This window comes from Sciurus carolinensis, chromosome 1, assembly GCF_902686445.1.
Source record: "Sciurus carolinensis chromosome 1, mSciCar1.2, whole genome shotgun sequence".
NCBI lineage: Eukaryota > Metazoa > Chordata > Mammalia > Rodentia > Sciuridae > Sciurus > Sciurus carolinensis.
The window spans coordinates 190,527,344-190,766,637 of NC_062213.1; the positions used below are offsets into that span (position 1 = coordinate 190,527,344).

At 48.4% G+C, this 239,294-nt stretch overlaps 11 protein-coding genes, 2 long non-coding RNA genes and 1 other non-coding gene across 29 annotated transcripts; 5 read left to right on the forward strand and 9 right to left on the reverse strand.

Moving 5' to 3' along the window:
- Positions 1-26,112: 26,112 nt before the first annotated feature.
- On the forward strand, positions 26,113-62,271 carry Crybg2 (crystallin beta-gamma domain containing 2). The gene is given in 27 exon segments (XM_047558951.1): positions 26,113-26,226; positions 27,057-27,181; positions 27,780-27,797; positions 27,799-27,985; positions 29,636-30,333; positions 31,390-31,511; positions 36,618-36,687; positions 38,325-39,040; positions 43,810-46,312; positions 46,704-46,751; positions 46,828-46,937; positions 47,071-47,200; positions 49,192-49,331; positions 50,476-50,602; positions 50,892-50,927; positions 51,122-51,258; positions 51,392-51,518; positions 51,778-51,917; positions 52,006-52,132; positions 52,330-52,362; positions 52,503-52,615; positions 57,206-57,335; positions 58,259-58,398; positions 58,710-58,833; positions 60,360-60,518; positions 61,828-61,987; positions 62,078-62,271. Coding segments are annotated over 26 exon segments (6,498 nt in total). The 5' UTR covers positions 26,113-26,226; positions 27,057-27,067; the 3' UTR covers positions 62,167-62,271.
- LOC124989042 (uncharacterized) lies at positions 41,730-52,148 on the reverse strand. Of its 4 annotated transcripts, XR_007109548.1 has the most exons (6): positions 51,741-52,148; positions 51,337-51,437; positions 45,021-46,974; positions 43,764-44,171; positions 43,078-43,301; positions 41,730-42,000 (listed from the first exon to the last, which is right to left on the reverse strand). It is a non-coding gene; the product is annotated as an uncharacterized LOC124989042 (long non-coding RNA). The 4 variants fall into 4 exon arrangements; XR_007109547.1 differs by lacking the exon at positions 41,730-42,000 and having other exon boundaries at positions 42,489-43,301; positions 43,764-43,877; XR_007109545.1 differs by lacking the exon at positions 41,730-42,000 and having other exon boundaries at positions 42,489-43,301.
- Positions 62,272-63,735: 1,464 nt separating the features above from the next.
- Positions 63,736-65,840, reverse strand: LOC124964147 (glycine-rich protein 5-like). Its single transcript, XM_047524026.1, has 2 exons — positions 65,638-65,840; positions 63,736-64,342 (listed from the first exon to the last, which is right to left on the reverse strand). Exons 1-2 carry the CDS (start codon positions 65,689-65,691, stop codon positions 63,929-63,931), a joined length of 468 nt encoding a protein of 155 aa, XP_047379982.1. The 5' UTR covers positions 65,692-65,840; the 3' UTR covers positions 63,736-63,928.
- Positions 65,841-78,916: 13,076 nt separating this feature from the next.
- Ubxn11 (UBX domain protein 11) lies at positions 78,917-101,352 on the forward strand. 5 transcript variants are annotated; one of them, XM_047526229.1, is made up of 15 exons: positions 78,917-79,044; positions 82,538-82,642; positions 83,362-83,390; positions 83,991-84,089; positions 86,696-86,796; positions 87,203-87,257; positions 87,608-87,684; positions 89,565-89,682; positions 97,750-97,964; positions 98,176-98,253; positions 99,275-99,395; positions 99,519-99,622; positions 100,797-100,870; positions 100,946-101,086; positions 101,167-101,352. In XM_047526229.1, the coding sequence occupies exons 2-15, from the start codon at positions 82,572-82,574 to the stop codon at positions 101,339-101,341; spliced, it is 1,458 nt and encodes a 485-aa protein (XP_047382185.1). In that variant the 5' UTR covers positions 78,917-79,044; positions 82,538-82,571; the 3' UTR covers positions 101,342-101,352. The 5 variants fall into 5 exon arrangements, with proteins under 5 accessions (XP_047382185.1, XP_047382193.1, XP_047382189.1 ...); XM_047526237.1 differs by having other exon boundaries at positions 83,365-83,390; XM_047526233.1 differs by lacking the exon at positions 78,917-79,044 and adding an exon at positions 81,991-82,117.
- A 668-nt stretch (positions 101,353-102,020) lies between these two features.
- On the reverse strand, positions 102,021-103,479 carry Sh3bgrl3 (SH3 domain binding glutamate rich protein like 3). Its single transcript, XM_047563106.1, has 3 exons — positions 103,316-103,479; positions 102,574-102,741; positions 102,021-102,447 (listed from the first exon to the last, which is right to left on the reverse strand). Exons 1-3 carry the CDS (start codon positions 103,361-103,363, stop codon positions 102,382-102,384), a joined length of 282 nt encoding a protein of 93 aa, XP_047419062.1. The 5' UTR covers positions 103,364-103,479; the 3' UTR covers positions 102,021-102,381.
- A 1,122-nt stretch (positions 103,480-104,601) lies between these two features.
- Positions 104,602-146,030, reverse strand: Cep85 (centrosomal protein 85). 2 transcript variants are annotated; one of them, XM_047563092.1, is made up of 14 exons: positions 145,908-146,030; positions 134,575-134,647; positions 132,013-132,165; positions 121,767-122,461; positions 120,751-120,884; positions 120,117-120,234; positions 118,713-118,898; positions 114,996-115,148; positions 114,661-114,812; positions 113,154-113,247; positions 112,209-112,259; positions 108,002-108,109; positions 106,746-106,971; positions 104,602-106,286 (listed from the first exon to the last, which is right to left on the reverse strand). In XM_047563092.1, the coding sequence occupies exons 2-14, from the start codon at positions 134,627-134,629 to the stop codon at positions 106,126-106,128; spliced, it is 2,286 nt and encodes a 761-aa protein (XP_047419048.1). In that variant the 5' UTR covers positions 134,630-134,647; positions 145,908-146,030; the 3' UTR covers positions 104,602-106,125. The 2 variants fall into 2 exon arrangements, with proteins under 2 accessions (XP_047419048.1, XP_047419055.1); XM_047563099.1 differs by lacking the exons at positions 132,013-132,165; positions 134,575-134,647; positions 145,908-146,030 and adding an exon at positions 122,745-122,925.
- A 1,749-nt stretch (positions 146,031-147,779) lies between these two features.
- On the reverse strand, positions 147,780-162,429 carry LOC124975282 (uromodulin-like). The gene is made up of 8 exons (XM_047538072.1): positions 161,415-162,429; positions 155,059-155,264; positions 152,325-152,482; positions 151,668-151,907; positions 150,346-150,508; positions 149,936-150,047; positions 149,305-149,337; positions 147,780-148,820 (listed from the first exon to the last, which is right to left on the reverse strand). The coding sequence occupies exons 1-8, from the start codon at positions 162,304-162,306 to the stop codon at positions 148,768-148,770; spliced, it is 1,857 nt and encodes a 618-aa protein (XP_047394028.1). The 5' UTR covers positions 162,307-162,429; the 3' UTR covers positions 147,780-148,767.
- LOC124975477 (uncharacterized) lies at positions 150,301-156,912 on the forward strand. The gene is made up of 4 exons (XR_007106900.1): positions 150,301-150,677; positions 151,549-151,635; positions 155,413-155,566; positions 156,575-156,912. It is a non-coding gene; the product is annotated as an uncharacterized LOC124975477 (long non-coding RNA).
- Positions 162,430-165,674: 3,245 nt separating the features above from the next.
- On the reverse strand, positions 165,675-177,862 carry Catsper4 (cation channel sperm associated 4). The gene is made up of 12 exons (XM_047538152.1): positions 177,791-177,862; positions 177,622-177,696; positions 177,197-177,340; positions 174,432-174,533; positions 171,267-171,364; positions 170,973-171,093; positions 170,636-170,769; positions 169,212-169,386; positions 168,394-168,608; positions 167,900-168,062; positions 166,299-167,240; positions 165,675-165,761 (listed from the first exon to the last, which is right to left on the reverse strand). The coding sequence occupies exons 1-11, from the start codon at positions 177,860-177,862 to the stop codon at positions 167,187-167,189; spliced, it is 1,353 nt and encodes a 450-aa protein (XP_047394108.1). The 3' UTR covers positions 165,675-165,761; positions 166,299-167,186.
- Positions 177,863-178,540: 678 nt separating this feature from the next.
- On the reverse strand, positions 178,541-188,764 carry Cnksr1 (connector enhancer of kinase suppressor of Ras 1). 8 transcript variants are annotated; one of them, XM_047523838.1, is made up of 21 exons: positions 188,230-188,749; positions 185,598-185,755; positions 185,324-185,505; positions 184,668-184,752; positions 184,205-184,246; positions 184,023-184,127; positions 183,426-183,485; positions 183,252-183,320; positions 182,807-182,908; positions 182,680-182,726; positions 182,533-182,606; positions 182,337-182,377; positions 182,228-182,258; positions 181,667-181,839; positions 180,917-180,990; positions 180,687-180,758; positions 180,350-180,423; positions 180,140-180,201; positions 179,939-180,038; positions 179,674-179,855; positions 178,541-179,180 (listed from the first exon to the last, which is right to left on the reverse strand). In XM_047523838.1, exons 1-21 carry the CDS (start codon positions 188,435-188,437, stop codon positions 178,926-178,928), a joined length of 2,196 nt encoding a protein of 731 aa, XP_047379794.1. In that variant the 5' UTR covers positions 188,438-188,749; the 3' UTR covers positions 178,541-178,925. The 8 variants fall into 8 exon arrangements, with proteins under 8 accessions (XP_047379794.1, XP_047379786.1, XP_047379778.1 ...); XM_047523830.1 differs by having other exon boundaries at positions 182,337-182,431; positions 183,252-183,296; positions 188,230-188,746; XM_047523822.1 differs by having other exon boundaries at positions 182,337-182,431; positions 188,230-188,738.
- A 2,873-nt stretch (positions 188,765-191,637) lies between these two features.
- On the reverse strand, positions 191,638-194,113 carry Znf593 (zinc finger protein 593). The gene is made up of 3 exons (XM_047560066.1): positions 193,821-194,113; positions 193,530-193,592; positions 191,638-193,443 (listed from the first exon to the last, which is right to left on the reverse strand). Exons 1-3 carry the CDS (start codon positions 194,018-194,020, stop codon positions 193,302-193,304), a joined length of 405 nt encoding a protein of 134 aa, XP_047416022.1. The 5' UTR covers positions 194,021-194,113; the 3' UTR covers positions 191,638-193,301.
- Positions 194,114-195,170: 1,057 nt separating this feature from the next.
- C1H1orf232 (chromosome 1 C1orf232 homolog) lies at positions 195,171-198,809 on the forward strand. Its single transcript, XM_047538455.1, has 5 exons — positions 195,171-195,287; positions 195,424-195,509; positions 196,973-197,056; positions 197,169-197,266; positions 198,515-198,809. Exons 2-5 carry the CDS (start codon positions 195,426-195,428, stop codon positions 198,807-198,809), a joined length of 561 nt encoding a protein of 186 aa, XP_047394411.1. The 5' UTR covers positions 195,171-195,287; positions 195,424-195,425.
- A 659-nt stretch (positions 198,810-199,468) lies between these two features.
- Fam110d (family with sequence similarity 110 member D) lies at positions 199,469-203,497 on the reverse strand. Its single transcript, XM_047559233.1, has 2 exons — positions 203,110-203,497; positions 199,469-201,430 (listed from the first exon to the last, which is right to left on the reverse strand). The coding sequence occupies exon 2, from the start codon at positions 201,348-201,350 to the stop codon at positions 200,532-200,534; it is 819 nt and encodes a 272-aa protein (XP_047415189.1). The 5' UTR covers positions 201,351-201,430; positions 203,110-203,497; the 3' UTR covers positions 199,469-200,531.
- Positions 203,498-209,134: 5,637 nt separating this feature from the next.
- Positions 209,135-209,208, forward strand: Trnae-cuc (transfer RNA glutamic acid (anticodon CUC)). Its single transcript has one exon. It is a non-coding gene; the product is annotated as a tRNA-Glu (tRNA).
- Positions 209,209-239,294: the final 30,086 nt, after the last annotated feature.

Genomic DNA, 239,294 nt, shown 5'->3' on the forward strand with positions numbered 1-239,294 from the left:
GAGCTGCTTCTCACTGCTTTTCTGGAGTACCTGGTTTCTGGGTTCACAGATAAGGAGCACATTCTCAAGTACTGCTCAAGAGAGGATGTGTGGCCTGGGTGCAGTACTCAAGCCTGTTATCCCAGCGACTCGGGAGGCTGAGGCAGGAGGATCACAAGTTCAAAGTCAACCTCAGCAAAAGCAAGGCGCTAAGCAACTCAGTGAGACCCTGTCTCTAAATAAAATACAAAATAGGGCTGGGGATGTGGCTCAGTGGTCAAGTGCCCCTGGATTCAATCCCTGGTACACCAGTCACCCCTGCCCCCTACGCCAAAAAAAAAAAAAAAAAAAAAAGGGAAGGTGTGTGGGAGTGAAGGTCCTGAACCTCACACATCTGAACTTGTTATTTGACCCTTACTTTTTGATGGTTCCAAAGTTATGCTCTTAATCATTCTGCTTTGCAGACCTTAGTGAAATAAAGAAAGATACTCTACTTGCTTAGAAGAAATTGATATTAGAGGTGTTTTTTCTAGATTTTGAAATCATACACCCAGAGTTGCTATCAAATGATGATACCTAGCTGGGCATAGTGGCATATGACAGTAATCCCCACTACTAGGGAGACTGAAGCAGGAAGATCACAAGTTCAAGGCCAGCATGGGCAATTTATGAGACCCTGTTTCAAAATTAAAAAAAAAAAAAAAAGGCTAGGTATATAATTTAGTGCCCTTAGGTTCAATTCCCAGTATCAATAAATCAATCCATCCATAAAATCCTCACATCAAATTTATAAGCTAGCCATGGTTATATTCTCATTTTACAGATGAAAGTGAGACAAAAAAGGCTAAGTAGCTTACTCAAATTCACAGAGTGATAGGTTTCAAGCCCTGATACATTGACTTTGGGATCAGTATTTGGAGTCAACACTCAATACTTTTATCAGTAGAAGCTCAGGCATTGGTATTTCAGGCCTTTTCTTCTATCCACCCCATTTTGTAAATGTGAAAACATGACCTTGCTCAGGTTTTCATAACTATTAAATAACAATTAGAAATTCAAAAATTCAAAACTAAGTTTCTGGCTTCCAGGTGTATGTCTATGTGTGTGTGTGTGTGTGTGTGTGTGTGTGTGTGTGTGTGTGTGTTTGCTTGTGGTACTGAGGATTGAACCCACAGCTTTGCACACACCTGACTAGCACTCAACCACTAAGCCACATCCCAGCCCTTTTTATTTTTTATTTTGAGACAGGTCTCTCTTAGTTGCTTAGGGCCTCACTAAGTTTCTGAGGTTGACTTTGAACTTGTGATCTTCCTGCCTCAGCCTCCTGAGCTGCTGGGAGTACAGGCCTGCACCACTGTGCCCCACACCTTTCTTTCGTTTCCTTTCCTTTTGTCTTTCTCTCTTTTTCTTTCTTCTCTTTTCTTTTTGTGGTGCTGGGGATGGAATCCAGGGCTTGGCACAAGCTAGGCAAGTGCTCTACTATTGAACTACATCCCCTGCCCGCTGCCCCCTGCCCCCAGCCCCCAGCATGTTCCTTTCAGTTAGGAAATTCCCTTTCAATCAGGGAATATGGTTTCAAGTTCATATCTCTCCCCTCCATGTTAGATATGGGAGAAAACTAGTCCAGAAGACAGGCATATAACAGGACAAAAGCAGCAAACTGTGACTGGAACAAGTATTAGAGGCGTTTGTGTAATGTACTTTAGAAACATTGAAAGCTCACACATGCCATAAGTTATGAAGAATTTCACAGACCCACTGGGCATGGCAGTGCACACCTGTAATCCCAGCTACTTCAGGGGCTGAGGAAGGTGCATCACAAGTTCAAGGCCAGCCTGGGCAACTCAGAGAGACTGTCTCAGGATAAAGAATAAGTGCTGGGGATGTATTTCAGTGGTAGAGTTGCCTAGCATGAACAAGGTCCTAAATTCAATTGCTAGGACACACACACACACACACACACACACACACACACACAAGCTCTACAGAGGAGGTGGCATTGAATCAGACCTGTATAGAGTTTTTTTTTTTTTTTTTTTTTCTTTTTTAATGGTCTTTATTAGATTTTGAAAGCTAGGGAGGGCAGGGTGTCCTAGAAGAAAGGAACAGCAGAAATGAAAGCAAAGAAGCTTAAAAGGCTACAGCTTGTTTGAGGAACAACCTCAAAGTTTGGTCCCACATGGGAAGTCCTCCATGTCCCTGGGAAGACATATAGAGACCTGTATTCATTCATTCGGTCTTCAATGACACATTCAGTGTCAGTAATAGTGATAGAATGGTTTGGTGAGAACATTCTGGGATTTTGTTTTTGTTTTTATATTGGGAATCAAACCTAGGGGTATTTGACCACTGAGTCACATCCCCAGCCTTTTTTCCTTTTTTCTTTTTAAATTTTGAGACAAGGCCTCACTAAGTTGCTGAGGCTGGCTTTGAACTCATGATCCTCTTGTCTCAGCCTCCTGAGTCACTGGGATTACAGGTATGCACCACTATGCCTAGCAAGTTTTGGGTTCTGATCTCTAACTCCCCATGTGACCTTGAACAAATCCCTCCTCTGGACCTCAATTTTCCCTCTATCAAATGGAGGGATGGATTTCTGATCAGTTCCTCTGTGATGTTTACAGATTAAGACCATGACTTATATCAAAGTACCCCAATTCCTTTCCTTTAGACTAAGTAGGAAAACTAGCATCTGTTAACTTCCATGCGCTGGACATAGCCCCCTCCAATCACCCAATGATGAAGGTATTATGCTCCACACTTAACAGAAGAGAAAAAGGAACTTCAGAGCGTTGGAGTATCTTCCTCAAATTCCCCCATCAAGTCATAATGTGCACGTGCACACACGCACACACACACACACAATAACAAGGGCTGACCTGTATGCTTACTATTAGGGTCATATAATCCCCCAACAATTTCCTACTGTGGAAATTGTTGTCTTCATCTTCAAAATGAGGACAGAGGCTCAGAGATTAAACAACTTTCCAGGGTAATACTGACAAGCAATCCACCCAGGTCCACCCAATGGTGCAACTTTTTCTCCTAACCACTAGGCTTCACTACATTTTTGTGATAACAAGGGAGAACACCAAAACCCACATAAGTCCTCCTGGAGTCAAGGTCTCCAAATGGCAGGGGACTGACCCTTCCTTCCCTTTTCTTATCACTGGGCCTCTCTGGTTTGGCCATGGTGGAGGAAGAATAACAAAGAGGCATGAGGCTGTCCATTCTCCTCTCCGGTCTGAGTTCTGAGCACCCTGAGGTTCTAAAGAGATGCCCCATTCCTGTTCTATTAAGGCAGGGGGTATGGAGTGACGAAAGTAGACACACAAGATCCTGGGTTCAAAGGCTCTCTGAGTCAAAAGGAGTCTTGTAGACCAGTTGACCCCTCTCATACCCCAAGCTTGACATCTACTATTTTCTAGATCAGTTTGCAAACTTTTAGCAGCAGGGAGCTAGCTTCCTGCTTCTGGATTCCCTGCCCGTCCAGCCGTCCAGCCGTAGTGGGATTATTAGAAAGTTCTTTCATTGAACCGAATCTGATCTCTGCAGACTCTTCCCACTGTGGTTCTTAATACAAGTACCCTCCCTCTTCTGCAAAGACTCTGAGGTCATGCTTTCTGTTTGAACCTAAGTCTCACCCTTCTCCAGTTGTGTGATCTCAGACGATTTTCTAAAAGGCTTGATGCCTCGGTTTTGATGAATTTTCCACTGATCTGGAAGTTAGCCCAAAGCCACACTGACCCTAACCCCGCCCCCAGTGATCCACAGCCCCTTTTTGTTGTGTGTGCTGCTCTTTGCGGGCTTTCTCAAAAGTGAAGCATTTTCGCTGTTCTTTATCTCACTAGACCTAGAAAACAGGGCTGTTGGAAAAGGAGGAAGGCAAGGTGGTCCTGCCCCCAATACCAGCCTTACTTCCTGCCTTATACTCCTCGATCTCCCTGTTAACTCTGTTACAAGTAACGTTCCCTGACCTTGGGTACAGTTGGTTCTTCCTGGTGTTTTCCCATCATTACCCTTCTGCCTGACCCTGGGCATTGAACTCAGGAGTGCTTTACCACTGAACCACATCCCCAGCCCTTTTTATTTTTTATTTTGAGGCAGGCTGCCACTTAGTTGCTGAGGCTGGCCTTAAACCTGTGATCCTCCTGTCTCAGCTTTCTGAGTCACTGGGGTTACAGGTGAGACCCCTCCCCTCAGGGGGTTATTTCCCTTACTTTCAATTTGCTGATCACTATTTATTCTTTAGAGTTCAATGAAGATGTTGCTTTGTCCTTTCTGGGGATCAGTCTGGGCCCTCTACACTGACTTACCTATCCAACACCTCTTCCTGGGTTCCAGTAGCCTACACTTCATGACAGAGCACTTACCCCACTCTGTTTTATATGCTTATTTGTTTTTCTTTCTCACTGGTTACTAGGATGTCAACTCCATAAGCCAGGGTCTATGTCTGTCTTGTTCATCGTGTCCAGCACACAGCACAAAGCTTGGCATAGCATAATTCCTTATTAAATGTTTGTTGAATGAATAAATAAATATATGACTTTCCTGAGATTCCACAGTTAATAATGTCTCAGATGAGAATTTAGTTTTTGTTTCCAAGTCCAAGAATTCTTTTTTCTAATTTTAATAATGTATTTTATGTATCACAATATATCCCACATATTGTTTCAACATGTATTCAACATAAAGATACTAATAAAATCTTTTACATTCTTTGTAATACAAAATTATTTTTATAGCCTTTATTGGTGCATTATAATTATAAATACAAGTGGAATTCGTTGTGACATTTGCACATGCACATAACAATTTGATCAATCTCATTCCCCCGTACCTCCTGCTCTTTCCCTCCCCTCCTCCCTCCCCCTGACCCCTTTCCACTACTCTATTGGTCTTTCCTATTATTATTTTTAAATTTTAGTGCATTATAATTATATATAAAAGTGGGATTCATTTATGTATATTTGAACATGGACATAGCATAATTTGCTCAATTTTGTTCCCATCCAAGAATTCTTTTAAAAACAAAAAATGAAAAACAGAGTCTCCCTAATTTACCCAGACTGGCTCAAACTTGCAATTCTCCTGCCTCAGCCTCTCAAATGGCTAGGATTATGTGCATGTGCCACAATGTCCAGTCCCAAGAATTTTTTTGTTTTTACATCTTCTGAACTTAACCTAATTCGTGCCCTGAACCTCTACTGTCAGCCCTATCCTCACTCAATTCCTTAGAATCTTAGATTTGTTAGCTGCAAGGGACCTTAGAGCTTGTCTGATTCACTCGCTTCATTTTATAGACAAGAAAACTCAGGATGATCGGGTTAAGCGTTTTGCCCAAGACCACACGGAAACAGAGCCATCCTTTCTGATTACTCTGCTGGTGCTTTTTCTATGGGTTCCCCACTGAGTTCGTGGATTCCCAGGGCTTTGCCTTGTGAGTGGGGGCAGTAGCAAATAGTCCCAGGTCCCACCTTCTATGTTCCCTAGCTACCCAGACACCCAAAGGTCTATTCTGGAGAAGGGCTGGGGGTGTGTGCCTGCGTGTGCAGGATCACGGGGAGCCAATGATACGGACATGAAAACCAGGCTGCGGCACATCCCCACCCTTGTGGGGTCCCTAGAGGCTCCCATGGTGGCAACGCCACTTCTTCTGTCCCTGAAGCTGACCTCTGGGGCCAGAGATCAATAACCTGGACTTTGGCTTTAGTCCCCTTTTGCCCCCCAGTGACCACAGGCTGCTCAGAAGAGCTAGCAGGACTCAGGGTCATTAAGTAACTGTCACTCTTCCTCAGCTCCACTTGGGGGCATGGCTGGGGGAGGGGCCAGGGATGGGAACCAGATGGAGAGACACAGGTGTGGTCTGTTCTCTAGTTCTCATGCAGGAGGAGCGACCTCCATCTCCCCTTGACCCCTCCCCCGCCCACTTCTCCTTTTGACACTGGCTGAGAAGATTTCTTCCTGTCCTCTCCACCCTCCTAAGGCTGAGGCCTGACTCCCCACACTGGCCTCCTCACCACCCCACAGTTGGCCCAACCTTCTTTTATAAGCCCCTCCCCTTCCACTGTGCTCCTGCTGCATAAACTGGAGGTATTTTACTCCTTTTCAGCCTAGGCGATGGCTGGGAAATTCCTCATTCATCTTTTCTAAATATTTCATCCCAGGAGCCTTCTTTTCAATTACGCCCCCAACCCTGCTTGGATCTGTTGAGCCATGGTTCCTGTTCTGCCTTTTTTTTTTTTTTTTTTTTTTTTCAGTACTAGGGATTGAACCCAGAGCTGCTTTACCACTGAGCTACATCGCCAGCCCTTTTTATTTTATTTTGAAACAGGTTCTCAACAAGTTGCGGAGGCTGACCTTGAATTTGCAATCTTTCTGCCTCAGCCTTCCCAGTTGCTGGGATTACAGGTGTGAGCCATTGCAACTGGCTTCTGCTGTACTTTTAGCAGGTCCCTGTTTCGGAAGCACAATCCCCTGTCTCCCTCCCCAAGCAACTTCCCATATCCCTGCCCACCATTCCTTATTCACATCCACACCAATGCCCTAACCAATCACTTCTGATTGATTGATTAGGGAGGAGGGGAAATGAGGATCGATGCAGGAATCTGGTCCCATTCTTATTCAAAGTTAAAGGTCCGGGAGGGAGGAGTATTAATTGTGGAAAGGAGAGGGCAGTGGTCACTATGCTTGGGTTGAGGTGGTCTGCAGCTTGAGGAAGTTGGATATAGAAGACCCTTGGTAGTAGGGACGGGTACCCTGAAGTTTGTGAGTTGAAAGAGGTAAGAAGGCATAAGTCAGCGATCTGCACATGAGGTTGGGGGTTCCCAAGACTGCCCCGAATATAGAAAATTTACCACCCCATCCATCATTCTCCCCAGCTCAGAGAGGATGTCCTGGGCCCCTGATACTCTCAGTGTTCAGCAGGGGGCGCTCATTCCCCACATGAATCCTTTCCTCTCCCACCATAACCAAGTTCCTTTGTTCATTCATTCATTTGAAAATATTGTTTGGGTGCCTCTGTGTGCCAGGCACTGTGCACCTCATACTATGCCTTGCAATGGAAAAATACAAGCATGAAAAAGAGACCAAGTTCAGACCTCGTGTTGCTGGCAGGGTAGGATGACAGTGAATGAATAATTGTAGTCATTTAATTTAAGGGACAGACAAAGCCTTCCTGAGAAATGGACTTTTCAACTAAGACTTGCCAATTGCCTAACGCTTAGCCAGGTGAAAAGGTAGAAAAGAGGCGGCGACAGGCTGTGTGTGGAACGGGTGGGAGCTCAGACAGAGGGAGCAGTTTTCAAAGACCCCGAGGCAGGAAAGATCAGGGCCCCTTTAGAGGGAGGGAAAGAAGCCTGGTAGGGCTGGATTCAGCTTTGGTCAGAAGTTTAACCCTTTCTGCTGCAGAACTCTCGCATATGGGGCTTGCATAGCCACAGTTGGGGCCTTCGACTTTCTAAGGCTCAATTTTCTTGACAAGTGCTATTATTTACTTACTAACTTACTTATTTTATCGGAGAAGGGAAAGAGAGAAAGAGAGCAGATCTCTGGGGACTTTCCAGAATAATTGAGTTCAAAACTTTTCTTCCAGAAGTGAGTGGGGTCAAAGGTAGATTTGGTTTAAACTTCAGGTCACCTCCCTGGGAGGAGTGAAGTACTGTGCACAAATGAGAAATTTTGATCACAGCTGGACATTTCAAATGCAATATAACCAGTAGTTAATCTGTTAAGAAGTAGGAGAGAGGAGTGTCAGGCAATTAATTAATATTTAATATTTGTGGCATTTTCCATCATTTATTTATTTTTGAGCTTTTAATATTTATTATTTATCATGACTTCTTTTCTCCTTCTAAATAAACATCCACGTGGGGTACATATTTTTTATTAAAATATTTTATATTTTATTTATTTATTTTAAATATTGTGGATTTTTATGCCTTTATTTTATTTACTTATTATTATGTGGTGCTGAGAATCGAACCCAGTGCCTCACGTGTGCTAGGCAAGCGCTCGACCACTGAGCTAGAACCCAGCCCCCATATTTTATATTTATGATCTTGCATTGTTTTTCTTTCTTTCTTTCTTTCTTTCTTCTTTTTTTTTTTTTTTTGTGTGGTGCTAGGGATTGAACCCAGGGCCTTATGCATGTGAGGCAAGCACTCTAACATATGAGCTATATCCCCAGCCCTGCATTCTGTTTCTTAACGAGGGTTCGCAAATTGTAAAAGCTCTCAGTCCAATAAAACCCAGATTTTCTGAGTGTCATTGTCCTGTCCATCCATGCAAACCTTAGCTGGCCTCTGGACATCATTCTCCCAATGATTAATACCCCCGAGTCCTGTGGTCCACACCCATTGGATGAGTGTGGCCCATGGGTAATGGGGATGCGGAGGGGCCCTTTGGTTTTCAAGGAGAAGCATTTTGAGGGGTCCAGATAATTAGAGCTGTGTCTCCCTACCTTATCTCAAGCTGGGCCCCTAGAAGAGAAGTCATCTCAAAGTATCCAAGTTTGCGTGTGTGTGTGTGTGTGTGTGTGTGTGTGTATGTGTGCATTGCTAGGGATGAACCTAAGGCCTCATGCATGTTAAGTACACATCCTACCACTGGGCTATCACCAAGCTCTAAACTTTTAATCTTGAAATAATTTCAACTTATAGAAAAGTTACAGGAATAGCAAAAGAATTCCTTTATACCCTTCTTCCAAATTGTCCAAATATGACACACTTGCTTCATTTGTTTTTTTCTTTTTCTGAGGAAATAAACATACTTCCTCAACTATTTCATCCTAAGTTGCAGACATGATACCTCTTTACCCCTAAATACTTCAGAATGTGCCTCCTTAAAAAAGAAGCCCACGCTTGGCTGAGCACGGTGGCTTGCCCCTACAGTTTCACTTACTCAGGATGGTGAGTAGGGAGGATCCTTGAGGCCAGAAAAGGAAAAAAAGGACATTCTCAAACATAATCACACACAAATGTCAAAATCAGGATAATATAATACAATCTACAGGTCTTCCTCAGATTTTCCCAATTGTCCTTCTCAGGTTCTAGCAATATCCTTTGTTGTCCAAAATCAATTTAGGATTTCTCATTCCATTACAACTTCATATTTCCATCTCCTTAATCTGGAACAGTTTCCTTGTTTTTGTCTTTTATGACTTTGATTAAAAAAAAATAACAGTTATTTTGTAAAATGTCCTTCAGTTTGGATTTATTTAATGTTTCCTCATAATTAGATTCAAATGATGCGTTTTTGGCAGGAATACCACAGAAATGATGTATCTTCTCAGGACATCATTTCAGGAAGTGCATGATGTCAATTTATTCCATTATAGATGATACTGAGCTTGAGTCACTTGATTGAGGTGGTGTCTGTCAGCTTTCTACAATGTAAAATTACAGTTTTCCCTTTGTAATTAAAAAGAATCTTATAGGGACATTTACTGAGATTATGTAAATACCTTGTTTCTTACCAAATTTTCAACAAGTAGTTTTAATGTCCACGATTTAATCCTTGCATGAATCTATTATAGTTATTATTGGTGCTGGAGATTGAACCCAGGGCCTACCGCATGCTTAGCACATGCTCTCTCACTGAGCTACACCCCCAGTTCCTCAATTACTATTTTGAGGCTTGACAAATGGAGATTTCGTGTGTGCACGTTACTGGAAACTGAACCCAGGGTGCTCTACCACCGAGCTGCATCCCCAGCCCTTTTCATTTTTGACACAGGATCTCCTTAAGTTGCTGTGGTCATTCTTGAACTTGTAATGCTCCTGCCTTAGTTTCCTGAGTTTACAGGCGTATGCCATCATGCCCCACCCAATGAAGATTTTCTTTTCTTTTTTCTTTTTTTCTGAGATGGAGTCTTGCTCTGTTGCCCAGGCTGGCCTTGAACTCCTGGGCCCAAGTGGTCCTTCTGCCTCCGCCTCCCCAGTAGTTAGTACTTACAGGTCCAAGCAGGCACCAGATGGGTGATTTCTAATTATATCATCCCTCTACATTTAGTAGAGGTAGAGTTCTCCCATCCCCCCCATTTATTATTTGAGAATGGTTTCATGGATTCCTCTTTTTCCAGTGGACTATCATCTATAGCTATCATTATTTATTTTGATCCTTAAATTCTCCCAGATCTGGTCAGTAGGAACGCTTCAAACTGGTTCCTGGGTCCTTGTGACATAGCCTCATCTTTCTTTGAACACTTTCTGGCTTTCTGGCACATCAAGCTGTTACAGGCTTACCTGTACTCCCCTAGCTCAGACTGAGATCAGACATCTCTTTTAGAAGCCAAGTGTTTTATAAACTGAAAGCAATATACAGGAGCCATGTTCCTATTAGCCTAGTACTTTAAGTTTGTAGGATCCACTCATATTCCTTTAAAAGCCTTTGGAGTGAGAAAGAGTTGAACTTGAACTTCAAGTCTGCTTCCTGGCTTGTAACCTCTGGTAATATAAAATGGAAGTAATAATACCTACGTCCTGGTGTTGCACACAGTAGGAGGGCATGGATCTTTGCTTTTGGCTTCTTTATCACCAGCATCTAGCACAGGGCCTGGTGAGCAGTAGGGACTCCACAGCACTTGCTAAAGGAAAGACTGACATGAGATGACAGTTGTAAGGCACTAGCATGGTGTCTGGTCCACAGTCAGCCTGTAGGCAGGGATGGATACAGTTATCATCTACTGGACATCCATGAGCTGTTATTACCTATGGTCAGAGTCAATTTTTTAAAAATTTATTTTATTTTTAGTTGTAGATGGACACAGAACTTTTATTTTATTGATTTATTTTTATGTGGTGCTGAGGATTGAACCCAGTGCCTCATGTGTCCTAGGCAAGTGCTCCACCACTGAGCCACAACCTCAGCTCCAGAGTCACTGTTGATGCCTTTGCTAGAAGCCTCTGCCCCTTAGGAGATGGAAACAAAGAGGTGACCTGGACTAGGCGTGCTGGGAGAGAGGCAGAAGGAAAATCGAGAAAGAGAGAGAGCAGAGACCCTGGAAGGAGAGGGGAGGCTGACTTCTGGATGGAGGACTTGGGGGAGCTTAAGAGGCAGGAGTGGAAGCCGACTCCAGCGGGTGGGGGTAGAAGGTCTGTGTAGACTCAGAGAGACAGTGGAGGCCCTGTCTGCAATTTGAAAGCCCACGTGAAACTCCCACTCTAATAAGAGACAAAGAGTCCACCCTGTGGGGACTCATCTCAAGGGGGGACTGCGGCTCAGCCATCAGGGAACCCCTGGTCAGATGGTGGAGACATACTGCTTGCTTTTCGAGAATCTGATCCTCTGCCTTCTCAACACTAGCCCTGCCCCCTGCTCCTTCTTCTGCTCCAAACCCGGTGGCCCCCATCTGTGGAGGAGACCTTACAACTCTGAACCACGCTATGTTTGTTAGAAACGTCTGGGTATTTCCTGGAAACAGTGGGGTGGCGAGAGTCTGCTTCAAAGTGGCCACCAGTCTCTCCTCAGAGGTTATTTTGGAAGGTGACACCTTCCCCTTGCCCACCACAGCTCCTCTCAAAGCTCCCCCATCTCACTAGCACCCACAGCTGCTATGACAGCTAACCCGAGGGAAACCACAGGACTAGCAGTGAGGTGGTCTGCTCAGGAGGAGCTGGGGGTAGGTTGGGGTACGGAACGAGTCCCTGCTTGGCAAGCCCAAGTGGGCACAGAGTAAGGGTACAGGTCCAAAAGCAGACACACTGCCCCAGAATCCTCTGCTGGTCTCTCTCTAAGGAGACACTGAACACTGTTTCCCTCTTCCTTGCACCCATTTTAAGATCTGGAAACTAAGAAATTTAATTACAGACTCCTAGAGCACATTGGTCACAACAAGACTAAAATCCAGATCTCCCTGCTCTGTTGTCCTCCTGTGTCCTCCTTCCACAATTCCAGTTATCCATAGAATCCAGAATTTTCCAAGATGTTTCTAGAGACTTCAAGAATTGTCCTTGAGAACACAATCAACACTGCTATTTTTTTCTTTTAAAATTTTTGGAAAATTATATGCATCTATAGTTGGTCTTACAATTCCATAATTAGTGCCTTTAGTAAATGGTGTGACATACCTGAGTATATATGCATGCCCCAAGTGGAATGGCTGAAATCCATCACCATATTCTCCACCAGGTTATACTTCCCACTGGCTGCCCTCAGGCAGGGATACAAACAAAGGTAATTTTGGATTGAGGACTCCATTGGTTTTGCTGAAACATTGTTTTTTCTACCCCCAGTACCTGGGATTGAACCCAGGGGCACTTAACCACTGGGCCACATTCCCAGTCCTTTATATTTTTTGCTTTGAGATAGGATCTTGCTAGGTTGCTTAGGGCCTTGTTTAGTTGTGAGGCTGGTTTTAAACTTGCAATTCTCCTGCCTCAGCCTCCCTAGGGACTGGGATTACAGGCATGAGAGTTGCATCAGGTCAGGTTGGGCAAGGTGTCACATGCCTATAATCTCAGAGACCTAGGAGGCAAGTTCAAGGCTAGCTGGGCAATTTATCAAGACCCTGTCTCAGAATAAAAAAATAAAAAGGCCTGGGCATGTAACTCAGTGGTAAAGTACCCTGTGTTCAATCCCTAGTAAAAATAAAAAAAGATTTGCACCAGGTCTAAGACTTCTCCGACCCAAACTTCAAGCTCCCCACTTTGCCCTGGCTGTCTTCCGAGGGGATGTCCAGTGCACCACAGCTGACCAACAGCTCCTTCCAGCTTCTGGTTATTTTCCCTCAGGGTATTTCTCCTAATATGCCTCTCCTGCACCTACCCTCTCTGGGCATTTGCTTCTTGAAGGACCGGGCCTATCACATCAAGAAATGCTACAGGGTAGCCAGGTACACTTGTCATCTCGGCAACTCAGAAGCTGAGGCAGGAGGATGGTAAATTCACAGCTGGCCTCAGCAATGTATAGAGGTCATAAGCAGCTTCGTGAGATCCTACTCAAAATAAAAAAATAAAATGTGGCTGAGTTGTAAAGTGCCTCTGGGTTCAATCTCTAGGACACCCCCCCCCTTTAAAAAGCCACAAAGTATATGAACAGTTCCCTGATGCCTAAATGCATTGTTTCATTTCAATACATATTTCTCCATTTTATATTCTTGCATTCATCAACCACATATTGAGTCACATTTCAGATATTTGATAACTTTTCTATGTCTTGCCAGTTCTCTTATAATTTCAGCATGTGACTGTGAAACTCCATGCTTGTTTTTAAATCATCTCTTGTAGTGGTTAACTAGTGAAATAACCTCTGTCATTTTATGAAAGTCTGGGCTCTCTTCTTTAATCTGAAAGTCATGACCTCAAGGTATGTTCTGCTAATATGTTCTCACAGCTGGTTTGAATTCATTTCCAACTTTTATATCTTCTTAGCTCTTGACACTGCTCAGGGTAAAAGGCTTAAGAGAACTCCTGCCAGCTAGGCACAGAGCAGAGTCTGGAATTGCTGTAATTCATAGAAACAAGTCTTCCGGAATCCATACCTGCCCAGATGGGCAAACCCTGATTTTTGTAAGCCAACTCGCACTGATTTCTTTGGTCTTCTTTCAATAAGAGTGGCCAAATCTACAGGCGAAAATAGTGTTGAATACCCTGAGGGTTTTAATCAAGGAGAGAAGAGTACATTCAAGTTAATTCAAAGATTTTTTTGCTACGATGGAACTAGGGTTGTAGCTCAGTGGTAGAGCATACATGAGGTCCTGGGTTCAATCCCCAGCATCAAAAAAAAAAAAAAAAAAAAAAAAAAAAAGAAGAAGAAGAAAAAGAAAGAAGAAAAGTTTTTATTATGAATGGTGCCCCTAATTTATTTATTTCTTCCTTCCTCTTTTATTTATTCATTTTTTTTTTTCGTACTGGGGATTGAACCCAGGGTTGCTTTACACTGAACTACATCCCCAGTCCTGTTTTAATTTTTTATTTTGAGATAGGGTCTCACTAAGTTGCTGAGACTGGCCTCAAACTTGTGATTCTCCTGCTTCAGCCTCCAGAGTCACTGGGATTATAGATGTTGCACCACCACATCCAGACATTTTTGGTTTTTTTTAAGGGATGCTGTCTCATCGTGTTGCCCAGGTTGACCTTCAACTCCAGGGCCCCAGTGATCCTCCAGCCTGAATTTTGGCACCCGGCTTTCCAATGTCTCTCTTACACTTTCCTATGTGTTTTCACAAGTGCCCATTTAGTTCTTAAAATGACGGTGAGACTTAAAGACTCTAGAGTTAGGCTTGGACTCAAATTCTGGCTAATCATTTAAAATCTCCTAGGTTTATTTCCTTTTTTGGAAAATAGAGATGTTACCTTCTCTGGCAGGATGAAGTAAGATTATGCACAAACTGACTTTCTTACCCACATTTTAGAAGTGGGTGGGGGCAGGGGCCGGATCGACTGTGGCCTCATAGGCTAAACCTGGGGGTTCCGAAAGCCACGAAGCGTTTCAAGCCCTCGAGTGTGATGGTGAAGGTGCCTTCCCTGTGGCAGAGGCAATCCTTGTTTTGCCTTTCCCTCAACACTGTCTCTTTGTCTCCTAACGCTCTGACCACTCTCCCCTAGAGTCTTTTCTAGCTCGGCTGGAAGACTTGGGGCAACCAGGACCAGGTGTGGAGTCTAACGAGCTTCAGACACTGGTTGGTGTGGGTCCTGGAGCCCGTGTGGGGGGTTCAGCAACCGGAGTGCTGAACAGGAGCCCAGGGGCTGGCTGGTCAGCGGACAGATGGAGCTGCTTCCTCTAGGGGCTCTGACCCCTGGAGAGTAAGAGGCACCATGTCAGCCCCTCCTGTCCTCTGTGAACACAGTGAAGCGCAGGTCCGAGAGCAGAGAGAACTTGGCTTTGCTGAGGCGGGCACGGATGCTGGCACAGTGCTGGGGTTGGGCAGGACACAGCGTCTTTGACTCTACAAGGAGGAAGCTGGTGGCCTCCCTCAGGTGGCACATCTGAGGGAGAAGATGTGGAGCCACGCTGTCATCCCAGAACGTCCACTGAACAGCTCCCACTTGACCAACCCACACTCCGAACAGCCTCTGGGGCAACCGCAAGACTCCTACTTTCTCTTCTGTGGTACCAGATATTGAACCCAGGGCACTCTACCACCAAGCTATATCTCCAGAGCTTTTTATTTTTTTAAATTTTGAGACAGGGTCTCATGAAGTTGCCTAGGCTGGCCTTGAACTTGTGATCCTCTCGTGCAGGTTCCCAAGTCACTGGCATTACATGTGTGTGCCAGCAAGCCTGGCTATTATTTCTATTTCATGGACATGGAAACTGAAGTCCAGTATGGGATATAACTTGCTTGTGGTGCAAGCTAGGGTGACATGGATGGGATTCAAACCCAGTCTGACTAACTTGGGGCTTTTAGCTATTAACCAAATCGCTTGACTGCTACAGGAGAAATAATTGAGGTAGGTTTTAAGGGTGACCCCCAGTGAAATTTAAGCTCTTCTTCCTTTCTTCCTTCCTTTCTTTTTACAGTGCTGGGGTTCAAACCCAGGGCCTCTTTCATGATAGGCAAGTGCTCTACCACTGAGCGACATCACCACACCCTTTAACAAATTTTTATTTTGGGACAGAATATCTGAGTCACCCAGGCTGGCTTCAAACTTGTGATCCTTCTGCCTCAGCCCCTCAAGTAGCTGGGAATACAGGCATGCGCCATCCCACCCTGCTTGTTTCCATTAACACGTCCTTGTTTATTCCCAGGCCTGGTGAAGCCCGAGTCTAAGTGTTTGGGGTCATTCGCATCCTGCCTGTGCTAGACACCTGCTGGGCCTGGACATGTAGGTTGTGTGACAGAGTCATGGCAGCAGAAACTGTTGGAAACTTGGACCTTCCTAGCACCTATGACCCTGGACTCTGGTGCTAGCAGGAAGCAGTCTGGCCTTGGTAGTGCCTCCTGGTCAGGAAGGACTCAGGTCCTCCTGGCCCCCTGCATGAGCGCAGCATCTCAGTGTTACACCTGTGACCTTGGGTCTTTCCAGGCAGTAAACAAGCTTGGTCTAAAATTCAGCTTTGCTGGAGTTGACATTCCACTTGGATTTGGGGGTGACAGGTTTTCCATCCTAGAACCGCGGCCCAACTTGTCTGTAATCGCTCCAAGAAGGCCCAAGAGCCGTGACTTACTTGAGGCCAGAGCTGGCTATATTTTGGCACTATACCAAAGTTGAGCTGGTTCCTCCAACCCCTACTGACATCCCTATAGCTATTAGGAGTCTGAAAAAAAGGAGTCCCAGTGCTTTAACCCACTTATAGCAAGGAAGCTGCGCTATAGGGTTTGGTGACCACCGAGGCGCGGATGTGGTTTCATATCTGAGAGATCATAGGCAAACGTGGCATCACTGGCTACAAGGTTTGTTAACATCTGATCATATTAATTTATTAAGTGAGTCTTCTTGGACCCTGTGTGATCATACAGCTATCTGGATAAATTAAGATTTATGAAAAAACATCCAGCTCTACCTCTTACTGCCTGTGTAATTTCAGAGAAGTTAATTTGCTTCTCTGAGCTCAGTTCCTTATCTGTAAAATGCGAGGAAGAACATCCACCCCATTGGGCTGTGATTAGGGATACAGGAGGGAATGGATGTCTAGCACAGAACTGTCTAAAAGAAATCTATCAAAGTAAAAGATTCTGTCAGGTGTGGTGGTGCACACCTGGAGTTTATTTGAAAGGCTGAGGCAGGAGGATTGCAAGTTCAAGTCCAGTCTGGGCAATTAAGCAAGACCCTGTTTCAAAACAAAAAATAAAATAATCTGGGGTATAGCTCAGTGGTAGAGCATCCCTGAATTCAATCCCCTGTGCTGCAAAAATAAAAATTTAAAAAAAGGAAAGTTCTAATTTTCCTCCTCCTTCTCCTCATTGTTATTATTATTATTATTATTTTATTAATGCCTTCTCAATCTCTTGGCTTCCACAGCCTTGTGGGGAAGATTCTGGGTCCCTGATGGTCAGGACACCTGGATGGCTGGGCCCCCCACTTGCGCAGCATATTCAGAAGTGACTGACCCAGCCTTTGAACTTCACCTTCTAAATTTCACCCAAATGGATCTAGATTACTTGCTGAAAGGTCAAGGAGGCGACTCGAGATGGGCCTCCCAGCTGGGAGTCCTGAGCTGTCCTCTCAGCAAGGCCACCAATAGCCATGGGATCGCAGGCAGGTCTCTTTCCCCCTCTAAGATGAGTTTCCTCACTGATGAGCAGGGACAGTTGTGTCTGAGCTGCTGTCCTCACTGGGCCATGGTGAGATGAGAAGATCAAAGAGGCATAAGGACCTTTGCCAAGGGTCAGGGCATGTCAGGGGTTACTGCCCTCCGAGAAGAGCAAAGGGTGTCGCGGCCTGGAGGGGCACAGCTCTGCCTGGCCTCCGTGCCTGTTTTCAACTCTTCCATTTCTTTACCTGTTCTGTTCATCTGTCCAATATGCATGGATTGAGCACCAGCTATGTGCAGGTAGTCTTTGAGATGCTGGGTACAGCAGAGAACAAAAAAGACAAAATCTCTGCCCTCGTGGAACTTCCATTCTAATGGAGGGAGAGCTATCCATGGCTGGGAATCAGTCTGAGCACCGTCTCCTCCTTCTCCATTCGACACCTCTCCTCCGGGCTCCCATGGCTGGTAGGGAACACTGGACTCGAATTCCTGACTGACTTGACAGAATCATCACAGTTTCTGGCCTCAGGCGCAGGGACTTCCCCTCCTTCTCTACATCCTTGGCACCCAGTACTGGGCCTGCCACCTGACTGACACTCAACATGCAAGGAGTGACAGGAGTGAATGATTTAGGCCCTGGGCCTCCAGCTGTGGACTTGTTCATTGAACCTGTCACATTGGTGGCATCCCTGTATGTGAGACTGCGGGTGGGTGTGGGTGTGGGTAGAGAAGTAATAGTATCTTCTCTGCCCTGAAGGATACTATATGCTAAATGAAAACGGAAGACGGAGGGGACAGGAAGTGGAAATGAGCATCTACTGAAAGGTAGTCAGGCCCTCTGTTATGTGAGTTACCTCTGTTTACCTTCCCAGCAAGGTAGGTATTAGTAAGCTTGATTTACAGATGAGAAAGGAGGCTCAGAGAGGCTCAGTAACTCGTTCAAGGTCACACAAGTAGGGTGGAGGTTAGAGATCATCCAGACCTCCTTCTTCCCACTATTCAGGACATGAGGCAGGAGATATACATCTGTATATATCAGAGGTGGGAGAGATAGCTGAATTAGGGTCTTAGAGGCTTCTAGGAGGAGAAAGTTGGTGAGATCATTGGTAGGGTGGGGGTTGGGGAACTCTCTGAGGGTGTGAAACCCTTGGGGCCCTGGGAGGGCATCCTTGTGAGCTGTGAGGCTGGAGGCCAAAAGGGAATAGATTAGCCCTCCCTGCCTGGGTCCCTGTTGGACCAAGTGCTCCTTCCAGAAGGCTCTGGGCCCAGATCCCTGCTGCAGGCACCAAGGCACTAAGCACACCACTTGTTCCTAATCATTGTCAAATGCATGGACAGATCTTTCCTGACTCCTTGGGCGAGCAATCAGGTTTGGCAGAGTATCTCCAAACCCTCCTTGTGGTACTCAAATTGTCCCAGCTTTCTGGAGTAGTGCCCAGGCTCACAGAGCAATTCAGGGGGTTATAGATGCTCCAAACTTGACCCTAGAGTTCTCTGCTGACACTGCTGCAGAAGTGGCTCTGACCCAGCGTCTTGCACTTCACCTAAATCTCACCAAATGAATCTAGATTGCCAGAACCACATTCACATCCTGAACCTGAGTTGCAAAGAAGTCTGGGAAACAGTTTTTCACTTTCCACCTGTGCAGGCCAGGGGGCCATGCTAGGAGGGAGGAAGGGATGCCCAGAGACAAGTCACCATTTCCTCCACGGTTTCTGACACTGCAGAGCTATGCTCACCCACCTGCCACTCTGCCCAGGGCCTGCACTTGCTTACAACCCTGAGGTTGGAGGTTTCACCTGAATCCCCATTTCTTGGAGCTCCCATTCCAGCAGGAGGTATTTATGTGAAACCCCAGGAAGGCAATCCTGGGTTAGAGGAGCAGGAATATCTTCTCTCTCACACACGACTTTTTAAAGGCATAATACACATATCATACAATCCATCCACTTAAAGTGTGCAATTGGGGAGCCAGGCGCGGTGGCTCACACCTGTAATCCAAGCAGCTAGCTGGGCTAAGTCAGGAGGATTGCAAGTTTGAGACCAGTCTTTCAACCCTGTGTCAAAACAAAATAGAAAAAAAGGGGAATCTGGAGGGTGTAGCTTAAAGTGCCTGTGAGTTCAATCCCCAAAACTGCAAAAATATTAAAAAAAAATAAAATGGTGTACAATTCAATCATTTCTAGTAAATTTGCAATGTTGTACAATCCTCACCACAGCTATGTGCTAAAGCACACTCTGCATTCCCCCCACCGACCCCCTAGATTGTTATGACCATCCATATTTCTATTTCTCTGGATTTGCCTGTTCTGGACACTTCATGTAAATGGATCACATGCTGTGTTGTACTTGGGTCTAACTTCTTACACTTACACAGTGTTCTCAATGTTTACCCCTGTTGTAGCGTGTGTCGGTACTTCCTGACCTTCAGTGCATGGAGAAAGCCTGTGGCCTGAGAACACTACATTTTGTTCAATCACCAGTCGGTGGATGTTTGGGGTGTTCCCACTAAGGTTCCTCATGGATATTCGTGTGCTTGTTTTTGAATGAACAGATGTTTTCAACGCTCTTGATATACATACCTCAGAGTAGAATTGCTGGGTCACATGGAAACTCTCTGCTTAACTTTTTGAAGAACTGCTGGTCTGATTTCCACAGTGACTGCACCATTTTGCATTCCCATCAGCAACCTACAAAAGTTTCAAATTCCCCAAATTCTCACCAACACTTTTTTTCCTCTTTTTTTTTTTTTTTTTCTTTTTTGGTGTTTATTCATTGGTTTAACTGTAGCCATTGTAGTGGTATGAAACAGTATTGCATTGTGTTTTTTGTTTCGTTTCATTTTGGTACTGAGGGTGCTGTGCTCCTGAGCTATATCCCAGCCCTTTCATTTCTTATTTTGAGACAGGGTCTTGCTAAGTTGCTGAGGCTGGCCTTGAACTTGTGATCCTGCTGCCTCAGCCTCCCAAATAGCTGGGATTATAGGTGTGCACCACCTTAGAAGATATTAACATTAAATGAGATGACCGTAAAGAAGTTTGGCAAATAGGAAACAACGAATAAAATTGTCTCCTGCTTTTTCCTGGCTGCAGATTATTCTGAATGTGGTTGTACATAATAGGTAGCATTCCTCTAATGGTGGGTACATAGGTAGATCACTTTTTCCTGTTTCATGCCAGACTGGAAAGGACATCCCAGTACATGGAAGGCAGTGAAGCCTACAGGTTGTGTATATTAGCTGTACTGGATTGGAGTCCCCATTGTGTGACCTCTTCTTGTCTTCTATCTTCTTGGAATGGTTGAGTTAAGAGATTGGGTGAAGTGATCTCAGATGTCACTTGAAGTCATATCTGCAATTTTGGCCACAGAAGGACTGGAAGGTCACAGTGGTACAGTGAGAGCTGGCACACCCTATCTCAAGATCTCCTCCGCACCCCGGGGTGTGAAGCCAGGGCTTACTGGGTGGGAGATAAGTAAGAGGGTGTCAGGCAGAGGGAGGGAGGTGTCAGCCACAGAGCAGAGGAGTGGAGAGCACCTCAGCCCAACCTCCGCCCTGTCCTCAGAGTCCCATCCCACTTCTCCGAGCCAGCCATGGCCCCAGACCCTCTTCCAACCTAGAGTTTTTACCTGGTGCCCATCAAAAATACCGTGTGGCAAAGTTCTGGGGACCCTGTGCAGACTGATCTGGAACGTAGCTGATTGGCCTCAGGGCTGGAGGCAGCTGTGGTTGTGAGGTTTTGAGGTTTTCGGGGAGGAAGTGGGCTTCGGCCGTGGTTCCATTGCCCTCCCTCTCTTAGCACGCCTCCACCTGCTCTGCTCCCCAGACCCTTCCCCGATCGCAAGAGGCTTGTTTGCACCTCTTTCTATTTCAGCGACATCCAGCAAGATGTCTTCTTCTTCTCCTTCTTTCTGGTACTGGGAATTGAAGCCAGGGGCTGAACGGCTGAGTTCCATAGCCAGCCATTCTTATTTTTTTTATTTTGAGACAGGGTCTCACTAAGTTGCTGAGGCTGGCTTTGTGATCCTGCTGCCTCTTCTTCCTAAATCACTGAGACTATAGGCTGTGCCACCATGAATATGTATATATATAGTGAAATGATTACTGTAGTGGAACAATTAACATACCCACCATCTCGCATCGTTACCTTCCAGATGTGGATGGTGAATGTACCTAAACTCTACTGTCATAGCAAATTTACAGTATACACTCAATACTCTTAACAATAGTCCTCATCATGTCCATTAATCTCTAGAATTATCATCCTACCTAACTGCAACTTCATGTCCTTTGACCTCCATCGCCCCAACTTCCTTTCACCCCCGTCCTTTGTATTCTGTGTTTCTGTGTATTCTAGTTTTGGGTCCTATGATCTTGAGCAAGTAACTCTTCTTCTCTGAGAATCAGCTTTCTTTCTTCCTTCCTTCCTCCCTCCCTCCCTCCCTCCCTCTTTCTTTTTTTCTTTCTCTTTCTTTTTTCTTTCTTTCTTTCTTTCTTTCTTTCTTTCTTTCTTTCTTTCTTTCTTTCTCTTTTTTTATTCCCTCCTTCCTTTCTTTCTCTTTCCTTCCTTCCTTCCTTCCTTCCTTCCTTCCTTCCTTCCTTCCTTCCTTCCTTCCTTCTTTCCTTCTTTTTATTTGGTACTGAGGATTGAATCCAGGGGTGCTTAATTACTGAGCAACATTCCTAGCCCTTTTTATATTTTTGAGACAAGGTCTTGCTAAGTTGTTTAGGATCTTGATAAGTTGATGAGGCTGGCCTCAGATTTGCAATCCTCCTGCTTCAGCCTCCCAGATCAGTGGGGTTAGAGGCTGAGCCACCGTGCCCAACTTGAGAATCAGTTTTCTAACCTGTAAAATGGAAATAATGGCATCTGTCTTGCAGGGTCAGTGTGCTGATGGAACAAAGAAAAGCAGATCAGAGTTCTTTGCCTGATTGCTGGCACGTGGATCTAAGGCTGCGAGCAGACATTGACTGGGGTTGGGGGGGGGCTGGCATTGCCTGGGGGCAATGGCCCCTGCTGAGGAGGGTTAATGAATAAAGCCATAAAACAGGATGTGGTCAGTCTCTCAAGTGCTGCCCACATTCTGATCTTTCAAAGTGGGCCAGGAATGCCCAACCCCATGTTAAAACTTTCAGGAGGATGTCTTGCAGATATTTGCCTCATTGGGCAAAGGGTGTTGTGAAATACTAAGCGACCCTCTCTTTTTTTTGGTGCTGGGGAACGAACCCAGGACCTTGTGATCGCAAAGCAAGCACTTTACCAACTGAGCTATCTCCCCAGCCCTAAGCTACCCTCTTGTATCAAGTACTTGCTTTGAGCCAGACAATATCCTAAGAGATTTTCATTAATGATCTTGAGGAATCCTGTAAAGACTCTGTGAGGCAGATATTGACAAATGAGGAAGAGAGACAGAGAGGTTAAGTGACTTGCTGAGGCCACCCAGCTGGGACTAAATCTAGCAGAGCTAATATTCTTAACCACTCTGCATATTGACTCTGTAGTGATGTCCAGGCTTGTGTGGAAAACAGAAAAATGGGAGTCCATCTCTCTGACCACAGTGGGATTGTCACATAGCATGTATGTCCTTGCAGTGGAATACCGCACAGTCAGGAAAAAGCAGGCGGTAGATATGTGTGTGCCCAGAATGAATGGTGGCCACACACATTGTTGGATAGAAAAGGCAGCACTTTTCTATCCAACATATATGGTATAACCCCATGTTTGTATAAAGAGAATACTTAAAAAAATCCATCTACCTGTAGGGTATGGTGGTGCACACCTTTAATCCCAGCTACTTGGGAGACTGAGGCAGAAGGATCATAAGTTTGAGGTCAGCCTGGGCATTTTAGTGAGACCCTGTCTCAAAATAAAAATAAAAGGGAACTGAAAGTGTAGCTCAGTGGAACACTTGCCTAGCTTGTGTGAGGCTCTGGATTTGATCACAGTACTGTGTGTGTGTGCGTGTATATACACACACAAATCCATTTATCTGGTTGTTGATTCACAGAAGAAATGTCTGGAAGGATAAACTGGAACAGCTCACACTGACCACTGGAAAGTGTGCAACAGGGAGAGCTTCCATTTTTTACTTTCATATTCTTTGTTGTGAAAAATTTACTGCTGGTGTGTATCATTTTATAACAAACAGAGGAAAGAAATAAGGAACTGTGAAGTGAGACCAGGAACCCAAGGCCCCCGGCACATCCAGCCCTAGTTCACCCTCCTGCCCTCCCACGAGCAGTCTCCAATCCCCCTTGGGTCACTGAGGTCATTCCAGGCCTGGATCTTTCATCTGGCCCGAGGCATCTGGTCAGGCTCCCGAGTTAGAGGGTCACAGTCCTACCCCTGTGCTTCTTCCTGGACGAGGGGACATCGCAGTTAGATCCGTGACTTCACAGGACCTGGAGACCCAAGAGATGGAGGATCTGGCAGAGACCTGGAGATGGTCTCCAGGTCTCCATCTTGGAGATGGCAGTTGGATGGAGTTGGCAGGTAAGAGACTCGTCTTGAGCGGGAACCTCGGAGACTGTCCTCGGTCCCCTCCAGGACGTTTTCTAGCCAAGCCAGGAGACTCAGGATTGGAGACCAAGAGGTCACACCGACTTTGGTGAGTTGGGGGCAGAGGGTGATGCCAGGAGCAGGTGGAACTGGAGATGGAAACCAAACGTGTGTCTAGTTCTTCTCGTCGGTGTGGGTGGAGTCTTCTTCAGTGCCAGTGGCCCTCACTCCCCTGTGGCTCCAGCAAGGCTGTAGTGGAGGCTGGCTGGAGGCCTGGGAGTCTGGGGGGGCTCTAGCTTTGGGGGATAGAGTTTTGGTGAACCCAGACTGCAGGGCAGATTGTCAGACTAGTAATCGGAAGGTTACTGAGAGGGTTGAAGCACTGGGGTGGGAAAGGCCAGAGGGGGCTGCCTAGGCACTGGGCACCGCAAGTCAGAAGAGAGAGTGTGAGGCTCAGAAGGACGGGTGGGTGTGGGAGTGAGGGGGCTGGCGTTGCCAAGAGGTAGAGTCTGAGGTTTGGCACTCGAGTGTTCTTGGCTACTTGCTGTGTGACTCCGGGTGAGTTCCTTACTCTCTCTGAGATTCTGTTGATCATGGGATTAATAAAACCAACCACACAGGCTTATCTTGAAGATTAAATCAGATAAAGCTTCCGAGGCCCCTAGCACAGTGCCAGGCACGTGGTAAGTAAACTGCTCATGAAGGGAGCTCTTTACTCTCATCCTTGGGATAGCCTAGGCTCACCCTGCTTTTATCCTCTATTCTAGGATGTGGGGTTCTTGGCTGTAAGTTTATGGAAGCCATTTCAGGAGAATTTAGCAGAAAAGGAATTTATTTACAAGATTCTAGAGAAGTTTACAGAAATTCTGGGAATACAGGAGAGCCTGGTTTTTGGAGTTGGATGAATCAAGGGAGGCTGGGAGCAGCTAGGACCACTGCCCAGGACCAGCCCTTCAGGGGCTTGGCAGGCTCCTCTGAACCCCTTTCCTCCTCACCCTGCAAGTCAGATGTTCCCTGGAAGCCTGGAAGTGGAGTCTCCCCTCACCTGGCACCTAAGGGCCAGTGGCTTCTGATCCACAATATGCGCGGGGCATCTGGCAGGCCTGGTCCCTGGGCCGGCACTGTGTGCTGGGGGAGAGGGTTGGAATGAGGCTCCTGGCCATTCTGGCTTTTAGAGCGGGAGGTTCCTTCTGTCTCCCGAAGACTCCTGTTGCAGGGAAGGTCCAGGTGCTGTTTATCCAAAACATCCTGACACAAGTCTGCAAGGGAAACAAAAATGAGTAGGTAGTGGTCCCTGTCCTTGAGATGCTCACGGACACACAGGGGTCAGTTTTCGGGCAATTGACCATGACAGTGATAGAGGCCATGGTGGAGGTGTGTAGAAGCCCTAGGGCTGAACCGGCAGAGAAGCACCACCATGTGCCCCTTGACCCTGACAGCGAGTCTGAGCTATCCCTGGCTGTTCCAGGCCACCTGTGTGGCACAGCTGAGGTGCGGGTTTGATGGACTTGTTGGGACTGTGTCACTTTGGACCAGATTTGAACCTTGGGTGATGCCCCAGGGGTGACATGCCTTCTCATACTCATAGAGTTAATGAAACGAATGGGCCTTTAAAGCTACTTCCTGGCCTGGTTCATACTTTTTGTTGTTGTTGTGGCACCACAGGGGTGCTCTTGCCACTGAGCCACATCCCCAGCCCTTTTCATCTCTTATTTTGAGACGGGATCTTGCCAAGTCGCTGAGGCTGGCCTTGAATTTATGAGCCTCCTGCCTCAGCCTCCTGAGTTGCTGGGATTTCAGGCGTGCATCCTCAAACCTGGCATGCCTCATACCCATTGTGCTGTGTCCTTGAATTATCTCATGCCCTCTTGGGGCCTCAGCTTTCTATCTGGATTTGAGATAGAATTTCCCAGAGGATCAGGAGACTTAAGAAAGGACAATTTTTTGGGGGGGGGCAGACCATGTGCCTGAGATGGGAAGATGTGGTTGTCCCATCCTGGGTCTCTCCTGTGAGATCAGCGGCCTGCCTCCCCATCTCAGCGCAAACCCTTCTATGTTGCCTACTCTTGTCTCTGCTGGTTCCTGTCCCTGCCTACAACCATCTCTCCTTCTTTTGCCACCATTCTGCCTGTTCCTGACCCTACCTGTCACCATCACTATCTTCTCTGTCATCATCACTGCCTGCTTCTGTCTCAGCTTGGCCCTCATCTCCAGAAGGACCCCAACTCCTGCCTTTGAGCCCTGGTCTGTCCTTCTGGGCCATCCGGGTTCTCTGAGAACAGAGCTAGCACCGTGATCACCCCACTACACACTCGCACTGAAATGCCAGTAGCTCAGTAAGTACATTGTAGCCCAGACCCCACCAAGTCGTCCTGTAGAGTCACCACAGGGAAGCAAAGCCTGGGGAGGGCTCCCCTGTCAGTCTCAGGCCCCCAGGCCTGCCTACCCCCCTCTTTTATTTGAGGTAACTTCAAATGCAGCATCTTCCTGTCATCTCTCACACCCACTGGGGCCTCAGCCACAGGCAGCTTGCCTGCCTGCCCACCCTCCTTCCTCCCCAACCGGAGAGGATGGCTGCAGGGCCAGGCGGAAGAGCCACACAGGCTGCCTTCAGGTCGTGGTATTTGCTTGTATTTGTTTTGAAACCTGAGGCAGGGGTGGGGAGGAGTGGGGAGGAAAGAGGGTAAAGAAAAGGGGTTTTGGAGGGCTGAGACAATGGAGGGATGGTTTCAGGGTCTGAGGGGTGTTTGGGCTTGAAGGGCAGGGTAGTCACTGAGAGGCAGGAGTCTTGGGGCCTTTGCTGAACTGAGGGGATTCCTGGCCTGCAATGAAAAATGGCAGAGAACAAGGTGCTGACTGAGCAGAGGCTGTGCACTGGGGCATCTTCCTGTCTGGCTGGCCAGGGCTTCCTGAGGACCCCGGACTTCATCCCTCAGGCTTCCTCTCTGCTGAGGGATCTGCCTGCTGCAGTCTGAGTGACAGGACCCTGAGGTTTTCTCAGCTGTCCAGGAAAGCCATCTGGGTGAACTCAGACGGAGGGGAACCCTTGCCTGGTAGAGATGTGGACTCCTCTCTCCACGGAAAGAGGTGGCTCCTCCATTCTCTGTGGCCCTGAGCAATCCCAAATGTTCCCTTGGAACCTCCATGAGAATCTTCCGCTCTGTTCTCAGGCCACCTCTGCTTCTCACTTCTGATTGGTTAGTCTGCCCTTAATGCCACTTCCTCACCCACCAGGAGAGCATCGCTGGCTTCTAAATGTTAGCACCAGTTTTTACACATCGACCAGGCCAACACTCCATTTTAAAGATAGGGAAACTGAGACCAGGAGGGAAAGTGACCTGCTCATGGTCACAGGGCGTGTTGTTGGGATAGTCAGTCCTAAAACCCAGGCACCTTCCTGGAGCACCGTCCTGGATCACCTTGACTCAACTATCTTCCCAGCAGGTAGTGGGGGCATGAAGGGAAAATCAGCTGCACAACTGGGTTGTTGCCGCAAGACCAGGACCCTGGGGGGAAAAGGGGGTTCCCTGTCTCTGGGCGCAGACTTTCAGCTCTGCCAAGATGACCAGGTAGGGCGGGGTCCCAGCCTTCTCTTTGAGGGCAGTCTGCTGCCAACAGGAGGTGGTGTTAGGAAGCAGAGGGGGCTTTCTGAATGGGCTGCATCCTTGCCTCCCTGGTCCTGATTGTCCCCTACTCTGAAGTTCCAAAGACCCTGTCCCCATGCCCTAGGGACCCAGACTCTCTTGTGGGAAATGAAAAGGAGAAAGATTTTGTAGAAGGCTTGACTGGTGTGACCGTGGCCTTGAGATTTAGAGGGAGGAGGCTCAGGGCCATACTGTGGGGTTTAGTCTTCCATGAGGATTTTCCCCAAGTTCACCTTGGTTCCATTCAAAACAAAGAGTAGATGATTTGAAATACACCAGGGACTAGGGTGGTCAGGAGTGGGGGGTGGGGAGGGAGAACGGGCTGGGGAGGGGGAGGGGAGGGCGGTCTGGCAGTGGGTGAGAAAGTGCTTTGGATGAGAGAAGGGGGACCATTTGAATGACAGATATGGGGGTGGCAGTGTCTTAGCTTCTTCTCTTCAGAAACCAAACAGGAGGTGGGACCACCCAAGGGACCCACAAGTCCCAGCCTCCAACCTCGAGCCCCTTGCCCTCTGTCCTCCAGGTCTTCTCTGACTGCAGGCCCACTTCCAGGCACAGTGGATGCTCATGGCCTGTCCTCTGCCAGTTGGTGGTGTCCCTTGCCATTGGTACCAGCTGGGTCTGCCCTGTTGGCCTGCCCCCAGGGCCTGGACCTATATCTGTGTGACCTGCAGCCAGCATCCTTGGGCGCGGCCCCCCGGGGTCTCGGAGAGGACTCCTGGAGCATGAGTGAGCCGGGCAGGGGCTGAGCTGCACCTTGGGGGAGGGTTGGGTGCGCAACCTTAGCTTTGGGGATGAGGGGAGGGGACTCGGTGAGGACAGAGCCTCAGGCACTGTCCTCCAGGTTTTGGCCTAGCGGTCTGACTGCAGCTGCAGGGACTTTCCAGGTGGGGATACCTGAGCCACAGGAGTGTTCAGTGGCTTTCTCGGACATGAGCGAGGAGCTGGTGTCCTTGAAGTCATGGGGAAAGGGCTTCCTCTGCCGGGAGAGTTTGGACTAGAGGAGTCTATTGCGAGATAAGAGTCCTGGGCTGGGGGTCACGTTTCTGCCCTTTCTAGTTCCGTGACTTTGGGCACACCCCCAGGGTCTGTTTCTTCATCCATAAAAGCAGGTCTCATTTTTACCTGTGACTGAGACCTTTGGGAGGGCAGGGACTCTCCTCCTGTGCCCTTTATTTCTGGGACAGAGCACAGAGTGATTCAGCACAGTAAAATTGACTGTGTGAACAAACAAGGATCCAAGCAGATATCTACTTTTAAATATTCTTTTCTTTTTTGTGTGTGTCTTTCTTTCTTTTCCTTACTGGGGAAATCCAGGGCCTCAGCAAGTGCTCTACCACTGAGCTGCACCCCAGCCCTAGCATGTCACTCTTTATCACTCTGGCCTTCTCCCTAGCCTGTGGTATCTCGGTCTCCCTTGCGAGCTGTTCTACTTACCTCCTAAATATCTTCATGTTTAGAGCCCTCCCCTCCTCTCCTCTCCTCTTCCTTCTCATCTTCTCCTCCCTTCTCTTCTCTTGTCTTTCCTTTCCTCGCCTCCCATCTTCTTTCACCCCATTATCTCCTTTCTCTCTTCCCCTCTCCTGTTCTCATCTAGAGTAACACTGATAGGATTCCTCACAACTGTGGGCCTAGTCTATTTCTAGGTCACTCAATACTATAACCCATTGTGCACTTTAAATGTGACTAGTGCAGCCTGGCACAGTGGCAATGTCTATAATCCCAGTGACTCAGGAGGCTGAGGCAGGAGGATTGCAAGATCGAGGCCAGCCTCAGCAAATTAGCAGGGCTCTAAGCAACTTAAGGAGACCCTGTTTAAAAAAAAAAAAAAAATAGGACTGGGGATGTGGCTCGATGGCAAAGCGCCCCTGGGTTCAATTTCCAGTAACAAAATTAATTAACTAATAAAATAAAAAATAAATGTGACCAATGCAAATGAAGAGCTATTTTATTGAACTCATTTTAATGTCAGTTTAGTCCCATGTGTCCAGGAGCTGCCACTGTGGACACAGATCTGGCATCACCCTATGTGATCTCATCTGGGCCTGTGGCATCCAAATTTCTGTGTCCAGCTAGGCCCCCTCCTTTGAACTACAAACCAGCTTATCCGACTGTCCACTTGACTTCTCACCCTACATATCTGTTAGGCTGCTTGAACTGTTTTCTCTCCCTGAAACTGTCACGCAGGAATGCTAGCAGCTTCGGTTGGCAGGTGCAGTCGTGGAAAAGGGAAGCTGGGAGAGGGAGGGGCCTTCCCAGGTGGCTCCGCCCAGCTTGCAGCCTGGGGTTCCTGTCCAGCCCTGAGTGGGGCAGGTCTGATGTGGGACAGACCTTTATCCCAGGCTGTGGGGGCTTGACAGTCTTCTCTTTTCTGCTCAGACCACCAGCCACCAGGGCTGCAAGCCAGTTCCACTGATGACGAGAAACTTGCCACCAAGTACTACCTGAGCAGGAATGAGATGGGCAGCCAGCCAGAAGGGACTGGCCCGGGGGTCCCCTGCCCATCCTTCCCCCCTCACAACAGCTCCTCCCCAGCCCTCTGGCTGAATGGAAAGAGTCCTAGACCTTCGGTGTTCTGCCCCTGCCCGCCTCCCGCCCCCATCTCCAAGGAGCTCCTACTCAGCCTCCACCCCTTCTATCCTGGGTACCCACTTCTCCTGCCTCCACCTTACCTGTTCACCTGTGGGGCCCCACCTTCTGTCCAATGTCCCTACCTCTTCATGTTGCCCCAAGACAACTCCCATCCCACCATGGCTGCACCCAGCTTGCTGAGGTCAGCCAATGATTCTGGGCACCACAGTCCCCAGGGGGACACCCTATTTCTCTACCCTGGGACCTTCCAAGCCTCTGGCCAAACCATGCCCTCCCAGGCTAAGGATCCAGACCCAGCAGCTGCCCCCGCCTCCTCCTCCTCGGGGAAGAGGCGTGCAGGTGTGGTAGCTCCAGTGAAGCGGGCCCCTCTGGGCTCCCGGGCAGGCACAGCCACACTGCCCTATCCGCTGAAGAAAGAGAACGGCAAGATCCTGTATGAGTGCAACGTGTGTGGCAAGAGCTTCGGGCAGCTCTCCAACCTCAAGGTATCTGCTCCCGGGCTCTGCTGTCCCCCTCAACCCTTCAGTCCCCGCTGACCTCCCCTCCCAGTTCTAGAATCAAGGACCTGAAAGTTGGAAGTCATGGTGGGCAGCCTCTAGGGCCATGTGACCTTGGAACTGTTGATCTATCCGGGTGGAGAAACAGGATAAAATGGTCGACCCCGTCCTGTTCGCTCTAGAAGCCTGCCTATGAGATCTACGTTAACCAGGGGAAAATGAGGCTGCGTGGGCAGAATTTTCCAAAGGTTACAGTAATGCAATGGTGGGGTTAGCTTTGATATCTGTCTCTCAACGTCTAGTGCAAAGCCCTTTCCTGCACATCCATTCTTTCTGGATTTCCAGTTAAGCCTATTTATTTATTGAAGGTCAGATGAGGGATGGCTAGATTTGGGGGAGTACACCACAGGCCTGACAGCCAACAATCTTCAAGGGGATCCCATAAATCAGTTCTGGCGCTGTTGGCCTTAACTACATCTTCCAGCAGGGGGCGCACCTGGCCTTATCTCTGTTAAAAAGATGGGAAGCTATGCCCAAATTGGCATCCGCTGAAGTTGAGAAAAGTTATGGTTATTGGGGAACAGCCCTGCTGGATCCTCTAGGGCAGTTTTTAAACTTTATCGAGTCTCAAGTCACCTGGAGAGCTCGTAAGCCTGTGGATTCCCAGGCCCTCAGATTTTGAGATTTGGACTCAGCACAGCTGCGGGGGTGGGGCTGGGGGGCTGAGAACCTGCATTTTCACGTGCTCCCAAAGTGATACTGATGCTGCCAGTCTGTGGATCATATCTGAGCAGCAGCGCTCCAAGATACCCCTGGGCTACTCTTTACCTGGCCTCCTTTCCTCTGCCATGTCCCCTGCAGGGCAGTAGGAGTGTCTGGGAGTGACTGCCAGCCTCTGCGGGAGGTGATGGAGAGGCGAGGGGATTGAGAGACCCGGGTACCAACAAGGGGTCCTGTGGGGATGTGGGAAGAGATGTGGAGAAGACCCCAGGTAGCGCTGGGGGCTCTGGGCAGTTGACAGCATTTATCCCGCACCTGGTTCAGGTCCACCTGCGTGTGCACAGTGGGGAACGTCCATTCCAGTGTGTCCTGTGCCAGAAGAGCTTCACTCAGCTCGCCCACCTGCAGAAGCACCACCTGGTGCACACTGGAGAGCGACCCCACCAGTGCGTGGTGAGACCCTCTTCCCCTAGTCCCTGGAGGGATGGCACCTGAGCAAAAAGAGACAAGAAAGGAAGTGTGTGGGGGGTTGGCACTAGGGGAGCTGCAGGTGGGATGAGACAGCCCTGTCATCTTGGCAGGAGTGATGTCAGAGGAGGGAGTTGAGATGTACGTTTGTGGAAGAAGAAGAGTAAAGTTAGGGTCCTGGAGAATGCATACCCATTCCCTACCTCCTGGGGTTGCTGATCAATGTAGGTCCCTCCTTCAAGTGTGACCCCATCCCTTGGGAGGTCAGAGGGCAGGAATTCTCTCCTTTTTTTAAAAATATTTTTTCAGATGTTGATAGACCTTTATCTTACTCATTTATTTATATGTGGTGCTGAGAGTCAAATCCAGGGCCTCACACATGCTAGGCAAGTGTTTTCCCATTGAGTCACAACCCCAGTTCCTCCTCTCCTCCTTTTACAGGGGCAGAAATGAGTGTGGTGGCTATGAGTCTAGGCTACAAAGTCAGATTACTTGTGTTCAAATCCTAGCTCCTCCGATTTGCTGTGTGACTTTTGACTAGTAGCTTCACTCCTCTGAGCCTTTGCTTTCTCAGTAGTTTTGTATTAGTACCTAGTTATGCTTCCCTAGGACCTCCTGGGGAAGACTATGTGAGATCAACTTCTGCCATGTTTAGCCCCCAGTAAATGTTAATTACATCCACTGTAATTAACTGCAGCCTCACATACAGGATTCTATATGATCAACTCATTCAAGCTGCCCTAACTATGAGGTTAGGAATTAATAGTCATATGTTACCAATAACCAGAGGAAGGCTCAGAGAGAAGTCACTTATGCAAGGTCACACCAGAAGTAAAGGACACTAATCCCCATCTGCCTGGCTCTAGTGAGTCAGTGGATTCCAGGGAGAAATCACTAGCGAAGGCTTCCGGGCCCACACTGACAGGGAGGTGGGTAGAGGGATGTTTTCAAGATGGGGAGGGGGAGAGACCTGAGCCAGCCTGAGGGCAGAGCTGATGCCCAGTGCCCATTCCCGCCAGATGTGCCACAAGCGCTTCAGCAGCTCCAGCAACCTCAAGACCCACCTGCGCTTGCACTCGGGAGCCAGGCCCTTCCAGTGCAGCGTCTGCCCAAGTCGCTTCGCCCAGCACATTCAGCTGAAGCTGCACCACCGGCTGCACATACCCCGGCCCTGTGGCCTCACTCACACCCACCTACCCCTGGTCTCCCTCTCCTCCTGCCTTGCCCATTGGCACCAGGGGGCACTAGATCTTGTAGTGGCATCATCAGAGAAGCAGATGGTCTGGGACATGGACAAGGTCAAGGTGTCCTCAGCATCCCAGGGAAAGTAAGGGTAGCCAGCCTGAGTGGTGGCACCAGAATGGCCCTGGGAAATGAGCAGGGGCAAAGCAATTAAAGAATTTTCTCAGTGATGAGTTGGGGCCTCCTGAGTTTCTCCAGTGAAGGGGGAAGTCGCCATGCATTTGCCAGATCTTACATCTCATCTGGGAGTTGGCCAGGGGACACAGCCATAAAAAGCCTATGCATGGGTGGGTTCCTGAAGTCATCTACCTAAGACTAGGTTTGGGTCTATTCCCAGTCTATGTCCTATGTGGAACCAAGCCCTCCATCTCAACTGTCCAGGCTTCAGGACTCTGCCAGGTACAGAGCACGCTGCCCAGCAAGAGGCACTTTGCCATCCGTTTTGAACAGCTTTTCCAACACCTGTCCAGATGTTCCTTTGCTGCTTCCAACCACCTTCCAATCTCACAGTTCCTATTCTGCCATGATGCCCTCTCAATTGGCATTCCCTGCTCCTCCAAGATATCTCTGTCCACTCCCCCGCCCCACCCTGTACTGGGGATTGAACCCAGGGGTACTTAACCACTGAGCCACATCCCCAGCCCTTTTTTGTATTTCATTAGAGATAGGATCTCGCTAAGTTGCTTAGGGCCTCACTAAGTTGCTGAGGCTGGCTTTCAACTCACGATCCTCCTGTCTCAGCCTCCTGAGCTGCTGGGATTACAGGCGTGTACCACCCCGTCCAGCATCACTGTCCACTTATGACCCAAAGCTTGATGCCCCCTGTGTACCAGGACCAGTTACCACAGAGGTCAAAGGCAAAGGGAGAGGCGAGTTCAAGGAAAGTGTGGAGGCGGAATAAGAGCTACAGACCAGAAGAACTAGCGAAGAGAGCCTGGGGAACTGGGGCCCTCTTGATAGCCTTTCTTCCTGCGGTCCCCGGAGAGTCTGTCAAATGTGCAAGGTGTTTCTCATCTTGTGAGTCAGAGAGGCAGCGTCAGGTGGGGAAGGGCACAGGCTAGGAGGCAGGAGGCCCAGTTTATAACCACCATAAACTAAGGTTGTTATTAAAGACAGATTTTCACAGAGGGATTCTCTGGTCCACTTCCGGCAGAGGGCGCCCGTCGCGGCCCGGTGGGTTTCGGTGTGGCTTTCCCGCCGCAGTGCGGAGTGAGGTCGCAGGCAGCTCCGGGACCCAGAGAGCGCGCTCTCGCAGGTACCCACCACGGCGGGGCCGTGGCAGGGTGGGCTTCGGCGCCGCCAGGAGAGTGGGTCCGGGCTCCAAGCCCACCTCCTCACACTTTGGCCCTGAGCGGGCCCGCCAGTCTCGGACCAGGCCCCGCCCCTCGTCCAGACCCCGCCCCCTCGGTCAGGCCCCGCCCTTTGCCGGCCCCGCACCTCTCTGCACCCCTCCCTCCGGGGCGCCCCTTGCTCGGCCGCGCCTCGGGGTCCGGGTCCAGCGCAGGCCCCTCTTCCTTGCCCCACCTCGTGCAGGTCCAGCTCCCCGAGGGCGCGCACCGCATCTGCCCCTGGCGCCTCCGGAGGCCTGAAGATACAGGGCAGATCGGCAGAGAGCAGGGGTCCGGGTCGGGTGGAGCACGGGCGGCGTCCCGGGACTGGGCAAAGCTGTCCCCCTGTCCCAGGGCACGGACGACACCTCGGTCGGGTCCCCGCCCGCTGGGCCGGCGGGCGGGGCTGCTGTTTGCTGAGGGGGGCGGGCCGGAGGAGGCGTTTCTCCGCCAGGGCAGCGGATCCGGGTGCCCGGCGGTCAAGTGCCCCGACGGCCCAAGCCCCGGGCCTTGGCCTCGCCATGACCGAGCGGCGCGGGTTCCTGGGAGCCCGCCTGGCCCGCCTGCTGTCTGGACTTGGGGTCCGGAGGGAGCGCAGGGGGAAGGAAACCTCAGAGGAGGCCCGATCCCGGGATAGGTGAGGGAAGGAGAAAGACCTGCCGGGCACTCCGGGCTTAGTGCGAGTGTGTGTGTGTGTTAGTGTAATGAGTGTTCAAGTAAGCGTGTATGAGCGTCTCAGAGCATGCGAACATAGGTGTGGATGTGCCAGTGTCGGATCTGTGAATGTGGAACATCCTTGTGCTCTTTTAAAACCTTAAAACAACTTGACAATTCCCTAAGCCAGGCAGACGCCTGCACACCATTTCCTCCCCAGAGACAGTTTAAAGGCAAATGTTGTAGTTCCTCCTACGCTGTGGACTTTGATTCTCACATCACCTGCCAATGTTCCTGTTCTTCGTGTCTCTATCATGAGTTTTGACAAGTTTGTGGCATTTGCCCTAAGATGCCACAACTGGTTTTCCCCTGTCATTTCTGCACCTGGAGATAGCTTTAGATTCTAGTAACAATAAACCTTTATGCACCACTTGCTTCACGATTTACCTGCATTGTTTAGTGTAACCCTCATGGCAGCCCTATAAATCAGGTATTCCCTGTGATTCAGATCTGGAAATGGAGGTTCAGAGAGGTGAAGTCACTTGCCTAAAGTCACACAAGCAGCCAGACTCTAGAGCTCACGCCTGTCCTGAAGCTCTATTGCTGCAGACACTGCCAGATTGCACACCAGGGACCCAGGCTCCAAACTCAGTGTCACTGGTCAGATGACTTTGAGCGAGTTAATTCATCTCTCTGAGCCCATTCGTGGTAGCTGAGGTCTGAGCGGAGGTCTCCACATGGCTGAGTGCCATGGCTGGGAGGAAACTGGGAATCCAAGAAAGCCCCAGCAGCTTGCAGGTCTTACATCCGCCAAGAGCTTAGGGTGTGCTGTCAGGCACCGGGTGTTTGTGTGTCTATGCAGTTACCGGGCAATTTGTTCTGATCTTATCATGACACAGCTGTCTCTGGCCTGCCCCAGGACGGGTGAGGGCGTGGTGGGGGCAGAATGAAGGGAGGGGTTTGTACTGCTCCCTCACCCTAGAGAGGAGAGGTGGGCCCAGTCACCCTATGCCTGGGAGCCTGAGTGCCTGGGGGTGCCCACACCTGGCTAGTGTCCTGCCCACCTGGAAGACACACCCTCTCCCTTTACTCTGTCTGGCAGAAACCTGCCCTATAGTCTTTGGCAGCCCTTCCCCTCCTTCTCCCCACTTGGAGCGGAGGCTGGCTCGGGGATGCAGGTGAGTCAGGAGTGAGCAGGGCGGGGAGGGGCCACAGGGCCAGTGTGATGACACATGCCATGTGTGCACTTTTGCTCCGTTCTCAGCCCAGAGAATGGGCCCCTGAACTGAGGTGCAAGCTCTGATCCTGTGGATTACCCAGGGTGGGGGTCTGGAGGGACCAAAGCCCTCCCCTATTTGTCCCCATTAGTGTGGTAACGTCCAGCCAACACTTGGAGTGGGATAATCCTGGTGGCCTAACACCAAGTCAGACTAGCTGTGTGGCTCCAAGCAAGTCACTTTGCCTTTCTGAGCTCGTTTCCTTATCTGAAAAATGAGGGCACTACCATCCACCTGCTAGGATTCTTGTGAGGCCAAAAGGTGATGATACAGGCACAAAACCTAAAGCCAAGCCCAGCACACAAGGGCCTCGGCAAAGGTGGAGCTTTGGGGTCATCTGGGCCTTGACCTCTCTCTTCATCTTGGCCCTGACACAGGCCCAGGCCCCATTTGATCCCAGTCTACACCTATCCCTGCCCCTGGGGGAGGGAGCTGAGGAGGCTGCCATGAGGCGGTTTGGGGGCTCATCTAGCAGGCTGTGGGCTCTGGGAGAAGGTGGGGGAGAGGGCTGGGCCCGGCCAGGGGCGAAGGCGTTGGGATGGGAGAGTCTGTTCCATTCCTTTCACCTGTGCTTCCTTCCCAGGCCCTGGGGTGGCCAGAGCTGTCCTGACCTGGCCCAGAGCCAGGGCAGCACCAGCGATGTCAGCTTCAAGGTAGGGCAGGACCCACGGGGAGGGAGGAAGGGGACAGAAGCTTGGGGAGGGCTGGGCAGGCCCTGAGAACCCTGATTTACAAGTCAGACAGCTGGAGTTCCAGTACTTCCTCTGCCACTGATTCACTGTGACCTGGGGCAGATCCCTTCCCTCCTCTCTCTAAACCTCTATGTCCCTATCAGCAAAATGGGTACAATAATGCCTGCCTCAGGACTTTGGGCAGAAATGATGTGAGCATCCTGACCAGGGCCTGGATGCTCAGGACACATGTGCTTCCTTGGGAGAGGCATGGAGGGACAGAGCCTGTTTCCAGGACCCCCTTCTCCCGGCCCCTAGACTTCTGCCCCTCTTTAACTCCTCTTTTTCCTCACTTCCTGGCATAGCCACCCAGAAGTGACATGGGGCCTGTAACTTAACCTTCTGACCAGAGTCCCCTCTGCAGTGGGGACACAAATCATGAATTGGACATGACCAGTGTTCTCCCCTTGGAGAAGCAGAGGCAGCCTCCTCTGGAGGTGGCTGAAGCAGCCACAGGGCTCTCTTTGGTCCTGAGCACCATGAGTAATTACCAGTGTTTAACTGAGCACTCACTATGTGCAGGCGCCCGGCGTGGATCATCTCACACCGGCTGCACAGCACTCCCAGGAGGCAGGTGCTGTTGGCATCACACCCATTCTACACTCGGGGAAACTGAGAGGCAGGTGGCATTACAGCTGGCGAGTAGCAGAGCTGGGCTTCAGGCTCAGGATGCTTCCATCCAGGTGGTCACACCCTTCTACTCTCCGGTCTCCTGAGGGTCCAGTCCCTGGGGCCTGATGGCTGCATCTATTTCACAGATGAGTAAATTAAAGCAATTGAGATCAAGGGCCCTGCTAGGAGGAATTTTGACCCCAGATTTGGTTCCTTTGTTGCCAAGGACACAAGCCCATCCCTGAAAACTGGTAATTTGGGGACCAGTGTCCCTAGGGTCTGGACTCCGAGCTCTCTCCCCTCATTCCCACATCAAGGCAGGAGCCCAGGGGAGAGCAGACAGAGGTCAGGTGATCGTCCGATTCTGAGGAACCCTCTTCCTTTGCCCACTCACGTCCTGGGTTTATCTCTATGCCCAGGAACCTCTTCCCAGGTGTGCTGTGGGAATTTTAGGCTGGGAGGGCAAAAGGGAGGTGGCTCTGACCTGCTGGTAGCCTAGAGCAGGCAGAGGCCATGGGCATTGAGGCAGGCATGCCCACGCAACCCCTACTCCCGAGGTCAGCACGTGCCAAAGGACCTGAGGCCTGAGGCCGCTGGGAAGGCAGCAGCAGGCCAGCACCCAGGCTGAATCACCAGACTTTAGAAGGCAGGACGAGACCTGGTGGCCGGCTCCTGGGAGGCAGTGGGGTGCCTGAGATTTCTTTGCTGTGTGACCCTAGTCATGTCCTCTCTGGGTGTCACTTTCCTCCCTTTGGGAGGGGACATGTTAAATGCTTAAGGGCCTCTCCAGAGTCCTGGCCCTTTGTTCAGCTCTGGTGACCTGACAGCTTGGTGTCAGAGCCCTGCTTGGTTCTCTTGTGCCAGTGACAACAGGCAGGGGACCCAGGGATACCTGGAGGGTGGTGGGGAGAAGCCGTCACGATGTCTCTGCCTCTGCTCTCTGCCAGGTCCCAGCTCAGAGCCATTCAGAATGGGACCTTCGGACCGGGAGCCATGGTGGTTTCTGGATTCGGAAGCAAGGACGCATCTTCGGGAGACCCACTCAGCACCTGGGGCGCTTACAGAGGCCAGCTGTGGGCAGTGCCTCTGACCTGGCCAGCTGTACCGCCATCAGGTCTGAGAGCCTGGCACTGGCCACGGCCTCAGCGGGGTCCACCGCGGCCAGGCCTCCCTCATGCCCAGGGCCTGCTCCTCGACATCCGGGACAGCTACCCCCTTGCACACCCTCAGAGGTCCCGCTGGGACTTGAGCTGCCCGGCAACCTGGAGGACACGCCCCCGCTGCCCCGCCCAGCATCCCTCCCCACCGCAGAGGGGGCAAAGGGCGAGCCCGACACCCCAAGGCCAGCCCAGACAGAGCCAGCCCAGACCCTGCACCCGCATCCCTCTGCCAGGAGGACCCGCTACCACATCACTGTCACCCTGCAGGGGTGCAGGCAGGCACCTAGGGAGGAGGGTGAGGAACCGGCCCAACCAGCTCCCCGCCCCTGCGTCCCTGAGGAATCCAGGGGCTGGAAGGAGCCTCCCCAGGGGCTCCGCCCCATCACGGGGTGCCGGGCTGACCCGCCCCAGGAGCCCCGGCTGAGAGCCCCGCCGCTTCAGGGGAGCACGGTTCAGCGGCAGGAGCGCCAGGCTGGCCAAAATCCTGGGTCCCCACACAGGCGGTGAGTAGAGCCTGCTTCCTCCGGGCACGGTAGTAGGGGGAGCCGGGCGGCTGCCTCCTCTCCCGTCTCTCAGGCTTGTCCTTGGGCTTCTCCAGTTGGAGGCCCATTCATTTGGTACCCTGAGTGTGAGCTGCCTCTGCCACCGGCTCCCCATTCCATTTCTGCCTTCCTCTCCTCCCCTTCTCCCACAGGTTACCTCTGGGACCCCACTGTTGGCCTCTTCCGCTGTCCACCTGGGGAGGGGACATCATGGAGAGGATGGGCACGTTAGGGGGTCACCTTCTCAGCAACACCCACCACCCTCCAGTTCTGTTCAGGAAGCCGCAGACCCAGCCTAAAAACAGGCAGCCAACGTGCTGGGAGACCTGGGGCAAGCTGCTTAACCTCTCTGGGCCTTGAATCGTTAAAAGGATTTGGTAGCAGAGATGAGGAAGAAGGAGGGTGATTACAGGCACATGCTTTGAACTCCAGAGTGCTGGGCTGCCAAACAGCAGGGATGCTTATTAATTACCCCTCGGTAGCAGCAGTAATTACCCCACCTGGTTGTGTACTGGTGGTCACAGGAGCAGGCATGGAGGTTCCCATGCCTTAGTTTTTATTTGTTAAAATGACTCTTCTCAGTTTGCCTGGTGAGTTCAGAGAGGGGATAGTGAATCCCTCAAAACTCAAGAGAGATGAGTTTGGGGCCTCCCTGGGCACTCCGGGAAGGGACCCTGACCTCAGACAGGGCTCCAAGGAGCTCCTATGAAAGATGTCGTGGCTGCCATTTACAGTGTGTTTTCTAAGCATAACTTTATTTAATCTTTACAACAGTCCCGTGAGGTGGGATAATCCCACCACCCCTAATTTGGTGGGTACCAAGGCTCAGCAAGGCTGAGACACTTGCCCAGGGCCTGCTGAACAGGAAAGGAGCCAGAACGAGTGGGGTTTCTGCAGCCTGGGCTCTGTGCTCCCCTGCTCCCACCTTGTCTGGCTTCCTGAGCAGGCAGCGGATTGAGCACAGTTGCTGTTGGAACCTGGGGTTTTCAGCCATCCTCTGGCAGTGATGTCCTGCAGAGGCCGAGCCAGGGATGCCCAGGTCCTCTGGGCAGGAGTCAGTGCACCTGGTCCTAAGCTAAGAAGGAGACGGGGCGGGGGGCCCAGACTGATTTGGGGAACTGCCTGAGTGCCCTGCGCAGGGAGGTGGCTGCAGACAGGGAAGGAAAGAGGCAGGGGCTGGCCTTGGGGAAGGGAGGGAAAGAGCCATGGGTGACGGGATGCCAGACTCTCTCTGCCACTCCCCAGTTATTTGGAACTCAGGCCCATGTGGGAGGCTAGGACCCACTTCGGGAGGTGGCCTCCAGGGACTTCGTCCTTCTAAGTCTACTTTCTGGGGAGGGTTCTCTAGGCCAGGATTGGCAAATGTGGGGGTGTAGCCAGGATGCGGGGGAACACGCCAGGCATGTCTGCGTGCGTGTGTGCCCATGTTTCGGTGTGGGTGAACTGCAAGGGCGGAGGGCGGGAGGCGGTGAGCTGGCCGTGTGTGCACTGGCGATGTGTGCACACGTGGGCACCGTCTGGTGCATCCATGTGACTTGGGCATCTGTCGGGTGTTTCTCGGCGAGTGGCTGTGCATGTGGTTGCGGGTGCCTGGCTGTGTTTGTCTCAGTAGGTGTCTGTGTGTATTTTTGTGCCGAGTGACTCCGTGGGTCTGTGTGACTCTGTGACGCAGCATGTGTTTGCAAGCATGTGGGCCCATGGACTGGTTTGGCCTAGTTTGGGGGTGACTCACAGGTAAGCGGGGAGAATCCAGGACTTGTTGGGTTAGATGAGGCTTTTCCCACACTCCCCCCACCCCCCTTGGCCTCTCCCTTCCCAACCCCGCAGCCTTATTTGGAGGTTACAGGTCACCTTGCCAACAAATCCACTTCTGGTCTGGGGCCCTGGAGAAGAGAAGGCTCTGGAAATGGGTACTTGTGCTTGCCCAGGAGAGGCAGCTGGGTTTGGGGGGTGTGTCTCCAGAGCAAGAACACAAACTGGGAACTATAGGTAGGCAGATTCCAGAAGAGTGTGCAAAACATTCCCATAGTCATGACGTCCAGGGAGAGGGCAGGTGAACTGTCAAGTGGTGACCTCTGTCCCTTAGAAGTATGCAGGGAGAAGCCAGTGAACACACGCTTGTGGAATGAGTGACCGTCAGGGGTGTTGGCCAGGGTTGGGCCGGGCTGTGGAGGGCATGGAATTCTGATTGCCAGGAGGTCACGGACAGTGTCTGAGCTGATCACCAGCGGCTTCATTTGAGGCTGACTTCCTGTGGCTTCGCTGAAGTCTGCGGGGCCTTCTGCACGTCTGATTCTCTGGACTCCTGGGTACCACGTTCATGAGAAAGCTGGCTTTGGGTCTAGCTCACCACCAGACACCATCATTACCGAGAGAATGATGAACAAGGGAAAGGGGGTCAGCACCGGCACGGGGCTTACTGTTGGCCCCATCAGGGACAAGGAGTCTCAGTGAGTGGCAGGTGGAGAGGGGACCCGGTGAGGAGTGAGGAGGATGGGGACAGTGAGGGGGGAACTCCATGTCGGGAGTCCAGGAGGAGAAAGGCACTCCTTAATGAGGATAGGGAGGGGTCGGGCCCAGTGAAGGGCTGAGACCCAGGACCTCGGGTGTCTGGGCATGTCCCATTCTCAGGGAGCCCTGGCCTGGGGAAAGGATTGGGAATGCATCTAAGCTTCCCCCTTCCCCACCGTGAAGCTGCCCAGGGCCCCCAGGGCCCTGCCCCAGATGCAAAGCCACCAGTGGTCCTGAGTCAAGTCAGGCTTCCCTGGGCCTCAGCCCCTTTCATCTCTGCCCCTAATAAAACCTGAGTCACTGCTGGGGCCACAGGGCAGGGTCAAAGTTCTGGGTTCCAGGAGCCGGGGTTGTCACTCTGGCAGAGTGCTTGGCTAGCACATGTGAGGCACTGGGTTCCATCCTCAGCACTGCATAGAAAGAAATAAGTCAAATAAGGGTGTCCACCAGCTCCTCAGGAGGAAGGAGGATGAGATGGAGGGGGAATTGGGGCAGTGGGTCCATTCCTGGCCCAGCGTGGGGCCTCTGGAAGGAAGGAAGGAAGGAAGGAAGGAAGGAAGGAAGGAAGGAAGGGGCACAGATCTGAAGACAGGCGAACAGGCCACCTTCTCTAGGGTCCCCGGGGTCCAGGAATAGGATTTCTGTGGTCAGGGCAGCCTAGAGATCAGCAGGTGGAAGTGGATGGCCCTCCAGGACTGAGGTGGCTTCCTTTAGAAAGTGTACCCTCAAAGTAGAGACTGAGTTTACCAGACAAATCAGGGAGTTCGGAACGGTGGTTATGAACGTAGAGATAGGGTTTATGTCTTTTTTAAAAAAAAATTTAGTTGTAAGTGGACACAATACCTTTATTTTATTTATTTTTATGCTGTGCTGAGGATGGAGCCCAGTGCCTCACACATGCTAGGCAAGTGCTCAGTCACTGAGCTACAACCCCAGCCCAGGGTCTGAGTCTTGACTCTGCTATTGTGTGACTCTAGACAAGTTCCTTAACCTCTCTGAGCCTTTTACCATCTCATCTGCAAAATGGGAATGTTTGCTTATAATTTAGCAACAACGTATTCATTATGGGGTCTCAGATTCATGGGATTCTTCTGAGGGTTCAATAGGACAACTAATGAAAACAGAAAGGAAGCCCTTAACAGGAGGCTGCTGCTGTTACTGTTAAAGCAGAGAAATTCATCAGAGTTCTCTGGGAGGTTATGGAGACCCACAGAGATCAGGGTCATAAAAAAAGTAAGGCCCAGGTCCATCCCTTCAGGAAGAGGCTCTTGGGAGTAATGGGCCTAGAACGTGGAAGAGGGTTGCGGGGCTTGGAGTCTGAAGATGCGACTCAGACCCAAGCCTGGCGACTTCCTGCTGCACCCCTGGACCAGTCCTCCTCTTCTCTGACCCCGGGGGGATTAACTTCACAGGAGAGAGCTGAGGGGGAAGTACTTCATAAAGCGCAGTGTCCCAGGGGGCCATCAGGACCCAAGACGCACACAAACCTGCCCCCAGGTCTGACCACGGTCGTGCGTGCTCCTGCTGGCGCACTCATGTATTGCACCCCCGCTAAGGTCTGGTCACAAATCTCCAAAGTGACGCCGGGAAGTTCACGAGTCAAGCTTTAGTTTACAAGGCACGTCTTCATCTCTCTCTCCTGCTCATATCCTGACAAGGCCCTGAAGCACACAGTCTTCGAACTCTTGTTCTGTGTTGGGGACCGTGATGCCTGAAAGGGAGAACAGGCCGGCACCAGGGCATCAGCAGGAAGCAGCCTGGCTGGGGGGCGGCTCTGCTCCAGCTCAGAGCCCACTTTTCCTTAACTTCCCTTGTAAGGAGCCTGGCAGGAACAGGGTCAGAGCAGCGCTTGCCTAGTCCTGGCTTTCTGGTTTCTTTGTGGCTGCTGTCGGTCCAGACCCAGGGCTCCCTGGGCAGAGACCCAGCCCCGCCCTAGGCTCTCCCTCTCCCCTTCCAGGTCAGGCCTCAGCTTTGCCCCTTGAAGGACCTTGACAGAATCACTTTTAAGTGGCACGGGGAGTGGGTAAGGGGCTCTGATGAGGCAAGTCAGAGATGGGAATATCTTTCCCACTTTACAGATGCAGAAACAAAGACCAAAAGGTCCAGGGACTCTCCTGAGGGCGCCCAGCCTACCATGCAGGGTGGCTATTCTGTACTTCGAGAGCCACCTTACCCTCTCTGACGCTCATCTCTCTTCTTCTTCCTGGCACCATCTGCAGGGAGCTGGACCACAGTGACACAAGGACACCTCTGGACAGGTTGCTGGGGCCCAACATGGAGGAGGCAGCTGGGCCCCCAGCCCGGGCGGAGGCCCGAGTCGTAAGTGCCACACTGACATGGCGGCAGCGGCCTCCCGCCCAGGAAGAGACCAGACACCGTTTTCACAAGGTGTCGCTGGTGTCAGGGCCCCGGATGGAAGCCCCCCAGGAGAGGTTCGAGCACAATCACTACAGAGGGGACCTCAACGGCTTTGCTACACGGGAAGAAGAGACTGTGAACTCCCAGGGCCCTCGGGGTGAGGCTGGCTCCGGGAACTTCCAGAGCCATGGGCCCGTCTTTTCCAGGAAGTACACACCACCCCCTAAGGAGAAAAGGCCAGCCGGGAAGCCGAAGGAAGCCGTGGACCAGGGCGATGGTGGTGCCCAGGCTCCCAGGACTGAGCCCACAGGCATGGGAGCCCCGGCCAGGACTGAGCTCCTGGTGCCCTTGCCGGGGCCCCGAGAGCCGAGCCCCCACCCGGGCACGGGTTTCAGCAGCAGGAACTCCAGGCACCATGAGGAATGGCGAGTCACCCGCACTGTGCGCACCACCACCGTAGTGGGGGGGCACGTGGACCGTCGGGTGAGCAGCTCTGTGACAGTGGGGCCCACGCCATCAGGCGAGGTCCCTCCCAGGGGCCGCAACGTGGCCCGCGTCCAGGCGGTGGTGGTGAGCCCCAGGGCCGAGGCCTCGCCCAGCCACGGCCAGGCCCTGGAGCTGCTGAGCAGCCTGGTGCCTGCTGAGCACAGTCCACCCACCAGCCACCTCCCCCGGCCCACGGGTCCCATGCCAAGGAGCCCAGGCCTGGGTGGCACAGAGGGGACAGTTCTGGGGCAAATGCCTAAGACTGGAACAGCTGAGCTAAAGGACAGCTCAGCCCCTGAAGTCATTCCAGAGGGTGCCCACCTGCCTCAGAACCGGCATGTGCCTGAAGCCTGCGCAGACCAAGACCAGGGCAGAGCCCGGGGCACCAGGGCCTGTGAGCCCCTGCGGGGCCAGGGAGCCCCCACACCCCACACTCCACACCCTCTCCTCACTTCTCAGAGCCAAGTGGCCGTGCCCTCCTCTCCCAGACTCCAGAGACGCTTCCCGTCCTCGGGGCTGGCCCACCCCCCAGAGCAGCCTGCGGGGCCCACTATCCCTGGGGCCCAGCCTGCTCCCCATGTCCTACCTGCTGTTAAGAGGGAAGGGCTTGCTGAGTGCCCTGCTGCCCCCGTCCTGCTGGAACAACCTCTGGCTCCGTCCTCTGAAAGCAGGAAGGCTGTCCCCAGCCCGGAAGGTCCTTCTGCTCCATCGTCGCCAAGGAATAAGTTTGCTCAGGACTCTGAAAATGTGCCCGTCTCCCTTCCCCCAAAAGAGGCAGTTCAGGGCCCAGGTGTTCCTGCTGCCCCATCCCCAACCCAGAAAGAGGCAGTTGGGGGCCCTGGTGCTCCTTCCTCCTCCCCCAAGCCAACCAAAGTTGTCCAGGGCCCAGAAGGAGCCTCGAGCACCCACGAGGGAGTTGTTCAGAGTGCTGAAGGCAGCCCTTCCCCTTCCCTCACCCGAGACAAGGCCATTCAGGGCCCAACTGTTCCTGCTGCCCTGCTCCCCGAACAGGGTAAGGCTGTCCAGGGTTCCAAGAGGAGCCCCACCTCATCTCCCACCCAAAGAGAGGCCATCCAGAGCCCTGCTGTCCCCCTTGCCCCATCCTCCCCAATGGACAAGGTGCCCCCCAGCTCAGAAGGCACTCCTGTCCCAGTAGCAAAGGAAACAGAGGCCAGCATGGAGTCCCAGCTTGTCCCTGACTCCGCCAAAGGCAAAACACCCCCAGAACCACTGAGAGAGGAGGATGAGGTGGCCCTGGCTGCTGACCTGGAGATTTTCCTGGATACGCTACGGAGCATGGAGCCCCCCGAGATCCTCCGCACTCACCGGCTGCCCCGAGCCCCCCGCTCCTCCTACCTGGCCATGTATGCCACGCTACCTGCCATCGAGGAGGACCAGCCGGGGCCATGTGTACTGGGGCCCAGCCCCCAGGAGGTGCCTCCCCTGGAAGAGGAGGAGGAAGAAGAACCAGAGAACCCCTACCTGAGCGACGACGAGAAGCTCCAGCGCAGACAGGAAAAGGTGGGGCCCAGCCCCTCCTGGGACCCGCCCCCTGCCAGGCCCACCCCGGCCTCTTGCTCTCCTCTGGAGATGTTGAAGAAGCATGTAACAGGTGCCAAGAGCCCCCACCTGCAGCCAGGGGCGGAAATGCTGGCCAGCAACCGGCCCACCTCCCGACTTGGAGGCAGCCTTCTCTTTGGCAGTCTGGTGCCTGCCACCAAGGAGGCCCCCGCTCTGGAACCCCTGGGCAAAAAACTATCAGCTCTGCCACCCCATGGGGCACCGGGGCTCAGGAAGGTGCCAGGACAGTTGCCCCTGCTCTGTAGCAGAAGGCCACCGCCAGAGAAGCCTGCATGTGCCCAGCCCCCGGAGGGGTGGGTGAGTGAAGTCTTGGGAGGGTGAGGGAGGTGCCTGGCCTCTTTTGGGTCAAAGTTTGGGAGGAGAGGTGGTTCAGGGGGTCAGAGTCCCTGGAGGCGGGAGGCTTGGTCTAAGGTGGAGACTAAGCTGGACCTTAGTCTCCTATCTGTACAGCAGGTTTGTACTACGGATTCCCAAGGGCTTGGTGGCTTTCATATCCTGTAAGCCTGGGGAGGGGAGTGACGGGCAGGGAGATGAAGCCCTGGTGTTGGAAACAAGGGTGGCATCCTCATCCTCTGTGGGCCATTTCCTTGAGGGTAGAGGACAATAGGGAGGACATGGGACCCTTGGAATGGCGAGCTGCGGGGAGACAGGTGACCCGTAAGACTTCTCACTGCTCACTCTGTTCCAGAGCCCAGCGCTGAAGACCCAGGGCAAGCTGAACACCAGACCTGGGAAGGTAGGATGTGAGGCAAGTGGGTGGGGTGGTGGAGACCAGGCCGGGCACAGGGCCTGACTTCTGCTGTCCTTCTCAGGTGATCGTCTTCTCAGAGCCTGGCTGCCAGGGCAGCCGCAGGGAGGTCTGGGAAGACGCTGCTGATGCCTCAGGCTGGGCCGCTGCCTCCATCAGGGTGGTGCGAGGCTGGTGAGTGGGCAGCGCCCAGCGGGGGCTGGCTGTGCACCTGGGGGTGCAGAGGGCCGTGAGTCTGGTGGAAACCCCGTCAGCTGTGGGTACAGCCCCCTCCCCACCTGTGACCCTGGGGTCTTTGTGCCCACAGCTGGGTGCTGTATGAACAGCCAGAGTTTCAGGGCCGGAAGCTGCTCCTGCCCGAAGGAGACATGGAACTCGGAGTCCTGGGACCAGCGTGGAGTACCCAAGGCATCGGCTCCCTAAGGAGGGCTGTCTGCGTAAGTGGGCTGGGATTGGGGACAGATGTTGCCCCATCTTCCCTGGATCCTGTGGAGGGGGACAGCATCACGTGCCTAGCGTAGGAGAGATCATATGGGGCAGGGGCAGAAGTGGACTTAATATGGACTGACCTGTAGGTTCCTGACCTTGGAGGCCCTGGGGAAGGAACGGACCCTGGGACTATGCAGTGTGGTGGGGAGGCAGGGCCAGGCAGAGGACAGCCCTAACCTGGAGAGCAGCTCGGGGAAGTTTGCCAGAGCAGGAGGAGATGGGCCGGGATTGCCCACCACTCAGAGCAGGGTGCCATAGATATCTGCTGTTCACAGATGCTCACTAATGTCTGCTGTGTGCCTGGCACTGTGCCAGGTGATGGGCAGGTGGGGGAGGCCTGCCCTCTGCCCTGTAGGATGGACAGCCAACTAGACCGTGAGGGCTGGTTTGAAGCAGGAAAACCGTATAACCAGGGAACAGCTCCTGACTGCCAGGAGAACGGTGGAAACCAGGAAGGGCTGGGATTTCCAGCCCAGGGACACCTCTAATTTTTGAATGAGGGATGTGTGGTTTGAAAAGTCAACCTTATAATATCACATTTGTAAAGTGCAAAACAAGCTGGGCACAGTGGCATTCACCTATAATCCCAGCAGCTTGGGAGGCTGAGGCAGGAGGACTGCAAGTTCAAAGCCAGCCTCAGCAACTTAGTGAGGCCCTAAGGAACTTAGCGAGACCTGGTCTCAAAATAAAAAATAAAAAGGTTTGGGGATGTGGCTCAGTGGTTTAGCACCCCTGGGTTCAATTCCTGGCACACACACACACAAACTAAAAACAAACAAACAAACAAATAAATAAATGCCATGTAGGGAGACGCAGAAGAAAGAGCAGTGACTCAGCAGGGCCCATCCCACTATCAGACTTGGGGCTTTGCTCGTTGTTATTTCGGAAAGGAGAAACTGGGTCCGGAGCTGGTGTACTCTTCCTGGCAGAGATGGCAGCACCAGCTGAGCCTTAACCAGGGCAGTGGCCTGGGAGGAGCGTTGGTGGTTTTCAAAACCTCTCCAGAAACGCACAAATGTTTATGGACAATTTATTGCGAGTTCCTCACAATAAATTCATTTTCATGTGGGAGGTAATGAAGCAGGAGAGGAAGAACAAGGGTTTTGAAGTTAGCAGGTCTTAGAATCGTTTGATTCACTCAGCACTGAGTGGGCACCTACTGTGTGCCAGGCATGTGGGAGGTGCTGGGTTGCAACACTGAACCATCCTGCTGTGCTCTTGGCTTTGCTCCTCACAAGCCACGTGACCATGAGCAGCTTGCTCAATTCCGCCACGCCTCACTTTCCTCCTCTGGGAATGAACTAATAACGCCCATTGGGGGGCTAAATGGAACGAAGTAGGATGTGACCTTTGCCAGTACTGTACCCTCGGGAGATGATACATTGCCATGTGATGGAGGAGTGAGTGGGTGAGAAGAAACATTCAGAATACACCAGAACACAGACCTGCTGCTGCCAGGGATAAGGTGGAGATAACCATCAAAGCCAGTCTGTGGGCTGAGGCTGCAGCTCAGTGGTGGGCATGTGCCTAGCATGCATGTGGCCCTGGGGTTGATCCTCAGCAACTCCCCCTGCAAAAACAGCCAGTCTGGACAGTGGCTGGAATTGTATGTAAGGCTGGACCCCAGGAAGTGGCTGTCTTGCCCATCCCTCTACCAGCAGGCCACCCAGAGGCAAGGAAGGGCATGAGGCTTTGCAGGTTCTCCTGGAAACTTCCGTCTCAGCTCAGAAAGTTCCGATAAAGATTTTGGCCTTAGGCTTGGCTGGCTGAACTTGAAGAGGACACCCCAGTCATCCCCTGGTTTCTGAAGAGACAGCCAGAAAGGTCTTCCTGGAAGCCCCCTGGAGCCCTGGCTGGACGAGCTGGAGGAAGCAGAGGGTGGGCAGGCAGTCTCCAAGGACGACTGGTGTGTCTTTCATTGTGCTCACTTCCTCTGCAGGACTACTGCATCCCCGAGATCAGCCTGTTCTCTGAGGAGGGCCTGAAGGGAGAGCAAGTGAAGCTAACAGAGGCCTTGAAGGACCTCCAGGGCCTGGAGAGGCCCCTGCAGGTGGCATCTGCTACTGTTTCTGCAGGACTGTGAGTCTAGGCTGTTCTCGAATCTTTCATTTAACAATCACCATACTGGGTGATGGGGACACAGGATGATGGGACACAGTTCCTGCCCTCAAAAGTGCTTAGTGTGCTGGTGGCAACAGGCAAGTAAACAGACAATAGCAGTCCAGGATTCTGGGATGCAGGGTGGATACAGTGCTGCAGGAACCCAGAAAGCACAGCTCACACCTGGGGAGGTCAAGGAAGGGAAGTTCAAGGCCGGTCTGGGCAACTCCGCCAGACCCTGTCCAAAAGAAAAAATTAAAAAAAAAAAAAAGGACTGTGATGTAGCTCAGTGATAGAGTGCCCCTGTATTCAGTTCAGTCCCCTGAATCACAAAAAAAAAAAAAAAAAAAAAAGAAAGAAAAGAAAGAAAGAAAGAAAGAAAAAACAAAAAGCACAATCCAGTTGAAGGTGGGGGTGGGACGGAGAAGGAGGGCAGCCAAAGAAGCCTTCCTGAAGGAGGAGACACCTCAGCCGGGACGAGTTGGTCAAAAATCTAATCTCCGTTAGGACAGGAATTTGTGTTTTATTCCATTCTGAATCCCTGGTGCTCAAAGCAGGGTCTGGTCCACAGGAGATGTCCCTAAATATATTTTAATTGAATGACTGGGGAAAAGATTATATCTGGCAGGGGGAATAGCACACAAAGACCCAGTGGTAAGAAATATAAGGTTCAAAAGTTCAGTCTGGGGGCTGGGTGGGTAGCTCGATGTAGAGGGCATGCTTAGCATGAGGCCCTGGGTTCCAACCTCAGCACCAAAAACCAAAAAGTTCAGTCTGAATAGTGTGAACAGCAAGTGGGAAGCCATGGGCCAGGAGGAAGGAGGGGCAGATCATGGACCTCTGTGTAGCTGGGCTTAATTGTGAGACTAATAAGAACTACTGGGGGTTTTAAAGCAGGAATGTGTGCTAGAAAGAACTCTCCAGTTGCTGTGTGAAATTTAAGACAGTAAGGCCAGAGGGAGGGAGACCAATGGAGGGGCCACTGCAAGAGAGGACAGAGGGCTAGAGTGTCCTCCTGAGGAAGCCTCTCCCCCAAACTTCCTCCTTCCCCCTAAACCTCCCTTCCCATTCACTCATCTGTGTCCCTAGGGGTCTGGGGTAAAGTGGCTCTGTCTTCTACCAGGTGGCTGCTGTATCCCAAACCCTTCTTTGAAGACACCCCCTACATCCTGGAGCCTGGAGAGTACCCTACCTCGGAGGCCTGGGGTACATCAGACCCCAGTGTGGGCTCCCTGAAGCCCGTAAGATTGGTAAGGAGCAGGGAACACCATGGGCCACTCTGCTCCTGGTCCCAGGTAGCATGGTCCTGCATCTGTGAGCAGGAGAGGGGGAAACAAATGTGCAACAGCACTCCTTGGTGGATTCCCAGGAGTTCCTACTGGGAGTGGGACTGGAAGAGAAAGAGGAAGAGCCCAAGGGGTAGGGAGAGGGAGGACATGGGTTGGCCATTTTTAGGGGTCTCAAGAATATCCTAGGTTGCCTTCCCCATCTGTCTTCTCCTGCCTGCGGGCTGGAGACTCAGTAGTGTCTCTTCTGCAGGGCTGCCCAAGTGTGGAGAAGCCAGGAGAGCCCAAGGTAAGGGTCTGGGCTTCAGGATCAAAGAGGATCTTTGGTGGGTGGGGATAGTTGTTATCATGGTTTGGACTGGAAAACAAGAAAGAAGAGCCTGGGAGAGGTTAGCACCACTGGTGCATAGCAGAGCAGTTCCTGGGCTGGCTGGGTGTCTTTGGGTCCAGATGACACCTATCATCTGCCATTCTTTCCCCCAGGCTGTGGTGTATGAAGCCCCAGGTTTTCAGGGAAAGAGCTGGGAAGTGAGCAGAGACATCTACAACCTGCAGCAGCCAGAGGACAGCCAGAGTCCACACCTGGCCTCTGTGGGGTCCCTGCGAATTCTCGGAGGCTGGTGAGGACTAAGGATGCCTCCTTCTACCTCATCACCCTACTTTGCCACCTGGGCTACCTAGGACCGGGGAGCTCTTACCATCCACTGGCTTCCTGCCACTGAGTCTGTCTATCCATCCTCCCCCTGCTTCCAGCTGGGTGGGCTATGAGAAGGAGGGCTTCCGGGGCCACCAGTACCTGCTGGAAGAGGGCGCATATGCAGACTGGACGCACTGGGGAGGTTTTGACGAGTGGCTGACCTCCCTCCGGGTCATCCGGACGGTAAGCAACTGGACTAACCCTCTGACTCTGGCCACAGCCAGACTTCCCCCGGGACAATCTGAGAGAAGAATTTGTACCCACTCTCCCTGTTCTCCCCGGAAGTGTTCCCTGGGGGCTTGTCTCCCTTTTGCGGCTCTTCCCCAGGCCACACGGCCGTCTAACCCCTAATTCTCCGTGTGAGTTGCGTCCCTGGGTTCCGGACACTCCCAGGGGGTTTCTTACCCTGGGCAGGAGCGACCTGACTGTCCCTGGGGCCTAGGACTTCGGGGACCCGGCCGTGGTGCTGTTTGAGGCCATGGACTTCGAGGGGCCTGGCGTGGAGGTGAGCGCGGCATTGCCAGATGTGGAGCTAGTGCGACACGGTCCGCGCACCCAGGCCATCCACGTGCTCAGCGGCGTGTGAGTGCTCCTGGTTCTGGAGCCGGGCGGCGGTTCCGGGAAAGGTAGCGGCTCCTCCTCTGCTGACCCGGCCCCGTCTTTCCTGCAGGTGGGTGGCCTATGAGCAGGTGGGCTTCTCCGGGGAGCAGTACGTCCTGGAGAAGGGCGTGTACCGCAACTGCGACGACTGGGGCGCGGGCAACAGCGCCCTCGCCTCGCTGCAGCCGGTCCTGCAGGTGCGTGCTGGGAGCCCGCGTGGCGCGGGGCAGAGAGAGCGTGGCTGAAGGGCCGGCCTCCTGGGGGCGGGGCATCCGGGAAGGGGCGGGGCCGGCGGCCGCCTGAGGAGGGGTGTGGAAACCTAGGGGAGCTGAGGCTGCATTGAGGCTGCATGCTGAGAGCCCTCCTGAGCCTCGACTCTGGTTCCTCCCTTCAGGTCGGGGAGCACGATCTGCACTTTGTCTCAAAGGTAAGAAACTGGCACCGCAGGGACCGGCGGGGCGCCCGTCACCTCTTCCCTCATTTCGGAGCTCTCCCGGTCTTCGCCATTCCTTCTGTCCTGCTCGGTCGCCCTCCTTTACTTTCATTTCCACCCCTCTTTGCCTCCAGATTCAGCTTTTCTCCGGCCCCGACTTCCTGGGCGACCACATCTCCTTCGAAGATGACCAGGCCTCTCTGCCCGCCTCCTTCCAGCCTCAGTCCTGCAGAGTCCACGGCGGCAGGTGCGCACTAGGGGAGGGGGGCGTGGCAGCGTGTGCTTAGAGCACGACAGGGTCTCTTCTTCCAGCCCATTTCCTTCCTTCTCCCAGCTTCCTTGAGGTACGCTGTTCTGTCCCGAGTCATTCAATTTTAAAACAAAATAAAGTTTGAATGGAAAACTGTAGATAGTATAGTGTAAAGAACCCCGATCTTTTTTTTTTTTTTTTTGAGATGGAATCTCGGTGTGTTGCCCAGGCTTGTCTTGAACTTCTCGGCTCAAGTGATCCTTGATCCTTGTGCCTCAGCCTTCCAAATAGCTGGAACTTCAAGGCCTGCCACAGAACCAGCCACTTTTTGGGGGCGGGGTGCGAGCTGTATTTTAAATCCCTGACCCAACATAAAATTTCATAGATGAACACGTCATTCAATACGTGTCTCAAATAAGGGTTTCCCCCCGCTACATAGCTACAGGTCATTATCATATCTAATAATATTAACCACAATTTGTTAATACTATCTAATACCCTGTCCATGTTCAAATTTTTCCAGTTGTCTTAAAAATGCCCTGTGAAATTAGCTTCTTCTTCTTCTTCTTGTTTTCAGGATACAAATAAGGTATAAACACTGCATTTGACTGATTTGGCTTCAAATCTATCAGTCTTCCCCTTTTTGTTCCATACCATTTATTTGTTTGAAGAAACCCAGTAATTTAGCCCTGCATTTTAGCACATGCCTGTAATCCTAGCAGCTTGGGAGACCAAGACAGGAGGATCACAAGTTCAAGGCCAGCCTCAGCAACTTAGCCAGGCCTTAAGAAACTTACTGAAACCCCGTATCAAAAAAAAAAAAAAAAAAAAAAAAAAAAAAAAAAAAAAAAAAGAAGAAGAAGAAGAAAGAAAGAAAAGAAAAGAAATCCAATAATTGGCTTTGGTAATACAGTTGCCTGTATATCTGTATATCAAATATCTTCTATATTTGGCTAATTGCTTCCTGATGGTGTCTTGTAACTTGTTACTTTGTCTCCCAAATGTCTTGATTAGATTCAGGGCTTTTTGTTTTGGCAAGAAGTCTGACATATACTACCTGTTCCATAACAGGGGAAGGTACATAATGTCTAGGTGTCTCTTTTTAATGATATTAAAATCTCTACATTATAAAAGTCCTGATGCTTTTTTTCCCGCAGTACTGGGAGTTGAACCCAGTAGTGCTCTATCACTGAGCTACATCCCCAGCCCTATTCATTTTATTTTGAGACAGGGTCTCACAAGTTTGCTGAGGCACCTTGAACTTGGGATCCTTCTGTTTCAGCCTGAGTATCAGGGGTAACAGGTATGCACCACTGCACCCAGTTATCTCATACTTTATTATCTTTCACCTTGTGATTCTACCATCCATCGATAATTGCCTAAACCCATTATTTCTCTGGAAGCTATAGCATTATTTGCAAGTTGTTGTCATTCCTTCTACATATATTAGTTAGAATATTTCTATAAAGAAGAATTCCTGCTGTACATAGTGGTGCATGCCCATATCCAAGTGACTGGGGAGGTTGAGACAGGAGGATCACGAGTTTGAAGTTTGAGGCCAGACTTAGCAAGTTAGTGAGACCCTGTCTCAAAAGGAAAACTCAAAAGGATTGGGAATGTAACTCAGTGGTAAAGCAGCCCCATCCTGAGTTCAATCCATACTACTGAAAAACAAAAACAAAAAACCTTTCCCTTTCAACTATTTGACTACCTGAAATAATTTATATAGACAGTGCCATTTGATCCTTTTCCAAGGATCAATGTTTGACCCTTTCTCTTTATCAATTGTCAGAATAATTTCTAAATTGGTATCCTAGCAACAACCTCCAAAGCTGACCAGAGAAGTTTTTTTTTTAAAGTATCATAACAAACTCATGGATTTTTATGTATCTGATATGCTTTAGTCCTTTGCAGTAAGTATTCCCTTTTATGCTCAGATTATTCCATATTTTTTCTTTTAATTTATTTTTATTGTAAACAAATGGGATGCATGTTGTTTCTGTTTGTACATGGAGTAACAGCATACCATTAGCATAATCATACATTTACATAGGGTAATGGTGTTTGATTCATTCTGTTATTGTTTCCTTCCCCCCCATCCCTCCCACACCTCTTTTCCCTCTATACAGTCCCTTCTTCCTCCATTCTTGTCCCCCTCCCACCCCCCATTATGTGTCATCATCCACTTATCAGCGAGATCATTCTTCCTTTGGTTTTGTGAGATTGGCTTATCTCACTTAGCATGATATTCTCCAGTTTCATCCATTTGCCTGCAAATGCCATAATTTTATTATTCTTTATAGCTGAGTAATATTCCATTATATATATATACCACAGATTCTTTATCCATTCATCAATTGAAGGACATCTAGGTTGGTTCCACAGTCTCGCTATTGTGAATTGAGCAGCTATGAACATTGATGTGGCTGTATCTCTGTAGTATGCTGATTTTAAGTCCTTTGGGTATAGGCTGAGGAGTGGGATAGTGGGTCAAATGGTTGGTCCATTCCAAGTTTTCTAAGGAGTCTCCAAACTGCTTTCCAGAGTGGCTGCACTAATTTGCATCCCCATCAGCAATGTATGAGTGTACCTTTTCCCCCACATCCTCTCCAACACCTATTGTTGCTTGTATTCTTGATAATTGTCATTCTAATTGGGGTGAGATGGAATCTTAGTGTAGTTTTGATTTGCATTTCTCTTATTACTAAAGATGGTGAAGATTGTTCCATCTTTGTCTAATGAGAGTCCCTTCAAATTGCCTCTGGGTCCTTTTGATATGATCCTCATAGTTTTGAGAACTTCCTTGTTTTTCGGATACCACACAATGCCCCAGGATCATTTTGTACATTTCTTGCTCCAAACCTGGTATCATCCATTTCCCAAGGAACTCCTGGTTCCTTGTCATGAGAAATGGTATTTAGAGATCAAAATTCACTGTTAAGTGTTTCAAAACTATAATACCAAGATTGCTACTCACAGTAAGAATCACTGAAAGCTGCTCAAGACTTTGCAGTTCTTTTGTCCTCAGAACATCACATACCCTTTGATATATATATATATATATATATATATATATATATATTCAAAATGCTCTGTTTTAAAGATGTTTAAATTTAAAATAATCTTTATTTTATGTGCTTATGTCACCAATCTGATATATTTTAGGTTCATTAATTTATTTTCAATTTTTAGGACTACTCTTCATTTTTACTTAATTCTTTTTTTTTTTTTTTTTTCCTTCCTGTGCTGGGGATTGATCCCAGGACTTCACCATGCTAGGCAAGTACTCTACCACTGAGCTATACCCCCAGTACTAATTTTGTTTTTTAATTTCATAAAATACTTGCATGGTGTCTGTCTTAGCTCAGGGCTGCCATAACAAAATGCCATAGACTCTATGGCTTAAACAACAGAAATTTAGCTGGGTACAGTGGCCCATGCCCATAATCCCAGCAACTCAGGGGGCTGGGGGTGGAGGATCACAAGTTCAAGGCCAGCCTGGGCAACTGAGACCCTGTTTCAAAATAAAAAAATAAAAAAGGCTGAGAATATAGTTCAGTGGTAGAGTACCTCTGGGTTCAATTCCCAGTTCAATTACCACCACCCCTGAAAAAAAAAAAAGAAAGAAAGAAAAAAGAAAGTTTATTTTCTCATAGTTCTAGAGGCAAGTCCAAGATCCAAGGTGCTGGCTAATTCAGTCTCCCAGCGAGGTCTTTCCTCACGGTTTGCAGGAAGACACATTCCTGCTGTGTCCTCATATTGCAGAGAGAGAGCACAGAACTCCTGACTCTTTCTCTTCTTATAAGGATGCCCACCCCATTGTGGGGTCCCACCCTCTTGACTTCATCTGAACCTAATTACCTCCCAAAGTCCCCATCTCTAAATACATGGAGTCGGGTGTCCACATGTGATTCTGGGGAGACACAATATTCAGTCTCTAACAGTCCCAAAGCTTCCACCTCTGTCCCTCCCACCTTTCCCCTCCCTCCCCGGTACAGAATCTCTTTTAGTGTTTACTTTGCTCATCTATTGTTTGTTTTTGAAGGTATATGCAAATATACAGTCATTTGTCAATTTGTATATAAATATAGAAAGCAAATATGTTTTGTTTTCTTCTTTCCTCATTTTCTTACACAAAAGGGAGCATAGTACAATCTGGTGAATCTACCAAAAACTACTGAACTGTACAGGTGACTCAACCAGTCTCCTATCGATGGACATTTGGATGGCTTCCACTCTCTGCTATTGCAAACAGTGCTATAATGAATAGTGTCATGCGATTGTTATTTCATGTTTTTGAAGGGTGTCCTTGGGATAGATTTCTAGATATGGAATTACTGGGTAAATTGCTCATGGAATATTGCTTGATATTACCAAATTCTCTTCCAAAGGGGCAGTATGATTTCATCCAGTCCTTTGTTAAGTCTGACCCCAGTCCCTGCTGCTGTGGTGCCTGTCCATCTTAGACCTCCCCTGGGCTGGGGGAATACCATCAAGTCTGCAGCCACTCTTAGACCTCAGGTTGTCTGGCAGACCTGGGACAGGGTAGGCTTGTAACCCTCTTCTACTGCTCTTCCCTTTCCCCAGCTGGATCCTGTTCGATGACAAGAACTTCCAGGGAGACCAGCACATTCTGTCAGAGGGCGAGTTCCCCACTCTCACGGCCATGGGCTGCCTGTCCTCCACCGTCGTGGGCTCTCTCCGGAAGGTGCCCCTGGTGAGTGCCTCTGTGACCTAAAGCTCACAGTGCAGAGTGACAGAGTGGTGCATCCGGATGTAGAAGTAGGGCTGGGGAGGGGTCCGGCGCTGCCCCGGTGATGCTCCACTGCAGGAAGCCTGTGGGGGACACTAGGAAGATGGCTCTGCAGCCATCTGCAGGATGACAAGAAAGGTAAGGCAGCCCGGTGGCTACTTTGGTGTCCAGAGTGAGTGGAGGTGTCCTGCACTAGCCAAGAGATGGACATAAGTGCCGCTGGCCTCATTAGGGCACTTAGGACCCTAGGACTGGCTATCAGAACAGCTGAGCGCACTTAAGACCTTTAACCTTCTCTGTAACCCGTGAGTTGTGGAAACTGAGGCTGGGAGCAGCCAACTTGCTCAGCAGGCCACAGGCTCAGCTGGTTCCCCCAGGCAGTCTGGCTCTGCAGCCCAAGTCCCTCACAAGGCGCACAGACGGGGTTCTGAAGTTCAGCCTTAGGGCCTCCAGCAAGGGGTCTCACCTTCTCCTACCCGTTTCCTCTTTGTTAAATGGGGATCACAACAGCACCTACCTCATGGGGTTGTTGGAGCAGCACAGTGAGATCGGAGGAGATGCTCCCGGGATCTGGCGAGCAGAGAGCAAGGCCATTGTCGCCAGTGTGGGTATTGCAGCTGTTCCTATTTCGAAGATGGAAAGGGGGCTGTATGATGAGCCCCGGGTTTCTGGCCTGGCCATTAGGTCTTGAAGTGCCGTTTACTAGACAGCGTGTCTGAGAGGCAAGCTGGGGCGGATCTGGTGCGTGCTGCCTCCGGGAATCCGCGGACACGCTCCCGGCCGCGCCCTGATGCCACTGAAGGAGCTCGGGAGGGATGAGAGCCCGCGGTGCGGTGGTGCGGGCAGCCTGGGGCTCTGTGGCCTCACCCCTCCTCCCCTGGCCCCAGCACTTTGCAGAGCCTGCCATCTTCCTGTACGGCCGGGAGTGCTTCGAGGGGAAGGAGATCGAGCTGGACCGAGAGGTGCGCAGCCTGCAGGCGGAGGGCTTCAACAACCACGTGCTGTCCGTGCGCATCGAGGGGGGCGTGTGAGTGTCACGGGTGGCACAGGGGATGTGGGGGCTGGTAGCGGGGGCCAAGCTGGGCAGGAGGGAGAAGCGCAGACTCGGAAGGGTCACCGGTTCTCAGGACTTGGACCCCCAGCCCCGGGGCTTCCGGGGACCCTACGGTGGCTCTGAGAAACCCAGATCTACTTCCCAGTCTTCTCCCCGTCGAGGACCCTGCCCCCCCAAAAGGAGTTCCCACATGAGAGAAGAGGAGGGGGACATCGCCCTGACGTCCTGCCTTCTCCCCGCCTGTCTCTCTCTCTATGTTCCTGCCTGGCACCTGCTGGGCCCAGCTGGGTGCTGTGTGAGCACAGTGACTTCAGGGGCCGCCAGTGGCTGGTGAGCAGCTGTGAGATCACCAACTGGCTGACCTACAGCGGCACCCAGAGGGTGGGTTCTCTCTACCCCATCAAACAGGTGGGTAGCACATCAGGGAGTGTCCAGGGCCTGTCCCGGGTCTGCCTCTGCAGGGGTGCGTCTGCGTGTTTCCCAAGCTCAGCACTGACGGACTTTTATCACAATTTCTGCCCCTCTTCCCACTTCTTGCACCATTATCTACCTAAGAGTTTTCTCTAAATTTATTTTACTGTATCCTTGTCCTAAGGAATACTATCGATAAAATCATATATGATTTTTTTCTTAATAGACAGAATAAGTACATTATCACTGAATTTTCAAAAATAAGTTTCTCCAAGCCAGGCATGGGGGTGTGTGCCTGTCATTCAGGCTGCTTGAGAGGCTGGGGCAGGAGGATTGCAAGTTGGAGGCCAGCCTGGGCCACTTAGCAAGAGCCTGTCTCAAAATAAAAATTTTAAAAATGGGCTGGAGGTGGAGCTCAGTGGTCCCTGGGTTCAATCCCCCAAATGTGTTATTCCACACAGGACTGAGAAGCATCTCCTGTACCACCTCCAGCAGTAAGCCCCTCACTTTGGGAACCAGGTGTCTGCACCTGGGTGTCTGTGCCCGCTTATCCAGGCATGGGTCTCATCTTGGCATAATTGATTTCCGCAGCAGCACCGCCCTGAGCTCTGTGTGTGTCTGTTTCTGGGCCTGTGACATCACTCGTGGTCATGGATCTGTGTGCTCTGGAGGTAACCTCTCCATGTGCACACCTGGTTGTGCCCACTGAGTGTGTGTGTGTGTGTATGAGGGTGCCGGTGTCGTCCTCATGTCCACGGACTCTAATGCCATCGTTGCTGGAAGAAATCCTGGAGATTATCTCCAACCCTGACATTTTTGCGGATGGGGAAATAAGGTCCCAGAGAAGTGGACAAGGATTTGCTCTGCAATCTTGGGCACGCACTGCCCCTCTGTGGACTCCATTTCTTCATCTTTAAAATGGGGACAGCATGTGGTACCATGGGTGTGTTTGAGGACTGAGGATCTAAAATGGACGTGGACCCCTTGGAATGGTGCTGGAATAGGAAGCACTTGACTTTGGTTGTGGTCACTCTTATTGCTACTGTTACTGTCACCACCCTCGAGACCCCCTGCTGACTTGTGGACAGTCTGGTGTCCCCCTGTCACCACCCCCTTAGCATGTGTGTGTGCCCATGTGTGTGCACGGCTGTCTGCAGGCACATCTGTCCTGTAGCAAGCATACGCTCCAGGCGTGGAGGGGCCCTGTTGGGTGGGGTGCGTGAATCTGCCTGTTTGTGTCTTCTGTGAGCTTCCGTGCCACCTCACACATCGTGGGTGTATCTGTCAGAGTGTCCCTCTGCACACGTCCATGGATGTCTGTGGACAGAGTAGTAGGTGAGTGAGTGTGAATTACCCATGTGCCCTTAGTGAGTGTGTGTGCAAAGAAGGGCGAGGTCGCAGCAGGGTCAGGGGAAGTTGGGTACAAAGGAGGGATTGGGAGCTTGATCCTAGAAGGTCCGAGCGGAGGGTGGTGGGCACCCCTGCCTGGGGACTCCTGACCCTCGACCTCTCCCTGCCACCAGCGCCGAGCTTATTTCCGCCTCTGGAATGCAGCCCTGGGGGGATTCCTGGCAGTGCCCGACCACGTGGAGGACATGAAGGCGGGTCGTGTGGTGGTCTCTGAGCCCCGGGCTGGCGGCAGCTTCGTCTGGTACTATGAGGATGGGCTGCTGAAGAACCAGGTACTGGTTTGGGGCTGGGAAGGGACTCCCTGGGCCCAGGCATTTGCAAGCTACCTTGGGGAACCCCAGCCCAGTCAGGAACAGGACCCGTGGGACCCTGTGGAGGTGGAGGGTGCAGGCGTGGAACCCTCCAGTTCATGCTTTCCCTGGGGCCTCAGTGTCCAAACAGTTGACCCAGATACCTCTAAGGAACCCCCCAGCTCTGATATCCTGTGCCAGAACTTGAGTCCTGCTGGTGATGATAGACTCACTCCTGTTTCCTGGGCACCTACTCTGTTCTAGGGGCTGGGACTATAGCAGTAGGAAGACAGAAAGACTTATGCCCTCCTGAAGTTTACATGCCCCTGAGGAGAGGCAGAAACATCTTCAATGAGCAAAATATCTTATTATTTTAGATGACAAAAAGTGCAATAGAGGAAAGGTAGATCAAGGAAGGATAGGGAGTTTCAAGTAACTCTTCCTGAGAAGGTGACATTTGAAGGGGGCAGCTATGCAGATGTTTAAGGGAAAAGTATTCCAGGCAGAGAGATCAGCAAGTGCAAGATGTGAACAGGCCTGGCATTTTTTTTTTTTTTTTTTTTTTTTTTGCGGTACTGGGGATCGAACCCAGGGCCTTGCACTTGCAAGGCAAGCACTCTACCGACTGAGCTATCTCCCCAGCCCCAGGCCTGGAATTTTTAGGATGGGCAAGGCTGCCTGAGTGGTTGGAATGAAGTGAGTGAGGGAGGAAGCAAGAGATGAGGTGAGAAGGGTTGGGGGGAGTGTAGGTGTTTGTAGGCCATTGTGAGTTTTTTGCTTTTTGTTTTGTTTTAGTTTTTGTTTTGTTTTCTTGCCTTTTACTTGGAATGAGAGGGAATACTGACTATGTGTCAGGTACCATATTAAACCCTTTGCATGAATGCTTCCTGTATCCTCAGAGAATGCTATGGGCAGATTCTATTGTACTCTGCTTTTTATAGGTGAGGGTATCAGAGCACAGAGAGATTAAGTAATTTGCTGAAAGTCACACAGCCAGTAAATGTATGGATGTTTGTCTGATGCTAAAACCTATGTCCTAGTGGGGCTAATATTTTCCCAGCTCTTTTATGGTTTCTCATGTTAAACCCTCAAAACCAAACAAACAACAACCCAAAACCAAAAAACTAGTATTCAGGATTCTTATAAGAAAGCAGAAACTCAGAAGGATTAAGAGACTTGCTTAGGGCCACAGTTCACCAGAACCAGAATTCAAACCCAATGTCTTGAGGGTGTCTTGGGTATGGTAGAATCCCTATGGGAAAACAGTGCCTAATGATCTCCTGGGCCTCAGGTGGCCCCCACCATGAGTCTGCAGGTAATTGGACCTCCCAGTCTAGGCTCCAAGGTGGTGCTCTGGGCTGAGAGCCGCCTGCCACGACAGACTTGGAGCATCAATGATTTGGGCCACATCTGCAGCCAGATGTTTGAAGGCCGGATCCTGGATGTGAAAGGTAACATGGGTTGCATGTATGGAAGGGAGCCGAGGGCAGCATGGTCCCCAGCTTTCTCTGACCACCTCTGATTCTCCCATCCTCTCCTAGGTGGCCGAGGCTATGACCGGGACCATGTGGTGCTGTGGGAACTGGCCAAGGACAGGGCATCCCAGATCTGGACCGTCCATGTGCTCTGAACCTCCTTTCCCCCCCAGCCCCAGAGCTTTGCTGGGACAGAATGTTTTTATAGGTGTTTTTTGTTGTAACATAAGCTATTTTCTAATAAGCTGCCAGGTATCTTTGTCTTTGTGTACCTTGGTATTGGGGTCAGGGATCGGGTTGAGGATTGACCACTGACCTTTTCCCCCTATATTCAGGCTGGCTTCTTTCCACCCTGCTGGGTTTTTTGTTTTGGGGGGTTTTTGTTTTGGTGGGTGTGGGGGTCGGGGGTGGTAGGGCTAGGGTGTAAGGCCTCCCTCTGCCACGAGAGGGAGCCTGGGACTGAAGTAATTGGGTCGTGTGGCCCTTCATGCAGTCTCACCCAAATGGTGTGTACTGAGCCTGCCCATGAGTGGGAGTGACAGTTAAAGAGATTCCACCCCACCCCCCAGATGGTCCCATATTCAGAGGACCACCACTTCGGTACCTGGGTGTTCTCAGAACGACAGATTCAGGTCTGGTACTGGGCGTGGGGATACAGACATGAAACAAACCTTGAGGTCCCCATCCTCAGGAAACATGGTCCGGTGGAAATCACCGACACATAAGGTGACACAGTCAAAAAGGAGGAGGACACAGTGGAGGGTGCCCAGAGCAGGACCCTCCTGCCTGGGGGTGCTCCTGCTGGCGTGCACAAGATGTGGGGGGAGTTGACCAGCCGAGATGGTGGCAGAGGAACCTGTTTCAGAGGTGCACACAAGTCCAGGGCTGAAAACCTTGAGGTTCAGCATGTGGGGCACATTGGGGGGGGCAGGAGAGTTGAGGGGGCCCCCTCTCCTTTCCTCTGGCTTCCCCCAGTCTGGAGGTTTGGTCTCAGTCAAAGAAGACAGGACAGGACTGGGGACCCTATCCCAGCTGAGAGGACAGGACACAGGAGGGAGCAGCGTCCTCTGCCCTTAGATCTGGGGCCACTCTTGAGGCCTCTGGCAGAAGTCCTCAGGAAAAAGAGGGACAGGAGGGGCTGCACTGGGGCTCCCTTCCCTCTCTACAGCTCCAAACAGTGACACCCCAAACCCTGAAGGGAGTGGGTAGAGCAGTTGCTTATTCTTCCTGCCCCAGGTGACCGGGAAAGTAGACAGCCATCTCCTAACCCCCCTCCAGCCCCAGTGGCCAGAGATGTAAGGATGGGTGGCTCGTGAGCTTGCTTTCTGGGGATGCCAAAATAGGGGTGGGGAGAGCTCCTGGACCTGGGGGTTGCCCCAAATCCTTCATTCTGAGGATACCCAGGTCCTGGGGTGGGAGTCCTCTTGTGTCTGGGGTTATCCAGGGTCTGGGGAGTGGGGTGGTGGAATCTCTGGGAAAGTCATTATCAAACACTCAGGGACAGGGGAAGTAAATTCCACTAAAGGGGACAGTGAGGGTGGAGGTTCCTGAGTCTTATCACTGCGGAGTGATTCTAAGGAGAGGGTCCTCTGCAGTGGACTCTGGGTAGGCCACTTCCAGCCCCACTTGCTCCGTTGACAAGGGCGTGGGAAGCTCCTGGGTGTGTGCGCACAGCGCTGGGGCCTGGTGATGTCCAGTGACCACACGCAGGGCCCCTCCACAGACAAGGAGAACTTTATTGAGCCCCAGCTTGCCCCTTCACATCAGTACCTCTGTGTGGCCACTGCCTGTGTGGCACTGCCTGTCAACTTCTACCACTTGGGATCATCCTGAGGGTTGGCGGAGGGCAGGTGTTCTCTGGCTAGTGATGGTGGCGGCTATTTCAGGGGGCATAGAGCTAGAGGTGACACTGTCACCTCAGCTGAGGTAGAAAAGGTGGATGAGGGTGTTGGTCAAGAAGAAAAGGACACTGCCACCATCCATGTTGCTGAGAGCTGGGGCCCCACCTTTGGTAGGTCTCAACGTTGTGGAACCTTTGACCGTGGTGGCCCCACCACCGCCAGCCCCACCGCCGGCACCACCGCCGCCGGCACCACCGCCGGCACCACCACCGCCGGCACCACCGCCGGCACCGCCCCCGGCACCACCGCCGGCACCACCGCCGGCACCGCCCCCGGCACCACCGCCGGCACCACTGCTGCCTTCCCCGCTGCCGCCGCCCCCGCCGCCGCCGCTGCCGCCGCCGCCGCCGCCGCCCGCAGTGTTCGTGTTGCCCGCGGCCGCGGCAGTAGTCCCAGCAGCAGTCGTCTGTCCCAAGACTCCAGTTTGTATCTGCAAGAAGAGAAGTGGGGGCTGCTCAGGGTCCTCAGCCTTTCGTCTTGTTTGTTTTCGTTTCTGTACTGGGGACAACCCTGGGCGCCCTGCCACGGGCTGCACCCCGGTCCCTTCTATTTCTGTTCTAGAAAGGGTCTTGCTAAATTGCTGAGGGTCTCATTAAGTTGCTGAGGTTTGAAATTTTGGTCCTCCGCCTCAGCTTCTGAAGTCGAGACTTCTCCACCACGCCAGGCTCAGGGGGCTTTTGAATGTCACTTTATTAAGGATGCATCCTCCCTTGTCCCTCTACCATAGGCCCTGTCGCGATGTTTGGCTGTTTCCTGCCTTGACAGGAGGCGCTTATGCCCCCACCCCCAAGCTTCTTTTCACCTCTCCCAGACCACCAGCGCCTCCATCACAGAGGGACACAGAGGAGCCCCAGCCCTTGATTCCACACCTGCAAGAGGCTTAGCATCCCTGAGCCTGTTTCCTTTTCTCCCGAATGGGGAGAAGAGTCCCTCGTGGAGGGAAGGGTGACCTGCGACAGGGCCAAGTGAGAAACCCCTTGGCAAAGTATGGGTGGGTGGGTGGGTGGAGCAGTGGAAACAGCCAGTTGGTGACAAGCTGTCCTTGATGGTTGATAAAACTGCAACTGAAGCTGCTCTTAATGGAAATTAAGCTGTTTTTGATGGCGATCAAGCTGTCCTTGATGGTTGATGAAGCTGTTCTTGATCGAGAACTTGATGGCTCTTGTCTCCCATATTGACTGGGCCCCTCTGGGCACGTGGGATGCCACCAAAGCTGCCTCCTGAAATGGCAGCTGATTTGAGACTGAGTGGTAGGCTGCATTCCTCACCCCCAGGTCTCTCTCCTGCTGGGACAGGGCCCCCCTGACGGCAGAAGCAGAGCAGGCTCTGCTTGGACATTTCCTGGCCCCCTCCCACCAGGACCAGATCCATAGGCCCCCTGGGGGACACTGTTCCTCACTCAGGGGCTGTCTTTCTACACCTCTTAATTCCCTAGCATTACACAGCACCTCTGGGTGTCTCTGTGCCTGGCACCCTGTGAGGCTCCCAAGATGAGAACTCAGATTTCAACGCAGAGGCGGCCCTCAAGCAATCTGACCCTGGGCAGAAGGGTCAGAAGCTTGGGTGGGCAAACTCCCCTGGTCCGGGGTTCCTGTTGGAGCCTGTCTGCCTTTGCCTCCACGGGAGAAGGCTGGGCCGCCAGAAGCCCAAATTCCCTACCTCTCATGGCAGGCAGGTCAGGGAATCCTGAGGGTGGCACTGGGGGCTTTGGGGGACTTTTCCTACCTGAGTCAGAGCCAGGAAGCTGAAGGTGAGTAGAAGGAAGAGGAAGCCGTTCATCCTGGGAGGCTCTTGCTGGGTGCTCTTGGTAGCAGCTCTAGATAAGCTCAGAGCTTTTCCGCAGGCCTTTTTAGGCTTGGCTGCTTTTGAATCCCGAGGCAGGAGGTGTGGAGGGGTAAGGAGAGGAAGGAGGGCCTATGGGGCAGGCAGGGAGGGGCTGGGAGCTGCTTCCTTCCTATGGGTGCGGGGATCCAGGGCCCTGCAGGTGGTGAGTTATAGATAGGTGTGAGCCACATCCCAAGGGACCAGTGGTAGGCAGAGCGAGGGGGCAGTGGACAGGGCTACCGTCCTGGGCATCACATCTTGATTTAATTGCATGCCCACTCGGAGACCCAGGCCTGTAACAAAAGAGCTGCAGAAGGGTTAAATGCAGTAATAACCCATTTTAAAAAGGCAAAAACATGAATAAATATTATATAGATGGTTTGTGGGTTTTTTAAAAGACAATTAGGGCAAGAGACAGGAACTGAAGGAGAGACTGGGGTAGATTCGGGTTTTGAGATGAGGTGGCGGATGGCCTGCAGGTTCTGAACCGAGGCTTGGGGAGCTGAGGCTTAGGAAGGGGTGGGAGGACCTTGGGAACATGGTAAAGCACTGGCTCAGCTCTGAGTGGGACTCGTTCCCTCCAGGGTTTAGGGTCCTCATTTCAAGTGGAAGACAAAATGGATTATTTCTGAAGTTTCTTCAGACCTAGTGTTTGGTGATTTGGATAAAGAAACTAGTAGATGAGGGGCTTTTGTTTGTTTGTTTGTTTGTTTTCTTCTTTTTCTACCTGGGATTGAATCTAGGGGCGCTTAACCATCAAGCCACGTCCCCAGCCCTTTTTATATTTTATTTAGAGACAGGGTCTCGCTGAGTTGCAATCCTCCTGCCTCAGCCTCCTGAGCTGCTGACATTACAGGCATGCACCACCGCACCTGGCAAGGTGAGTTGTTAGTGTCAGTCTGGGGTGGCTGGGAAGGGAACTAGTAGAGGGACTAGCAGTTGGCCAAAATGCAGTGGACAGGATTTGGGTGGGGGACCATGAAGTCCCAGCTATGGTTCCGGCGATGGGATTGTCCGCCACAGAAGGTCTGAGGACTTACTGGAGTGAAGGGGGAACCTGACTCAGGACCAGTGGGGCTCTTGACTTATGTGATGGGAAAGAATTTCAGCTTGTACCAAAGGCGTGGGAAAGCAGAGACATGGTCAAGGGAGAATGAGGGCAATCTCAAGGAGACATCCTTGGGCTGAAGGAAGGAATACATATTCTGGCTGTCTCCAGAGGGAGGGACAGGAGTCTGTTGGCATGGAGTGGTAATATTTATAGAGGGGTGGTTGGTAGGGGCTGGACTAGAGGTGGAGCCAGGGTGGAGCTACAGAATTTCAACCAGTTTCCACTGGGCTTGTGCACTGTCCTCTTGTTAGCCTAGGGTATGGGTCAAGGGCGGGTTGCTCTGGAGTCACAACTATTCGTGGTACTTTTTTGTATTTCAGTAGTTTATGGGTGTTTTCTTTGAGACTCAGTATCTCCCTTTATTCCCAAATTCCTATCTCAGGATGAATCCTGGAGCTCTTTGGTGCTCTGTGGTATCCATTCTCTCACTTTGTTCTCAGTGATGCAGAGCAGTAGCTTTTATAATTATACCCACTTGACTGACGAAGAAACTGAGGCTTAGATATTAAGTGACTTGCCCAAGGTTGTAAAGGGTGGAGCCATCTCATTTGAACTTCACTTCAGTTCTGTCTGAAGCCATAGCTACCACTGAGCTATATCCTCAGCCCTTTTTATTTTAAATTTTGAGACAAGTCTTCCTAATTTCCTGGGGCTGAACTTGAACTTGTGATCCTTCTGCCTCAGCCTCCCAAGTTGCTGGGAGTACAGACGTGAGTCACTGCACCAGGCACCAAGTAAGTCTTGATTTCCTGACCTCCTGCTCCCCGGAACCCAGGCATTATCTCTGAAGCCCAGCTCCTGCCTCCTCCACCTCCCTGGCTTAGTTGGGGTCTTATTTACTAGTAGGCCAGATGGTGAAGGGGACTCCCTGACACTTCCCTTCTAAGATCAAGGCCTTGTGTCAAAAGCCTAGATAAAACCTGAGTGGGCCATCAAGGGCCTCCAGCTTAGAAGAGAAAAGAAGTGAGAGTCAAGACTGGGAAGAGAAAGGCAGGAAGTGGAGAAGGTGTGGGAGGGAGGTGAGAGGAACCCCCAGTCACCTATCACCCCCACCCCTATCAGCTCCTACACACACACACACACACACACACACACACACACACACACACCCCATGTCTGAGTTATCAGCTGCCTGGGGTAGGAGTAAGGGTGGTGATTCTGGGGGCTACTGAGAGCCAGAGAAGCGACAGGTGAAGCAAGGCGCTGACTCAGGAGACAGAAGGTCCAAAGTTGCTCTGCTGAAAATGGGTCCTGTTACTCTGGTCAATCTTTTCCTTGTTTTTTGTTTGTTTGTTTGTTTGTTTGGTACCTGGGATTGAACACAGAGGTTTCACACCTTTGCCTCTTCTGCCCTCTGAGCAACTGTCTGGACAACATCTGCAGTAGACTGAACCCTAGTCACCAAATTAGAGAACTCTAAGAAATCATTTTGCAGATGGTAAAACTGAGGGCAAGTTCTCGGCAGAGTTGGGGCGGAGCCTAGATCGCCCAGTGCCTGCTCTCCACTGCGCAGCTTCTCCAGACCAGACTTCCCAATCTTTAGAGAAAAGGGAAATCCCAGTCCACAGCCCTAGACTCTCCTTTGTGATCAAGACCAAATTCCTCCGCATTGACACTCAAGACCCCGCCTTCCCCCGGCCAAAACCTGGTTCCCTAACATCCTCTCCACCCAGCACACGCCCATCCTAGCCAGCCGCACCCGCCCTGCGGGCCCCGGCTGCCCCTGCGCTCTTACATCGTGTATTTCCTCTGCACGGAGAGCCCTCCCGTGCACCTAGGGTACCTGTGGACGCTCCTGTTTCTCGTCAAGATTTGCCTCAGAAGTCCCTGCCGCAACTCCCTCGTGAATGGAGAGTTGTTCCTCCACGTTCCAAGCCTTTTGCACTGCGTTCATTTGATGGTTATCAGGAGGCAGCAACAGGCTCCAAACAGCGAAGTTACCAATGCAGGAAAGAATCCAGGGCTTGAGAGAGGTGAGCCTTTCATTTGGACTGCTTTTCCTTTGAAGGTATTTGTCACTTCAAGAAGAGACGGCTAAGAAACTGAGCAGAGGTTTTTATAAATTTATGGGGTAAAAGGGAGAAAATCTGTCGTTCAGGACCCTTTGAGAAAGTAGTCCCAGACAGTTGCCCCCACTAGGCTTTGGGTTGGGACCAGGAAGGGTCCCACTTACAGTGAACAGGAAACCACAGCCCAGACCACACAGAAATCCAAGACAACCCAACAAAACAAACAAAGCAAGAAAGCAACAAATAATGGAGTTTCACAGCAGATGAAGATAAGCAAATTGTCAATGAAACTTTCGAATAACTATGTGCTTAATCCAAGAATTGGAATTTTTTTTTTTTTTTTTTTTTGGTACTAGGGATTTAACCCAGGGACACCAAACACTGAGCCACATCCCCAGCCCTTTTTATTTTTATTTTGAGATAGATCCTCACTACTTGCTTAGGGCCTCTCTAAGTTGATGAGGCTCGCCTTGAACTTGTAGTCCTCCTGCTTCAGTCTGTCAAGTTGTGGGGATTACAGGTATGTGTCACTAGGCCCCATGAGAACTGGAAATTATAGAAAAGAACCAAATGGAAATTCTTGAACTGAGAAATGTAACAATAGAAATGAAGTATTCACGGGGTGTGGTGAACTTAGGAAACTGAGACAGGAGGATTGCACGTTTGAAGCCAGCCTCAGCAACTTAGCCGTGGGCAACCTAGTGAAACCCTGTCTCAAAATAAAAATTAAAAGGGCTGGGGATGTGGCTCAGTGGTAAAGCCCCCCTGAGTTCAATCCCTAGTACCAAAATAAAGAAATTAATTAATTAATTAATAATAAATAGGAGAGAAAGAAAAGAACTCAGTGGATAGGTTTAATCTTAGATTGGGTACAACTGAAGAACAAATTAGTGAAGGAAAAGTTAGATTATAAGAAAGTATGTATTATGGAATAATACATTTATTAAGTGTCTGCTGTGTGCCAGGTCCTGGTTTTGGCGTAGGCTCTGGGGACAGAGCACTGAACAAAAGGAGCTGCATTCAAAGGGGGAAAGACCAAAAACAATGGTAACTTCAGGTTTCACCAAATGCTACACTGCAGTCAGGAGGGGAATATGAGAAGCCAACATTCTGGGTCAGGACAGGCCACTGGGAGAAAGAATTTGCATAGAGACCTGCAGAACAAGAGGGGTCTAACAGGCAGAGCTACTCCTTCCAGTGTCACGGTCTTCCCTGACGCCTGTCCCAGGGTCTAGCACAGTTCCTCATGGGGTAGGTACTCAGTGTGTATTTGTTCAATGACAGAATGGAATATAGCAGGACTAGAGAGAGGAGGGTATTGCAGCACGTTACCGTGTGACCTGCTCTGAATTTTCATCCTTGATGAGAGAGGGCTGTGACCCAATAGCACCATAGAGCATTCAAGGTAAATCTTCATCTGTACAGTCACTAACAGATTCATTCTTGTGCTCATCCACTTTTTTTTTTTTTTTTTTGGTACTGGGGATTGAACCCAGAAGTTCTTTACCACTGAGCCACATCCCCAGCCCTTTTTAATTTTTTATTTTGACACAGGGTCTCACTGAGTTGCTTAGGGTCTTGCTCATTCACTCTTTCCATTAATTTATGATGCTAGCTTTTTGTTGCTGTGACCAAAATACCTGAAAAGAACAACTTAGAGGAGGAAAAGTTTATTTTAGCTCACAGTTTTAGAGGTTCAGTCCATGGTGGGCTGACTCCATTGCTCTGAGCTCTACATGAGGCAGAACATCATGGCAGAAGGGCATGGCAGAGGAACGTTGCTCAACTTATGGTAGCCAGGTAGTAGAGAAAGAGAGAGACAGAGAGCAAGAGAAGCCAGGTACAAAATATAATCCCCAAGGGCATGATCTACTTCCTCCAACCAAGCTCCAGCTGCCTCCAGTTATTACCCAGTAATTCATTCAAATTAATAATCCATCAAATGGATTAGTCCACGGAGTAGGTAACAGCTCTCGCAATCTAATCATTTCACTTTTGAACATTCCCTGCATTGCCACATGCATGAACTTTTGGGGGGATACCTCATATTGAAATCATAACATTTATTGACACCTACTGTGTGGCATACAAGATGAACGAGTAAAGGTCCCTTCCATTGAAGAGTTCGTTGTCCAAGAGGGGGCCCCTGGCTGTAATCATCACAAGACTGAATGAGAAATGCTATTATGACTGTAGAACTATAGAGTGGAGAGTGTGGTTCTGCTTGGGAGAAGAGGGGGGTGAATCAGAGATGGCTTCTTGGGAGGGGATGTTTGAGTTGGTTCTTGAATAAGGGGACTTTTTCCCCATAGAGAAGGCAAGGGAGAATGTTCCCATTGGAAGGAGAGGCTGAAACTTGGGAAAGCATGAAATTTATGGAACACGGAAGGCAGGTGGAGGGCAGGACTCAGATCCATCTCTTCTTATTATTTACTTTTCCCTCCTGAGCAACTAGGACCAAGTAAACTCTTTAACCCCAGAGTGGTCAAAACTGATAAGGGTGTTTCAGGAAATTACCTAAAAGCAAAGCAGACTCCCTCCACTCTCAAGAATAGAAACTTCCAGAGTCATCTAACCCATGTGGGAAACAGGTCCAGACCTCCCTCCTCCCAGGCCAGAGCTCTCAATCTGACAATGGAAATGGGATAAAGACAAACAGTGAGTAGGATAAAGACGAAGTCAGTTGACTCCAGAAGTCCAGAGGGAATCCTGGGTGAGAGTGGAAGGTGGACAGCTGGCCTCCAAGATCCTCCCGACACTCAAGTTTTATCTGAGCCTGGAGACCTCAGAGAGCTTTCTGGAGCTGCTAAGCTGAGAGATAGAGAAATACAGGTTGGAAAAATAACCGTAAGGTGATCTTAGACTCTGGTTCTCATAATTTTGTTTTGGGGAAACACTTTTTTTTATTGTATGGTACTAGAGATTAATAAACCCAGGAGTGCTTTACCACTGAGCTACAGCCCCAGCCCAGCCCTGTCCTAAAATTTTAAAGGTGTCAGGGTGGGCCTCCAGTTGCAGATATCTTGCCTTAGTCTCTGGAGCTACCGGAATTACAGGCATGTGCCACTGTGCCCAGCTTTAGAAACACCTTGCTATAAAAATAATAATGTGATAATGTAAGGGGACAGGGAGGTGAGGATGGTGGAAACACAAGGTTAAGAGAATAATTCTATTAAATGAGCCCAATGTGCTGACCCCCCATGTTTTCTTTGCCACAAAGCAATCTGCCTGGAGCCCCCCTTGGCTTGGGCAGGGATGAAGGCCAGGCAGTCAGTGTAGGTAATGAATGATGGGGGTTGAGAGGACGAGGATTGATCATCAGGGGACAGAGGGTGGTTAACCTCTGCGATTGTGCGTCCGGGCACTCTGGGCTGCTAACATTCACCCCCATGTCCGTGCTGGGAAGAAAGAAAAGACCATCATTAAAAGGGGAGTTCTGGGGTCAATAAAAGAGCAAGACACCTCCTCCAATGGGCTCCCAGCTCTCGGGCCCCTTCTTTTTGGAGAAGTCTGTCTTTGTTGTTTTCTTAAATAAAACGTGCTTTCTACACCTGCCTTGGAATTTCTTGGGTGTTTATTCTTCAACAAGACCGGTTCCGACCTCTGAGACCTGTATCAGCTGGGGCCTTGCCTGGGATCGTCACCAAGGTAAGCTCCTCCGCACCTTACATCTTTCTGAGGTTCATCTTCTGTTCTTCTCTTTCCTTCTGGAGGACAATTTTGGGCACCCGTCAACCATTTAACTGCTATCAGTGCAGGCTGCCAATCTTAAAACTCAGGTGGAAGGTTTCACGACTTTTTGTGGCTCCTAGTCACCTGGCCTGAGGGTCGAGCACACTGGACTCTGCATAGGCCATTTCCTACTCTCCGACCCTGGCTCAGAGCCTGTCTGGCCCTAGGAGACAGTGGTCTCTGGTCCTGATCTGCCTTTGGATGTGAGGAGTTGAGCAAAGGAGAGAAGCAACTTTGAGATTCTGGCTGAGGCCACTTCATGGTGAATCTCAAAGGCTTCTCCCCTGACCTCCTCTCCCAACACCCCTCTGGGAATCCTGTGGTGACCAGTCAATTAGGTGGTGCTGAGTGAACACCCCAGTAACACATGCAGCTCCACATGGGCCCACCACACTTTCCTGTGCTCACACCTCCAAGCGTCACCCCCTTCCCTCACCCCCTTCCCTCACCAGACTCTGGCTGTTGAGAGAGGGACATTTTACATGGCACAGTTTCTAAGAAACTATTAGATGAGAACTTCAAGTTCAAGGTCTGAGTCTTTCAACTGACCTTTCCTTAGATTCCTCCAGGAAAAGGGCATAAAGCATTCAACAACCATGAGATGTTCTCCTCACCCTCTAGAGATCCCTTTGGTACACAGCAAGCATAAGCTCTTTATTCCAGCCTTTATCCCTAATGACTCTGGCCTTTTACAGAGTTCTTTTTTAAAAAGATCTTTTTTAGTTGTGATGGGCCTTTATTTCTTTATATGTGGTGCTGAGACTCGAACCCAGTGCCTCACACATGCAAGGCAAGTGCTCTACCACTGAGCTACAACCTCAGCCCCTGCACAGTGTTCTCAGACTTTGCTTAATAGAAGGAGATTTGGGGCATCACATTTGGAAGTTTCATAGTGGCAGGGGAAACGTCACCTGATTTCTCCAGGTCTTTGGCATGTGGCAAACAATGACCCTCATACCCTCAGCAGTGATGCAGTAAAAATCTGGCAGGACATGGGGAATGAGAGACGGGTTTGCTGACCAGTAGAAGTTCCTTAGGGAGATGTCCCTAGCAAAGTGGGCAGTTTCTCTGGCGCAGGTGTTGGCTTCGTTTTCTCATATTCAGATGGGAGCTTCGATCTCAACAGCTGTGCAGAGTTCACCACTGGCCTGCATACTGAAAAACAGGGGCAAGGCTGACCCACAGATGAAGAAAAAGTGCCTCATTTTCTTCTGCTGCCAACAGTACAAACCCTCCAATGCAGAATCATGGTGATCGGAGGGAAGTATAAACTTTAATACCATTCTGCAGCTTAACCTGTAAAAAGGAAGGAAAATAGTTCAAGTTTCCCTATCTATGTGCAAGGGGAAAACCCAAATTGTGCCAAAAATGTAAGTTAGATTCAGCTATGATCCTCCATTCTGAGTGAGGCCTCATCCCCACACCCCCCCCAAAGTGTATTACCTAATAGTAGGTTCAGCACAGACAGACCAGGGTTTATCACAAGAGAGGTGTCTAAGGGTTGCAAGGTCTCCCAGGTGACAAGTCACACGGCAAGAGTGGACAATCTGGAGGCTTGCACCTTTTTCACGGCCACCCATGAAGGAGGAGAGGAATTGGGGCCACTCTGGTGAGACAGCAGTCAAGGTTACGGAAGGAGGGGTGGGAACTGCGGACTGCGAAATGCTCCAAGTTTTGTTCAGAGGGGAACCTCATCCTCAGCAGTAATAATGGAGGATGGCCTCATCGCAGTTGAGGAAAAGGAGATGCCTTATAATTTTCTACACCCAAAGCTGGCTTGATTACCAACTGGGGGAATGGGAAATGGTCTCCAGAGAAAATGTAAACTGTGACACCACAACTTAAGAGACTAGTTTTACAAAAGGGGGAAGAAAAAATGGTCAGAGGTGCCCTCTGTGTGATGATGTTTTGCCTCTTAAGCTCAAGACGGTAGCTTTCCTTACTTCTTAGCTTTTTGCCAGATCTCTATCCGTCCAAGACTTGCATCCGGGATGTAAGCTACAGAGGCAATTGTCCAAAGCCAGCATGGGACCAAAGCAAAAATAAGGGTCATTTTTAAATTTAGGCTGCGGCAGGACCTAAATGGCTCTTGCAGTCCGTGACTTTGCTTTCTCAACCAGTTCCTCCCTAAACGCTAGAGCACAGGTAGGGAGGACGGAATGATCTCATGCGTACAAGTCTTCTGAACCTTGAGAACCCTTACCTGAGGGGTTCAGGGCTCCCCCAGCCTTTAAACACCTGTGCTGACTCTCTCTGTCCCCCACGTACACTCTGGTCTGTTGAAGTGCTCTTTTACTAGAGTAATTACGACCGTGCAATTTTTCTTCTTTTTTTTTTTTTTTTAGAACTCCGGTATTTTAAAACATTTCTGTATTTTTTGAGTTCATGGTTTTGTGGTGAATTCATGTTTGAATCCTGTGCACCTAGATTAATATATTTTGTTCTTATCAGTCTTGTTTTAGTTGAGGTTTTTTCCTCACTGTTTTTCCTGCTGTCATTTTCAGGGGTCAAGTACTCAAGGTCAAGCTCAAAAATCCTTGTTTCCTGTTGGTTTTTATGTACAAGTGCACCTGTGTATTGCATGTATGTCTATATGTGTCTCTATCTACAAATCATTTACCTGGTATCAAAGTTGACATATAGCATTCATAAATTAAAATTTAAGAAAAAGAAAGGAATCCCAATGTCTTTTAGTTCACATGACTTAAACCTCTAAGAAAAAGTTTAATTTAAATTGGGTAAATAGATGAGAGTAAAGATGTCTTTAAAATTACTAACCCACAAGTTTTTCTAGGTAGTCAGGCAATTAATAGAGTGTTGGTTTCCACAGAATGTCTAGAGAGTAATAGTCATTGCTGCGAGGATTTTTCTTCAACAGGGAAAAGATGTCCTGGTATCTTGTCTGATATCTTGGTTGTCACAGTTAAAAATGGATACATTAGGCTGGGCATGGTGGCCCACGCCTGTAATCCTAGTGGTTTAGGAGGCTGAGGTAAGAGGATTGCAAGTTCAAAGCCAGCCTCAGCAATTTAGCAAGCCCCTAAGTAACTCAGCGAGACCCTGTTTCTAAATAAAATATAAAAAGGGCTGGGGATGTGGCTCCATGGTTAAGTACTCCTGGGTTCAATCTCCAGTACAAAAGAAAAAAAAATGAGTATATTAGATTTAACATAAATGCAATTAATCTTCATAAATGTGTTTGTTAGAGGAGAAATTTGATTAATTTATGGAGTTAAAGTGCTAAAACATCAAGATGCACCCTCTCCTGTGGACTCCCAGATGTGGGGCCCCTACTATTGAGAGAAGTCTCTGTCCTTTGCTTAAATAAAACTTGCTTTCTACACTTGCCTCAGTGTTTCTCGGGTGTTTAATCTTCAACGCTGGGGAACAAGGACCCATTCCTGATCTCCAAGACGGGCATCAACAATATGAGGAATTTAATTTGCACAATAATCCTACGAGGTAGGTCCTACTCACATCCCTGTTTTACAGATATGGAGAGTGAAGTCGTTGAGCAGGAACAGACAGCAGGTAGGTGACAGAATCCAGTCTCATAGAATTGTTAAATTATGCCAGTCCATACAATAATACATCCTCGATTAATGATGGCAATTATTATTTTCCAAGTTTTTCTGGTAAGGATATATGCTTTTATAATAAGGCTCTGACTTCCCCTAACAATTTTTGTTTTAAACCAAACTGAGCTGCAAGTTGGAGGGCTCCAGCCTCCCGCCCAGGAACTAGGTGCTCACTGAGGCCTGACAGCTGCAGGCCCTGGGGAGGAGGGGAGAATCCTGATGCCTGGTAAATCCACTCCTGGTCTTGCTGAGGCGCTTGCCTCCCACACTGGTGGTCCTTGCTTATATTTATGAGCCAGGTGACAGTATGAGGTTGCTATTCTCCCTGACCAAGATTCCCCCACAGCCCTCCAAAAAGCACTTGGCCCCAGCATGACCTCTGCCACAGGGACCTCATGCTTCGGAAGTTTTCTGGAAGCAGCTCCATAATAATTCTCCTGCCTTCAACCTCCAGTCACTTTACCGCCCAAGCCCTCACCTGGCAGTGGGCCTGGATCGCAAGCCCGGCTTATCTTTACCTGACTGTTTTATTAGAGTGGGACTTTCTGGAAAGAGCAGACAGTGCTGGGTTTGAATCCAGTTCTGCTTCCTACCTGTATGGTCTTCCCTTTTTCGAACTTCTATTTTCTCATCAGTAATGTTGGCATCTGGTTCTTGGAAGGGGCTCCGTAACTGGCAGCTCTCTTCATCTTCTACTTGTTGTGCAGAGAATGAGGAGCTCGAGTTCAAAGTCAGACTAAGCAAAGGGGAGTCTCTCTCCCACCCAAGGTCATAGGTTAGAAAGTCAAATGGAGGATGGTGGCCAGGAGTGTGGCTCAGTGGTGGAGCGCCTGTCTAGCTTGCTTGAAGTCCTGGGTTTGAGCCCCAGCACTGGGCCAGGGTTGGGAGTGGGGGAGTCAAACAGAAAATAAATTGTAAAAGTGCAATCTGAGTCGTGCTGAGAAAGGTTTTGGTGGCTGAACCTGGACATAAATTCAGTGGGTCTGAGATTAGAAACCAAACCATCACAGCTGGAAGTCTTCAGAGATAATGAAGAGCAGGAAATGCTTTTGAAAATGTAGTCTGTACAGGTGTTTTGATAGTACTTTGCATTATCTCATTTGATCCAGCAACCTTGGGGGGTAGGTAGTATCCCCATTTTACAGATGAAGAAACTAATGTGTCCAAGGCCATAGTGAGGAGTCCTGATGTCAAAGCTCATGCCTTTAGTTGCTTTGGTGACTTGAGGCTAATCTAATACCTTAGTTTTATATGAGGTTCAGGGAGGGGAAACTACCAAAAGGGATGTACTTAGCCAATTCTTCCACAAAGAAAAAGAAACTAGGTTTTTGTTTTGTTTTCTTATGGTACTAGGGGTTGAATCAAGGCCCTTATACATTCTAGGCAAGCATTCTATCATTAAAGTTCATCCCCAACCCTTTCTATTTTATTTTTGAGACAGAATCTCATTAATTTACCCAGGCTGACCTCAAACTGGTGATCCTCCTGCCTCAACCTCTGCAGGAACTGGGATTACAGCTGTGTCAGCCACACTGGGTTAGGAACTAGAGTTTGGGCGCCTCAACCGGTCAAGAAGTTAGCAGAGTGGGGAACGTCTGTAAGACTGAAGCAGGAGAAGCAAGCTGTCAGCCTGGGCAACTTGGTGAGATCCTGTCTCAAAATAAAAACAAAAGGATGGGGAATGTGGTACAGTGGTACAATGCCCCAGGGTTCAATCCCAGTACGGGGGGCGAGGGGAATAAATAATTCACACATAAAACATCCATTAACTACCTGCATTATTTCAATTCTGTCAAAACTGTCCCAAGTACTGAACTGATCAGATGGGGAAACAGATGCTCAGGGATAAGTAATTCCCCAAGATCAATTTAGCGCCTGGTGAGGCGGTGCATGCCTGGAATCCTAGCAAATCAGGAGACTGAGGCAGGAGGATGGCAAGTTCAAGGCTAGCCTCAACAACTTGGCGAGGTCTCAAGCAATTTAGTGCTGCCCTGTCTCAAAATAAAAAAAGGGCTGGGGCCGGAGGCGCGAGCCTGTAATCCAGCGGCTCGGAAGCTTGAGGAAGGAGTTCAAAGCTCGAGTTCAAAGTCAGACTAAGCAAAAGCGAGGCGCTAAGCAATTCAGTGAGACTCTGTCTCTAAATAAAATACAAAACAGGGCTGGGGATGTGGCTCAGTGGCTGAGTGTCCCTGAGTTCAATCCCTGGTACCCCACCTCACTACCCGCCCCCCCCAAAAAAAAAAGGCAGATTGGGGATGTAGGTCAGTAGTAAGTGCCCCTGGGATCAATCCGCAATACAAAAAAGAAACAGAAAAACCAGTTTGGCACAGTAGTAGCACCGCCAGGCCACACACTAAGGTCTAGAGGCTTCCAGCAGTTTCACGAACCTAACTCCAGAATCTCGCCTTCGCGCTTCTTTCGGGAATGGTGTAACCAGCCCTCTTTCCCCCCGGGATTCTGGGATTGGCGGTGTCCGCGGAATCTGGACGCCCAGGGCCAACAGCTCTGGAGCACACTCGGCCACACTCGGCCGCACCCGCTCCGCTGTGCGCGGGTCGTTCAGGGACCCTTCTTTCTCTTTTGGGGGTTGGCGGGTACAGGAGGTTGAACCCAGGGGCGCCTTACCAATGAGCCACATCTCCAGCCCTTTTAATGTTTTATTTTGAGACAGGGGCCTCGTTAAATTGCGGAGGCTGGCCTCGAACTTGCGATCCTCCTCCGCCAGCCTCCAGAATCGCGGGCCTTGCGGGCGAGCGCCAGCGCGCCGCGCTCAGGGAGCCTCTCGACTTAGCCAATGAGAAGCGCACCGACCCCGGTCGCCTGGGAAACCGCGTGACAACAAGATGGCGGTGCCGGGACTTCTCGCCGGCCCTGCTTGGTGAGTCCCGGCCCAGGGCCTTTCTGCGCCCGCAATTCCCCAGCGGGCTGCGGCCCGAGCCCCAAGAGCCCCGAGGGCCCGCGACCTTCCCCCGGCGGGTGCCCCGAGCCCCGGGAGCCGGCTCGGCGTCCCGCCCTCCGCGGCCGTGCGTGGGGGCGGCGGCGGCGAGGCGGCTCCCGGGGCGGGGCTGGCGGTGGTGGACGTGGCGCCGCGAGCGCGTCCAGCTGGGATTTGGGGGAGAAGCGTGCGCCGCCCAGCCGGGTCCGCGCTGCAGCGCTGGCGGGGGTGAGGAACAGGCCCGGGAGGTGTGGCGAGGGAGGCCCCGCCCCAGAGACGTGGACGCAGGGACACCAGCGCCAGTCCCAGACCAAGACCGCCCCCAGCCTTAGGCGCCCTGGGCTGCCCTGGAGCCCCCATAATGAAGCGGGGAGGCAGGACTTTGTCCTCAGGTCCCCCACTCCGAAGTCGAAGGAGACGGCTGTGTGCTCAGGAGTCCCCAGACTGATGGGGAGACGTAGTCCCTGTCCCCGGAGGTCTCCCGTAATCCATGGGAAGATAAATCTGGACATAGTATGTCGAATTGGACCCGAGTGAGACTGGAAGCTGGGCAGTCACTGTGACAGCCCTTTGTGCAGCAAGCATCCCACTAGGCTGGACAACAGTGGGCTTGGAAAGGAGGGACTGTGCCTTAGAGACATTGCAGTTTACCCCGCAGGGTTTGGTAACTGATGGGAACAAGAGGGAAGGAAGAAGAATTTTGTGGTTGGACGATGGAGTCTCCTTAAAAAAGGGGAAGATGGAGGAGTTGCTTTTGTCGGGAAATGTTGCATTGGTTAGGGGACCATTTTTTTTTTCTCTGTGGCAGCTTTATTGATATATAACATATATTATACACTTAACCTCTTTAAAGTATAAATTTCAATCATTTTATAGTATGTTCTAAATGTCCATAATTGGTCAAATCTATAGCGACAGAAGTAGATTAGTGGCTGTCCTAGAGCTGACTGGGGAAAGGGAGGGAGGACCGTCGGAGGCTAAATTGGGGATGACTGCTAAAAGGTACAGAGTTTTTTGTTTGTTTGTTTGTTTGGGTAGTAGGGATTGAAGACAGGGAAGCTTCACCACTGAACTACACCCCTAGTCCTTTTTGTTTCATATTTTGAGACAGTATTTCGCTAAGTTGCTGAGTCTGTCTTCCAACTTGTGATTCTCCTCAACCTCCCAAGTTCCTGGGATTACAGGTGTGTACCACCACACCTGGCTACGGGGTCTTTTTGTGCTGACGAAAATGTTCTAAATTTGTGGTGATATTCACCCTGTGAATATATCAGAAACTTAACTTTAGGGCTAGGGTTGTAGCTCAGGGGTAGAGCACTTGCCTAGCATGTGTGAAGCTTGGAATTCAGTCCTCATATAAGTATGTAAAATAAAGGTCCATTGACAACTAAAAAATACTAAAGAACTTAACTTTACACTTTAGAAGGGTGAGGTATGTGTAATTTTTAAAAAAGGCTCTATACCGTATGGTTCTAGTCATGTAACTTTCTTGAAGAAGTGGAAAAGAGCAGTGGTCACTAGGGGTTAGGGCTGGGAAGGGCAAGGGGTGGTTGTGACCGTCAAGAGGCGACTGGAAGAAGACCCTTGTGGAGAAGGATGAGGCCACATCCCGTAACCTTCATCTCCCCATGTGGTTAGAGGGCACACACCTGCCAGCACAAGCTGTACAAAGTGGCCTGATCGTGAACTTGATTATATAAATGTAACTACTGAAGGAGATGGAGTGACAAATACGTGGGATCTCTCTGTACTAGTTCCCTAATTTCCTGTGACTCTATAATAATTTCCAAATAAAAAGCTAAATTATGACTGAAAGACAAACTGAAGGACAAGAAAACAACAGAGGTGTCAGCCTGGTCAAGGGAAAAGTGTGGGTCAGAAGGGGACTTCCAGGCAGGGGGAGCCACATGTGCACTTGAGGCACCACCAGCAGCGCAGCTGGCAGAGTGCAGGGGCGGTCAGGTGGAGGATGACCTGGTCAGGTCAGGAGACAGGGATGGGCACCAGATCACCCTTATTAAGGAAGGGCAAGGACGGGGCAGGGTGGGGAGGCTCGAGGGTGGGGTGAGGACCCTGGGCCTGGGGCCTGGGGGAGGACTTCTCCTGAAGGGACAGGGCATGAGCACTACCCTGTAGAACAAAGGTTGCCTTGGATGGCTGCCTTGAGCCACCTGGGTCCCTGCTCTGGGTAGCTTCAGGGCAGAGGACAGTGCCACACGTTTCCCGAGAGGAACCTCCTCAAAACACTTAGTTCAGACTCTCCCTAATGGAGGTCCTTCCTTTGACTCTAAGATTTCTAAGCACTAGACTTGTTTTGTGTGTGTGGTACTAGGGATGGAACCCAGGGGCACTCTACCACTGAGCTATGTCCCCAGCCCTTTTTATTTTGAGACAGGGTCTCGCTAAGTTGCTGAAGCTGGCCCTGAATTTGTGCTCTCTTGCCTCAGCCTCTTGAGCGGCTGGGATTGCAGGTGTGCACCACCACACCTGGAAGTATTAGCCACTTAACGTACCGAATAGAGTAGTGGCCCCTACTCTGCATCCTGATATGCCTAACTCTTTCTGGAAGGAAAAGAAAAGGAAGGACTGGGGTTGTGGCTCAGAGGTAGAGCACTTGCCTAGCATGTGAGAGGCACTGGGTTCGATCCTCAGCATTGCATAAAAATAAATAAAATAAAGGTCCATTGACGACTAAAAGGAAGGAAAAGAAGGCAAACGGGCCGTTATAAATGCCTAGTTCTAGGTGCCAATAACAACAAAACCCACAAGAGCCACACTCAGTTTTCAAGTACTTCCCTTGAGCTTGGCATTGGCTAGGTGCTTTGTTACCTCTGAATCCCTTAGTAACCCACCTGGGTGGTACTGTTACTGTCTGTATTTTGCACCAGAGGAACCACGGTGCCAGTTACATATTGGGTGGCAGAATCTGCAGAGTCTGGGTTCTTGACCTCTGTATCACATAGGCAGGGACCTGGCTGAATCTTGCCCCTGGGTCGCCCTCTCTGCCTCTGAGATGGTATGTGTGTGGGCGTGTGTGTATGTGTGCGCATGTGTGCCCCTGGCTTCTAATAGGAGAGGAGGACATGCCTGGGCTTTGTATCAGCCAGTTTGCTGATGGATAGACAGAAGCTCCAGGCCTCCTGCCTAGTCTTGCACCCTGGCTCTGAGTTTGGAAAGCCCCCAACAAAGGGGCTTCCCACCTCACTTCCAGGCAAAGGTCTCCATGTTCAGAGCAGAGAGCTGGATACCCAGAGGAACAGGCAATATCAGAAGGCTCCAGAAACCTCTGCAAGGCATTGGAGGAGTGAGGGCCCCTGCTCCTGGACAGTGCTCCCTTGTGGGAAGAGTAGACAGGGAAGAGAAGCTTCAGGCCACCTGGGCCTGAAACCCTAGGTCCCCGCTGTCCCCAAGGGCTCACTTCCTCCTTTCCTCTCAGGGAGTTCCCGACAGCTAAACTCTAGACTAGAACTATGAGCTCACCTCTGGCCTCCCTTAGCAAGACCCGGAAAGTGCCCCTGCAGTCGGAACCTGTGAATCCTGGGTAAGGAGCCAACCTCACAGAGTCTTTGTGTCCCTGCCCCTGTCTCCACCTGGGCCCTCCCTGGCCCTCTTACTGTCTTGGGGAATACAACGACGAGGTAAACACTTTTTCCTGACACCTTCTTTTTCTTTAGACCTTCTGGGGAGCTCTCCTTTGTGAGAGCCGCAAATTGGATGGTACCTTTCTGTAAGGGACAGGCCCTGTAGGAGCGGCTCAGTACCTGCCATTTCATGTTCATTTTCTACTAATTCTGCAAACTCTGATGGTCTTCCCACCCTGGACCAGGCCTGTGTTGGGCTCTTGCAAAAAGGGAATCTCTTCCACCTTTTATCACTTTCACGTTGCTCCTTTGGACACTACTTACAGTCATTATGGGCCAAGGTGATCCGGAGGTTGAGTGACAGATCTGGGGACCTGCAGCCACTTCAGAGCAGAGCTGGGGCTGGGCTCATGGAATTTGGAACTCTTAGTCTTCCCCCCTTGGACCTGCAGTTGTTTCCTGTCCTCCTCATTGGGAGGAGTCACACATTCTGAAGCATGTCCCTTGGCTCACCCTGGCTAGGGATGGCTTTTAGGGGCCAAAGTCCTCAGGAGGCAGAGGCCCCGTTTCTTTCTCTTTTGGCTTTGTCTGGGACTTGGGGCCTGGAGCCTTTTCCCTGGTGGCATTCCCTGGGTCTTAATTTGTGTTTCTTCCTTCTCCTTCCTGCTGGGTTTCCCAGAAGGCGAGGGATAAGAATATACGGAGACGGTAAGTGTGGGCTCTGTCCTCTTGTCCCCTTCACTGCCTCCCTGCCTGGATGGGTGGGGAAAGAGTCTGCTGAAGGCCCCTGGGCCTGAGCAGCTGACCTGCCTCAGTGTGCTGTGGCTCCTCACCCTCTCCCTGAGGCCTGGGCTTCCCTCCTGGCAGATGAGGAGGCCTTGCCCCTCATCGGAGATGTCCTCACTCACTTTTGAACCCCTCAGTCCACTGTAGGTCTGGCTGTGGCTGCTAGAAACTATGCAGGGGCTGAGAGGGGTGGCCTCAGCCTCCTGCCCACAGCCTCCACAGCCCTTTACAGCCGCTTCTCCCTGGAGTTTGACCTCACATCTTTGCCCTGGCTCCGCGTGACTCCTGTGGGATCCCAACCCCATTTAGGCCCCTCCATGCATTGTTGGCCACTCAGGCCCGCTCCTGGGAGAACTGCTAGGAGAGGACCATTTTAACTGGACCTTTGCCCAAACCCCCAAGTTACCTGCCTTCGTACTCTTGGGGGCAGCGTGAAGGCTGCTCACCTCAACTGGGGCCTCCGGTCTGAGCTCCCTCTCAGGCTCAGCTCCAGAGCAGTGACCTGGGCATCCATGTCTGCAGAAGATGAGGTGGATATGCTGAACGATGGATCTGGCTCTGAAGAACGGATCTCTGCTCCTTCCTGCTATGGCAGCGTAGGCGCTTCTGTGAGTAGGCAAGGTGAGACCAGAGGCCTGAAGGGATTGAGTCCTTGCAGCAGGAGGGAGCCCCAGAGAAGGGCGAGGCCCCACAAGTCATGGCTCCTACACTTGTCTGCTGAGTCTGAGGTGGCGGCCCCTGGCTGACCATGGCCATGTGCCTGTACCTCCACACCTGGCTAGACCTAGTTTGTCATAAAGCACACAACCCCCCGGCTTAGCCCAGGAGGTCTGGCCAAGCCCCAGGCCAGGCTGTGACTGGAGCCTCTGGAGTCCCCATCAGGCACGAGGACAGTGGGTCCAGGGTTCAGGGTGAGAGAGGGTAAGGGGGCTAAGGGGAGAGCCCCTGGGTGTAGTCCCCAGCACATGAAATAAATACATAAAGAGCCTGGTGATTCTTGAGCAAACTCCCCTCCATTTGACAGTTGGGAGGATTGAGGTGGAAGAGCCTGGATCCAGTCCTACAGCCATTTGATCACAAAGCAGGATCTCCTGCACCCAGCTGGGAGGCAGGTTATTGGTAACCACAGCAACAGCCCCTCCCCTTAAAGGAGCCCTCTGCCTCCACTCTCTCCTCCTCCCCTGTCATGTACTTCTCACTCGTCCCCTGCCAGTGTCTGTCCCCACCAACATCTTAAATAGCAGCTGCCTGTGCTGTGCTCTGCTGAGCAACCTCCGATCTGTCCCCTGTCCTCAGAACACCCTCCTCTCATGGACGCCACGTCACTGCCCCTCAGTCGCCTTCCTCCCAGGCTCTTTCCCCAGCTCTCTTTGCCAGCACCTTCTTTACCTCCCAGCCTTCCAGTGCGGGTGCCCACCTACCTGGACTCTCGTCCCTCTCTGTACCCTCTCTGTGAGTTACCCACACTGCATGTGCTGGCAGCTCCTGAAAGCTGACAGGTCACTTCAGGTGCTTTTGACTGCAAGTCAGAGAGAACCCTCAGTCAACCCGCATAAGCAATGGGAAGATTTGTTATCCCATGTGCCAAGAACTCCTGAGGAGGCAGCTCCAGGGCTGCTAATTCAGTGACTCAAAGACATCATCAAGAGTTCTGGTGTCAGCCAGGTGCAGTGACACATGCCTGTAATCCCAGCAGCTCAGGAGGTTGAGGCAGGAGGATTGCATGTTTGAGACCAGCCTTAGCAAGTTAGCGAGGCCCTCTTTTAACATAAAAATTAAAAAGGGCTAGCCGTGGCTCAGAGGTAAAGCGCCCTGGGTTCCATCCTCAGTACTGTAAGGAAAAAAAAAAAAAAAAAGTTCAGGTTTCTTCCTCCTCACCCCTTGCCCAGCCTGCCTGGGCATCCTGCTTGGTTGCCCAATGGCTATAGTGCCTGCTCACAGTAGGAAGGTGTCCAGGGGATGAAGGAGGCCTGTTTCTTCCCATCTCTCTTTTTCCTCTTCTCAAACTTTTTATTTGAAAAATTTTCCAGTGTACAGAAAAGCTGAGATGATAGTGCAATTAACACCCGTGTGTCTCCCTCGGCAGCTGCGGGTGGTTGGCCGCGTCTGCCTTTTCTCATTCCGTCTACTCACACATGGATGCAAATGTATTTTTAAAATATTTTTTAATTGTCAATGGACATTTATTTATTCATTCATTTATATACAGTGCTGAGAATCGGACCCAGTGCCTCATGCATGCGAGGAAGTGCTCTGCCCCTGAGCCCCAGCCCCAGCCCTGCACATGTATTTCTAAGATTCAGAATTTGGAAAGAAACTGCAGAGATCATGACATTTCATCTTTAACCACTTCAACAGGCATCTCTTAAGGATAAGGAAGTACTTAATCCCAATATTATCATCACACCTAAGCACATGGATTATTTAATAACATCTACCATCTATCTCTTCGACATTCAGATCTCCCCAGTGTTCCAAAGTACCTCTCAGAGTGATTTTCCCCTCAGTCTAGGACTGACCTGAGAGTCATGCGCTTTGCCTAGACGCTATACTTCTCTACAATAGTCTCCCTCCCTTTTAAAACATTGACTTTTTGAGGAGTTCCAGACCTTTGTCTTTCAGAACGCCCCTAACTCTGGATCTGTCTGGCAGTGCTCCTGCTGTGGCCTCCTCCCTTATCCTCTGCATTGCCTGCAATCTGGAGGTTTGATTTTGAGTCTTGATTAGATAGAGGCTGACCTTTTTCGGGGGGAAGGGTAGATTCTGGAGATTTAACCCAGAGTTGCTTTACTGCTGAGCTACATCCCTCGCCCTTTTTTTTTTGAGAGGTTTTTATTTTTATTTTAAGTTGCTTAGTGAGACCTTGTTAAGTTGCTGCGGCTGGTCTTGAACTTGCAATCCTCCTGTCTCAGCCTCTGGAGCTGCTGGGATCATAGGTGGGTGCCACCAGGCCTGGCAAGACTTCTAGGTGGTGCCGCTCAGGTGCTCCACCACATACTCATACACTTCGGACAGGTTAACACACCTCAGTTTCCTAAAACAGCTCGTTGACCTCCTGGGCACATTGCCAGAGTTACATGAACTGATCTGCATAGAGTTTTGAGCAGTCCCTTTCGTGTGTTAGCTGCTAGTAGTATTTTTATTTCTGCTCCGGACCCTTTCCCTGGACCTCCATGCCTCAGCCTCACCTCCAGGCCTGGGCTCTAGGGACTCTGTCCCCTTGGCAGGCTCTATGTACCATGACTCAGATCTGATGGCCTTCATGGCAAGGAAGATGCGAGAACTGGAGCAGCAGGTGAAAGCGCAGACCGACGAGATGATGTCCAAGGTAGGCCTCCAGCGGGGAGGTTCCAGGTGGACCGCAGTCTGGCCAGGGTGGGTGGGTTCTAGGTCCATCTGCCCCACTGAACGGCCTGGTCTGATGGCTAGGTATGGCCTATGACCTTAGCGGAGAGGCTGGGTCTCCTCCACAGCTGGGCCTGATCGACCTTGAGCTGGGTAGAGCAGCAAGCATCATGGGCTGCGCCCTTCCTCACCTCCGTGGGACCACGGTTATCTGAGGCACAGGAACAGTGGCGGTGCCAAAACTCGTCAGGGGCATGGTCTTTGTGCTTCCCAGTGCCCCCCAAATTCCCGATCTTCCTGTTTGGAAGGGCTTAACGTTACCCCGTTTGCACCCCCTGTGGCTCTGGGACCCGCCAGGCCTGGCCTCACCCTCTGCCTTGCTTCTGCAGGATCAGAAGATCCTGGCGCTGGAGGACTTGGTGCAGAACCTGCAGCAGAACCAGAGTGAGAGGCCCTTGTGGAGGGCTGACCCGTGACTCCTGGGAGCGTGGGTGGTGGCTTCTGGGCATCAGGGCTCCAGGACCGTCAAGTGGACCCCTTGGTGGGGTTTGGACAGCCGGGCCCAGAGAGGGCAATGACACCTCCAGGACAGTACTGGAGTCACCCAGTACCTGCTCCAGGGGACTGAGTCCCCTGAGGTGTACCATCCAAAGCACGGAGAACACCTCCAAGGGGATTGGTGGCTCCTTGAGAGTCAGCCAGGGTGACCCACAGGGTTAGGGGAGAAACCAGAGGGATGGGCCCGGAGGCAGTTCTCAGAGGCCACTGAGCCTCACCCTGGCTTCCCTCTGAAGGCATGGTGACCGGGCAGCAGCAGGAGGAGCTGCAGACCATGTGCTCGCAGCTGCAGCGGCAGGTGGGGGAGATGGAGGTGAGCGGCAGAGCTGGGGGAGGGGCAGCCAGCCAGCTGTGACTGGCCCTGGGCAGGTCACCCCTCAGCAACCTGGCCAGAGCCTCCCTCCCTGGGCCCTTCCTCACCAAGCATCCCAACCAGGGGCCCTGCCTGTCTCCCTGCCCAGGACTGACCTGGAGTTAAAGAGCCAGGAAGGTGTCCAGAGCCAGGGTATGTCCCTCCTGAACTGCATCCAGCTCTTAATGGGCCCCTCCCCTGCCTGATAGGCCTCATGGCTTCTCGTGGGGCTCCATTTCTAAGGCTCACCCTGCCCACCTCAGCCACCGGGCCCTTCTCCGGTTCTTTGACCACGTGGAGCTCTTCCTACACCAGGACGGTCGCCCACAGTCTCTTCCTGCTTGTCCTGGCGAGCTTCCCCATCCTCAGCTGTTGGCCCTGCAGCCCTCCCAGCCTCTGACTAGGCTGGATCCTCTGTCCCTGTCCTTCGTCTTCTTAGCCCCTCATCTCTCTTCCCCTGTGGGACTGTGAACTCCATGAGACAGGGATCGTCCCGGACCTGGCGCTGGGCCATCCCCTGCCTTAGTGACTTCTCACTTACCCAGTGACCTTGTCACCTCAGTCACCTTTCTTCCATTCAGCACCCAATCCAGAAACAGGGCTGGAACTGGGGGCCCCAGGTGCAAAAAGGGTGCAGCACGAATGTCTCTCAGTGCCCACCCTGCCTCTGGGCCTACACAGGGGTCTTTGGGGCCAGAAGCAAACCCACTCCTCAGTCACAGTGGAGAGCCGTCCACTCCTGGCCTGCTCAAGCCTGGGGCTGTGGAACACACCTGTCCCGCTGGGGGCGTGGCAGCTTGTGGGCCTCTGAGCAGCTGCCACCAGGGTTGAGGGCCATCCCAGAACCTCGGTGGGGGCAGCACTGGCTCGCACACGCATCCCCCACACATTTACACTTCCTGAACTTCGCAGACTCAAAGTGTCCACAGTGTAGGACACGCTTCCAGGCACTGGATAAGTACTGTCTTCACAAGACAGATATGGTCCCCAGACCCTAGGGGTGGGACCCCCTGAGCCAGGAGCCAGGAGGGGTCCAGGAGGTAGGGGCAGGGAGCTGGGACTGGTGGGACAAGTGAATTTTGAGATGCTCCCTGGTCTTCAACATCCAGGTGGTCTACACTGGCATGACCACGGAGACGTGGGAGTGCACAAGAACCAGGAAGGACAGGGCAGTGGGGCAGGGACCTCAGGTGGACGAGGCCTGGAGTGGGGAACCAGCAAAGGAAATGGCAAAGAACAACCCATGAGTAGGAGGAAAGCCAGCAACTGAGGAAAGAGGACACAAGTGTGGCCACCGGCTTCGGCCGCCGGCAGACAGCTCGGGGCGTGTGGAACTGGAGTGGGTGGGGAAGGGGGACGCTGGAGTCAGCCACGGGATGTGGAGGCAAGCTGGAAGTTTTCCTGTGTCAGAGCCGAGATGAGGCCCAAGGGCAGGCCCATGGGTGGCTTCATGGCCTCTCAGTTCTGCAGAGTGGGGTGTCCCTGCCTCCTGCTGGAGCCAGACCCACACGGTTCCCCACAGCTGCAGTGGCCAACGTCAGTGAGTCCTTCGTTGTGCCAGGCTCTGTACTAAGCTCTTGGCATGAGCTGTCTCACCGAGTCTCCCCACAAGCTCATGTGGCAGGTTCTGCCATCGCCATTATACAGAGGAGGAGCTGAGGCTTAGGAGGTAGAAGGCTTTCAAGGTCACAGCCAGGAAGAGGCCAGGGTCCCCTGCCCATCTGCTTTGTCCAGTCAGCTCTGGGGCCAAGGATGGAGCCTGGGGCTTGGGCCGGTGCTGCCTTTTCGTGGGAAGGGGCTGAGCTGGTGGTGCCCCCACACCTCCCCCTTCCTCCCCACAGCGGTTCCTCAATGACTATGGCCTGCAGTGGGTCGGGGAGCCTATGGACCAGGAGAACTCGGTCCTCTCAGAGTACGAAGACACGGACTGGATGACAGCCAAGAAGTTCTGGAAGCCAGGTACGGAAGAGGGCCTGCCCTGCCCCTTTCAAGGGAACTCTCCAGTGGGTTCCTGTTGGCCTGAAGCTCTCCGGATCCCCTCATTTATGCCTGGCCACTCAGCATGATGGGCCTCCAAGGGAACCCACACCTTGCTCTGACCCAGGGAGGGAAGGCCAAGGCCCCAGTCACTGACCACCTAGCCTGCCCTAATGTCACCTTAGTCTGCTTGCTTATCTGTCAGAGGCTCCAGGGACCCAGAGTTACAAGGGGCAGCAAGACCCCTTTGCCACGGGTTCCGTAGATAACAGAATACCGCCCTTCCAAAGCTGCTGCCTTCAAGGAGCAGTCCCTCCTCAATTCCAAGGCTTGGTCCCCTCCATGGATCCCTTTGCAGGCTCATCTATGAGCCAGACCATTGAAATCATCTGCTTCCACAGAACTCCCTGCTTCTCATATTTAACTCAGTGGGTACCTCTGCCCCTCCTTCCCTAGATTTGGGTCCATAGCACTGGCCATTTCTGAAACAGGGAGAAGATACTTCTCCAGCCTTCGGAGTCAAACTCAGATCCTCCTCTCAGCCCACCACCTACTACAAGTGTGGCTTGGGCAAACGACTTCCCTTCTCTGAGCCTCAAGTCCTTCATCAACAAAATGGGGATACACTCGTGCCCTCGGGGTTGCACGGAGTGAGTGAGCTAAGCACAGAGCGCCTCGCACTGGCCTTGCACGCGGTGGGCCTCACATGTAGGAGCTCTTGTTCTCCAAGGTCTTGTGAAAGCACTGGAGCCTTGTGGAACAAGGAGGACCTGGAAGATGACAGCACTCTTTAGGTTCCAGAAGTTTCCTTCTGGGTAAAAACCCAGACTCCTGATATGAGCCCTACCTCCTTTTTAATCCTGATCTTTGACCCGATCCCACTAAGTCTCAGGACAGCCCCCTCACCGGTCGTTCTAAAATCATTACTTCCCGTTGGTGCGACATCGACAGCGTTCAGAGCATTTTTGTAAGCTGCCTTGGCACGAAACAAAGGTCATTCCATTTTACAGATGGGCAAACTGAGGCACTTAGGGAATCTGTTGAGCGGAGGGGCAAGGCTTAAGGCTGAGAGCCCTTTGGGAAGGCAGCCACAATCATCCGGGCAGGAGATGAGGGGATGCCCAGTGTAAGGGATGCTTGTGGTGTGGGCGAGCAGCAGCAGATTTGGGAGGTAGGATCCACAGCCTTGGTGCTTGTGCATGACGGAAGGGACAGGAGGAGTCAGGGATGGCCCAGGGGGTATGACTGGGGAAGATGCTGCATCCACGGGCACACAGCAAGCTGGTGAGCCGGGCAGCCCGGGGCAGGCCGGGTGGTGGGGCTGGCCCTGCTGCCCAGGGGGGTGGGCCTGGCATGCAGCAGCTGTGTGAACTCAGTGTAGGTGCCGTGGCCGAGTTCTCTGGGGCCCCGGGGCCTGGTTGAGAGGCGAGGCCTTGATAGCTGGCGGCAGGTGCTGTAGGAATGGCTGTCCGGGGTGGAGGGCTGGCCTTGCAGTGCCGCCCCAGACCCCTGCTGCACAGGCCGGGCTCTGGCTTCGCGTGGTCCTCCCATCTTCCGAGAGCAACCTTCCTCCTGGCTGGTGGGACCTCCCTGCTCCTTTTAGGAAGGGGTTAGACCGGACGGCTGCTTTCTGGATGTTGCACTGTGGATTCCTCCCCTGCCCTTCACCGGCTCTGCTTTGTTGGTGAGCTAAGCGAGGGGCGCTGAAGCCAGTTTCCCCGCTAAAGCCACCGCTGGGAAACACCTCCCTCCCTGGCTGCCCAGCCCTTGGCCCTCTGTGGTCTCTGCCCTTCTTGGGCCTTTTCTTTCTCCCAGTTCTGGGGCTCCAACCCAGGGCCGCGGTAACCCTGAGCTACACCCCCCGCCTGCCCTCTGCTGCTTTTTTATTTTCAGTGAGGGAGGGGCCGAACTCGTCTCCTCCAGATGAAGACATTTTCCGTTTCCGGCAGCCTTTCCTCCTGGGAGCTCCCTCAACCCGCGAGCCAGCCTGCTCCTGCCCCAGGGACCCCGCTTCCCACCCCTGGCCTCTGGCTGGCCTGATGCCCCTGCTGCCAACCCCCACCCCTGGTTCTGTGCTCGTCTCAGGAACAAGGGACTTTATTCTTAGGCTCGAACACCAGGGTGGCAGCGTGTGGGAACCCGGCCGACGTAACAAGGGGTACTTTCACAGCAGCTGTGGGCTAGGCTGGGACCCGACCCGCTCGGTGTCACCACGGGCCGAGGTGGAGTTCCAGCCGTGCCTGTGTTCCCCCTCGCCATGATTCTTCCTGTGACACTTACCTTGCTATCCTGCTAGGTCTCCACCCGCCGTGTGATTTTGACCATGTTCATAAGACCAAGGTGACTGTAGGGTGCTGTGACCATTCTATACACGTGCTTGCCCCAACACCTGGAATTGCTCCTTCTCACCTGGGAAAGTTCCTGATTTGGTTTTGGAGGAAACCAAAAAACCATTGTCTTGCTTTAGTGGGTTTTATCTTTAGTTTTTCGGTTCTAGGGATTGACCCCAGGGTTGCTTTACCCGTGAGCGACATCCCCAGCCCTTTTTATTTTTATTTATTTATTTATTTGTTTATTTTGGAACCAAGGATTGAACCCAGGGACACTTGACCACTGAGCCACATCCCCAGCCCTTTAAAAAATTTTTTTTGAGACAGGGTCTCACTAAGTGGCATAGGACCTCACTGAGTTGCTGAGGCCGGCTGGGACTTGTGATCCAGCCTGCCACAGGTGTGCTGTGGGTTTGATCTCAGTGATCTTGTTCTTGGCTCTGGCGTCCTGTTTCTCCACTGACCACACCACCTCTGAGGGCAGCTCTGACTTCTTGTCCTCCCACCTCCTGGTGCAGCATCCTAACTGTGCAGCCCTGGTCTGCTTTTTAAATTCCCAGCATCGTGGTGTGATTGGCTACCCCGCAGTACAGGACTGGCGGAGGTTATCGCTTTGTCTAACTTCCTGACCCCCCTCTGTTAGACCCCCTCCCCATGGGCTTTGGAGCAGAGGCCGTGGACTGGTGAACCAGAGCATCTGTATTAGGCCAACTGGAGATAATTAGAATGTTCTAGAGACTGGAACTCTTGCCTTAGAAGGAGAGTCAGTTGTGCCCATGAAGGGGGCTCAGTAGGGGCAAAGCCTGGCAAGAGGCTGACCGCAGCTTGGACCAGTCATCCCTCCGCGCCCTCTCACCAGGATTTGGAGTGTAGTCAGGATGCAGTGCAGGTGCTCCAGGGCATGTGGAGACATGAAAGGGACAGTCCTACTCTGGTCACAGCACCCCGGGCCGGGTGCGGGCCTCAGGGCTGTGAGCCGACCCCTACACCCGCTCTTCTCCTTGGGTTCCTGCTCCTGCACTTCTCCCACCTCTCCTGCCAGCCCGCCCCTCCACCCCCGCCTCCTCCCAAGTCCCAAGACCCTGAGCCTCCGTCGATATGTCAGTGCTTCTTCCAAACCCCCGGCTTAGGAAGCCACACTCAGCCTGGGTGGCAGCCAGCTTGACTTGTCCCTGGACACTCCCCCTGCCCTGCAGCAGGCAGGCCTGACTGCTCCCCACCCTCTCGCCACCTCCAGGCAGAGGTGTTTTGCCTTCTTTTCCATCCTTTCAAGTTCAGCTCGACCACCAGTGAGTCCACCGATGGCCGGGCCAGGCTGCGGCTGGGCAGCTCCGGGGGAGCGGGCCCTGCTCTGGTGCGGATGGGCTCCAGGCTTAGGCTGGTGGGGCGGGCCCAGGCAGCAGCTGCCACACCTCTCTGAGGCCATCCTGAGACCCTTCCCTCTTAGGAGGAGGATAAATAGTTCCGAGGGGCTCTGAGGGCTGCTGCACGCATTGAGTGAGCATGTGGTGCTTCTCCTGGCGGTGACCTTGACCGCCAGCCCGTGTTCTTAGCCGCTCTTATGCCCCAGAGCACCAAGCGTGGTGCTCGGCATGTGCACCTGCAGGAGCGGGGCTGAGGTGGCCACTGTGCCCAGGACTGGGCCATCAGAGCATGTTGGGACAGTCCACAGGACGAGGTGGGGACTGGGTGGCACTGTACTCAGTGGGCAGGGACACAGACTCCCACAGGCCCGAGGTCACTCCCTGCCTTGGTCACAGGCTGGCTTTGTGTTATGGCAGCGATCAGATTCGGAGCCTCTTCTCTCCGCCCTGGCTCCTCTGAGGCGCACAGGACGTGTGTGAAGTCCGCAGAGCGGGCCTGACCTGCAGAGAGGTGGTAACAGGCTCCTTTTCCTGTCGCATGAGCACGTGGGCAGTGCGCCTGAGAGGGGGGCCACCTGTGCACCTGAGATCCTGCCAGAGCCACCACTCACCCTGACAGCGGCCGAGTCTGACCCTCCTCTGGCGCTGCAGCCCCTGTAGTGGCACTTAGCCACATGCCATTGTCACTGCTTGTCACCTTGTCTCCTTCAGTTGGGTACAAACCTGAGGAAGGTACGACTCTGGGCATGGGTGGGCATTGCCACCATTCACAGGGCCTAGCGTCCAGACCTGAGGACGGGTGGGCAGGTCAGCACGTGCTTCTGGAGCACCCACTTGGGGCCAGGCCAGGGCCCAGCACTCCAGCCTGGGTTACAGGTGCACCCAGTGTGGTCGAAAGGCAACCAAGCTCGCATGAAATGACAACAGCCTGTGACAGAGCCAAGGGAGTGGGCCCAGGGGCTCCAGGAACCTACCCATGGTGGGGAAGCCCCTGGGCAAGCCTTCTCAGAGGAAGTGGTGGCGAGTGGGGCCCGAGCCGAGTGAGTAAGAGGTGCCAGCAGCAGCCACCCCCTGCCAGGCACCTCCTCAGAGATCAGCAGGGCTGCCGTCCTCATTCTACAAAAGAGGAAGCTGAGGCTCAGGGAAGCCCACTTGCCCAGTGTCATAGAGCTTAGCAGCACAATGGTGGCTGTGTGGCTCCGGGCGTGAGGGAGAAGCCGCGGAAGGGAAGCCAGGCGGGGGCTCAGGAATTGGGCTAGGGAGCCTGGCTCGACCCCGAGCCTCGGCCCTGCTTTTTAATATAGGCATAGCTCTCAAAGTTGGGTGATCTCCCAGCACTGCAGCCCTCGCTCGAAAGGGACCCCAGAGAGAGAGGGCCAGAGCCAACGCTGTGCAGCAGCCTGCATGGTCACTGAGAGCTGACTTAGCGGGCTCTGCAGGCTGCATGACCCTGGGCACGACATCACACAAGGCCCACTTTCCTCGTCTGGAAGGTGGGATGGTCATATGGGCTCTCGGTGCTTGACAGGAAATCATCACTTACAGAGAGGCTCGGAAGCCTGGCCCGTGAGCAGGCAGGGTTCTTTTACTTATTGATTGAATTTTTAATGGTCCTGGGGATTGAATCTGGGTATTTCACCACTGAGCTACGTCCATAGCCCTTTCTATTTTTTATTTTGAGATAGGGTCTTGCTAGGTTGCCCAGGCTGGCCTCAAACTTGTGATCCTCAAGGCTCAGCCTCTTGAGTAGCAATGATTACAGGTGTGTACCACCTAGCCTGGCCAGGGTTCCTGTGTACCTGTTCCACAGAAAGGAGTCTTGTGGTTCAGAGGAAATGCCTCCTCAACCCAGTCCTGTTCCCATTCAGAACAGAGCTGGACTTGTCCCCTGGCCTTCTTCGCCTGTGTGGGCCTTCGCTGCACCTCTGTCCTGACGTGGGAGTCAGGCCTTTGTAGAACACTCGTGGGCCTGGGGCTTACTGGTTTTCCAGCTCTGTGGTGTGGTCTTCTTCCCTCAGCCTTGGATTATCCAGAGCTGTGAGACCTCCTTCTTGGGCCCCTTGTCCCCTCTCCTGTCCATTGTACCTAATACCTGCCCTGTTCACCCCGCTGGAGTTCATTTTTCCAAGCATTGGTCCAGCTGATTGACAGCAGAGCCAGGTTTCTTTTCTTTTGCTAGGTCCCAAGTTAAACCCCCAACCCCTGGGGCAGTTTTGTGGGTTTTTTCCTTTTTTTCTTCCTTCATTTCTCTCTTTTCTTTCAGGACTAGGGATTGAGCCCAGGGTGCTGTACCATTGAGCTACCTCCCCAGCCCTTTTGATTTTTTTGAGTCGGGGTCTCCCTTAGTTGCCCAGACTGACCTGAACTTGAGATCTTCTTGCCTCAGTCTCCCAGGTTCCTGGGATCATAGGTGTGCATGCCTGGTTTGGGGACAGTTATTTGATAAACTTCTTTCCCCTTTCACTGTTTCTTGGCATCCTCCCTTGGGCTTCCAGGGGCAAGCCTGTCCTCTTCCCCTGCCAACTACCCCATGTCTGTCAGCTCCTCTTGAAGCCCTGGACTCAGGCGGCAGCTTGGCTTAGGAGTGAAGTGCCGGTGCTCTTCGGCTCCACTCTGTGGGGTCTGACCGGCCAAGCCAGCCAGCAGCCTCTCCAGGCCTCGCTCTCCCGGGTAGGAGCATGGTGGGCTGGCCTTGTGTGAGACGGTCTTCCCTGCTCTGATTTTGGGGCTCACCAATATTCATTCTCTCTCTCCCCTCCCCCTTTCCCCTCTCTCCTCTCTCCCACTTTCTCCAGTACTAGGGATTGAATCCAGGGGTGTTCTACCCTTGAATTACTGATCCTCGCCTCCCCACCCCTTTTTTTTGAGATAGATTGCCAAAGTTGGCCTTGAACTTGCAATGCTCCTGCCTCGGTCCCCTGAGTAGCCGGGATTATAGACATGTGCCACTGCACTTGGCTACAAATATGCTCTTAAAGTAGTCAGTTGTTAAAGGAAAATAATGTTTTAATGTCATTCTGAATCATACTAGGGATGCCTAGGACATTCTGTTTTTTCTGGCAGGGACTCTGTGGTACTCCAAGGGGGTGTGGGGGGGCAGGTGTAGTGCCTCAGGCGGTAGCAAATGTCAGGGAGTGGGCAGGGCTGGCCAGGGGCGACCATTTCGACAATAGCAAAGGCAACAGGAAACATGGCCACCGTATCTGCTACAACCGCTGCACCACTGTGGGGAAAAGAATTGGGTCCCCAGAGCCCTGACCCACATCCTGCCACAGTCTGGCTGTCCTGGTGAAAAACAGCTTCCAAGAAGGGCCACAGTTACTCGAGTGTTGGAGGGTTGCACCCTAGGGCGACTTCAGAACAGGCTCTGGCCTGTCCCCAGCCAGCATCTCCCCTCTACCTTTCTGCTCCAGCACATTGTGGCTGTCGCATAGCTACAAGTGCGGTGCAGTTTTCAGAAGAGATCAAAGCTTGGCCACTGCTCCAAAGGGTCTGTTGCACAAAAATAGTTGTCCCAGGGCCTGTCCCACATCTGTCCAGCGCTGTCCCAACACCCTTCCTAGCAACCATCTGTCCTCCCTCTTCTGATGGTGCAGGGGTGGGAAACAGACTCTAGAGTGGGCTGGCTCAAGTCCCAAGCCCTCCTCTAACTCCCCAAGTGGCCGGGTGAGTCATTTTTCATGTCTCTGGGCCTCTTTCCTCCTGCATAAAATGGAGATCGCTAGCCCCTGCCTCAGAGCCTCAAGGCTGGCCCAAGCACGAATTGTGCAAGGTAGAGCTGGTAACAACCTAATGGGGACAGAGTGGCCCTCCCGCGGTCATCTCCTTGGCGCTTTCCAGCTGCCCTGGAGGCAGACACTTGCCACCCCATTCTGGAAGGGAATGCTGCATCACGTGATTTGTCTGAGGTCACACAGGTGAAAGTGCAGGAGCTGGGACCCGAGCCCAGGAAGCCTGGTTCCAGGGGCGGGAGCGCTGCCTGTGCGTTTTAGCTGCCGACTCAGTGCTTGGCTTTCCTGAGGGCAAACCGTGCTTCTGCCACTACAGTTCATTGCTAGGCAAGTCACTCAACTCTCTTTAACCCTCAGTTTCCTCATCTAAGAAATGGGGATGAGTAAAGCCCTAGCATAGTGTCGGGAAGAGGAGGGGACATGACGATGGCTACCAAACCCCTGGCACAAGTAAGCGCTCAGTGAGACAGTATGATCTAGTATTAGTCTTCCTTCCTTTTCCTCAGGTGGTCATTTAAGGAGACTCTGAGGCTATGGCCCAGTTTGGGAGAGGGCCACAGAAACCAGGGCTGCTAGGGCACACAGCAGCCACGGTGAGACTCATAGGTCTATCCTCTTTGCCAGGGGATTCACTAGTGCCCCCTGAGGTGGACTTTGATAGGCTGCTGGCCAGCCTGCAGGATCTCAGTGAGCTGGTGGTAGAAGGTGAAAGCCAGGTGACACCAGTGCCCAGTGGGGCACGGCTCCACGTCCTTGAGCCCATCCCGCTGAAGCTCTACAGGAATGGCATCATGATGTTTGATGGGCCCTTCCGGCCCTTCTACGATCCTTCCACACAGGTAGGAGCTGGGGGTGGGACCCACCTGCCCACTGGTGGTACATGGAGATGGTGGAACCAGCTCACCCCAGGCCCAGCCTGCCCCACGGATGCCCCCACCCAAGTCCTAAGGCTGCAAATGGTTCTAGAGCCTGAGGCACTGGGTAAGCCCAGGGCCCAGGGCCCCGCATCCAGGCAGGCAGCTGGCCTCACCTTTCTTCTCCCCGCTACAGCGCTGTCTCCGGGACATACTGGATGGCTTCTTCCCTTCAGAGCTGCAGCGACTCTACCCTGATGGGGTTCCCTTTAAGGTGCTGGGCTGCTCCTCAACTCACCCTTCCCTATGTGGGGGATTTTGGAGAGAAGGGATAAACAGCTTCTGCAGCATCAGCCTCTCTGAAGGGGGAGCCGCCGCCCCAGCTCAGGGGAACGGGTCTCATTAACTCCAGGGGAAGGGTGATCCTGAAACGCCAGGGAGGGAGGGATGGGGCTGCCCTGGTCAGTGGCCACTGGGCAAGGAGGTCCTGAGACTGTACAGCAGACAGCGCCCTCTCGTGGCACCCTGAAGCCTCAGCCTTGGCCAGACCACTGCTCTTCCCTTCCTCCCCAGCATTCAGGACCCCTTGACAGCCTGAGGTCCCTATGCACAAGTGGCCAGGCTTCCCCCAGAGGCTCCTGAAGCATCCGGTTGAGGTGGAAGGCAGTGCTGTGAACCACAAATGCTAAGCAGAGGGCAGGTGCTGGGCCTCAAGGACATGACATGAGCTTGTCTGTGGCCAGGAAAGTGTGAGACGAAGGCCACCACAGGCCCATGAGGCCCAGTGAGTGGCAGGTTATTTCCAGTGGGCGTGTAAGGGAGTGTGCAACTCCCTAGCTCAGAAAACAATGTGAATCACAACTGGGGGTGTTCGAGGTGTCCATGTCAAGATAAGGCCTCAGAGCTGTGCCTTGATGAAGCACATGAGGTGACATGCGGCAATGGGGGTCTGTATTGCAGACTAGGCATCAGCAAGGACTTTGCCCTCTCTGGACACTCACACCCTCCCCCTCACAGTTGGCTCCTGAGAGGGGATCTCTGAGGAGGGTGTCAGAACCGTGGCTCTGGCAGGCATGAGTGTGGGGTATTGGCAGGAGCAGGGCCCAAGCAGGTGACAGCAGCATGAAGCGTGGCTCTCCTGCTGTCTCCCAGGGCCGCAGCCTCCGTATCTGTAAAGTGGGGACTGCATTAGACCATCCCTTGGGCCTGCTCTTGGGGCCTCTGGGCAAGCAGGGTTGGGGTGGGGCCAGGGCTGAGGAGCTGGGCTGGCTGCTATCACCCCTCCTTCCTGCCAGGTAAGTGACCTGCGCAATCAGGTGTACCCTGAGGATGGGCTGGGCCCATTCCCAGGTGAGGGCCGTGTGGTGGGCCGACCAAAGGTGCGCAAGGCTTCAGACCGAGTGGAAGAGCACCCAGGTAAGCTGGGCCCCGAGGCTGAGCCAGATGGCTGGGGGGCTGTGTGGGACAAGCTCCAGGTGGAGTCTTCCATCATTAGTCACAGTCCCTCCCGGGGCCAAGTTTCCCAATGCCCTCCCTCAGGCTCCAGGATGACTGCTGAGAAATTTCTGAACAGGCTTCCCAAGGTTGTGATCCGACAAGGCGAGGTGATTGACATCCGGGGCCCCATCAGGGACACCTTGCAGGTGAGGCCAGCCCTAATTCCCCAGCCCTCTACCACTAACCCTGGCCCAGCTTGCCAGAGCAGCATCTTGCCTAGTGGCTCAGGCTTGTGGGCCCCGGGTGACGGCCAGGATGGTGGGTCCCTCAGAGCTGTGCAGTGGTCTTCTGGAAACTGCAGAGCTGCTGGAGGCTCTGCACTGGGTCCCAGAGAGCAGCCAGACTGGCTAAAGTCAGAGTCCGGGCTGGGGGTGAGCCAAGAGATAGGCGGTACCCTCAAGGTGCAGTCCTGGCGCTCCTTCCTGGTTGTCCTGTGGGCCCTTCAATCTCTCCCTGTCCCTCAAAGAACTGGTTATCTTTTCTCTTCATCCCATCCTGCTGCTTTCTCAGGTTTCCATCTGAGAAAAGTGCAAAAATCTCAGTTTCTCAGACTGCTGTGCCTCCATCCCGCGTCACTAAGTCCTGTCCAGTCTGACCACCCCCGACACTTTTCTCCATCCCCATTGCCACCCCTAGTCTAGGCTCTGGTGTGTGTCCCACACAACACGCCCTCCTCTGGCCAGTCTCCTGCCTCCATTCCTGCCCCTGCCAGCCATCCTCCCCCACAGCGCTCCCTACTGAAATCTTCCAAGGATCCTTAGATAAAGCCAAGTTCCTTATCCTGGCACTCAAGGGCTGTCCTGCACCACTGGGCCCCTCCCCTCTGCTCTCACCTTCTCTTTCTTCCAGTCCAACCTGATTCCCAGCTTTAGCTGTGAACTGATGGCAGTGTCCCAAATGTATCACCTCTTCTAGGAGGCTTTCCCGGATCTCAGGATCTGTGTCCCTGCTGTTGGGAACATCCCTGCCCCCATTCCATTTCTAAGGACTCCTACCCATCCTGCAGTCTCAGCTCAGGTGTCATTTCCCCTGGGAAGCCTTCCCTGACCCCAGGGTGGGTTAGAAATCTAGCCTGGTCATGGACTCTGTGGGCTTTTGCCTTTCCCGTTAGACTGACGGGAGGCTTCTCGAGGGGACTGATGGAGCCTCCTTTCCTTTCCATTTCCTCTCTTGGGCCTCAGTTTACACAGAACACCTCCACCCCTTTGGCTCATTGGTCTCATCAACCCTGTTCAAGGATGAGTCAGTCCCTTCCAAGGGTTGGGGAGATGACTCAGGCAGGGCCTAGGGCTCTGTCCCCTCTCGATTCATGTCTTCCAGAACTGCTGCCCACTGCCTGCCCGGATCCAGGAGACCACAGTGGAGACGCCTGCTTTGGTGGCGGAGCGGGAAAGGTGAGGGAAGGGTGGGAAGGTGAGGGTCTGGTGAGGTCTGGCCACCAGGAACACTGAAGGCCCCTGGGCCTGCAGGAGTCAGAAGTCACCCAACACGCCAGCACCCCCACTCTCCATGCTGCGCATCAAGTCTGAGAATGGGGAGCAGGCCTTCCTACTGATGATGTGGCCCAGGGACACTATTGGCGACGTGCGTGCCCTGCTAGCACAGGCCAGGTGGGCACAGGGCAGGGTTAGGGGCTGCACGGAGGCTCCACCCCTATGGCTTGGCCTGATCTGCATCCCTGGGCCCCCAGGGCCATGGATGCAGCCACCTTTGAGATCTTCAGTACCTTCCCACCCACGGTCTACCAGGATGACACACTCACGCTGCAGGCTGCAGGCCTGGTGCCCAACGCGACGCTGCTACTGCGGGCACGCAGGGCCCCAGTGTCTGACCCTGGCCCCAACTCCAGCTCCAGCCCTGAATAAAGTGCCTGCCCCTGACACCATTGGTTCCACAGGACTCTTGGCAGGGCAGTCTGGAGGGGAAGGCTGAGGCCAAGGAGGGGTGGTGCTGACCCTCCACTCGGTAACTTGAGCCTCAGCTGGCAGGCCTGGCTGCTGGGTCTTTGTCCTCTAGATTCTTCTTTCTCCCAAGAAGGGCTAAGCAGATCCTGTGAAGGGAAGGATCCTGAGGAGGGAGTTGCCAGCCCCAGCTGGGTTTCCATTCTCAGCCTCAGCGGGGGCAGCAGAGCCTCACTGCACAAGTGATTGGTCAGCAGACACCTGTACACAGACATGCACAGACCCATAAGCTCATGGGGACACTTCCTCAGTACTATGCACAAAGTCACTGCCAAACTATGCTCATGCCCGCCAAATGACAGAACTGTGGCTGTCTACCCACTCCCACGACACCCACACTAGCCAATCTGATCCAATGGAGGGCAGGCATGCAAATGGATACCAGCACACACTTGTAAACTGGAGAGTGGCTTGCCCACTGTCTCCAGAAACCACTGGTCCATATAGGCACGTGTGTGCCAGACATGCACTTACACACATGCAGAAGTGCCACACATGAGCACAGATTTAGCACAATTACAACTACTAGCCTAACCCCGCATGAGAACCTGGGGTACCCAGTAAGGTCACAACCAGACAGTGCCAGAGGAATGGGTATTTAATTGTCTCTAAGGTACTCCCAGGAGAGGGAATGCGGGGCCTTTGGCAGAGCTCTGACTGATGGAACCAAAAGAAATATCCATCAGCCAGTGCCAGGCAGGGTGGCAGCCTCAAGGCTTGGCTGGGAACTGCCAGCCTTTGGGCTGTTGCTTAAGACAATTTCTGAGACCAGTGGGTAAGGAATGTTGCCTTTGAATGGAGGAGAGGGGGCTACGTTGGGGGGGAAAGGACTTCAAGATCAGGTCAGGAAGGACAGGAGTTGGTTACAGGGTCCTTCAAGGCTGGGTGAGGTCTGTAGGGAGAATGTGGTGCTGAGTCCAGCGGAGACTGGGGACTGGCTCAGTTCAGACCAGCTTCAGGAACTCCTGTAGCGTGTTCTGCTCCACAGCCTCCACGAAGAGCTCATAGTCCTGGGGAGAAGGGGCGGGGTGGTCACCTTGGTGCAGGTGCAGGAGGCACAGTACTTCTTTGCAGGTCAGACCCTGGCTGGAGTCCTCCAACAACACTCCCCTCACCCCCAAGCCCAAGGCCCATACCCCGCAGTACTGGTCTCCGTTGACAATCTGGGGTGGGGTGGCCTTGGGGTTGCCTGCCAAGGCACGCATCTCATCCCGCAGGGCGTTGTCCTGGGAAATGTCCACTAGCTGGTATTGGATGCGCTTCCCATCCAGGATGCGGGTCACCTCACTCTGCTGGGATTTGATCTGGGGGTAAAGAGTGGGCAGGGTTAGTGGGAAGGTTGGAAGGCTTATGGGGAGTGCTTCAGGCGGGTGTGACCAGGAGCTTTTGTCTCCCTGTCCTCTGCCCACTCTAGGGTAGTGTTCTGGCCACTAGGAGTTAGGAAGGTAAGTCAGGCTTGAGGTGGCAGGGGATCAGAAAGGGACCACCACCATGGGAAGGGGGTCTGAAAAAAGGTAAGTGGGATTAAGTTCAGGCCGGGGAGGGTCAGGAGCTCAGCCAGGGGAATGCACAGATGTGGCTGGGGGCACAGGGCCCTACTCCACGCGCACAGCAAGGAGAGGGAGGGCGGGATAAGGATGCGGTCGGGGGTGCAGAGAATGTTTGTCCCAGTGGTGGGGGATGGGCGCAGGTAGTTCATGCTAGGGCTACTGAGGACCCAGGACGCCCAATGAAGGGGCACAGGATGGGGCCGCGGACCTTAGGTCCAGGAAGCCCCGCCCTGTCCCCCGTCGTGGGGGCGGGTCCCAGGCGTCAGGGTCCACAGCACCGGGAAGCGGTCGGTGCTCTTCCCCAGCACCGGCCCGGTAGTGCACTTACTTCGCGGGAGCCGGTGACCGACGTGCTGTAGACGCGCAGGCCGCTCATGCTGCAGGCAGACGGATATGCAGACGGACGGAGAGCGGGCGGCAGCAGAAGCTGCACGGTCAGGAGACTACGCCGCCGCTTTCGGGAGCGGTTTCCTTCCTGCTCCGCCCGCGAGTCACTGCTCTCGCGACCAATGGGTGGCGCAGGCGGGTGGGGCGGGGCCTGTGCGACACCGCCCTTCGCGCTGGAGGGCCCCTCCCTTCTCCGGCTGACTAGGCGCGCGCAGAGAACCCCAGTCCTCTGCCGCTGCGCCACCCGCCCCCTCAGCGGTTGCTTGATCTGAGGCTCAGTGTGAGGTCGGGGAGGGACCAGATGGCAGTGAAGGCCTGGGAGGGTGGGGCGAGGGTTTAGCAAAAGCCTCCCCAGCTTGCCCTGGTTGTGGTACATCCACCTACCCACCGGTGCCACCCTTGGTCTCCAGGAGGAACCATGACAGTATAGCTCAGCTTGAGACTTTGGAGGGCTTGGGCAGTCTGGGTAGGAGGCACACCACAGCAGGGGCAGCCCCTGCCCGGGCTTTCCCCTGCAGCTCCTCTCCACTCACGCAGGCCTAGACAAGAAAGGGTGGCGGCAGGAAGCAAGGCCCACACCCTCCAGGAGCCAGACTGACCGAAGATACTGCTGATAGCCTGGGAAGGTACACCAAGGTTGGTGCCAGGACTCCAGTTTGGGCTCAAGACAGCCCTTGTTAAAGAGCCACAGCTAGTCTTGAGGTGGCCTCAGCTTAACCCCAACTCCACACTGCAGATGGCACCCCACAACTGCTGCTACTCAGCAAGAATCCAGGGAGTTCAGGGGGAGCAGACTCCAGCAATAGCCCAACTTTGAAGACTTAGTTACGGGTCAGGTTGGACATAATGCCCCTCAGGTCCAAGGATCAGGCAGTTAATTGCCCAGGAAGGCAACCCTGGCTCTCTGAGGCAACCCACTTCCTCACAGAAACCCAGAGGCCAGACTTCCCCTCTCAGAGTCTTGCTGAAACTTTCTAAAGGCAACTTACTCTATGACTCAGGGTCGCTTTGCCAACAAAGTGGTGTAGGAAGAGATGCTATTTGTCCCCACAGAAAAGGGAAGAAGCAGAAGTGGTTGAGATACGGACATGAAAGGTGCCTGACAAAAGTCCCTCTTTGCTACTGCCTCGGGAACTTGGCTAAGTAACCCTGTCTTTGGCTCCAACAAGCCAAAATGAGGGGTGTGGCAGAGGAACAGTAATGATGGAAAGCTATGAAAGGCGGATGTGTCTGTTAAATATTTTATTTTGTAATCAAAATAGGCAATACAAACCAGTTGACATAACAAAGATTCATATAAATAACTGTTTATAAACTTTATGAGGAAAAATACCCGTGAGCATGGTGGCTGGGCTCCCAACACAGGGTGGAGACCAACCAGGCAGCTCTGCTTAAGGAGGCAGGAGCCCAGAGGCTTAGGGGACAGCCAGCTGGGTGGGGCTGCTCTGAATGGAAGGGATAAGTCACTCCATAAATAAAACACAAACTTGTAAAAACACTTAAGGAGGCTCATTCAGGCCCAAGTGAGGTTCAGGATGCTGCCGAGAGCCCAAGGCTCCCTAAGAGTCTGTTGTGGCTGCCTCTTCACTACTGCACTGCCTTGCTCCCTGCACCACACATGGCCCCTGCTTGGCCTGGCTCCAGATCTAGGAGATCTGGGCTGACCCAACAACCAGACACTAACAACTGTGAGATGCTCCCTGAACCAGGAGGCAAGAAAAACCCGAAAGCAGAGGGTCCTAAGGCCCCACAGAAACAAAAACAAACCCAGGAAACACGGAAAGTCACACCTTAAAGCTGACCCATACCGGACACCCTGAACTCCTCAAGGAAGCCAGAGCAGGAAAGGGAAAAGACCCCCTCCACACATCCCGAGAAGAGAGGCGCAAATCAGATCAGCCCTGGGGGAAGCAGCTTGAAAGCTGCCCTGTGGTCTGGGTTTTGGGGGAAGAGGGAATTCAGCCTGATCCCAGAACCACAGAGAAGAATGTACTCAAAGTCCAAGAAAGGCGATAGCTGGGAGGCCTGAGAACACTGGAGGAAGCTATGCTGACCCCAGGGACACAGGGCAGCTGTGGAGTAAAGTCTCCTTAAAGATGGCATAGCAGGTAGATTAAGGGACCCTGGCTGTCATCCCTAGAGTCCCGGTCCTAGTGGGAACTCTGCTAATGAACAGATCACCCTGAGGTTCTGTGAGAATAAGAGCCCTGAGGAAGAAGCACTGGGACTGGGTCTGAGAAAGCTCAGGAAGCCAGCTCAGTTCCCAGGGAGGGGAACACGGGCCTGAGAATCCTCAAAATGGTCACTGTTGTGCTCGGCCTTTTCAGATTCCTCTAAAGAGTTCTGGGCACCAGCAGGACCAAAGTATGGAGTGGGAATGAATGTGAATTCATCCCAGAGGATGGGAAAGGAGGGGAGCTGTTTATTTGCCTTTGATGTTAGCCTAGGGCTGGGAACGATTTGTGAGGACTTATCAGTAGAACCTGGGAGAAAGTTAATTAGTAACTCACTCTCAAAAGGGTGAATTAGAACAATAGGACAAATGCAATTCAACAAGGCAAAGCCAGTGTGGGGAAAGGCAGGAATACTTCCCTCACTAGCTTCTGGGCCCCAGATGCAGGCTCTCTTCTCCTCCCTTCTGCCTTTTCTCTGAGAGCAGCAGCAACAGATGGGGTTGTCAGGGCAGGGGGCCTCCTGGCCAGGCTCTCAACAGTTCAGGATTCCCCCACCCTCCAGGGAATATAGCCTATCTCACTGTGTGGCACAGTTTTCTCCCATATCCTGGGCATATCTGTCTGACATGGTGGTCCTTAAGTCCTCGATGTCATGGCGTAGTTGCTGAACCTCTTCTAGTTTCCTCCTGATCACATCTGGCTTCTGCAAATCTAGCTGAGTTCCTGGGTGCTGTGTGGCTGAGGAGAAGAGCATTTCAAAAGTGTTAATAAGTCAGATGGGAGGCACTTTCATGTGGAAGGGGCAGTATTGATAGGCAGTATCTGAGGCCCATGATCTTATGACAGCATTTTATCCCCCAGTACTAAGGACTGAACCTTGGGCTTCATACATGCTAGGCAAGTATAGTCTACCACTGACTTATACCCCCAGCCTTCAGATATGGCACTTCTAAAAAAGCAGTTAGGGACAGTGGGCTGATGACTTGCTGTCTAAGGCCCACTTTATCCTGCCTGCAAAGCACCCCATAAGGAGCCTGTTCATAAAAGAAACTTAGTGAACACTTAAAATCTCCTAGAGATCAATAACTAGGCCTATGCACCCTGTTTGCATATTACCGTAAGGATAGGAAAGTTGGATGGGGATGAAAGAATGAAGACCCCTCTTCTCATGGGTCCCAGACTGGCCTGAGAACTCACAGTGAATGCCCAGGAGCAGGGAGAGATTGGGATCGTGGCCTTGGGCCCTTTGGGTCACAATGCTGCAGACGGCCTGCAAATCTTGAAGGCAACTGGCCAACTCCTGGTACAGCTCAAATGCTAGCTGGGTTGTGTCTGGTGAAGATGGGGACCCTGGCTGGGCCTGGCGCAGGTGTTCCTGTAGCGTCAGATTCTTCTCAATCAGGTCCTGGTTTTGCACTGAGAGCTGAGCAGACAGACAATAAGCATATTAACCGAGGCTCAGGAAAAGGCAGAGTGTCTGTGCATTTCTGTGTAGGTATGGATGTAGGTATGTGACAGTAAGGGTATGAGTCATAGGTGATGCCCCACCTCCCCCTACTAAAGGGCTTAGTATCCCTGCCCCCACCTCTAATACCAGGCCTGCTTCCTCCTATGGGTAGGTTGGGCCCACAGGCATCCAGCATTGGAGAGGAAGCTGTTCCTCAGCAGCCTCTGAGTCATCAGCCTCCAGGTTTCTGTCCAGGAACCAGAGAAGAAGATCCTGCCCTAGGAACTCTATCTGAAGCCAGTCCCTCAGCCAACTCTGTTAGCCAGGCTATTAGAGATGGCCTAACGTGAACAGTGAAATCTGAGGAGACACTGGTTTCAATCTCTTCCTGTCACCCTGACAAAAGTGGCCACCAGCCAGCCTGATCACAGGCTGTCAGAGGAATAAAGGGGGCAAGTAAGACAACATGACAGTTAGTGACCACTGGCTGTGCAGCTGGACAAGGCAGAGACTGAGGATGGAGAACTGAAGGTGTCCTGCCTTTTCAAACCCTTAGCTCAGTGGAAATAAGCTGCACTACATAGACCAGCTCTTCATGTATACCCATGTCTCTTTCTCTCCCTCTTTCTGGGAGCCTGATCCTTTCTCCTCTCTTCCTACCTTTATTCTGTTTTAAAGGTTCTGAAGTTCAGCCCCTCCCCTACACCCCCACCAGGTCGTGTGACAATCCTAGCTCTGGTAAACTCCTTTCTAGGCACTTGGCACTTGGTGGCCCTCTACTGACAGCTTTGTTTACTGCATGAGGACTACCAAGCCAAAGGCACTCTTGGTTAATATGGCCAGGAATAATAATAAAGGTTTAGTTAGGGTCTTTAACATAAAGAATGAAGCAATGTATCTTCCCAGTCCTCTGCTCAAAAAGCTCAGTAGGCACCTCTCCCAACTGGGGTTCTTATAAGGGCACACAGAGAAGTATGTACCGAGGGGCCTAGTCAATGCTGCTCACCTCTTTCACAGCTGTGCGCAGTTGCTGCAGGGCTGTCTCCCTCCGCTGGGCCTCTTCTCTCAGGGCCTGGCTTGTTCCATCTTCTTGAGCTAGTTCTTGCTCTAGGCTCTGAATCCCACAGCAAGGTGAAAACACCAAGGAATAACAAATCTGGTTCCGAGCACATCATCTCTGGGCTGGACTATTAGAGCGAAGTCCTATCCTACTCACACTGCTACTAAGAGATTATTATTATTACTATAATTTTTCCTGGTAGTGGGGATAATGGGGAATTCTATCACTGGCTACACCCTCAGACAACCCTCTTCCTTTTGGTACCAGGGACTGAATTCAGGGGCGCTTACCACTGAGTCACATCCCCAGTCCTTTTTATTTTTTATCTGGAGACAGGGTTTCACTAAGATGCTTAGGGCGTTGTTAAACTGCTGAGGCTGGCCTTGAACTTGCAACATGCTGCCTCAACCTCTCCAGCTGCTGGGATTATGGGCATATGCCACCATATGCCAATATGCAACCCCACCCGACCCCCTTTTTTATTTTTTAGTTGTAGATGGACACGATACCTTTATTTTATTTATCCATTTCTATGAGGTGTGGAGGATTAAACCCAGTGCCCCACCCGTGCCAGGCAAGCGCTCTACCACTGAGCCGCAACCCCCCTTTTGTGAGGCAGTATTTAAGTTGCCCAGGCCTTGCAATCTGCCTGCCTCAGCCTCCAGTGTCTCTGTGATTACAGGCATGCACCACCACACCCAGTGGATATTTTAGAGTAGACCTCATCTGTGACTTCCCATTTAAACCCTCTACTGCCTCTGACCACATACAAAACTGAGTCCCAGCTTCTCAGCAGGGTATACTAGGCCATTCAAATTCTTTTTCCTATCCCTATCTCTTTTTTACTAACTCTACACAGCCTCTACTCCAGCCACACTGAACGACTAGTCTTCATCCCTAAAGGGTCCAGCTCCAAGGCCTTTGCTCACTACTCTTCCCCTTTTTTCAGACTGCTCTTCTGCCATTCTAAAGAGCCTTCCAGGCCTACATGAGAGCCAACTAAACTTAATGCCACCCTGTTGTGCGCATGTCCATCAAGGTTCATGTGTACATCTACCTAATTTTTTTTTTTTTTTTTTTGCGGTGCTGGGGATTGAACCCAGGGCCTTGTGCTTGCAAGGCATGCACCCTACCAGCTGAGCTCTCCAGCCCCTTACTTAATAGTCTGTTGGCTGTATACATGAATCTTCCCCTCCATTTGAACATTTTTTTTGTACTGAGAATTGAACCCAGGGAACTTCACCACTGAGCTACATTCCCAAGTCCTTTTAATTTTTTGAGACAGGGTCTCACTAAGTTGTTCAGAACTTTGCTATATTGCTGAAGGTGGCCTCAAACTTGTGATCCTCCTGTCTCAAGTTGCTGGGATTACAAGTGTAGCCACTATGCCTGGCTGAATGTAACTTTTCTGAATGCAGAGAATGTGCCATTCGGTTGAGGTCAATATTCATTGAGCATTTACTATGACAGGCACTGAGGATACTGAAAAGAATACCAAACAGTCCCTGTCTTTTCTTTTCTTTTTTTTCTGGGGGGTGGGGTCATGGAGCAGGGGCAGTACTAGGGACTAAACCCAGGGTACTTACCACCAAGTTGCATCTCCAGTCATTTAAATTTTTTTTTCCTTTTCATTCTTTATTGGTACATTATATCTGTACATAATGATGGGATTTATTGCTATATTCATACATGCACACAGTATAACAATATAACTTGGTCAATATCATTCCCCAGCAAAAGTTTTTTTTATTTTGAGACAGGGTCTCACTGAATTGCTCGGGCTGGCCTCCTACTTAGGATCCTACTGCCTACTCAAATCCTGAGTTGCTGGGATTATAGGCAGGTGTTATCACACCCAGCCAAAGTACCTCTGTATCTGAGAAGCTAACAGTCACATGCCCCTGATGTGTATGCTTTTGACAGAGACAGACAGGGGCAGGAGAGCACACTCACGGGCATCTAATCTGGTGAGTATTGTGTGTGTGCGTGTGTTGAGGGGTGATTAAAATCAAAGGGAGGAGATACTTTTTATTTTCCTGTCTCTCATTCTATTCATTCCAGTTCTCCCCGCTCCACTTTGCAACTGATCTGAACAGATATTTAAAGTGCAAAATTTTTAAACCTTTCCTTTCTTTGGTGGTATAGGGGGTTGAACTCAGGTACTTTACCACTGAGCTACATCCTCAGCCCTTTTTATTTTGTGACAGGGCCATGCTAAATTGCCCAGTCTGGCTTTGAACTTGTGATCCTCCTTCCTCAGCCTCCTGAGTCATTGGGATTATGTGTACACCACCATGCCCAGCAATTTCACCATTTCATATTAGTACAAATATAACTACCAAGGCTCATGACCACGTAATACCCAAGGTGACCATGATGAAGCCACCTTATTCTAGTAAATTCACCTGACATTAATTTCCCTGAATTGTCTCATAATGAGTAAAAGTATCGTTTAAAATGCTGTACTTAGGACGAGGGATCTAGCTCAGAGAAAGAGCACATGTTTGACATGTGTGAGGCCCTGGGTTCAATCCCCAGCACGATAAGATAAAATAAAAATTAAAAATAAAATAAAATATTTGGCTTCTTCAAACTTTTTGAGACGTCAGGGTTCCAGGAAACCTACTTGGAGATCCATTAAAAACCCAAGTAGTGCTGGGGATATAGCTCAATGGTAGAGAACTTGCCTCACATGCATGAGTCCCTGGGTTCAATCACCAGTACCACAAAAAAACAAAAGAACCCTACTAAAAATCTGGCCTTTTAAATGGATATATATGTTCACTAGGTTTAACTACCTCCTTAAGGACTTGGAAGTGATAAGCTAGTTAGACATAATCCAACCCAAACAAAAACAAAGGCAATGGGAGAACCACAGCCATCAGTTGTTCCTCAGAGGGAGTGCATTTCATGTGTTTGGTCAAAGAACCACTTTTAGTGCCGGGTGTGGTGATGTACCCCTGTAATCCCAGCAGCTCGGGAGGCTGAGGTAAGAGGATCATGAATTCAAAGCCAGATCAGCAACTTAGTGAGGCCATAAGTTACTCAGTGAGGCACTTTCTCTTAAATAAAATAAAAAGGGCTGGGAATGTGCCTCAGTGATTAAGTGCCCCTGGATTCACTCCCCAGTACCACAAAACAAAACCAAAAAAACCTCTATTAGTCCAAACAACATGAGTGAACTTGCTTTGCTCAGGATTTCTTAGAGAACCCAATTAAGGACACTCCCACTCTGGTCTAAAATAGAAACCAGGAGCTAGCTGTCTTTGTTTCTTCCCTATTCTTCAACCCCCCACACCCTGTCAGTCACTGAATCCTTCTAAAAGTCAATTAAGTCTGTCCCCTCATATCTCCTCCTTGCTATGCCTGCCTTATGCTACATTCACCCATAACATCTCTAGAATTTCTGTGAAAGTCCCCTGGCTGTGCCTCTTTCTAGGCTGTCAATCTTCCACACTTAATTCTGAATTGCAAGTCGTGACCACATCATACCCTTAAAATGGGTTTCTATCACCTACCTAAAGAATAAAAGCTAACATAGACAAGACCCTCCCATAGCCTGGAACTTCCAAATCTCCTCTTATCACCTTCAAATGAACAGTCATGTGCTGCATAATGATGTTTTGATCAATGATGGGCTACATACACCTATAGTTTGTGTAAGTACACTCTATGATGTTTGCATAATGACTAAGTCAAAATGAATCCCCCTGTACCCATTATTAAGCAGTCCATGACTACTTTAACAACATCAAACTGCGTGGAGGTCTATGTTCAAGCCATGCTGTTTCATACCTCCATGTTCCCACTCAAACTGTTCCCCTTGGAATTCCAGTACCATCCTACCCAGCTTTTCTTTTCTGCCTGCTTAACTCCTACTCATCCTTCAAAGCTCATGCTCTCCAGAAACCTTTCTGTGACATCACCTCCTCCCACTGATTCTTCTGTACTTGCTCCCCAAGCACTGTGCTGAAACTCCTGTCATATCTGTTCTCCTAACAAGACTGTATGCACAAAAGCAGTGACTGGGTTTCATTCTTCTTGTATCATTAACACTAAGCAAACTGCATGGCTGAGAACAAAGTGAAATGTTAGCTAAATTCTAGAGTTTCCACCAGGTCCTACCCACTAAATCCCAAGGACTCCCGTTTACCTGTATTTGTGAGCACAATTGATCAATCTTCTGCTGTTGCTTCTCTACAATCTGAAAGGCAAAGTTACCAAGACTGATGGTGAGATGAGAAGGCAAGGACTACACTAGGATCTGTGGTCTGGCTATCAGCCCCATAGCTACCATCCATTAATTTTGATCAAGATGAAGATTAGTTAGTTTTACCTCAGAAAACTAACTCAGATCCTGAATTTGGCTAGCTAGCTTCACAATCCTGTTCTCAGATCACACAGAAGTTTATGTAGGAATGTGATATGGTACTGGGGAAGCAGGGAGCCCTCACCCTAACTATAGTGAAATCAACATCATACACAGCCACTAAACACTGTGTTTTTTTGGAAAAGGACATGGCTAAAATTTCAATTTAATGTTGGTCCTAAATAGGGTTGTGACAGTTGCTACTTTGAATTTTGGTTACACTGACTATCCAAGGATACTCTTAGCAACCAGCTTCCTATCCTTTCAAGACCTTGGGTGTTCTCTGGACCACTTCTGGGTCTTCTTTTTTGCTGACCTGAAACCAGTCTCACCAGCAGGCCCCTGACTCCCTCTTCTCTTTTGAATTGAGAAGCCAAGCCACCTCACTGGTTAGAACTCTGTCCGATGCAAGTGGTTCTGCATGGACCTGAGCCATGACTAAAGGGCACCAAGCTTCAAGGCACCATTTTGGGTCATCTAGTCTGGATGATGAGAGGCATGCCCCCCCTAACTTCTGCCTGTATTTCTGATGAATAAAGTTTGCCTGTCATAAGGATGAATGTCTAAAACACAAACTTACTATGCAGGAGTGATTACTTAGAAGACAGAAAAGCTCATAGTAGCAGATCCTAGGTGGTCTAAAACCAGGAATTCAAGGTTCGTTCCAAGTACACAATCTTTTCTTCCTCCCAGCCTACCCCTCATTATAGCCTGGACACCCTCAGTCACCTTTTGAAGGGAATCACATTCCTTCTGCCGGGATTCCATTTCCACTTTGGAACCTTCTCCACTGGTTTCCTCCACAGACTGTTTATCTTGCAGGCTGAAATACAGTGGCCTCTTCAAGAACTTTGGAGTTAGAAGTATCTGGTTTGACTCCTGCTATTTATTGGGTGTTTGGGCAAGACACTTACTCTGGCCCCTCCAAGCCACAGCTAAGAATGGAGACTTAAGTCTGCTATAATGTGGGGTGTGCCATGCTGAAGTTACTCAGTGTTGGCTCTCTTCCCTAGGTCAGAATCTATGTAATGTGCCATCAATTCTTTACTTGCTAAAGCCTCTTGTATCCTTTTTTAAAAAAAAATTTTTTAGTTGTTGATATATACAATACCCTTTATTTTATTTATTTATTTTTATGCAGTGCTAAGGATCAAACCCAGTGCCTCACATGTGCTAGGTAAGTGCTTTACCACTGAGCTACAACCCCAGTCCAAGGCTCTTGTATTCTTTGTTTTGATATTTTAAAAATAAACATGCACTATACATATTTACTACAGAAAATATGGAAAATGCAAGCACCCTGCTGTTGAGCTGAGTTAAGTTGGGTTGACTTTCGTCTTACATTGTATTGTACTATGTTTTATTTTTTTATTTTATTTTATGACAGGGTTGCTTAAGTTACCCAGGCTGGCCTCAAACTTGCAATCCTCCTGCTTCAAGCCTCCTGAGTAGCTGGCAGTATGAGCATGTGTCACCACACCCAGCACAGAGGAACTTCTTATTTCTTAGCACTCATATTCTGGGGAAGTGCCAACTTTGTCATCTAACCTTGCTTCTGACTGACCAACAGCATCCCTCACAATCATTTCAAGCACAGCTCGTCTGCTGAGATAAACAACAGGGTCACTGTGGTTGAATATGGGGAAAATTCAATCCACCCATTAGAAACTGGATTTGATCCAAGAGGCTGCTGAGACATAGCCACCACAATTTCAAAAACTGCTATTAATATAGAAGAGCCTTAAGACACCCTGGGAGCACATTATAGCTTCTTGTTTTGTTCTCAGAACCTGTCCTGGCAACTGAGAGCAATTCCCTAAGGGCTGAGGAGAAACAAAAGGTGTTCCTGGTAGCCTGTGGCTTAAAAGGTTCCAAATGTGGATAACCCCCAGGACCTACTTTTGAAAATATACAGATATCTAGTTTCCTAGTTTCTAAAGTATTTCATTCATCCAATTTATACATACTCAAGATTATATGCCAGGCATTGGGCTGAATCCTCCCAAAGGATATAATAAGCCCTCAGTCTCAGTGCACCTCCATACACCCTTGCTCCATCCCAAAGACACATTCCCTGCCCATTAGCAGCTTTATTATTCATAATCTGAAAAACATGAAGCTCAAAGGAGTAGAGAGATTTGCACAAGCATTCAAAGTCATACAGGTAGGTGAGTGAAGTAGCTAGCACCATAACCTAGCTCTTTCCTCCTTCCCTTGATTCCACAGAGGTATTTACCTATGTCTGGTGGAGAATTCTGCTTCTCTCTGTCTCAGGCTTTCCAGTTGATCCTCCTTCTCTCTGCAGGCTGCCTGGGTCTCCTCCAGCAAACTCTCCAGCTCAGCCACTCTCTCTTGTAGCTCTGTGCTCTTCAACTCACAGTCCTTAAGCTAAAAGACAGAATCTCATGCTTGGGTCAATAAGCCAAAGAAGACAGATAAAAACCTGGACATGACTCCTTTGTGATTTTCCTTTCGGGAAGCTACAGGGTAACTACAGATAGCAGATAAGGAGAAAGTTACCCTGCCTGGCCACCCCTACTTGTCCTGGGTGTGCCCAGACATTGCTGCTACCTGCTGGCTCTGCTTCTGATGGTCTTCCAGTGTAGGCAGGTCGGCCAGGTAGCGCTCCAAGGTCTCAATACGCTGCTGCTTTTCTCTGTTCTGCTCTGATTCCTTCTGACATTTCTTTTTCAAATTATTGATATGTTTGTCACGACCTTTGACCTAAGGAAAAAAGGTCATTTGTCTCCATTCACTCTTTTTAAAATTAATTAATTTGTTCTGTTTAATTATATATGATAGTAGAATGCATTTTGATTCATTGTACACAAATGGAGTAAAACTTTTAAAAGTTGTAGATGGACAAAATACCTTTATTTATTTGTTTGTTTGTTTATTTATTTTCAAGTGGTGCTGAGGATCAAACCCAGTGACTCATGCATGCTAGGCAGGCACTGTTCCACTGAGCCACAACCACAGCCCCTCCATTCACTCTTTTATTTATATTTACATATAAATAAAAACATATATATTTTAAAAATATATACATATATTTTTTTTAGTTGTCAATGGACCTTTATTTATATGCAGTGCTGAGAATTGAACCCAGTGCCTCACACCTGCTAGGCAAGTGCTCTACCACTGAGCTACAACCCCAGCCCTGCCTACACTCTTTATAAGACCCTGAACATTAACTTCTTCAAAGTCACCACTGTCTCTGCCTTTAGAGCTGTGCATATTGTTCTACTGCAGTAAACACAGAAAGCCGCCAGGCGTGGTGGCAAACACCTGTTAATTCCAGTGGTTCAGGAGGCTGAGACAGGAGGATCGTGAGTTCAAAGCCCAGCCTCAGCAATTTAGCAAGGCCCTGAGCAACTCAAGGAGACCCTGTTTCTAAATGAAATATAAAAAAGGGGCTGGGGGGCTGGGGAGATAGCTCAGTTGGTAGAGTGCCTGCCTTACAAGCACTAAGGTCCTGGGTTCAATCCCCAGCACCACAAAAAAAAAAGGGGGGGGGGGCTGGGGACAAGTCTCAATGGTTAAGAGCCCCTGGGTTCAATCCCTGGTTCCAAAAAAGAAAGATAGAAAACTAATCAAATTTTGCAATTTTGGATTGGGGTATAAACTGCAGAGTTAACAAACTTAAAATTTCCAGTTAAGGACAGGGATGAGGGCTACTTAGGCAGCTTTTAAATACTGGCAGTAGCACTTCTGTTCTATGATAAAGATTTTGGTAGGTTCCTGGAGGTAACCTCTAAGCCTTTGGAATATTTTGGAATAGGATGGGAGTCGTTTTTGTTAGAGGACCAAACTTTATTAGTTTATACTAATAAAGACTCAGAATGGGGCTGGTCACCAGAAAGACCCACTGACATTTGAGTTTGACCTCCTGAAGGGAGGGGTAGCAGAGGGGTTGGGGCCTACATAAACTCCAATAAAAACTCTAGACACCTAAGCTTGGTGGAATTTCCCAGTAGAACATAAGGATGTGCAGCGAGACAGCACTGATTTTAAAACTCTCCCACACTTCACCTAATGTCACTCTTCATCTGGTCATTGCTGATTATATTTTTTATAATAATACTGTAATCAGGCCAGGCACTGTGGTATGCACCTGTTAGTCCCAATTACTTGGGAGGCTGAGGCAGGAAGATCACTTGAGCCTAGGAGTTCAAGACCAGCCTCGACAACATACTAAGACACCATCTCAAAAACAAAACAAGGGCTGGGGCGGTAGCTCAGTGGTAGAGTGCTTGCCTAGCACATGTGAAGCACTGGGTTCAATCCTCAGCACCATATAAAAATATAAATTAAAAAAACAAAAACAAAAAAACACCCAATCTATATAGTACTTCCTAGAGTTCTGGAAGTCATTCTTTTTTTTTTTTCTTAGTACCAGGGATTGAATCTAGGACATTTAACCACTGAGCCACATCCCCAGCCCTTTTTATTTTGAATTGGGGTCTTGCTAAACTGCTTAGGGCTTCACTAAATTGCTGAGGCTGGCTTTGAACTTGCAATTCTACTGCCTCAGGCTCCCAAGCTGCTGAGATTACAGGCATGTGCCACCACATCTGTCCTTCTGGGAGTCATTCAAGAGAACTACTGAACCTGCAAGAATCAAAGGAACACCTGCATTTGTAGCCAGTTGATCATAAGTATGGCCTCGGAATCCTAGAATTTTTTTTTTTTTTTTTTGTGGTGCTGGGGATTGAACCCAGGGCCTTGTGCATGCGAGGCAGGCACTCTACCAACTGAGCTACATCCCCAGCCCGGAATCCTAGAATTTGCAGCTGACATCTGAAGTAAGTACATCTTATTGGAGACAGTACCCTTAAACCTGAGGAGTCTGATGTTAACTTTAGGTAGTCTATTTCACAATTGATTTTCAGTGATATATACAATTAATTTCAGGTAAAAATGACCGTAGATGTTTACCTCTTCTCCCTTCCAAAAGATACAAAAAATAAAAGGAAGGAAATAAAGCATTAACCCATAAAAAATTTTAAAAAAAGACACAGGAGAGGAGACAAAAGTATGTAAGGGATTTTAACATGTTTTCAGAAGAAGTAAGGAGGTAGATGGGGTAAATGACTTGAGGCAGAGGAGTCACAATCTACAGTGGAAGTTGCAGACAATATTGAAGAAAATGTGTCCCTCACAACCCCCAAGAGCCTCTGTACTTAAAGCCCCAGGTATCTCTGGAGGCAGGTGTCAATGGCAGACCTGAAAAATAGGGAAATTCAATGGAAATCTATATATAAGTTAACTGGATTATCACCCTCACCTCAGGCTTCCCCAACAGGAGATGAGGAATGTATTCTCTGGAGAAATCAAATGGGAGTGATTCCAGACTGAGGAATACCAGTAACAGTAGAGAAAGTGAAATATTGGGTTGAAAACAATGAAACTCTAAGCCCAATCACTTGAATCCAGAAGTCTGAGACTGGCCTAGGCAACAGAGTGAGACACCGTCTCAATTAAAAAAAAAAAAAAAAATTTGAGAACCACTGTTCTAGTTGATTGACACAAGTAATCCAGGACTAAACACTACTGGTCATTTTCTCTAAGAATATGTGATACAGAGCAAGCTGTGAACTGAAAGTACCAAAAGAACCATCAAAGTACCAACAGAATCAAAAGATTTTAAATCACTTTCTCCAATGATAACCAATCTGACCCAAAGGCAATCTTCTAAGAGCACAGGCAGAAATACACTCCCAAACAAGTTGCTCAAGTGAAATCTTTCTCTACTTTTTAGAAAGGTAAGGAGACATCAGTCTGAATGGAATCAATTTACCATAGGCATTTAAACATCTTGCAACAGTGCCATCTAGTTGGGCTGCCCAGGCTGGTTTTCGCCAGCTGGCAGCATATCACAACCTGGGTTATATGACTTTTCCTGATTGTGGTATTTTCGTGGAAGAGATGAAGCAGAAAGGAGGGGTTCCATTTCTAGTAGATGGGTCCTGTGTGAGAAGCCAATGAAAGGTCTCACTTAACTTGTTTTTCCTGGTTCTAGGAATGGGGACCAAAATAGCTGTTGGCAGAGAGGGCTGACGGCCAATTCCTTTGTGAATCAGAGTCATCAACTCCTTGGCTCACCCCCCCACACTTTTTTTTCAATATCAGTGATTGAAGCCAGGGCCTCACACATGCTAGACAAGCACTCTACCAGTGAGCTAGACCCCAGCCTTACTTCTCATTACATTTTGAGACAGGGTCATGCTAAGTTGTGCAGGCTGGCCTTGAAATTCTCCTGCCTCAGCCTCCTGAGTCTCAGCTTACCCTTTCTTCCTGTTTCTTCCCTTCCTCTGAATGCTTCTGCAGTGTCACTTTGAGAGACTCCCTGATGAGCTGGACTTCAACTTCTGATGCAGAGAGTTTCTTTTCGAGCTCGATTTTTTCTTTGCTCAAAGCTTCTGTCTTCTGTGCAAACTGTGCACGTAAGAAAGTATTCTCTCTCTGCAATTCCTGCCAAAAAGATTCTTAATATGCAACTGTTTTCTACCCTTATAGTCACATGTACTTTATTTATTCCCAACATACTTCATGGTCAAGCATCGCCTTTCTCCAAGAATTTCTACAAGCAAAGCTTCTCAAAGTGTGGTCCTAGGACAAATAGCATCAGCATCATTTATTGCTAGAATCTGTTAAAAACGCAAATTTTGGAATCTTATTTGTAGGTTTACTGAATCAGAAACTCTGTGGATGAATCCCAATAATCTATGTTGTAGTTAAACCTTCCAGATGATTCTGGTGCACATTCCCGTACACCAAGGAACACAAGACAAGACAGCTCAAGACTTGGGCTCAAGGCCTGGCTCCCCCCACTCACTCTCTATGTGATCTTAGACAAAGTACTTCCTCATCCTTGGACTTCACTTTTTTCCATCAGTAACTTTGAGGACTAAACTAGATTTTTACCTATGGGCCCTTGCCACTCTAACATTCTTTTTTTTTTTTTTTTTAAGTTGTAGATGGGCACAATACCTTTAATTTGTTCGTTCATTCGTTCATTCATTCATTCATTCACTTACTCACTCACTCACTCATTTGTGATGCTAAGGATCAAACCCAGTGCTTCATACATGCTAGGCAAGCGCTCTACCTCCGAGCTACAACCCCAGCCCCTAACATTGTATTTCTGTGAGTTGGAATATTGCCTTAACAGGCCTACTAGGTGATAAAGCCAGTACTATAATCTACTTAATACCCATCACTCAAAAGCACAAGTTGCAGAAGCTTGTTCAACAAAGCAGGCTTCTTTTCAAGCTCTCAATCCCCACAGACATTGACCTCAATGAGAGTATGGTTTTCTTCAGATGCTCCTAAACATGTAATAAAAATGAGAATAAATCTAAATCCCTCAATTGCCTCCTTTCCCTCCCTTTGGTCCTGATGGGTAGATTAGGACTTCTAAGAACACTGACCAACTCTAGGAACTTATCATCTACCTAATTCTGCCTTCCTTTTCCCCACAAGTATGTCCTGACACCAAGGCATTTGGACTTTCACTCAGTTCTCCTCTCAAACCTTTTCCTCACAAGGGCACATTAAAGGGTGTTTTATAATTACTCTTTGAGGACAGGGACACCTGTGTCCCTTGATCCCTTTTATGTCTCCTGTATAGCTCCAGAGAAAACATTGAGTTATGACAAAGAGAATATTGTCCCAGCTGCCAATGCTTACCTGTAGCCTCAGCAAGCAGACATCACCAAAGGGGGCAGGACGGCCCAAAAGGGCACTGTGGACTTGTAATTCACTCTCTCGTACTTTTTGCTCCAACTGAGATATGTGTTTCCTCTGCCTGCAAAAATCAGCAGAATCAGATCTGGGATCCTGATAACCTCCTCACAATATTAGTTCCTATTATCCTTACACAGATGGGTAACAATCCTTACTACGTAAGCAAACACCCTTATTCCCAACATCAAATTTTTTTAATACATTTTTTTGGTTGTTGATGGAGCTTTATTTTATTTATTTATTTATACGCAGTGCTAAAAATTGAACCCAGTGCCTCACACATGCTAGCAAGTACTCTAGCACTCATCCACAATCCCAGCCCTGGACATATTTTGCCAAACAAGGAAAGACAAACAAAAAAGATGGCTGAGAAAAATGAGGAAAGAACAGCTGCAAGCTGGCATTCCTTAAAGCCAACACAGAACACACAACAGGCCTATCACGTTAGTCAGATACAAGACTAGGTCGCCTATCAATCTAGCACTACCATGAGGCAAGGCATGGGCTTAAACAGAGGGAGTGAACCACCCTTGGGAGGACCTCATTAGATGCCCTCAGTGGTCCTTTTCCACCTTACTTGTCAATAAGGAGCTCCTTTTCCTTCAGAAGGTGTTCATTACTGTTCAAGATACTGATCCACTGTGCTGGCTCTAAGGTGGGCAGTAAAGGAGCAAAAGCAGCAGGATGGTGGCAGATGGCTCCATTCTGAAGCTGGAAGACAAACAGGTGAGAGAGGCTTGATCTTGACCATATGGACCTGAAACCCCTGAACAGTACCCAACTGAGTCTGCAATCAAGGCCCACTTTAGCTCAGCCTGATAAGGTCAATGTTTGTGAAATAATTTTAGCTCTGATGCATGACTGGAAAGAACCTGCCAGGGAGATTTCTGCCAACTAAACACTCCCTGCTCAGAAAGGCTCTAGCTTTTCTTTTTAAATCCCTTCAAAAAAGAAATATTGATGCATTATAATTATACATAATAGTAGAAGGTTTCAGTTTCTAAGGTCATTTATCTTTTATTATTTGGCAATAGAGGCAAATCAGGAGCTAAGATATCCTCACCAACCAGAGGAGAATATATCCTGTTCCCTTTCTTCCTGTTCTAGCAGCACAAGGACTTAAAAAAAAAAATACAAAAGTGGTAGAGGGGAAAGAACATAGGGGTTCAAAGACGATTTGTAAACACTAGCTTGTCACTTGCCAGTTTTGTGACCCTGGATAGATTATTTATTTTAAAAATCTGGTAAGTTTCCACATTTATGTCATCAGGGTGCTATGAGAATAAATAAAATTGTATGTCAAAGTATCTAATCTAGTGATTGGTATACAGAAAGTATGCAATCAAAGTTAGTGTCCTACCTTTTTGGGTTTTTCCTTATAATCCTCTACTTTGGAGAACCTATTTAGTGTTTAGATCACTAGCAAACCCAACGAACGATTAAGAGTTCATGAACCTTCATTTCCTATCTATAAACATCTTCCTTATTTCTTAACAGATCTATTTTTTAGAGTTAAAATTCAGAGGACAAAGGCTATATGGTTCTAAGAACAACACAGGAACTTGTAAAATTCAAGGAAAGAAGGGTCTCTACCTGCATTTGCTCCATTTGTAAACGGATCAACTCCAGCTGCTGCCGACAAGTACTGAGTTCACAAGATTGCTCTCGGGGATGCCAAGGGTCAGGGCTTGGTTGCCATACCTGAGAGGACAGAGGCTTGGAGAGCCCAGGAGCAGGTTGGATCCCCAAAGGGAGCACCCCACTATTACCAGGGTGTGGTCCATTCCGCTCAAAGACAGCCCCACTGCCTGGTGCCTTCTTGGCCTCAGGCAATACTTTGTACAACTCCTTGTTTGTGTCAGTTCTTGGGTTGTGGAAGTGGACTCGGTAGTGGGGATCTGAATAAAGTGTCTCCATCACAGTCGACTGATTGAGGGTAGATTCCATGCTAGGAATGTCAAACTTCCTCATCTCTTCCTCTCTTTCATGGCCCACTGCTGGAAACCAGGACTGCTCAATCCCATTTTCTCCAGCAGCACCACAGAGATACATGAGATCTCTAGATAGGCCTGGAGAACGTTTTACTGAACCGAAGTCCCCATTTCTTGTCATCCCCACACTTTCAGCCAACCCTGACAAAGGAAGCTTGGAGGAAGAGGGTCCAGCAGGTGTAGAATTGGGTTTGGCAGGAGAGGTCCCCAAAGTAGAAGGCATCACATGGGCTGTTGGGATAGTTATGTGGCTTTTGATAGGCTGGAAAGAAGGGCTTCCACTTGAACTGCAAAAATCTGTGGAGAGAACAGTCATCTGTAAGTTACTGAAGCAGCAAGGTTCCTTGAGTCTGACTTCTGCACCACACATTTTCTGCCTGTCCTCAGACATGGCCAAGAGGGTACCATCATTAGACCTATCAGGCAGAAAGACAAAGCAACCTAACTGGAAGATGTGTGATCTAAGATCTCAAATGCCATTCACAAGATAAACCAATAAAAGGCAATAATGGTTTTACTTTTAACTTATACTCTGTCCTTTGTACTTGAATAAACAAAACTGAACTTCAAAATCACTTACTTTAAGGGAAATGCATTATTAGGTCCTTCTTCTGGAAGTTTGGCAAGTCTAAATTACAATCCAATTTGATAAAAATATCCTTTCCAAGGGGTGCTGGAATCTTCTGACCTCCAAAAGCTCCCCAGTGATGGTGAGCAATGAATCTAAACTATCTAAAGAATAAGGCAAACTGGACAGTCCTGAGCAGTTATTTAGAGCAGGGAGCACAGCATCCGAGTCAGGATTTTGTTCTCTCTCTCCCACACCCCAGACCTGGCTGCCTGGTGATGGGAAGTTATTCTTAGTAACTCTCAGGTTTCACTTTAGCACAGTGAGCACTCTCAAGTGGGTACACACTGAAATCCTCTATTTTATATTTTGCTTTTCACTTGCCGCTTTGTTTGTACCCAACTGTGATTTTTAACTTTTCTTTCAAACTAGATGCTTCTGCTGACTCCTGTCTAATCTTGGAAGACAATACCAATTAAACTTGCTGCAGAAGGTTCACATTTCTACCTATTTCCAATTTTCATGCACTACTTTGAGGAGAACTACAAGGTCACAGGACTAATATGACAGGGCAGTGGGATGCAAGCAAGTAAGACAGAAATGTAAAGTAAAGTGACATACCTATTACTTTCAGTAATCAGAAAACAGAATAAGGAGAAAAGAAATACTAATATCTCCTCTTTTCAACTGCCCAGTTCTCTTTTCCAAACCAAGCACATCTACCATAGGAAGAGTACTACCAATTTCTTTTTTCTCTCTACCAATACGGAGCCCACTCAGTTAATGATGACAGATATTAGAATCTTTCCTGGAATTATGTAAGTACAGATCAGCTACTATCTTTTTACGAGCAGCTGTTTAAAACATGGGGAAGCCAAATTATCTAATGTAGTTGTAAAGTATCTGATTTCCTATATTCAGATGATCTTGGGACTGGAAAAAAAATATAAACATAAAACAAAAAATAAAAACCTTAATAATTTCTGACAAAATGTATGAGCCTCTCAGGACTAAAAAGGAAGGAAATTTCTCAGTTAAAGAACATAGTTTTTGATGTCCCACAGCATAAGACTAGTCGACAAGGTTAATGCAGACTGGTGATTTCAAGCCTAGTAGGCAATCTACTTCAAACCCTCCACAACAGTACCATATGATCAGCTTTCACCTAGAGTCCCTGTCTGCATAGTGTAATTATGAACAGAAGACAGTAAGGTAGTTGCACATGAGGGGTTGCCGACTGTGCTGAACTTAGTAACACTTCCATTCTCCATCCACAGCACCACTCTCTCTTAAGACTCATCAAATTCAGTTTTGAGTCCATAACCCCCAAAATAAAAATGCCGAAAACAAAACCAAGGAGAAAAGAACCAAGTGATCTAAGAGAATATGGTTTTTCTAATTTTCCAGAAGATACATCATCTACAGATGAAGTTTTTATCATTATTTTCACTTGTCTAGTTGGTTTATCTATTTATATTAGTGAATCCATCTAATTCTGATGAACTATGCTATAAAAATGTCAAGTTAAACCTTTGGCTGGTGTGTGTTTTAGAATACTATAAAATGGAAAGGCAAGAGTTTCAAAAGTGGGTTCTATCTTTTATAATTTTCAAAAGCATTCAAGATTTAGAGCAGGGAAATATGGCGATTTGTATTTAGAGACATCTCCAGTTCCCAAAATTACTGGATTTTTTTGTTTATGATTCTAGAACTCTCCTCTCCTCAACCACTTTCCCCTCTCCTTTCCCCTCAAAACAATTTCCTCAACTCTCTTTTCCCCTTAAAAACAATTCATCCTGGGCTAGGTGTGTAGCTCACTTGCCTACCATGCCCAAGGTCCTGAGTTTAATCCCTACCACTACAAAAACACAATACAACAAAATAAAACAAAACCAATATTCTTTCTAGTAACCCTCCTCTTAATGGTAAAGGTAGGTTCTGTTATTGCTACATCTCAATCACAACTGTCTACATTCCACAGTGGTTTACGAAGTATGGCAGGCAGTCTGAACGATGCCAGCAACAACAGGTTGAGTATCAGTTTTCCACACTTGAAACCAGAAGTGTTTCAGATTTTGGAATTTTTTGAATTCTGGAATATCTTCAAAGACTTTACTGACTGAGCATTGTGAATCCAAAACTCTAAAAATATGAAATGTCTGATCAAAAAATCTGAAATTCAACATGTTCCAAAATTTGTCATGCTCAAACAGTTGTGTGTTTTGGAGCATGCTGATTTCAGATTTTTAGATGAGGGATTCTCAATCTGTATTTTCATCTTTAAGAAAAAGTTGAAAGCATTACAAGCTTTTCATCCACCTCTACCCTGTCCCTCAAGAATTTTGAAGATAAAACACCTTAATGAGGATGGAATCTTACAGCAAGCTTATTCAATTTAAAGATACAACAATGTATTATTTTATGCCAGGATTAAGGTATATTGTCAACTAGGCTCCAAGTTAGATTCATGAACCAAACAAGCAAGAGTTAAGATTAAGAGGTTATGGTGCATGCCTGTAATCCCAGAGGCTCAGGAGACTGAGGCTGGAGGATTGTGAATTCAAAGTCAGGTTCAGTAACGGCAAGTCTCTAAGCAATTCAGGGAGACCCTGTCTCTAAATAAAATACAAAATAGGGCTGTGGATGTAGCTCAGTGGTCAAGTGCCCCTGAGTTCAATCCCTGGTACTCCCCCCATCAAAAGAGGGCTGAGTACTATAGCTCAGTGATAGTGTGCTTGTGTGGCATGTATAAAGCACTGGATTTGATCTTCAGCACCACATATAAATAAATAAAATAAAGTATTGCTTCATGTAAAACTAAAAATAAATAAATAAAAAGATTAGGATACATTGGGCTGGAGTTGTGGTTCAGTGGTAAAGTGCTTGCCTAGCATGTATGAGACACTAGGTTGGATTCTCAGCACCACATAAAAATAAAGATATTATATCAATCTACAACTCAAAAAAAATTTAAATAAATAAAAGATTAAGATAACTTAATCTTATGTAGGGCTGGGATGAAGCTCAGAGGTAGTGCCCAGTACACACAAGGGCCTGAGTTCAATTCCCAGCAACCCCCATCACACACACACACACACACACACACACACACACACCCACACAAAAAAAAAAAAAAAAAAAAAACCCAAAACCAAAACACAGTATATAATAAACATGGCAGAAAAGACACCTGGTTCTTTTTCTTTTTCCCAGCACTAGGGATTGAACCTAGGGGTATTCTACTACTGAGCAGTATCCCCAGCCCTTTTTAAGAGAGGGTCTAAAATTGCCCAGGCTAGCCTTAAACTTGAGATCCTCATGCCTCAGTCTCCTCAGCAGCTGGGTTTACAGGCTTGCACTACCATAACAGACCTTTGATTTCTTTCAAAGAAAAAATAAAAAAAATCTAGGGGCTGGGGATATAACTCACTGGTACAATGCTTTCTTACCATGGACAAGACTCTGGGTTCAACCACCAGAACCACAAACAAAAAACCCAAACAAAATAAGAATACAACCTTCTAGACTGATGACTTTAGCTACTATAATTTTAAAAGAATGGAACTAATAGCCAGGTATGGTAGCACATGTCTACAGTCAAACTATTCTGGAGGCTAAGGAAGAACAACTGAATGAATCCCAGGAGTTCAAGACCAGTATTGGCAACAAAGCAAGACCACATCTCTTAAACAACTAGAGACACACACACATAATCAATGTAACAGTTCGATTGAAATACAACCAACTTAATGAGGGAAAATTTCAGACAAATGTTTGATATTTAATAATATCTACCATTAAGTTAAAATAAAAAGGTCCCATGACTACACAGGTAGAGAAAACTTCAACAAGTAAAATTAAATGGATAGTAAACTCTCAATCCTGCAAGTAATGTCAAGGATATTACAATCAGGGCTGGAGACACAACTCAGTAATAAAGTATTTGCCCAGCTTTCAAGAAGTGTTTAATGCTTAGCACTGTCAAAAAAAAGAAAAGAAAGCAAAAAAGAGTACTATACACACCACAGTGAATCTCAACATTGCATACATCCACAAGACTGGGGTCCTAATTAGAATAAGATATATTCCATGCTTGTATAATAATATCAGAATGGGGGCTGGGGTTATCGTTCAGAGGCAGAGCACACGCCTAGCATGTGTGAGGCATTGGGTTCGATTCTTAGCATCACATGAAACTAAACAAAAAGGCATTCTGTCCATCTACAAGTACAAAAAAAAATTTTTTAAATCAAAATAACCAAAACTAAAAATAACCAATAAAACAGAAAGAAAAAAGAAAAAAAAAAAGAAAAAAAGAAAAAGAACAAGACTATCATTAGGGAACCAGTATCTGATTACCTAGCTATGGAATCTTTGACAAGTTGCTTAACTTCTAGGGAAATTTTTGTTACCTATCAGCGAAAAGGAGTTAGATTAAGTTACTTTTACAATACTATTTTAAAATCTATGATTCAGTTCTACTTAATATCTATCTATCTATCTATCTATCTATCTATACTGAAGACTGAACCTAGATGAACTCATTACAGAGCTGCATCCCCAGCCATTTGATAAATTTTATTTGAGACAGGGTCTTGCTAAGTTGCTGGGGTTGGCCTTGAACTTGTGATGCTCTTGCTTTTGCCTCCAAAGTAGCTGGGATTAGGGACATGTGTCACCACACCTGGCTTCAATTCTACTTAATATTTACTGAGCACGGTCCCCAGAAACACACAGTTATCAAACTACTAAAATTAGTGCTAGGTGTCTAGGAGTCAGTACCAGTAAATGTATTTTTCCCTTCCCTTTTCATTCCTCTTTTATTTTTTCCAAATATTTGTTCTTTTAAAAATATTTGTTTGTGATGCTGGGTATTATACCCAGGTCCTTGTTCATGCCTGGCAAGAAGCTATACCACTGAGCAACATCCCAGTCCTAATCATGTTTAAAACAATTTTGAGATACAATTCACATATCACACAATTCACCCACTTGAAGTATACAATTTCAATGAGTTTTAGTATACTTATTTTTTTAAGTAAACTTCTTACCCTTTGGCAGTTAAACTTCTCTATTTTCCCCAACTTTCCTGGTCTTCTAAAACCACTAATCTGCTTTTTGTCTCTATAGATTCATCTATTCTGAACATTTCAATTATATGACCATGTAATATATGGCCTTTTGCATCTGGCTTTTTTTTTTACTTAGCAAAATATTCTTAAGGTTCATCTACTGGCAGCATGTAAGAGTACTTAATTTTAGTGCCAAGTAATATTCTACTGTATTGTACGGATATACCTCATTTTACTCATCTATTCACCAGTTATGAACACTTAGTTTATCTCTCCTATGAACATTTGTGTATGTGTTTTTGTGTGGATGCATGTTTTCATTTCTCTTGGGATATACTGAGGAGTTTAATTATTAAATCTTAAGGTTTAATTTTTTGAGGAACTGCCAAACTGTTTTTCCAAAGCAACTGTAACATTTTACATTCCCACCCAGCAATGTATAAAGGTTCCAATTTCTCTACATTCTTACCAACATATGTCATTTCTGGACAGTCATCCTATTAGCTGTGGAATAGGTATATTTTTAAATGACAACATCTGATAAAGTACCAAAGGGACTAGTTTTGTGATTGCAATCAATTCATTCAATCACTTTGAAATTTAGCTTTTTCATCTGTAAAACAGAAAAAAAAAAAAATACTTCACAGAATAGCATTAATGTGATAATGTAGATAAATTTAGCACAGTTCCTATCTCAAAGTGTGTAATAAATAGTAATTTATTATCATTAGGTCCTCTGTCTTCTAGACCCTCATCCTCTAAATGGAAAAACATCCTTATAAAGTATTGCCTGGTAGTTAGTACTTCAGTATAAAACAAGTGGCAGAGATAATAAAGATAAAGGATGCAAAAAGGAAGGAGATCAGTAGAGGGTAGAAGGAATGGGAAGTCTTTGTGGGACACTTTGCTAAATCCTAAATAGTCCTAAAATCAGCACAGCTGGAAGGGACCAAAGGAGGTGGCAACAGCAAAAATGGGCCAGATTAAAAAAGGACAAAAGAACCCAGTTACCAAAACAAACAAAATTAAAAAAAAAAAGTCTGCATTTTCAAAGTATTATAAAAATAACATTTTTTTAGTACAACTTTTCATTCTCTGGTTGTACAAGATGTGGAGCCACCATTCATGTAATCATACATGTACATAGGATAATGACATTTGTCTCATTCCACCATCTCCCCTCCCCTGCCCATTCATTATGTATCAGCATCCATTTATCAGAGAAAACATTTGGCCTTTGGTTTTTTGGGACTGGCTTATCTCACTTAGCATGATATTCTCCAACTCCATCCATTTACCTGCAAATGCCATAATTTTATTCTTCTTTATGGCTGAGGAATATTCCACTGTGTATATATACCAGTTTCTTTATCCATTCAGTTTCTTTATCCATTCATCTTTTGGAGGGCATCTAGGTTGGTTCCACAATCTAGCTATTGTGAACTGAGTTGCTATAAATATTGACATGGCTATGTCACTGTAGTATGCTGATTTTAAGCCTTTGGGGTATAGGTCAAGGAGGATAGTGGGGTCAAATGGTGGTTCCACTCTAAGTTTTCTAAGGAATCTCCATACTGCTTTCCAGAGTGGCCGCACCACTTTGCAACTCCACCAGCTATGTATGAGTGTACCTTTTTCCCCACATCCTTGCCAACACCTATTCTGTCTTGTATTCTTGATAACAGCCATTCTAATTGCAATGAGATGAAATCTTCCAGTAGTTTTGATTTGCATTTCTCGATTACTAGAGATTTTGAACATTTTTTCATATATCTGTTGATTGATTCTATATCTTCTATGAAGGGTCTGCTCAGTTCCTTAGCCCATTTATTGACTGAGTTATTTGTATTTTTGGTGTTAATTTTTTTAAGTTCTTTATAAGTTCTGGAGATTAGTGCTCTATCTGAAGTGCATGTAGCAAAGATGTTCTCTCTGTAGGCTCTCTCTTCACATTACTGATTGTTTACTTTGCTGAGAAAAAGATTTTTAGTTTGAATCCATCCCATTTATTGATTCTTATTTTTATTTCTTGCACTTTGGAAGTCTTGTTAAGGAAGTCAGGTCCTAAAGTCAACATGATGAAGACTTGAGCCTACTTTTTCTTCTATTTGGTGCAGGGTCTCTGGTCTAATTCCTAGGTCCTTGATCCATTCTGAATTGAGTTTTGTGCACGGTGAGAGATAGGGGTTTAATTTCATTTTGTTGCATATGGATTTCCAGTTTTCCCAGCACTATTTGTTGAATAGACCATCTTTTCTCCAATGTATATTTTTGGCACCTTTGTCTAGCATTTATGTAGGTTTGTCTCTATGTCCTCTAGTCTGTACCACTGGGCTACCTACCTATTTTGGTGTCAATACCATGCCATTTTTGTTATTATTGCTCTGCAGTATAATTTAAGGTCTGGTATTGTGATACCTCCTGTTTTACTTTTCCTGCTAAGGATTGCTTTGGCTATTCTGGGTCTCTTAATTGCTTTCTCTATTTCTGAGGTATGTCATTGGGATTTTAATTGGAATTGCATTGAATCTGTATAACACTTTTGATAGTTTATGGCCATTTTGACAATATTAATTCGAACAATATTAATTCACGTATCCAAGAGCATGGGAGATCTTTCCATCTTCTAAGGTTTTCTTTAATTTCGTTATTGTCTGTAGTTTTCATTGTAGAGGTCTTTCACCTCTTTTGTTAGATTGATTCCCAAGTATTTTATTTTTTTGAGGCTATTGTGAATGGGTAGTTTTCCTAATTTCTCTTTCAGGATTCATCATTTATGAATAGAAATGCATTCAATTTATGAGTGTTGATTTTATATCCTGCTATTTTGCTGAATTCTTTTATTAGTTCTAGAAGTTTTCTGGTGGAATTTTTTGGATCTTCTAAATATAGAACATGTCATCGGCAAATAGTGATAGCTTGCGTTCTTCTTTTCCTATTGATATTCCTTTAGTTTCTTTGGTCTGTCTGATTGCTCTGGCTAAAGTTTCAAGGATGATGTTGAATAGAAGTGGTAAAAGAGGGCATCCCTGTCTTGTTCCAGTTTTTAGAGAGAATCTTTCAGTTTTTCTCCATTTAGAATGATGTTGGCCTTAGGCTTAGCACAGACAGCCTTTACAATGTTGAGTATGTTCCTACTATCCCTATTTTTTCTATTGTTTTAAGCATGAAGAGATACTGTATTTTATCAAATGCTTTTTCTGCATCTATTGAAGTGATCATATGATTCTTAACTTTAAGTCTATTGATGTGATAAATTATATTTATTGATTCCCAGATGTTGAACCAACCTTGCATTCCTGGGATGAACCCCACTTGATTATGGTGCACTGTCTTTTTAAATGTTTTTGTATGCTATTTGCCAGAATTTTGTTAAGAATTTCTGCATCTATGTTCATCAGGGATGTTGGTCTGAAGTTTTTTTTCCTTGATGTGTCTTTGCCTGATTTTGATATCAGAGTGATACTAGCTTCAGAGATTGAGTTTGGAAGGGTTCCCTTCTTTTCTATTCATGGAATACTTTGAGGAGTACTGATATCAGTTCTTCTTTGAAGGTCTTATAGAACTCAGCTGAGAGTCCTTCTGGTCCCAGGCTTTTCTTGGTTGTTAGGCTTTTGATGGCTTCTTTAGTTCATTGTCCTCCTGATTCAGTTTGGGTGGATCATATGTCTCTAGAGACATGTCCATGTCTTTGAGATTTTCTATTTTGTTGGAGCAGATTTTCAAAACAGCTTCTAATTATGTTTTGTATTTCAATCGTTGTGATATTTCCTTTTTCATCATGAATTTTAGTAATTTGAGTTTTCTCTTTCTCTTCATTAGTGTGGCTAAGGGTTTATCAATTTTGTTTATAAAATAACATCTTGATGATACCAAAAAATACGCTTGAAAGGTTGAATGGGGTGGGTAGAACCAGATCACAAAGGAACTGAAGTGTGTGAACTTTATCCTCCAAGTAATGAAACAACTGAGGATATGCAGGAGAGGGAAACTATGAAATATGAAATCAGGCTTTTTAGTAAGATGAATCCAGCAGCAGAAGGAAAGACTTGAGGTCAAGAAGACTATTAGAAAGTTGCTTCAGATAGGATAAACAATGGAAACAAAGATAAAATGACCTTATGAATATTTTGGAAATGACAATATACCTGAAACTCAATCTGAAAATGACAACATATACTGACAATCAAACCATTAATCCAACCTACCATCTGCAATATCTGAACATGACGTGCCAATGGCTGTATCCCCACTGTCGGCTACACTTGAACAGCGGCTGAAGCGGCTCCGAAAGGCCTCTGAGATAACTGGTGTCTGCCATTCAGTTCCCAGAGAATTACCTTTATGAATCACATTGGAACCTGAAACAAAAAAGGCAATTTATTCCTTTTAGTATGAAACAGCTGAGGTAACCCCATGGACTGTTGTTTTTAAAAAAATCACTTATGATATGGAGATATGGTTCAGTGGTACAGTACTTGCCTAGCATGCATGAGACCCTGGGTTTAATCCCCAGCATCATTTAATTTAAAATCTCAAAGTTTAAGTTGAAATCAGAAAATATTGTTCTACAGGCTCTTTGGTCTAGTAGAAGGCAAGTGACCCTTAAATAAAAATACCTGAGGAATGTCAACTATTCAACATGGAGGCGGAGGTCGATAAGCTCGAACTGATGATTATGGACTTTGGGTCTCCATGTTTTGCCTGTTATGAATGAAATGGCTTTCCAGAAAGCTGACTCTGATCTGGATTACATTCAGTATAGACTGGAATACGAACTCAAGACAAATCATCCCAATTCAGCAGGTCAGAAAAATCCAGTTACAGTCTTAAAGGATTTGTCTGCGATAAAATCTCGCTATCAAACTTTATATGCACGTTTTAAACCAGTTGCTATTGAGCAGAAAGAGACTAAGAGCCACATTTATGCTACTTTGAATAAGACTATGACCATGATACAAGAACTACAAAAGCAAACAGACCTGGAGCTGTCACCACTGACTGAAGAGGAGAAAACTGTGATAGAGCAATTAAAATCTCACATAACAGATTTATGAAGAAATGAACTTGCAAAAGGAAACTAATGAAGAGATCTGTTCCAGAGAAATTTAGGACAATGTCTTGTTAACACTTGATTATTAGAGGTGGGGGGCTGGTAAAGGAGAAGGAGGTTTGGCTTGAGTGACAGGGTATGATGCCTTTAATCTGAGTGGAAATTATAAGAGCAGATATTATTTGTATAAAATTTAGCTGAAAAAAATAAAAGGAATGGGAATGTAGGGGTTTAAATATATATTTACATATATACCCTTAGTTTTGTAGTTTTAACTAAGGAAGTCCCTTAATATTATTTTGGACCTGTTTTCTTTTTGTGTAGTTGAGATAATGTAGATATTCTGTCTTGTCATAAAATAATGTTTATGTATATTTCAGGAGTCAATGTGTAAATGAGTATGATTTAGAAAGTAAAGAAGCAACATTTAAAAAATTAAAAAAAAAAACACCTTATTCCTTTATTCCAAGTTTAGCACTTTTGCTATCTTTTTAACCTAGTTTCTTCTACATTTGCTCCCTTTTATTTCTGCTTTCTAGTGACAGGAAACTAATTTTCCCCAAGTATTCCTATTCTTTGAGTTATACCGGATTGCCTGATTTGAAAGAATATGTCAATCTTCCTATACTCGGTAATTTGTAATACTTTTTTTCAGTACTAGAGATTGAACTCAGGAGCATTCTATTACTGAGCTACATACAACCCCAGTTCCCTGCCTTTTGAATTTTTTTAGAGCCTCACTAAGTTTCTTAGGCTGGTCAAGTTGCTGGGAAGAGAGGCATTCGTTATAATAATTTTTAATAAACAACAGAGACAATAATCAGAGCCTCTGAGCAGTATATTAGAAAATGTTACAACAGCATTAAATTGGTATTATTTAGCTAGAAGCAACATAACCTGACTCTTGGTGAGTCTATATCTCCTTTGTCTCTCCAGTTACAGTGCACAGTTTGCCAGGCCTTTTAAATAGTTAACCAAAACATGTGCTTTAAATAAAACATATCTGTAACTGAATAAAACGTGTCCTTTTCTTGATAAAATATTTCAAAATTCAAATTTTTCAAAAATGATACTTATTTGAAACATATCTCATCTATTGATTGCCTACATATATTTAAATGTCTGACATATATACTTGAAATATCTACTTAGTGTATCTACTGAACTTTAAAAATCTTGGCAATCCATTCTACAGATAAATTCCTGAGTCTCTTGTGACAGTATGACAGAGACTATTGGCAACCAAGAATTCCAACCTTTGTGGGCTAGCGATGACTGACCCACTCAGAGTATTACAAAGACAACAGAGAACACAGTAATTTATGATTTCAAATGGAACTGACTTCCAAAGTCATTCTGTTCTAATTCTTTATATGTCCTCCCTTCCCAACAATAACATGGTCTTGTTGGAAGCCATGTAGGACCACAGATAAATAACTGTTCCCTCAAAGAGACCTATTTTTTTTTTTATCTATTAGTGCATTATAGTTATACATTATAGAGAGGCTTATTTTGCCATATTCATAAAGGTACATAACTATTTACTCCTTTGCAATTCCAAGTAGAGAACTGTTTTTATATTCAATATAGCCCCATGTTACTCTATTCTTTTTGTATCAGAATTTCAGCAAATGTTGTGTGCTCAGTATTTCCCTTCAAGAATATGAAATAACTGAACAAAAGTCAGAATTTAATCCAGGAGATTTTGGCTATTTACCTGGTGAAGTAGCATGAGAGGTCCTCTCACTTGGGTATTTTTCTTGCATGGCCATCACAGTTATTGGAGACAACTGCAGAATAAAGGGATAACCAGTCAAATCTCGACAGTATTTTTTAATTTCCTGTAACTCAGTTCCCGTTCAGCAGAAACTATCAAAAACAATCTTAGGATTAAAGAACAAACATTTTCTTCCTACTATATTTACTCTCATGAGGTGCTTTTGACACTAGATGTATCCAGCAAGCAATTCTGCATCAGACAACCACAATTAGAGGGTGTTCTCTAATTCGATTCTGATATTAGCTACTTAGGACATAGCATCAAATCCCACAAGTTGGGGACTCAGTTTTACAAGACTGTCCTACTTCTGCCATCCATTGAGATCCCCAGATTATTTCACTGATATCAAATACCATAAGATGGGGACTCAGTCCTGCAAGACTGTCCCACTTCTGATACCCACTGAGATCCCCAGATTGTTTCACTGGTATCAAATCTCACAAGTTGGGGAATCAGTCCTACCAGACTGTCCCACTTCTGATACCCATTGAGATCCCCAGATTGTTTCACTCATGCATCTGATCAACTAGCAATAAATTGAGATTCCCATGACCCCCTTCTTCAGTTTGACTAGTTTGCTAAAGTGGTTCACAACTAAGGGAAACCCTTTACTTACATTTACTGGCTTATTATAAAGGATATTACAAAGGATAGATACGGAGATGCACAGGGCAAAGCATGTGGGAAGAGGTGCCCTCTCAGGTGTGCCACCCTCTAACAACCTCCACATGTTCAGGTTCCCAGGCACTTCCCCAACCCTATCCTTGTGGAGTTTTATGGGGGCTTCATTACTTAGGCAAGACTGATTAAATCACTGGCCAGCTTAATCTCCAAATATTCCTTCTCCTCCAAGGTTGGGGCTGAAAGTCCTCACCCTCTGATCCTGCCTTGTTCTTTCCAGTGACCAGTCCCCATCCTGAAGGGATGCTAGTCAGTATCCAACTCCTTAACATATGAAAAGACACATAATTTGGAAGACTTTAAGGATTTACAAGTATGCCAGGAAACTCGACAAAGAATATATATTTTACAATATCACAACCATACGAAGTATTCAAGTACTCTTCCACATTTTACTCCTATGAGTGTTTTAAAAAGCAAACCAAGACCCACCTTGATATTTATCCTAAAGAATTAAAGTCATCATGCTATAGTGATACATAAATACCCATGTTTATAGCAGCAGAATTCACAATAGCCAAACTAAGGCATTAGCCTAGATGTCCATCAACAGATGAACAGATAAAGAAAATGTGGTATATACACAAAGGAGTTTTATTCAACCATAAAGAAAAGTGAAATTATGTAATTTGCAGGAAAGTGCATGGAACTTGAGAACATTATGTTAAGCAAAATAAGCCAAACTCAGAAAACCAAAGGTCATATGTTTTTCTCATATTTGGAAGCTAGAGAAGAAAAAGGAAAAGAAAAGTGGTGGTGGTGGTGAGGAATATGAAAGTCAAAGGGAGATCAGCAGAACAGAGAAAAGGGACCAGAAGTAGAAGGGGAGGGAGGGAGTGATATTGCCAAATTACATTGTTATATTGTGCACATATGAAGATATAACAACAAATCCCACCATTATATACTACTATAATGCACCTATAAAATAATATTGGGGAAAAAAAGAAATCATAAGCAAGGTAGGGGGAGCAAACCAGTCAGGTATGGTCCCCAACTATTTGGGAGGCTGACATAGGAAGATCACTTGACCCCATAAATTTGAGAAGAGCCTGGGCAACAGAGCAAGTCCGTGTCTCAAAAAAACAAGACAATAAAGAAAAGAAACCAACTCCCCCAAATCTACTCTATTATCTGCCTAAAGCAAGTAGAGAAAACATAGAATCAGATTACCAATATGGATCCCAAGAGGTCCTAGCGCCCCTACAATTATTATAATTTTTGAAATAAATTTTGCTGTGAATTTTCTTAGCCATGGGGTACGTGATGGGAGAATAGGGTGCAAAAAGAACTAAAGAACCAAACCAAGAGTGAAGCATTACAGCCACAATTATGATTTACATAAAACAAACTCCTGATTCCTTCAGTAATCACAGATGATGCACAGAGACAGGCAGAACTCTTTGTCATAAGTATAATTCTGATCCTTAGCTGTCATTTTCTTCCCATTTCTCCATCTCTTAAAATATTTGTATTTAAGGGTATGTAATGTATAAAGCTGCTCCTCCGCCCATCAGGTGCAGTAATTTTCCCCGCTTCCCAACCACTTTTCAATCTGTGAACATCCTGGCTAGCTATTGATTCATCAGTCAGCTTGCAAGTATCCTTCTCCGATATTGGTCCCCTGTTAGCCCAGCGGAATTCAACTGTTTACTATAGCTTCCCCGCCATCTTTTCCCATTCTTCTGTCTGTCCTAAACACTTTTCTCTATCCTCCTGGCTTCCCACTCTCTCTAGTGCCCGCCCTTTCTTTTCCTTTCTCTTTTCCTCTCATTTTTCTCTCTTACCCTGCAGGGAGACACTGTTTGCTTAATAAATTCCCTTATGAGATTTCCCGTGTCCAGCATGGTTTCGTGGAAATGCCCTTACAGTGGTGCCGTGACTCAGGATGGGATCTTCCACTGTCTCTTAAGAGAGTGGAACCCCATCTGACACTCCAGTGCCCCCGGACACGTCTCCGCCTTCCATTCTGCCCAGTCGCTCTGCTCTGCATTTATCACTGGACTTTAGGTTGGTGAGTAGGCCGGTTCCCCTAGGCCAATTTATAATTACGGTTTTCCTAGGCCGATTTATAATTACGGCAGGCCCCTATAGTGGGTCTTATCTACCGAGTGGATTCCTGATTTTATGGTGGAGATCTCTCTCAGGGTTGAGGCTCATCTCATACTCACATTTGCACTCGAAAACCCTGATATCAGGTCCTCAACTCTTCTCGGCTTTTGCCTGGCCCCACATTGATGTTTGTGTGACGACGCGAACAACGTGCTGCCCCTTATCTCCAGTCCAGTACTCCGGCCTCGGGATGCCCTGGCCACAGACTCGGCTGTATCAATCCCCACCATGGAATCTGGCAGATTCCACCCTGGGAACCCTTCGCCCAACCCCCAGTACTTAAAGCCATCAAAATCCGTTTGTGTAATGGCACACAGCTTCCATGAGCAAGCGGGCAGATGGAAAGGGATTCCTTATCTTCAAGTTTCTTCTTTCTTGTTTCTTGGCTCTTCCTGCAGGCTCAAGCGCCTCCCCAGACCCTGCTTCTCCATATAATATAAGCAGCCCCATTCCCCACAAGTAGTGGGAGATAATTGTTTGACAATTTTCTGCGTCCAAACCTAAATTAAAAGGACCTAAGCATCAAGTTTCTGCTAGAACATTTTAGTCCCTTTCGGATTCAGATCTCAGTCAAGGCTTACATTGAAATGTAAATGGAGGGAAAGGGGGGAAGAGGGACAGGGCAGGAGGGCAGGTGGTCGGTGGGGCGGGAGGGCAGGTGGTCGGTAGGGAGGTGCCCCGGGTGTGGAGGGGGCGGCAACGCCTAGTCCAGCCGCAGCACACGTCCAGCCCTGCTTCACGCCCCAGCCCGAACGACCCAGCCCTTACAGCCAATTCTTATCCCGAAGTTATGGATCCGGCTTGCCAACTTCCCTTACCTACTGGAGGAAGGCGCAATGGGAGACCAGTTTCAAACCCAAGGAAAAAAATAAGTGTCCACTTTAAATTTCTCCTGGGTTACAACTCAGAATACTTTTCTCCCTTTCACCTTTTCTCTCCTTCTCATTTTCTCATGCTATAATTAATGACCATTATCATTTTTCTTCTAGGATTTTTGTTTTTCTTAAATGCTATATTTTTGAGCTCACAATTTTGATCCTACATACCTAGGTTAATAATTTTTGATCAGTTCTTTATCAGTTTTTATTTTTGAACATCTGTTACACTGCAATGGAGATAAATACTGCAAGGCCTTTACTTTTGTGTTAAATATAAGCGCGCATAAAAATTAAAATTTTAAAAATGGATCCAACTATTTTTAATTCACTTGATTTAAAGAGGTTCAGTTTAAATTGGGTAAACTAATAGAAGTAAAATGTCTTTAAAATTAACTCACAAGTCTCTAGGTGGTCACACTAACAAAATATTAATGTTTATAAAATGTCTAACATCAATTTTTCTAGGACTTTTCTTCAACAGGAAAGAGATGGCAAATACTGTTGGTACACTTGTCTACTATCTTGGTTTTTCCACAATAAGATGAGTGAATTAGAGTTGACATGTATGGGATTACTCAAATGTGTTTGTTAGAGACATCTAATTAATTTACAAAGTTATTCCATGGAGTAACATACTTAAAAACATTATTCTTTGTATATTAAATGTGTTCATATTTTCCAGGTATACAAGCCTTTAAAGCAGAAAATTTATTAAGCTGCTATTCTCCAAATTAAACTTGTCTGTAATGGTAAACCTATCATTTAATGTTCTATTATAGGACCTGTCATCAATAGGGTATATGTAAAATTTGTTAAATGTATTTCTAAACGTTATTGAGAGGACAGTTGAACGCTCTCTCAGCTTTTCTTTAATGCTTACATACATATATAAACGTTACTGACATAACTCTTTAGATCTGCATTTCCATCAGAGAACAGAGTTCCATCTGATCTCAGCTTAATCTTCAAAATCTGTGTTTATAAACCTTTATTTTCTAATATTCCTTTGCCCCTCACTGAACTTGAGAATTTGGTCAGGCTGGTCATAGCAAAAGAGGAAAAATTAGCTTTAGGAAAAGCCCTGCCTTACCTGAGATAAGGCTCTGCCTCACAACTCTGCTGCACGTCAGAATGGCTCCAAAGTAAGCCAGACTTTAATTCATTTAAAGTTGTGTTCAAAAGTCTGATGTTTGTTGTAAAGATTATTGTGATCTCAAATGGGAACTCAGCCAAAATTCAAGATAGCTATTGCACAAACTGAATGTTTTACTGTTGATGATTCCATTTTGTATTTTCCTTGTAAACTCTAATTGTTGCCTGATCAATATTTTGCAGAAGTACTGCTTCAAGAGCGAACACCGTAAATTAACTTGGAACAGTAAGCCATCAGCTATAGGACAGATAATGTAAACCCCAATTATATAAAAGGGGGTAAATAACAGTAAAGTCATAGACATTGAAGTTAAAGCCCAGTATTCTTGCTTTATGACTGGTGAGACTGACTTGCTTGATGGTTAAGATCAAACTTAGAGATTGAGATTAAATACAGAGATCAAGAAAAGTCCATATTTGAGTCTTGCCCTCAAAGTCAGCCTGAACCCAGGGAACAAGAGGACTTCTCCAAGGAGCTTTGCAACTCTGGGTCAACCTCCTGACCAAGGAGATTGATGAGGCCACTAGAGGAAAAGCCACTCAGTGCACCTGCTGCAGGGGAGGGTCATGGAAAAAGGGAGACACCCCTAGTGCTTCCAAGGGGAGCCACCTCATCGAGAAGACCCTGCCTAACCAATGGCACTAATGGAACTAAGAAGCTGCTCTTAAGTTCTCTATGAGTGACCCCTGTGGGAACTCAGCTGACTCTTTAACAGACAGGAACAGGTCACTTTGACCAGTTTGATCTTAAACACCTAGCAAAATAGTTAAAACCAAAATATAGCCATTCTTGGGCATTTAAAAGAAATAATACTTAAATGTAACTTAAGATGTACACTTGTGTTAGCCCACTAGAATAAAGACTAAAAGCTACAAAAGAGAGATTCTTAGGCAAATGTGCCTAATAACTATCAAGAGAAACTGCCAGAGTCAGAAGTTTTTAGTCAGTTTAAGGCCTACAGACACAGGTAGGCTTAATCTATGTTTGCTAGTATCTCCACTAAATGTTGTGTTTACATTCCTGATAACCTAGACAATGTTAAAGTTCCCAAATAAAGGCCTTGTCCTCTCCAGCCTTGCTAGGCCTTGTTATGGGAACAACTTCTCAGTTCTTCGACCCCCTGGTGAGGAATTATGGACTTCTGTCATCTTTATCATATGCATTGGCATGTTCCCAATTCTGCAACATTTATATTGTATCAATCTCATTTCAGTACTCATGTCTTTTTGTTCTTCTCTCATAGAAGTACCCATCCCCAAATGCCTTTACAACCTGCTCTTCCCAATCAGACTTCTAACTTGGACCCCTCCATTTCTAAAAATGGAACTCCAAACTTCTTGCCCCACGCTGCCCCCTTTCAGCTCGAAGAAGCCAGAGTGGTCATTGACCCCCTTTCCCTACAGCAAAGGAGTTCCTAGAATTAGAAGGGTGAATGAAGTCAGAATTGGGAGCAGGCAGTTAGTGTAGAAATAGGGGATCAGTCAAATCGAGGAAATGAAGTCCATGAAAACCATCTGCCTTTGGAAGTCTGGAAGGAGAATGGACTTTTTACATCTCACCTGCAAAACCAGCCCCAGTCACTTAGGCAGGAAGGAGAGAGAAGGCTTAAGAAAGAACTGGAGAGCAAAAGATTTTCTTATAAAAACAGAAATGGGGGAATGTAATGTATAAAGCTGCTCCTCCGCCCATCAGGTGCAGTAATTTTCCCCGCTTCCCAACCACTTGTCAATCTGTGAACATCCTGGCTAGCTATTGGTTCATCAGTCAGCTTGCAAGTATCCTTCTCCGATATTGGTCCCCTGTTAGCCCAGCGGAATTCAACTGTTTACTATAGCTTCCCCGCCATCTTTTCCCATTCTTCTGTCTGTCCTAAACACTCTTCTCTATCCTCCTGGCTTTCCACTCTCTCTAGCACCCACCCTTTCTTTTCCTTTCTCTTTTCCTCTCATTTTCTCTCTTACCCTGCAGGGAGACACTGTTTGCTTAATAAATTCCCTTATGTGATTTCCTGTGTCCGGCATGGTTTTGTGGAAATTCCCTTACAGGGTAGATGTTGAAAATTCAGCAGTCTAATTTCTGTGTAAACAAAACCTTTTAGTTATAACTAGCAAAAACAAATAACAGTGTCTTATTGTGGAAATTCCCTTACAGGGTAGATGTTGAAAATTCAGCAGTCTAATTTCTGTGTAAACAAAACCTTTTAGTTATAACTAGCAAAAACAAATAACAGTGTCTTATATTTGCATATTTGAACGAAATGGTTCAGAGCATAGACTCAGAACATTTGGATTTGAAGTCTGAACATACTAAACTTCCAGTTTGGGTTTTGTTAGCTGTGTAACATTGGGCAACATTTTAAATACAACTGTGTCTCAGTTTCTTTATATAAAAATGATAAAGACACAATCTAATTCATGCTAAGTGATTTATAATAACTTACAACAAGGCCTGACATATTGTAAGTGCCTAATTAATTTATTATTACTACTTGGCAATTTATGTCAATAAAAAATAAATAAAACAAAAGGTGGCACATAATACAGTCCCTGAAAGATAAGGAAGTATGAATTTGAAAACTCTGAATTTATAAGAGCCCCCAAAGAAGTTGGGACAATTCACAAAACACAATTCTTAGAGATGAAATTCAACTTTGAAAGGAAAAAAACGAGGGGGGGTGCAGGGGATAAATAGTACTAATTCTCTAATGTACTTTACTGACCTCTATGGATTTCTTTTAGTAACAACAGCCCAAGTGGTCTCTAATTCACTGCATATTTAATAGGACTGTACCATCCTCCAAAATCTCACTTCTTCCTGGGAAAGAGAAGCTTTCTTTATTCGGTAATAAAAGTTTCAACTTATGGCTAACCATTTCATTTATGGCCAGTGAGTTAATGATGACACAGCATGCTTATCTACCTACTAGTGATTACTGCCAGCATCAAAATCCTTTCCTTTATCCCTTCCTTTGAAGAATAACAAAATGACAGTCTCAATGGATTCTAAGACTTTTCCAAATTCTGATGAATTGAGAAAAGAGTAACAAAAGGAAAACTCACTGTTAAACAGAATCCCACTATGACTCAGCAATTCTGCTCTTAGGTATACAGTGGTCCTTCTGTACCCAGAAGAGACTGTTTCGAGGAACTCCCACAGATACCAAAATCTACAGATGCTCAAATCTGGAGCAAATGGGACAGTAGGGTGCAAAAAGAACTAAAGAACCAAACCAAGAGTGAAGAACAGAATAGTGTAGTGTTGGCACATAATATATATGCACATCCTCCTGTACATTTAAAATAATTTTCTAAAAGTCAGGTATGGTGACATGTACCTGTTCCAGCTACTCAGGAGGCTGAGGTGGGAAGAACACTTGAGCCCAGGAATCTGAGGCTATCGTGGGCCAAACAGCAGGACCTCATCTCAAAAACAAACATCATCATCAACTCTATACTACTTATAATACCTAATACAAATGTAAATGCTATGTAAATAGTTGTTATACCATACTGCTTAGAGGATAATGACAAGAATAAAAGGTAGTACTTGTTCAGTACAAATGCAATTATTCTCCTCCCCAAGTATATATATTTTTCTTTTGAACCCAGTAGAATTTATCACTAAACTATCACTAATTTGAGAAAGGGTCTTGCTACATTGCTGAAGCTGGCCTGGAACTTGTGATCCTCCTGCATCAGCCTCCCAAGTTGCTGGAATTACAGGCGTGCACCACTGAGCCAGACAATCCCTGAGTACATTCTCAATCCATAGTTGGTTGAATCTGCAGATGCAGAACTCACAGATGTGGAAGGCATGTTACAATTCAAGAAAAATGAAGATAGAGGTTCATGTAAAAACTTGTAAATAAATGTTCACAGCAACATTATTTACAATAGCTAAAAAGTGGAAACAACCCAAATGTCCATTAACAAAGGATCAATAAAATGTGGGATGCCCATACAATGGAATATTATTTGGTCATAAAAAGAAATGAGGTATTGATACATGCTACAACATGGATGAACACTGAAAATATTATGCTAAGGAAAGGAAGGCAAATACTCAAAGCCAAAAATTGCATGATCCCATTCATATGAAATGTCTAAAACAGCCAAATCTATAGAAATAGCAGATTAGTGGTTGCCAAGGGCTAAAGAAGGGAGTAGGAAAATAGGGAGTGACTGCTAATGGTTATGGGGTTTCTTTTCAGGATAATCAACATATTGGGGGATTAGGTGGTGATAATGGTTGAACAGGCTTAGAAATAGTCTAAAAATCACTGAATTATGTACAAGTAAAGTTAATCTTATAGCACGTGAATAAAATTAATCTTATAGCATGTGAATTATCTTTTTTTTTAAAGTGCACCTATGAGGCACAAAATACGGAATAAATCATTCTTATTTTTTTTTTTCCTACTAAATTCAGAATTAGATGATCACCTAGTAGAGATTTTAGGACCAACTGAAGGAGATAGATATTTTCTGGTATAAAAGTGGGATAAATGAATGTACAAGGAGTAATACAAGTGATCACTTTACAACCAAAAAGGTAGGTCAAAGGAGGTGAACAGGAAAAAAAAAAAAAAACACAACATGGTTGCTATCTATATTCAAAGCCCTCTGTACCACAAAAATATTCATTTGTTCAACAAATTTAACATGTATTTAGCACTTATATTTATTAAGTACTGTGCTAAACACTTTGCTTAGCCCTATGAGGCAGTTACATTATTGTTCTCATTTTATTTGATATTCTTAACAGTTTAGATTGATGAAGATCATGCAACTAGGAAGAGGCTTTAAAAAGCCAGAATTGTGAGCTGGGTGTGGTGATGCACATCTCTAATCCCAGCTACCCAGGAGGCTGAGTCAGAAGGATGGCAAGTTCCAGACCAGCTTGGGCAAAGTAATAAGACCCTGTCAAAAAAAAAAAAAAAAAAAAAAAGGCCAGAACTGTGGTGTAATGCTTTAGGAGTTTAATCAGCATTTTTTCTGAGTGTGACAAAACACACAATGAAAGAACTGAAGGGAGTTATTAAGGCATCACAAGTCATCTGCCTCTGACAGCAGAAGCTGCAAACCTTGAAGCAGTTAGGAGACAGAACAGTCAGGGACAGTCATATAATTTCTTCACTTTTCCCTTGTTCATCATCCAGGTTGTATTTCCCATGCTGCTACCTAAGAATTAGATTATGACTGTTAAATACATTTCTCCCTTGAAGAATTAGAATCTTGGTATGGAATGTCAAGCTTAGCAACTGTTGAGAGAACCACATCAAGACAAGAGAGGATTTGAATGGATATACAGACAGCTGACACAAACACATTAAGAATCTCACGGCATCACATATATTCATAGCCTTGATCACTCATTAAAGTGACCCGTAAAAGAGAAGTCAAATCCCTGCCATGAAGGTGCCATTACAAAGAACAAGTCCTGAGACATACAAAACCACCAGACCATTATAACGCGGACAGGGCCTAAGAGAAAGTAATGACCTCTAGTTATCTTAATTATGCTGTATGACCACTCCTCCTTCTCCAGCACACTGTATTCGGTTCATTAACCAAATTTTACTGATCACTATTTGCCTGGCTCAGTGCCCGCACTGTAAGTGTACTGCGTAAAAGACAAACATATCTCTGATCCTCCTGGTTTGCTGGGGTGAAGTGCTGAATATGCTGTGTTGGACAAACTTGCACACACTAAACTTGCAGTTCACTTATAGCACCAGCTCCGCCCTGCTGCAGCACGGCTCCTCCACTTCAGCACTACTGATACTTGGCTTGATGTGGGGCTGTCCTGCACACTGCCGGAGGTGCAGAAGCATCTCTGGATGTGAGCAGCATCCCAGGATCGGGACTGTGGAAGATGTCTCCAGGCATCGTCAGCTATCCCGAGAGGCAAGGCCTCGGTCGCCCCACTCGACTCCTCTTCACAACCTTCCAATCTCAACTCAAAACTTCACTTCCCGGGGGCGAGCTCCGACCTCTCTAAGTGGACGGGCGCCTCGGTCGTGTGCTCTTTGTAAAAGGGGTCTACCCTGCACTTATTGAGTGCTAACTGAATACTACTCGCTTAACGTCTACTCTTCTCCCAGGACCGCGTACACGCTCCATGAGGGCAAGGAAAGTGCTGCCTGCTGTTCCCCTGTCCACTGGCACAAGGCCCGACTCACGGGCAACTGCTGTCGGGTGAAAGACGAGTCGAAAGCACTGTAACGAAGAGGGGAGGCGACCCGGACAGGAGCGGGCGAGCGGGGGCACTATCTTAGCAGGCTGAGGCAGAGACCCGAGGCGGGTTACGGCTCGGTCGCTCTGCGCATGCGCTTCGCGCTCCCCGCTCCCCCACGGAGAGAAGTCGCGAGTGTCCAAGGCTTCGCCCGGACTACGGAGAAAGGCGCAGGGTGTACCGCCTAGACTGGGGCCCCGGCAGGAACTTACGCGGCCCTCAGAGCGGGCGGCGAAATCCCTCACTCGCGGATACTGACTGCGGCCACCACGTCGGCCACGGGCGGCGGTTCAGCCCCTCAGCTCGTCTAACGGCCGTTACACGCCCGCCAGGTCGCGCGCCTCAGAGCGCGCGCCGCCAGGCACCTTCCTCTGCCCGCCTCTGGCCAATCAGCAGTCGAGTAGCGTCGTTCTCCCGCCCCGTTCTGCCCAACACTGACCAATCGAGAGCCGAGCTGCGCCGGCGTCCCGCCCCTGCACGCTGCCCCGCCGCCGGGCGCGACAGATCTCTCTACGCATGAGCCCGCCACGGCTAAGATCCTTCTCCTCTGCCGCTGGCCGGGTCTGGCCTCTAGGCGGAGCGGAGCTGAATGAAGCCAGGAGTGGCCTGCTGGGCCTGCGCAGATGGGACACGAGGGAATCCTACCCAAACTGCCTCGTCCTGCTCCCGCTCCGCTACCCACCCATCAGTCCTCCCTCCTGAAGCAGGGAGTCAGATTGTGACCCGGAGTTAGCGCGTGGCCTGGGTCACCGTCTAGTCAGGGTTGGGGCTCTATCACATTTAATGGAGGACGAATCTGGGTGTGACACGATAGATATAGGGGACAGTCTCTGAAATTAGGACCGGAGGACTTTGTTAATATGCATGTTAAGGCTGGAGGTCTAAAGGAATAAGTTCATGGACTGGTGGGTGGAGAGGTGAGTGTTCCGACTGATGATTTCTGTTTCTTTTGTGAGGAAGGAGAGAACCGGGGACGCATAAAGGACTGAGAGGAATGAGGAAGATTCGAAGAGGTGATACTGAGAAGGGAGAAAAACCTAACTGGTAACTGTGGAAGTGTTGAGATTTACATTTGCACCCGGCAGATGGCACGTTTGTACAGTTTTATTTATTTAATTTTCATTTCTTTGTGATATTTAAGCACAGCATAGTCAACATTTTGCCCTTATCCTTTAGGATATATTTTAAATTAAAAGCAAGGATTAATGCCTTCACTAGCAAGGCTCGGGGTTTGGGGGTCGTTTTTGGTACTGAGGGTTGAACCCAGGGGTTCTTAACCACTGAACCACATCCCAGGCCCTTTTTTTAATGTTTAATTTTGAGACAGGGTCTTGCTGAGTTGCTTAGGGCCTTGCTAAGTTGCTGAGGCTGGCTTTGAACTTGCAATCTTGCTGCCTCAACCTGCTGAGTGCTGGGATTACAGGCATGCTTTTTTATTTATTTATTTTAAGACAGGGTATCATGATATTGCCAGGCTGGCCTCAATCTCCTGTGCACAAGATCCTCCTGACCAGGTGCAGTGGCACATACCCATGATTCCCAGTGACTCCTGAGGTTGAGGCAGGAGGATGAGGTAGGAGGACTGTAAGTATGAGGCCAGCCTCAACAGCTTTGCAAGACCTGTCTCAATATTTAAAAAATAAAAGGTGCTGGAGATGTAGCTCAGTGGTAGAGTGCCCCTGGGCTCAATTCCCTGAATTGAGTTGGGGGGGCTGGTGGCAAAGATTATCCTGCTTCAGTTTTCTGAGTAGCTGGGATTACAGGCATGAGCAGCAGGGCTGTTTAAACAGTCTACCCCATACCTTTAAAGTCAATATGAAATGTAATTAATTTTATGCTGATTTAATAAGTGTGTGACTTTGATGTGCATAAAAAAATAACATGGAGTGTTCATTTGGCCGAATTTTTTTCATGAGCTGTTAAAGTATTAAATAAAATGTTCTCAAGTATGAAATGTTAAGGCTGCTATTTAAATTTGAAGGCCGGAGGTGTAGCTCAGTGGTAAAGCACTTGCCCAGTATGTGTAAGTCTGTGGGTTCCACCCTTAGCACTGCAAAAAAGAAAAAAAAACTGTTGAATTTAACTTTTATTATGTTGCTTAAACCCACATTTTCCTCAGAAGATTAATTTCTAACACAATCATGGATATCAGTAAAAAACAGTATTTCAAAAACAACAAAAGGCAAAAAGGCTTTTCTGCAATTTTGTGAAATTGCACCTCATGTAGGTGCTACCTCTGCCAAATAATAAAGCCCGTCCTGCTTTCTGACCCACACTATCTATTCCCTGTACTCAAGTGTCCTTTCTGGAAGGTGAAAGACTGCATCTTGTGTACTGTTGAATCCTCTGGGTTTAAAATAGCAACAGGTATGTAATACATCTATTTTTGAATGAATTAATGATAGTAGTGTAAACACTGCTGCCTGTATCCACCCTCTATGGAAGAGAGGACTAAAGAGGTTGGAAATAATTAAGGGGTAGAAGGAGAGGACTTGGATAAAATTATATAAAAACATTCAATGCTTATTCTGGAATTGAATAGTTATTGTCCATGTTTCAGAAAAAAAAGCAGGGTGGAACTTAGCTGGCCAAAGTCCTAGACCTTTCTGTGGAATGAGATAAAGTTCCCATGTTGAAGCAGAGATCATTCAGTCAAACTTTCATTTTACATGTGGGGAAATTAATATTCTTGAGAATAAAATGACTTCTCACCCATTCACCACCCCTAGTCCTTCAGTCCCATCAACCCGGAGCACTGAAGCTTTTGATCAGATTATACAGAAAGGAGTAAAACAAAGTAGAATTCCTTGGTATTTATTGGCTATATCTTCTACACCTCCCCCACCATTAGAGCAATCTAATCACCCCTAAGAATCCCAGAGATGGAAGAGAGGCAGGATGAGGGAGCACAACCTAATACAAGGTAATTGTTGGGCCACATGCTAGTCCCATTTCCAACCTCTCTGGTTCCCGACAAGAGGACAGACTACTTGCCTTTCCCTAAATCTTCCTATTTCAGGCAAGTAAATTAGAGGCCAAGGACTAGGGTTGGAGGAAGATCTGGGGAGGATTTTAATCCAGGATCCAGTCAATTACCATCAGGAGAAAGATGGCCATCCAGGATCCTGCAGGAAAGAAAAAAAAAATGATTATAAAATAGGATTAAGGAAATTTGAAAGCCTGGAAAACTTTTAAAGCTTAGATATTTCACTCTGGAGGATTAGTTAGTAATTTAGTAATTTTTTTGAGATGGGGTCTCAAAAAAAGTTTAGGCCCATACTGGCCCTAAACTTTTGGACTCAGATGATCCTCCTGCCTCAGCCTCCTGAGTAGTGGGGATTATAAGCATGTGCCACTGTACCATGTTTTACCTAAACACTACTCTATCCTAAATCACTCCTGGATAGCTCAGATTCTAATAAGGGATAAAGCAACAGCCCTACACTGGCAACTCTGCATGTGTTGCTGAAGAAAATGAGATGCAGAGAAGTTAACTCTCTTCTCCTGGGTCACACAGACTTGAGAACAAACAGGATCCAAGATCAGCACCTGCCAAGACCTAGAGTGCAGTTATAACAAACTTCATCATAGCAATCATTTTGTACCAACCTGGAGAGTTCCTGCTCCTGGAGGCTTTGGACTCTGAAACCACAAAGAAACAAAGATTATGCCTAAGGTGGCATCCTAATAGGACAAGGCCAGGACTCTCCCATCATTTCATCAGGGTTGGGCAAAAAAGCTGGCACTTTCTTGAATATGGGACTCAGAAGGGCATGATGATATTGCTAATGAGAATGGATTTAATAAGGAGATGGGCTTCCCATGAGAGTTGGAGCTTTGCAGGGCTGTTATGGACTACAATGAAGTGAGTGTTCCAGGCTAGCAAGTAAGATTGACCTTCCCCGCCCCCTGACCCCCACCCCCCCATACACAAAGGAGAAACAGCCTAGGAGAAGAGTGATCTAGGGTGATAGGAAAGGAGACAATGGGAGGGGGCAGAGATGGCTTCGATTTGAGGTTCAATGAATGAGGACAGGACTCTGCAAGTGATGGGGACCTTTTTAGAGTGGAGGGAGATCCCAGGAGGATATGACCTCGGGAAGGAGACTGGTTTTAGGGAGGAGCATGTGGACATGAAGGTAAGAGGGCGCTCAGTGAAGAGTCGGGGATCTCAGAGCAGGTGAGTGGGAGGCTCTGGAAGAGGAGTCAGGGAGGTCCCACAAATGATCGATCCAGATACCCGTTATTCGTAGAGGCCCGAACACTATCCATCTGCCGCCGCGCTCCAAGTCCTCTCGCGTTCGGCTCTCCCAGGGCGAATTCCTCGCGGCCGGATTCCTTAGACTGCAGGTCTGTGGGTGACACAAGACCAAGTGGTGAGGCCAGCCAGGGTGGGACTTTGCTCCGGAGCTGCGGAAAGCAGGGTCCCTGCCCCGCCCCCAAGTGAGTTCACCAATCTACGAAGACCTAGGTCTTCAAACTCCAGGCCCTTGAATCTTCCGCAAGCCCCGCCCCTGGGCGGATCGGCCAATCCCCAGCACCACAAGCCTCCAGGCCCCGCCCCCAGGAGGACGCAGTAGCTACGCTCGGGCTTCTACGCCTGCTAGGGCGGAATGCCTGCAGGCAGCTGCCCAGGAACCTGCAGCTCACCGGTGGGCACGGGCGTTCCGCCAGCTTGTCACATAGGGTCACTCGGGCGTGCAGGTAGAGTGTATCGCTGTTTAAGAAGCGGAACAGTTTGAAGGCTATCGTCACCTGGAGTGAGGCCCCGTTGGATTGTAGACCATGGAGCAGCCGGCTGGGGACTGGGCAGCTGTGGGGAGAGGCAGCGACACCGACTGGTTAGCGAGCCCGGTGTTGCGAAAGCACCAACGATGATTACCCTCTGTTTACTTGCCCTGTGTAAATTCAGGTGCTGGATCTCGTGCTGAGAACTTTACATGGATTATTTCTTTTAATCCTACACCAATTCTAGGAGGAAGGTAATACTTTTGCCCCCCCTTTCTTTTTTAATGATGGGGAAAATGAGGCTCAGAGAGGTTAAGCAGTTTACCCAAGGTTCTGCGGGTAGCAGCCTGATTCCAGCGCGGGCCCACCCCTTAATCAGTAGGTTATATTTCCTCCTAAGAAAGTAGGAATTGTGGGTCGGTGATGTAACCCAGTAGAGTACTGACCTACCATGCTGTATGCAGTAATGTGCAAAATAAAAATAAATAAAACTAATATCAAAGCTGGGGCAAATTCAGCGATGCTGTGTTTCGTGACTTGTGCCCAAAGGTTGTTTGGAGGAATGATTGAGACAGTAAGTGATTCACTGTGCTCTTCCAAGACTTAATATTAAAAGTCAGGAGTCTCATCTCTGCCAAACTGTTTAGAGTAAGGCCTTGGCCTTGCTATCTCGGTGACCTCAACACTTAGCAAAGTCTGTCACTTAAATAATTTGTGTGAACTGATCCTTAATTTTTCCATTTCTAAGATGGGAATGAAAAAATAACTATGTCATAGAGTGCATTGTGAGTCTTAAATTAGTTAATAATGTGAAGATATTAAAAGAGGATTGCATGGGGTAACTACTATGTCAGTATTAGCTATCATTAGCTATTATTTGTTATGCATGTCCAACATATAGTATATAGCACTCTGAAAGTTTATTTTTTTTTTATCTTGTCATTGTTGGATCTCAGTAACTGAGGAAAAAATAAAAGAAATGAATACTATTTATTGGATATGCAATCTTGAGGATGTTTCAGTCTCCCTAAGCCTTAATTGACTCATCTGCAAAATGGGAATGATAATGCATTCGTTAATAAACGTTTACCCAGCGCTTACTTTCTCCCCATGTTTGCGTGCCAGGCATATAGAGGAGAATGACACAATCTGTGCTCATAGCTACAAAAGCATCCAGCATAAGCCACCGTCTTAAGAGCTGATCTGGCACAGGTAAGAGGTTACTGGGGCTTACAGACATGTACCTCTCATTCACAAAATGGTAGGTGGCCTTAACGGCCTCTTTGTTGGCAGTGTTGGTGCTGGCAAAGACCTCATTGACCACCAGAGCAAATCTGTCAGGATCACTGCTTGTGGCATTGAGAACCACGTAGAGGAGTGTGCCAAGGGGAGCTGTTCTATTCTTGAGTGGAGTTGAGAGCTGAAAGTCTGTGAAGACACTCAGGATGATGATAGTGTCCCCCGTACTGGTAAAGTGGATGGTCCTATATCCAAAAAGGGACAAGAGTGAGAATCTCACCATGAAACCTCAGAGGGAAGGACGCACACTCACCTTCTGTCTCACCCAATGGCACTGGTAGCCATTGAGAATAAGGAGAGGAGCAAACCTGCTCACCTGCCTCCTGGACTGCCTAAAAATGAGGTGCTGCCTAATTGATCCCCACTCAGGACCCTTGAAGCCATCCAACCCCACAGTAGTTTACATAGGCATCCCATAATGCATTGCTTCAAGAAGCATCTTTTTTCTCTAATGCTTTGAGTCTTCATCTAAGAGGTTCCTACATCTAGGGGGTAGACATAGGGGGCCAATTATCTGAGGGCGATGACTTTTTGCCTGGAATAAAGGTAGCACTGAGAACTCGGGGACCAGCCAGATGGGTAACTGACAGGGAAAAACTCACGGGATGGAGTCCACCAGGTGGGGGAGAGTCTGGCTGATATTCACCGCCAGAGGGTATGCGCAGCTGAAACTGAGTATTGTGGGCTCAGTTATGTTGGAGCCAGGGAGAACCTGCTGAAGCTGCACCTTCAGAGAGTACAGGGCGTGGCTGTCGTTGGTCTAGAAGAGACGGAGGGGTGGCCATTATCCTCAGATCTCTAAGGGAAACACCTTCCATTCTCAGTGGCTGCAAGATATTTACTTAAATAAAATTAATAGCTAAAGTTCACTGAGGCTGAGCTGTATGCCAGGTATTGTGATTTTACAACAACTCTCTAAGGAGAGTTCTGTTATTGGTCTCTCTCTCTCTCTCTCTCTCTCTCTCTCTCTCTCTCTCTCATTCTCTCTTTTTAGTTCTGGAGATTGAACCCAGGAACCATTTATTACTGAGCTACCTCCCAGTCCTTTTTATTTTTTATTTTGAAATGATCTCACTAAGTTGCTGAAGCTAGCCTCAAACTTGTGATCCTCTTGTCTCAGCCTCCCAAATTTCTGGGATTACAGATGTGCACCACTACACCCAGCTTATTAGTCTCATTTTACAGAAGAGCAAACTAAGGGCTGGAAAGGTTAAAAAGGCTTGCCCAAAGCAAGTAACAGAGACTAAAATCAGGAACACTTCTCTTGATACCAGGGCCCCTGATCTTAATCTCTCTGCCAGTGGTTCTCAAATTTCAGTGTGCATTTTAGAGTTCCTTGGAAAAAATAGGAAAGACAGTAGAATAAATCAAACATAATTTTCCTATGTATGCATGAAAACACCTAAGTGAATCCCACCATTGTGCCCACCCACAAGATAGGGTCCTAATTAGAATAAGATATACCCCATTTTATCAAAATGGATTCTACTGTCATACATAACTAAGAAGAATCAATGAAAAAAAGTATATGACCACATATATGTATTCACCTAAAATGATATATCTCAATGGGTGTGTGAATATATAAATTAAAAGTAATTTTACACTTGAAAATAGATAAATAAATGAATGAAAGATTTTCATGGACTGGATGTGGTGGTACATACCCAGAATCCCAGCTACTTGGGAGGCTAAGGCAGGAGGGTCTCAAGTTCAAGGCCAGCCTGAGGAACTTAGACCCTATCTCAAAATAAAAAGAACTGGGGATGTAGCTCAGTGGTAGAGCTTTACATAGCACGTGTGAGGCCTTGAATTCAATCCATAGTACCACAGGGGATAGAAAAGAAGATTCACTGGGATATTTGTTATAAATGCCAACTTGTGGTCCCTATCCCAAGATTGGATGTCTTTTTGGTTATTGTTTACATAGGTCAAATTTTGAGAAAGAATCAGACTGATTGTTTTATTGCTATAAGTAAAACAATTTATTATAAAGGACACTGATAGAGGTTCTAGGGGTATAACTGTGGACTTCAGTGTTCCATGTTGAAACTGCCAACTTTATTTTATAACCTAAGCAAGACGCACCATGAATTCCTGGGTGGCACACTAGAGATATTGGCAGATGACAAGGAGGGATGAAGTTATCTTTAGGACAGACTCTGCTTTCCCAACTGAGCCCATGGAGACCCAGAGTTGCCTTGCAAAGGTATGAAAACCCCTATGTGTTGGGAGGAAGCTGACCCACAGGATATAACACCTCCACAATTCAGTCAGAACTGCTCTGCTTTTAAGTATTTATCTATTTTTATTTGACTTTTACTTATGTAAGATTTTTAAAAATATATTTTTAGTTGTAGATGGACACAATACCTTTATTTTATTTATTTATTTATTTATATGTGGTGCTGAGGACCAAACCCAGTGCCTCACACGTGCTAGGCGAGCGCTGTACCACTGAGCTACAACCCCAATCCTTATGTAAGATTTTTTAAAAATATTTTTTTTGTTGTAGATGGTCACAATACCTTTGTTCAGTTTGTTTATTTTTTGTGGTGCCAAGAATCAAACCCAGTGCCTCACATGTGCTAGGCAAGCACTCTATCACTGAGCTACAACCCAACCCATGTAAGACTTTTAAAGAAAGGAGGAAGCATCATTAGAGAGCACATAGGAATACAAGCCAACTCTGCTAATAACTAGCTACATGATTTGGGGAAAACCCTTAACTTCTCTGAGCCATAGGCTACTCATCTGTAAAATAAGATTACTCTGAGAGTTTGATGAGATAATGTGTGTTAATAGGGATTTGATCTGCTGCATGTGGTCAGAAATTCATAAATATTGGTCATCATTATTAGTATTTTAAAGAATTCTATGGCCAACAATTTGGAAACCAGTATCCCAATCCATCAAACATGACACCATGTAAGGGCATTCCCAGTCTGAAGGCACACAACATGGTCACTTCCCCTCAAAAAGACTGGACTAGAAGGGTAGGGTGCCACACAGCTGTGGTCCCAACTACCTGAGAGGGTAAGACAGGAGGATCAAAAGTTCAAGGCCCGCCTCAGAAACTTAGTGAGACCCTGTTTCAAAATGAGAAATAAGAAGGGCTGGGAGTGTATCTTAATGGTAGAGCACCCCAGGGTTCAGTAGCAAGTACAGGGCAGGGATGGGAGGAGGAGACTGGTCTGATGGCTAAGATTTGACTCCACTCTAGAGAATCCCTTGGTCAAACAGAGATGAGGTCAGGACTGGTACCCCATTGCTCCTTTCCCAGCCCCACCTCACAGCTCCCGCTCCCTTTCCGATGACCTCTCCCAGCTTGCTTACAAGAAGTTGGAGTCCACAAGTCCCCTGCTTCTTCTCCAGCATGAAGACCTGGACCCTGTGACCTTGTTCTATCTTCTTGATGCTGGAGCATCCTGAGAAGCCATCTTTTTTCAGATTCCAGTGCTGAGTCTCCAGGAAGCAGCTGCTCAGGGCCACCTCAATTTTCTGTGGCCAGCAGTTCAGGGTCACTGGCATCCTGGACAATTCTGCAGGAAGACAACAGCCAGGATAGGGAACTCCTGAGGTCCTTGCACGAAGCTCTGGGAGGGGTACAGTTCTAACGTGGGTGGAGAAGACACGGAATATTAGCCCAACCCATTAAAACCTGCCTGAAATGCAGACTCTTCCTCACAGCAGTTGAGTGCCTGCAGCCACACATGCCCTGTGGGACCCTGGTCCCTGGCCTTCACAAGCCCACTCAGAATCTCTTGCCCAGGAATTAGCAACTACAGCCAGTATGGAGCAGCCAATGTAAAGCTTATGAGGTGACACAGCCATCTTGTGCCAGGTAGGCTGAAAGGGGCAGAGTGGGAACAGGTGCAAGATGGGAGGAGAAGCAAGACCAAGGAGAAGGAGGCAACTCCTTCTGGGTACATTCTTAGTTCCAGGGGCCAGTTCCTGGAAAACCTGCTGGAACCTGCCCTTGGCTTTGCTGAGACAGTTTTCCTTGAGTTAAGTCAGGTTGTTTCTGTAACTTGCTGACAAGATCAGTTTTTGAGATGTTTTGTTCTCTGATTTCTCTCCCATTCCAAGCAGGAAGCCAGGCCCTCCTGTGTGTGGGGGTCGGGGAGGGTGGACTGGCGATTGAACCCAGAGCTTGGAGAATGCTAGGCAAGTGCTCTGCCACCGAGCTCCATCCCCAGCCCACCGTGGGGTTTTTTGAGGGACCTAAACTGCTTGAAATTAGCAGCTCTTTCTGTCCATAAAAGCCTAAACTCAGGGCTAGGGAGATAGCTCAGTTGGTAGAGTACTTGCCTTACAAGCAGGTAGGCCCTGGGTTCAATTCCCAGCACTGCAAAAGATAAAGGAAAACAAACAAACAAACAAACCTGAATTCATTGGAGACCCCTCCTGGGGGAGGGAGGGCCTTTGAGAAACTGAAGGGAGGTTTTCAATTTTTTGATGGTACTGGGAATCTACCCAGAGCAGTATGCATGCTAGTCAAGTGCTCTATCGCTGAGCTACATTACCAACCCTTCAGATATTGAAAAATTTATTTCATTCAAGACAATTAGAGTTGATTTTCTGCCACTTGCAACACAAGTTGTCTTAACAGATACATGCCAAATCCCTATACGTTTTGGGTGATGACTGAAGAGCTAATACTTCACCCTTCCCTTCTTCCAAACTGCCGTCTATACTTTCTGTTAAAATTTGGGATGAACTGCTCAAAAGTTGGAATTAAAAAGTAAAACTAGAAAATAATACATAATAGAAACACTAGTATAAAGCATTTCTGGATTTATTTTTTTTTACTTTGAACTTAACAAATTTTTTCCTTTTTTTTTTTTTAAAGCTCACGGTTCTACCTTGGCAGTCATGTATGGGAACCCACTCAGATGAAATGGGCATCCCAAACCCTATTTTAACGACCTTCATTGGCTTTATTTTCAATTCTAGAATCAGGTGACCCTTCACCCCATAAAACAGAGTAGGCGGGGCTCCATGGCAGAGCACTAGCTTTGTACGTAGTGCAAGGCCCTGGGTTTGATCCCCAGCACTGAAGAAAAAAATATTTCAGATGGTCCAAGCAAAACAGGTTGAGTTTCATAGACAGAGAAGGGCTTGAAGAAAGCACAAAACAATAACATAAACAAATTAGTTATTTCATTAGTTATTTCAGATATTTTCTTTGTAAGAAGGGGTCAGGGAGTCAAAACAATGAACAAATAACTGGTTGGCTAACGTCAGTTTACTTTTTTTTTTTTTTTTTGGGTACTGGGAATGGAGCCCAGGGTGCTTTACCACTGAGCTACATCCCAACTCTTTATGATTTTTATTTTGAGAAAAGTTCTCAGTAACTTGCCTAGGCTGGCTTTGAACTTGGCAGTTCTGCTGCCTCAACCTCACTGGGTAGCTGGGATTACAGGCATGCAATACCACGCCCAGCTCAAATGGAATTTTAAAGCCTGAAAAAGTCCTACAATCAAGAAACAATTTTGTTTAATCTAGTCTTTCCCAAATATATTTTACAATAAAACCTGGTTTTTGGTTTTTGTTTGTTTGTGGTGCTAGGGTTTGAACCCAGAGCCTCACACATACTAGAAAAGCACTCTTCCACTGAGCTACACTCAATCCGGAACCCTTTATTAGTGTAGTGCAGTGTGTATTGATATTGTGCAGTACTGGTGTCCTGAAAAATATGTCTTGGAAAATAACTTAAGCACTGCTAGTTTTGCACGTAAGAAAAACTTCATCCCAAGACAGTATTACCCAAAAGACCAAAACAGAAATGCTAAAGAAATGTATTTTGGAAGAATTTGATATTAAAAATTTTAAACACACACACACACACACACACAAAAGCTCCGGCCTCCCTTGGCCTCCAATCTGAATGTGGTGAGGGAGACGTGGACGTTCTGCTTGAGATTTCAAGAATTTTGAATACTGGCTTTGATATGGAAACACTGTCTATTTGTTTTCGGTTTTTTGAACAAGGAATTAACCCAGAAACTTTATCATCCGTTATTAAGGAACTTTGCAAGGCTACTGAAGCACTAACAGCTCCTGGAAGTAAGACAAGCTCTCTTTCTGGAGAGATCCTGGTGAGTTATGTCAAACTCCTCAAGAGGACTTGAAGTTTGCATTGTACTCAAGAATGCACAGTGAAATTACTTCATGGGACAGTGTAGAGGTATTTTCCCTTTAAAAAGAATCATAAAACCATGCCTTTATAAACCAGTGGAAGGTGGCCTACAGAGAGAACTCTCAAATGTGTTCGCATCACATCTTATTCACTTTTTTTTTAATGGCCCTAATGTTTTGGCATCGCATGTTTATGTGTTCTTTATTTATAACTCTGATCGCTTTAACTTTCTAAGCAGTCTGTCTATCAGAGGTGCACATCTGCTGTGCCTGGTTAAAGCATAGTGGAACCCATCAGTATTGATGTGTCATAGTTATGACTTGTTGACATTTCCACATAAACTTTGATTTTGAATTGTTTATGCATATTAACTGTTGATTTATGTTGTATCAAGTTGATAGGATTTTAGCCACCATGTATGAATTTGTATTTAAATTCCCTATGTATACCAGAATTTTGTTTTTTAAAATAAGAGCATAGAAAACATTTCTTGTAACCCACTCTTTAACAAAGAATATTTAGTTATTTAAACAGTTTCTGGGCAGTTAATAGTGTGAACTAGATCATTTTGTATTGACTGAAAAATAAAACTTCGGGGTTGGGGCTGGGGCTCAGTGGTACTTTCCTAGCATGTGTGAGGCACTGGGTTCGATCCTCAGCACCAAATACAGATAAATAAATAAAATAAAGATGTTGTGTCCATCTACAACTAAAAATTAAAAAAAGAAGAAGAAAAGAAAAACTTCTAGAAACTTAGATTTTAAAACTAATAACAGCCAGGTATGGTGGTGCAGACCTGTAATTCCAGTGGCTCGGGAGGCTGAGACAGCAGGATCGTGAGTTCAAAGCCAGCCTCAGCAAAAGTGAGGTGCTAAGCAACTCAGTGAGGCCCTGTCTCTAAATAAAATACAAAATAGGGCTGGGGATGTGGCTCAGTGGTCAAGTGCCCCTGAGTTCAATCCCCACTACCAAAAAAAGAAAAATTACAGCACTTAGCTTAGTATTGTTTGTAGTTTGCATCATTTACATCTAATAAGAATATTAGTTGAGAATGTTTTCTAAGTTTTATAACCTATAAATAAAAGCCTAAAAATCATGTGTAAAGTGAAACATACCCAACATGCAAAATTCCTTTTTACTCTTAATTCTTACCTAATAGAAATGATGTGGATATATCATAAGTCACCAGATAGTGGTGTGTTTCAATGAATATGTAATATTTTCTGAAGAAATAAGGATTTCTAGTCATTAAACAAAAACTAATGAAATGCATATCAGGAATTATAAGTATACCTTTCTAAAATAATTTTATGTGTCATTATTTTTACACTTAAACTTTTAACTCATCAAAATGATGATTTGAAAATAAATTTTAGAAAATTTAGGATGTTGTTGGTTGTGTTCCTATAACAGAATCTCGGTGGAATTTTTTTGCAAGGCTAATATGGATTTAATCTCATTGTTGATTAAATTTTAGACTTTGTTAGATACCTTTAAAATGAATGGTATTCATTCTTCTTTGTTTTTTGTTGTTCATACAAGCTGAAGTTGTTTTAATAAGATTTAGTGATATTTAGATTGCCACTTTCTCTGATTTTTTTTTTTTTTAAATCTTGACTTGACCATTATAACTTTTAATTCATGGCATCTTTACCAGTAAACTGAAAAGGTCTATTAGCAGAACAAGTTGGGGGTCAATAAGAATTTGTGATATCCATTTGAATGATACTAAACACCGCAAATACTGCATATTATTTATAAATCAAAGAGAACATTTATTCTCAAACTCCAAAATGTGGATGTACTTCTAGGCCAAAAAAGTTGATAGTTTTATTTATGATTTTATAGGTTAAGTTATTTACATATGAAGCAAAATAGGAAAACATACTGAGAAAGGATTATGTTTACAGAGGCCTTATTAATGTGTCATATTTCTTAAATGTTTTTTGGCGATATGGAGATTGAACTCCAGTGTGTTCTACTAAATCACATCCCCAGCCCTTCTTATTTATTTGTTTATTTATTTACTTATATATTTGAGACTGGGTCTGGTGATATTGCCCAGGCTGACCTTGAACTTGTGATCCTCTGCCTCAGCCTCCCAGATAGTTGGGATTAGGTGTATGTAAATGTTCCTGGCTGTAAACATTTTTTTTTTTTAATTTTGTTGATGGACCTTTATTTTATTCATTTATTTATATGCGGTGCTGAGAATTGAACCCAGTGCCTCACACATGCTAGGCAAGTGCTCTACCACTGAGCCACAACCCCAGCCCCTAAATATATATATTTTAATGCATACTTAAATAATATTTAAGAAATGAAACAAAATGATATGATTCCAATGCCACACATGTTGATAACAACAAAAATAAAACCATTTTGGTAGTAAAATAAAGAAAGAAAAAAAAACAAAACAGAGTAATCATTTTAGGGAAATCAGAATTTTGTTAAATTGAAATGTTTTAGAAGTTGGTCATGGAATTTGCCTATCATCCCAGCTTCTTAGAAGATAGAGGCGGGAGGATCACTTGAGCCCTGGAATTGAAGGCCAGTCTGGGCAACATAGTGAGACCCTGTCTCAAAACAAAAGTTTGGGGGGATTATACTGACTGCAAAGAATATATATTTGGAGAACATCGCCACCTTTTTGGTGCCCTGGACCCAGCTTCAGCCTTGCCAGAATGTGGGCCTGGGTGTTGGAAGTACAGCCTGGGAGAAGCCTGTGAACTCACCTTTTCTCTCTTTTTTTATCCCTAGTACTGGGGATTAAACCCAGGGGCACTACCACAACTACATTCCCAGACTTTTATTTTTATTTTTAAGAATGTTTTTTGTTGTAGATAGACCAATACCTTTATTTTATTTATTAATTTTTTAATGTGACACTGAGGATGGAACCCAGTACCTCACACATGCTAGGCAAGTGCTCTACCACTGAGCTACAACCCCAGCCCCACCTTTTTTAAATTTTGAGACAAAGTCTCACTAAGTTGCTAAGGCTGGCCTTGAACTTGGCGATCCTCTTCCCTGAGCATCCTGAATCCCTGGGATTGCAAGTGTGCAACACCATACCTGATTTGAACTCAGACTTCCTATTTAATCTGGCACACCGACTTGCCCCAACATCTAGACTTTTGCCTCTGTTTCCCCGTGTGTCCCTCTTGGCTTCTGATGGAGCTATGGCTCTGGTCTTTTTTTCAGCCTCCCAAGTCACTGGGATTATCGGCATGTGCCATTGCACCCTGCTAACTCTGGTCTTTGATGGATCCATGAGCTCTGACCCCAGGAATGGCCAGTAGCTGGAATCCTGGAGATTGGGGATGGATAGATTGTCCAGTCTATCTACCTCATCTGCCCAGCTGCCTGTTCGCCCACCAGAAGTCACCTCTAGTCAGATGAACTCATTAGATGCCAATGTCTTAACAAAGCCTTGTCAGCCCTCTGGTACCCTTTGGACACAATATTCCTCTGGGCCACCTCAGAGTTGTGAGGTTCACTCTGCCCTTACCTCTGTTTTGGTTTACTCGCTCGCGTTCCTCAGCCTTACCTGTGTGGGCGTGGTAGCTGTCATTGCACCTACAGTCTCCTGGGCCAGCTATATATTCATCCAAAGCACAGGCTTCGGCTCTGGGACTACTATTCTGGCTAGATCTGGGGGGGGTTTGACTGGGCTCAGTCATAGCAGAGGATTTCATTGTCCCCGAGGAGCTGAGGACAAGGACGGTGGAATAAACAGCTCTTGTCTCAGTGCCAACACCAGAGGCTGTTTGTGCAGGATGGGAAGGTGTCCCAGTGGCTGTGTTGTGATGTGAATCAGATGTCTTGCTTGTCATGGGGATTGTTGCTGGGGGTGGGGGTGCAGCTGTACTTTGCCCTTCCTGAGTCCTAGTTGTGGTTGTTCCAGGAACCGTTGTCCCCAGAGTAGTTGTGTTTAGTGAGTTAGTGCAGATAGCTGTGCTGGTCGTCGTGGATAAAAGTCCACTTGTGTCATTGATTTTGTCCAATGTTGAGGATGTATTTGGAGCAGACATCTCAGAGACAGTGATTGTCATGAACCCAGATGGGTCAGTGTCATCGCCTGGTGTCTTTAATGCTATTGGATCTATGCTGGTGGCTGCCTTCTCAGAGTCAGGGGACGCTGATGATTCCATTCTGTTGGCTGGGGTGTTTGTTGTTTGGGGGGCTGTAATTGGAGTTGTCTGATTCTGTTTGGAGTTCTCATTTGAAGTGACTATGATGGGTAAGGTTGTGGTCCTGGATGTCCCTTCCTGGTCGTTCAACAGAGAAGTCATCTCAGAGTTTGACAATGTCATGGCGTTGGTGGATGTGGTAAAGGTTGTATTCAGTCTCTCTTTCCAAGTCCCATGTGTTGAGGTTGTCTCCTTATTGGATCCTGTCAAGCTGCTCTTCAGTGGTGAAGTTGGAAGAGTAGCTGTCATATGCTGCTGGGTCTCAGACACTGATGTCTTCTCAGTTGTTGGTGAGCTGTTAGGTTTAGCTGCAGAGATGTGATCTCTCCCACTGTGGGACAGAACTAAAGTTGTAGATGGACATAATATTGTTCCCTGGGGCACAGAGACTTCTGTGGAAGATGCGTCTGATGCAACCCTTAAGACTGTAAAAAAAAAAAAGCAGAGAGAAACCAATCTACCTTTCCTTCCACCAAAGAGAAACCAATCTACCTTTCCTTCCACCTTTTCAGATGTTCTGACTTGCCAAGTTTCTTTACTGGGAGATCCAGTAAAAATAATATCAAGTTCATTATTACCGGCCCACATTTGTTTATGTTCCAATGCTGTCCTAGTAGATTTCAATGGCTGCATGCCAGAGAGGAAGAATTTAACTAGTATGGGCGACTGTGTCTCATTCTGTTCAATGTCTCTAAAGACAGTGAGAGCAGAAGGTAGAAATCACTATCTCACTTGGTGACGCTCTTATTTGGTGTTTTGTCTCGTTTTGATTTTGTGGTGCTGGGAATTGAACCCAGGGCTTTGCACATGTCAGACAAATAGTTTACCACTGAGGACATCCGTAGCCCCTTGGTGTTTGGTTTCTTGAAGACTTGTTTGATAATAGTTTCCTACTGCCCTGAGTATTTAAAGATATAAAACTTAGAAAAGAGAGACATCTGGGTGTGGTGGCATACACCTGTAATCCCAGGGACTTAAGAGACTGAGACAAGAGGATAGTAAGTTTGAGGCCAGCCTCAGCAACTTAATAAGACCCTTAGTAATTTAATGAGACCCTGTCTCAAAATAAGAAATAAAAAGGACTGGGGTATACCTCTGTGGTGAAGTGCCCCTGGGTTTCACTTCCCAGTACCAAAAATAAATAATTAGATAAATAATAAAAAAGAGAAACCAAAGAAAAAGGTAGAGTTGCGAATCTTTCTGTAGAACATGACTCCTCTTTACAAGCCCAATGCTTCATTTAATGCATTAGCAATCAAGGATCATGAAGTTTTCCTCTTGTCTAACACATAAGCATTGGCACACTGAATACTCACGACCAGACTGAGGTCAGGACTGTTATTTCCATTTACCAAATGAAGAAACTGAGGCTCAGATACGTAAAGACATCTGTCCAAGGTCACACAGCTAGGAAGTGCTGGCACTGCCTTTGAAACCAGGCCTCTCAGACCCCAAAACCCAACATCTTCCTAACTGCTTTGCATTGCTTCACAAAAACACGCTTCATTTCCACAGCTGAGCCAGCCATTCTCCCTTGAGAGAAAGGCCCAAATCAGCTATGCTCAGCTGGATCCCTAGGAGACCTTCCTCATTCCCCGGGGCAATGGGCAGAAACAAGTCCATCACCTGATGCCCTGTCATTGCAGCCCTAGCGATTATCAGAGGGCTAATTCAGAAAAACGAAGGTGACCTAGCCCATGCTCATCCTCCTCATGGCCCAGGTCCAAGGGGCACTGACCTTGGTTCTCAACCCCTGTCCTGCTTGCACCTGCCCCACCTACACCTTACTCTCTGTGCAGAGCTAAGGGGTCACAGGGTCAGAAAGCTGACCAGGAGGCTTGGAAAGAGTAGAGAGACCTGGGCTGGAGACCTGGATTCTCTCTGAATGGTGAGATTTGGGGAATGCCTCACCTCTTTGTGGCCTCCATGTCTCCCTCTGCACAGTGAGGAACTTGGGCTTGATTTCAGAGGAGCCCAGAAATCAAGTGATATCTGGACCCATTTACAATAAAAAACTGAAATGAACAGACATCTTGCTACAGGAATCTCAGGTTTTTATTGGCAAGGAGCGATGTTTCCATCAGATCTGACTTTTTTTTTCAGTGGTTACCCAGTTGTCTCTGCTCCCTATGGAAAAGTCCATTCTTTCCCCACTGATTGGTCGTGCCATCTGTCATTAGGTATCACACACTATTGTCCATACTTTCTCTTTGATCCCACTGATTTGCTTTTCTGTCACTGCACTACACGATCTTATTGTCACTTTATAGTAGGTCTTAGCATTTCATAGGATGAGTCTTTTGTCTTGTTCTTCAACATTATCTTAAATATTGTTGGCTTTTTGTCCTTCCTTACACATCTTAGAATCAGCTTGTCAAGTTCTACAAAACCCTGTTGGGATTTGATGGGAGGAAGTAGACTATAGTGACGAATTTGGCACTTGGAATTGATAATTTTATGATTCTGAGGTTTCCGGCTCTCAGCATCTCCCTTGAGAAGCAATGCAGTGTGAGCTGGGCCCTGAAGTCAGAGCTGGGATAGAATCTCAGCGCTGTGGATGGGGGGACGTGGAAATCACCACATGACTCTGAGCCTCAGTTTCTTCTACTGCAAAACAAGGACAATAAGAGTGCTCACTTCACTCCTGGTCATGAGGATTAAGTAAAGTAATGCATGAGAAGCCCTCTGCAAGGTGCTTAGTATGCAGTAGGTGCTCAGTGGGTGGAACCTGCTTATTGGTAATTATATCCCCCTTTGTTCCTCTCACCAAACTTGGTTGTTTCTGCTTCCTGGATGTTTTGCCAAGGATGCTCCTATCCCTGGAAAAAATCAGGGACCCAGGGCAGGTGAAAAGGTACACAGTTTCTTGCACCTTCTCAATATCTTCCCCCATATTGTCCTAGAAGCTCAGAACCCAGGGTTGCACTTCTGATTAGGGCTCAGTGAGGTATTGGGACTGATGGTTGCTCCTTGTTAGAGTAGGGCAGGGGAAGGCAGTAGAGGAACCCAACTCCTCGGGCCCTCTGCTTGCTGAAATCTTAGGTTATTAGTTTGGTCCAGATGGAAGGATATATAAAGAGGGGAGATAGTCTGGGCATGGAGGCACATGCCTAGAATCCAAGCAACCCGGGAGGCTGAGACAGGAGGATTACAATTTCGAGACCAGCCTCAGCAATTTAGTGAGGTCCTCAGCAACTTAGAGAGAACCTGTGTCAAAATAAAACATAAAAGGGTAGGGATATAACTCAGTGACAATCCCCAGGTTTAAAAAAAAAAAAAAGAAAAAGAAAAGGGGAGATCAAAGAAGTGACAGACAAGATAGAATGGAGACAGACAAAGATAGCCTCCTGGAAGAGATACATGGGAGAGGCCAGAGCCACATGGCAGTTATCCTGTTGTCCTCTAAACTCACTGGTGCCCCAAATCTTTCAGACAGTTCTAGGGGTTGGATAGGGGATGGCTGAGCTCACCTTGTAAGATCTTCCTGAAGACACTTGCTGGTCTTTCTCCACCTTCTTCCTCTCTCTGACCAGACAGAAGAGAGGCTGTGAGGGGAAGAGGACTGGTGGGAAAGGTACGCGTGGATACTCACCAGGCAGCTTGAGGGTTCCATCCCCTATAAGGAGTAGCAGCAGCAGCGGCCAGCAGCTGCCCATGTCTGTGCTGGTGGATGGCCCCAGAGGATGCTGGGAAGGAGTTCTGGCCTGAACAGGGGAATGGACAGATGGGCAGCAGCTCCAAGACAGTGAGACCCTGCTGGCTCTGGTGCCGCCTGTTCTCTGCCGAGCACACTGCACATCCCCAGTTGTCCAGAATCTTTCCCTGCAGGCCTCAGAGGGCTTTTCGTAACTGGAACCAATGCTGAAGGGAGGGCGATGAGGTAGTTTCCCATCAACTACTATCAGTGAACCTCTGGGGACTGTCATTCCAACAGGTGAAGATCCCCAAGGCCCCTAATTGTCAGCCTTCGCTGAACAATGGGGCAGAACGCTAGGCCGTTCGGACTTCCTCCCAGCCTAACACCAGGGCACCTGAGTCTTAAAGACATGACTGATTCCCTGGGTCTCCCACCTCCTGGCCTAAGAGACGACCATTTGAGAATCCAGGTCTCCTGCCCTCCAAGGACTACCAAAGCTTTCTTAATCCATTGCCTGGTTCAACAACCTGCTAGGGTCCAACAGTTTTTGGTCTGAAGATTCTAGATAGGCTTCGACAGGTCCCAAGTTCCCCGAGAGACTCACCTGACCCACAAAATCCTCCTGCTTTCTTCTAGCAAGACGCAGTGACTGCTTTCCCCCAGGAAGCCTGCCAGAACCCACATTTTAACCAGTCAGTCTCCATTGTCCAAGAATGGAGCTGGTTTTACCCACACAGCTTAGTCAATTGTGACCCCATCAGTTTAAGGTTCCCCAGAGTGAGGATCAGACAGGGAAAGAGAAGGTAGTACTAGTTCCTTTATCAGGCAGGGCTCCCAGGCTTGGAGTCCGGATCCACCCCTCACCAAAACTGAGAACCCTGTGGGCTGGGATTATATCTCTACCATTAAGTAAGAAATTTTCAGAGGGATGGATTTTTTTCCCACATTGCATTTGCAAGCCCCTGAGGGCATCAGACAAACAGGCTTTGAGGGGCAAAATCTATCTTCCCCATCAGACCTGGGGCAAGTACCCCAAGGGGGTAGAGCTGGGGGTACAAGTACTAGTTAGACACTGATTCCAACACAAAATTTATTGTCATTACACAGCACCCGGCCTCACTGGCCTTGGCAGGTGGCCCTTTCTCTTCTTGGTGCTTGGTCCATTCAGGCCGTATCCAGCTCTGGGCTGGAGCAGGGGGTCAGGAATACCCATCCTTAGGCCAAATCCTGGTTACCGTGGCCAGCAACCCCCCTTCCTCACTCATCTTTGCTGCTAGGGCTTCCACTCTCATCCAGAGTCCTTCTCCATCCTGGCTCCTCTGGACCTGCGACTCACAGGCACAAGCCCTGCGGAGGTTGCCACTGTCACAGCACCTGGCCTCTGCCCATGTGCAAGGAGAGGCTGGGCTCTTGCTAGGCTGTGCCACGCCGTGCTGGGGATGCAGGAAGCTGCAGTAGCTGGCTTGTGTGTGCTTGGCTCCCTCCTGCAGTCTCAGTAGTTGAACTTATGTTTGCTAAGCAGCATGTTTGTGCTAGATTCATAAACCTGTAAACCAAGCAGCCTTTTTGTCAGTCCCTACTCTCACCTGACAGACTCCTTTCCTCCCCACTTCTAGTCCCAACAGCTGCCCCACCCAGGCCTTTCAGGGAAGTCCTTCATAGATCTAACTCTAGCAGACTAGTACCCCCTCTGAGCTGGTGAACCCAGGCATTCACAAGACTTCAGGTCATTCTGTCCCAGTCAAATGGGGTGGAAGGCAGAGAAGGAAACTAAATTAGGCTAGTGTGTGCCCTTTTTCTGTCCAGAAGCTTCCTCTTTCAGGAGGATGCTACTCTTATGCACCCTAGACGGATCCGGGAGTCTTTTGCCCATAGGGCAGCTGAGCATCTGTCTCTAAGGAGCCGCTGAGCTGGTTCAACCCACACCAAGAAGAGGTAGACTTGTAGGCGGTAGAGAACTAATGGACTCCTAGGGTGGAGCCTAATGGGAGTGGGCGGAGCCTCTCCCTAGAAGGAAAGGGTAGGACTTAAACAGATCTGGGCAGTGACAGCTGGAGTGGGACGGAGTTTGGGGTGCGAGGACTGATTTTGGAACCTGGACAAATTTTGAACCCTTGACAAACGGGCCAGCGGCTGGGCTGGACTGGGCACCAGGCAGCACTGAGGTGGGGCGAGTAGGGATGGGGTGGGAGAGGGAAGGCGCACCTTTTCCCTGGTGATTAGCGCAGAGAGCAAGTCTTGCTTAGCCATATGTTGCATGTCCACAGAGGACCGGCTCTCCAGCGACACATTCAGCGACAAGCGCCTGTGCAGAAGCACCTCCTCCTGCTCCTGGTTGAAGCGAATGGAGCGCACCTCCTCTACGATCCTGGGGAGCGGGCAGTGCGTTAGGGAGGTTGGGGGAGGGGAAGAGCCCTTTCACCTCTTTCCTCGGTAGGTGCCCTTCGTTGTATCCCTCACCCCCCGCAGAGCAACCCTGGTAGAGACCCAGACCGTGATGTGTGAGATGGAAGGAACCTGAAGGTCAGGATTCCAGCTCCTCCAGCAACAGGCTGGGGGGACCCTGGGCAAGTCACAACCTCTCTGGGTCCCAGGATCCCCATTAGAAAATAGTAGGGGCCTGAGACCAGAAGAATCTGAGCTTCTGCCCAGCCCCTAATGGTGGGACTCTTGGTGACCCCAGGACTCCCAACCCCTACATGTTAAGCTCCTCTCGGATCTCCTTGTACTGCATCAGGTTCTCCTGTATCGCCTCAAGCACCAAGCAAAAGTTGTCGCATGTTTTTTCCGAGAGGTTTGACAGGGGGCCCCCCACAAGCGGTTCTTGGGGGACACCCGATTTCTCCAAGCGGGCTACTGCACAGTGCACAAGTGGCAGCTCATCACCCCAGTCTTCCTCCTTCTCTGCGCCTGTCTGGGGGAAGGAGGGATGGAGAACTCAGACCAAGGGAGGACCAGTTTCTTAGGACAGCAGGTTCTAAAGCCCCCATTTCAGCTCCAATCTTTTGTCCCCCTGCCACTGAGGACGGAACCCAGGGCATGGCAAGGGCTGAGCAAGCTGCTCCCGCTGAGCTCCACCTCCAACCTCAGCTCCATTTCACCCTGATCAGTCCTACTCAGCAGCTTCTCAAGCCCTGCCTGCTCTCAAGTCACAGCCCCGCCCTCAACCCTTCCAGAATGTTGTCACTGCCTTCTCCAATCTCAAGGAAGCTCCGCTCCTGAATGAATAGTACTGCCTTAACTGACCCGCATTGTTCAGTTACCCTCCCATTGGACAGAAGAAAAAAGTGAGGTTTAGATTAGTTAAATGCCCTAAGGCGACCCCACTGCTCCATTGTGGGTTGTCATAGAAACATAACATCCAGAAAATCCACTCCCCTTAGATGCCCGGGTTGGTGAGAGGGTGGTTCAGATGGAGGCGGCTGTCTTGCCTTTCTCGGGCCCTTGAGTGTGCAAGCACACGGACTTGAGCTCTAGTTGGGGCTTGTGCACAGCTCCCTCCCCGCATCCCACACACCTCACTAAAGATTATTCGATTCTCCTGCCCCTGCTCTCCTGTCTTCATCATCTGTTCCAGATTGGTGGTCACCACGACGACGAACAGGTTGATGCCAATGAAGGCACCGATGGTGATGAAGATGGCAAAGTAGATGGCAGCCCCAATCTCCATTGCGTACTCCCTCTTCTCCATCCTGGAGACGGCAGGCAGGGCCACGTTACCCCCCTGGCCCTTTGGGCCTCAGTTTCCTCATCTATGAAATGGGGAAATTATCCCAAGGCTCACTGGGACTTCTGCCTGCTTGGCTACTATTGCAAAGATCTAAATCTCTACTCCCAGTTGTCATGGCAGCTGCTCTTTACTGTGCTGCTAGACAGTGGGCCAGCTCTCAAACCGGCCCTGCAAGGTGATCAGGATATCAGCATTATCAAGTTTAATCTATTAGCTATACTATTATTCATGGTTTTTCTTACTATGAAAACGACTTCAAGTTCATTATAGAAAGATTGGAAGAAAAAAAAATCCCATCTGCTGAGTTACCCACTATTAATAGCTTGTTGTAAATCCCCCCTAAAATATAGTCCCCTGTATCAGATTCTATGCTAAGAGATTGATACAGATTCTCTCTACTGATCCTCACAGCAATCCATGACATAGTTAATATTGGATTGTAATCCCAATTCACAGGTGAGGAAACAGACTCAGAAGAGAGATGAAGTAACTTGCCCAAAGTCACGTGACTAGTATGGTAGAGCAAGAACTCAAAAGCCCAGTGTACAGCTTCACTGTGCAGTGTGTGATTCTTTTCCGCTACCTACAACCTAATGAACCATGACTGCAGAGGCTGTTTACCTACTAGGCTTCTACTTTCACCTGAAGGGGATAAAAATAAATCACTCATGGTGTGGTGGCGCATGCCTGTCATCCCAGCCACTCAGGAGGCTGAGGCAGAAGGATCACAAGTTTGAGGACAGCCTCCTTAATGAGGACTGGAAAGAAATAGGACTTAGATTTAAAAGAGAAAAAGTAAAGGACAGAACTCCAAAATAACCTAGGGCAGTAGGTTTAAAACTGAGTTCCCAGGAGTCCAGGCAGTTTGGTGGACTCTCATGGACTGGAGTTGTCTTGTCACCACAGACCTGCTCCCCAGTCCAAGGTCCAGCCGTCCTGCTGTTTAGCATGACAGGAGGAGTCCTCACAAAGAGGGTCAGGTGGCACTTTGAAAATGTGGAATTTCAAGGCCGACAAGGACCACAAACTCAGAGACCCCACCTGCAGGGATTTCCTTTTCCCCAGTTTCAAGCCTGGGTCACCCCCTTCCTGCTAGGCCGCCTCACCCAGCCCTGGAGGCCCTACTCTCATCGAGAGCCTTCCTCCCCACCCGATCTCCCTGCCTTTCTTGCCAGGCTGGGATGACAGCTGGAAGACCCCCCTGTACTCACTGAAAGTCACTGTAGATGTCCAGCCAGCCATCTTGGGTGATGCAGATGAAGAGAGTGTACAGGGCAACCCCCATGTTCCGGAAATGGTCGGGCACGAATGCACCGAAGAGTGTGACCCCAAACACTGAGAACACCTGCCGGAGAGACCAAGACCCCCCTAGCTCACCCTGGGGTCCTGGAGACAAGACATGCAAATAAATGCAAATTTTAAAAACTGCCAAGGGAATCACAGGGATTCAGACCCCTAGGCCTCTCTGCTGCAGGCACCCTGCTCTCCCCCGAGACCCAGGGACACTGTTCAGGGTGGGGAATGGCCAGGGTCGGGGAGGGCACTGACCAGCATAAAGAAGAGGATAAGGGCCATGACATTGGCCAGGTCAGGCAACGACTGCAGGATGACACGGATGATCCGGGCCAGGGGCTCCACCGCCATGCACACATGCACCAGCCGAAGCGCCCTGCAGCAGAACCTCTCAGGGGTGCCCCCTCAGTCCTTCCCAGACCTCTCCCTCTGCTCTGCCCCCCTACCAACTGCTCAGAGAGGCAGAGCTGAGCCCCAGCCATTAACAATCTCCCTTTTTTCATTCCTGAGTCCAGACAGGTGCTCCTCTCTTCAGAGGCCCCAGCTCACCTGAGCGTGTAGGTGATAGCAATGATATCAAGTTCTTTGATGAAGAACCCCATGAGCAAGATAAAGACGATAATGAAGTTCAGGATGTTCCAGCCGTCCTGCGGGTTGGGGGCACACTTCTCCTGAGTCTGCCCTCCCCACACCCTGAGGATGGGGAGCTCAGTGTTCCTCTCAGAGCAGGGCCAGTCAACTGCCATCCACTGCTGTCACCCTGCTGCCCCCCACCAAGCATGCCACAAAACACACATGCACTCACTATCCCATACGCGTGTCAAAAGCCGAGTGCAACCTCAGAGACTCACGGTGGAGCCTCACACACACACAGCTAGTGCCCAGCTGAGAGCCACCTGGCTAAAGAACTGCAGAAGACGGCCTTGCCCTACGGTTAGTGACCTGAAAACACTTGGGTGCTCCGGCCTTTGTGTGACACACGCTACAGTTAATACAAGGAAAGTAAATACTAACAAAAACATCAAGGATCACTGCTGCAGTAGGCAGGTGAGAGGTGAAATAGCACTCAAGGGACAAGGAAGGGGAACAGGCAAATTCTGTGAGCCCTTTGTCCAATATGACACCTACTCATATAGGAATGGGAAAAGCAGGGGAAGTTCACTTGTATGAAAAATTTGACCAATGATCCCACTTCTAGAAATCTGACCTGCAAGTTCTCCAGAATAGGTGCAAAATGGCATTTGTATAAAGCTAAAAATGTCCAAAGTGCCCATTGATTGGAGACTGAATGAATTACAGCACATTTATTTCATGGAGTACTATGTAGCCACAAAAAGTCAAATAAGAAAGATCTCTTGCAGGTAGATGCATGGAGTTGGAAAATATCATGCTAAGCAAAATAAGCTAATCCCCAAAAATCAAAGGCCAAATGTTTTCTCTGATATGTGGATGCTGATCCATAATGGAGGGTGGGGGACAGGGAGGCGGGAATTAATGGGGGAACTTTGGATTGGGCAGAGGGGAGTGAGGGGAGGAAAAAAGGCAGGGGGTGGGAAAGATGGTGGAATGAGATTGACATCATTAACCTAAGTACTTGTATGATGATCACATGAATGGTATGAACTCTACATCATGTACAACCAGAGAAATGAATAGTTGTGCTCCATTTGTGAACAATGAATTGAAACACACTCTGCTGTCATGTATAACTAATTAGAACAAATAAAAATTTTAAAAAAGAAAGATCTCCATGTAGGAATGTAGAAAGATTGTCAGAACAGTGCATAGTGGCACAGGCCTGTAATTCCAGGAACTCAGGAGGCTAAGGCAGGAGGTTGGCAAGTTCAAGGCCAGCGTGGGCAACTTAGCAAGACTCTGTCCCCTGCAAAAATTAAAAGGGTTGGGGGTGTAGCTCAGTGGTAGAGTGCTTGCCTAGCTTGTACAAGGCCCTGCACATTCAAGTACTGCAAAGAAAAAGAAGGAAGAAAAGATTGTCAGGATCTAGTAAGTGACCAAACTACAACATAGGACAGTGTTTACAGTATGATACTGTCAGGAAATGGAGGACTAAAAATATACACCCATTTGCTTATGATTGTAAAAATAACTACTGGGAGAATAAATAGGAGACTATAAATATAAGAAGATTACCTAGAAAGGGTGGGGGTGAGGGAACTGGAGTGGAAGCAAGAATTCTGTGTACCTTTCAATATAGTTTTAACCAATATGTATCTAGGTATCTGCATTAAATATACAAAAAGGAAAAAAAATTATTTATTTATTTATTTATTTATTTGATACTGGGGATTGAACCCAGGGGCACTTAACTACTGAACCACATCCTAAACCCTTTTTATGTTTTATTTTGAAACAGGGTCTCACTAAGTTGCTTAACGCCTCGCTAAGTTGCAGAGTCTGGCCTTGAACTTGGGATTCTCCTGTCTCAACCTCCTGAGTCACTGGTATTACAAGTGTGCGCCACCATGCCAATTTTTCCTAACCTCTTAGAGTTTGTGCCTACACATACACATTTTCAGACAGGCAGACACAAGCCCACCTGTCTATAAACCCATTCTTTTGTCCATCCATTATTAAGTTCCTACTATATTCCATATCCTGAACCATTTCCTGAGGATGCAAGGTTTCTGCCCTGCAGGGCTCACAGACCATTTAGAGGGAAATAGACAGACAGCAAATCTCAACTCCATGTGAGATAGATAAGTACACAGTATCATGGGGACAGAGCAGCACCTGGTCTAGCCTGGAAGAGATGGGAAGATTCCCCACAATGAGAAGACATCCCAGTAGATGTGCAAGTAGAAGTAAAGCAAGCAAAGAGGGAAAATTGGAAGAGCACATTGTGACATATGAAAATTATATGAAATTCAAATCGCAGTGTCTCTAAATAAAGTTTTATTGGAATACAGCTAGGCACGGTGGCATACACCTGTAGTCTCAGCTACTCAGGAGGCTGAGGAAGGAGGATCACATGGGCCCAGGAGTTTGAGGCCAGCCTAGGCAACACAGCAAGACCCCATCTCAAAAAACAAACAAGAGTGGGGCGTGTTGGTGCACACCTGTAATCCCAGTGACTGCAAGTTCAAGTCCAACCTCAGCAACTTAGCTAGACCCTGTCTCAAAATAAAACATAAAAAGGGCTGAAAATGTAGCTCAGTGTTAGAGTACCCTTGGGTTCAATCGCAAATAAATAAATAAATAAATAATAAATAAATAAATATCAAATAAATAAAGAAGGATTCCTGCCCCTGCCAAAAAAAGTTGCATTGGGATATAGACATGCTCAGTCAGTTCTGTACTGTCTCTGCTTTTGTGCTAACCAACAGAGGTCAGAAACCGTAGAGGCTGTGAAGCTTGAAATATCTGTGCATTACAGACGTTTGCTGACCCCTACTCTGGAGCCCTGACAATTAAGGTAGATCCTCTCAACCCCATTTCTCAGATGTAGAAATCAAACTTTGCCCAACTAAAGAGATGGGGGAGGCTGGAACAGGGATGAGAACTGGAACCCAATTTATCATGTTGCATCACAGGCATTCAAAAACCTCTCTCTCTCTCTCTCTCTCTCTCTCTCTCTCTCTCTCTCTCTCTCTCCACACACAGACACACATGCCCCTCGGTTTGCAGGGCAGGGACTGGAGAGGGTGTAGCCCTCAGAAAGGAGAAGGAGTGAACAGAGAGGTCCCAAGATCTCACCTTCCAGAAAATCCAAAAGCCATTGAGCCAGCCAAGGAGAACCTCACAGACAAGGATGGTCAGCACAATGTCATCTATGGTAGAGAACAACTGATAGTGTCTCTACACGGAAGACGGAGAGAAAGAGAGGGGCAGAGGTGTTAGTGAATAGCGCCTGCGGGAGGCCAGGGAGAAGGACATCTGGCAGGGTGAGGAGACCCGTATCCCTGCCGCTTCTCAACTCCTCTGCCTTCTGTCCTGCCCTGGAGAACGCGCTCTGTGTTCGTGCCAGGCACTGGCTAAGACCATTCTCGCATTGTTCCACGTGCCCATCAACCCCGTCCTGCAGAGTAGCTTCCATTCCCATCCCACCGGTGGGGAATCAGAGGGGTGCCTGTGTCACACAGCTTGTTGACTGTTGTCCCCTCTAGGCCTTTGCCCCTAACCTCTAGAGTAGGGTGTTTGGGAAAGGGAGGTCGGGGAGAGACCCAGCTAGCGCTAGGAATGGGAGGCATAGGACCGAGCCCTGAGATTGGAGGACACAGCCCCAGGGCCCTTCTCTGCCTATCTCTACCATTCCCACGGTTCCAGTGTCTCAAGTCCCCCAGGTCGGGCCTGACCAAACTCCTGGTGTCTCCTGACTGTGGATCCAGGACAGGTACCTTGGGTGGATGAATCAGTGGGCAGGTAACTAGGATCTGTTCAAAAGACCCAACTCACCTCGATCCTACTCCAGCTTCTCTAGAGCTGTGACCCCCAACTAACCGCCCACAGCCCCCTAACTTCACACTGGCATCACCAAAGTCACCTCATGGCCTCCCTCTCTTTATCCCAATGGCCAACTAGACTGCGTGCCCTGAGGCTCGCTGCCACACATGGGGGCCTCCCTGCTCTCTCTGCCCCTCTCTCCTCTCTCTTTTTTCCCCCTCTCCAACTCTATTTCATTCTTTATCAAAATGGTGGTGGCATCTGCACTCTGAATTCATTTCCTGAGCCCTGAATGGTTCCTGACCTGTCCTCTGCTCTCCTCATTCTGCAAACTTTGCCGTTGAGTTTCTGCCTCTGACACATGAGAGTTGACGCTGGTATAGGTCAGGAGAGTTAACCCCAGGTGCTCCTCGTCCTCTTCTCCCCACGGCTGGCCCTGTTGCCTGCTCCCCTGAACCTCACTCTCCTTCCCACCCCACACCCCTCAACAATCTCAATCCCACTCCTTCAGCTTCCTGGTGGACCCCACTGACAGCCCTCTGTGTTAGATATTACGTGGACACCTCGGGTACCACACTGACCTCCACATGTTCCCCAAACCTACTTTTCCTCTCATTCCTACACCCAGACACACAGCACCGGCCATGACACTGTTGCTGAAGCCAGAAGCTTACCTTCCTGCCTTCCCTTTGATGAGACGGCGACATGTTAATACCAGGTAACATGTAATAAGTGCTCACTAATGTTAGAGACCAGTATCGTGGATCAGGAAGCTCTGTGGATTCAGCTCCCAGAGAGTTTCTAAAGGCATCTGACTTCTTTTCACCCCCTGCCATCACCTGGTCCAAGTCCCGCCATCTTTCACATGGAGCTCTGCCACAGGGTCCTGCCTGGCCCTTCTCCCCACTTTCTTGCTCCCCTCCCCACACTGTGGCCGCCGTTGCAAGTTTTGTAAAGCAGGAATCTGATCATTTCACTTCAGAGCTTTAAATCCTTCCCTGGCATTCCAGTGGCATCTTCCTTCACCTAACAACAAACCTGCGTGATTTGGCCACTGACACCTCTCTGAACTCAGCTGACACCACCGCATGGGACATGTTGATTTCTTTCATTTACTTATTTTTGCAGCGTGTGGGGTGGAACAGAGAGTCTGATGTGTGCTACACAGGAGCTGCACCACTGAGCCATACCCCCAGCCTAACACACTAATTTTCAATAGCACAATACAGATGTGTATACTCTGTAAGAAATTAAAATGTCAAGGATAAATGCAAAGTCATACTGAACTTCAAGGTGGGCAAATAGAACTCTCCCACTTGCTGCCTCTTTTGCCTAAAAGGCTCTTTCCCATCTCCCAATCTCTGTGCAGTACCAGTGATCAAGCTCAAAGCTTCCCGCATGCTGGGTAAATACTCTACCACAGAATCACATCCACGGCCCTTATTTTTTATTTTGAGACAGGATCTCACTAAGTTGCAGAGTCTGGTCTTGAACTTGTGATCCTCCTGCCTCAGCATCCAGAGTTACCATGCCTGGCTCCCATACTCCCTTTGCCCGGCCAACTCCTACTCATTGTCTCCTGTCAGTTTGAGGGTCATCTGATAAAGGAGGCCTTCCCTGACCGCCCAGATCAGGTCGGATGGTCTTCTTTGAGCTTCTACGTACTCTGTGGTACTCAGGTGTTTGTGCCTGTCTGAGACAGGAACTGGGTTTCGTGTGCTTTCGGCTAGAACCTTGGCACTGAGCGGTCAGTGCCTGGCCCAGAAGGATCTCCCTTAGTGACTGTCAAGATTGGACACTGTTCCTCACCAGGTGCCCATCTGCCTGCCTCTGCCCACACGATTCTTCTCCTGCCCATCTACAAATCCAACGCATTTCTCAAAGTTGGTCTTCAGAGAGTCCTCCACCGTCAAACTTCCCTGACCTTCAGATCCCCAGAAGGTCAGAGCTGACAGACCCTGAAAAGTCTCCAATACAACCATCAGAGAGGGATGAGGAACCTGTGGCCCAAGAAGGACGTACCTTGCCCCAGGCCCCCATGAGAGCCGGTGGGGGCAGAGATCAAGACAGGGACCCACCTGACCAAGGACAAAGTTGGTGCGGAGAGCGATGGTGATGGCGTTGACCACCAACAGCAAGGCCAGCAGCAGCTGGAAGGCTGGGTGTCGCAGGAGCTGCTTGATGTACATGCGAGTGATGAACTCCTGCATGTCCCACGCATCCTGGGAGGAGGCAGAGACCTTCCTTCAGGCAGGTGTCACCACAGCTTTGCCTGAGATCGTGGAATGCGGGCATTGGGGTGGAGGTCATGACCTAAATGACCTAAAACAGGGTCACTGTTGGGGGATATTTGTGTGGCTCATGGCACGAGAGTCTCTACTGGGGTCCCTGCTGTGTAAGGGGGCATTATAGGTAGAGAAGGGCCTGGTCTGTCCATGAGCAGCTATAGAAAGGGCCTGTGGGATGAGGGTCGCCGAAGGCCCCAGGCCCAGCCCTGCCTTACCTTTTTACTTGTGATGTCCCTGCGGTTGATGAGCACTTGCTCCTCATGCCGTATGAAGGGGTCATGTGTGGTCCTCTGCAGGAGAGAGGAGAGGGCCCTCAGTGCAGCCACTGCCCCTGCCCAGCCCAGGAAGCCGGCTCAGCGATAGGGCCAGGCAGGGGCCCCGTACCACAAATTTCAAATGTTTGACGTTGGTGGTGTCTGTCCATTGCTGCCACCAGGTCTTTTGGTTCTCGGCCATCTTCACTCTGTCCACATCTACTTCTCCTCTTCCAAGAAATGTCACTCCGGGCAGTCTTGCTCCCCCTCGTGGTGAGATCACAGAGGCAGCTGTGACCTGCAGTGTTCTGCATTCTACGAAGGCATTCCAACTCCAGAGCTCCTCCCACTGCCCCCGGCTGTTCCCTACAACGGAGTCAGGGATGCCTGGCCACTGATGGGAGTGGGTAAGGTCTCCTGTGCTGCCTGTGGAGTCCAGGGACAGGTCCCTGCTCTGCATTCACACGCGGAAGGCGAGGCTGGGCTAGGAAGTGGAGCGGAGGTTCCGTGCCAGGATCTTCCCCAGGGCAGACCTCCGCCTGCACACCCTACTCTCCAGCTACCTCTCCCACCCCCGAGCTCCAGGGCTGCCCACCTGCCCTTCATGCAGGGTATGTTTCCCCATGTACCAAGTAGACATTACCCTTCTATCCTCCTGGGGATGGGTGGGGACCTCTTCTGGCATCCAAGGGCTGAGGATGAATGGACGTGAGTAGGAGCCCGTCACCCTGAAGGGCAGGAGCTTTGGGTACAGAGCCCAGGCCAGCGGGCTGTGTGTGTGTGGGGGGGGTTGGAACCCATCCTGCAGAGGAGAGCCATCTCAGATCCCTCTGAGGGGATAGATCCCTTATTCTAAAGTAAAGGTACACAGAGATTCATTTTCAAGAAATTAACTTTATTTGGTTGGAAAAGCATCTCTTCTGTAAAACACCCATCTAGACCTGGCTTGAGGAAGGGCGCACTGCTGGGGGGCAGGGGGCAGGGCACACTGCACCCATCAGATCTGAAGACAGGGGAGAGTGTCTTCTTTGTAGGGAGGAGGGTGGCCAAAGGTCACTTCACCCCACTCCAGGGGAGACAGGAGCAGAAATGGTGGAAGCTCAGGCAGAGCGGTCAGCCTGGTGCGAAACCATGGCCTAGTGCTGCTTCCAGTCTCAAACAGAACCCAGAGACCTGCTGTTGACATGTCAGTGGCGAGGGGTGAGGTGGTCCTCAGGGTCAAAGGTTAGGAACTAGGGTGCTGGCCAGGGTCAGTGGTCAGGAGGTCAGAGGTTGCTCTCTGGGTCAAGGGACAGAGATGGGGAGGGCTCCTCAGAGTCAGAGGACAGGGGTTGGGGGGACTGTGCTCTAGAGTGAGAGGTCAGAGCTTGAGGGCTGCCCTCAGCCTGCACCAACCCCCAGGCCCCCAGGCCCTCTGAGTACAGCTCCTGGTTCTTCTCCTTCCACCGGCGGAATTTCTCTCCAGTAAGCTCAGGGTCGCTGAGCACCTCCTCCAGGGCCTGCAGTTCTTGCAGCTTTGCCTGTGAGGGGAGCAGGGGGTAAGGAGCCACGATCATCCAAGGCGGCGGCAGAGCCCAAGCCCAGAGCTAACTCTGGAGTCCTGTACCTAGAACCCAGCACCTGGCCAGCCAGGCACAAGAAGCCTGGGTAAGATTTCAAACTCCAGCTCAGAACCCAGAACTTGGAGCAGTCCAGTTGAGTCCAAAATGGAGCCTAGAGCCCAGCCCAGGGGCTGGGGCCTGGGGATGTGGCCTGTGGTAGATCCCTTGCCTGGCATGCAAGAGGCCCTGGGTTCAATTCTCAGTACCCCTACTGAAAGAGCTAAGCCCAAGCCCAGAACTGAGGCCCTGAGTCAGACAGCCAAGAGTCCAGAGCCAAGCTCCTGAGGAGTCGGAAAGCCAGAGGCAGGAACCCAGAGCTGAGCCTGCAGTCCAAAGTCCAGAGTGGCGCTCAGCCAGAAACAAACCTGAAGCCCAGAGCCTGCCCTCGCTGTGCCCGGTGCCCCCAGCTGACCTTGAGTGTGCTCTGTAGTGCCCGGACTCGGTGCACCCGCTCATTGAGGTGGGGGTCTCGGTTGCGCCGCATGAAAGAGCTCCTCCACTGCTCCTGGGTCAGGGGCTGGGGCTGCCCCAGCAGGGACACGCCACCCTGCCTTAGTCCCCGTACCATTCCTTCCAGTGCCCCTTCACTGCTGTCTGTGGGAGTGGGGAGCAGGATGAGGATGTGCCCACGCCCTCAACCCAGTGCCCGACGACCCGCTCCCAACTCCAGTGAACACCTGCGGGAGAGCCCAAGGAGGTCCTGGGGCTGCGCTGTGTCGGGGAGGCGGCAGGTGAAATGTCTCCGTGGAGTGAACTCCCAGTCTGAGATGGGCTGGGCTGAGGCAGGGTGGAAGGAGAGGGCCTCAGCCCGAGCCCCGTGTCCCGCTGTCCACCCCACCCCCACCCCCGTCTCCTGCCTGAAGTGGTCCCCTACTCACCGAGGCTGAGCGGGACCCAGTCTCATCATCAGGGTCTTCTGCTTCTGTCTCACTGTAGCAGTCTAGGGTGGTGGGCAGCAGTTGGGGGACCCACAGGGTTTGGGGAGGCCAGGGCTTAGGCAGGGGGCTTTAAATTTGAGCCCCCATACCGGGAACGGTAGAGGCTCAGTCGGGACCCGATCCTTCTTCCCACCCTTGAGAGAGACCCACCTTCCTCTCGGGCCGAGGGGGCCTGGCCTGGGGACTGATACTTGGAAATGCAGGTAATGAGACGGCGTACCCACCTGTGGAGGAGCAGACAGGTGTCAGGGAGGTTCCGTGCACGGAGGTCTATTTATATCGGGGCTTTACATCCACGTCATCTTTTAATTTAATCCTCAGACTAACTGGGAGCGGTAGGAATTTTTATTTGCTCATTTTATAGATGATGAAACTGAGGCTTAGACAGTGACCACCCTGACCTGCCACTGCCAGAGGACTTGGACTTGGACCCCGGCTCCTGAGCCTGGGGGCTCTGCGGGAGTAGGGCAAGGGAGGCGGCACTCACAGGCTCAGATCAGACAGGGTGTCGGCAGCGAAGACGAAGGGTTTGTACACGTCATGGGTGAGCTGGAACACACTGCCGGGGAGCAGAGGGCACCTCTCAGCCTCCTCCCGGGCGGGCCCATCCAGAACCGGGGAAAGCTGGACCGGGGGTCCCAGCCACCTGCCATCACCCACCCTGACCCTCCACCCTTTGTCTCCCCATCCTCCAGCCCACGTACCCCAGGACTTAACTATTTTTTCTTCTGATCGTGTCCACTTTCCAGGCTATAGTTGGAGACATTGATGAGGCCCTGAGCCTTTTCATCCTGGGGGGGTCACAGTATGAGGGTCAGCCTGGGGCCCTAAAACCCTCCAGGCAGCTCCTGAGTTGCCCCTTGGACTCCTGAGGGTGGTGGAAGGGAGAGGGCATTTTCTGGGCTCTAACTGCCAGTCTCTTGGTTTTTGGGGCTCGGGGCAGGAGGTGTAGTCAAATGGTGCCTCTGAGCCAGAAAAGAGGAGCAAAGATATCCAGGGAAGCAGCTAAGGAAGCAGAGCCTGCTCCCATGTTTGTTCCTTCAGTAGACACACGGCTGCTTCACGCCACTGGGCTCTGCAAATGCCTTTTCCCTTCATAGTTTTCTTTCCCCCTTTCATCTGACTAACTCCCAGGTATTATTTTCTCAGAGAAGCGTCTGGACTCCTTCAGGCTGGACTGGACACCTCTGCCGGGCCCACGTATCTCCTGGGCTTTCCTTCATCTCAGCACGTTTCCCACACTGCCTTGAGTATGTACAAGCTCCACCCCAGCCTTCGAACTGCTGTCCCACACACAGTAACTCAATGGAGAGAAGCCATCCCCATTTTGCAGACAGGAACACTGGGACCTGGGAAGGCCTGGGGGTCACCCGTGACAACAGAAGGGAGCAGATGGTAGAATAAAGACAAGAATCTTGGCTCTGAGGTGACTCACTGGCTACCTGTGCATGGTGTATGGTGCCTCACCTGGGGCTGCTGGTACCAGTAGAGCATGTGTCCCTTAAGCACAAACCAGCAGCGGCGCCAGCGTGGGCCCATGAAGCCACCGGGTGCCTTGCGCAGCAGGAGCCAGCCATCGCAGTCTGGCCGGCCCAGCTCCCGGCAGGACACCCGCCGGCGGCTCAGCCTTGTCGCCACCCCTGCAAGCAACATGGCACAACCAGGTTGGTGAGGGGCTGGCAACGCGTTCCAGCCCCACAAACCTACTCCCTTGCCCCCCATGACCATCCCCAACTGAGACATGTGAACCCCACTCTGGGGCTGCAATTTTACACGCATCATTGCTGAGGTGGGGACAACTCTCCACGTTAGAGATGAGGAAACTGGAGATAAGAGAATAAGCCATTTGCTTCAAGTCACAAAGTTGGTCTGGGCTGGGAGCATGGGTCTGTGTGACCCCAGAAAAGAGCTGTTTCCAGGACAGGCTGTGTGGGAAGCACAAGGGGTGGTTTGGCAGCACTGCAAAGATTTCTAAGAGTTCCTCATTTCGGGGATATGACATGCCCACTCAGTCCAGGGCACTGGTACCTTTTGATTTCTTCCGACCAAGAACAGGACTCTGAAAGGACCACACGGGGGTTAGAGAGGGGTCTAGGTCCTCAGCCCACATCCCTCCTCGCTGATCCCCTGAGCTCACCTCGTCAGGGTGTCCTGTGGGGCTTGGAGTCTCTGCTATTCCTGCTGGGAGTACAGGGGGACTGGGCAGGGGCTCAGGGTCAAGGGAGGTAGAATCTGTCAGGGAGGGATGGGGGAGGGTTTAAGATCCAGGACCAGAGTCAGGCACTCAGATGCCCTGCCAGGGGCATCTGCTACCTGGTGGGCTTTGAAACTACCTGTCCAGGCAGCAGGGGGCTCAGGACTTAGGTCTGAAGTCAGGTTGAAGGCAAAGACGTCTTCAGATGGGACCCTGCGGGAAGCAAGGGGGGATGAGATGCGTCCGTGGTGCCCCACCAAGACACACCCAGGGCAGAGTCTGTTACCTGGGGGACAGTGATTGGCTTCTCAGGTATGGGGAGTCCAGGGGCGTCTGGGGAACAACCAGAAACAGGGTGACAGAGCTGACAACAGGAGTTTGAAAGCAGGTGGGGGTGGGATGGGGACAGGTACCTGTGGGGGCGTCTTGGGCACTGGGATCTTCTTCAGCACTAAGCTGACCCTGGCTGGCTTCCGCAGCAGCTCCCTCAGCATGTTCTTGTGGGGCCAGCCCACCTAGGGCAGAGGAGTAGAGGGGGGCAGAGGCGCTGGGTTGGCACCAAGCTGGGTAGGAGGCTCTGAGGCAGCCCAACACCACCTGCCTTCACTGGGAGCTGTACGTGAGCTTCCTGCTTCTGCCTCACCTCACATGGCCTCCAGGAAGCCGCCAGAAGCCCCTCACCTTGGCTCCTTAGAGGCGGTGAGAGAGCCTTGGAGCAGAGCAGCTGGAAGATGGGTGAGCAACTCCCACAACCCCACTCCCCTGAAGGGACAGAACCCTGGGTGCCTTCCCCACCCAGCAGCCCTGGTGTCCTCACTGGCCCCCTCAGCTGCACCCAGCCCTCTCCCGCCTGCTCACCACCACCTGCTCGTTGATCTGGACAACTTCATCTCCAGGCAGGACCTGCAGGCGGGAGTCGGTGGGGACCTGGTAAGGGGATGGGGACCCAGAAGTGAGCTTTCCGGGGGTCTGTTGCTGGCCCGGCTGGCAGGTGAGACCTCAGGGTTGGCTGGCTGGGTGGGGGTGTCTCACCTGGGGGCCCACTCGGGACACAAAGTGCAGGCAGTTGCTGGTGGTGTGGATTTCCACGTCCTGCAGAGGCAGAAGCTACAGTCACTGAGGGCTTGATTCTAAGGTGGGTGGTACTGGGGACAGAGGTGGACCCAAGAGTACTGCTCCGACTTTCTGTATGACTTTGGGCTTGCTGCTCCTCTCTGGTCCTCTGTTTCCCCGTCTGATAAAGGGTCAGGAGGAAGCTGGAGTCACTGATTTCTGAGCCTACTAGATTCTCAGCCACTTTCTTGAAGGGAAAGGGATGGGGCAGGACACAGGCAGGGCTGGGGGCTCTGATTTTCCCAACTGGTTAAGATTAAAGCAGAAAAGTTCATGTCCTCTCCCCTGTATCCTAACCTGTCCCTGAGCCCCTACCAGGTCTGTGTCACAGGACGCAGGAACATGATGCCCGAGACCATGCCACGCGGCACCTCAGGTCTGGGCCTCCATTTTCACATCTCTGCATAAAAGGTCTCCAGCTAGCTGTATGGGATGCTGGGGATCCTAGAGTACATTTCAGGGCCCAGACAAAGCTGTCAAGGGGTCAGCAGTGAGAGGTGACAGGTCAGGGCTCACCAAAGGCTCTTCCAGCTGCACCTGCTCCAGCACAGCCCTCTGCTCCAGCAGCTCCTCTGGGCTGCAGCTCAGGATATTGTGGCAGATCCCAGTCACCTGGCTGCACTGGGGGAGGGGAGCAGGTTGCAGGGCTGAGCCTGGTCCCACCCCACCCCGCTCCCTCCTCAGTCCCACAGACTCACGATCCTCAGGACTCTGCTTTCTTTTTCAGCCTCTGGAAAGTCCTAGAAGCAGAGAGAGGAGGGCCTCCCCTGAGTAAGGGTGGAATGGGGGGTTGTCTTCTCCCGAGGACATGGGGGGATCCCTCCTGTCCTTCCCAGCTTCCCCTATACTGGCCTTCTTCCCAGAACGATAGGGCCTCAAAGTCTCAACCCCAAGGTCTCATCCCCCTGATACCAGGCCCCCAAAAGTCACTACACAGTCCCTCCCCTGCCACCACCTCCTGAGCTTCATGCTTCTGAGCTTCCCCTGCCGGCAAGGAGAGCCCCACACTCTTGCCGCCCCATACCCCGTGGCAGGGCCTCCTCTTCTCCTGCGCTCTCGCCCCAGCTCTCACACCTGATCCTGGTCTGATTCACAGGTTATAAAAAGCTCCGGCCTGGTCTGGTCTCGGGGCTGGGCCAAGCCTGGCCCCTGTCGTCCTACCTCCTGCAAGACCTGGCTCAGCTCCCCGCACAACGCCCCGATCTCCTGGCAGGCTGAGAAGTCATTTAAGTGGGAGAAGAGGTACCTGGTGGGAAGAGTGGCGCAGGGCTCAGGGGTGGTGCTGGGCTACTCGAGCCAATTTCTCATCTGAGACTTGGGGACGGTTCCTGCCCCGATGAGTTTTGCTTTGCAATAAAGGAGATAACTGAAACATCTGCAGGGCTCAGCACAGGACTTATCTGTCATGCAGCTACGAGGCACCAGGCCCTATTCTAGGCACTGGGGAGACAGACAGTAAACATATCATTATGTCAGTAATGATTTAACCCTGGCTGTAATGAGTGTCCTGAGATGCAGGAGCTCTCAGAATGACTGACAGGCAGGCTTCCCAGAGGAGGTGACATTTGAGGTGGGACCTATAGGATAAGCATCAGCAGCCATTGAAGGGGCCAGGGAACTCTGTTTAATGGTGTTGATAAGACTATTGTGATAATAAGTGGGCAGGATGGGCACCCAGGTGGTCCAGCGCCCCTGCTCAGACAGGCTACCCTGCTCTGCCATATCTGAACAAGAGCCAAGCTCTTTATTCTCTCCCAGGCCCTGGAGGAAGCCAAGGATGAGAAGGGTCCCCTTACCAGTTACCCCAACCTGGGTACCTGTTGAGCCAGAAGAGGAGCACACGGGCTTCCCGCACCAGCTCCACAGCTGCGCTGAGGACATCGGCAGGGGTCTCGGCACAGTCCCCCAGGCGGCCTTTGACTAAGCTCTTCAGGGCCTGGGTCCACTCCAGCAGCCCCTCTGTCAGGGTCTGCAGGTTCTCTGTCTGCAGCCCAGAGCTCTGTGCCAGAAAGGGGCAGGTCACTGCTGCGGCAGTAGCCAACCCCCTCAGGGCGGCAGACATTGCAATCATTGTGACCAGAGTTCACTCACCAGAGCCTGCAGCTGTTCCACCCCATCCAGAATGAGCTCCTGATGGCCCAGAGGCCACACAGTCAGAGCCTCAAGGCTGCGGGGACAGAGCTGGAGCAGGTACTTGCCAGGCAGTGCCCAGTCTTCAAAGGGATAGTCCTGCAGGGAATCGTCGAGGCCTGGAGGCAGAGCAAGGGTCAGCGGGAGGGGAACAGAGGGGTCATGACCTTTGGGCCAGTTCTTCACTCCAGCAGACCTCTTCTCCCACCCAACTGTCCCCAGTGACAACCCTGAGACTCAGGCAGAGTCCTGTCCATTTCACAGCTGAGGCCACTGAGTAGCTGAGGACTGTATGGGCAGTGGCTTTAAAAGACGGTCCCCAGACCAGCAGCAGCTGCCTCACTGGGGAACCTGTTAGGAATGCAAATTCCCAGGTCTCACCCCCCAACTGCTGAAGCAGACGCTCCGGGCTAGGACCCAGTGGTTTGTGTTAGTAAGTCCTGCAGGTGACTCTGATGTTCCCCTAAGTCTGAACAGGAGTGATATAGAGGATAAGCGCAAGGGACTCGAGTCAGGGAAACCTGACAGCTAGCACTTGAGCAACTAAGATGATTGTTCTGGGCCTCAGTTTCTTCACATGTAAAATGGGAACACAAAAGTGTCTACCTTCTAACCACGTGTGTATTAAATGATTTGATATATGTCAAACGCGAGGTCCACTCTCTGGTTCGTGGTAGACAGGCAACAAACAGAAGCCATCATATTATTATTGCCAGACTCTCTACCATGATCTACGTGATTAGGCCACTGCCTGTCCTTCCAGGATTGTGGCACAGCCCCTCCAACTTAACACTTCAGATCCAGAGTACCAACTCCTTGCAGGTCCTGGAAGGTTCTTTTGCTTCAGGGTCTCCACATGCTCTATTCCTTCTGCCTGGATAGCTCTTCAAGTTCTGTCACATCCTTTTCCTTCCCACTCCCCAAATGCCTTCCATAGCTCCCCAGGTTGGGTGGGGAAGCTTCTTCGCTTGGTCCCAGTGTCCCCTGAGCCTCCAGACACCCTGGTACTTGGACATCAGTTTTTCCTACTTTATCACTGGTCCTTCAAAGACCAGGTCTTAAATAACCATTTAATCCCCAGCCTATTCCTGTCACAAGGCAGACATTCAAAAATAAGAAAAAGAGCCAGATGCAGTGACACATGCCTATAATCCCAGCGACTCAGGAGGCTGGAGGATTGCAAGTTCAAAGCCAGCCTCAACAAAAGTCAGGTGCTAAGCAACTCGGTGAGACCCTGTATCTAAATAAAATATAAAACAGGGCTGGAGATGTGGTCGAGTGCCCCTGAATTCAATCCCCAGTAGGCCTCCTGCCAAAAAAAAAGAAAAAAGGAAAAATAGCTCTTGCGTGCTTACTTTATGCTAGGCATAGTTTTATGGACTTTACATATATTGATGCATTTGACCTTCGCCTCCTTTCTGGGAGGTGGGGACTACTGTCATACCCATTAAACAGATGGGAAAACTGACACAAGGGAGAAGCAGCAGCTTGCTCAGTCTTTGAAGGAATTCCTCCCAGTCCAAGCCAGGCTCTCATTAGGGAAAGTGTGTGTGTGGTCAATAGCTTTCCCTCATTCTCAGAGTGGCATTAAGAGTTAATGAATCTGGGGGCTGGGGAGATAGCTCAGTCGGTAGTGTTTGCCTTCTTAGCACACGGCCCTGGGTTTGATCCCCAGCACCCCCCCAAAAAAAGAGTTAATGAATCTGTTGCTCTCTGGCCATGGATTCTCGAGCAACTCCCTTCCCACAGTGAATGTGTTGGACTGCCCACCCCGCAGCATACCCAAAACTGAGCTACCGTGCTACCAGGCCATGATATCTCATTTTGCCAACTTCATGGACAGAGAAACTAAGACCTATGATCACTGAGCCAGTCTGGGACTCTGGCTCCAGTCCTGAGCAGGGCTGCCCCACCCTGGGCCTGTCCCCAGTGCACTCAGGCTGTCCCCTCTGGCAGGGGTGTCCTGACTCACCTCCCACTCCAGCTGCACCCACAGAAGGCTCTCACCGAGTCTGTCTGCACTTCATGTCTCCCAGCTGTCTGGGCTCACGGGCCTGGGGAGCACCTCCCCCTGGAATGGGAGCCCCCAGAGTGGGACTGTGTCACCCACTTGGGTCTGGCTGGAGCTTCTGCTTCTCCCCTGGGGAAGTCTCAGGCTCAGCGGGGGGAAAGGACACCAGGGCCGCTCCTGTTTCAGGACTGAGCAAAGCACTTCCTGGCTCCGTGCCTTAGGTTCAGCTTCTGAAAAATGGGCTTAATGACAGCCCTCTGGGCCCTGGGGCACCGGGAAGAAGGAGGCCATGGAGGGGCGTGGGTCCGAGGGCCCCTTGTTTTCACTGTCCCGCCTCTCCCTCGCCACACTGCTGCCTCTTGGGATGCAGGGCGATGGGGGACCCACCTCTGGTCCCCCTGCCCTCGGGGGCCCTCGGGCCGAGCCCTCTGCCCAGCACAGTTCCTGGTACAGGGCAGACGCTCTGTAAATACTTGTTGACCAACAGACTCCGCAGGTTTTGCTCGTTTCCTTTCCCGACTTTCTGCCGACCCGACGCCGCGTTGGCACCCCTGGGCCCTCTTCGGCGCCGGCCCCACCCACCTCTCAGCCAGGCTGCCACCTTCCCGGGGGTCCAGGTCTCCACCGGCTCCATGCCGGGCTCCGCCCGCCGCGCCCGCCGGCGCAGGAATTTCCGCTCCCGAAGTCGCGGCCGGCGAGCGGCTCCGGGCGGGGCCGGGGCGGGGCCGGGGCGGGGCCGCCGCATACCTGGGCCCACGTGGCCGCCCAGGTGAGGCACTGCGACAGCCATTGGCCCACCACCTGTCCGCCTCCTGCCCCGCCCCTCAGGCTCGCTAGGGCTCTGGCAGCTAGGTGGCCCAGGCCAGGGGATGTGACTCAGACGACCTCGGAGCTGGCCCCAAATCGACTTGGTATCCCAGAGTGGGGCCTAAACCTACAGGATCCTGGAAAAGAGGCCATAAGGCGAGCGATAAGCACAGAAGCAAAGCAAAGTGGGGTATGGGGCCAGGTTCTGGGCGCGTATGACAGTCCCTATGAGCCGTGACCTGGGGCTGGCCCTAACCTGTGTGCAGCCGTCCTGGGTCTGGAAACGACGCCATAGTTCCTGCTTCGGAGGGTACTTGCAGAGTATCTAAGTGAATAACTCCCAAAACTTTAGAACTGGAGTTTTTTGCTCCCTCTTTATTTTGCACCCTTCTGTGAACTGGTGAGGCTAATAGGACCCTTTCTCAGATTGAGGCTTTTATTTAATTTTAAAATTTTAATTTTTTTTTTTTTTTTTTTTTTTTTTTTTTAAAGACAGGGCCTCACTGTTACTCAGATAGGTCTTGAACTGGTGGACTCAAGTGATCTTCCTGCCTCAGCTTCCCCAGTAGCTGGGACTACAGGCACAGTGCCACCATGCCAGGCCAGAATAACACTTTTAAAAGCATAAAGCAGGGGCTGGGGAGATAGCTCAGTCGGTAGAGTGCTTGCCTTGTAAGCACAAGGCCCTGGGTTCGATCCCCAGCACCCAAAAAATAAATAAATAAATAAATCAATCAAAGCAGAAAGCTTAAATTGAGCGTGATTGTACGTGCCCCAAACCCTGCTTCTTGGAGGGTGAAGCAGGAGAATCACAAGTTTAAGACCCGCCTTGGCAACTAAGCAAGACCCTGCCTCAAAATAAAAAAATAAAAAGGGCTGGGGATGTAGGTCAGTGGTAGAGCACTTAGCTAGTGTGCACAAATCTCTGGGTTCAAACGCCAAGATAAAAAAAGGTGTGGGGGGGATACAGAAGAGTGATGGGTCACCAGCATGAGAACAGGTGGATTCACCATTTGGCCACTGAACTGCCGGTAGGTACAGATTGGGCACTAATAGGTCCCAATGAGTGGCTGCTATATCACAGAAGACTCTGAAATAGAGTGCCATTAGATCTGTTCTAACAGAGGGTTAATAACTACCATGATTGTGAAACAGTTGTAAGCATAAATATTTCTATACTTACAATAACTATAATTTGTTATGAAAATATCTGGTGTAGCTGGGCGTGGTAGTGCATACCTGTAATCCTAGTGGCTCCGGAGGTTAAGGCCAGAGGATCGCAAGTTCAAAGCCAGCCTCAGCAAAAGCCTGGTGCTAAGCAACTCAGTGAGACCCTGTCTCTAAATAAAACACAAAATAGGGCTGGGATGTGGCTCAGTGGTTGAGTGCCCCTGAGTTCAATCCCCTATACCCTGCCCCCCCCAAAAAAAGAAAGAAATGGCGAAATTTGGTTTAGAGAAAAAAAATATATTTTTTACCACCCAACTTTATGTATTCCCCTGAATTCTTTTTTTTTTTTTTTTAATTCCCTGTATTCTGAAGCCTAGATTAAGAGCCCCCATCTACAAAAAAAATCTGGTACATACTAAGTTCATCTTCATCATCATTATCACCATCATTTCAGGCCAGGAGACTCCCAGGACTTTGGAATCAGAATAAGTTCTATGTTCAGTAGCAGTATAAATGAGTCCAACTTCTACACCTCTCTGTACCTGTTTCTTTTTTTGGGACGGGGAACAGGGGAATGTACTAGGGATTGAACCTAGCAGTGCTTAACCACTGAGTCGTATCCCCAGCTCTTTTTAAATTTTATTTTGAGATAGGGTCTCGCTAAGTTGCTTAGGGTCTTGCTAAATTACTGAGGCTGGTTTTGAACTTGCAATCCTCCTGCCTCAGCCTCCTGAGCTGCTGGGATTACGGGAGTATGCCACCGTGCCCAGCTGTAACTGCTTTTTGTTTTTCAAAAGGGGAACACCTAGACTGTAGGGGTGTGAGAACACCCTTTAAGTAGTTTTAAATCTGTCGCATGTGGTTGATTTGTTATTGCTGTAATTCTGTGGGAAGAGACCTGGGAGCTTCCTAGAACCTGCTTCTGACTGTGCTGCCTTCAAGATCTCTATTTTGGGCTTGGTTGCCATGGCACATGCCTGTAATTCCTGTAACTAGCAAGGCTGAGGCAGAAGGTTGCAGGTTCAAGGCCAACCTCAGCAATGTAGTGAGGCCCTCAACAACTTGGTGAGATCCTGTCTCAAAATTAAAAGATAAAAAAGGGCTGGGGATGTAGCTCAGTGTAAAAGTGCCCTTGAGTTCAATCCCCAGTATGTATGCACGTTATTTTTTAAAAGTTCTCTATCTTATTTTAAAAATATTTTTCTAATTGTCAATGGACCTTTATTTTATTTATTTATACATGGTGCTGAGAATTAAACCCAGTGCCTCGCACATGCTAGGCAAACGCTCTACCACTGAGCCACAACCCCAGACCCAAGATCTCTCTTTAGTGCCCCAACACTCAGCCTTCAAAGCCTGTCAATATTATACCTGTAGCTGACTCACAAGGATGGCCCATGTAGTGTAGCATGTGTGTTAGTTGTCCTCATTTAATAATTTCATAAACAAATTGAGATCTCCACTCTCTGGAACTTGGCCAGCTCTTAGGACCCCTCCCAACTTCACATTTGGTACCAGCGAGAGGGGAATGGCAGCCACTTCCTTCAAGGGGGACAGGTCCCCACAGGCCTTGCCTCCTTCCATTTGTGAATTGGTAGGTGGTGAATTTGTGGCCCTTCCCTCGAGTCTGTGGCTTGTTAGCTAGTGTCCTCCTACCCTGGGATGCCTATGTCCCTCAGGCCAGGCTGAATCCCTTTTTAACATTTTTGTCTCTTCATGCAACAGCCTCCCCAGAGCACTTCGGGTGAGCCCAATAAACTCCAACAGAGCCTTCAGCACAGGGTGGTAGACATATCTGTCTCCACCATTCTGATGTCATCAAATCCTTATCCTGAGCCAGCACCAGACAGAGGTGAGAAGAACATGGTCCAACTCATTTTTTTTTTTTTTTTTTGTATTTGGAATTCAAACCAGGGGCACTGTACCACTGAGCTAAATCCCAAGCCCTTTTTATTTTTGAGACAGGGTCTTTCTAAATTGCTAAGGATCTCATAAAGTGACTGAGGCTGGTCTTAAACTTAAGATCTTCCTGCCTCAGCCTCCCGAGTCTCTAGGATTACAGGCATGGATTACCATGCCTCAGTTTACTATTTTTTAACACAACACAGCTTAGTCAATATATGCAGATCTTTTTATTATTGTCCCCAAGCTAAGGGTAGGGAAATCCTTGCAGGAACTCTGTCTCAAAGAAAGAGGTGATGTGCCCTCCTTCAAGGAAGAAATGGTTTATAGAAACTAAAGAGAAAAGATGTACTGCTGTTGAAAGGAAGACTAATAATGTACCCTGTTGCTCCTGATTGGTGGCATCCAATTATCTGAGGTAGGGATAGGGCCTGGACCAGAGTTGAGGGGGACCCGCCCAGTACCTAGTCCATGCCTGAGATTCCTGAGCATTGCCAGCTAAGGCCACTCCTGCCTAACGGGCCTGGCCTCCCTGGTGAATGGGGGAGGTGCTGCTCAGGCCTGATGCTGATCTCTCCTGACAGCTGCTCCTAAGGCTGGCAGGATGGCAGTCAGCGGGGGAAGGGACCAGATTTAAAAATCCAGCGGTCCCTCCCCTTGCCAGATCTGGGCAGTCCAGCCACGGGTGAGCATCCTCTGAGAGCATGGCTTTTGTGCATATGAGAGGTCAGAGACCCTTGTGCCCTGATTGCTATTTCTTGGTACCATGAACACCACTGATCTTCATATCTGCTAGCACCCCACAGGCCACCTGGGAGACCAATAGCCCCCACCATGCGATTTCGACGCCTGACCCCTGGCTACTTCCGGGTGCTACAGGTAAGTACCCCTAACTGATGGTTTCTGGCACCATTGACCCCTTTCTCCCAATAGTTCTCTTTGATACCCCCAACAGCCAGGCTGTCACGTTCCCTGCCGCCTGACTAGCCAGAGCCCAGATGGGCAGTGAAGCGAAAGAGATTGGGGTGGAATCTCCCTGGGGCAGCGATGGCGCCCATATCTCCTTCACTCAGCTGCACCTTCTCTGCTTCTGCCTGCCTAGAAATCTCAACTAACCCCTTAGGTGCACTTCTGTGCACCCCTAGATGCAGGTGGCGGGGAAGCTGAAGGCAGAGCCCCGGAGTCCGCTGGCTGGGGTTGTGGCTACAGTGCTGGCTGTTCTCGGGCTGGGCAGTTCCTGCTATGCTGTCTGGAAGATGGTGGGGCAACAGCAGCCACCAGCACAGGATCCATGACGAAACGGGCCACCTCTCACCGGGGCTTTGGAGGTAGGTGACTCAGGAGGGGACTGCAATCTCAAAAATTCCTTTTCTAGGAATAGGTCCTTGCCTTCATTGGAAGCAGAATAAAGTCAATCTTATCCTACACCCCCATTTAACACTGCATCTGGAGGTCAAGGTGAGATGCTAAGCCCCAGAAGGAGAGCAGAGATGTAGGTTCCAAAGCTGGACCAGGTAGGGCGTAGACACCTGGGCCTTGTACACAGAAAGTAGCTGAGAAATCCAAATAGGGCAGGAGTCTGCAGCCAGCGGTGGCCTGGAAGTTAGAGTCAGAGGTAAGTTCTTTATCCAGTTGCTTTATTGGGGAGTAGGCACCTAAAAGAAGCCATCTACTCCCCAAACCCAGAACCCAAAGAGGTTGGCACACTCTTTCCCGGCCTAGCCCTTGCCCCACTGTCCATGGATAGCTCCTCTGCCCTGAATCCTCAGCTTTTGTCATGCAGACGTGTCCATCTCAGGAATTTCAGTGGACACTTCTGTGGGCACTGCCAGTCGCTGGGGTGGCACATAGGAACCCATGCCCGCTGCCCTCTCTGCCTCTTCCTGACTGTAGGGCTCGATGCTCAGCTGCTTCAGCCTGGGAGAAAGAAGAACAGGAGTTGGGAGCTGGGAGCCCTGCTTGCCCCGCACCCATCCATCAGCACTCTCCTTACTCCTTCATACCTTTTCTTGTGGTCCTTGGATCGGAAGTGGGTCTTCAGGTTGGCGGAATCGACAAAGTACCTCCTGCAAGGAGAGGGGGTGAGAAGAGTGAGGAAGTGATGCCTCTCAGGCACGCTCGTCTCCCTGCCCACAGCTCATTCCCTGACGCCAGGCTCCGGGGCTGAAGGGACGGGAGGCGAGCTGACCCACAGGTCCCGAAAGAGTCGAGATCCTGCGCGGCCCGGACCTCACAGCTCCCAGCGGGTACAACCGACCCTCCTTCGCCCCATGCTGGCCTCGGCCGGGACTCACCCGCAGGCCAGACAGCGATGCAGGCCGCCCCCTGGCAGGTCGGGGTCGGGCTCTGCGTCGGGGTCGGGCTTGGGCCGTGCTGGACCCTGGGGCCGCAGCTCGCGGTGAATCTCATCCAGGTCGAGTCGCCGCCGCTTAGCCTTCATCTGGCGGGCTAAGGAGTGCGCTCGGTGCGCGCCTGTGCGGCGGGAGCGACCCATGGCCAGTGACAAGAGGACCCAGGGGCGGGGGGCCGAGAGAGGACCGCACGTGCGGGCGCTTCCCTAAAGCTCAATGACGTCACGAGACGCCCAGGGGCGGGACCGGATCTGCCCGACAGCCTCTGATGACGTCACTCGCATGGTCCGCGACTTCAGCGCCCCCAGGCGGCGGTGGACGGGCGTGACAGAGCCTGTTCACCCGGGGGCTGGAAGCGACATGCCCTTGCCGGGTTCCGGGCGGGTCCTGCTGCTCTGCGGGCCCCGGCGTGGCGCCGACATCCCTTCCTGGTTCCCACACCTTAAACTCCGCGGTGGAGAGTCTAAGCTTTAAGCATCTCTGGAAGGCACTGATAATGTATGTAACGCAAATAAATTAATAAATGATGAACGACTAAATTTGGGATCCCGGCCCAACGGGGCTTTCAGAGATACCTGCAATCCCTGGCAAGCCCTCACCCCTTCTCTCCCTCGTTATTCTATTGAGTCCGCGTCCTCCAACCGTCGTCCACCAGGCAAATCCATGAGGGAGCGCTGTTCCTCCCCAGAGACCCAGCACCCAGGTCTCCTGTCGGTTAACAGGGTCAGCTCCTCTCGCAAGAGCAGATGCTCAAAGAAGGACCCCATCGCTGCCTTTCTCTGGGCCTGGCTTCCCAGGGGAGGGCTTACAGCAAAGGCAAAGGTAACTAAATGTTGTAGGCTCAGGGGAGGGGCGAGTGCCAGAGGGCCGTGCATCATTCGTTGGGTCCTGATGTCTACCAGACTGGCTAGAGACAACTCCACTGGACGGGGAAAGAGGAGCTCAGCAATAATTCAGGGGCTCCAGCTCTTTGGAACCAGTTGCCAAGAAACAGGGAGACAGGCACGTGCATCCCTAGGGAGAGGAATGAGTTTCCAGGCCAGACAAAGAAGTGAAATGTAAGCCCAAGGTGCCGACAGGGTCTGAGGATCTTCCCACTCCTGTTCATGAAGGCTGAGTGGAGAGAGTGGGCCTGCCAAGGACATAGCTGGCATGTTTATAGTCAGAGGGGACACCAGTGTGTCCTAGACCTAAGGGCTATGTGAATAAAGAGAATTTTTCTGATGCCATTCTAAGAGATTGACAACCTTAAATATTCCTAGGCCCAGGAAGGTGACCTCTTCAGAGAGATGTCTTCATGATTGGTGACCAATATGGGTCAAGACAAGGGACTAAATTGACAGAAGCCAGCCCCCATCTCAGACTTCTTTGGATCAGGTTCACCTGCTAGGCATTGAGCCAACTAGGGAGGTTGGTGCATCTTTAATGAAGTCACCCGATCACCGGGGGACAGGCTCTTGGCCCCACCAAGTTCCCAGAGCCAGACCTACTGGTGCCCACTGAGTCACCATCTTCTGCCTGGGTGCCAGGTTCCTTTCTCTTGCAGCTATGAACCAGGCCTTCTGGAAAACCTACAAGTCCAAAGTGCTACAGACCCTGAGTGGAGAATCTGAGGAGGACCTGGCAGAGGAGGTGGGTACCCTTCATCCCTGCTGGGTGGGGCATGGACAGGACAGCAGGGGTGCCAGGTACAAAGAGGAGCAACGGATGGGCTCTAAGAGAGGGACAGGCACATTTGTGCAGAAACTGTAGGCATATACAGGGATGGCAAGCAGCATGTGCAGTCAGACAGCCAGCACACTTAAGAAAACAGGAAGAAGGGAACTGGGGCTGTGAGGACTGCCTGCCGTCTCCACGGACCTCAAGGGCTGAAGGGCTGTCGCATGGACGACCAGCAGGCAGGAGCCGCATTGGTATATGTAGCTTGACACAGCTCTCTAATGAGCAGAGCTAAGCAGAAGTGGGATGGCTTGCCTTAAGAGGTAGGGAGCCCCCTGGTACTAGAAGTAGGGGGAGTGACACCTGTACTCAGAGTCACTGTGGCAGCATCACATCAAAAACATACTTCAATCATGCTTCATTCTGACTTAAAGAAGAAAAAAAAAAAAAAAAAAAAAAGGCTTTGCATGCCTGTAATCCAAGCGACTTGGGAGGCTGAGTGAGGAGGATCCCAAGTTCAAAACCAACCTCAACAACTTAGTGAGGCCCTTAGCAACTTAGTGAAACCCTGTCTCAAAATAAAAAATACAAGGGACTGGCTGGGTTGTGGCTCAGTGGTAAAACTCCTCAGGGTTCAATCCCTAGTACAAAGAAAAAAAAAAAAAAAAAAAAAGCAAAGAAAAGGAAAAAAGCTAACAAGCTCTATGTCTAGAGGGTGCAATAGGTGGCAGTCAAACAGATGTGGCAGGGGCAGGAACTATTCCTGTGCGGGTGGGTATGGGTGGATAAGTGTATGTCTAGACAGCTTGGTGTCCAAAGCGGGGCTTGCGGGGACGTCTGTGTGAGTGCTGGAATGAGGCTCCACAAAGGAGCTCCGGTGGAGGTGTACGTACTGTGAATTGATCCAGGTATTTTCAGATGCTGGGTTTGGAATGGAGTACATGCCTGCATGCCCAGGAGGCTTGTCCGGGGGTCTGTGGACAGGTGGAGAGACTTCGTGTGCTGTGAATGGGCGTTTGTGCTGTGGATGGGCAGTTGTACACATGTAGGGGTGTGACTGGTATGAGTGGGAGTAGTGCAGGTGTCTCACAGCACGTACAGGTGAAGCTTGCTCTGCGCCAGGTGTGTCTGGGTCTTCATCCGCATGCACACCCTTACCCACATGTCTCGGGTGCATCTAGATGTGACTGGGGTGGGCTGGTGTGTGTACTCGAGGGTGTCTGCAGGGATTCATCATACATGTGCACAGGCCTGTGGGTTTGTGTAGAGGTGTACCTGTGTGCAGTCCCATGCACCCTGGTGGAGGTGTGAGGTAGGTAGGTGTGGGATTAGTCCTGTGGGATTTGGGGTGCCTGTGTGTACCAGGCTAGCCATGGGAAGGGAGGTCCCACTTTTCTGGGGCTTCTCTCATGCTCAGTGGGGATTTTGTGTCTCAGAGGGAGAATCCAGCATTAGTGGAGTCTGAGACAGCAGAACCCACCGAGGAGGCCTTCAGTCCCATGTCACAGCTGGCCCGCAGGGTGAGTTCTTCTCCCTTCTTCCACCCACGCCCTGGAGAGCCCATCAAGGCTGCTAAGGAGCCCTGGGAGGCTATGCTGGGCTCTTCCCTGACTCCCAGCCCCTCCCTCCCAGGTTCAGGGAGTTGGAGTGAAAGGCTGGCTGACAATGTCATCTCTGTTTAACAAAGAAGATGAGGACAAGCTGCTGCCACCGGAGCCCTGTGCTGACCAGTATGTGTGTGTGTGTGTGTTTAGGAGGCAGTTCTGGAAAAGGCCTGGGGTCCCTCTGCTGTCATGTCAGTTCCTTCTGATCTCTTTCCCTTTCTAACAGTGGAGCGCTAGGAAGGGGCAGCTCCTAACTGGTCCATTTTTGTCAGCAGGACAGAGTCACACAGTATATCTGGGAGTTTGGGGCTAGATCTTGGGGATTTACCAGCAGTTGGTATTGAAGTGCTGGAAGGTGTTTATGGGCTGTCCCTTCCCAACACTGGGGAGAGGCCATCTCCTAAGAAGCCAAAGCAGAGAGAACCTTTAGGTGTTTGCAACATGCAACAGAGGGTGGTCCCATCAGTAGTATTATTGTCTAAACCCTCGTCCTCCAAGGGATCATGTGACCAACACAAATTCTGGAACCCTCTTCCAGATTGGGATTCACCTGGTGTGGGCAGTGCTTGAGAATCTCAGGGGACTGGGAGGCGCACTAGTTTGGGAACCAGTGTTTTGAATGCCTTTGATGCTCAGTGATGGGTTGGACACAGGGCCTCAGTCTATCCGTTGGCATCGGCTGGCTTTGGCACCCACTCCGTTTCAGTCCTTTCCTCCCGCCTCGTCCACTCACCCATCAGCTTCTTTCCTGCCCTGGGTCCTCCTGACCCATCCATCTCGCCTGCCCCAGGGCTTTCTTTCCTTCTCCCCAGCTCATCCCCTCTCCCTCCTGGTCCCAAGGGCTCTTCCCAGACCTGAGACTCCCACAGCAGTCCTTCCCTGACTGCCCTTCCCCCATCTCTCCAAGTCCGCCTCTCCCCTAGGCTTCTGGTCTAAGACCGTCTTCCCTCAGGATCGCTCCACCCGCCTCTCACGTCCCTCCACGTTTCCGCTACCCCAGCACCAACCACCTTGCCCAGTCCCGCCAGCGGGCTCCGCAAGCCCTCACCCCAACCCCAGTCTGGGTCCCTCTCCTCTCGCCCGCCTCTCTATGGGCTGCTCTGCAGTCCTTGCCCCTCTCCCGCCGGGGCCCCTTCTCACAGCCCCTGACCCCGGTCGCTCTCCAGGGACTCTGGTCCCTTCTCAGACCCCTCGCCTAATCCTCTGACCCGGCCTCCACCAGGCCCCTCTTCCCAGTGCCTCCCCTTGCCTGCAGGCCCACTGTGACCTCGCCCTGACTCCCCCGGCCCTGCTGCTTGTCACTTGTCCCCGCCTCTGTCCATTATTCCTCCCTGGGACCCCTGGCCAGCCCGCTGACCCGCCCCTCTCCTGCAGTCCTCTGGCCGCGCGGCCCAGCTCGAAGGCGGGGGCGGAGGCAGAGCCGCGCGGGCCGGGATTCTGGGACGCGTTCGCCAGCAGGTGGCATCAGCAGCAGACCGCGGCCGCGTCCATGCTGCGGGGCCCCGAACCCACCACGGATGCGGACCCAGAGCCCCAGGACCAGGCCAGGGAGGAGGCCGCCGAGCGCCCCGAGCTGCGGGACGTGGACCCCGCGGCCGGCTTCAAGTGGGGCTTCCTCACCAACAAACTGGCCGAGATGAGGGTGAAGGCCGCGCCCAAAGGCGACTAGCCGGCGGGCCAAACTGGGCACCCGCCCTCCGCACCCCCCATAAAAAAAACCTAGCCCGACACCCCGTGTGACAGCGTGTTTTTGTCCGGACAACCGGAAAAGCTGTTTGTGGTGGGCGATCTCAGGCAGGGTCCAGGTGGGGAGGTCCTAGCACTTTTCCCACAAACGTGCGGGCATAAAATGACCAGGTGGCGCACACCTGTAATTCCAGTAACTTGGGAAGCTGAGACAGGAGGATGGTGATTTCAAAGCCAGCCTCAGCAACTGCGAGGCACTAAGCAATTCAGTGAGACCCTGTCTCTAAATAAAATACAAAATAGGGCTGGGGATGTGGCTCAGTGGTCCAGTGCCCCCAAGTTCAATCCCCAGTGCTGGGCCCCAAATAAAACATAATTTAGAAAGGTCTGGGGATGTGGCTCGGTGGTTAAGGGCCCCCAGGTTCAATCTCTAGTACCAGAAAAGAAAGAGAGACAGAGAAAAAAGAAAAAGGAAAAAAGAAAAAACAAAAAAAGAAAGAAAGAAAAGAAAAGAAAAAGCACAACTTTCCAGGAAGCAGGGACTGGCTCCCTTATTCACTCAGCTTCATTTAGTTCAACAAACGTTGTGGGTTCTACTACAGTGTGCAGTCCCTATAGTATGGAAAGGTAAAAAACTAAAGAGAGAACTCCCTACCAGCGGGTCCCACACAAGGTGACAAATAGAGGCACAAAAGGGGCTGCAGAGGAGAGCTCAGAGGAGGTAAGACTGGGGAAATCAGGAGGGTTTCCAGGAAAACATACATGGTTTTTATGGTGAGTGGAGAAAGGGAAAGGTAACCCAGGCCAAGGGAGGGGGAGCGTGAACAAAGACTTAGAAGTAGGAACCTGAGAGGACGTGGGACCCGTGTGTCCTTGAGAGAAAGGGAGGCAGTAGCAGGTTGTGAGGTTGCTGGCTGGCAAAATCCTGGTTTGAAGGGTCCCTTCTTTTAGTGACCTCAATTTCAGATCCTCGTTTCTTAGTCCTTCTTATCCACTGACCACAGGGAGGCAGCAAAGCTTCGGGAATGGGGACCGTGGGGCTGGTCAATGGACCCCAGATTTCTAAAACATCCCCCTCCCCAGGTATTCCCAGCTCTAGTTTGGATCGACTTTTGGGTTGGTGGCAGAAATGATTCTTTTAATGTTGGTGCTAACTTGATAGTAGTCAAAGCAGCTATAGTTTCTTGAGCACTTTTTTATATTCCAGACACTTTGCTATTTTTTTTTTTTTTTTTTCATTATCTACTACTCTCTCCTCCCTTTGAAAACTGAGGGGTGCAGCTTTTATCCAGAGAGGTTAAGTGCTTGCCCTGGGTCACACAGTCAGCCTGTAGCCCACACTCCAAAACGGATGCGCTTAACCACGCAAACCTGCTCACCCTCTTCTTCAACAACTGCCCGCAATCTAAACTCACGACCCACTTAAATGATGTTTTCGATTTATTCAGTAGGTTGTTCATCTCCCAGTCCAGTCATCACTCCCCAGAACTGGCCTCGACACCAGCCACGAGACCGCTGCCTCCCCTGGGAAAGGCCTTCGGGCTCGTTTTGTCCCATCTCCCCAAGGTTCAGCTGGGTAAACTGAGATCCAGAGGAAGGGCTCGCCTACAGGCACCGCGCGCGTCAGCGGCAGGGCGTCCCGCGGGTGCCCAGGTACAGTCCCGCGCTCCCAACTCCCAGGGCGCCGCCGCCGTAGCGGCCACCGTCACACCTCGGACTCGCGCGGCGGGCCTCGGGCGCGCTGGCAGCCGTACAACCACTGGATGACGCGCGCATTGCGCTCCACCACCGACACCGCCGGCCGCCCGTCCCGCTCGGAGCCCGCAGCCTCCGAGCCACCGCCTCCGCCCGCAGCGTCCCGGCCGGCCGCGCCCCCGTCGCTGGATGTACAGTCGCTGGAGTCCCCGGAGCCGGGCGGCGGCGGCGAAGTTCCGGACTGGGGGCTGGCGTCGGCGCCCCAGCTCTGCGGGGAGAAGCGATCGGCTCCCAGCACCTCCACCAGCGCGCGCTCCAGGCCGCAGTAGTTAAAGAAACGCTCCTTCTCAGACAGGGGCAGCGAGCACGTGGGGCACAGCGCCCGCTTTCCTGGCGCCTCCGGGGCATCCTGGGGCGCGGGCCAACCCCCTGGAGCCGCGGGTCGCTCGGTGGGGCCGGGGCTGCTCGGGGCAGCGTCCCGGGGGATCCCCAGAAAGAGGCGCCGCACCAGCCCTTGGCCCTTGGCGTTCTCTTTGTTCACTGAAGCCTTACAGTCCCGCTTCTGGCGGTAGAAGATAAGGGAGTCAGGCCTTGGCTGCCGCCTGCCACTGCCCCGACGGGCTGGTCCGGGCGTCCTGGGCGATGCAGGGGACCCTAGCTCATTGCAGGGGTGCGGAGTGAGCGGTCCCGCGGCTCCACGCAAGGCTGGCTCCTGTCGCCGTACTATCACCTGGTGTGTCTTGACATACTTGGCTTTGTCCGCCTCCAGCCTCTCCACAGCGCTGGGGGTCCGTCCCCTGGATGGGGTGGAGGGAGAGGCCAGGAGCATCTTAGCAGAGCTGGGCAGCACAGTGCCCCATAAGCCGCTGGAGGTACACAGAGGAGCCAATAGCAATTAGCTGGGACTTCCTGGGTCCAGCAAGGAGAGAAAAATGGTCAGGATGAGGATGGGAGATGTCCCTGTCCTCCTTCTGGCATTCCTGGGTGTAGGATCAGCTAAACATCCTTCTCCATTCAAGTCAGGTGGGTCCATGTCCAGGGAGCAGAGGCTCAGGCTATGTCCTTTTCCTATCCTCAGAAATATTTGATGGGGACTCTCTGGACACCCAGAAACTGCCTCTTTGAGTGCCCCAGTCTGGTCACAGAGCCATGCACTCAAGCATCAGCAAATAGGACACTTGGAAAAGGAAATGGGGCTGGTTCCAGCCCAATTCCCGAAAGTGGCCTTAACCGGAAAAAATACCTCTTCCAACCCAGCAGCTTTAAGCCCAAGACAAGAGACTCCCCAGCCACAGGCTGACTCCAGCAGGGCCCACCCTTCCCGCCCCCGAGCACCGAGGTCAGGGATATAACCACAGGGTAGGAGCCTCCAGTAATTGCAGTCAACTGCCCTGCCCAGGCCCAGCAGGGCCATCCAGGAAGGAGAGGGAGGTGGTCCCCAGGTCATGTCAGCCAGCTACTGCCAGTTACTGCGTGCCCCTGCCAAGGGGATTCCAGAAAACCAAACTCAAAACATCACTTTCGTCAACCCCATTTCATTGGCGGGAAAACTGGTCTAGAGAGGAGGGGGCTTGCTCGGGTTTTTCTGAGAGTTAGGGGCCTGGACAGCAACCCAGTTCTCTTGCCTTAGGTCCAGAACTGGTTCAGATCAGTCCAGAACTGGTTCAGATCGGATCCCTCACTTGCCTATTAGAATTTCCCCTTGGGATTTAGCTTCTGTTCTTGCTACTATAAAACCAAATCATTCCCATTAGAGAGAAGCCCCTTGCCTCACTAAAAAGTTCCTTCCACTAATTCTTCCTAATAACCTGCACTCACAGAAATCTGCCCTCCGGGTCCCTGTCCCCTTTCTCATCCTGAGACCTCTGACCCCACTCTTTCTCCTCCACCTCCCTTGTGCTGGGGAGGGGGATGAGGAGCGGCTGTAAATCAAGAGCTGACAGTTTCCTTGGCAGTTAACAGAATGGACCACCCACATAGCTCAGCACACCCCATCCCACCTCTGTCCTCCTACTCCCCCATCCCACATTCAGCTGAGAGGGACACATCAGTGCTGGGGACTGAGGGGACCTTGGATCTGGAGGCAACAAAGGAACAGACAAGCCAGAAATGGAACCCGTCTGCTCAGAGGCAGTTGGTGATGAAATCTAGGCGGCCAGGCTATGCTGGCAGTGTCCCCCACCTTCTCCCAGGGACTGTACTGGGCAGCGGGTCTGATTCCAAGGTCCCAGGAGGGCACTGTGCTCGCCTGACCTCATGGGTTCCCTGTGTCCTCTCCTCTTCCCAGCCCTGAATAGGGAGGCTATAAAAAGCCCCTAAACACAAGGACCAAAATAGTCTATGTCTCTTGCCTCTCCCTGGCTTTGATGACCGACCACAGACGAGCCAACCCTAAAAGCCTGGTGTCTGTCTTTGTCCCCTCCATCCCTCTGCCTCCCTCTCCTCATCCTGGAATTTGTAGTCCCAATTCAACTGGAGGCTTCACTCTAGATACGGGCCAGCTTCCAGGCTCAGGGGCTCCGTGCAGCCTCCCTGCCCTCTGCCTCTGGTGCGCGCCCACCCCAACCCTGGGCTCAGGATGCACTCACCTCTGCGTGGGGAGGCTGAATTGCAGGCGTCCCTAGCAGTTCCAGACTGAGGGCAGGAGGGACAGCGGGGAATAGAAGTAACTTTGGTGGCAGCCAAACCTCACTCTCCACAGGAAAAGCTGAGAGAGCCTCCACCCCCCCGGATTAACCCTTTCTGACCCAGAGCCCGACCTCAGTTAACTCCTTCCTGATCACAGCCTCGGTGCTGACCAGTGAACCAAGTCCGGGCCCCTTTATTTTATGGATAGTCAGACAGGCCCTGCTAGGGTAAATGGCTGGCCTTGGAGGCAGTGTAAACTTGGGACTCTGCCAGGACCCCAAACAAGATCTCCTGATCCCCAGGCTCCCTCCAGAGGCCTGGAGTGAGGTGCATCTCCCGGGCGCCGCCTCCACCCGGCCTTGGCAGTTGCTCTGGTTGAATGGGAAGGCAGAGCAGGGTTCCATTTTTCCCCTTATTGTGGGCTGGGTGTTGGGCGGGGCAAGCCTGCCTCCCTCGGGGTGAGTCCAGGAATTTGCAGCTAAGGGTGGGGGCAGTGGTGCTGCCAATGGGCAGGACTGGGGAGCTGGGTGTCCCTGCAAGACTTGGCATGAGGGTCACCCAGGGAAACCTTCTGGGCCAACCTTCTGTCCTTTGACTTCCTTCCTCCTCTGTTCCAACTTGGGGACTCCTAGAGTTGGGACAGTCTCTTCTCTGATGCCTCTTATCTCAAGAAGTCCTACCTACAGGGAGCTCCTCTTCCCCAACAGGTAGATTCTCCAGCACCCAGAGTTGAACACCAGTGAGTCCTGCCACCTCTAGCTCTTCTTTCTCCCTTTCTTCTTCAACTCTCTTTTTTTTGGAGGGTTGCTGGGGATTGAACCCAGGGGTGCTTTAATTCTGAGCTACATCCCCAGCCATTTTTATTATTATTATTTTTTTGAGACAGGGCCTTGCTAAGTTGCTGAGGCTGACCTCAAACTTGCCATCCTCCTGCCTCAGCCTCCAGAGTCTTAGTTGGCTCTTCTAGCACTTTTTAAAATTAATTAATTAATTTATTTTTTTGGGGGGGTACCAGGGATTGAACTCAGGGGCACTCAACCACTGAACCACATCCCCACCCTTATTTTGTATTTTATTAGGAACAAGGTTTCACTGAGTTGCTTAGTACCTCACTGTTGCTGAGACTGGCTTTGAACTCACAATCCTCCTGCCTCAGGCTCCCAAGTTGCTAGAATTACAGGCCACTGTGCCAGGTGCACTTTTTTTATTTTATTTTATTTTTTTTGCAGTACTGGGGATTGAATCCATGGAACTACATTCCCAGTCCTTTTTATTTACTAATTTACTTTGAGACAGGATCTTATTAAATTGCCCAGGCTGATCTCAAAAATTGAGATCCTCCTCCCTCAGCCTCCAGAGTTACCAGAATTATAAAGGGAGCCTCTCTATGCTCTGTGCATGACATTTCTGTATTGTGTTACTACAGCACTTTACAAAATGTTTTCAGGTTCATTGTCACAGTTAGCTCCAAGCACGAGCTTTGGGGAGTAGGTTTTATTATTTCTCCCATTTACAACTTAAAGAGACTGAAACTTGGAGAGATCAAATAACTTACCCAAGCTCACACACTGGGAGAAATAGTAGCTAACTTTTACTGAGAGATTAGTACATGCTGGGAGCTGGTCTAAATACTTCACCCGACGATTCAAATATTTAATCCTCAAAATCATCCAGTGAAGTGGTTTTTTTTTCATCCTCCTAATTTTTTGGTTGCCGGTCGGCAGCCCCGCTGTCTGGGCGAGAAGGGGTTAAGCACAGGGAGGTTGGGCAGGGCCCAGCTGGGATGCTGTCAATGGCAGGAAACCTGGCCTGCTAGGGGGAGGATGGGGCCGTGGTGTCTGACGAGGCAACCCCCATCCCTTTGGTCTTAAAGGAGCATCCGGGTTGGGGAGAAAGGCAGGCTCTGTTCTGGGGATCAAGGATGGACGCCAGACTCGAGAAAGAGGGAATCCAGAGGGCAATACAGGTGCTGCCCTGCCACCAGCCACCCTTCGGAGCGCTGTCCGAGGGACAGCACAGCCCTGCTCTGGGAGCCCCCAGGCAGAGGGCAGTGAGAGCCTCCGGAGCTGGGTGAGGCAGGCTCAGAACCTTGCTCTCAGCACCTGTCCCAGGAAGCCATGGACGAGTCCTGAGAGACAAGCAGATCCTCCACCCGGGGAGAGGGCAAATGGAAGGAACTTTCTGGGTGAGGGGCTCTGAAAGAGTCACAGGGGGAGCGGAGAGGAGGCCCCAGTGAGAGGGCAAGGCGGCAGGTCTGCCTGGCCTGCAGCCACATTTGCTGTGAGCAGGGTCATTTCTCTTTCTGGTCATGGGTCCCCAGGGAGATCCTTAAAGTGGCTCCTTCCGGCCCCAGAGCCAGGATGAGGCGAGGGCTGGGCGAGGGGGGAGGCTGCGTTGGGGATATTTCCTTCCTATTTCCGACCTCATTCCCGGTCACCTTTGTGGGTTGGGAATGGGCCTGAGTCAGTCAGCTCCTTTCAGGAGAGGGGGTGGGGAGCAGAATGATGAGAAAGGTCAGGAAGGTCCTTCAGACCCCACACTCACATTGTCACAGAGGAGACATGTGTCCCCTCCCTCACCAGCCAGCTACAGCCTGCAGGCCACAGCCACTCACACCTCCATCTTGCCCTTGATTCCAATCCCTGCCTCCCACTCACCTACTGTGTGACCTCTAGCAGGAACTTAACCTCTCTGTGTGTCCTTCCATGGCAAATGGGAATGGTGAGACCTTACTCCTGTGTGGTAAGAGGATACCACGCAGTGGGGACTGAGAGAGCAACCTGCACCCCAGGGTGCCCTGGAAATGTCGCTGGGCCTGACCCCCCACCAACTCCTCCCTGGCATCTCTGGCCTAGATCTTTTTTCCAGCCCCCAGCTTGACCCTCAGTTGCTGGCAACAAATCATGTGAGCTACCTACCCTGTGCTGGGGTCAGCAGATGGGTGGAAGGTGGCTTCCCTCGGGGGCTCAGCAGCCGAGGGAGGGATGGGTCACAATTGAGGGGCGATCAGTGCAGCTGGGAGAGATGAACAAAGCAGATGACCCAGGGAGGGAGCTGGTTCTGCCCGGGGCGGGTGGGAAGCTTCACAGAGCTGGGCCCGGAGGGGGCTTCTGACTAGGTTGGGGGTGGGAAGTCTGGAGAGTCTTGGGCAGAGAGGACAGCGGGACCAGGGTCTCAGTGAGGGCTTGAGGCTGGGGAGGGGTTGCAGAAGGGTGGGGAAGGTTCCAGAGGGCTCCGAGAGAAGTTGGGGCCAGATAGGGGAGGGGCGCCACCGCGGGAGCCCCCTTGCTGGGCTGACCTCCTCTGAGACCCACAGAGATTAGACAGCGGCTCCGCGCTAATTCAGGCTTTCCGTTTTGGGAAAGAATCTCAGCCACAACAATAGCCTGGCTCCAGCGCCGGTCCCCTCCGCGGGGCGTGGCTCTGAGCAAAGCCCGGCCTCCAGGATCCACTGCTGGGACCCAGGGGAATAGAGGGACAGCAGGAGGAAGATGCTGTTAAACATTTGCTTCTGAGCACTTAACGGGTTGTTAGAGAACAACGTGCGTAAGCAATAGGATTTCTGCTTTCACGGAGCTCATGGCTTCGTGTTGGAATAACACAACCAAAACCAACTACAGTTTACAGTTCTCTACGTGCTAGTCGCCTTGCTAAGTGCTTTACGCTCGGTATTTCAATTACTTCTTACAAAACCCTTCGTGAAATGGATGTTGTTAGTCTTCCAGTTTTTTTTTCCTCTGTACTGAGGATCGAACCCAGGATCATAGCAAGCTAAGCTAACATTCTGCGGAAACCAGAGTTTTGGAGATGAGAGTAGATTTCCTGCTTCACCAATTTTCTTCTGAATTCTTGTCTCACAAATTTTGAAGAATAAAATCCGCGGACAATCACGGAAGGGAAGAATAAATGGAGTAGGATTTATTTGAGCCAGAAGAGAGAGAACTCCTGCCAAGCAGGAGGGGGCCTGGTAGCAGAAAAACCCATGTTGGTGTGCTAGATTAGGAGTTTATATGTGGTTCTGGGTAGAACATGGAGCAAAATCCATGTAAAACAGGCACTGAAAACAGCACCAAAATCATCCATCAAAATCTAAGTAAAACAGTCTGAAAAAGTATCAAGGCTATCTATCACCTTCCTATAGCTTCCCTCTGGGTTCACCCCCACTTCCCGTTTTCCCACCTCCGTGACAAAGGAGTTGGCTGGAGGTGTTCCCACAGGTGAGCTTCCAGGTCTTTTACATTTGAAATAGACCTTGAAGGTGCTCATTAATATGTCTACGGGTAGCCTGCTGACGTGGTTTCTGCATTTGAACAAGACCTCAACTAGAGTCCATCACTGCTGAGTGCTGAGCATTCACTACCATAGAACTACATCCCCAGCACTCTAATCCCAGTTTGACAGGTGAGGAAACAGGCACAGGGAGGTGAAGTAACTTGCCCATGATCGAATTGCTTGCAGATGGTAGAACCGGGACTTTGCTGGTAACCAGGAGGCTATGCTGCCCGACTCTCCTTGGCACAGGCAGGCCTGCCTTCACTACCCGCCAGCAGCCTGCTTGCCCTGTCGCTGTGGAACTTCAGGTGTTCCAGACTGAAGCTCGGATCGGAATGAGGGCAGCCCCAGTTGATCCAGTCCTCATCGTCTGACCCCGTGGCCTCCACATCTTCCTTACCTCTCCATCCTCACCACCTCCACCCCCTGCTAAGGTGCCTGTAGGGTGGGTACAAAACATCCGGCCTTTACTAAGCAAAGTAGGGGAGCACTTTTGATGGGTTTGATCTTCAGCATCACATAAAAATTTTTTAAAAAATGAAGGTATTGTGTCCACCTACAACTAAACATATTTTTAAAAAAGCCTTGGCACCATGCTCGCCCACGCTTAGGCTTCCTTTACAAATCTACAAGTAAAACATGTTGTTCGTATTGCCGAGTGTTCCCCAGTCATCCTTTGCCAACATTGAAAACAGCATGCTACAGGTTGGAACAAAAAGTGAAGCAAGAAAACGAAAAAACATGCACACAGCCCTGCAAAAGACGCTTCCTCAGCAGGAGTCCACCCACAGCCTCACTGCTGTCTGCCCAGGAGGAAGGATTTGATGGGCTCTTAATGCGACTTTTCTCTTAACTAGGCCAGACTTCCTCACACTCCAAAAGGTGTCATCTCCCACATTAGCAGCAGCACAACCTTCGTGGCATTCAGATGCAGAGTTCTTTGTTTCCAGGACATTGGAAAAGGGAGGTGGAGCTGGGGCCGGAGGTGCACACCTGTAATCCCAGCGGCTCAGGAGGCTGAGGTAGGAGGATCAAGAGTTCAAAGCCAGCCTCACAAAAGCGAGGTGCTAAACAACTCAGGGAGACCTTGTCTCCAAATAAAATATGAAATAGGGCTGGGGATGTGGCTCAGTGGTCAAGTGCCCCTGAATTCAATCCCTGGCCCAGGGAGAGAGAGAGAGAGAGAGAGAGAGAGAGAAGAGTTTGTTTTCTGGGGTTGAAGGGTAATAGACATGAGAGCAGATGTTGAGAGTCACAGCTTAAACTTGCAGTGTCAAGCACTGCGTCTCAAATGACAGATGCCCATGGTCTTTCCCACCCTGCCCCTCATTCCCCCCATTCCACCTGCTCCGTGCTGGGGACAGAACCCAGAACTTTGCCCATACTAGGCAAAAGCTCCACTGTTGAGCCACACCCCCAGTCTTGGGATCCTCAATAAACTGTTTTGGGGCTCCTTATCATATATGAATCCATTTATTTTTTAATTTATTTTGGGTACCGTAGATTGAACCCAGGGGCGCTCAACCACTGAGCCACATCCCCAGCCCTTTTTAGTGTTTTATTTAGAGACAAGGTCTCCCTAAAATGCTCAGGGCCTTGCTAAGTTGTAGAGGCTGGCTTTGAACCCCCAAGCCTCCTGCCTCAGTCACCCGAGCTGCTAGATTACAGGGGTGCACCTGGCTATTTGAGGTCCTTTAAAGGGAACGGGCGGGCTGGGGATATAGCTCAGTTGGTAGAGTGCTTGCCTCTCAAGCATAAGGCCCTGGGTTCGATCCCCAGCACCGCAAAAAATAAATAAGTAAATTTAAAAAAATAAATAAATAAAGGGCAGGGGCCCCTTAGGGAGGTATTGTGTCACAATGACCATACCCAGCCATGGGAACATATTCTTTTCCAGAAAAGGTGGAGCTTGAGGGCTGGACCACACTTCCAAGTGTGCACATTAAAACCACCATCTCTAATATAGTGTATAACCAACACCTTACTATGGGGCTCAGTGGGTAGCTCAGTGGTAGAGCATGCGCTTCATACACACAGGACCCTGGGTTCAATCCCAGCCCCATAAATAGATAAATAAATTACCCCCATGTAAGGAAAATCCCACGAAACCACGCCGGACACGGGAAATCACATAAGGGAGTTTATTAAGCAAACAGAGTGTCTCCCTGCAGGGTAAGAGAGAAAATGAGAGGAAAAGAGAAAGGGCGCGCGCTAGAGAGAGTGGAAAGCGAGGAGGAGGAAAAGCAAGAGTGGAGGAGAGAGAAGCAAGAGAGGAAAGATGGCGGTTGAATTCCACCGGGCTAACGGGACCAATATCGGAGAAGGATATTGCAAGCTGACTGATGAACCAAAAGCTAACTAGGATGTTCACAGATTGACAAGTGGTTGGGAGGCGGGGAAAATGACTGCAACGGAATGGGCGGGGAGCAGCTTTATACATTACACCCCAGATTATAATTTTCACTTTCTCCACCGTCATTGTCAGCTTCCCCACCATTCCTAAACCTGTGCACACATGGGTTTGGCCATTCAGTAATTATTCACCTTTCCTCTGGTTTTCTTACTCTGATCTTGGCCATCTTGTTTCTGCTCTCAGTCCCTGAATGGGGTAACTGGATTCAGGGTAGGCACTTGACCTAGGCTAGTTTCTAAAACCCTATCACATTTCTCTTGCTGCTGTTTCCTTCAGGGATTGATCGTATCACTCAATTTTAGCCAATGAACCCTGGGGTGCTTTACCACCGAGCTAAGTTCTCAGCCCTTTTCATTTTTTATTTTGAGGCAAGGTCTCACTTTACAAAGTTGCTTAGGGCCTCACTAAATTGCTGAGGCTGGCCTTGAACTTGTCATCCTCCTGCCTCAGCCTATGGAGCCGCTGAGATTACAGGCATTCACACTGAGTCTGACTGGCCAATGAGACTTTTGCTGGGAATGCTGAGACGAAGATCCTCTCTTCCTTACGGTGTCAGCACCTAGGAATACTAGGCCCTGAGGGAGGAGCCCATCTGAGGAAGGAAGTAACCTAGAGGGAAAAGTACTGGAATTGGAGAGAGTGAAAGAAAATATTTGCGTCTCTGCTCCCGGGTCAGGTCTGAAGCAACATGGTATTCATGATTGGGCAATCTAATACGCTCTCTCTCTTTCTCTCTCTCCTTCCTTTCTTTCTCAGTGCTAGGGATCAAGCCCAGGGCCTTGTGCTGTGCCATGCAAATGCTCTACCACTGGGTTACACCCCCAGCCTGCCCCTCCAGTACATTCTATTGTCCTAGTCCTCTTGGGTTGATTTTGCAGTTGCTTACAATCCAAACCAACCTGAGGGAAATATCATTCTTTCCCAGACTAGAATCACCCCCTTCAGGGTACCCGTGACATTGAGTAGCCTCAGTCAGCTCACCATCCAACCCACCTCCACAGCAAGTTCTCGGGTGTCCTGACCAGCTACCTCCGGGTTTATTATAAAGCTGGCCTGGAAGAGCAGGAGGCAAGAAACCAAAGCTTCCTGTGGCATTAACTTGCTCCTGGTCTACAGCAAGTCACTTTCTCTGTTTTCTCAGCTTTGTGATCTGATAAAAGGAAGGAAGTCGATTAGACCAGTGGTTCCAAGTGCTCTTCCTTGGGTGGATTCCAGCTGGCTACAGAGCATTTACCCGGGAAGCTTGTTAGAGGCTAACCTGCTCTCATAGGTCTGGGGTGGAGTCATGGAGGAAGGAAGATCACAGTGGGCGAGGCTGGATGCATTGGTATCAGGTCCCTTATTAGAGGTTCTAGGGCTTTTTTTTTTTTTTTTTCTTTTAGTGCTGGGGACAGACCCAGGGCCTCACCTCACGTGCTAGGCAAATGCTGTGAACTATACCCCAGCCCTAGAGGCTCAGCATTTAATGTACTAGCTCTTTTTTATTTTTTAAAGTTAAATGAAGGGAGACACACTTTGACTCTTCCTCCTAACCAACCCACGTACAAATGGCGGGTCAGCATGCAACATTTCATGGGTAACTCCTCTCTGTTCTCATTGCATAGATCACTGACATGAATATTTTTGTATGAAAGTCACAATTTCAATATTGGGTGCTATCCTTCGTACTTTGATCTTATCTTCTTGTAGAGAGCAGGCAGTTGCTAAGTGGCCTTCCAGGAAGGGCACAAAACATGGAACGCTTCCAAAGTTGCGTGTTATCCTTGAGCAGGGACCACACTAATCATTCCAATTTTCACATAGGTGCTGCTGGAGGAGTGAGCACAATGCATGGAGCAGAGCACAGTACCTCTTACAGCTGAAAGTACTTCTGATAGTTCACTTATTTGCCTGGAACTAGTATTCCACATGACCTGTAGCAGTGAGGTGGAGACACCAACATTTCCCTGGATAAAGTCCTAAGAGGAAAGAGGAATGTTGGAGAAGATTTATCATATGAAACTGCACACACCCTGCCAGGTGCAGTGGGACATGCCTGTAATCCCGGTGACTTGGGAGGCTAAAGCAGGAGGATCACAAGTTCGAGACCAGCCTCAGCCACTTAGTAAGTGTTATGGTTTGGATATGAGATGTCCCCCGAAAGTTCATGAGTGAGACAACACAAGAAGATTTGGAAGAGAGATGATTGTGTTATAGCATTAACGTAATCAGTTGATTAATCCCTGATGGGATTAACTGGGTGGTAACGGAGGCAGGTGGGGTGTGGCTGGAGGAAGTGGTTCCTTGGGGGCGAGGCTATGAGGTATATATTTTGTATCTCTTCTACTCCCTCCTCCTCCTCTTCTCTCTCCCCCTCCCTCTTGCTCTCCCTCTCCTTCTTCTCTCCCCCTCCTTCCTCCCCTTCCCCCTCCCCTGATTGTGATGTGAGCTGCTTCCCTGTACCACACTCTCCAACCATGATGTCCTGCCTCTCCCTGAGACCCGAGGAATGGAGCCAGGTTTCTGTGGGCTAAGACCTCTGAAACCATGAGCCCTCGAATAAACTTTCCTCCTCTACAATTGTTCTGGTGGTTCTTTTAGTTACAGCAGCAAAAAAAGCTGGCTAAAACAGCAAGACCCTCAGCAAATTAGCAAGATCCTGTCTCAAAATCAAAAGGACTGAGGATGAGGCTTAGTGGTAAAGCACCCCAGGTCCAATCCCAGAACAGAAAGAAAGTAAGAGATTGCATATAAACTCTAACCTCACCTAGGGCTTTCCCTGAGAGAATCCATCCTTCACCAAGGCATTGAGAAAAGCATTCCTGAGAGTAGCATCAAGGTCCTTAAAAAATGTCATGGTGGCTGTCCTTTGTAACCTGGGTATGTGGAAAGAGGCCACCACTGAGATGGGCTCTCTGATTTCATGGGGATTCCTGGGGTCCTAGAGGGACACAGGCCAAGGAGAAGGGTTGAGCTGCCAGGGCGGGGAGGGAGGGGCTGACCTGTAATATTCTGCAAACTGAAGCGATAAACACAGGTTGTGTCAGTGTCCCTAGGGATGAAATAGATGAGCAGCTTATTAAATATCATCCAGTTACCCAACCCCCCAAGTCTTATGGCCAGAAGCCTAACTTGGTGCCTGTCCCAGAGAACATCTCAGGCGATTTCCACATGTAAGGCAGTCCAGAGGCCCAAAGTCCTGGTGGAATAGGAGGCCAGGTCTCTTAAGGAAGGACCCTGCAGTCTTGGCACCAGCACTTTTTCTAAGCCTTCCTGAAAGGAAGAAGAAAAGGAAAATCCAGACTTTTTAGGATTACTAGATACTGGTTTTGAATTACTGCAGTTATCTGGGAACCAAAGATTTGCATATTCAAGACTACATTGGAGGCAGGTGCAGTGGTGTCTACCAGTAGTCTAGCTGCTCAAGAGGCTGGGGCAGGAGGATTGCTTGAGGATTGGAGGCCAGCCTGGGCAACATAGTGAGGCTTTGTCTCAAAACAACACCAACAACCAAAAAACTAAATTCTGGATCTACCCCCACCCCGCTCCCCCTGCCCCCCACCCCCAATCTGTTCTGCCACTGAGTTCCTCCTCTCAATTGGACCTTCCCCAGCTCCAGTTGCTCAGGCCGTACGTGGGAGGTGTCCTTGACACTTGTCTCTTATAATCTGTCTAATCCTTCATGGGCATTTGGTGGCTCTGTTCAGAAGACACCAGGTTCACATCACCCTAGTCCACTGCAAGCGCCCCGGCCACACCGGCTCACCTCTTGCCAGGCTCACTGAGCTAGCCTGGCAAGGCGCCCTTCTTCTCAGCCAACCCCTCATTCTCCTCTCAACACAACATCTGCATCAGTCCTTTAAAAAATATAAGTCAGTCATGTCACTTCTCTGCTCAAAACCCTGAAAAAGCCTCCCTATGTCACTCCAGTGAAGGCCAAAGTCCCAGGGGCTGGGGTATGGCTTAGTGGTAGAGCCTGTGGTTAGTAGGTGAGTCTCTATGGGGTAAAAAGAAGCCTAAGTCCTTCATGGCTTGCAGGCTTTTGGGGACCTGTTAACTCTGCGACCTCATCGCTTACTGCCCTCCCTCTTGCCCGTTTTTTATCCAAAAGCACTTGGCCTCCTTGTGTTCCCAGCATTGCAAAAAAAAAAAAAAACCAAACCTCCCCTCGAGAGATGGACCCTGCCCACGCTATGTGGAATTCAGCCAGCGCCTTTCTAGGGGAACCTCATCCTTTCACCCGGCTCCGCTTTTCCTTTGGTTCTTTCTTAGCTTATCACCTGCCGACATACTACATTACTTAATGCTGTCCACACTCCTAAAGTCTTCCCCACTACAGCTTGAGGTCCACAGCGCCAGGGCCTTCATTTTCTTCACAGATGTGCACAGGCACCTGGAACAGCGCCTGGTGTATAGTGGATGCTCAAGAGTTTCGTTCATTGGATGAATTTTTGAGAGACCTGGAGAGCCTGTGGAGGGGAGAGAGAGGGTCTCCCGAGAGGGTGGGTCTTGAGAACCAGAGGATACAAGCTTCGAAGGCCTTCCCACATCATCTGATTTCTTTTCTGTCTGGTGACACATGAGGGAAAGTCTGTTGTGGGGCCTAGGAAGGCCTTCTTGTCCTCAGGGAGGCACAGGAAGACAGAGTCCCCTTCCCACTCTGCTTGCTCTGTCAAGGTCTGATTCTAGAACTATCCTCATCATTTTGGGACTGTGATGAGAGCAAGTTTAGGAAGAAGGTGGGTGGGGGGCAGGGGACAATCTGGATCCTTTACTGGCAATGCTCCATCAATGATGGACTGGCTGCCCACCTGCAGGGGGCCACCGGCAGAGGATTTCCTGCAGCTGTCACCTCTATCAGGGTTAACCCAGCTCTCTCCCTACCCAGGGCAGACTACATCTGGAGACTGAGTGCACCGAGGGTACAAGTGTCTGACCTTTTGGCCTGAAGTAGAAACTTGAGGCTCCAAAGCACTGGCTGAATCCAAGCCCTTTATGTGACGCTGTCCTCATAAAGAAGAATATATGGCCAGGTGCGCGGGTGCATGACTTCATCCCAGTGACTCGGAGGCTGAGGCAGGGGGATCACAAGTTCAAGGGCAGCCTCAGCAACATTGGGAGGTCCTAAGCAACTTACCAAGACCCAGTCTCAAAAAATAAAAAGGGTTGGGAATGTGGCTCAGTGGTTAAGCACCCCTGGGTTGGATCCACACGGTGGGGGGGCAGCTGGGGGCAGGGAGAAAAGCATATACATGGGAGCACAGGATGCAAGGGGTGAGAGCAAGAGAAGCCTGCACCCCGTACCCCAAGGCCCAGTGGGAGCAACTTTGGGCTTGCACAGTGGTGGAGGGAATTCCTGGTTCTCAAAGAGTCCTCATACTTTCACCATGAAGAGTTGCACTGATCATAAGCTATGTTGTCCCCCTGGGTGCTCTGAGCTCCTGTGTCCAGGAACCAGCAGAAAGAGGAGTCTTGGCTCCCTGTTTCAGCAGGTGTGTTTGAAGATTTACAGTTACAGCAGCTGCCAACAGCGCAGGGAGGAGTGCATGCGGATCCCAGGTTAGGTCACTAGGGGGCTTCTTGCCATTCCTTTGCTCATTCCGAACTGTAAAAGGAGGAGAGTGCAATCCCAGCTGGAGGAGGCCCTGGGAACCCGGGAGCCGGCCCTGAGGATGAGGGTTCTGGACCACGCCACCACGTGAGCCACAGAGGCCAGCAGAAGGGCAGCGGAGGTGAGCGATTGTCTAGGGTGGAGAGAGGAGGAGGAGATGAGCATCCCCTGTAGCCCTGAGACCAGCTGCGGTTGGTCTCATAACCAACCTGCGTCTCATAACCCTCTCATAACCCTCCCCTGCGTCCCCAGGAAAAGGATCAACAGACCCAAAGGAGCAGCTTCTTGAATGCATATGGCAGTTTGGGTGGTTTCAAGGGAAGACTTGCTGTCCCTCTGTGATCCCCGGTAGCATCCCTTCCTCCAACACCCACTTGGTGGCTGAGAGACACCCCACCCACCCAAGGTCACACCCTTCCTGGGGCATCTTGGGCCTCCAGGGCAAGCTGGGCGTTCTGGCTTCAGGTTGGACACTCAGGCAGACAGTGGGTGGAGCAGGACTCCTGGCCGGTTGATGGAGCAAGGTTTTGCCAGGTCGCATGGAAGTTCAACTTCTGTCTCAGCGTCTGTTTTCAGAGAACCCAGCCTGTGTTCTACCCACTCCCCAGGCAGATAGATAGGGGACTCTCTCTAGCCGCTCCTTTGAGATACCAAGGCCATGGTAGGGAGTTTCTGGGCAGTTCTTCCAACACATCTCTTCCTGCTGCCTTTGAAATTAGGTAACCTTTCTTACCTCCTCCCTTCAACATTCATTCTACAAGCAGATATCAAGCTCATACTGAATCCAGAGCCTTGACCTTTGTGTGTGTTGGTAGAGATTGAATCCAGGGCCTCCCAAACTACAGCAAGCACTCAACCACTGAACTACATCCTCAGTCGAACTTGATCTTTTTTTTTTTTTGGTACTGGGGAATGAACCCGGGGACACTTTACCATGGAGGTACATCCCCAGTCCTGTTTATTTATTTATTTTTACTTTGAGACAGGGTCTCACTAAATTGTTGGGACTGTTCTCAAACTTGCCATCCTCTGTGAATAGCACTGTGCTCACCCTTTAAAGAATGTCCCTAAGAAGAAAGACACAGACCACCATGATAATGTTGTTTGAGAAGTTATCCTACCCTGTACTGTCAGATCTACCAGAAGCAAGTTCATGGACCTGGGTAGATGTAGACACTCTGAAGGGGCAATTGGTCCCAGGACATCCAGGAAGCACATGATGTTCCAGGTTCATCCACCAGAGGGCAGGCTGCACCCAGCAAGCAGCCTCGTGGCTCTTCTTCATGCCTTCTCTCTCCTCCCCTCTCAGAGTCGAGGGTCCCCACCACTGCCTGGCATGACTGCACACTCACGCCCTTGGGGCTCTTGTTCCACCTGGTGACCCTCAGATGAACACTTTACCTTGACAGGTGGTGCTTGGTAGGGTCAGTCCACCCGGAGGAGCAGTCCTTCCCACACTGTTGCCCATACTTTATGAAATATCTTCACCTACATTTTTCTCGCTTGGTTAGCAAAACAACTTGGAAAAATAATTTATTATTATGAACACTTTTTGGAAGAAGTAACTGAGGCTCACAGAGGTTAAGTGATTGGACCAAAGTAAGTTATTGCTGCTGCTGCCATCACTGACATTTATTAAGCACTTGCTGTATGCCAGGGATGATGATGTTAAGGACCGTTTACTTAATCCAACAGTAATTAAGACAGTGAAGTGCAGGATTGACACAGGTATAGACAGATGGGCGGAACATGATAGAGTTTGTTAAAATTTGATTTGAAGATTCTGTATCCCTTACTAAATTTTGTTTACTTGTTCTAACAATTAGTAAAAGGTGTGTTAAAATATCCTGCTATGTCAAATTAGTCAATTTCTATCATATTTTTGAGGTGATGTTATTAGCTGTACAACATTTTAGAAATGCTATCTCTCTCTGGTGAATGGAACTTTTATTATTATGTAGAGGCCCTCGTTCTTGTTCTCTCTTAATGTACCTATTGTGTCGTGTGTGTGTGTGTGTGTGTGTGTGTGTGTGTGTGTGTGGTGTTGGGGGAGTCAAGCCAGGGCTTCCTGTGTGCTAAGCAGGTTATTTTTCTCTGAGCTACATCCCTAGCTCATCTTTTTTTGCTTTTCTTTTTCCTTTTTGCCTTTATCTGTATTCTTATGCTTTATTAATTAACTAACTAAATGCTGGGGATGAGGCTCAGCAGTAGTGAGTCTGCCTGACAAGGCTCTGCGTTTACCCAGCACCTCAAATAATGATAATAATAATAATTATAATTAACTAATTAACTTATTTATATATTTATTTTGGTTCTGGGTGAAGGATTATGGAAAATAATATTCCTGCAACATAGCCCCTGAAGAAAAATGGAGAGAGGTGCTGCTGGGGAGGAGAGAGGGGAAACTAGCCAAGGAACAATGGACCCTGGGGGAAAGGGGCAGATACTGAATGCTGGGCCCTAAACCATGACCTTCCCCCATGACTAATTAGGCCTAAAGGGAAGCACAACAAATACCAGTGGGCAAGATTTGAGTAGTCAACCCTGGGATCTGGACTCTTATCTCCTCAGACAACACTGAGTTTCAACCTTTTTACAACCACCCTCCTAAATTAAAGTTTTAACCTATTCAACTAGCCCCTGACGGTCAAGACTGCACGTACCCAGCTCCCAATGATTACATCATCCTACCCTATAAAACCAATATCCCCTCTGTAACTGACAGCCATTTTCCTCATCAGGAAAATGGGCCCCAATGGCGTCCAAGTCTGGGAGGGAATAAAGGCTTCTCTGAATCTGACGAGGCCCCAGCACCCAAAAAAACAAAACAAAACAAAACAAAAAAAACCAATGTGAATCTGACGAGGTCTGCCTCCGTCCCACTTACATTGGGAATTGAATCTCAGAACCTCAGAACGCTTTACCAATGAGCAACACCCCTAGCCCGTTTAAAAAATATTTATTTACTTATTTAGGTACTGGGGATTGAACCCAGGGCCTCATGTTTGCAAGGCAAGCACTCTACCGACTGAGCTATCTCCCCAGCCCCTGATTCCCACCCTTTTTAATATTTTATTTTGAGGCAGGGTCTTACTAAGTTGTTTAGAACCTCACTAAATTGCTGAAACTGGCCTTGAACTTGCAACCCTCCTGCCTCAGCTTCCCTAGCCACTGGGATACAGGAGTGAGCCACCCTTCCTTGCCCTTGCCCCCCAGTGGTCTTTTTTATTGTTATTGTTCTTTTTAGTTATACATGACAGTAGAGTGCATTTTGACATATCATACATAACTGGAGTATAACTTCCCATTCTTATGGTTGTACATGATGTGGAGTTACACTGATTGTGTATTCATATACGAACACAGGAAAGTTATGTCAGATTCATTGTACTGTCTTTCCCATTCCCGTCCCCCACTCCTGTCCCCCCAGGCCCCCCTGATCAATTCAGTGAACCCGCATCCACCCACCCCATTGTGAGTCAGCATCCTCATATCAGAGAGAATATTCAGCCTTTGGTTTTTGGGATAGGCTTATTTCACTTACCATGATAGCCTCCAGTTTCATCCATTTATCTGCAAATGCCACAATTTCAATTTTATTTATGGCTGAGTAATATTCCATTTTGCATATGTACCACATTTTCTTTATCCATTCATCTGTTGAAGGGCACCTAGGTTGGTTCCATAGCTTAGCTACTGTGAGTTGAGCTGCTATAAACATTGATGTGGCTGCACCACTGTAGTATGCTGATTTTAAGTCCTTGATGTACAAACCAAGGAGTGGAATAACTGGATCAAATGGTGGTTTCATTCCAAGTTTTCTTAGGAATCTCCATACTGCTTTCTGGAGTGGTTGCATCAATTTGCTGTCCCACCTGCAATGTATGAGTGGATGTTTTTCTTCACATCCTCAACAACATTTATTGTTACTTGTATTCTTGATAATTGCCATTCTGACTAAAGTGAGATAAAATCTCAGTGTAGTTTTAATTTGCATTTTTCTAATTGTTAGTAATTTTGAACTTTTTTTCATATATTTATTGACCATTCATATTTCTTCTTCTGTAATTTGTCTGTTCAGTTCCTTTGCTCATTTATTAATTGGTTATTTGTTTTTTGGTGTTAAGTTTTTTGAGTTCTTTATATATCCTGGAGATTAATGCTCTATCTGAGGTGTAGATGAAAAAGATTTTCTTGCATTCTGTTGGCTCTCTCTTTATGTTCTTGATTGTTTCCTTTGCTGGGAAGAAGCTTTTTAGTTTGATACAATCCCATTTATCGATTCTTTTTTCTTTTCTTTTTTTTGGGGAGGGGTGCTGGGGATCAAAGGGCCTTGTACTTATAAGGCAAGCACTCTACCGACTGAGCTATCTCCCCAGTCCCTGTAGTATAATTTAAGGTCTGGTATTGTGAAGCCTCCTGCTTCACTTTTCTTGCTGAGGATTGCTTTGGTTATTCTGGGCCTCTTATTTTTCCAAATGAATGTCATGATTGCTTTTTCTATTTCTATGAAGAAGATCAACAGAACCTTAATAGGAATTGCATTAAATCTGTATAGTGCTTTTTATTAGTATGGCCATTTTGATAATATTAATTCTGCCTATACAAGAGCAAGGGAGCTCTTTCCATGTTCCTAAGGTCTTCTTCAATTTCTGTCTTCAGTGTTCTGTAGCTTTCATTGTAGAGGTCTTCCACCTCTTTTGTTAGATTGATTCTCAAATATTTTATTTTCTTAGAGGCTATTGTAAATGGGTAGTTTTCCTAATTTCTCTTTCAGTTGATTCATCATTGATGTATAGGAACACAATTTATTTATGGGTGTTAATTTTATATCCTGTTACTTTGCTGAATTCATTTATGAATCTGGAAGTTTTTTTTTTTTTTTTTTTTTTTTTTTTTTGGTGCTGGGGATCGAATCCAGGGCCTTGTGCTTGCAAGGCAAGCACTCTACCAACTGAGCTATCTCCCCAGCCCTTGGAAGTTTTATGGTGGAATTTTTTGGATCTTCTAAATATAGAATCATGTCATCAGCAAATAGGGATGGTTTGAGTTCTTCTCTACCAATTTATATTCCTTTAATTTCATTCTTCTAATTGTCTAATTGGCTAGAGTTTCCAGGACTATGTTGAATAGAAGTGGTGAAAGAGGGTATCCTGTCTTGTTCCAGTTGTTAGAGGGAATGCTTTCAATTTTTCCATTTAGAATGATGTTGACTTTGGGATTAGCATATATTGCTTTTACAATGTTGAGGTATGTTCCTACTATCCGTAGTTTTTCTAGTGTTTTGAACATGAATGGATGCTGTATTTTGTCAAATGATTTTTCTGCATCTATTGAGATAATCATGTGAGTCTTGTCTTTAAGTCTATTGATGATGTATTACATTTAATGATTTCTATATGTTGAACCAACCTTGCATTCTGGAGATGAACCCCACTTGATTATGGTGCATTGTCTTTTTTTTTTTGGTTTTGTTTTTTGGTGCTGGGGATCGAACTCAGGGCCTTGTACTTACAAGGCAAGCACTCTACCGACTGAGCTATCTCCCCAGCCCGCATTGTCTTTTTAATATGTTTTTGTACACAGTTTGCCGGAATTTTATTGAGAATTTTTGGGTCTATGTTTATCAGGGATATTAGTCTGAAGTTTTCTATCTTTGATGTATGTTTGTCTGGTTTTGGTATAAGAGTGATACTAGCCTCACAGAATGAGTTTGGAAGGGTTCCCTCCTTTTCTATTTCATTAAATTATTTGAAGGCCTTATAGAACTCAGCTGAGAATCCATCTGGTCCCAGATTTTCCTTTGTTTGTAGACTTTTGATGGCATCTTCCATTTCATTGCTTGAAATTGATCTGTTTAAATTGTGTAGGTCCTCCAGCATCAGTTTGGGTAGATCAAATGTCTAGAAATTTGTTGATGTCTTCAAGTTTTCTATTTGAGTATAAATTTTCAAAACAGTTTCTAATTATCTTCTGGATTTCAGTAGTATTCATTGTGATATTTCCTTTTTCATCGTGAATTTTAGTAATTTGAGTTTTATATCTCTCTTTGTTAGTGTGGCTAAGGGTTTATCAATTTTACTTATTTTTTCAAAGAACCAACTTTTTGTTTTGTCAATTTTTCAATTTCATTGATTTCAGCTCTGATTTTAATTATTTCCTGTCTTCTTCTGCTGTTGGTGTTAGTTGGTTCTTCTTTTTCTAGGACTTTGAGATGCAATGTTAGGTCATTTGTTTGTTGACTTTTTATTTTTTTAATGTATGAGCTCAATGCAATGAACTTTCCTCTTAGCACTGCCTTTATAGTATCCTAGAGATTTTGATACGTTGTATTGGTGTTCTTATTTACCTCTAAATATTTTTTACTTCCTCCTTGATTCCTTCTTTTATCCATTCATCATTCAGTAGCATGCTATTTAGTCTCCAGGTGTTGGAACAGCTTCTATTTTTTATTTTGTCATTGATTTCTAGTTTCATTCTGTTATGATCTGATAGAATGCAGGGTAGTATTTCTATTTTTTTTTTTTTTTTTTTTTTGTATTTGCTGAGAGTTGCTTGGTGGCATAACATATGGTCGATTTCAGAGAAGGATTCATGTGCTGCTGGGAAGAAAGTGTATTCACTTGACGATAGGTGAAATACTCTATATATGTCTGTTAAGTCTAAATCCTTGATTGTATTATTTAATTCTATAGTTTCTTTGTTTAGTTTTTGTTTGGAACAATCTATCCAGTGGTAAGAGAGGTGTGTTAAAGTCACCCAGTATATTATGTTGTGGTCTGTTTGATTCTTGAAATTGAGAAGGGTTTGTTTGATGTACATAGATGCTCCATTGTTTGGAGTATATATATTTACAATTGTTATATCTTGTTGGTATATGATTCCCTTAAGCAGTGTGAAATATCCTTCCTTATCCCTTCTGACTAACTTTGAAGTCCACTTTGTCTGATAAGAGGATGGAAACCCCTGCTTGTTTATGCAGTCCATATGAGTGATGATGTTTTTCCCAATTTTTCACCTTCAGTTTGTGGATATCTTTTCCTAGGAAGTGAGTCTCTTAAAGACAGCATATTGTTGGGTCTTTTTTAAAATATCCAATCTGCCAGTCTATGTCTTTTGATTGATGAGTTTAGGCCATTAACATTCAGGGCTATTATTGAGTTATGATTTGTATTCCCGATCATTTTGGTTTATTTTTGGTTTTTAACTTGACTTAGTTTCTCTTTTGATTGACCTTTCCTTTACTGTATGTCCTCCCTTTGCTGGTTTTTTATCTTTTTTTTTTTTTTTTTTTTTTTTGTTTTTTCATTTCCTCTTCATGGAATATTTTTCTGAGAATGTTCTGTAGTGCAGGCTTTCTAGTTGTGAATTCTTTTAACTTTTGTTTATCATTAAAGGTTTTTATTTCATCTTCAAATCTGAAGCTTAACTTTGCTGGATATAAAATTCTCAGTTGGCATCCATTTTCTTTCTGAGTTTGATACATGTTATTCCAGGACCTCCTGGTATTGAGGTCTGGGTTGAAAAATCAGCTGAAATCCAAATTGGTTTCCCCTTTTATGTAATTTGAGTTTTTTCTCTCACAACCTTTAAAATTCTGTCTTTATTCTGTATGTTAGTCATTCTCATTATAATGTGTGTTGGTGTGGGTCTGCTGTAATTTTGTACATTTGGGTCCTGTAAGCCTCTTGTAGTTGATTTTCCACTTCATTATTTAGATTTGGGATGTTTTCTGACATTATGTCATTGAAAAGATTGTGCATTCCTCTGGTTTGTAGCTCCACACCTTCGTCTATTTCAATAAATCTTAAATTTGGTCTTTGCATGATATTCCATATTTCTTGGAAGTTCTGTTCATGGTGTCTTACCATCCTCTCTGTGTGGTCAACTTTATTTTCAAGAGTATATATTTTGTCTTCATTGTCAGGTTCTGTCTTCCAAGTGGTCTAGTCCATTGAATTTTTAATTTGGTTTATTGTTCCCTTCATTTTGAGAATTTCTGCTAGATTCCATTTTATAATCTCTGCCTCTTTATTGAAGTGATCTTTTACTTCCTATATTTTCTCTCCAATACTATCCTTTATTTCAAAGATCAATCTATGTATTTTCTAAACTCTTTCTCTGACATTCCTTCTACTGTGTTGTCTATGGATTCTATTGCTGAAACATCTTGGTTTGTTTGAGGCACTTTGTTCCCTTGCTTTTTCATGTTGTTTGTGTGTCTTCCATTTAGTGGTGTGGAGCAGGGGCAGTACAGATTCTACCCTGTAGTCTTATAGTGTCCCTGAAGACTTCCAGTACCTCACCTTTAAGGGGGAAACCAATATTAACAGCACCCATTGCAAACAATATACCACCTTAAACCAATGACTTCTATTAAGGCATTTACAGTTTTGTTGCAATAAACAGAAAAAGTGTTCAATTATTGTCTACAATATAAACAGTAAGTTTTCTAAAAGCATTTACAATTTCAAATGATGGACAATGAGGGAGCAGAAATAGTGTAAGATACAATGTTTATGAAGGAGTGGACAGATAGAGGTAAAAATAAGAATAAGAGCCAGGGAGGAATTAATAGAGGTTGGCTATTAGTATGAGAGAAGTGAGAAAGAGAATCCAGGAAGACAGGTAGGTGAGGGAAAAAATACAGATTTTTTTTTTAAAGTAAAAATATAAGAACACACAACAAAACTGCAACATACTACTCAGACATCCCATTCCTCAATAAATTGATACATGAAAAATATTTGGATTTAAAGATGGTAGAGGTGTGAGAGAAAGGGCAAAAAAAGAAGAAAAAAAAAAGGAGGAAAGTCTCAATGGAAAATTGAATGCTTGCTTCCACTGGCTTTCAAAAATTTTCTCAGCTTCCCTACTCCACTGAAAGGTGGAGTTGTCTGAAGTTTGATGTTAGCTCTAGCCCAGTGGGTGCTGGACCAGTTGGGTGGGTGAGCCGATAGCAAGATGCCCTCACACCCTCTTCTAGTCTTCCCACCTGGGGTAGCTGGCCCCTTCCATCTCTGCACACTTCAGGACTCACTGAGCTGGACAGAGCCCAGATGTTTCTCCAACCTGTGCTCTCCCTGGGGAACTGCCCTCAGTCTCTGGCTTTCCACAACTTGCCAGACCTAGACTGGCCCCGCAAACCCAGCTGCAACCTGATGGACCTAGGCTTCAGCCAGATGGCGGCCACTATCAGCCAAATGAGCAGAAAGACCTCAGGTGCCACCAGACCCCAATATATCTCCAGGCCCTGACCTGAGTCCCCACACAGAGGTGGCCATGCCTTGAGACGGCTGCAGCTGGGTGGAAAACCTGCAGGCCCTGGCTGTTGTCCCAAGATGATGGAAGCCATGTGTAACCACAAGACAAGGGACGTCCAGGTAACAGCGGGCAGCAGGTGGTCTGCGGGTGGTCTGCAGGCTAATGGCAGAAGATCAGTGGGTGGATGTCAGATAGTGGGTGACGGGTAGGTGAAAGGCAGGCGATGGGCAGGCAGGAAGCAGACAAATGGGCAAATGGCGGATGATAGGTGGTCAGTGATCAATCCACACTCAAAATGCAGGCGATATGCAGATGGTGGGTGATCACAGTGGATGAATGGGATAAACAGCAGGGGATCCATGAGCAGCAGTGACTGCCTCCCAACAGTATTTCCTATGCTTGAATCCCAAGTTACCAAGCAACAAGGAATGCAGCCTCCCTCTAGTCTGCCATCTTGGATCTCTTGAGAGTTGGCAAATTATGAATTTCTCCCTTTTGCTCTCTCTCTTTCTCTCTCTCTCTCTCTCACACACACACTCATTTATTATTTTTTTCTTTTAGTGGGATTGAACACTGGGGCACTATCACTGAGTCACAGCTCCAGTTCCCCTTTTATTTTTAAATTTTGAGACAGTGTCTCCTTAAATTGTCCAGGCTGACCTGGAACTTTTGATCAGCCTGCTTCAGCCTCCCAAATCACTGGATTACAGGTGTGGGCCACTGTGCCTGCCTGGTAAATTATGAATTTGCAGGGAGTGGGGTGTACTAGGAATTAACCCAGGGCATTTTACCAATGAGCTACATCCCCAACCCTTCTTATTTTTATTTTGTTGTGAGACAAGGTCTCACTAACTTGCTTGGGTTTCACTAAATTGCTGAGGCTGACCTTGAACTTGTGATCTCCTGGCTCAGTCTCCTGAGACTCTGGGATTGCAGGTTTACACCATCACACCCAGAAAATTATGACTTCTTAAAGGAGATTTAATTTCTCTCTTCCCGGGGCTGGAGTTGATACAGAGGTTTCATTGATCCTGCCTCCTGAATGCCATGTTTTATTTTACATTAGCTTTTGTGCTGTTTTAACCCTCTGGGGTCCCCTGTTGGAGTTCCCATCTTGGAGAGGCCTGCTAAGGACAGGGCCTAGACTAAAAGGGAAGCCTAGATAAACATGTAATTATCCCCAAAGAATGTATTCTTCTCCATACCCCCAATAGCCCCAGGCATGATATTCCTTTGAGGAAGACTAGAAGAGCCAAGGATCTGACCCCATCCGCTGGTTCATGTCGATGTGATTAGAGCCCAGTGCTGAGGGACCCACCTCTCTCTCAGCATCATCAGGATATCCTTCCCACTGAAGTGGAAACAGCAGACCCAGAGCAAGACTCCGGAGCAGGCTGTGAGCCATCTGGAGAGGGCCCAGTGGCCCCACAGATTCAGATAGTTGTGTTCTGACTTGCAGACATAGGCAAGAAAATTGTCTCCCAGGAGAAAATGAATCACCCCAGGCTGCCCAGGCCTGATCTGGGGCTGAGCGTCCCAGTCCCTTTGAGGTTCCTTCTTTTCAACATCAGCCCCCTTCCCTGCACCCAGAGTGCTCATACACATGACTCCTTTGTTTCCCAGGGTGGTTTTTAGGTGTTTGGACCTCTTTAAATATCCACTAAAGAGTTGTGGACCTTCTCCTTGGAAAAAAGCACATAAGTCAGACGCTTCTGCTTACAATTTTAGCAGGCCTGCTGCGGGGTTCCCCCTCAGATGGCAGCCTGAGAAGTCCTGCCCTAGAATCCAAGGCCCTAGAACCTCCGTTGCTTCGCCTCTCTTTAAGGTTTCCCAGAAGGCAGCCTGAGAAGTCCTGCCCTAGAATCCAAGGCCCTAGAACCTCCGTTGCTTTGCCTCTCTTTAAGGTTTCCCAGAAGTGTGGCTAAGTTCTAACAGGACTAGGAAGAGTCTGAGGGTGGAGGCAGGGCTTAGAGTTTGGGGTGGGGTGCTGCAGAGGGGCCTCCGCTGCTACTTGGTAAGAGATAAGCACTTTTTTTTTTTTTTTTTTTTTTGGGTGCTGGGGATCGAACCCAGGGCCTTGTGCTTACAAGGCAAGCACTCTACCGACTGAGCTATCTCCCCAGCCCCGATAAGCACATTTTAAAGAGACCACCTTTTGACTTTTTCTACTTGTCCCACTGTCTGACTAACCTGGTTTCAAAGGAATTTTACCGTTTTCACATTAGAATCACTAATATTTCAAAAATATTAATACAAGGGCTCCACCTACTGAAATTCTCGTTCAATCGATGTGACATGGAACCTGGGCATCGGTTCTCCCACTCTCCCACTCTCCATCCCCAGCCTTCTGTTTGTCTGCTTGTTTTGAGGCAGGGTCTTGTTAAGTTGTCCCAGGCTCCTGCCTCCACCTCCAAGTTGCTGGAATTACAGGGGTGAATGAGCATGCTGACTTCGGTTAAAAAAAAAAAAATTAAAATAGCCTTATTAGAGTATAATCAATATAAAACAAAATGCACATATTTAAGGCATATAGTTTGGTGAGTTGTGATGTGTATGAAACCAGTTAACATTTCTACATCCCCAAAAGGGTTCCATCCTTGGGAATCCATTCTGTACCACTTCTCGTCCAGGCAACCAGTGATCTGCTTTGTCATGTTAGTTCTAGAATGTCATGAATGTAGCCTTATAGTGTACACTTTTGGGGGTTCTAGATTATTTTATAATGTCATTAAACATTCATCCACATTGATACACTTATCATTATTTGCACCTTTTTGTTGCTGAAGTTAAGCGAACTGCTGAGTGTGAGGAAAGGCTCTGACCAGGCTGCTCTCCCTTCAGACACCTGTGGCAGCAGAGGGATCTGAGAGCCCCCTCTCTTCAGACCTGCTAGCTCCAAATGCAGGCATTCCTGTGACCACCCTCAGGTTTGATAATTTACTAGAAGGGCTCACAGAAGTCAAAAAGGGCTATACTTACAACTACAGTTTTATGATTGCAAAAGGCTGCAGATTAGAACTAGCCAAAGGGAGACAGGCAGGGTATAGTCTGGGAGGATTCTAAACGCAAAGTCTCCATCCTCCTCAAAGATGAGCCTCCTGGCCTTGCAGTGTGACAAATACTAGAGTACTGGCAACCAGGGAAGCTCACCTGGCTTCTTGATGTCCAGAGTTGTAACCCGGGAAGTCCCACATGGGGCCGACCTTAGTCTCCAGTGTCTCCAAAAAGTGTGTGCTAAAGCCTCCCTCACAAATCATGTTTCTAGAGCACCCGTGTTGTTGTCTCCCTTCGTTTTTCTCTCTGCCCTCTTTTCTGCTTTCTTTTACATTGACTTTTTTGTTTATTTTTTAAAATTTCATTTTTCTTTTTTTCCGTGCTGGGGATCAAACCCAGGACCCTAAGCAAGCTAAACAAGCACTTTAGCACTGAGGGAAATCCCTAGTTCTGGGTGGAACATTTTTAATGATGCCTTTTTATCTCCTCATTGACTTATTAGCTTTATCTCTGCTTTCTGTTGTGACAGTTGCTTTAGGGTTTCTAGTATATATTTCTAAATGTATCGTCTATTTCATATACAGTGTAAGAGCTAGACCAGGCAAGCTTCTTTTACCCCGCTCCTGGCCTTTTGTTCTTTGTCACTACATCCAAAATTCGGCATATATTATAAACCCCACAATATATTATCATCATTTTTCCCCTCTCAAAGAGATTAAAAGTCTTCTACATTTCCATGTGTTTACTGTTTCTGCTGCTTTTCATCCTATTTGTTTTCATTTTTGTTCTCCTGAAGACCTCTTTAAACCATTCTTACAGTTCTGGTCTGCTCGTGATGAATTCTTTCAGCTTTAGATCTGAAGAAACCTTTATGTCTCCATAATTTTTGAAATACACTTTCGCCTGGTCAAAATTGTAGGTTGATGTTTTTACCCCTCAGGGTAATTCAGACATTGTTCCATCATCTCTTAACTTGCATTATCTCCGGTGAGAAATGTGTTGACGTTTTGTATCTTTGTTCCTCTGCGCGCAAAATGTCTTTTATTTTCTGTATTTAAGGTTTTTTTTTTTTTAATTGTTGTTTTAAGTAATTACTTGGTGTAGTTTTTTTGTTTGTTTGGAGGTTTGTTGAGCATCTATATGTCTTTATATGTAAAGTGAGTTTCTTACAATCTGATCTGCTCTGACAATCTTTTTTTAAAATTCTTAAAAATTTTTACTTGTAAATAGACATGATGACTTTGTTTTATTTATTTATTACTTATGAGGTGCTGAGGATCTAACCCAGTGCCCCCACTCATGTGAGGCAAGTGCTCAACCACTGAGCCACAATCCTAGCCCCAGCAATCTGTTTTTATTGATGTATTTAGACCAGTGATGTTTAAAGTGATTATCGACACTGTTGACCAACACCTATCATATCGATAGTTTTTCATTCATGCCCTTGCTCTTTGTTCCTATTTCTATTTTCCACACTTTTCCTGCCTTTTGTGGTTTAATTGAACATTTTATTTGAAATTGAGCATTTCTCCTCCTTTCCCAGCATATCCAGTTATGTTTCTTCTTTTTATTTCCTATCATATGTGTGTGTGTGTTGCTAAGGATTGAACCCAGGGCCTTATGTGTGCTAGGCAAATGCTCTACCACTGACTCATAGCCTCAGTCCCCCCCCCCCTTTTTTTTAGATCAGCCTTATTGTTTCTTCTTTTTTTAAATATATATATATATATATATTTTTAGTTGTAAGTGGACACAATACCTTTGTTTTATTTATTGATTTTTGTGGTGCTCAGGGTTGAACCAAGTGCTAGGCAAGCACTCTACCACTGAGCCCCAACCCCAGCCCTTGTTTATTTTTCTCTTACGAAAAGACACTTGGAACAAATAGACATAAAAAATGGTACACTTCATTCTTAGCAATGGACAAATACACATTTACTTGTTATTCGCCACAGGAATGAACTAATGAAATTTTTAGAAGCATAGTCATTCCACTCCCTTCTGCCTTCTTGTTTTAAAAAAATGTCAAGTCTTTTAATTCTCCATAAGTTTTTAATAATGGATTCTTTTTTTTTTTTTTTTTTTTTTTTGGTGCTGGGGAACAAACCCAGGGCCTTGTGCTTACAAGGCAAGCACTCTACCGACTGAGCTATCTCCCCAGCCCCTAATAATGGATTCTTAAAATCTAAGTCTGGACCAAGACATCTAAATCAACAAGTTTCAAAAAAAAAAAAAAAAAAAAAAAACACATGTGGGTATATATAATGTATAATGATGTTGCCCAGAAACTCCAATTAATGATTATCCTTACAAGTTTTTCATTTCTTATCATTTGCCTGAATGGAGTCTGTTCTGTTCAAATCTGTATGGCAAATAAAACAAAGCTGGATGTATATATACACACTTTCCCATCTTAAGGAAAAATTAAATATAGGCACATTTAATATATACTGCACAACAAAATTCTGATTTCCAATACCTCAGAGGTTATATAGAAGGCAGACAAATATAAAACCACGTGTGATCAACTTTAACTCCGCCTGTCTGGCTCAGTTTTTTTTTTTTTTTTTTTTTTTTGTGGTGCTGGGGATTGAACCCAGGGCCTTGTTCATGCAAGGCAAGCACTCTGCCAACTGAGCTGTATCTCCAGCTCTTTACCTTTTATAATACCCTAGAGTTTACAATATACACTTACAACTAATCCAAGCCTACTTTCAAATAATGCTATGCTGCTTTTATGGATAGAGGAAGTGCCTTATAATAGCAAAATATTCCTGATTTTTCCCTCCTGTCTCTTGGATTGTTGCTGTTACAGTTTCACTTATACATAAGCATATAAAGTTGAAACTGTTATCCTCTATATCAATTAAGAATAAGAAAGAGTAAGGTTTGGTGATGCACACCTGCACTTCCAGCTACACTGGAGGCTGAGGCTGGAGGATGGTGAGTTGGAGCCCAGTCTGGCAACATAGTGAGACCCTGAAAAAAGAAAGAAACAGAAAAATAAAGACAATAAAAATTTTTATCATACTTTCACTCATTCTCTCCTGTGCTCTTCCTTTCTTTATGTGGATCTGAGTTTCTGATCTGTATCATCTTCTTTCTCTCTGAAGAACTTCTTTTAATATTTCTTGCAAAGCAGGTCTATAGGCAACAGGTTTGTTCATCTTTGTTTATAGAAGAAAGTGTTTTTATTTTTATTTTATATTTTTATTATTATTATGTGTTGTTTTTGGTTTGGTACTGGGGAGGAGCCCAGGGGCACTTAACCACTGAACCATATTCCCAGCCCTTTTCTGTATTTTATTTAGAGACAGGGCCTCGCTAAATTGCTGAGGTTGGCTTTGAAATCACGATCCTCCTGCCTCAGCCTCCCAAGCTACTGGGATTACAAGCAAGTGCCCACCTGGCTCAAATGTAATTCTTGTCTTTGGTCCTCAATAGGTAAGATGTTATTTTCCTCTGGCTTCTTTTAAAACATCTTTAAAAAAAAAATCTTTGATTTCCTGAAGTCTTAATATAAAATGCCTCTATATAAGTGTGCATTTATCTTGCTTGGTGTTATTTGAACTTCTGGATCTGTTTTTGATAATCTGACATTAATTTGGAGAATTTTCATCATTATTATTTCAAATATTGCTTCTGTTCCCTTCTCTCTTTCTGACGTCCCCATTACATGCATGTTTTAGTTTTTGTGGTTGTCCCACAATTCTTGGGCATTCTGATCTTTATTTTTAGACTTTTTTCTCCTAAATTTTCAGTTTTGGAAGTTCCAAACTTGAGTTTTATTTCTTCAGAAATATCAACTTCACTAATAAGCCCATTAAAAACCCTCTTCGTGGGCTGGGGAGATAGCTCAGTTGGTAGAGTGCTTGCCTTGCAAGCACAAGGCCCTGGGTTCGATCCCCAGCACCCAAAAAAAAAAAAAAAAAAAAAAACCCTCTTCGTTATTTATTTTTTTAATGGTGCTAGGAATTGAACCAAGGGCTAGGCAAACACTCTACCACTGAGCTACATCCCCAGCTCTTTATATTTTATTTTGAGACAGGATCTTGCAAAATTGCTGAGACTAGACTGGAACTTGTGATCCTCCTGCCTCAGGCTCCTGAGTTGCTAGTAATACGGGTATGTGACACCATACCTAGCTCAATTCCTTTTGAATTGTAATCACAGGCGTGGTGAGGGTCTACTGTCTCAGGGTGATGCTTCTGGAACTTCCCAAGGTTTCTGTAACTCAAACAGTCCCTCATTAGTTCAGCAGCCAGGATGCTTCCTGCCTCTTGGCATTTGATAAGAATGCAGATTACTTAAAGGCTATGTTGGTGTCTGTTCTGTGTTCTGTGACATTGTGGGTGAGCTAGTAAGTTTGAGTAAGACTCTACATTTTAGGGTTAACAAACTTTTTCAATATGGAGTTAGTGCTGCTACATTATGATTAGTCCTAAGGTCTTTGCTGAGCCTGTATCCCTGTTCTGTGAACTTCACCAGTGCTTCTGGGACTTTTTCTACATAGGTAGATAGGATGGCTAGAGTGGGCTGGAGCTGGGTATTTGTGATTCTGTGTATCCGTCTGCCTGTCCTCTTCAATTTTGGAGGCAGCAGTTTATCCTGGGACCTCGCTTCTCTGACAGATCTGAGTTTGGGATTTTTTTTTTTTCTCAGTGTGTTCGGGTTTTTTTTTGCTGTTAGGATGGAATGGCGACTTTGAAGCTTCTTACATGCTGGTTAGGAGACTGGAAATCTGGTCTAACATTTTTTAACTGAGTGGGCAGACATTGTGAATTTTATATTACTGAGAACTGAGATTTCTGTATTCCGTTAGATGTTTTAAAGCTCCCTTCAGAGCTATTATTTGGATCTTCAATGTCCTCTGAAGGCCCATGTGTTCTAAGTCTGGTCTCCAGTTTAGCTATTGGGAGGTGGTGGGACCTTGGAGAGGGTGCCTTGTTGGAGGTTCTTCAGTTATTGGGGGTGTGCCCAGTACCAGGGATAGTAGGAGCCTGGCCCCTTCCTCCTCCTTTGCTCCCCCGCTGGTGATGTAAGTGGTTTTGTTCCACTGGGCACTTCCACGGTGATGTGCTTTCACAGGCCCAAGACAGTGGAGCTCCTGGATTTTGGACTTGAACCTTCAAAACTGTGAGCCAGAATAAGTTCATTATCTTAGCTATTTTGTCTCAGAGATGGGAGGCTGACTAACACATTCTGGCACATGAGGCTACTTTAAAAAACATTTATTTTTCAAGACTTGTGTTTCAGCTTTGTTAGGCAGGTCCAGAAGAGCCTTTTGTCACATCTCTTTTTAGAGATACTGCTCCGTGATGCCCCCGTGGTTAGAAGGGCCTCCGGTCTGGCTGTTGGAGATATCAGAGGTTCTCGACCCTTGTGAGTCCCAAGGATTATTCTTTCTAATCCTTTCGTGCGATTATTCTTGTTCTCGGGTCAGGTAGTTTCCTCACAGGCATGTGCGATCGGTACTCGGCTGATACCCTGAAGAAAGCTTCTTGCAAATGTCTGGAGCCTCATTTCTGTCTCACTCGCTGTTCCTGATCTTCTGTCCAGGGAATCCTGCCTCACTGGGTCTCCTTGAGCTCAAGTCAGGGACACAGCCAGACTCTTAAGGGACCCCCTTCCCCGTGCAGGCTCAGGAAGTCATCGGGCACGCGGGGCTGGTCTCCCTTGCTTCTCCTAGGACCACTGCTTGCACTGTAGCTGTCGTGCATTGAATGTTTGAGTCGCATAAAGCAGAAAGAGAAATCTAGGCCTGCGAATCCAGCACCAGGAGCGAAAGTCATCGGGTGTTTTATTTTGCTTTTACCTTCCCAAGGCTGATGTTCCATCGCGGGGTGGAGCTGAGAACACTGCAGCCGATCCTCATTCTCAGGGGTTCAGCCATCGCCGCCTAGTTCTCCTCCCGCTGGCAACTGCACTGTCCCGTCAGTCACCTCTGAAATCTCGCGGGGCAGCACGCCCCGCCTCTGACCTGAAGCTAGGAGAAAGGACGGGGTTCTAGTATTTGGTACTTATTAGGACTCTTACTTTCCGGGCCTGGGCATCTGTGTCAGAGAGACAGTAGACGTCCTGGCCAGTCATAAGGTCAGCAAATAGAAAGAGGAAAGAACACTGGGTTTAGGAGATTGTTGTTTGAGAGTATGAGGGCTGTAAGGTAAGGTGACAGGAGGGACATTGTAGTACAGAAAGGGATATTCCTCTAGTAACTGTGGCAAAAATGTAAACTAAATGAAATTAAAAAAAAAAAAAAAAACAATACATAAGCCTTCTATCATAGTGCAAACTGGTGTTAGGGGCAGCTGACTCACTTCCCACCAGTCCTCCTCAGGGAACCGAGTAGTGGCGTTGCTGAGTTTGTCACTAGATCCTACAAACATCAGTTCCTACTTTTTGGGGGCTGTGGAGTACTGGGGATTGATCCCAGGGGCACTTTACCACTAAGCCACATCCCCAGCCATTTACATTTTTTTTTTTTTTCTTTTTTCTTTTGAGACAGGGTCTCACTAAGTTGTCGCTGAAGCTGACTTTGAACATGTGATCCTCCTGCCTCAGCCTCCAGAGCTGCTGGGATTGCAGGCATGAGCCACCACATCTGGCCTTGCAGAGCTTCCTAATACTCCCAGGCAGGTGTTATCTCTATTTAAACGCGTGGGGAACTGGATTTGAGAGGCTAGGGATCTCCTGAAAGTCACACAACTAGTTTAGAAAGGTACAGAGTTCGTTTCCACAGTCTATGCCCTTTCCCTCCGTCTCCGGCAGCAGTTGTTCCCAGAGTCCAAGAGTGCACTGTTTATTTTTGTGGGTGTTGGGGACTGAACCCAGAGCCTCTCATGCGCCTGCTAGGCAAGTGCTCTACCAGCCCAACACTTAACATTTCAATCTCTTTCACCAGGTATGTAATACTTTAATGAAAATTTTATTTAAAAAAGATAACAATGGAGTGTAGTTCAATGGTAGAGTATCTGTCTAGCATGCATAAAGTACGGGTTCTGTCCTCAATACCACAAAAATGAAAAAAATAATTAAGTGTAGCTTAATGAATTTGCACAAAGTAACACACTGGTCTAACCAGCACCCAGTTCAAAAAACAATATAGGTTCCCTAGAATCTCCTCGCAAATGACCCTATTTTGACTTTGGAGCTCTGGCAGAGGTACTCAGTGAAGCCTAAAGCTCAAGGTCCCTGGGGTCCATGCAGGTTTCCAAGATTCATAAATTCCTTAAAATTATAGGACATTTTCCTGAGAGGAGGTAGTCCTTCATCTGACTCTTTCAAAGGTGAGGAGAATCAAAACTGCAACTGAAGACTGCCTAATGGGGAATCCATTCATTCATCATATCAAAACCAAATACAGAAACAATGGCTACCATTTGCAAACTTAACGTGTCAAGTGCTTTGTTGGGCACTTCATGTTTACTGTCTGACCCTTATAAAAACTCTGAAGTGTAAATATCACCATTTCCATTTTACAGATATGAGAACTGAGTCTCCAAATGAAGTGACTTACCCAATGACACACAATTATGAAAGTATTTGCGAAAGCTAGCATTCAACATCAGATTTGCTACACCAAATCCTGTGCTTTTTGCCACTAGACCAGGATGGCTTTTGTAGTATCAAGTTGCCTAACTTCTCCTCCAAACAAGCTAAGCTTGAAATACCAGGGTGAACAGGAAATGAAAGAGTGAAGTCAAAAGCCCAGGCCAGTTTTTTTTTTTTTTTTTTTTTTTTTTTAACAATTCTCTTTTAACCAATGAAAAGTCATTGCAAAGGTGAAAGTACTGTCTTTAAAAGACGCACTTTGCCTTCTAGAGGTGTGGCCTCCTGGTAGGTTTTCTCAAGTAGGAGTTATTATCTAACCACAAACCAACTGTCTGTCATTACACTGCACTTTAGAGGGTGGCTATGATTGGCGGGCCAAAAGAGCAACATTTGAATTTAAAGAAAAAACCAAAACAAGCAAGGGTTATTTCAATGAGGAAGATAAAGCTTTGTTGTCAGCGAAAACTCCAACTGGAGTCAGAGATTAGGCACTAAAACCCTGTCCTAGGGTAAAACCATTATCACTACCTCAGACACTGGTGTTATTAGTGTTAATTTCTTCACTAAGAAATCAGCCCCTATTTTAAGTAAGATATGATATTAAAAGATGCAAAAACCATGTGAAAGGGCTTGGTAAACTGTAAAGGATTACAAAAATGCTCCTAACTACAATAAGTAGAGTTTAAGATTCATTTTTAAAAAATTTAATCTCCAGGGCTGGGGATATAGCTCAGTTGGTAGAGTGCTTGCCTTGCAAGCACAAGGCCCTGGGTTCAATCCCCAGCACCGCAAAAAAAAAAAAAAAAAAAAAAAAAAAAATTTAATCTCCAGATAGAAAGCAAAAGGCGCCTGTCTACAATGGCTAGACCAGGAGCAGGGGCAGTGACAGGAACAGCCACAATTCCTGATGCCTACTTTCCTAATCCTTGGACCACCAAGTAGGCCGTATCCTCAGGCATACATAATAAAACATACAAAGAAATGAAAAAAAAAAAAAAAAAAAAGGTGGGCCACAGATGACTGACTTGTTTATAGAAAAGAAACCTTATTGTTATTGATTGAAACATTGCATCCTTAGTGCATCTAATACACATCACTGGGTCTAGGATGTGTGCTCAGCTGAAATAGGATAAATGAAAAAAATTATCTCAAGCGGGACACATTTTTTCCTGTATAAAAAGCAAATACAGCAAGTTAGCAAATTTTAGAGAACTCGAAATGCTGAAATTCCTATAATTCATCTTTTCCTCAGCAAGAGCTTCTATTTAAGAGAATATCATTTACTAGGTAAGTTAGGTAAGCCTGAACATACGCTGTCTCAAGTTTTACACCCTCTATTTTATGCTCATGAAATAAAGCAGCACAGCACTACTCACAGAGCCACCAAAGCAGCAATGGAGAATTTTCAGGGTTTTTTGTTGAAACTCACTTTATTTAAAAAAAAAAAAAAAAAAAAAACTGTCATGAACAATAAATTACAATCATTTCCCCCCTTTTATAAATTCTTCATAAAATATATTTGACAATTTTAAAAGAAAATTTCAAAAGTTGCTTTCATTTCTGAAGTGCTGATGACTTATTTTTTGACCATTTTGTCATGCTGGTGAATTATTTTGTAGCTGCTACAATAGTTTGATTGATAACATTTTACAATTAAAAACAACAACAAAAAAACAGACCAGCAGAAAGAACTATTCTGTGCTATTTATCTGACACTTAATACTTACTTCATCGTCATGACAAAGTATCCCTTAGCACCAAAAATCTACAGGAATCCCATCTTTCTAAGTGACAACTAGTGCAAAATAACATTCTAGGAACTAACTGTACAACCCTATGTTTTAACTGGACACAGCTGCCTATAAGCTTATTTGAAATATTTGGTCTTTTTTCAATTAAGACAAATTTCATAAAACACTATAAACCATGGCAAGAGACTCTATGAGGAATAATTGTTTATTGAGTACCTATTATGGGCAAGGCACTGTGCGCAAATTCTTGATTTCATTTTTTCCTCTAGCAGATTCCCAGGAATTGTCAAACATCACTCATCATCTTTTATTTCTTACTCTTTGCTGGAAAAGGCCTGTGGCTAAAAGCCATTTTTACAGTATCGTTTTATCAATTAACTTTTAGTGCTGAGCACACAGTAGGTACTTAATAAATACCTCTGACTGAAAGAACAAAGACGAAGAATTTACTACCATTTTGGTTGGTATCTTAGGCTATTTCAGAATACAAAGACTTGAGAAAATTCCAGAAGAAACTTCCTTATCACCTCACACCTTTACCCCCAATGAAAGAAAGAATTTTACTTCACAGGTAAAATCTTTCAAAAAAAATTATAATTGGGATTGGGGATGTAGCTCAGTGGTAAAGCTCTTGCATAGCATGCTTGAGGCCTTGCGTTAGACCCAGCACCACACACACACACACACACACACACACACACATAAAAAAAAATACAAACAAACAAAAAAAACTATTTTAAACGAGGCAGGAACAAAAAACTACACACTTGGGACACTGTGGCTCCAAGCAAGATATTTGAAAAGCCAATGAAGTGCTGGCGTACACCTATCAATCTGTTGAAGTGCCATGTTAGTGACAAGACATTATAATTATGCTTTTTCTTATTTCCAATTACTCAGTCCCCTTGGTAATGCAGAGGATCAATTACTGCAAGTTCCAGTGTATTTCACCTCTAATTTCCAAAAGGATCTTTATACATAATAGCATGAAAGTGATGTTAAAGGTATGCGACTTTTTTTCATCATTTTAGAGGCTTTATTACAATAAAACCTTTCAGTCCAAATTTGAAATTTCCAGATTAAGTAACACAGTTTAGAATTTTATATACTCTATTTTTTTTTTTTTTTGTGATGATTTACCTTCATTTACTCTCTGAACACATTTAAAATGGGGAATATTATGATAGCAGTATTGTAAAAGTTGTGGAAGTTCAAAAAAGCTTAGAAGGCTTTGCAAACTATTGATAATTTCAGTATCTAATACTATTTTGCTTGGTTTTTAGATTCTAGTGCTTTATAAAGATTAACTTAGATACAATGTAAAGTCTATTTAACCTTCAAGGCTAATGTTCTGTTTTAGGAAAACATTCTTTCCTTAGATTTTAACTATCTGCATTTACAGGAAAATAAACTGGAGACAGCCATACATTTAAAATTAGACTAACTTCAAGAACAATGGTCTCTTGGTTTCTGACACAGACCATACCAACCAATTGTATAAAATCAGTAACTTTTCTACTCGAAGAGTAGTTGATGCCACAGGATTTAATCCATCTGCCAAACTGTACATACATTATTTCCCACTTTAGAAAAAGGTGGCCAAGATGTAAGACATCTATCAATACTACCATTACTGTCTCAAATGAGATAGGAGAAAACAGCATCAGTGCCAAAAATGAAAGGAACTCCAGCGACTCAACAAGAGACGTGCCAGGGCGGGCAATGTGAGGTTCGGTCTCTTCCACTTTATATGAAGGATTAGACAAAGTCTTCAAACCAGAACTTAATATATCAAGTATTATTGTTCATTTATAACAAAGTTTTCAGAAACAAAAGAATCCTGTGTTCAGATTTATATCAGATTGTAGATGCTCCAGGGTAGGCCTGTCCCAATGCAGTGGTTTAATGAGTTAAATGAATGCTCAAGTTACCTAAAGAAGGTACGACTGGATCATCAATGTCCTTGCTGACCTGCTATCATATGATTGTGTGACTAATTCAACCCTAAGAACTACAGGGCACTGGAGAGCTCAGACATACTTTAGCAGCTTTGGATTACTTAATTTCAATTATGGTTAATCAGTAATTTTAGACCCTCCAAAATGATGACTTCAAAAAAAGCAATATAACATTACATTACAAAAATAATATTAATAATTAAAAAAAAAAGTAAGATCTCATTAGAGGGAGGGACAGGGGAGGAAGATGAGGGAAGGTTTGTTTATTTTTCATCACTGATTTCACCAGCAAATCTCAAAAACCCAAACCTTTATCAAATAATTTAAACAGAAGTGGCATTTTCTTCAAATG

Bases quoted from the DNA above. Each gene is read 5' to 3' on its own strand.
- LOC124975282 (XM_047538072.1), bottom strand. From the start codon at position 162,306: ATGACAGCTACTCTTCCAACTTCACCACTGAAGAGCAGCTTGACAGGA. The intron at 155,265-161,414 runs GTAAGGCTGAGG...GTCTTCCTGCAG, and splicing joins CAGCTACCACGCCCACACAG to AATTGTCCAGGATGCCAGTG. The intron at 151,908-152,324 runs GTGAGTTTTTCC...TTTTGGATATAG, and splicing joins CACCTGGTGGACTCCATCCC to GACCATCCACTTTACCAGTA.
- C1H1orf232 (XM_047538455.1), top strand. From the start codon at position 195,426: ATGAACCAGGCCTTCTGGAAAACCTACAAGTCCAAAGTGCTACAGACC. The intron at 195,510-196,972 runs GTGGGTACCCTT...TTTGTGTCTCAG, and splicing joins AGGAGGACCTGGCAGAGGAG to AGGGAGAATCCAGCATTAGT. The intron at 197,057-197,168 runs GTGAGTTCTTCT...CCTCCCTCCCAG, and splicing joins TGTCACAGCTGGCCCGCAGG to GTTCAGGGAGTTGGAGTGAA.
- LOC124964147 (XM_047524026.1), bottom strand. From the start codon at position 65,691: ATGAACGGCTTCCTCTTCCTTCTACTCACCTTCAGCTTCCTGGCTCTG. The intron at 64,343-65,637 runs GTAGGAAAAGTC...CTCTTCTTGCAG, and splicing joins GCTTCCTGGCTCTGACTCAG to ATACAAACTGGAGTCTTGGG.
- Fam110d (XM_047559233.1), bottom strand. From the start codon at position 201,350: ATGCTCCTGGCCTCTCCCTCCACCCCATCCAGGGGACGGACCCCCAGC.
- Ubxn11 (XM_047526229.1), top strand. From the start codon at position 82,572: ATGAGCTCACCTCTGGCCTCCCTTAGCAAGACCCGGAAAGTGCCCCTG. The intron at 87,258-87,607 runs GTGAGAGGCCCT...TTCCCTCTGAAG, and splicing joins GAACCTGCAGCAGAACCAGA to GCATGGTGACCGGGCAGCAG. The intron at 101,087-101,166 runs GTGGGCACAGGG...CTGGGCCCCCAG, and splicing joins GCCCTGCTAGCACAGGCCAG to GGCCATGGATGCAGCCACCT.
- Cep85 (XM_047563092.1), bottom strand. From the start codon at position 134,629: ATGGCCATGCAAGAAAAATACCCAAGTGAGAGGACCTCTCATGCTACT. The intron at 118,899-120,116 runs GTAAGCATTGGC...TCTTTTTGGCAG, and splicing joins TCTGCTTGCTGAGGCTACAG to GAATTGCAGAGAGAGAATAC. The intron at 113,248-114,660 runs GTAAATACCTCT...ACTGTATTTCAG, and splicing joins GAATTCTCCACCAGACATAG to CCTGCAAGATAAACAGTCTG.
- Cnksr1 (XM_047523822.1), bottom strand. From the start codon at position 188,437: ATGGCTGTCGCAGTGCCTCACCTGGGCGGCCACGTGGGCCCAGGTATG. The intron at 184,128-184,204 runs GTGAGTCTGTGG...CCCCTCCCCCAG, and splicing joins AAAGCAGAGTCCTGAGGATC to TGCAGCCAGGTGACTGGGAT. The intron at 180,759-180,916 runs GTTAAGTCCTGG...GCTCCCCGGCAG, and splicing joins CACGATCAGAAGAAAAAATA to TGTGTTCCAGCTCACCCATG.
- Znf593 (XM_047560066.1), bottom strand. From the start codon at position 194,020: ATGGGTCGCTCCCGCCGCACAGGCGCGCACCGAGCGCACTCCTTAGCC. The intron at 193,593-193,820 runs GTGAGTCCCGGC...CTCTCCTTGCAG, and splicing joins CATCGCTGTCTGGCCTGCGG to GAGGTACTTTGTCGATTCCG. The intron at 193,444-193,529 runs GTATGAAGGAGT...TCTTTCTCCCAG, and splicing joins TCCAAGGACCACAAGAAAAG to GCTGAAGCAGCTGAGCATCG.
- Sh3bgrl3 (XM_047563106.1), bottom strand. From the start codon at position 103,363: ATGAGCGGCCTGCGCGTCTACAGCACGTCGGTCACCGGCTCCCGCGAA. The intron at 102,742-103,315 runs GTAAGTGCACTA...CTTTACCCCCAG, and splicing joins CGGTCACCGGCTCCCGCGAA to ATCAAATCCCAGCAGAGTGA. The intron at 102,448-102,573 runs GTATGGGCCTTG...CCTTCTCCCCAG, and splicing joins ACGGAGACCAGTACTGCGGG to GACTATGAGCTCTTCGTGGA.
- Catsper4 (XM_047538152.1), bottom strand. From the start codon at position 177,862: ATGGCCGAGAACCAAAAGACCTGGTGGCAGCAATGGACAGACACCACC. The intron at 168,609-169,211 runs GTGTGTGGGATG...TCCTTCCCCCAG, and splicing joins ATCGAATAATCTTTAGTGAG to ACAGGCGCAGAGAAGGAGGA. The intron at 168,063-168,393 runs GTAGGGGTTGGG...CCCGCTCCCCAG, and splicing joins ATCCGAGAGGAGCTTAACAT to GATCGTAGAGGAGGTGCGCT.